The following is a 251,126-nucleotide window of genomic DNA, read 5'->3' as shown; positions in this document are numbered from 1 at the left end:
ACTTTTGTAAGGTCTTCAGTTTGCTTGCTTTCCCGATGTGCAGCTGTTGGTTTGTAACCACATCAACTAAGAGGATCATCTGACAAGTCATGACTCAGACTTTATTGCAGTTCATTAGACAGGGGGTTTGCTATTGAGCTTTAAAAAAGAACCAAAGCAGCTGCTTAGGTTGCCATTTTGTTCAGATGTTTTCCCAATCTCTGTGCTTTTCTTTCAGGATCATGATGCAAGTGAGTTCAGAAGCGAAATTTCTATGAGTATGTAAGTGATTTTGAAGATGCTTTTTGACTTAGCAGTAGTTCCCAGCATGCAAGCTAGGCTGAAATAAAGGTGCACGATTCTCAGAGACTACCTAAGGAATCCAAAACTGTTTCACAAATAAGGTATTTATGACAGGCATGGGCACATGTTTTGTGATTAAAATGTAATTAAAGTTCTATTTCTGCCCATATCAGAGACTCTGATTTCTAACTAATGACAGAAGTGATGAAGACCATCTTCATTTGGCTGACAAATTTGGAAATGGGGAAAAATATCTTGAATAGATGGTGGTAGGAATGAGTAACTGCTGAAAGCAGTGAAGCAGAGCGTGGATTTCAAAACGGTCTGAGCAGAAATCTCAAATGCATGTAATTGAAGACAGAAGAAATGGCTGCTATCTTTTCACTTAAGGTAGGTTGAATGAACGTATCCTAGTCCTGGAAGTTCTAATTTGCATGGTTGATGTCGGAGGGGCTGTAGAATGATGAGCTCAGATACCTTGTTTTTAGCGTCTAAGGGAGGACAGATCAACCCCATCCCCTAGGGGAGTAAGATCGAGTCTGAAGCTGAGTTGAGGCTAACTCCTGGTAAGAACCCCAGTTATACCTGCAGGCAAGATGTATGATCCTTTTCTTATCTTCCAGTGGACATGTATCCCTTTTTTCCCAGACAGTGCTGGTTTTTCGTATTTCAAACATAAATTCTTCAGGACAAGGACTGCCTCTAGTGACAGTTCTCAGCACAGCATTTGTTGGGACTGCAGAGTATCCCTGTAATGGAAATTCTAGCACATCTCAGGAAGAAGGGGCTTCCGTGCATAGGCCATTGAAGCAAAAACTAAAAGCTAGGGCAAAAGCAAAGGAGACGGACAACACAGCTGCTTCTGTTCTGCCAACCGCCATGAGGAAAGTCCCGCTTGGCTTCTCCTGCACAAACCATTCTCTTCTTTTGATGTCATGTTTGCACTTGTGTCTCACAACAATCAGAAGTTTCTAGAGGATGTGGAACTACCTTGTTCCCTGTCTGTTAAGTATGACTATAAAAGCCCAAGTCTACATGCTGCCAGTTCAATGAAACGGAGAGGTAGTAAATTCAAGTCTTGCAAACAAAAAGCACTTTATCTCCTGCATGCATAAAAAGAATTTGCTGCCACAGACTATTGCCGAGGCCAAGGTCGTAAGGAGGCACACAACGCTCAAAGATGAGAAAATATCTAGAGTTAATGCAGGAAACGATAAATTTAGAAGGTGTAAAAGTGCTTCTTCAGCTTACACAATCTATTAATGATGGATGAGACCTTTCTGGGGACTGTTCCCTCTGAAGTAGCTAGTCTTGGTCACCGGCAGACAGGAATCTCTAGACCATAAATCTGATGAACTGTAGCAATTTCTGTGTTACTCACACCTGAGAGAGTCTGCTGACTTCAGAGTGCACAATGGGTTTTGTCTGAAGTACATCATCCATCATGGGTGCTGAAAAAGAGTGTTCATTCTGTGATGGTGTGAAAAATTGCCCAACAGGCAGTTGGTTTGCAGGCCAGTGATGTACACACATGGGTAATATGGTGTCAGTGTACAAGACCTTGCATTCATTCCTGTGCTGTTGCATGCCTGAAAGGATCCCAGGTTTTGAAATTCATGCACCTCCTGCTCTTCCTTTTAATTCTGTGCTCAAAATCCAGCTCAAACTTCCTCTCTCATCCTGACTATTTATAAGTATACATAGAAACAAATGTTTTGTAAAGATGTGAGAGGCTTTCTGCTTTATTCCCAGGGGCAAATAAAGCCTTTTATTTTTAGCCTAGTTTCCTAAGGAAATGAGACTGATGCAATCACATTGTCTATTTGTCTGTCTATCAAATAAGCCCCCTTCCCCCTTTCCCTCCCCCCATACACCTCTCACCATTAATCTTTTCCAGCCAGATCTGATTGAAAATTATTATTTCAAAAGTATCAAATGAGCATAAGTTTTATGAAAATCAGTGTCTGGGCCAGAGGAGAGATCTCATTGGTTCCCTCACTGGAAAAGTAAGTACTGGTTGAATTCAGCAGGTAGGTGGGCACAGGCTGGCGAGTCAGCTTGTGCGTAGCTTTAACACTACTGTGATGCATGGTGGAAGAACAAGAAGGTCTGGGATGGCAGTTCAGAGGTACTTGGGGGGGGGGGGGGGGGCCCCCGCTCCTGGGTGCTTGGAATGATTTCAGGGTGCAGAAAGAGAGGTGGCACAGAGGAAGGGAAGGAGTGGGGTTGTTGAACACACCAGAGGCAGGGGTCTTTATATCCCAAAGGGGCTGAATATTAAGGTCATATTCTGGGGAGCTTCTCAATGGTGGCTCAAGGAACATGGTGGAAAAGAAATGCAAAGCCAGTGCTAGAGAAGTGGTCCTCACTGCCTTTGCCATTACCTGACCAGTGTTTCCCAGGAAATTCCTGCCATGGAAAATAATATACGCTGGAGAAATAGGGACAGGGACACATCTAACTGGTCAGTTGATAACCCCTCTACAAGTGTGTGCTGTCTCAAATGAAGAGTGCAGATTTGCCCATATAGTAACCTGTGGACAGTGTCTGGGATTTTCCAGTGTCACTGTGAGAGACTTTAGCTGCTGAATATATCAAGTATATTCAGACCAAGGCAGAAGCACAGCCTGTCCCCTGGCTGCGTGATCACTGCCTATGCTGCTGTAAGATACAGCCCTGAGCAGTGTATGTGTGTTCCTGTGTTGGAGGGAAGTATGTAGCATAATTATTTATTTACTTTACCTGTGTTTGCAGTGATGTCTGGAAAACAGTCCAGATGCTTGGGCAATAATCTGAAGATAAAGCTAAGATTATAAACCTAGCAAACATGAGTTCCTTTCTCCATTGTGGCATATATATTCTCTTCTATTTCAACATCACAGCATTGTCTCCAGTGACCTGTATTTGAAGTCTGAGTGGCAATGGAAATGCCATTTGGAGATATGCAGCATGATGCCACATAATGGAAGAAGGGCACACAGGTGAAAGAAAAAAGCAGTTTTGGTTTTCAGACAACTTCTCCAACTTAGTCTGACATCTGCTAATGCCTTCCTAACATCCTTGTTGTGATGTTTGGGAATTTTTAATGGAGAAATTGGTAAGATCATTTAAGAAACTAAGGCACCTTTAGTTCCTCCCTGTTCATTAATATGCTGACCAGCAGATCTTTTTAGCAAAGAGATAAGGTGTCTTATCACAGTTCTGGGAAGCATCTGCCTCTGTTAGGGAATTCCAACAAATCAGTACCCTAAAAATGTATTTAAAACACAATTGGTGGCATGCTTGTTCTTCAATTGCCCTACCCTTCCTCTCTAAACCTAAGCTAGTTGTTTCCTAAACTCTTTCAAGCTTAAATCTGAAGTATCTGAGTGTCTGGAAACTACTGCCTTGCTAGGAACTCTGAACAGGCTAACGGGTAGAGATGCGATAACAAAAATACCACAAAAGCGGTGACCCTGTTGTGATGAACAGTCTAAATAAGAAAATTCTCTTTTCTACTCCCCCATTAACAACAACAAGAAGAAGGAATAGTTTTCTTCTTAGATAAGGTATCAAGGCAGGAATCTGGGGAGAGGGGGAGAGGGGAAATAAAGTTTCCCTGTTATCCTGCAAGTGTGTAGTGATTTTGGACACAGATCCAGATCTTTTTTTTGAACACAGTTGGCCTTGGAGTGAATGGGAAAGGAAGAAGAGTCAAGTACCTGCAGCATGAAAGTCCTCCTCTCACATACACAAAGTGAGATGCACACAAGTGTGCCTCTTGCAGTACAGAGATATGAGACCCTGTGGCACCCCTGATTTCTCTTGCCGTCCCTGCCTATCACAGAAGACTGGCATCCTTAACTGACATCCTCACAGGAGCTGTGAAGGGGCAAAGTGCTGTGTTAATACAAATATCACAGAGCACACTGGCATCCAAATGAGTCTGAAGGCTGAGCCATTTTGCCTTCAGCAACTGAAACCATTCTGCAAGTATTTAATATATAATTAAACCTTCTTTTCCCCAACAGGTGATCTGCGCTCAGCATATAACTTTGCATGCCAGGACAAAAAATGGTGAGGTGGGTCAAATAATGAAATAATGGACAGAAACATTCTATTAGGAAGCATATTACTGGAAATAAACTGAGTCCCTTCTCCAAAGGGAAAACTAAGGTTTTCCCTTGTTTCATGTGCTACACGTCCCATGCTTGTGTTCATAAATGTTTCCCTGTGATCAGTCACCATCTGCAGATCTATGTCCCTGGCTGTCAATCATTCCTGTATTTCTTGCAGAGATCACCCAAGGACAGATGCATGCAGTCAGTGTAGCTGGAAAAGTGCACTCTCCCTCAGCCAGCTACTATTTCACATGTATTAGCCACCGGAGCCTGTGGTTTAGCATCAGCAACCACAGCACAAACATCTTACTATCACAGCATTAAGAGCTGTCTAATCAACATGAAAATGGTTACCTAAGCCTGGAACAGCCATCTCCCGGTTGGTAGTGATGACCCATTTGTGCACTCGGTCCTCCCTGGTTTATAACAGCATAACAGCATCTGTAGGTCAGAGCAAGCTCTTCACAGGGCTCCACAAAGGTGGCTTTTGCTATGCAATACCTCTGTAGCTGCAGCTCATCACCCCTACTCTCGACCTTGATGCAATTTCACAACCCTGTGGCACCAGAAACCTCAGCTGGCAAGGGCTGAAGCAAACAGCAGCTGTCTCCATTCTGCTACATCAGCAGCACCATTCTTTGCCAGGAACTATCACCATCAAGTAAGGGTTAAAAAGAAACACTGTTGAAATGCCCTTCATGGCCATGGCCTTCTGTGTGCATCCTTCTGAAATAACATCACCGTCCAAAACAGGAACAGCTCATTCACTGGTGCAGGATCCATGCCTGGGCAGCAGCTGGATAGGACACAGGGGACAAAATGCTGAATCAGAAGTCTTTTATTTTTGGTAGTTTAATAATGGTCTAGGGCCATCTGTGAGCAGGAACTGAGGAAAGACAAACACATCTTTCCGCAGCACATGGTGGAACAGTTTCTTAGGTAGTTATACCGGTGATGTTTTGAAGACCTAGCCACCCTCCCCAAACCCCTCACGTGGACTTGCATATGGAACTGTAACTCAAGTGTGTGCTTTCAGGCAAATATGGTTTGTCTGGGTATCCACACTCACGTATATAAGCCAGGGTAAGTCCTACAGAGAGAAGCAGGCAGAGGTGTAACTTGCCAGAGCTGCAAGTGCATGGCAGATCTGAAAGCGTCAGCTTTCCTGAGTCCTAGCACTGCTTCTCAGACAAAAAAGGGGCAAAGCACTTAACAAAACTAGTTTGATTTCATTTCCTCTGTTAGCTTACTGCTTTCTCCATGTAGGTATAGAAAGTGCCTGTATGGATGTACATGTTCCTGTAGTTTTGTAGCTATGTTGTCTTTAGAGAATGGCATGCCCAAGTAAGCTCCTCAGTTCACAGCATCCTTCCTCTGGCCACAGCTTCTACAGGCTATGCCAGGCACAAGGTGAGAGCTACTGCAGGATAGTTTGATGGGATGAAAATGCTTCTGAAAATGGTTTTTGTTGTTAAGGTCCTGAGTCCTGTTACTGGAGAACGTAAGCAATTCTGAGATAAGCCACTATGTCCTTCAGAAGACATAATCTGTGCCGTGAATGGAACAACTCACATACACCTACCCCTGTGAGTACAACTTTGCAAAAAGGAGCACAGAGAAATGTCAATAGTGTACTTAGATAAATGGTTTCAACAGGGAAAAGTGAGTTTGCTCAGTGCAGTTTATTTATGATCTGAACATTCAGAGCATTTTGAAAGTCTGCTTGATCAACAAAGGAAGAAACCAACTCTGTATTTACACAGTCTTGTACCAACCTCCCCATTCCAACCACTCTTAAACCTGTGGCTAATTTGAGCCAAAGGAGAGAGAAGGGCAGGGGCCTGGAAGAGAGGGAGATGTACAAGCTCCATCAGATGGAAACTTGGCAGGGAAGAATGGCTTTGCCAGCCTCAACACCGAGGCCTTGGGAGGGAGTCCAGGACCACACTGGAAGGAGGGGATACAGGAGGCATCATGGAAAGGGGGAATAGAAGATGTAAAGGCAATGTGGGGATCTGCAGAGAGGATACAGGGAGACTGTAGCAGTAAGGGAAGGCAGAGAGGAAAGCAGAGGCTGTTACAGGTTTTGCTGGTTCTGCTGCCTGCAAAATCCTCTTCTTTGACATGTGAAAGGAATGTGAAGGTGCAAGGCAACAGGAATTAGTAAATAATTAGTAATAGTGCTTTTCAATGAGCTTCATGAGCTGTTGGAGAGGTATTTAAGCTGTATTCCATTTTCATAGATAAGGAGATGAAAGCTCTGGCTTAAGTCCAAAGCTTTCAAAAGCAGAAACTGCTTTTAAGAGCTCTCCTTGATGCCCAGCACCAGAACTCCAAAGGGATTGATTTCACTGTTGCTATTGTTGTCAACTGTATGCTGATTCCTTCTGCAAAGCTAGGTCTAAACCTGTACAGTCAATAGCAGCAACAGCTTCTGAAAATTCAGGCTCTGTTGGCTTGCTGGGTTTCCACAAAGTATATAAGAAAATATTAGTTTATGAGTGAAATAGGTATCTAAAACCATCCTAATTGGTTACTATTGTGCCATGACAAGAATGGAAACAAAGACTTTGTGGGCTTAAGACACCTATAAAAAGGGCAAGGTAAAACAAAGATTAGAAGAAAAGACTTCCAAGTAAATCCATTCATCCGTGCAAATGGGAAGGGAAGCAAGGCATGTTCTCAAATCTTTCTCAATCTCCCGTAAAGACCAGGTAGATGGTTTGGTGCACTTCTGTAAGCGTGTGATGAATATTTTATTCCTGAAAGGAACAGAAAACACGAATGTGTAGGTAGTTACCAGCTCCACTGAAATGAGGGAGAAACAACACAGGACTTCTTCAGAAACTGCGTGAACTGGGAGTCCAGAAAAGGAAAATCCCCACAAATTTTGTTCATAGCAGCATAATTACAAAAAAGGAAGAGAGAGATATAGTTATTTCCTCAGAATGATGCATCTCCAGTGTTAATTGTTCTGTGGCCATCAAAGACTAAGATCTCGTTTGCCTACTTGCAAAAACAGGGGTGGTGAAAAGCCTCCAGGTTCCATTGAAATGGCAGGTGTCACGTTCAAATCAGCCAGCAGCCAAAACAGATCACAGAGCTTTCAAACAGAATACAGCAGTCAAGTAGAAGCAGAAATGCAGTACTGATCAAAGAGAGCAAGTTCAAACCCAGTCCTAGGCATGTGCAGCACAGTTCCTGCCAGGCACTATCAGCAATGTGCCAAGTACAGTCTCAGAATAACCTTGACTGTCATGGCAGATCAGTGGGAAGATGTAAGAATCACAACAGAAATGCTCCTTTGGGGATCCCCACTACACAAAAGTGAGTAAAAAATTGCCAGGAAAAATCATCTTAAAGGGTGCCTTAAAGGCACTCACATTTTAAAGCTTGTCTCAAAGCGCTGACAGGTTGGTGACAATCAGGTTTGTGCTGTGACACAGTTCTGCCGCTTCTGCAGCTGCAGCTCCCCATAGGTTGTTTGAAATCCTCAGGAGGTGAGCAGAAATGGTGATTTCCCCCTACGCCTTCTGCCATCTCTGGCACCACTGGCACCACCGGCAGCACCAGCAGCACCAGCAGCCCCAACATGCTCACCCTAACACTGCTTGGGTCATAACGTGGCATTGAGACCTGTGGTGGGAGAGTGTCCCCACCACAGCTGTCAGACAGGGGGCAGGATTCAGGAAAATGGGGATCAGTAGAGTTTTATGTGGCTTCAAGCTGGCCATAGGGTCCTTGCGTGTGCAGGGTTATGAGAAATCCCATGGAACAGGAGTACAGCATCAGCCCCCATATAGGCAGGGCAGAGACCATAATAACTTTAAGAGAGATAATATACCTTCATGTGTTTCTGTTCTGCAACTCTTGTGTGTCTTGAGTCATCTCTGGCTGAGAAAAAGACGTGGTTCTTTCACGATTTCCAAAAGCTCTTACTGGCTGCATGGACAGCAGTCCGTGGGAATGGTTGTTCAAAGGAAAAGCAGGGTAAGAACCTAAAGGAAATCTTTAAAACAACAAGAACCTCTGGTTCCAAGTGCAGCAAAATAAAATGGAAATTCTGCCAGCTTCATAGGCCACACTTTTAGCTAAGGCAGATTATACCCAAGTCCAGCAAAAGACAGCTATGGTAAAAATACCACTGCTCACCTTCATACGGAAACAAGATGGGGCACTATAAACAATGCTGGTGTGCTTTTGGAGGTGTTTTGGGGTTTGTTTTCCTAAAGTCACCTAACTGGCCTCGTGAAGACTTTTTGATCTTGGAAGATGAATTAGCATGAGGATTTTAGATCAGGAAACAGCCCTGGAGGAAGCTGCTGCTAACACAGGCCACTCCACTTCAGGCTTCCTTTGAGACTGCCTAGCATGAGTGGATGCCAGCAGCTATGCTTTCAGTAGCATGTTCGTGCAGCAATACCTTTTTCCTACCAAGTCGTTTGCTTTTGCTGCTGAAACACCACTGCTCTACAGAAAACTGCAGTTAGGAAATGGGCAGGTCACAACCTCTGTTTAGGAAGTTTTGTCCTCTTTCCTCTGGGCTTTTCACCATGTCACAGTTTACAAACCCTTTGCGCCTTTACTTCTGATTCTGCCACCTTTGTTCTTGGCACTGCTAATTTGCTCCGTTGTTTCAGAGCTCGTGTCACCAAGTTTTATTCACTACATTCCAAAAGGTATCAAAACCACTGGCTGTTTGCTTCATTCTCCTTAAAGAGTGCCAATGTATTTTAGAAGGCCAGCTTTTCCATTCCCACTGCAGTATAGAATATATATAGAATATATGGCATGCCCAAAATAAATGGTATTTTTGGAATGCAGTTTCTTATCTAGGGCTGGGCATTCCTCTCATTTTGTACCAGAATAATTTTAGTGTCTTATTTCAGAGTCAAAGTGGGTAATATATAAAAGGCCAGAGAGGATGGGGTCTATCCATAGCTATATCTTTGAGAATGAAAATGCCTCTGAGACAAGGGGTCAGGCCCCTGGATGATGGACAGGGAGGGTATCCTGGGCAGTAATATGAGAAGTACCTTCTTCTTTCCATCATACTAGAAGTCACAAAAAGCACGTCCTCTTGGCTTCCCAGGGTCATTACCAACGGGGTTGGCAAGCTGTGATAAAGAGAGGTCTTCTGCACCTATGGAAGGTGGAGAGGAAAGCAGCTGTGCCTTAACTCTAGCAGAGTGCAGAAACACTATTGAGCACTGCTGCTGGTGGTGGGATTGTTAAGTGAGTGGCAGGACAAGTCATGGTACGCTCCTCTGCTGTCTTTTGCAGAAACAGTGGCCTTGAAGCCTGGGTTTCCCTTCTGTCTCCTGTGTCCTCTGCAGGGATTTGCTGTACGTGAGTATAGGGTTAAGGGACTGTTTTTTCTTCTAGTGTTTTAGAGAACTGGAAGTTGAGTGAGAGAAGAAAAATGCTAGAGAATTACTGCCTTAAACCACATATATGGCTTAAGAAATGTTTGTCAAACACCTTGAAATGTGGTAGTCCTTCCACTGTCACAGAAACTGTGTGATTCCCGGAAGAGATTTGGCAGTCCTAAATTGCAGAAGTGGGTTTTGAAATTGGAAGTCACAGAGTGATGCTGGAAGCAAAACAAGAAGTGGAATCAGCAGCACATTTTGGACATCACTGTCCTAAATAGTTCATCAAAAGGCCTAGTACTTAAATGAGTTCAGCCAGTGGAAATAGAGAAATGTACATTATGTTGCTGTTGACAGGGAAAAAGCTGTGAAATACTATTGCATAAAACTGTGAGTCAGGACCTCTAATGTGTTTTTACAGTGTTGCCTGTAGCTTAATTGCACTTGTTCCTGATACTGTATTATATCTTCTTATACCTTTATTATTACACAGGCATTAATTTAATCAGATATAATAAGTGAAACCTCTGGAATTAATTACAGGTTGTAACAGTTTTGTTACTTTACTAGAGCAGGTGGGAAGACAAAAACATGTGGACCCATAAACATTAACTGGCTTTTGCAATCCAGTCATTACCGGAGAAAGACAATGAACATTAAATTACTTGCAAAGGTAGCGAAGAATGCTCAGGCATTTCTTGATGCCTGAACAGGAGTTCTTGATGTGGAAGACTTTGACTACCTTTGCCTTTTCCTGGATCCTTTCAAACGTAAATGCATCTTGTGTTTAAAACTCGTTAAAAGATCTAAGTTTAAGGATTGCTTCTGCAGATTCCTAGGATCTGATATGTCTGGCAGCAGGGGCCTTTGCGGTGTAGTTTCAATGGAGGCATGCTGCCAGGAGTTGGGAGCTGCGTGTGAATTGCTGTGATTTCCCTTTGGGTCCTCTCATTTCTGCCAAATTTGAAGTGGACTTTCTGCAAGTGAGAAGCAAATATGGCCCCCTTCCAACAGAACAATGTCTGGGAGGGTGTCTGATGTGTAAAACCTTGTAAAGGAGCCTTTCAAAGCACCTTAAAAAATCTCCTCCTGTGAGTGATTTCTCGTAACGAAGAAAGTCATTGGTTGGGCATAGGAGGCAGAAGGCATCTTGCTTAGTTGCCTAATCTTTCTGATTGCAGAGTTACATTAGCAAGTATCTTATATAAAATGCTTCATCTTATGCTATTTCTAAAGTGCTGCTACTTCCTCAGTACACCATTCAGCACAGTAAAAACCTTCCTGGTCAGCAGGATTTGCTTAGTATTTAATCTTTCCTTCTTGAAAAAAAAAAAAAATCTCTTACTGCTTTTAGTGAATTGTTTTTTAAACCAAATAAATACATCAGTTTCTTTGTTTTTAACTCACTGGCACTTGTAAGCACCTATTTTGTGCTTTATTTCAGCTGTCACTTTCAGCTGAGATACACATAGATCAAACCCATCCAGTCTGAGGTCACAAGTCAGCTTTAAACCCTTAATTATGTCTGTTGTTCTTGTCTTAAACTGTCTCCACTGTCTCTACATCATTCAAACACTGAAGTTCTCTGAAGTTAACATGAAATCTCAGAAATGGTCCCTTCAGACTTCTGTAGAGGAGGACTGTTACCTACCTGGTCTGTGATTTGCCTCCAGAGTACAGGAAATACATATTCCTATGTTACATGGAAAGCCTGTCAGTCTTAGCAGTGGGGGATTTTGGATCTTGGGGGTCCTTTCAAGGGTGATCTTGTGCCTGGAACAGCATGCTGAGGGCTTAAGGTTGCAGCTGGGTGCTGACCCAGTATGTCACCACATCTGCTCCTTACTTCAGCGTAGATGAATTCCCCTGGAATAAGTATATTTTAGTTATTTTCCCCCTCAATGTATTAGCCAGGAGTTTGAATTTCCAATGTTATATTCACTAACATGTATTATTTCCCTAGCTCCCTATACATTACTTCTCTGCACTCACTGCTGCCTCTAATACATCCAAATTCAGGATCATTTGGGATTTTGATCAATTGTTTCTTGGGAATAGAATTAGCTCACTGATGAGGGCTTTTCCAGACACTAATACAGACACTAGGTAAAGACTCAAAACTGGAAACATGGCGATGATGAGACTGTGCACCTGCAGAATGCTGGCCAAGTTCCAGCTAATGTTTTGTTATAAGTATATATAAATTAAGCACCATGTTTAGGCTCTCATTTCATGATAAATGGAAACAAATCTCCCTACAGTCTCCTGCCTGAAAGATAAGCCTATTTCTTTCCCCCAGCCCAAGACATCCATTTGCACCCTGGTTTTCCACAGTCACAACATGATTAAAGAACTAACCTATCAAAAACAAATAAATAAACGTTAGTTTCTTACTAGTTTAGTTAGTACAATTCATTACAGGAGGCTGGGGGAGCTGGGGGGAGCATGGAAAACCTGTTTTGGTGACAGCCCATACATGTATCAGCTTCAACTATGTGATTGCAGTCCTTGGAGCCTATCCTAAGAGCACTGCACACTCTAAGTGTGTTCAAGCACTGCCAGCCACCACCCTCCACACTCCCCCTGCAGTGTAGACTCAGGGGGCTTGGGACCCTCTGCAGAGACAGGAGGCCTGGACCACTGTGGCCCATTCCATCATTCCTCATTCATTTTATGTCCATGAAAAATCCCCCTTCCCCAGGCATCTCGACAACATTCAGAATAAAAATTATGTATGTGTTTGATGGATAAAAAAGATGAAGCCATGTGAACTTAAAGGGCATGCCCAGGCTGGGAAGGCAGTCAGTAACAAAGGCAAGGAGTGAAAGCAAACTTTTCCCCATGACTGTTCCCTGCGCCCTATACAGTCTGTACTTTGCCTCATGGACACTCAGAATCTCTGCAGTTTATTCCAGGTATGACTGATGCTGTGCTCTAATGTAGTCTGAACGGCAGACTCCCTGCCTTGTGCTATTTGATTCTGAAATCTAGGAGATGCACAGCATCATAAATAACCCAAACACAGTCATTTCAGAGTGCATATAAAGGGTGGCAAAAGGCCAGAAACCTCATTTTCTTTCCATTCTTTCCTTTCAAATGCATCTTCATTTTTTCTAAAGCTATTTTCTCCTGCCTACTAACCTTAAGTACCTTCAAGCAATTGAGTAAGATAGTCCTATCTTTTCTAGACTGTATCAGAGGACATATAAAAGAAAGTGTATAACTTCTCACAGCACCCTGGTTTTGACTAGCAGTCTACTAGATTCCCATCCTCCCTGGTTTTATTTGCCTCTCTGAACACCAGAATTAGAAAACTATTGCCTCACAGGAGATCCCCAGGTCACCCAAATCCTGGTCAAATATTGTCTGTGGAAATAGCCAGCACATCGCTGCAGGACTTCCTCATGAACATAATCCTTTTGTTAGCTGTTGCTAAGACTAGTTGGCAGGTAGAGGCTGCTTCATTTGATGATGAGATGTATACATGAAGGGTGATTTTGCCTTACTGTTTTTTTTTGTTGTTGTTAAATAATACAATAAACATGTTTGACTTGTTTCTGCAAGCCTTTTTGACCCTCTCAAAGACTGGCAGCATCAATGACATGGTGCATGCTGGACAGATTCATACTCATGGGTCTGGTAAGTTCTGTGTTTCTGTGGGAAATGAGATCTTCAGGGGGTGGGAGTGAGAGTGGTGGTATCCTAAAATTCACAGGTGCTCTGGCAGCCTCCTCGGGATGTCAGGGAATGCTGAGCACAAATGCCATGTGGAGAAAGAACTGCGCTCCTACTTTCAGTAGGTATTTTTATTACAACATATATTACAAAGGGCTTTGGTTTACTCTGGTGTCATGGATCAGTTTTCCTTCATCTCACCCCTTTCCCTCTTCCCCCTCCAAAGCCATTTTGTCAGTTATGTTCCACTGGTTTTGTGTACTGGAAAAGTTGTTTGTCTAAAAAGCATGAATGATCCCATTTTGATTGAGTGATTGTTGGGCCAGCTTGGATGTGGTTACAAAGCCTGTGGCGTTGAAGGAGTGCTGTTGGTGGAGTTCAACCAGAAGCGTGTCTGGAGATGCAATTAACAGAGGCAGGTGTGCCTGGCACTGGATCCTGGAACCAATGGCTTTATTCTTTTGCTAATTCTTGAGCACAACAGCACCTCAGCACAAGAGCACCTCAGCAAATCTCCTTGGTCCTCTTCTCAATTATGTCTCAAATCAGCTTGCCCAAAACACAAGGTTGAGTGTAAAAACCACTCCAAAACCAGAAACAGAAATTAATATTCAAATAGCTGGAAAAAAACACATAACCTGTGAAGACTTACATGTCTTCAGAGGATTGTGTTGAGGGCAGGGGAAACCTCTGAGCTATTCTTATCCTGTAAGAATGTTTAAAATAACTCCCTCTTACACTCCCATGAATTTTTAAGTACATTGTTATGTGTATGTCCATCTTCTCCTTTTAACAGCTTTTATTTTTGCACCAGACACCTCGTACGCTCTCAATGCTGGCTCACTGTTCTAGGTATGGGAATGAAATCATTGCTTTACTTTGAAATTGTAAAGAACACGACCACACAGTGATCACACAAGTGTGTACTAGACTGCAGCTGGGTACAGAATTTTGCTTGCTAAATGTTCCCACTGGCAGCTAGAAACTGGTCCCCATGGGCACCTTCCAATTCCCAGTTAATAATTGCTGCTGGCTATGCTGAGCAGCGCACTGCAGCATCAGAGAATTGGGAAGTTTACAACTCATGGAGCAAGAGGTTGAGCTCGGTAAGGTGAAGCTCAGGACTTTTCCTCTAATCAAAATTCTCTACACAGAGGGCTCTTTGGCCAAATTATGAGGATGTGATTTAACACACAGTGACTGAGGTCTTGAATCTGAATGAGGAGTGTGTGAGGTTTAGCAGCCTGCTGCTGCAGCAGTTATGAAGAAATTACTTAATATTCGCTCTAATCGGAAGCAGAGAATTCGACTGCAAGAAAGTTTTTATGTTTTAATGTCAATCTGGGTTAATGAAAATGTAAAATACAGCGTTAGAGGATTACCAATGTAAAGGTGCTGCGGCAGGAACCATTAGTGCAGGTTTGCAAACGATCCCACCACCAGCTCAACCAAAAGCAGGCCCTGATTACTTCTTAAATAAGGGCAGGGGGACTGGGGGGGGGGAAGAGTAAAATTAGGATTCTGACTTTTCAACCGAGATACCCAACTTCAAGCACTGGCGTTCAGTTTCAGACATCAAAGTAAGTAGCTGCAGGCTCACTCACCCTTCAGGCTCTGATCCTGAAGGAAGCAGGAAAGCAGAGCTGCCTCCCTCTCCCCCGCCGAAGCCAAGCACCCTTTCCTGCCTGCCAGTCCGGCGGGCTCTGCGGGGCCGCAGACTCGTGGGTGTGGGGGTGCTTCCTCGACATCCCGAAGGATGCTTACACAGGCTGGGTAGAACCGGGGGCCCGATCCCGGCGCAAGCCGCTGCACTAAGCGCATGTCACCAGGACCCCGGGGTGCCGTGGGAACCCCACTGCGCCGTGTGCGTGGCTCGGGGCGCCATGGAACCCTGGAGAGGGGCAGGCGGCACCCCGTTCCCGCCGGGAGGGAAGCCCTCCCTCTCGCTAAGTGCCTGGCTCGGATCTCAGCGTCCTCCACCGCACAAAGCCCCCGGCTCCGCGGGGAGGGCGGCCCGCTCCCGGGCTCCGCCTTCCGCCCCTCCCCGGCGGCCGGGCCCGCGCGGAGGGAGCCAGATCCGCGCCGCGCAGCCCGCGGGGGGCGATGTGACCCGGGAGGCCGGGGTGCGGTGCGACGGTGAGGGGTGGAGGGCAAGGCGGGCGGGCTCGCTTGGGGGGGCACACACAGAGAGTGCTAGAGCGCTCCGGACCGGGGGAAGATGTGGCTGAAGCCCGAGGAGGTGCTGCTGAAGAACGCCCTCAAGCTGTGGGTCACGCAGAAGAGCAGCGGCTACTTCATTCTGCAGCGGCGTCGGGGCCACGGAGACGGCGGCGGCCGCTTCACAGGTACCTGGTGGCGCGGGGGGCTCGGCGGGGCGTCGGGCCGGGCCGGGCGGCGGATCCACCCCTGCCTCCGCTCTGCCCCGCGGGAACTTGGCCGCGACGGGGGGACCCGCCGGTGGGGCGGGCTCTTTGTTCGGACCGCGGCGGGGACCCTGGGCTGGCCGGCTCTGCTCGGGGGACAGTGCCGGGTGGGCAGGGGGCAGCGGGGATCTCAGCACTTCACGGAGGCTGCCGCCGGCCGGCGTGAGAACGGCCCCCGCTTCCCCCGAGTTGCCTCTGGAGCAGCTTCGTGCTTCTGTAGCCTCCAGCACCGCGAAAGCCACTTCTATTTTTACTTCCCTCTCGCCTCCCGGTGGCTTTCTCAAGTGCGACTGGTGGCGAGCTGGGGCCCCGGCCCCTGCTGGGGTGAGCCGCCGGGGGATCGGGTCGGCCCCGCTCCCTGCGGATCTGGCCGCGGAAACACGAGCCGGGATCGGGCCGAGGCCGCTGTGCTCGGCAGGGCGCTGCTGGGGGCACCCCAGCAGGGCTGTGCCCCCCGCGACCTGTGCTGAGGCACGGCTTCCCACCTATATATAATGGGAATCATATGTATGCTTACGGCTTTTGGCCAATACAGACATTACGGGGAGGAGGTTGTCAGTTCAGCGTTGTGGAAAAGTGTATTCCGACTTATTTTTGCATTTATCCTGCTCTGGCGTTGATGTTGCAGAGTAACCGAGTAAGGAATCTGGGCCAGACTTTTGATTCAAAGACATAAGTATCTGAAAGCAAACAGGCAATACTTTGAAGAATTAATACAGTTTAACAGTGTAATTCTCATTTAAAAGCAGATGAAGTTGTTTTGCACCTTTTTAAAATCAGGATTTTTAATGGTGGCTCATATATTTGAAGGGATGGTTGGCTATTTTCAAAGGGAGTATTTGCTGTATTAAAACCTTTTGCTCCCGAACCGTTGACCCTTGCCACTTGATAATACTGCTGTCTGCTGGAGCTTCTCCTGGATGTGGAGTCATAAGGAACACAGAACTTAATTGTGGCGTGGTTGATCCCGTGTTGTCACGGTGTTACTATTGAAATGCCAGCCCTGGTATAGTTAATGGAAGTTTTGCCAGCAAGTTAAATGTTTATGCTCATATTTTCCCCTACTGCCCGTGTGGAAGTCATAAGCCAGTCTTTTGTGATTGTAAGGACGATGTGGATTAATTTTCAGAGTTAAAAATAGCTGTTTACAGCTGCTTGATTTAGGTCCAGGGCAATCATGAGGTTCAGATCCACAAACGTTAACTCCTCGTGCTTGAGCTTTCCGTGGCAGAAATCTGCAAGCTTAAACCAAACAAACTGCTTTTCTCTCTGGTTAAGTTTCAGGTGAATCATTTTGCTGAATCCACAGTGCACGGGCTTGCACAAATCTCTTCTGGCTGGCAAAGGAAAGCTGCTCCTGTCTCCGGCAACGTTTTCAAAGGGAACTGTAAATTCTGACAGTCTCATAAAGCATTTGGAAATGCTTGTATTTAAAAGAGCTTAGAAATTAGAGTCCTGTAACCAAAAAGCAAGTGTAGGGGAGCACAGAGCATGTCTGGAGTTAGATGGGTAGCTTCCCTCCCCCCCCCCAAGTGAAATGGAGACCTGCACTGAGAAACAGTTGGGCTTTGCTAGTAATTGTTTACTTTCAGTGCAAAGCTTGCCTGCTGATTCTTGCTTTACATGGCTATAGAGACACTTTTACTACTACCTGCCCTTTCCAAACAGATGCAAAGGGCAGTTAAGCACTACCATATTTCAGATATGGTCTGCCAAGCTGTAGAGGCATACGTTAGAAGATTTTGTTTTACTGCGGAAGCAAAGCTTAAGTGAGAAAAATCTCCGGATCTCTCTGCTTTTCCCTTTAGTAACTTGAGCCGTGGCCATTGCAGTTACGTTTGATGGAAAGGTAGAAGATTCAAAGATGTGATGATCCTATACGTGAAAGCAGGTGCCATGGTAAAAGAGAATCTCGTAGCTCCTACAGTGAGGAGGAGGAGGAGGCTGCATATCCTCAGGCTGTGTTAGACCCGTGTGGGGTCAGCAGAACAAAGCTCCCAGGAGACTGGTTGTCATAAGAAAAGAGTGTAGATGGGGCAGGGGACCGCCCGTGATGTGACTGGCTTTAAACAGAGTGGATGGGTGCGATGTTTGAGCTGCCCCTCCTCCTGCGTGTTACTGCAACACGTCCTCATGTAGGTTCAGTGCAAATGTTTTATGGCCCTATTCTCATATTTGCATGCTTTTTTTTCTTCTTGGATGCTTCTCTCTCCTTGCCAGGGCATTTTGTCCATTATGTAAGAGTAAGTTAGCACAGCTGGAGGGTATATTTTATGTGGATTTAATTGCTGAAGGATGGGATACAGAAGATCTCTCACACAAAAGCTCTTTTATTCCGTATCTGTTTGAGTGCTGTGTTTCAGTTGGACTCTGAGCAGATGTTTGTAAGAAAGAGATTATATTTACTACTGTTTAGTTTGCATCCTAGGAAAGTGACTGAATCCAGGCTGGGCTTGCAAGGAGTGGGTACAAAAAAATGATGGAGGCTGTGTTTAACTCGTCATTACCTGAACAGTGTCATCCTGGTTTCTGTCTTCCTGGGGGACATGCTTTTCAAGTAAATGTTTAGCTTAGCACTTTACCTGGATCTCTACTTGAGAGCTCTTTTGGGTCAGATTTAGGAAGGAAATGGATATTATTTTAGAAATACTTTATAGAAACTAAATTATGTTTCTTTTTTTTTTTTTTACTATTTTGAAAACTAACTTTAAGTTACAGATTTTAAGAAAAATATTTAGCTCAGCAATTTCTGTTGATTCTGGTCTGGTGGGTTTTGGAGGTTTCTTTTCCCCATAATTGGAGACCTCTTTATCCCCAATAAAGGGCTTGTGATGTAGGCACGATTAACAGGTCGAAGTTGGTTAGATTTGGTACTTGCAGATATCTTTAGTTCTGAGGTTATATATTAATGATAAGCTTGAGATGCTGTCACGGTAGTAAAAAATACAGATTCCTTATAGTAGAATACAGCACGATGATTTAGCCTGTAAGTGAATCAATATGTTCATTTTTATGAGGGGATGTTGAAAGCCTCATTCACCTTCCTGTTTGATTAGATTAGTTTTGTGCATTCTGACAGCAAAACCGCTTGTTCTGGGAGGTGTTAGGAATGATTTCATCACAAACACTAGACTGAGAGTGGTTTTCCACTCTTCCCAAGCAGCTGGCTTTGCAGTTGCTGTTTACACAGTACTTCACATCGCACACTCTTAGTCTATAAAAACCCACTTAAGATTCTTTTAAATACTTGTAAATTTCCCCTTTTTAAAATAAGGTGAAATAAAACTTTAAAATGAACTCTTGTTTCAAGTGGCTTTTTGTCTTCATGTTTTTCTGGGGTACTGTGCTGCTTTAAGTGCTGGCCTGAAGTAGATCAATAAAAATTGTCTTGTTCCCGTTTTACTTGTTTTTAATTCAGTTATGTTATTTCCCCTTACTGTTTTCCCAGCCTTCATTTTCAGCTGGATGAAAGGGCACTTTCTAAGCTGGATGTGGTCTTACAACTTGCAGAGGATGGACATTTTGAAAAGAAATCGATTTCTCCTTCATCTCATATAAACATTTATGATTCACAACTTTAAATGTAATACACTGGCAAAAAGAAGCATCTTCTGTATATGAATCTGACCTTTATTATTCCTTTAATAAAAATGTGGTATGCGTGATAAATACACTTCCTTGAGGTATATGCCAGCAATTGGAGTAACTCCCATCTCAGGATTTTATTTCTTCCAAGTAAAATTCTTGCAGGGTGGTAGCTTTCGGACTGACCTATAGAGTACCTCTTGGTTGTGAATGGAGATGTGACTAGTTACATGATAAGAGCTCTCATTCTTATTTCCCTCTGTCTTGGATTTTAGTTTTTAATGCATACTGTCTGGAAATTAAAAAAGCAGAAGATCTTTTGCTACTCTTTCATACTCTGGAGGCCAAGCAGTACTGTAATCATGGTAAATACATCAGCTTTTAGTAGCCCTGTACGTCTCCAAAAGCCTGGGAACATAATTTCATAATAGAGTGTATTTCAGGGAGAGGCTGTGAAGGGACCACAGAGGTTTTGGGGGTTCCTGTGACTTAAACAGGGAACCCATCTACCTTGCTCCTGCTCATTTCACTGTAGCAAGGGAGTGTCAAATACATAGTGAAGATTCTGGTTTTTTTTGTAGAGAATGAAATGGCTATACTCATAAGCTTTTATACATCGGGAGGGGTGAAAGGCAAAATGCATGTTGTATTCATAGGATCATATTAAAAGATCTGTCCCAGTACAGTCTTCAAAGCAGCTTGCCTTTTTGTCCAAGATACCAAAAGGAGACGCTGATAGGTAAAGGCTCAATCTGAGCTCTGATTAAGAAGAAAAAGGGGGTAAAAAAAGAGGTGCTCTTATTTTAAATGCAGTGGATTGTGGAGAGGAAGATGCCACAGTAATGATGCTAATAAAGGATATTGGTCATGCTCACTGTCTACATTCATGGTTTTGTTTTCTTAAGGAAGAGCTCTCTGAAGCTCTGCACAAGGAGAGGGGGAAATCCAAATACTTTACTGAAAGCTTGGAATCTTGTCAAAATGTTATCTAGCCTTGCCCACAACTGGAATTCAGATCAGCAGGTTTTTTTTTTCTCCTTTTATTTTTTGATCTCCTTATTTTACTGTAACATTTTTTAAGGAGAATGCATGCTTATAAGCTCTTCCCCAAGAGGGTGGCTTCTCCGTTACAGTGTGTTTCCAAGAGGCATGAGTGGGAAGGAGGGATAGGGCATGAGGGCCAGGCTCCTGCCTGCAAAGCCAGGCACCCCAATTCCTGCCTCCTGAATTGTGTGTGCTGCTCTGGCTCCCTCTGTTTGCCTTTCTGGGGTGGGTTTCCTGCTCCTAAGGAGCAGCCATGCTGAGATGGATAAATCAAAACCGCAGATGCTTGTGTTGAAATGCTAACATTGGGCTAAATCCTTATATTAAAGAGGAGGATGTACCTCTGTATGGAGAGATGGGGCCGGGTTGTGTCTCCTTTGAGGGTGACCACCAGCCTGTGCAACAGTAATCAAGTGAACAGCTACGATGGCTTTTTGTTTTCATGTTCTGGAGGCCAGATGGCACAGAAAAAGGCAGGAAAATCACAGAATGCTTCGGGTTGGAAGGGACTTCACCTAGTTCCAGCTCCCTGCCATGGGCAGGGACACTTTCCACTAGACCAGGTTGCTCAAATTCCCATCCAGCCTGGCCTTGAACCCTGCCAAGGATGGGGCAGTGACAGCTTCTCTGAGCAACCTGTGCCAGTGCCTCACCACCCTCATAGGAAAAATGTCTTCTGTATAAAATCATTGAGCATGTCTGTGGTGGCACAGTGTAAGTAATACTGGATTGGTCTCCTCAGCCTTATTGCAGGACCCACTAAAAATTAGAGACTTTTTGTGTATTGCCTCAGGCAGTGCCCTGTGTCCGGGTAGTTTACAGGGCTGCAGCTGTCCCACCTTCTCCTCCATTGTCAGGTGGAAAATAGTTTCAGGTAATTTCACTTGTAACGTGAGAATTGAAGCATTTGGCTGTGCAGCCTTCGGGGCTATGAAAACAGGCTTGGCCTGACCTGGACTGAAGGCAGAGGACTGAGATAAGCAGCTGTGAGAGCCTTGCAGTGGCAGCGTGCCCGCCTCGGGAAATGGCCCATAGAGAAGCAGAAGAAAGGCGAAATTGCCAGTGCCCAAGGGCTGCAGGGCAGTTTCCACCGTCTCCATCTCGGGAGAGTGGGGGCATGGTTCTGCCCACTTCTCTTTCCTTGGTGTGGTCTTTCACTTCCCGTGCAGTGGTCTGATGCAGGAGCAGGATCTCACCATCACACCCAAGGATGCAGGAGTCGTGGGGACCATAGGACACTGATGTCCACAGTGAAATGCCCCAGATCCTCTCATTTCCTTATGCCCAGTCTCTCTGAAGCACTGGAACCAGTTTACCTAGTGGCCGTGTTTGGTCTGCCAAAACCCATATTGGAAGTAAGGTAAGGACTTGAATATTGGTCTTTCCCCAGCTGAATAAGTGCTTGGAGCATTAAGTCTTTATGTTGAAATCTAATATTGTCTGTGGTTATCTTCAAGTGTGGTGAGCCCTTATCATCACAAAGGAAACACAGCCTTTCTACAGCTCTTGGAGGAGTGTTCTGTCCTTTTCACTATGTACTTGCACAAATAAGTTCTGCAGGGTTAATTTCTGTGGGGGAAGCCTAATGAGAAATAATTTCTCATGGGTGCTGTGTTGTGTCAAATCCTGTCTATATAGTTTTGCAAAACTCAGTGAAGACGGTGTGGCTGGTGTAAAGCTGCTGTTGTTAGTGGCCTTGCATAACTGACGGTGGTTTTATGCAGCAAACCCGTGGATTTTGGGGTGGCCCAGGTGAAAGCAACAACTTGTTAAACATCTGAGTTTTGAACTCTTAGAGAAATCAAATCAAAATGGTACAAAATAGCTAGAGGCATACCCAAACATTCATGCTGGTGGCTGCCACTGGCCAGCAGTAGCTTCATGCCCACTGTCCTAGGCCATATCCTACCTTGGTGCTGCTCAAAAGCCTCCCCCCCAGCCTGTAATGCCCAGTGCCCATGGGGTGAGTGGTGCTTTCTGTCGGGCCTGTAAGAGGTAAGGGTGAAGCCAGGGATAATCCTCAGTGCATCTCAGCTCTGGGTCTTGCCTTGGGCCAGCCATGGGGTTGTGGTCACCAGTTAGAGCTCCTGGTGGAAGCCAGGTTCATAACCCCTCCATCCGTTTTTCAGCAAGGAGGTTGGTCCTGTGGAGACCTCCTGAGATGCATTGCATAGCCAGGCGAGCAGCCCCTGCTATTTGGTGCCATCCTGGGAATGCCTTTTTTGGCAGGCTGGGCTTATCCTGGTTGGTATGAAAACCACCTTTCTGCTCCAGCTGGAGCACAGGGATAGTGGGGGCCAGGGAATGGGTACATCCACGTGTCCTGCTGCCTGGTGGTGGGCTGCTCTTCAGACCGTTTGCCTCCTGTAGCGTGGCTAATTGCTGCACACCATGGCTATTGTGAGACTGATTGTTTGCAAATCGTTGTGAGTTGGAGGGAACTATGTGAAGATGTGTAATTAGGATTCAGGATATGGAGTTGTTCTCTGCTTCAAAGAGCTGAGATTAATTCTGCTTTATTGAAGCTGTCAGTTTTATTTCACTGTCCTTAAAAAACCCCAAAACTTCAACTTTATTTTCATGACCATCTGAATTGTTTGGTTTGCTCTTTTCTCCCAGTTAGATGCCTGAGCAGCTTAGTGTGCCTCTTGCAGCTATTTACTCTCCTTGCAAAACTGCATCAGCTGGGAATCAACCTGTACTGTTAAAAAGCACTTCCCAGCTTTCTCTTTCTGAGTGAAGTATTGTTTTTGTCATAGTGCTGCTTTTGCATCCTGGGCTTGTTTTAATTTCAGCCCCCAGCTTTCTGGTGGAGGAGCAGAGATAGCAGGCATTGGTGAAAAGCAGCAGTGAGCTCATGAGGATGAATGCTGGAGAGGGACTTTTTACAAGGGCCTGTAGTGACAGGACAAGGGGGAATGGCTTTGAACTGACAGAAGGGAGATTTAGATTAGATATCAGGAAGAAACTCTTCAGCTATGAGTGTGATGAAGCCCTGGCACAGGTTGTCCAGAGAATCTGTGGCTGCCCCATCCCTGGCAGGGTTCAAGGCTAGCTGGATGGGGCTTTGAGCAATCTGGTCTAGTGGAAGGTGTCTCTGCCCATGGAAGTGGATCCAGATGATCTTTAAGGTCCCTTCCAACCCAAACCATTCTGTGATTCTATGAATTAAGAAGCATGCGTTACACTTCATGGCTTTGCACTGAAGCGAGAGCCTGACAGGATACTGAGCTGTGGCTGTAATCATAAATCCCTCAATTTGGTGGTTTTGTCTTACAAAAATAACCTAGTCTGAAAAAAAGAGAAAGGTAGGAGTATTTAAAACAGACCTTTGGCACGATACGGATGAGCATAGCCACCAAGTGTTCCTCTGCAGGGCATTGTAGAGCAGGAGTCACTACAGTCCCTGGGGACTGCACCGTGCCCCACTTCCCTGACTTGGAAGTGCTGGGTTCCTGCAGCTGAGAGCAGCCTCTGCTTTGGAGGAGCCGGGTGTCTTGGCACACTGGTTTGGGTCTAGGTACTGTGGTGGTCCTCTCCCTGTTTCCCCAGAAGGGCTCTATTGGACAGATTTTCTTAAGGCAGGCTTTGTTGCACAGCTGTCCAGCTGTGCTGCTCTGAGGTGCACTGGAAACCTCAAGTCTTTTCTTTACTCCAGGTAGACCATGGAGAAGTGGAAGGACAGTTTCCTCTCTGCTTAAACTTCTGCAGTAGTCAGTTTACTTGTACAGTGGCTAAAGCTGTTCCCTAGGGTACTGCAGACACAGGTGGGACTCTGTCATCAGTGTGACCCCTTTGGTTTTGGGAGAGGGGATGTAAGCACTTGGTTTAGGAGATTCAGGGCTGTGGCACATGGGTGGGAAAAGATGCCTCCAGGTGCACATCTCTTCTGCTGCTCCCCAGGTTTTAAACATGTCATCAGAATTTCTTACTAACTGTAGAGAAACCACAGTCACTGGTTGTGATATCTTATTTAAAAACAAAGTAAAACTATAAGGGTAATAATTAAAAAAATTAATAGCAGCTTTGTCTTTTTGCCTTTTTGTTTTCTTTTTTCAGGGTTTTATTAAATAATTGGTCCTGAACTCTAAGTGATCAGTCCAAGTCCCTCTGCCTTACAGCATGGCTTAACTGCTGAAGTGACCACCCCATTTATGGGAAGGCATTTGAGTAGTTCTGGGAAATTTCCCTTTAAGGTCTTTAAAATATGATGGAGGTAAGCAGAAATCATTTTGCCCTATATAGAGGGTACCTTAATTCATATGCTGTTGAGCCAGGCCTAATTGTTAGTGCTTTTGACCGTTTCTTGAGTGTTGTCTTAAAAGGTGGAAATAATAGATAGTTTTTGAGTTCCAGTTAGAGTTCAGCTTGAATCACCCTCTGGCCAGTGTCTCAGAAAAATACTATGTGGTTAAGTAAGACTGATGCAGGAAAGGAGCCTGCATTCTTTAGTTTGAAAGATAAGGTACATTTAGGAGAAATTGGTGTTAGATTAACTTACTGTAAACATGTTCCTTTTATTAGATTAGTTCTGAACGTGACACAGGATAACTTGTAATGGGACCTTTTATCTTTCTGTGAGGGTATAAGGAACCATGTCTCTAAAGGTGAGGAGTGGTGCATTTGTGATAGCTCATTTGAGAACCCAATCATTACAAAATACCCTTGACTTATTTTCATTTTCTGTGAAGAAAAGCTGAACAAGTTCATCGTGCGTGATGCGCATTGCATCCCATTTGGTCACAGGCTGACCTCTGTCAAGGGGAGACACTCCCGACCTGTTGCAGATTTTGAAATGGTTCCTTGCTAACTTTTGTGCTTCAGTTTATTTGTGTTGTTGTATCTGTAATAAACATGTACATTTGCTAAAAATGGATTTGCAATTAGAAGTGCAGCAGTTTGTTTTACTTGGAGGTATTCCAGTTTCCAGTGTTGAAGCAATGCAGTGTGCACAAAAGTAGATGTTTCAGTGAAATGAAAACTACCGAGTGTAGGATTTCTGGTGAGTTTTCCAGGTTTGTTTTATAGACTTACCTCTGAAAAAGTACAGGTAGATGTTCCCTCTACCTGAAATGTAACTTACAGCTAACGTGATCTGATTTACTGAGAAGAGGCATACAATTCCTGTAGAAGTGTGTCTGTTTCCACTTCTTCTGTCCTCTCCTCCGTTTTTGTCAGAAGTATGCATTACACCTGACACTTGAATATGGAGTTTACCCTGGGAGTATTCTTTATGCGTGAAGAAACTTGGACCTTTTGAGGACCCTGCCATGTTCCACAAGGGGTCTTTAGCAGGAAGCTTTGCAAACCTACTTGTGCAGCTTTCCTCAGTGCAGTTACTGTACAGTTAACTGCTTTCCTGAAATACTTCTGCGCCTTGGGAGGTCAAAAACCGGATGAGAAGTTGGTGGAGTGGCTTGTTAAAGGGAAAGAGGCACTTAGGTTGAAGTGCTTCCCAAAAATCTTGACCCATATATAGTAAAAAGAGAAACAATGGGAATTCTGGGAGGGAAACCAGTGTAGCAGCTCTTCTCCCCCCCCCCTTCTGTTTCCTTTTATTTTTTAACTGTCATGTAGTATAAATGGTTTTAGCGTTGGCTGTGATATGGAAGAGGTCTGCTGCATCCTACTGAAAGCATGCGAATGGATCAACGTGTGAGCCAGGGACCCTTTATGTAATTTAATATGTACCTGAGAATCAGAGACCCTTTTATTTTATAAACAGACCCTGTTTTATAAGAGCCCCTTCCGTGGAACAAGGTCTTATTATTAGGAAGGTGCTTGCTCACAAGCTAGGTGTGTTTCAAAGTGTGTTTCAAAATCAGTGTACTGTGTAAAGTTTCTTGTTTGTTTGTTCAGGGACTTAAGTTGTTTGTTTCTCCATGCTTCAGTGAGAAGCCTAACACAAGTGTTGTGATTTGAAAGTTACTCTAAAGGAGCCAAAGGAGGCAACTCATACTGGAAAAATTCTGCCTCTAGTTTGAGTAATTTTCATGCTACTGTCTTTTAAACTAAATCACCATGTTAGGCCTGGGTGTATTTATTAGTGATTAATACTTTTCATGCTCCTGCCAATGCACTCTTGGTAATTCCCTTTTTCCTCCCCCTCTGCCTCTGTCAGTCTCTCCCTTATGTTTCAGCACTTAAGCATCAACTTCATGTGCAGCTGAACCACTGCAGAAGGGCAGGTGCTAGATCACAGGCATGGGCTCCTGCCAAACAAGGTTACTGCTCTGTGTTTGGCAGGAGGAAAGTAAGATGATGATCAGGGGGACTGCTGCACAGCCTGCAATGATGGCTGGTGGCCTTGTCAGGGGGATAGGATGAGTCCCAGACATGGAGACAGAACTCACCCATGGTGCTTGCTTGACTTCAGTAGTATTTGCTTTTATGTTCCCTTGCTCTCCTTACATGCCTTCTGGAGCAGCCCCACTGCAAACCCTCCTGGCAGAGGTGGGACAGGACAGGATGGGACACCCTGTCAACCACAGCATTGGCTTAAAGTGATTTAGGTATGGGGTTGCTGTGCCCTTATGAAGCCCTCATAGGGGGACCAGGCCACTTGGGCTTTACTCTGGCAGGTATCCCAGTGACCTTGCTCTTTTTTTCTTCTCTTTGATTCTTTGTTCCGGCTCCTCTTTGTCATCCTTAGTTAATATGTTAGCTATGGGTAGTTTAGATAAGGGAGGTGATTTTTTTTCTTTGCAAGGAGGAAACTTTCCAATAGTAGGTAAGCAAAATAGAAATTGTAAGCAGAAGTAACCAGTGAGAAGAGGAATTGGCTTTTCTGGTCAGTTATTCAGGAACAGAAAAAGGAATTAATTTTGCACAGGCTAAGAAATATATCCAGAATTGTGCATCTACTTTAATGTGTTTTTTGTTTTTTGTTTTTTTTTTCATGATTTGTGGCGAGAAAAGAATAAAAGAGTATTTCACAAATTATCGAGCTTTCTCTTGGGATTTTGGTAGCACTTACTGTTAGTTGACCTTTTTCCATGACCTTAGTGAAATGAAAACAAAATCTTTTTCCTAGATTTATCATCAGGGGAAAACATGCCCAGCACGTCACAAGTTTCTTCTTCTTTTGATTTCTTATAATGTCTCAAGTATTTTGAAATTTGAAAGTTAAACCCTGTTTTCATTCTCTGCATCATTTGGTGGTATCTTATGGGCTTTAATCCAGCTGTTTTGTAGACCACATGCTGAAATTGGTGCTCTGATAATTTGCTAACTTTTGTACTTGGATGATTTTTTTTGTCTTTTTCTTGCAGTTACAGGGTACTGTTTAGTGTTTTCTGATACTGTATGTATTATTGGTCTCCAAAATCAGGTCTCTATTTTAAATAGATGTGTATAATATCTGCATATATTTATAGCTGAGAAGCAAACTGGTGCTGAACACATACAGTTTTAAAACATGTTGTGTCCAACTTCTGCTTGGCTTTGAAAGCATGATCAACAGTGTGTGTGAATGCAAGGAAGAAGTACTTGGTGTAAATTTCTTTGTACTTGGAAGGTTTTTGATGCTGTTCCATGTGAGCTTCTTACACTTCCTAGACTAGAAGATGGTTATACTGATGCTTTGTTGTGCCATATTCAAATTAATCAGTGGTGGTTTGTTGTCCAAATGAGAAGGTATTTCATATGAGGACTTTGTAGGTCTTTGTAGGTGTTGTTTCCATTAATCACTTAGGTGATGAACTGGAGAATGTATACTGCAAGGCTGGTGAAACTTTTGGAGCCTGAGACTGGTTCCTTTTGCTTTGGGTTAATGGTGAAGGAGCAAAAATACAACAGGTTGGAGAAATTAATATGTGCAAAGGGAAAATGTAGTATTGCAGAAAACTTCCTGGATATTCTAGTGACATACACAAACATAGTAGACCTGTTCCCTGCTGTCTGCCCTCCCTCTCTGGAGGATGCACATTATAAGGGAACTGAATATAATGCTGCTTCTGAATTGCTATTCATAAGTGTTGTAAACCAATTTGGAGTTACTTGAGCATGCTACCTTGCAAATCATGGCATTGGGATAACTTTTTCATGCATAGCTTGGCTCTGCCTGCTGGCAGCAGGAACTGTGGGGAGGTAGGTAGGAAGAAAGGCCAGCAACTGCAGCTGGCCTCCAGACTGGAATGTCTTTTTGGGGCAGCAATTGCTCCAACTCTCCAAAATGAGTTTGCCTGTATTTATCTGAAGTGCCAGTTTACAGCGGGTACTGCTGAAAGCTGTCTTGGATACAGTGGTGTGTATGCAGAAAACAGGAGATTTTCCACCCTTCTTATGGCTAAAACTTCACTAGAAGTGAGCATCATGTCCAGTTTGGAGTGTCATACTTAGAGATGAGCTGGAGAGATTCCAGCTTAAGCTCTAGAACAGTAAGCTGTTTGAAAAACACGATCCATAAGGAAGATATGAGGTGATTTGGGTTTCTTTAGAAAAAGAGAAATCGTTTAAAGAGTGAGCAACCATGCTGATACTTTTTCTGTATGTCAAGCATCAACATCAGAAGTGCCTGTGGCTAATTGCGCTCTTCCAGGGAGTAGGATTAATTTCCAGCAAGAAAGTTTAAGATTGTGGTGGCTGACTTGTTTGTTTGGGGTAGCTTTTCTTCTGTAAGAATACTTAATGAAAATAGTGGAAGAGGCTTGCTGGAGAAGTTGGTGCATCTTGGTTGTGGGAGGTTTTGAAGAACAGGTTAGACAAACACCACTTATAGCATAGGTGTTACTTATCCAGCTTCAGAGCAGAGCTGGAATGGTAACTTCTTAAGGTGCCCTCAGGTCTTTCCACTTCAATTCTGTGGTTATATACATATATATGAGGCAAAACCGGAAACACAAAGATTTCCATATATTTTTGATCTTCTAATTTGGTTTGCCTTTCACATTTTGAGCACCTGTAAATCACAGCACAAAATGGAGAGGAATCATTATCATTATGTTCTCTATTTCAATTTTATGGCTTCAGACATGAAAAGACTTGCTGGCAGCAGAAGTGAAAGTTGGTGCTAATTCTCTTCCCTCTCTCTTCTTTGCAGGTCGCCTGGTTGGTGCCCTGGATGCCGTGTTAGACTCTAACGCACGTGTCGCTCCGTTTCGAATTTTACTCCAAGTTCCAGGCTCACAGGTTTACTCTGCCATTGCATGTGGTGAGTTATTGAACGGATCAGAAGTTTACTGGGCCATAGCTATTGGTGAGTCACAGACGGAAAACCCCAAACCGATTCTGAGCATGGTCAGTGTCTGCATGTCCAAGAAGCTCAAGGTAACCCCAGCTAGTAGTGTGTCTATGGAAAGCTATTGCCTACAGCTTGTTTTACTACCAAATTAATCTCTGGTTAAAATTCCAGACAGGAATTATGAAAAAGTGTTAACTAGGAGCATTACATTTTTATAGAAAGCTTGTTTAGCTGAGGGTGTTACGTACTAATTTTCTCTCTTTTCCAAAGTAGTGTGGGCCTGTTCATAAGCGTATCTTTTCCTACATCAGTAGTAGTTCCTTACAGCAAGAAACTACTTATTCTAGGCTTTCACCAGTCTAGGCTTTCACTTGCTTACCGTGAAATGTCTTCCCGCAGTTGGTATAATGGAATATGACTGGAACATTTGGAAGATGCTACATGATTTAGGAGATAAAGTTGTCAGGGGAGAATGTCTAATTGCCTGGCCTGTTGTGCAGTAATCCCTTTTGCAGTGTTTCTGCAACCTCTGAAGGTCGAGCTCATCTTCAGGAGAGTGATAACAATGTGAATTGCAGCAACCGTGCCACGGCACAGTAAAGACCATCTGAGTGCTCTTGTTCCATTAAACTGTTCTTGCTTGGGCAGTTTGCAGGGCTGTTCTTATCCCTTCTTTTCCAGCATATAAAATCCTAGGACGGAAATTTACAGCAGGTTTTCGTTTGGGAATGGTTCAGAGCTGCACTAGGGGAGGTTTAGACTAGACTTTAGGAATCATTTCTTTACCGAGACGATGGTCAAACACTGGAACAGGATTCCTAGAGAGGCAGTCAATGTCCCAAACCTATCAGTGTTTAAAGGCATTTAGACAATGCCCTTAACAGCATGCTTTTAACATTTGGTCAGGCCTGCAGTGGTCAGGCAGTTGGACTAGATGGTCACTGTGCATCCCTTCCAACTGAAAATGTTCTACCCTACCCTTTCTTACATAGATCAAACCATGAAATAGTTAGCTAATGTAAGTGTTGACATGTTGCTGATAGTTTTTCACATGGAAGTCCTTTAAATGGAAGGGACAATCTATATTTGCCCCTTTCCTCTGTACGTTCTCGTTCAGCATTTATTCCTTAATTCAGCAGAGATCCCTCTGCATGCTCCCCATTAATACTGGGAATTCTTCACTGTGCCAGATCTGAAGAAGTTTGCGTAAAGTCTGTTTGTGCTATTTTTGTTGTGGCTAGGTTTTCTTTGTTTTGCAATTGCTCTATGCAGTTGCATCTATCCCTACCTTGTCCTCTTTATATTTAAACAATGCCATCTCATGGAGGAATTTAAGAGCTTTGTGCTTACGGTCATCAGAGTGTTACAGTCCTCTATGAAGTCAGGTGGCTTTCACTGGGAAAGTAAACCCAGTGTTGCTGTCATGGGCTTTTTGGTCATTTGAATATATGTAAATTCCTTTCTGGGGCTGATCCTTGCCCTGTCCAGCCTCTTACTGTCCACAGGGTTTATTTCTTATATGAAAGGAACTATAAATCAAAAACTTGCCTGGTTGGAATGGTTCAGGATTTTTGTTGACATAAACTCATCAGATTTAATGTTTTCTGAAATTCTCTTTGGCTCTTCTGAATGGATGCACAGCCCTCAGAAAATGAGATTTATATCAACAGAACGGAAAGCAGAGGGCTCTGTTTTGTATGTTGTGTAGGTAGGATGTACATGGTTGCCATTGCTGCACAGAAATGAAGAACTGTGGTAGCAGAAGCTGTTTCTGGCTGGTGCTGGCAATAGGAATTGGGGGAACAGCATCACCTGACCTTTTCTTAGAAAGCTTAGAAAGGAAGGATTTTCCCTGTGCAGAAGTGGCCATCACTGCTTGCCCAGCTCTGCCCTCTCTGAGCAAGGTGCTTTGCTCAAACAGGATGTTAAGAGTTTTGTTACTGGATTTCGGAGAAGCAGTGAGTCAAATTAAGGTCCCTGCTGTATAATACAGAAAGGACAAGGAGCCAGCTCCAGAAGCTCCTGCCAGTTGCCTGGTGTAACTTCATTAGGGACAGCCATCATGTCATTAGGCAGTTAATTAAAATGATGCTTTGTAATTGTGTGTTGGCAGTCCTCTGTTCCAGGAGCTGTAGGCTTAAATGATAATATGTGTGTAAGGGTCAGATCTGTGTTACAGACTTCTGCAAATCTCTAAGGGGTGCTAGGAAGTCTGGTTCCTGCCCATCACGGCTGTTCTGGCAGAGATGTTTCAATGCAAATGGTTAATCATGTTATACCAGTACAGGAGAAAAAAAGAGGTTACCTCAGCCTCAGTGTAGTCACTTAATTTTCCTTTCAGAAGGCTTGTGGACAAAACAGAAACCCAAGTCCCAGTCAAGTGAAGTAGCTTTTGGGAGGGGGAGAGCAAAGGGGTTGGCAACGAGTGGGTTTAAAGAAGAGATTAAGAGGAGTGAGGCTGTGGTTAGTCTGCATATACATTTGGCACAGGCTCATGAAGAAGAGCGGTAAAAGGTGGAATGAAATGCTGTGAAGAGCATTGGTACAGAAAGAGGAATAAGGAGACCCTGTGGGAGAAGGCCACTGCCAGATTCCAGGCTCAGAGCAGTGTGAACAGTGTGGATGCTGCTGTCAAAAGCTTCTTGCTCATGCCCTGTTTCACGAGAGGCAGCCCACCAGCGCTCCCATACTGTTGGTATCTTTTAGGTTGCTCAGAAATAAAAATTCAATTCAGTATTTGCTTTGTGCAGCCATTTTAGTATAAAATTACTGTATTTCTGGTGTTCTTAACCATTGATACAGTTTGTTTACTTTACCTAAAGAGCATCAAAATGTCGCTTCTTTCATGTTTTTTCTGTGTTTGACCTTGATTAATAATATTTATGAAGTTCCATCACAAGACCTTCCTGTCAAGGAAGTTAAAGCTTGGAAAGTTTCCCTGCCAGTTGGCATTCTGCATGGAAAACAGAGTAGGGGAAAGTGGAAAATTCTTGGCTAAATATATCAGTTTTTTGTTGTGAGGCAACATGTCGCATCTCTAAAAGGTTTTATTTGTACACACAGATAAAATCTTGAGAAAATGGGTCTTCTATTTGAGATTCATTTTATCATTATATCCATCTGTGATTTGTATGTCTCGTTTCTTCCACTAGCAAGGCACTAGGAAAAGCAACTTCTGTGGCCTTTACTTTTTCACCTATAATGTTTAACCTCCAGTAAGATCTGGAGGGGCCAGATTGCCCTGTATGTTGCCTGTCTTGACCTGACTCTTCTGTCATGGTATTGTGCAGTGACAGTTCAGTTTCAAGCAGAAAGAGCCAAAGCAAATAGGTGGTGACTCAAACATTATTTCTGGAGTTAAGTGTGAGCACGTTTCATTTAAAACAACAGCAAAAGGCTCAAATGTATCCTCAGAGAAGAAAACCTTAAAGCGGTGAAAATCTCTGTTTGTCCAAGATATTGTGTTCACTGTATTTCTTCCCCAGACTGCTCTTGAGACCCTGTAGGTGTTTCTGAACCAAACTCTTTGATGTTTAGGTACTTTAGAGAGCTTTTCAAATAGGATACAGATCATGACCATGTATATTCCTCTTAAAGGGTGTGCATGTTTGTGCGTGTGCGGTGTGTGTATACATGTGCACACTGAGGGAGGGAGAGAGGAAGATCATGAACTTTTGGGAGCAGGACATAAATCAAAGGTTTCCAGTGGCTGCTTAAGGAACATGGTGTCAGAATAAGCTGCACTCTGGCAGCTCAGGATGAAGTTTTGCTGTTTTTTTGCTTCGACTTTTAATGCAGTATTTGCTGGCTGGGAGTGTTTGAGAAGATAAAACTAAAAGCACTAAGACTAATACTGTAAAACAATGAGGTTTTTGTTTTTCTCTAACTATACGGCTGTGAATGAGACCTTTTTGACCTGTTTGCTACCAAGAATTTTGAGGTTGAAAGTTCAGTTTCTCATAATGAATTTATGAAATAGTGTGTTTCATTACTTTCTTTTCTTCCTTTCAATTTTATTTCATAGGATGAATTTCAGTAAATTACTTCTTGCTTTTCTAGGTGCCACTGCAGAGGAGATAAATCAGCACTGGGAATGGCTGGAACAAAACTTGCTCCATACTTTGTCTGTGTTTGACAATAAGGAAGATATTGTTAGTTTTGTGAAAGGAAAAGTGAAGGTAAGGAAACTGTCTTACTTTCACCCTTCCCTGCATGATTACAGGTTTATTAGAAATAATATCATGAAGCTGTTGTCATTCATATATGGTTTTGTCCTTCTAAACCTCCTGTTGTGGTTTAAACATGGAGTCCCCACAGCACAGGGACAGGGGACAAGACCCTATTCAGTATCACCTGCATCATATAGACCTGGCATGGAAACTGATGGTGGCTTTGCGGGATATGGCAGTCACGGCGGGGCACTGCAGTGAGGGTTATGGATGGACACAGGCTTGCAGTAATGAGCATCCTTTTGGAAGCTTAAAGAATTGTAAAAGTAAAGGCATTTGGTGACTAATGACCACGTTTAAAATAACAGTGGCGTGTGCAGCAAAACTCAGAAAGCCTGGTGTCCTGAGGAGCTCAGCGATGGCTGGCTGAGGTCCAGGTTTGCTGGTGACCACTGTACCTCAGGTCCTGCTGCAAGTTTTCCCTTACTAAGAGTTTTAATGAGGTGCTCTTCCCCAATACTCTATTTGTATTGGTCTGGGAAATCTGTAGGAATAATAATGTTTTTTGTGAATTTCAACCTTGCTGCTGTGATCCTAGAGGGCTCTGAAGCTGGGGAAGAAGGGGATGGAGAGGCAAAACATCACCGTGCAAATCTTAAGTGTTTATGCTGCGCTTTGTCTAAGGGCACTGAAAGGCTCAAATACAATTAATCTCTCTTGGTAATGCTGTGGCTATTACCCAGAACAGCACATACTTAAAATTCTTCAGGTTTCATTAGTTATTGTTAAATCCAGGTTTTGGACCCCCTGCCTCTGCTGTGGACTTTTGGCATAGTAGGGCTGCTTGGTAATTGCAAATTATACCAGGTGCTGTAACATGCAGTTAAGTCTGAATGATACTTAACTCCCTTGCTGTAGTACCACTCTTTAAATTCTGATCACTTAATTATATTTATGTAAATATTCTTGGAACCATGTTTTTAATGGTTCCAAGTGTGTTACAAGTTGCTGACAGATGTCACTGCATTGCCTCTTCACAGGATAATAGTACTGGTCAGTGCGCACTGTTGTTACAGTACCTTTGCTCTGTATACCCTGAATGACAGCAATCATAAGCCACAGTGAAACTGTAAATAGATATTTCTGCCAGTCATTGAAAAAGTTATAGCAAAAAAGAAAAAGGGCCCTAGAAATCATGATTTGGAAGCATTCAGAATGAATGAATTCAGTATGAGAGATGCAAATACCTCAGAAATGTCTCCATTTGTGACAACTGCAAATCAACTTGAATTTACTTGTAAGAAAGAGTTGTGTTACCAAAATTTGAATAGGTGAGCTTGTAGCAGCTTGCTGGAGTGTGAATACCATAGCTTTGTCCTGATACGGTATCTCGTTATGGACTCAGGCGCTGATTGCAGAGGAAACCAGCAGCAAGCTCGCCGAGCAGGAGGAAGACCCCGAGAAGTTCCGAGAAGCCCTGGTGAAATTTGAATCCAGATTTAATTTCCCTGAAGCAGAGAAGCTGATCACCTATTATTCCTGTTGCTGTTGGAAAGGAAAAGTTCCTCGGCAAGGCTGGCTTTATTTGAGCATCAATCACCTCTGCTTTTATTCCTTCTTCCTGGGCAAAGAATGTAAGTGTAAATGCATGAGAAATCTAATAATAGGGAGAAGTATACATATAATATTTCAAGGCAAGAGTAGCTAGGATTTTTATGAAAAGCCTATTTTACCTGTGAAGTTTAGTTTCTGAGGGTTTTTTCTTGTTCAGCTGAAAGATCCTGTGTAATTTAGTATTCACTTCAGCCTTTATGTTTATGTTTTAGTATGAATCCAGCAATAAAAAATGAGGCACGCAGATACAGCTGCTATCTGCTTCTTTTTCTTGCCATGGTGAAGCAGCCTTAAAACATAACAAATCTCTACAGATTCTGAAATAGAGACTTTTAGTGCCAGAAATGGTGAGTGAGGATGGGTCCCACTCATAGGCAAGGAAGCAGAGTTGCTGCCGGGCAGCATGGGAAGGGCTGCTGGGGCCAGCTGCCTGCCTGAAAATAGCCCAGGAAACATAACAAGGCTGTCTCCTGGAGAGCCAGGTGAAAATGCAGGGCTTTTAAGGGAAAACAGCAACAATTTAGGGATTCCTTTGTGCTTCTGAATAGCAGTGCAGGAAGGTCACAAGGAGTGTTTCCTGGGGTTTTTAGACCTTCAGACTGTTCAGCGAGCTGTAAGACTTTGATCAAGGTGTTCCTCTGCAGAGCAAGGCTAGATTAAAAGTCTGTCAGAATAGATATTAGATGGTAAAAATGAATGTAGCCATTTTAACTGTATAGCATTTCTTTGTTTAGTGAGATTGTGCATGAACTGCACGTTTTAAGCCCTGTTTATCCTGCTAGAACTTCAGCAGTAACAGTAATATAAACCTGTACTGCTATAAACACAGCAAGAACTTTACTGTTTACTGTCTGGATTTAATATTGGGATGGCTAGTCAAATAAAACCGTAGATTCAAAAATGAAGTACGTTAGTATAAAGATAAAAAAGATAGTAATTGGCAGTTTCTAAGACTTAGAACATACAAAGGAATGCTTAGAGCTAGAAGTCCTTTTTTTCCCCTGGTATTAGTTCAGGCCAGTTATTCTGTTGTATCTGCAAAAGGTGGCAGAGTTAGATTTAAAATGTTTGTTACTTGTTATAAAAACAGAAGTTGAGTTTTGCCAGGAAGACTGGAATAGAATTTCTTGAAACATACAAGACATCAGAGTTCTTGTTTAATCTCCTTTTTTCTGGCTAGTATTAAATAATACCCTTTCTCAATAATTTCTTCTTGCAGACTTTCTCCAATTAAATCTGATATATCCAGTCTGCCAAAGCACACAAAGCAAAACCAATACTTAATATAGATAGATAATGAGAGAAGGAGGAGGGAGAGAGAGAAACCCTTTATATTGCTCAAAAAATACAGGTTGTTAAATGATACTGGAAGTACAACTCAGGCTGTATTATTTAAAAAGAAATCACTTCCCTTTTTTTTCAATAATAATAATTCATTATGAAAATACACAAACCCCACAAACAACAACATGTTTGCAAATTCCATTTTGACTGTGGAAAATACACCACTCATTCTCCGTTGCAGCCAGTTGCATTGCCTTTGTGTTCCAATGCATTTGCATGGAAATCTGAAATAAAAATCTGGTGTTTTTTTGGTTGTGTTAAATTTCCGTATCTCAGTGGGAAGCTGACAAGCTTTCCATTTCTTTGATTCTGATAAAGAAAATTGCTGCTGTTTCAAAGCTAGTATTGTCACATTTATAAAATACTTGTATTACATCGAATAATCCAGATTTACCATAGTTCCGGTTGTTAGTATTCGAGAAGCTGATGCTGATTATATGTAGAACAAGTGATTCATTGTCTCTTTTTTTGTCAAGTAGCAATCAGAAATTAAATCTGGTTAAATCTGCTCGTGAAGATATTGCTAAGAGATCACATTTATTGCATTCTTCAATACATCATAGGAAAGAAAAAACAATATATGGGTTGCAATAAAAATATTTCTTAAATATGTTAACTCTGTAAAAATCCCCCCCAAATTTTAGACTGCAGTCTGTTTATAGGCAAAGCATTAAGTCTTATGCTCCTGGCAAGTTTATCCCCTTCCCCTTGTTTCATTTTATGTTGAGATGACCTGGAATGCAGTATTGGAACCTGTTTTCAGCTTCTCATAAAATTAACTTCTGGTTTATATGAGCATAAACTCCATGGAACATTTTTTCCCAAACAAGTCCCCTTTTATCTCAGCCTCGAAGTATTTGCAGGATTTCAGAGGCTGAGAACACTGGGTTTCTTGAAAGGGCATGCCAAGGTTTCTTCATATTTATTAATTAAACTTGTGTTTTTCTAAGACTTTGAAGACTCTGTACCTTTCATCAGTTGTTTGGGCCCCTTACAGTCCGCTGTGGTGCTTCTGTAACCAACACTGTAGAGCCTATGTGATGCCGACCTGCTTGAACAATAGTGCTATTGCTATGGCGCTATTTAATCTTTCTTCCCTTGGCTGTTCTAGTACAGATGATTTTATGACCATTTGCAACAGTTTGTGCGTGTTGACGCAGCTGTGCTTTATTTAAGGAAGAAAAAATGTAATCTGCAAATAATCTTGACAGCTGTGGCTCATGTAGTACAGAAAACTTGCTGAGGGTAGCTCCGCAGGTAATTAATGATCATGGATAAATGTCGTATATATATGACAATGTTTGTTATTACGGCCTTTTAAATTGTTTTATTGGCATCAGGAGACCTGCTAGGGATGTTAGGGAGTGTATTCTTGATATTATTGGCACAGAGAATCCTGGGAAGCTTCCAACAGTTGCTAAGAAGAAATTTAATCTATTTTAAAGTCCTTTCAGCCTAATTTCAACCCAGAGATTTGTATGAGATAGACAAGTAACATCCTGCAGTGGTTATCTAAAATAGGCTGATTCTTTTTACTGTTTGTATTTATATGCCTCAGCAATGTTTAAGTATAGAGAACAGTGTCCTACACTTTTTCTTTTCTATGAACAAGTCCAACTACAGTTAATGTTTAGGACAAATTTGGCTGTGCACCTTTTCAGTAAAAAGTAACCAAAATGGGAAGATCCCAAAACCTAGGTGGCTTTTTTTTTTTTGAACACCTTGTTTATGGTAGTAACTAAACTCTATGAAAATGTCCGTGTGTAAAAGCTTCCTTGTGTATGGAAGTGGTTAGCTTTATTTTAAAATGAAAGTTAAAGTACCATGCCCGTAATTTGTTTTCCACCTACATACAGTTTTATTTCTAGATTACAGAGCCTTTCCCTGTTACCTTCATGCTCTTGAAACAAACTGTTTCTTCTGGTAGTAATGAAGCAGGCTGCAGAAGTGACTTGTAAAGGAGTTAGAGCACAGCGTATGGCAGGCAGAACTCCCCAGTCCAGCACTTCGTATGAAAAGAAGTAAAATTTTGAGGGAGAGATTCTGAAAAAGGCAGTCTTTTGGAGTGGTAGAGAATGGATGTAGAGCAGTAACAGGCATTTCAGCTTTTGCTTGGACTTTGTCTGCACAAATGGGTCTCTCTCCTTTTATGAAATGTTTGCATTTAATTCCTAATTTGCCTGTTTCCCAAATCTGAAAAATGTAAGCAGAGTCTCCAACCCACTTTTGCCTTTTTTTCTCTGATGTCAGTGAAACTTATCATTCCTTGGGTTGAGGTCCAGAAGCTGGAAAGAACCTCCAACGTCTTCATGGCTGACACGGTCCGCGTCACCACCCCAAATAAAGAGCGCGACTTCTCCACGTTCCTCAATATCACTGAGGCTTTCAGGATCATGGAACAACTGGCAGATGTGACACTCCGAAGGCTGCTGGATAATGAGATCTTTGAACTGGATCCAGGCCTACAGGATCCTACTCAGATCACCAAGAGGTAAAGAGCTAAATTGTGTGAGCAGAGGTTCATTGGTGGGCTCTGTGGTTTGCTGTGTTAGCTGGGTAACATTTCAAAGCTTTACTTCATTGGGTGCAAAAGAGATTTTATAATGTATTATGGTGTATCCAATGGGTGCATTTGAACTTGTGTGCAGGTTTTATAGTCTTCCCTTAAACATCACTATGTTTGTTTGTTTGTTTGTTTTAAAAGTACCATTCCCCCTAGAAGGGTAGATTGCAACAAGGGATATTTTCCATCTTCCATGGAGATCAACATTATTTTGTTTATCATTTTGGCAATATGTAGGCTTTCCTTGTGCCATCAATTCTGCAGAATTATTGCTTTTGATTGTATCTGAAACATGGAATTTCCCACAAGCGTGATTGCTGTAGCTGACTTAGCAGGCAGGTTTTGGACTTAAAAACCCTGCAGGCAGTTGCAACAGATTAATATGCGATTGTCAGCTCTACCCTTTGCATCTCTGAAATGCATTTCTGCATTCCTCTCCCACTACAGAAATGCACTGGGCTTTCAGGGAGAAGATTGATAACTATTTGTCTGCTAGTAGCACAACACACAACTCTGTTTTATTTACTGTTGTGGGAAAGGGGAAGGGAAACTGCCCAGAGAAATTTTAGGTGGGCAGGATGCAGTAGCCCAAGCTGGAATTTGCTTGGGGCATCAGGGTTGAGGTGCTGGGTTAAAATACTTCTTTTCTGAACAGGGTGTGAATGGAGCTCTTATCCGTTACCTGCTCTTCCTTCCTCCCCCACTGCCAGAGGCATGAAGGGAATCACCCAGGTGTTGCTTCCTGCCTAAGACATATGGAGCCTGTGGTATCATTTCTCTGAAACCCAGAGACATGTCCAGTAGCCATTTTATTGTTTCCAAGGGGCATTTTTGCACTGATGTTGGGTATACATCTTGGCTAAACACTTCTGCAAGGTTTCGTAATGGAGTTTAAAAGACTAAAATGTGCTTTCTCTGCAATTTCATATATACACACGATAAGGAAAATCACTGACACTGGGATTTCATCCATGATGTTGTCAAAGAATTAATTTGAGGTGATATAGTGGTGAGCAGCCATAAGCATGTTTGCGGGGTTTTGTTTTTTTCATAGCCAGGGTTCCTTTAAACACAGGAGCTACTGTTTTTTTTACAATGTGCATGTTACTGGGTGTTGCTTTTGGCTCAAGAAATGCAGAATATGTACTTTAAGTAATTAAAAGAAACTAAAATTACAGTTTCAAGGAAAAGTGCTTAGTAATATGCTCTAATGAGGAGTTTCTCGGGGAATCAACCTTTAAGTACTTTGTGGCATTTTTGAAAAGGTGTATTATTGGCAAACAAGCAACAGAAACCATCCCACACATCTATTAAAACAGGTTTTCTCCTCACCTTCCGTCCAACTCAAAGAAGTTTGGGGTGAGCAGAGGAGAAGGAAGTATAAAAAGGTGTTTACTGGACAGTTCCTGGGCAAGATATTCTCTAACCTATGCTGATGTGCTTCAACTTGAGATAGCAGAAGGGAAAACATGGAAACATGGAAGATGCCAAAATCCCATTTCCTCTGCGTGAATTAGGTGGTGGTTGGATAAGTTGCTGTTTCTGGTGCCCTTTGTAACACTTCACCAACCACTTTGATGTAAGGTGATTAAGCAAGACTGTAGTTTGAATAGTGGATAAACTGGTTTTTGATGCTGACATGTTTTGGGGGTGTTGAACTTTTCTCTGTGTGTGAAGATTTTGTTGCTGCTTTTTTTTTTCTGAAGCCATTTTAGTACAAGGACAACTATTTTCCTCTTGACATTTTCCCCCTAATAATTGTCTTTGTTAGTTCTTATGCATGATTTGGAAGCAAATAGTAGTCTATCAAAAGGAAAGCAGTAATCCGCACATCATTAGAACCATTCCAGCTGTGTCAAATTACTGAAGCTGCTGTAGATTGCTTTTGTTTGTTAGGGTTTCTTCTGCAAGAGGCTTGTCTTTGTATATTTATTTTTGAAACGTGTGTTTTTAATACTGTCTTGATCTGCATATTCTACATCCAGAAAACCAGAAACCTTTTCTACAGTTCCTAAGGTTCTTGGGGTCATCCTGCTGAGCAGTGGAAGTGTGATTAGGCCAACAGTCTCTGACATAAATTGTATGCTGGCCAGAGTCAAACAAGTTTTCATGCAGCTTAATGAGAGGATAAGGCTTGGAACAATGGATTACAAAGGGATTAATGACAATTGAGTTAATTGCCATAAACAGGAAAATAAAGCTGAAGTGTTTGGTAATTACAAATACCACTTCTTGCAGGTTTATTTGTATGCCATCCAATTTTACTGGAAACATATGGTAACTGTATTTTCTTTTTTAATAGGAAGGTCACTAAAATCTCTGCTATTGCTTTCTTGTGCTTCTTATTTCCATCTCTTTCAGGATGCAGGAATACCCATTACATTCCTCAAATGCAGTGAGGAAATTGGCCCAAGCAGGAATCAAAATTTAAAAACTTTACTACTGGTATCAGAAAGATTTCAAAAGTATGATACTTTTCTCCAGGCTCTAACCCCTTTGGTTTCTTTTCTTCTTGTCTAACTGTGAATTGCCAGAGAGGATGGCTTTGCTTCATATGAAGGCAGAGAGGGTTTTTAACATTGATCTAAGCTGAAAAGAGACTGTTTGAAGTATCTTGAGTCATACATGTCACTTCAGTCACATTAATTCCTTCAGAGAAGGAACCGAGAATACTATAAACCTTGAGCAACAAGGAGGATGTAACTAGAAAGAACTCGATTTCATTCCATCTGTCCAGGAAAATCATTGGAAAAGACCTTTAAGGTTGGAAATGACCTTTAAGGTCATCGAGTCCAACCGTTAACCCAGCACTGCCAAGTCCATCAATAAACCATGTCCCTAAGCAACACATCTACACATCTTTTAAAAACCTCCAGGGCAGGGTTTGGATTGTACCTCTCGTGACAGATGATTGCCTAACCTGTTTTTAAGGATTTCCAGTAATGGATATATCAGGATCCATGCCAATACTTCACTTTAGTTGACACTGAAAACTCTTTCTGAAGTCTAACTTGAATCTTCTGTGCTGGTTTTTGAGTCTGATACTTCTCGTTCTATCCAGTACTATTAAAGAGTTCAGCTTCTTTAGAACAACCATTTGTATATTTGAAGGTTGGTATGCATCTCCTTTATCTTTTCTTGTTTAAACTGCACTGCCCTAGTTAAGCCAGGTTTTTGTTATCAGTCCTGATTTTAGCTCTTCTGCTTGCTCTTCTCTGGACATTCAGCACTTATCCTGTGTGGCTGCAGGAAGGGGGTGGTGGGATACAGGATTGTTCCAGATGCGTTGCCGGTGCTGATCCAGGCAGGAGTAGCATGACCATCTTTGCAGCAACATTGGAGCTTTTTAAGGTTTGGCTGTATATCTAGTCTAAGTCATGCTTTGCCAAGAAAGATTGGACCAAATGATCCCTTCCAACCTGGTATTCTTACGATCCTATGATTTCCAGGACTGCTGTTCTGCATTTTGGTGGCCATGCATTTTTTGCAGCCTAGCGCGGTGTTCCTCTTTCTCCTATGAGCATGAGGCTGTTGGCTCATGTTTGACTTGTGATCCTGTGTAACCTCTACGTCTTTTCTTTTTGCTGAATGGCTGCTGGTGGAGATGATCTCAGTGATGCATTTATGCAGCTTATGATGTACAGATGAAAACACATGTAATGCTTTGTTTGCACACCATCACTAAAGTTTATGAATATAAATCTGAATCTGATCCTGTTCTGCTCATTAGCCTCTACAAGTCTCATGATGTGTGCAAGTTTAGTAACAACAATCTCTTGATCCATTGTGCAGATTGCTGATGAACCTTTCTGTTGAACAGAAGCTAGACCCCCTAAGAAGGTCCTCATGATACAGCCTTCCAATTTAGTGAGGAGCTTTTGAGGGCTGCTTTTTGGGGTACTTTTTTTCAACTGGCTTGGTACAACGATTTTCACTTTAATCCAGTTTTATTAGTTACATTAGGAAATACCAAGACATTCATAAATTTTGGCTGAAACATCCATTGCATCTCCCCCATCTAGAAGTCAAGCATTCCTGTGACATAAGGGAATGATATTCAGTTTACATCTCTTGACAAGTCCATGTTGGCTCTTCTCAGCTAACTTCTGGCTTGCTTGCAAGGAGCCTTACTTGCCACACGAATTTGGCAGTTCTGCAATAAACAAGACATATATAATTGGATGTGTTATTTCCAAAATCTGTAACTTTCTGAGTCTGGATAACAAGAAGAGTCTAGTAATTGGTTTCTAGAAGCAAGAGGTCAGCGAGTCTGATAAGATTTTAGATAGGCAGCAAGTGACTCAGCAGAGCTAAAATCTTGCCAGGTTGACTTCTGTTAGACCTAAAGCAGAGAAAAACATTTGACAGTGAGGATATCATTTTAAGCGTGCTGATACTTTTAGGCATTTTGTTAGTCTTGTGTGTTATTTCCTTTAATTTAAAACTCTTGGAAGGCAATGTAGGGTTCACGCACAGGGAGTTATCACAGTTCAGACTTGCCATTCACTTTGAAGTGCTCAAGTTGGAGGCAGTCCAGGATCCTGTAACATGCAAGTCAGGAGCTGTGCTTGAAAAGAATTGCTGAGTTTTCTGAAAAGCAGGGAACAAAGCAATTACATCTTCTCGCCTTTTATTCTCCTGGTGCATGTGTTACTTAAAAACCAAACCAACATGGAAACGGGTAAGTTAGGAGAGAAAATTTCAAACAGATTGAGCACAGGTAGGAAGGTTGCATTTCTCTTTAGTATTGGAGGCATTGTGAAAATCAAACTGGAAGCTGTGGGACCTGGTGATGTGAGCTAGTCACTGCATCTTTGCTGTATCATTTTTGAACAATTGCCTGTCTTGTTTTAGGAGCTAATTTCATTTGTGGATTTTTTTGAGTTATATGTTGTTGTTTGGTTTTTTGTTTTACCCAGCTCTAATTTTATTTGACTGTATTTAGGAAGGGCAGCAATTGCTTTAAGCCCTAGAATTTGCTGGACTAACAGGAAATATTTTCATGGTGTGCCACTTTCTAGTAAAATCTCTCATTTGAGCCCACAGTGGAAGGTGCTGACAGCATTCCATCCCCATGCTACCATATTTTCTTTCTGGGATCTCTTGCTCCAGCTGGCCCCTGTTTCAGCACTTGTCTTTGTGCAGCCCTGGCTGTGGTGTGCTCTCCGTGGTGGCCCTATGTGATCCTGTGTCATGAATCAGCAGGGAACAGGCAGTTCCAGGGATGTTAGGATTGGCAGCCTTCCCCCGGTACAGGGCATGGGGATTAGGTGCAGTGCTTGGTGAATTTACTTAGTTTCACATATGGGAAATGTTATTCTTCAGCTTAAAAACCTGTGGGTTCCTGTCTGAAAGGCCCTGCACCTGGAGCCTGCAGCCCCAGGAGGTGCAGCAAGATCCTGAAAACCCAGAAACTGCAGATTTTGGAGCATTAGAAACAGTCACCTCCTAAATAACAGACAATCTCTGTCTCCACAGAGGTCCCACTATTCCATATAATGCCTCTTTTCACATAAAGGTATAGAAACTTCTGCAACCAAAAGATGCAGGGAGGGTCTTACCTTAGCACAATAGCAGCACAGCAGAACACAGCTCTACCCGGACCTGACTGCAGATGCTATCAGCAGTGTTCATCTGTGCTGTGCAGAAATGGAAAATATTTTAGTGGTGAGTTAACTAGGAGGCATATCCTGATCCAGCTTTGTCACAATAGCAGATCGCTGCGGGCACTTATCAGAGTTGCTCTCGCTGTAGAATTTTAACTCAGGAGCAACCTTTTTGTCTTCCTTCACAAAGAGGGTTTTTCTTTGTTCTTTGTGAAAAACAGGAGGCTATTCGTCTGTTTTGCTTGGATAATGTTTTTAAGGAAGATAATGCTTGAGAAGGGAACAGCAGCCAAACGCTGTCTGAGTGCGTTCTGCCTTTTCTGTTGGTCTCAGATACAGATCCTCCCTTCACAGGTCTCGGTTTGTTCTGGAATGTCTTCCTCCCTGCTTCACATGGCTTTTGATTTCTCTATGGGTTAAACTGACATAAGAAAAAACCCAAACCAAACGATCTACTTGCTGAAGCAGAGGCTTTGTCTCTCTCACCTTATTTTTAAACAGCAGGGCTGGGGTAAGGGAGCAGAAGAGGAGGGTTTGGGAAGGAGTGGAGGGGATTTACAACATCGAGGTACCACTCCCTGTTGTACTTCAGCCCACGCTTAAAATTCTTTCAGTGGAACAAAGTCAAGCTTTTTTTTTTGCTTTTTTGTTTAATTCCCCCAAGGTGAATCATGTTTGGAAAAATTTACTTGCAGTAAAGGAAATGATAGAATTTAAGCCCTAGTGATTCTGTAGCTGCTGTTTGTGAGCTAATAGCTGTGGTCTGTTTATAATGTAATTGCATAGATCTTTAAATTACTGCAGACTTCTCCATTAAAAAGGGAGGAGAAAAAAGAAATTAATCCCCAAAGCCAAGTCTGTAGAAGCATGCTCAGTAATGAAAGCTTAATTTATTTAAACTTTTTCCCTCCATGTAAATGTGGATGGGTGGCTGGAAGGAAGCCAAGTCCAAATTGAATGTAACTGGTGCTGTTATTCCCAGCTGAGTCTTTTGAGTGACCTGAAACCATTCTGCATTTTGCAACTGTTCTGGGGGCTCGTACCTCTGCAAGTCAAGGATTTGGTGATTATAAATATCACCATCATTCACTGTTTTATTACTGATGGCATTGGAATTACGCATGGAGCAAATGCATTGCTTTCAGATGCAGGTGCAAATCCCTGGGGTGCTGTTGGTGATGCTCTTGGGAAGGGAAACAAGGAACATAAAACTCATCTCTTTGCTCAGTGTATGTTCATCAGATGGAAAATTTTGTTATCTCCTGGGCATTCAAATCTGTAGCTCTGAGGCTGGAAATTCATACAACAGCCATAGAAAATGCATGGTTAAATAATAATTAAAAGGACTCCAACAGACTAGCTAATTTAAATTAGTGTCCTTTCCTTTCCTAGTCACCACAGTAGTTGCTTTTGACCTTAATGTTAAACAAGCAAGTATCGATAATGCTTCTTTTTTGTTATTTCAAAGTCTGTCTTTTGTCAGTCTGTTCACATGGGCAGTGAATATTGATGTGATGGTGCTTTTATTGCTCTCGGTGAGGCTAACAAGAAAAGCAAAGTTTGAGCTGGATGTCCTGGTTTTCGGGTCTTGTGATTCCCTCTCACTGTTTTCTCTTAAGGGATCTTGAAGCCAGAGCCCAGAATGAATTCTTTCGGGCCTTCTTCAGATTACCCAGGAAGGAGAAGCTGCATGAAGTTGTAGACTGTTCTCTCTGGACGCCGTTTAGTCGCTGTCACACAGCAGGAAGGATGTATACTTCAGACAGTTATATCTGTTTTGCCAGCAAAGAAAATGGCTGCTGCAATGTTATCATCCCACTTAGAGAGGTAGAGTTTGTTTCATTTCAGGTCCTTATCTGCCTTTTTCTGCTGCAAGCATCCACTGTCACCTGACTTACCTGCAAACTGATGAAAAAGAGTAGGACGCTTGTGTGTATCTTGCGTATGGGGTTGTTGTACATCTTGTTCTGGGGTTCATTAGGCCATGAGTTCTAGAACTATGGGTGATTCAACATGATCTCAAAGCGAAGTACAGATAGTTAATGCAGCAGGACAGCACTGCAAAAGCAGAGTATGCTCGGTCCAAGACTTAGACCCTCCCAGCTTCGCAAACACATCCAGCGTAATGTGATGGAGACCAGCTTGGGCCCATTCTGGCATTATAAAAGCATCCTTGCCTGAGATCAACACTCTGAAGTGTTGAAGCTCTCTCTTCATAGAAACACTCTAGCAAACCTGTGGATACTTTGCGAACTGTAGGACAGAGAGAAAAAGGGGATGTTCTGGATGCAGTGACAAGCTGCCAAATTTGCATGAAATCAGAGACTTATTTAAATGGAGGGAGAGCACATGGGAAGGTGGTGGGAGCAGAAGAGGAGAAGGAAGCTGTCAGCAAACACCTGCCTGATCTGCTATGGATACAAGGCTGTTATGATCTCTTAATTAAAGCTTTCCTTTCATCCTCAACTATAATAACAAAGTAACATCCAAATGATATTCTAACTGTAGCAACTTACCTTCCACTGTTACAGAAACAGAAAACAGTGAGAGAACACTGGTACATACTTAATCAGAAACACCAAAACAACTGTTTTCCCCCATCTTCAAAAGTGTGAAAGCAAATTTCCTCCTGCATCCCCCAGCATGTGAGCAAGTTGATGCTTTTTCAGATCATGTTTTAATCATATTCCCTTTTTCTTATCTTTCCCCTCAGCCCATTCTGCAGGATAATTAAATAATTAAAATAAAATAATAAAAAAAAAAAAATTAAAAAAAAAAAAAGCTGGGATATTCTTTGGGTGCCTGCATTGAGCTTCTAAAGAGACCACAAGCTTCAGGCGGTAGGATGTGTCTGATCAAGGAAACCTGGAGACCTTACTAACAGTCTTCCAATACCTAAAGGGGGCCTACAAGAAATCTGGAGAGGGACTTTTTATAAAGGCACATAGGGACAAGGGCGAATGGCTTTAAACTGACAGAGGTTAGAGTTAAATTGGATATTAGGAATTAGATCAGGCATTAAGATTTAGACATTAGACATTAGGAAATTCTTCCCTGTGAGGGTGATGAGACACTGGCACAGACTGCCCAGAGGAGCTGTGGCTGCCCCATCCCTGGCAGTGTTTAAGGCCAGGTTGGATGGGGCTTTAAGCACCCCAGTCTATTGGAAGGTGTCCCTGCACATGGCAGGGGGTTGGAACTGGATGATCTTTAAGGTCCCTTCCAACCTTAACCATTGTATGATTCTTGTAACCATGTTCAAAGCATGTGTGCATATGTTTTTGTACATTTTGATACACGTAGAATATTTGAAGATGTGTAAGTGGAAGTGGTGAATAACGTGTTTTCTGTAATGTTTCTGGAAAAGGTAATCAGTATAGAGAAGATGGAGGACACAAGCCTTCTCCCTAATCCCATCATTGTTAGCATAAGGAGCAAGATGGCCTTTCAGTTCATTGAGCTGAAGGACAGGGATACTTTGGTGGAGAATCTGCTCCAGAGGCTAAAAGAAGTGAACTCCATCAACCCAGTGCACTGTAACAACTTGCACAATAAAAACCAGGTACTGAACTTCTGAATTTTTTTAGGGGTACGAATTCAGTGTGTTTATCTATTGGTTTGTTGTCCTGTCAGGGGGTTGATCTTGAGCCAGTACTTGTGTGATGCCTTCTTTAAAGACCTGCCTGATGGGATGGAATGCACCTAGAGCATGGTTATGACTGACATGTTGGGGAGAGCAGTGAATATAGCATCACAGAATGGTTTGGGTTGGAAGGAACCTTTAAAGGTCATCTAGTCCACCCACCCTGCAGTGAGCAGGGATATGGTAAGGAGCAGGGTGAGGAACACCTCAGCAGTCTGGAGGAATAGGTTGACAGAGACCTTGTGAAGTTCAACAAAAGCAAATGTGATGCCTGGCAGAGTAACCCCATGCAAAAGGAGGGGCTGAAGGACAGAGAAGAGCTATGTAGAAAAGACTGGAGGGTCCTGGTGGACAGCGGCAGGTTGAGCTTTTATAAGTGAGCAGTGTGCTCATATCATGGAGCGCCAAGAGCGTTTGGGGTTGAACTAGCAGGACTGTAAGCAGCAGGTCAAGGGATATTATTGTTCCCTTTCATTCAGCACTTCCGAGGCTTATCAGCAGCACTGAGTTCAGTTTTGACTCTGCCTCTCCACACGAGAAAAGCATTGACAAATTGGATTAAGTCTAGTGGAGGGCTAAAAGATGGTCAGGACTGGAGCACATGCTTTATGAGGAGAGGTTGGTGGAGCAGGTCTTGTTCAGCCTGTCTTCTACTAGCTAATGGGGAGTTACGGAGAAGATGGAGCCAGAAACTTCTTGGAGATGCCAGCTGAAAGATGGGCAGCAACAGTCCCAAAATGTAGCAAGGGGAAGTCCAAACAGATGAAAAGAGAAAGACTTCCCCTCAAGAGAGGTGGAGGTGGACCAGGCTGCCCACCGAAGCTGTGGATGCACCTTCCTTGGAGCTACTCAACATGAGTGGACACAGCCCCCAGGAACCTGGTCTGAGGGGTCCTGCTTTGAGCAGGGAATTGAAAAAGATGGTGTCCCCTGACCTAAATTGTTCTATGATTCTGTTTTTCAGTTCTTAACTGAAGTAGATTGTTCCGTAACTTACCATCAAGGACTCTCTGAGTTTACTAATTACTTCTTTTTTAAAGAAACAGCCCTTTTCCTGACATACAAGTGAATGAGAATTTGTATAAGGTCTTGAGTAAGGTCTGAAAGGTTTTGATGTAAAAGGCAAAAACTAACCCAGCTGTGTCTTAAAGATAGCTGGGGACATAGTTCTTAGCCTCTTCTCAGTCATTACTGCTTTGATTCCATATTGCAGAACAGTTCTGCCTTTGGATCCACATGTGTGCTTGGGGACAGTGAGCCTGTGCATCTGGGAACAGAGGCTTCACAAAGCAAGGAGAGAAGCGAATGTGGAAAGGACAGCAGTTATTTGCTCAGTGCAGAAGCGCTAAGGTCGGACTTCCATCAGTCAGGAATAGTGGGCCTGGATTTTGGAAAGGTATGTAACGTGGGGGAAGTGGTAGGAGTTGGTGGTCTGGGATTTTTTTTGTTTGTTTTTTTAAATCTGGGGTGACATTCAAACAGTAATCATTTTTAGTAAAATGAACTCTGTATTGGCTAGAGAAATTAGTTATGGGATAACGGCTTTTCCATGTGCTTGGAGTTTTTTCCTCTTCATTTCTTTCTCATGAATATTTATATTTTTTTCTCCCTGTGTGGTGAACTGAATATGCAAAATGGGGAAAGTTGTAGTCCTTAGAGTAGACTTCCCATTTCCATTGGTATTGGAAATACCTTGTGGAATTTCTAATATGCAAAATATTTCTGTTTATCAGTTCCCACGTGCACGTGCTTTGTTCTTTTAAAACATTTCTTCTTGTTCCCAGTCTAGGGAGCAAATCAAGGAGAGCCTGTGGGATGACCATTTTGTAGAATATGGCAGAACTGTGTGCATGTTCCGCACAGAGAAGATCAGAAAACTTGTTGCTATGGGAATCCCTGAATCCTTAAGAGGCAAACTCTGGCTGCTCTTCTCAGGTGGGCAAGCTTAGAAATGTTGGCTGTAGTCATCATCTGATTCTGAACATGGCAAAACCTTTAGGCAGGAAATCTCCCAAGGGCGATTAAATGTTGTTTTCATGGAGCTTATGATACTGCTTACAGGAGAGAGATGACCTGGACTGAACTAATAATTTCAAAGAAGTAGCTAGGTAGATTTGTAAAGAATCTATCTCAAGATGACAAGGCATAATGTGCAGAAGAATTGAAATAACGTCATCTTCATCTGTGTAGCTTAAATTAGCATCATGGTTGTATAAGATAATGTTCAGCTTCAAGCAACAATTAGATTCTAGCACAAATATTGATCTAACCCTAGGCAAATCAAATAATTGCAAAATAAGGGCATCAGCAGTCCTACTGCTGCTTGTCATTGGATGTTGGCAGGGGGAATAGAAACTAGAGATGGAAAAAATATCTCGTTTCATACACAGATCTGTCAGAACCAGAATGTGCGTACAAGATGATCTCAAGTTTAGTCCTTAATCTGGTATATGACATGTTCAAACATTTGTAAAAAGTGGTGGTTTTCCTCTTGGAGGGTGTGAACAGTGCTGAGTACATTTCTCCCCATAATCCTCTGCTGGGGAAGTTTCCTGCTCACTGTCAGTATTAAGGTGTTCTGAATGATGTTGTGTCATGCAAGCTTTGCTAATATTTGTTTTGTCTTCTGCTGGGACTTTTATTTCTTTCACTGGTCTGGAAATTTCACTACCTTCACAAACCCTGGGGAAGACCGTTTTGCTTACATCCTTTTGCGCAGTAATTCCCACAGCACCAAGTTTAGCATCATCCTAATCCACTTTGCGTTTTCCTCTTTCTCTCTTCCTGCTGCCTTCAGATGCCGTGACGGATCTTGCCTCGCATCCTGGCTACTACGTACATTTGGTGGAGGCGTCCATGGGCAAGTGCTGTATGGCGACAGAGGAGATCGAGCGTGACCTCCACCGCTCGCTGCCTGAGCATCCTGCCTTCCAGAGTGAGACTGGAATAGCTGCCCTAAGGAGGGTGCTCACGGCGTACGCGCACAGGAACCCCAAAATTGGATACTGCCAGGTGAAAAACCCCCAGTGGGATAATGCTCATTGCCTCTTTAGCTCTTTCCTCTCTCTCCCAGTTTTATTGTACTCTTGGGGGTATTTTTAGTGTTGGTTTTGATAAATAATGTCTTTCTAGGTAGGAAAAGACATAATTGTAGCTGCTAAATATAACTTACTCTGGAAAACAAGTGCATAGGCTTAACTGAGGGCTTTGGTTTAACTCAAGTATTCCCTCAGCAGTTTGCAAACTGCATTTAAAGTTAAAGAAGGGGGAAAATGTTGTTTCAGTTGCTTCTCTGTGTTCAAAAGTGTTCTTCTTGCACAATACTTAGAGACAGTGCAAAGTAGATGTGATTCACATAGAGCAATGGGGCAGAGGTTTAGTGAACTAAAGTTCTGCCCCTTTCTTCCCAAACTGATGACAAATTCTGAAAGTACTTTGCCCAGGTGGCCAGCTAAAATAGAGACTTTTAACTTCTGTGCAGCTCCCTGAATTCTGATTGACATCAGACTGGTCATGCAGGAAGAAGGGGAAAGCAGCACCAAAACATACTACACTATCAGTTGCCTACTTTTTATCTGGGCAAATCCAATACTCTGTTTTTCTCCACTATTTTCTATTGCTCTTATGTCCAGCAGTGTACATAAGCTTGAAAAACTTGTTATGCCCGTAGGTTGAACTACGTGTTCGCTTTCTGTTACCTTTCTCTTGCTGTTTTGCTGTTTAAGGTTTCTTTGCTGGTTCTTTTTTTTCAGTTTAACATCATGGTAGGCTACTTTTCTCTCTTTAAAATTAGCCACAATGTAGCTTTTGTCAGTAGGATTTGCTGTCACTAACAAATCCCGTTTTCTTCTTTGCCCTTCTAAGTCTATGAACATTCTGACCTCCGTGTTGCTGTTGTATGCCAAAGAGGAAGAAGCCTTTTGGCTGCTGGTTGCTGTCTGTGAGCGAATGCTGCCGGATTACTTCAATCACCGAGTGATAGGTGAGCTCGTGCCTCTCTTCTTGATAACTGGGAAGGGGCAGCTGATTGGCACTGGGGTGAGTGAAATGCTCAGGGTCTTCTGAGATCCAGAGCCCACAGGTGAGGTGGTCCATTGACTTGTGCAGTGTGGGCAGCAGTGGTGGCTGCTCAGGTTCCAGCTAGGGTTGGTTTTGGTTTGAAGGGTTTGAACTGCAAGAACTATAAATATATGCTCAATTTTACAGTTTGTTTTTTACCTGTTGGTCAGAAGGCAGTGATGCTTTTGCCTGTTAGGTAAAAATAGAAGAGCTTGTGTATCTTGGTTAGGGGGGTGTGTGTGTGTGTGTGTGTGTGTGTGTTCGGTATTGGAGACTCAAGCTGTTTAAGATGAGCCTAGGAAAGATCTGCTAGGGCAGCTATTTTTGATCTGACCTGTCTGAGTTGCCTGGCTGCTGGAGCAATACAGCCTTGCATCTGAACTGGCCCTTTGTAATGAGGGTTGATACAAAGCTCTCTGAATGTTAGATGCTGCATTAAGGACTAAGCTCAATCCTTCTGCATCATGTGCCTTCTACTGCATGCGCTATGTCTCCTGTTACTTTCAGTGCAACTATTTTTAAGACTGTTGTGCAAAGTCTGGCTGCCTAATGCACAGAAAGAGAAGGGCTGAGCAGCTTGAGGCAGTAATTGCAGGTATGCATACAAGAAAAAGATTTTGTTCTTTGTAGTTGCTTTACTTCCTTTTCTTACACAAATGTTTGATAGCTTATTCCCTTTTTAATGTCAACCTTTAGCTACTCTTAACTCTTTAACTACTCTTTAGTGTCTGCTGTTACACCATTGCTGTAGCAAAGGGAGGAATCAGTGTAAGTTAGGAGGTGGGGACAGGAGGAAATCCCTGGCAGTAGTGGTTCTGGGAGCTAGAAATGGTGTGTGCACTCTTGTGCTGCCTGGGGAGAGGGAGAACACATCTGAGTTATCAAATCTTTTGCTTGGAGCATGGGATTATTACACCTCCCTCCTGACACTGTGCCACCACAGTTGTTGTCTTGTCACTGAACTGGCAGATAAGGAAAGTTAAAGCAGAGTTATTCCAAAGTTAGCTGGATGTGTAGGGTGTTTAATGGTGCTTTGAATGCCACTGGTATTTTCCAGTTATGGATTGGGCACTGTAACTATCCTGCTTGTCAGCATTTTGGTTCTAGTTCCCAAATGTGACTTTAAATGGCTATCTTGATGACTTACTTCCATGTTTGTCTGTCTCCTTCCTCAATTAAAACAGAAACACAGCGTTGTCTGTCCTTGTGCATTTTCAGATATCATCAGCTTTTCTTGAGTTACTGATAACTTTGGTGCTTGCTGCGTTATTGCCCTTAAGTAACATTCTCCACACCCAAACTTGAGTTATCCCACTTGGCCAGCCAAATTGCTGCCCTGAGTTGTACATAATTTTGGTTTTCTATCTTTCCTGTTACTTGCCCTGGCTACAGCCTGCATTGTTTGAGTGCTGATAGTTTTTGTCATCCTGTCTTTCTGTTTTCTTGTCCTCTGTACCCAAAGGAAAGAGTACTGTGACTCTAGAAGAGGTACTGCCGTGGCTCACCACAGTGTGAAGAGCCAGGGGCTTCAGCTCAGAAGTTCCCCTGCTCCTCCTAGTCGAATGGCAGCAGTGTAGTTTTGCAGCACGGTTGCTTCAGTAAGCAGTTATTTCTGCAGCTTTGATTTACCCTAGACCTTAGTGTGCCAAAATCCATGCTACTGATCTTCTTCACCCTGCCTCTCCTCTGGTTCCTGTTGCTTGAGTTAGTGTTCTTGGCTTGGCGTTTCAGTTGACCTTCTTTTTTGATCTGCAATCAGCTCTTATCTAAATTTTGTATCGTTTCTTCCTGCATAATACTTCCAAGACCTAACTTTCCCTCTTTGCACTGCCAACACTGTTGTCCAAATTTTGGTCTCTATAAATCTGGTGATCTCTGACCTTGCTACCAGTCACTGTGCTTTTCCTCTTCAGTCTCAGGCAGTAATCTGTACAGTCAAAACAGCTACTGAATTAATGACCTTGGTTATAACAGGCCTTCTTAGCTCCATCTTCTCTTGGGCCTTTTCTTTATGGTATTCAAAATCTTCTTTTTATTTTACTTTTAGTAGGTTTTGCTTTCAAATTGTAGGCACTTCAGTCCTACTCAGTCTTTTTATTACATGATCATCTCCTTCCTTCTGCCTTGCCAGCTATGACCAATCTGTCTTTTCACAAGTCTTTTCATCATCTCCCTGCTTGTAAATGGGAAAAGCCTGCAGGCAGGGCTGGCACGCATTATCTCCTTATTCAGGAATTCCCTCTGTCCTTCTCCTTTTTTGCAATGCATAGAGGAAATTATAAACAGATAAAGATAGGAACAAGTTATTCTTGGGTCAAAAGTGGTGGCAAAGGTCATGCGTATTCTATTCTTGTGTTACCATGGCTTTCCCATTTTCTCCACAAACCAGCAGTCAGTCTTACTCTGTTTATTAGTCTGTCTTCATCTTGATATAGTAATTCTTGAAACACTGAAAATCTAATTTCATTTCTGTGATTTGCCTTTTCAGTCTTGGAGATGTCATTTAGTTTGCATCTTGGGTCGTCCTTTTTTAAATGGATACCCTGGTATTTTTCTACCTCATCGTAGTTTCATGCTGTAATATGTTAGAGATTCAGTTGCTCAGATTTCGTGGTTTCTGGGAACCTAATGAAAAGGTGGGTAGAAAAGTCACTTTGCGTACACTTGATTGACTTTCATCTACAGTGTGAACACTTAATTATAAGAGGATCTATGAAAGATCTGGGCAGCACTGCACATTCCTTTTAAACCTCTGATTTTGCCAGTGCTGCCTGAGTCTTTCATACATGTGTGCCTGTCTGTCTCTGGCTTTCTTCAAATACCCCTTAGCCAGCTCAATCTTTTGTGTCAGTGTTAACTATGGCTATTAGATTATTTATATTAAGCTTGTTAAAAAAACCCCAAACAAAACCTGTCCTCTGTTGAGTAACCTCATTCTGTTTTCTCCTCCGTTTTCTTTACCCTTTTATTTATGATGTGAGAAGGCTTTCTCTTCAAAGCAAAGCACCATGCTTGATGTGTTTCTCAAGAGCTCTTTGCATGTCCCTGGGCACTTATTTTTCATCTGTGGTGCTGTAATGTTTGTTCAGCCACCAGCAGAAGCTCTCTGTGGCTTGATGTGAGAAGTTCTAAGACAGAGGAATGTCATAGCTGGGTTTTTTTGATTTGGATGGAAAGCCAAAAGATGCTGGCTGTCTGCTACAAATTGTCCAGGTTACATTCTGCTTTTGGACCACAGAAGTTTTAAGGGTTTATATGTCTCTGGAATTTCATAGTAATTAAAGTTGTCTCCTAGTATTAGCAGAGCATGGACAATGAGAAAGAAATGAAGTAACTTGAAAGAAAAATATTTGAAAAGCTACCTTCATTTTGTACTTGGGAATATTTTTAACTTGTGGAGTTTTTGGTTAAAGCCTCTGATGTGGCAGATCTGGTTTGTAGACAGAGGCCACTTCAGTGATATGAAACTACATTGATTCTACAATAGCTGCTGATAAAGCAGGACTGAGCTAGTAGCTAAAAAAGAGCCCACATCTCTTCCTTTTGGAAAGACTGGTTGGGACAGTTAGGAAAGCTTGTATTTGAGCATTGCAGAAATCCTTTGTTCTTTATATATAGATATATATGAGTATATGTTTATATCTGTGCATGTATTGATGTGTAAATATTTTTCTTCCTGTTTAGTGTGTGTAGCCATATCTGGATTTCCATCTTGTATTTTTTTCACATAGAACAAAAGCTCCACTGCCTGCTTGCTTGAGTATATACACTGGAGAGGAACGTCTTATTTTCATTGCATAGATCCCAAGCTGAAAAGTAAAACACTTTAAAAATTGCTTTTGCTAGCACATCTGTGCCCTTTTAGCCAAAAGCAACAGCTCTGCTATTACTATTTCATTGCACCGTGAAGGCACTTTGGAGAATCAACACAGTCTTTTTGTAGACAGCTGTACAGTAAGGATTATGGACATGAGGACTGGGGCTGAGATCCCAGCAGGAGAATAGTGGGATTTTTCACTGTGGATGTGTATGTATCTTGTCAGTTTAAATTTTAAGAAGATTTTGCAGTTGATAGTTGACAGCGATCATTAGCTTTAAATATTTTTTCCTGTGTCAATCCTTGCTAATACTCGTTTACTTGCAGGTGCTCAGGTAGACCAGTCGGTGTTCGAAGAGCTTATAAAAGAGCAACTTCCAGAGCTGGCCGAACATATGAAGGACCTGACAGCCTTAGCTTCAATCTCTCTTTCATGGTTCCTTACCCTTTTCCTTAGCATCATGCCCCTGGAAAGTGCTGTGAATGTTGTGGACTGCTTCTTCTATGATGGGATCAAAGCTATTTTCCAGTTGGGCTTGGCCATACTGGAAGCCAACGCTGTGGATCTGTGTAATAGCAAGGATGATGGGCAGGCCCTGATGATTCTGAGCAGGTATGGCTGGGCAGGAGCAGTCCTTCCATCATGGACCATTCTGCCATAAAAAAAGCTTTTGGGTGCCATTGTGATATTGACACTGTAGGCACCGCCAGGACCCAAGCTGCTGCGGCTGCTATCAGTGTCTGCCTTAAACAATGGACTTTGTACATGGATGAGCAGCTGTCCTGTGACATTTCCTGGCAGCACGGAGACGTGCATTGATTGCGTCAGTGTGCAGTATTTATTGCTGCTCTTTGTGCCTTCCCCAGAGTGATGGGCTTCCTCCTCCAGGCTTCAAGGAGACAGAAGTTTTCTTCCTTGGGCTGCATTTAGTCATTTGGCTGGCTTGCTGTTGTTCCTCAGATGAGTAATCATGAAGGCATTTTTGAAAAGCCCGGCAGCCCAGAATCCAATTTATTTCTAAGTCTGAGCCATAAGACCGGTTTGGTTATTTATATAGAAAAATCAAAGTGCAGAGTAATCTGTGTTGCTTCTGTTTTTTTCCTTTCAGGTTTTTAGAGCATGTCAAAAACGAGGAAAGCCCTCTGCCGCCTATTGGTAACCACCATGCATTCTTCAGCGATGACCAAGAACCCTCTCCAGTGACTGAAATAGCTAACCTAATTCATGATTCCTATGAGGTAAAATGCTGCTCTGTGTTGACTGGTCAGTTAAGTTTGAGTTTTAAAAAATAAAAAGGTTAAATTCAACATAAATGTTTTAAAAGTTAATACACATTTTACAGATTCCTTGACTAAGTGCTCAAACGCACAAGGCTAACTGTGGTATAAATACCTATACTGACAGATATATTAGAGACTGGGTATGCTTTTTCCTCATAAAATACCTTAAATATGTTAAAAGTTGGTTTTCCAGTAAATAAGAAACACAAATATCATAAAATACTAAAAAAATAATAAACTTCTGTTCCTTCCATGTAGAAATTTGGAGATCACTCTGTGGCACAAATAGAGCATATGCGCTACAAACACCGAATACGTGTCTTGCAGAGCCACGAAGACACAACGAAGCAAAATGTGGTGAGTAGGATATTGTTTTGACTGAGGTAGCTTAACATCTCCTCTCTTGAGGCAGGTGCCTTTTGTTTTGTGAAAGGCGCTACCAGATCTGGAAAAAGGGAAGAATCATTACCAAGTTTGGAAAAAGCTCTTTCCTGGTGATGCTCACGGGTTTGGTTTTTCTTTTGTAGCCACGTGCATTATTTTCTACTGTGGCTTTAACATTATGAAGGCTTTAACAGTAGGAACAACAGCAAGACCTTCCAGCCCAGCACCTTTGTCTCCCTCCATGGCACTAGGCAGATGCCCCAGGGAGGAGTGTTACAAGAGAGCAAGGGCCATTCTATGCTTCCCTGGCCTCCTGTGACCTGTAGCTTAGGGACTTCCTGTCTTTGTTTCCAACAGCCCTTGAGGGATTTCTCTTTTCATGGATCTGTCCAACTCGTGAACCCAAAAAAGGGGAAAAAACTGCAAAGGTTTTTCAATACTGTACTTTTCAGCTGTACCAAGTAAAACAGTCCCTGTGAGGCTCATGGGCCTGCTCATGTCAGTGATGACAGGGGAAAAACAATTGTCATTAACGTGATTGTCTTTATTTTTAAGCTCCGAGTTGTCATCCCAGATGTTTCGATTCTTCCTGAAGATTTAGAGGAATTGTATGACTTGTTCAAGGTTGGTGTCCTTGAGAAGCAGGGGATGCAGTGTTGCTTCAGACCTTGTGTCCTCTGCCACAGCGGTACTGTTTGGATGGGATCTTAGCATTTTGTCCTTTCTGCAGCTGCCTAGTTGCTAAAGAGGAACACTACTGTACTGATCCTTCAAAGGAGAATTGCTTCAGTTTCCTTTCTAACTCTTTGCTTGGAAATGGTCCATAAGAAATTAGGTTCTGGTAACTTTCACATGCAGAATAAATTAAATGCATATCTCTGCTCACTGCTCAGCAGTATGTTTATGTCCTGCTCTCTTAATGCTCTTTAAAGGTAGACTCTTGTTTTCCAGGGGGGAAAAAATACCCTCAAACTTGTGTCTTTGCTATTGATTCCAAATTTTCTAATGGTTTAGGTTTTTTAGAACTAAAAGCATTTTCTACTTACATTCTTTTCCGTCAAGCTGATGTTTGAAAGAACTATTATAAAAAGGTTATTTGGAAACAGGGTCATCTAAGCCTATATAACTATACTTGATTTAGAGGTCCAAGCATGTAATTATCACCCTTAATGGACCATTTCTTTTGTGTATTGTTCATAGTCATAAATACTAGGTACTGAGAATATGACTGTGGTATGTTCTTAGTGTTACGTAGCTTTGTGGCTAAAAACAGCAGTATCCTCCCTCAATTAGTGGTTGTAAGATGATGCTGCTGGGGCTTGCTCTTCAGTGCTTCCCTCCTGCTTTTTGCTGCTCTGGTTTTAAGCATGGACTGGCTTACACTTCTCCCCTTTCCTCAGTTCATTTCTTGGTGGTGGTTCCTTTTTCATTAGCTCCCTTGGGACAGCTTGTTTTGTTAGGACTTGTTGTTTTCCATCACTCTGTCCCTAAGGGAAGACTAATAGGTATGGTATCCAAATGGAGAGGTCTGAAATAAATGAGCAGGTCAGGCCTGTGTAATACTTACTCTTGATTTTCTCTGACCCTCTGTACCGTACCTCTGGTTGGTTAGAGACATCCTGGGCCAGATGAAGCTAATAGTTTCAGTATTCTGCAATGCATTTCTTCTAAGAATCTGCTGTATTTCCCTCCAAATTTATTAATTATCCATTGGAAATCATGAGAACACTTGGCTGCTTTAATTAAAGATTGCTTTTTCTCACAGGAATGGGCTTGGTATCTAACACCTCGCACAAAGAGAACGTTAAGCTTTTCCAGTGTACTTTGATGCAAATCAAAGCCTTTTTCTGCTGGCTGTACTCTTGCTACTGCACACCACAACTGCACCTCTCCCACCTCTGATTTCTCCTAGAGGGAACATTTAATAAGGTGTTACTGGGAAACGACGAGTCCAGTCAGTGAGCGACATGACCCCAGCAGACCATATGCTGAGCAGTACCGCATCGATGCCCAGCAGTTTGCCAACCTGTACAGGTTGGTCTCACCCTGGACCTGCGGGGAGCACACCGATGTCCTCGCCCAAAGGACTTTCAGGCTCCTGGATGAGAACATGGACAGGTTGATTGAATTCAAGGGGCTCGCCAGCTGCTTAGGTATCCACTTCCCTGTGGGCAGGAAGGTGGGGAGAGCAGGGGTGTCAGCACATGGGTGAGACATGTATGTATAAAATGCCATTCAGCTGGCAGGGGAAGATGTGGGCAGATGGTTTTCTTGGGCTTGTAATTAGCCTAGTCAGTGACCTTTACTAAATTTTTTGTGTTTCAATCACCTGAAGTTGATTAGATTTCAAAGACAGCCTAAGGACGGGATGGAATATTCATAGAATCACAGAATGGGTTGAGTTGGAAAGGACCTTAAGATCATCTAGTTCCAACCCCCCTGCCAGGGCAGGGATGCCTCACACTAGACCAGGTTGCCCAAGGCTGTGTATTAAAATTATTTGGGTTTGCATTGAATGCTGAGAAATCCTCTCTACGGGATTGCTGTTCTCAGTATACCTCTTTGTAACCACTTCTTGAAGACTTAATCTTACACAACTGACTGCTCTTTGCCTTGTATGTTCACAATAAGCAGAACAAAAAAAATCTGGCCGGCATGGATGGAGAGCTGCTCTAGGGTTGGTCTTGCGGCCACCAGCTGCTCAAATGAGTTGAGACTGCTCATCCCAAAATCCAGCTGAGGAAGAAAGTGCCAAATCGTAACTGTTGCATGACCCCAAGTGAAAAAAAAACACTCTATCAACATTCAGAGCTTCAATAAAAATCAGTAAATCCATATTTGCACCAGTTTTGCTTCTTAGAACTTTCTGAAGTGAACCAAAGCACCCTGTATTACATTGTTATTTGATTTTGAGTCTTAGGAGGATTCAATTTTGAATTAAATGTAAAAAAAAAAAAGGTCTTCACAGTATTCCAATGCACTTGAAAGTTTAGAATCTCATTTTTATTGGTCATTGAACAGATGAATTATATTACATGTGATGTGGTTTTCTCCTTTGGCCTTACTCTATAGAAGAGCAAGAAGGGATGAAGGGGAGAAATATTAAGAATATGGTGAACCCAAAGGGAATTTTCTGCCTCTCCCCTCTGATGCTGCTGTTAATCTATGGCAGCAAACAGCCCTTGCTAGACTTCCTGCCATCCTCCTTGGTATTTTTACCCGATGCTGAGGCTCTATAAGGTTAGGTACTCCCAGTCTATTTGACAAGAACAAAGACCGAACCAGATGGCTCTCACCTGCTGTTCCCCATTGACAAGCACAACTTAAAATATTGCACTGTAATATACTGGCCATATGTTTTAGTGTATTGTCCATACAAACAATTCTCTTTTGTACACAGAGAGATGCCTGATTTATTTTAAACTGTGGAAGCAAATGCTCTGGTCCCACTTCCTTTTGTTCTTTTTTTTTTTTCCTTGCAGATGTTATGTATAATGGAGAAATGAATGAAAAGATAAAGCTACTATATAAGCTGCATATCCCACCGGGTAAGAATTCTAAAAGGGAACGAATACTTCAGTTTCCAAAAGATAATATGTTGCTTAAAGCTGTTGGGAAAAGGCTGCATAACGAAGAACCCCATCTTGCTTCCTTCATCAATATAGGATGTGCATTTGTAATTTGCATTATAAAAATTACTCCAGTCAAAACCATTTTGGATTAGATGTATAGCTATATAATGTCAAGGCTCACATCTGCTGCATTCAGAGATAATTTGCAGCCAATTATGCTGTTACTTCCAGACAAAATGTGAACTGAAGGAGTGTTTTTGGGTGGCTTTGTACTCTGTATGCACTAGATCTCCATCACATCTTGATCCAGCTTTGATGAGGTGACAAAATTCTGCAGTAGTTTCTCTGTGCAAAGTTTTTAATTAAATGTACCACTCTTGGCAAACTTCCGACTCTTGCTGCAGCACCAGTCTGTCTTACTTACAGTAACACAACCTTACAGTAGGATTTAATGAAGTACTGTTTAAAAACATCCTAGCCCAATTACTTTGCTTTCTTCAAATATTTAAATTAAATAATCATTATGCAGCATTTGAAGAATTAATCATTACATTTATCCCTTGTTTTTTTGATAGCTCTCACAGAGAATGAACGAGACAGCCAGTCACCATTGAAGAATCCTTTGCTGTCAACTTCAAGACCACTAGTTATTGGAAAATCAAATGGTATATGTCCAGAATGGTTCCCTAATGCCTGTGCATATGAGAACCAACTTCCCATTTGCTAACCCTGTATCATCTCTGCTGAGGTTTATGCTGAAATGTCAATTTACTCCAGTGACTTGAAAACTAATTATTTTTTGTCTGCCCCCCAAAAGGTGATGCAGTAGATTACCAGAAGCAGTTGAAGCAGATGCTGAAGGATCTCGCCAAAGAAAAAGATACTAAAACTGAAAAAGAATTGCCAAAAATGAGCCAGGTACGTGTCTTAGATGCTTTAGTTTGTTTTAAAAGAAATGGAGAGCACTCAAAAATGCAGTGACTGAATACAACAGTTCAGCTCTTTCTGAGAAAGCGTAACTTCAGCATGAGCTTAGACTCAGTCCTTTAGATTTAGAGAACTGGGCTCCTCTCATCGGGAGAGCAAGTGTTTAAGGACTCTGAGCTACCTTTCCAGCTACTCCCTCTCCTCAGACTGGCTGGTGAATAGACAGAATTTCACTCACCCACAGCCTAACAGGCTGGAAAAAGCCCTCCTCCTAAGGCCAAAGAATTCCCAAGAATGAATACTGCTGTTCTGTCTTCCCTGGCCTCCTCTCCACCAGACTGCTGTTACTTCTTTCTTAGCCCGCTACCAACTGGGCCTTGGCCTGTCTTAGCCAAACACTAACTAGAACTGCATGAAGTAAGAAAAACAGCTGAAGGCTGTCATCATCTTACCATCTCCTCCCTAATGCTAGTAGAGCTCCGTGTGTCCTGTTGGCTTAAGGAAATCTTCAGGGAAAAGGGTCCTGAAGTTTTAAACGGATGTCACATACCTATGCTATCAGCTCAGCAGGGACACAGTATCTCTTCTAAAAGCACTGCTTGACTATACTTCCCGCAGTCCCTTTCACCCTGAATTAGCCATCCTACAATTGTATGAATCTTGGGGACGCACAAATTTTTTTAGCAGGATATGGAAACACCCTCTCTAGCCTGATAATCATCTGTGATGGGTGGGGAATGGAGGGAGAAGCAGGGAAGATGTCTGAATTTTGTTAGTAGAAGAGGTGGGGAAAGATGGGAGAAACAGCAGACAGGAAGTTCCTCACAGACCTGTGCATGGCTGTTTTGGTTGCAACTCATTCTTTATAACAGCCACTAGTTTCCCACCACTAACGGATTGTATCCCTTGCCTTGCATCTTACTTGACCTTTGGACATCTGGGATGCTCTGACATCCTTCATCAAGGCAGCAGAAAACTTTTCTGCTCTGTTCCCTTTTTATTTGCAGCGACAAGGTTTCCTAGTATCTGTGGGTTGAAATCTCTTCAGTAGCATTTCTTTAAAAGCAGGCAGGAATTATAAATGAGTATATAAATGTACATGGCATTCTGCCTTCCTTTGCAGTACTGCATCCTCACCTGACTCCTATGTTTAGTTACTCACAACCTGGCTGTTCAATAGTTTCTTTTGTCATCCTTTACAGAGGGAGTTCATTCAGTTCTGCAAAACCTTGTATAGCATGTTTCATGAAGATCCAGAGGAGAATGATTTATATCAAGCCATTGCCACTGTGACCACACTGTTACTTCAGATTGGAGAAGTAGGACAAAGAAGCATAAGCTTGGGGAGTGGATCAGATGAGTTCACCGAGGACTTGCAGCCTGAGGCCTCCACTTCAGACCAGGATGCTGTTTTTACTGACACTGTGAAGACCCCTCAGAAAGACTCTCAACCTTCTCCTGTGACTGAAGGGGACTGGACAGTCTCTTTTGAACATATTTTAGCATCCCTCTTGACTGAACAGTCATTAGTTAACTTCTTTGAAAAACCCTTAGAACTAAAGCCAAAACTTGAGAATGCAAAGTTAAATCAATATAGTCTCAAAACAAATGGAATGAGCTGCCAGTCACGGGGGGAACATACAAAACTAAACACACAGACATAGCAAACTCATCAAAACCTAAATGCACTGAAGTAATGCCAAAGCACATACTTTAAAAGGCTTTCAGTTAGCCGTGGACTTTTGATAAACAATTTATTGGTCTGTGGTTTTCTGTTTAAGAGCTTTAAAAGCTAAAAGATGTATAGGTTTGTTCTGTGCCATTGATTTATTAATTGTGTTCTTGTTTTGAATGTCAAAGGAAATATCTGTCTACAGTGTGAAGACACTGAGTCCTCTTCTGCACTGGGAGAGCAGAGGCTGGCTCCTGGTGTTCTTTTGAACAGATGAAAACATTTCTCAGCTACTGTCTGCATTTGGGTTGCCTTTTTTGCACTAATACTGAAAACCGTTTCAATGCTGGTAATTGAAACTATTTTAATATATTTGATTGTATTCCAATTTGTATGTCTTGCTGAAATGTTAAGTGTACATGGACTATGCTTCTGATGTTGGTCTGTGAAAACATGCACTTTTAAATAAACCCTTTTTATACTAGACTTGTATTAACAGTATTTGTTGATATATGGAAACAAGTGCCTTTGGTCCCTACTTCATTAAACTAATTCCCTGAGCTAGCATGCTCACAATTAATTCACAGGTTGGAAGGCCACGTTTCAGTGCAAAGCACAGACCTGCTTCAGAAAAGTTCACTGTTTCTGCCTACGAGACTAGAGGGGCACTAAATACAGGGAGTTTCCTTTATCCATAAGAGATTACATGTATGAAGTATTACTCTAAGTTTTGGGGGCTGGGGTTGTTGTTATTTTTCTTTAACAAACTCGTCCTTAACTTAAAATAGCTGTGTAGTGGCTCTTAATTCCCACAGGAATAAACAAAACCACTAGGACTTTGCCACCCCTATAGGAACACCCATGTATCTTCCTTATTCCATATCTAACAGAAGTCTACAGTACCTTTAAGAAAGTTATACACCCTTATACACAAGCCCAAAGAAAGTAAGATACTTTAAGATGTTGTCACCTGTTCAACTCAATGCTTCATGAATGACAGCTTGAAGAGACTGGACAATAAAAGAACAAACAGGAATAAACTTTCTTTTTATCCTTTTATTGTAATGAAAATCAGTTTAATTTTCGTCCACATTGACTGTCTGTAGACCTGCAAAACAAGAAACCGTATCACCACCTACTGCTAGGACAATTCCTTTATGTATATTCAAGTCTTCACAAGAAAGCGCACCTACAGTTTCAAAGCTAGTTTGGTGATTGCCTTCTGGAAGAGCATACTACACAGACAAGTACTTCACCAAAAGCTTCATGTTAAAGTAATTCTGCAATTAAGACACTTCTCAGATGATAACCAGAAACAGCTCAACCTGCTTGAGCTTTTGACATCAGAGGGTGGACTTCACATGGGAGAACAAACTTTAAAACTACCCTAACAACTGTGGCCAGTGGTTTTTATTCTCAAAATTTAAATGATAGCTCACCAATTCCTGTATTTACTTTTTAATGCTGATCAGGCAAGCTAGCAGCCCTGTTCTCTACAGCAGAGCTAGTTCAAGCCAGCAGTCTGCCCCCTTCAGCATGCTTTTCATCTGAATTTTGCACTGCAAGAGAAGCTGTCCCACTTTGCTACTTGCTCAGAAAACATAGCACAGAGAGACGGCATACAAACTCACCTTTGAATGTTGTGACTGGTACATAGGTAACCAGTGTGTATAGCTTGTTTGGTGAATCTTCATCCTCATTGCGCTTTCTGGACAAACGGACACGGATACGGTAAGGAACATTCCTAAAATAAAGACAACAGATTAACTTTCAGTAAAATATGTACAGAAACCTGATAATCCATAGAAAAGTTAGTTGCTCCATGATTACTCTCCCCTCCCTTCAAATTCTTAAGCTTTGCCTATTTGTGCAAAGACATGATGAGTTAATTCTATCTCAGCATAATAAGACAGAAATCCTGTACCTTAGAGGCTGTACTGTTTGCCTTAGAGGAACTTTTTGGTTTGTTTTTTAGTTTTGTTAAAGTCAGCAGCTAAGATTTAACCGGGCCTTGAATAAGATGTTCCCATAATCCAGTGGGAGCATAAAGTCAGATGTGGATCTTCTGTCCACTACTGATCGAGGAAATACACTATGAAGATGACCATAAAGCACAGTGTGGATGATCGGCAAGCAGCTGTTACTAACATTTCTTACTAGAACAGAGTGAGGAAAAAAAACCCCAACGATCTGTTCTGAAAGCCTGAGGCCCCTGTCAAGAGTCAGAGTACTGTCCAATCTGTATGCCAGAAGTCATGTGGAAATTCTAGTGCGCAGTAGACCTGAATGAAGATCTTATTCACCAGCATACAACTGATCAAACATTTCTTCCTCACAAAATGTGTGGAAACACAACTAATTCACTTAAGATGATTTTGATAGCAAGTCTGTCCTGGATTCAGCTGTAGCAGTCAATTTTCTCCTTCTTAGTAGCATGGAACCTAGGACAAAGTCAAAGCTTAGCATCCTCCACTAATACTGCCCAAAATAATGCTGCTGAGGGAGGGCCCAATTCACATTATTTTTCAAGTAACCTCTCACCTCAAATGAACTTGAGAGTTTGGGAAACTCCTGCTCAGAGTACTTTGCTTCATAGCATATGTGAAGGAACTTCCTGCTTGCTCTATGTTCTCAAGAGCATACTTACTAAATCAAATGGATGCAGTAAGATGTGGGAACTTGCTTTGACTTACTCCCTTTTTGAAACAAGTCAATAGCATTTTTCACTACTTAGATCACTGACTATCATAGTAGCTGGCCTCTTGATTTTAGCCTCGCCTGATCCTTCCAGAGGAAGGTATTTTACTTTGCATGCATTACTTATTCTAACCAGTGAAAATTGCAGTTTTCACACTGGAAAGATTCCTTCCTCCACAGACCGCACTTCTACTAGCTAAGTCTTGATTAGCAGCCTCACTACTAAGCTCTGAAGATACAGTGTCAGCTAGTTCAATTACTACTTCTTCACTGCCTATGAACTGGAACATCTCAACAGGAAGGGCAAAGAACCCCGGCCCAGAAGGCCCAGTAACTTAGGTCAACCCTTCCTTCAAAGATAGGGTGGGAAGATCGGCCTAAGCACACAGCTCCAAGTACTGTAAATATGTCAAAAGGCTAGACTTGGGAATCCAACTCCTAGGAGACATGGTTTAAAACAAGGGCTCACGTGTATCTACTGTATCACTCACAGTATTAATCCCTACCAGTTAATCTTTTACTATGGTTTAAGACATCCCACTCCTCACAGGAGTCTTTCTGGACCATCTTTGCACATGTCAAACGTCAAATCAGCTGCCTGTGTAGCAGTGACTTAACAGACACTGTAATTTCTGCCCCCTAAACTACTTAGCATTTGTATTCCCACAAGAAGATTAATGTCCCTATTTAAAATACACCTCACTTTTTCCTTTTGTAGTATTTTGGTATCAATTCAGCATGCTTTGAAACCTAAACCTGTTTAAACACATAACACAAATCCCAGGTACTTATCATGGACTGCAGGTATCACTAAAAAGACGTTTCTAAAAACTGCTGCAACAGGGATTGGGATACTACAGTATTACAATACTCCAATCCTTTCCCTCCCCCTGCCTTCTGCCCCCAGGCCCACATTCCTTGTTTCCTTCGCTTTATTCTTGTTAGAGATAGGAGGAAATTATTTTCAGTGCCATCTTACCAACGCTTTGCTACAAATATGCTAAGGGAGCTGACCAGAAACAGAGGTTACAGAAAGCTTAGCCTAGCATGCTGTAAGAAAGCAGGCATTTGCTAAGGATATGCAAATACTGGAAGTCATATACTTTTTTTTTTTTCCAAGTCCTGTACCTCCACATACAGTTACAAGGGTTTTCCTCACCCAATAAGGAAAGTTGCAGAAACCTACCTTATTCCTTTAGCCCAAACTGCTTTGTTCAATCTGGTATCAATGCGAACATCAGGAGTACCCATTTCCTTCATCGCAAATTTGCGGATCTCCTTAAGAGCACGCGGTGCTCGTTTCTTGAAGCCCCTGGGACAGACACAAAAGCCATTTCTTTAATTTTAGGACTAGCTGCACCATAACATGACTAGACCTTTACTCTGGTAGACAGCTGCTAACCTTAATACCTACGCCTAATAGAAACCACACACAGAATCACAGAATGGTTTGAGTTGAAGGGACCATAAAACTCATCTAGTTCCAACCCTCCTGCCATGGACAGGGACACCTCCCACTGGAGCAAGTTCCTCGAAGTCCCACCCACTTAAACACTTAAACATCCACTTAAACGCTTTAAACACTCTATGTAGAATAATTTCAGTTAAAATTTTGCAACTGCCAGATTGCCCAGATGTCTTATTCAAACAGGATGACATTAAAACTTATCACAATATTACTTTAGAGATCAGAGCTTTCACAAATACTCGAGTAACAAGCTGATGAGAAAAGCAGTACAATAATAGTAACGTAAACTTGACAAAACTCTATCTCTATTGAAATAAACAGCAGAATGAAAATGATGTTATTCTAAGTAACAGCTTCTGATAAACAGTATTTGATCATAGAATCAGAGAATTGTTAGGGTTTGAAAGGACCTTAAGATCATCTGGTTCCTACCTCCCTGCCATGAGCAGGTGCACCTCACACTAGACCATGTCACACAAGGCTCTGTCCAGCCTGGCCTTGAACACTCCTAGGGATGGAGAATTTACCACTTCTTTGGGCAACCTGTTCCAGTGCCTCTCCACCTTGACAGTAATGGACTTTTTCCTTCTATATAACCTGAACTTCCTCTGTTTAATTTTAAACCCATTTCCTCTTGTCCTATCACTACAGTCCCTGATGAAGAGGGGACTCTCTCTCTCGCATCCTTGTAGGCCCCCTTCAGATACTGGAAGGCTGTTGATGGTGACTTTCTTCACATTAGTATGACTGCACCAATGCCACCATGAGAACAGCTTTGGTTTTTTTTACAAGTATAGCTTGTCTCATGCTTGTTATGGACAGATTCTGCACAACTAGACATTTAGACTAAAAGTTACAGCTGCACTGTGAGTGTTGTGCCATGTGTATTATTTCCACACTATGACACACAACTAGTACCAGTAATCTCTGAGGTCCCACAGTGGGCACTATTTATTGTTATTTGCACACTGCTGTTGATATTTAGTGCTGGAAATTGGAAGTGTGTGATTACGACTGAGACAAGCATTAAACAACAAATATTGCACCCCTAAGTACTTCACAGCTAAGAAGAGGCTAACCCAAAAAAAAAAGTGGATAGCAGGATCATCAGTATTAAAAATAGGCTGAATTACCATAAGCAATCAACAGGCAAGGCCAGAACAACTTATTGCCATTTAAAGGTGCCACTGCCTCCCAACGTAACCCCTGGGTTTGCTATACTGTCTTGTTTCTCTCTTATTCTAAGCCAGCTTCAGCATTTTCACCAATTATTTTGATTTGGATATAGTCTTCTTCCATGTGACTGCAGCCATACACATACAAAGAGAATCAAAGGGAGATGCATCTTCTCAAGAAGTACTCTCAAGCACTTTACCACTACATGGTTGTATGAGGTTCAACATTTTGTCTGGTAAAAAGTTACTCTTGTCTGCACACAAGTGTTTGTTCAACCAAGTCACACCCCAATTTACACCTCACACAATTTAGTGATGATAAGCACAGAGCTAATCATCTGATGACAACAGTATTTCATTTCTAAAACTTGCTATAGTGGGCTAAGCTTTAAACTTCACTTGGGACAGATGACAACCTATGCACAGAGGTAAACAGATCTAACCTCAAATTAAGTCCAGGAACACCCACAAAAAAGGAAACTTGCTTGTTCCCAAAAGCCACATCTTAACTGGAGGTCTGCACAGGTAGAGAGTGGTTTCCTCAGGACACAGTTGTAGCACAACAGACTAAGCTGTCACACATTAACATCAGTGACAGGAAGGATTTGTTCTCTGTCATTTAAAACCAACTGAACCAACTTCCAAACACTGCTTTTATGTAAGGCCTGTATCACGGATAAAAAGAACTTACACGCCATGGATCCGCTTGTGAATGTTGATGGTATATTCTCTAGTTACCACCTCATTGATGGCAGAGCGTCCCTTCTTTTTCTCACCACCTTTCTTTGCAGGAGCCATCTGAGCAACGCTGAAAAGCATCCATGTACGCATCAAACACAGACCCAACTTTTCCCCTGTCACCTTCCCTCCCAGCTCCTTACAAGCAACACCACTCCTACGTTCAGAAACTTAACTTTAAGCGTAATTCAACCCCGGGGCCGCAGCAGTTCAGATTTTACACAGCAACTTTCCAGCATCACAAATGTTTTACTTTCATCTCCCTGACAGGAACATGAAACAGATCTGAGACTGACTACATGCCATGAAGACTAGGCGCCTGGACAGCCCCAAGCGACCCTGAGACCACCCCGTCCCGCCGCAGCATGTCCACGTCCCTTCCTGCTCCGACGCGACCCAGGTGGGTAGCTCAGCCCGTTTAGAAAAGGAGACAGCGGTGACAAGAGAGGCTCCTTCCGGGGTCTGACAGTGGCCTACAGCGTCCTCCTTCCTCACCAAGACCCAGCACGGGTCGTAAACCCCCACAAGGACCCCACAGAGCTCCCCGAGCCCGCGCCTTGCCCGCCTCAGCACAGGCCTAAGGGAGCGAGGGGGGTACAAGGAGATGGGCCCCAGCCTCATCGAACCCGAGCCGCCGAGAGGCACCACTCGGTGCCTCCCGCACCGGAACGTCCCCCCGCGCCGAACCAGGCAAACGACTCCCCGGGTGGCAGAGTCCGCAAAGCAGATGGACACGGATTGAGCAAACCGGCCCACGCCCGCCACTCACCCCGCCCGGGTACAAGCCGGAAAAGACCGCGCACAGCACTGTGGGAGCCAAGAGTCCTTCCGGGATGCGGGTGAGGCGGACTGCGCCGCCGCCGGGAGGGGCCTAGTCCGCCCGGGCCGCGCATGTGCGGGGTGTTGGCTCGTCCCCAGGTTTCCCGTGTGAGGGTGTTGTGCTGTGGCAGCTGGTTGTGCTGATGGGTGTTTGGGGTGTTGGTTCCGGCTCTCCCGACCGGAGGGGTGCTTCTGGCGCAGCCTGAGCCGACATCCTTGAGGATATCGGGTGTCCGTCAGGTGGCCACGTGCCTACGTGCCGTCACTGTTTAGGCACCTTTGTTTTAGGTGGGGTGTTGTGTGGGGAGCTCGGCTTGAGGTGGGGTGGTGTGCTTCTAGCAAGCGGCTTTTCCTGTTAAGATGCGCAGCTCCTGTGATGAGGCAGAAGCTGGGTGTTGCAGTGGCCCTGCCTCCACAGCCTAAGGGAGAACGAATGCCCCAAGTTGAGCTTGGTCTCAGCTGTAATGAATCACAGCAGCCCAGCGCTATGAAGAGGATTAGCATTGCGTTATGTTTTCAACAGGGAACAAGTGTAATAATCCAAACCCAGAATGTGTGTACAGTGATGAAATGAGGCAGAGTGTGAAAAACTAGGTACTGACATAAATCTCTTATTGCAAGTGTTCTGTACCTGTCCACAAACAGTGTAATAAGCCAGCTTATTAGAAAACTCCACCCTATTTACAGCTGCTCCCTGTTAGCAGCTTACAGTACTGCTGGTTTTAGAAAGACAAGTGTTTGCTCTGAGGATGACCTTGGTTTGGACACACCTGTTTGCAATCATAAGAGTGTATTATAAGTATCCCTGAGAGTAAAACCGTCAAGGGATTTTCTCTTCCTGTGACTTCCATCATAGTAGTTGAGATCTATCAAGTGCTGCTTCCACTGTGCTTTCTGCTGAGGTGCTCATGTTCCTTCATTACCTTTTGCCTGCGTTCACTGACTGGCCTACAGATTTATTCTCCCATTTCCCAGAATAAGCCAGTACAGGATTGTGTGGAATTTATGGAGTTAGACTCTAACTTAGCCAGATGGCCTTTGCTTAGGTTTGTCTATAGTTAAAGGGAAGAAAGAAGTTCCCTCAGACATGAAGTGGAAGCACCTTAGGGTTTAGCTTCTTTAAACTTCATCTGGTGGGGTCACTCTTGCTTCACTGAATGCAAGCAATAAGCAGGCTAACCCAGACTGGTACCTAAAGTTAGCCGTCTTTCTTAGAGACCAGATCTGATATCTAAACACCGTTTAGAAAACAGATACTTGATTCCTTGATCTTCTCTCAATGAAGTAAGCTAATACGACTGAAATACAGGTGATCAGTGATACCATCCCGTCTTGCTGTGGAAGGAGTGGAGTCATTTTGCCAGTGGGTTTTCTTCAGGAGATTTATAGCTTTTTCTGAACTAAGGGCACATGAACCTTTATAATTTCTCAGAAAGTTTGCTTTACTTTACCATTTCCTTCTCTCAGTCCAGTCACCTCCATTGTTCCTCTATGGCATGAAAATCATAGCTGAACACCCACGTATGATATGGTAGGAAGAGCAGCATGGTCTGCACCCTTTTGAAGGTAACACTGACTTGGATGGCTGCAAGCTGCCCTGGGGGCCATCCCCGTTCAATTTTGCCATGGTGAATGAAAACAGTGCTATGCTGAGATATCTACGTGGTTCTGTGTTGGAGGTTGCTGCTCCTGCCGCAGTTTCAGCAGAGGGAAATCAGACCTGTACCTTGGCTGCGCCATCCTGCAAGATATTTGGTTTTAATGTGAAGAAGAATCTGCACAGGGATGCCAAAGTGGAAACTAGACTGTCTACAATGTGGGCATGGTAGCAATTCCAGCAGAGATGCGTCACAAAACTCAGGATGGTGATATCTTGAAACACTAAAGCTGATCATGGGTCAAAGCCATGGCGTGGGCTGGGTCAAACCATTCTTTAAACCATCTGTTTTGTCCTAAGCTAAAACTGGTTGGAAGTGCAGAGCTGCCGAAGGTCTTTTAAAGTTCTAAAGGAGCTTAGAATGAGCCGTCTTGACTAGCAGCTAATATAATTTCTTGAACTACCATTCTCATTGTCTTTGCCGTCACAAAGGTCCCATAGGATAATACTTGGTTTTGTTAAGTGGGTACCAAACACCATGCAAGGTCATGGATAATGTTAAAAATCTGAAGTTATTCACATAGTTGAACAGCCAGAGGAAAATGTGTGCAAGTCCTGCAATAAAGCCTTTTGGCTATTTTATTTTATTCTACAAATAAAGACAACTGTCCATCATTAATGGAAAAAAATAATAGTTTGAGTTGTATATAGCATGAAACAGTAGTTCCCTTCACAAAAACATTTCTAGTTCATTAGTTTATTACAAAATATCCACTCACAAAAAAGCACAAGCACAATCTTTATACTTGTGAAATGAGTTGATATTTCATATACAAAATAATTTCCACATAATTCCATATAATTTTATTTTATATAGAAATAGGTCATTATTACAACAGCTGTACAATACACTACTTTTTATTTTATAATTACATAAAATCTTTCTTAGAAACATATCAACAGAAAACATACAAAAAAAGCGAAAAGTGCATTTCTTTTTTTTTTTTTCCCCAAAGGAAAATTCAATCCTAAATGTTATAATGAAAGAGATATGTAATAGTCTGCAGCATCCCGAGTCAGTGGCCCAAAACACAGTGCATATTTCTCAGAGACTTGCAGTGGGTAAGTTTAGGTTGAAGAAGGATCCGTGCTGTACTATCGGAGAGTTGCATGATTGTGCTCACAATCCGAGTTTTCCTTTGCAATCACAGTTCAGACAGTAAACAGTCCAGTGTGGGTTGTGGGGTTTTTTTGTTTGTTTTTCAGTAATGAAGAACAGTTAGGGTAAGCTGCATAATACTCTTCAGATTCTAAAACAAGGGTTATGAGCTATAGACCATCTTCACCAATGACTGGGCTTTCTCCTCCATTGGATGTGCTAATTTGGCCACAAGAATAAGGAAACAAACTTCTCTTTACAGAAAGTGCCTAGGTTTTGTCCTCTGTGCAGTTGTGCAAAATAATAACAATAATCATAATAAAAATAATCTCTTGTTCTCTCCTCAATAGACCTTTGATGCAGTGCTTTTCATACTCAAAAGAAGAACTGAAACAGTGAAGGCCAAGTACCTCATGAGTCTGTCAACAGTCTTTTGGAATCGCCAGATAGCTTTCAGAGTGACACGCCAAGACTGAATGCCTCCTCCCATGCACCCAAGAATGGTGGAGGCTGCACAGGGTAGTGTTCCTTTTCATTTTGCTCTCTCAGTACATACTGTGCTCACGAGACAGCACAAATTGAATCCAGCATGCCGCAAAGGCATTGTCCGTGGCAGTCTGCACTCTGTAACGTACTTCTGTCATAGAGCTTTGAAAGAAATGCTTGTGCAAAAGAAGTACAAAGTCATTCTCTTCTGCCCCATGTGCCCATTGGTTAAAGCTAATCGTGCATTGATTGTGCTGGTGGGACTCTATCGCAGTGGCTGTGATAAATTTGATGATTCTGGTAAGCTATTGCTTCTTCTTGATGTTAGTTGTTGCTGCTGCTGTTGCTGCTGCTGTGTCTGGTGATACCCCATATTTCCTTGCTGTGGCGAGTAAGGTGGCAGGAGCAAAGAATCAGGTTGCTCATTGTGCAAAGAACTTGGTGTTTGCACCTACAGATAAAATAAAATTCATCGTGGTATTCGATTCTTTCACACCTTAAAGATCTTCGTCCTCAGTGTACAGGGTGCTTCAAAATACTACTAGTTTGCTGGCTTTTATTTCTGGGGCTGTTTCATGTGTGGCTACCTTACCTAATGCTAGAAGGAATGGACATAAATAGCAACAAAGAGCATTACAGTCAGGCATTGAGAAAGGTTTTCTAATAGGAGTGTGCTGCCTAGGATTTGCAGGTTATCCTGAAAAGCCTGTTTAGGAACAGGGTGGGTGAAAGTGTCAGAAATTACAGAGATGATAGAAGTGAAACAGAAATGAAAAAGAGGATCCCTCTGTACCTCACGCTGTCCCTTCTAGCCCTTCCTTTTTGTGAGTTTATAGTAGGGTGTGAACTTGCAGATGTAAAGTCAATGTGAATTTTGCAGATGCTTTTATTGGGAACAGCATCTCCCATAGTTTTTCATTAATTCTCGGCTGTGATAAGGGTTTCATTTCAATAACAAGAGTTTAATCATTTGAGGTTGATGATACTCTTTCAGTGATACCACTGGATATGTGATCCAGTTTTATAAACTCAGTTACAGGTCTTTTGAATTAATAGAGACAACTCATTTACCCCTTCCCCTTTAGAATGTGTTGAATTAGGTAAAAAAAAAAAAAAAAAAAAAAAAAAGTATTTTTACATCTTCAAATCACCTGGTTCTTCCAGGCAATGTGCTTCAGCTTATCTTCTTTGCCTTGTGGAGCTGAGATGTTTAAATATATTAATTTACTACAGGGATCCAGATACCTGATCCAGATCTCATTTTATGTCAATACTGGTAATTAAAAATCATTTTTTGACTTGTAAACTAAGCAAATTTTTTTAACAAATAAAGAGTACAGAATAAATCCTAAGGCAGCAATTTTCTTCATCTAGAAATACATTTTAAATATATCCAGGATAATCTGATTATGTTTCCAATGCACAGAATCAGTAATTTTGCTTTTAAATATTCTGACAGTTCTCACTGCTCCCTTGCTGTACTGGAAGGGTACATGGCACTGTGTCAGTGTCTCACATATTTCAGTATATCTAATTTCAGGCTCCCACTGAAACCTGAGGCCCTGTTTGGGGCCCTCTTTGTCCTACCCTACCTGCAGGTAGCGTTGTTGCTGATGCTGTTGATGCTGGAGTTGCATAGGTGGCAGAGAGGATGGCTGGGAAGGAGACGTAGTGGCGAACCCTTGGTTTAACACTGCTTGTCCCATCAGTACGATTGGAGAGCTGCTGCTGGAAGTCTGCACTTCCAGACTTTGAAAGATTTGTTGGGTTTGGGAATACCTGTGGAAGAAAGAACCGAAACAATCAAGAACAAACTGTTGAAAGCAGAGGTCTTCTCTTAAGGTAGGGATGGAAATCCCCAGTCTTCATAAATAATTCCTAATAAAGGATTCCAGTTCATGGGAGCTGCTAATATGAATGATGGCACTGTTGGCAGCAGTGTTTTCCCCTTAATCTGTGCATGAGCTGGACTTGGAGGGCACAGTACATCTTGCCTCCAAATACAGACCACAGTTTAGATTTATTGAAGATGCTGGTTTATACAAGTCTTCAGCCACAGCATTCCCATTGCAGGTTCATTAAGCCAAATGGCCTTTGATTCTGTGTTAATATGCTGAGCTCTGAACTAGAGTGAGAGAGAAGTAAATACACCCCCTGTTCTGCTGCGTGTGCTCCCCTACGACTGCCCATGGGGAGGGTCACACTGTAGGAACCGAAAAAGCCTCTAGAAGTCCCATGGTGTTAGGGATGGGACAGAAACAAAATACTTGGCTCCTCTTGCAGCCTGCTTTTGCATAGCAGTACGTAAAATATGTGTTGTTTTGTAGGAGCCTGTGGGCAGAACCACAGTGGAGCTTTTGCCAACCCAGCCTCGTTCTGTTTGTCCTCTAATGGATGATGAGATCATAGTGTGGCGTGTGTTCACTCAACAGCTGTTCAACATTAGGGGTTAGTCAGAAATGCTGCAGTTTGGGTTCTTGTACTAGGATGTGAGCTCCTAAAAAAGGGTCCTGTGAGTCAGGAAGTCTATGTGAACTGGGAGATGTGCCTTTGCAGATCAGGCCTCTTTTACTGAGATGCTTAAAAGCAGATCTAAAATGCTGTGTATTTAAGGTTGACAAATGTATCTCAAGATACTCTTAAACAGGAATAGTAATGTTTAAAAAAACCCACTACTGATGTTTAAAAAACCCCACTTTCCAAGGTAACATACAGAATTACTTTTAAAGTAATTACATGTGAACAGTTGCCTATTGTTTTAGCAGGTCATGATTAAGTACAGTGACAAAAAACAGATAAATAAAAAATATGCATATTCCAACCAATGTTTTCTGCTTTCTTCATCTGAGTCTTGAGGTGGCAAACAAGTGAGATAGTTTGTTCAGCAGCTTTTCCAGGTGAGCTCAGGTGCAGGAGCCTATTGATTCTTTCTGCTGTGTTGGTTAGGCATTGCTCCAGTGGCCTTACTGCCCATTGAGCACGGGTGTTCTCAGCGCTGGTATTTCAACCAGGTCAAGGCAGCGGGTTGGAACTACATGAGTTTTAAGGTCCCTTCCAGCCCAAACTATTCTATGATGATGTTTCGATGAAAAATTCCCCCAGCCTTGGCTTGTTGAAATGCTGCTGGCATGCTGTGTGCCTCTCTGTCATCCTTCCTGATGTGACCAGGTGGGGTAAGGCTGACCCTGACACCGGGAGGCAGGTTCAGCACAGTAACACTTAGTCGTTTAGGCTTATTTCTGCTCAAAAGCAACTTTGATGTTCTATCTTTGACAAGTCACATACTTAGCCTGGGATCCCGCCATGCTGAGGTCTGAAGGGTGTCTTGCGTTACAGGACCCAGGCATCATGGGCTGAATGGGCTGGCTGAGTAACAGTCTGGTGGGTGGAAAAAAGAAAAAGCAACATTGCCATAACAGAAGGACCACATGAATCCCACATTTTGAAGAGAGAAATAGGGTGCTTTCATAGGTACGGCATGGGGCTAAGTATGAGGAGGCCTAACCTAAACTCCTAGCTGTGGTGGGCATCCTGAGTGATGCAAACTGGGGGCTGGGACAGCACATGCCCTCCCTGGTGATGTGGGTGCCTCGCTGTGAGGCTGGGGGCTAGGATTTTAGAAAAGCGGGATTTCTTTTGCTCCTGTTTGTGGGAATGGCTTGTGTTTTGAGTTCTGAGTATCATCACATAAAGTTTGGGTTCCTATGTCTAGTTGGATGCCGAGGTGGATCCTCCCCCACGTACCCAGGGTAGCCTGAGACAGCGAAGGGAAAGCGGAGACATCCCACCACCCTGGGGCTGGGAGGCCGGAGGAAGCGCGGCCACGCCGAATCCAATCCGGGTGCAGCGGCCGGGGCCGGGCAGGGTCGGGCCGTACCTGAGCTGCTGGTCGTGGCTGCAGCCGGGGGCGGGCGGACCGGCAGGGGGCGCCGCAGTGCCGTCGGCGGCGGGTGCCGCTGAGAAGGGCGGGGGAGCAGCGCGGGTGGGGCGGCCGCCTCCAGGGGTCAGCTCCGCGCTCCTCGGCGCCTTCGGGCCCTGGAAGAGAGCGGGGGAACAGAGCAGAACTCGAGCAATGCCGTGAGCAGTGCGGACTGAAAGCAGCGGTCACCGCCGGTAATGCCTGGCGGCGAGTCCGCCCGGCTGCTGTCAACGTGCGAGAAGCGACGCTTCCCCACGGATTCTTCTACCCCTGGGACCTGAGCGCTGCAAGAGCAAAGCTGCCCTGGTCGTGCCGTGAAGCAGTGTAGGAGACAAACGACATCTCATGAAGTCATAGGCAAATTTAGGGGTGATTAGCACTGCGATAAAAACCCAGTGATGAGAATATATCTTATTAGAGAAAAAAAATAGTGTTTTTTCTCCTATTTATAATACGGATGCAGTTTTTATTTTAATAAGCTGTTATAATAGAGGTTAAAAGCTACAGCAGAGGGGTCTGAAGATAATGATGCGGCTATGTTTGCCGCACACTCTGGGAGCAGAAATAGGAGCTAAGTTTTCTGTGAAGGCAGGTACAACAGGTGGGGTGGAAGAACAAACACTGGAAATGCTGAGAAATGGCAATAAGAAATAAAAACGTCCCATGCCAGACCTACTGGCCTTTACAGATCTCAGTTCCTACTGACTGAGGAGGAAATGTATTCCCCTGTGTGGGAATCTGTGATACTTACATCCTGTAGGTCTCACATGAATCTCAATGTATTCCACCTGTGTGCCGTAACACAGCAGACAGGTTTTGCTGTGTTGGTGGCATCCAGCTGGATTTAAGAAGCAAGCAGGGGTGAAACTTATTTTGAGAGATCACCCTGCCGACACCACTATTGCTGGTTTCCAGTGTGGTCAGTCAGGTTTATTTCAGGATCAGTGGAAGAATAGTAAGTTATCTGCACCTTTTGCGTACCCCCCTACTCCGTTTTCAAGCTGAAGCAGCTTACTCAAGTAACCCGCTTGGCTGAGGTTTTATAACAGGGTTTTAAGGTGAAGTAAATGCTGTAGGGAGACCCTTCATATAGGCTGCCCTTATGTAATAGAATAGGGAAGGAAAGGCAAAGGCACATGCAGAGGCCTTGACATGCTTTTACTTGCTTGCTTAAGAACAGCTCGGTGTCTTCTTTGCATATAAATGCTTCTCTATTCAAAGAAATTATTACCTGGCTCGATATCACACTTGATTCTCTCAGTGCTTGCTGGTTCACTGTTTGTGAAGATGCTATTTGCCCTTGAAGTTGAGGACTGGGGACGAGCTGCTGCTGAGCAATGGCCCCTCTCCTCTGCTGTAGCTGTTGTGGCTCCAGCTGCTGAGTATTGCTAAAACTCAGAGACACTGTTGGTTGCTGTAGGAACATCTGGAAAAGAAGGGGGGAGGGTTTATTTAGATAGCACAGCTGTCTTTGATAGCAAAGGTGACAGCATTAAATCCAAAGATATATTCTGAAATGAAGTTATCACATTTCCGGATTCACTATGCATTTACTGTAACTGGAAATCACCTATCTTTCCTGCATTAACAGTTCTGCTGTGTCTAGTTTCTTGGTTTCTTGTTCTGCAGGTGCATTCACTACCCTCGCAGTGTGTCCTGAAGGTACAAGTCCTCTCTCTGGGGGGCAGGTGCAGCCCTCGTAAGAGCGGTTCACTATACATTCACCATGTTCTGGGGCATCCTGACCAGAGAAAAGAGAGTAACTCCGTGGTTTTTCAGTCCTTTCATTTCTCCTTTCAAAAAATCAGCCTGTCTTTCAGACAGGGCTGCCTTTGAATGTGTCTCTGGAAATTCAACACCTGACATACAGTTGGGCTGTCGGACGTTTTTAATGAGGCCACAGGCAGGCCAGAGCTCTCCGTGTTGAATGGCCGTGTCCTTATCATTGAGAAGATGTGTAAACAGAACAGTCACTGTCATTTATCTGATTTCCTGTCAGGTAACTGTCACCTGATGTTCTTCCTAACTGTGCCATGCATTTGACTTGTGCAAAAGGGCTAGCAGTTCCTCTGTAAATGTTCCTGTAAATTATATACTCTCCATTCTTGCGTTGCATGATGGAGCTTTCTTCTTTAAAAGTTGCAGGGCTTGGGAATTTTTGCTTTTTGAGGGGCTATTTCTTTTGTTATAGCTATACAGCGGAAAAAGACATCTTTTAAAACTATGAATTATTAATGCTACAAGCTCTCTTTGCAGTATTTTGAACCGAGCTTCTTGCCACCAAGCACTATGCGGAAGTACGCATCCCACGTAGTTGAAGGCATTTTTGGATCTGATTCTGATTCCACACCACTGCTACATGTGTGGAACTCCATTAATTTAAGTGGAGCTACTTAGGGTTTAAATGAAATCTAAATCAGAATTATTCTCTTCATTATTCATCAATCAGTCTCATGCCTAGCGGTACGGCTGAGGTACACTCAATAATTAGTACACCTTTCTGCAGCTTATTGCTATATTAACAATTCCCTAAACTATCATGTCCCCTCTAATTTTTCTTAGAAAAAAACCCCATTCCTTTCTCCAAAGGACAATGCATTGCTTTTCTTTGCATAAGTGTGGGTTGATCCATCATGTCTGTACTTACTTATCTAGCTTTTAAAACACAGGTTTTATTTAAATATGATAATTTAAAAAATTAATTTCTGCATGACAAGATTTTACTCAGAAAAAAAGGTATAGTCAAAGCTTACATTAATCAGCTGGGAGAGGTGGGCAATTAAGGGAAATGTTAATGGACCCAAAGCAACGGCTTGTTTCAGGTGCTGTAGGCTAACTACAGCTCAAAGATGTCTGATCGAAATAAATGGGTCAAGTAACAGAGTTGTGGCTGCTCGCAGCAGGTCTGAAACTAGCTCTGAGCTCTGAGCTTTCTTTTGAAAACACTGCTCAGTGAGTTTGGAGCCACTGCATACCAGAAAGACAGATGGTCTCACAATTTCTGCCAAGTAAATAGGTCTTATTATGAATAAATCAAAGACAAATTATGAAAATTCATTTTCTTGTTTATTTTCTGTATATAGAAGCTCAGCTTTGGACATGTTTATTAAATGAACTCACTTGATTAACTCTAGCAATGAAACTGATTGACATTGATATGAAACCCGATATAAAACATTTGATATAAAGTTCAGAGCAGGTAAAGCAAATAGTGTGTTTCAAAAATGTGATGGGGAGTACAAGCCTACTTTTACTGAAGCCTACTCGTACTGGCCAGATCACTGCAAGGTCTTAACCTTTAGGAAGATTATCTCAAGTGTCCTTCCGATATGTGGTACACACCACTGGAGAAATAACTGAGTACACCCTGTGCAAAATTAACATCTGTCACTGTGAATGTCAGGCAGTGTGTGGGCTTACAGCGAACAACTTACTTTGCAGGGACCTGCCTGTGTGCATGTCTCACTTGCAGATGAAGGCCAAGGAACTTATCCTTGCAAGAAAGCAGAGTAACCTACTTTGCATTACCAGAGTGTGCCACTGGGTAAGAGTGTGCACATAGTTGGCAGCTAACACACTCTAAATTTACAACCAAGCTTATCCCAGTAAACCAGTTTTGTTTGTTCCTGTGTTCATATCCTGAGAGGACTCTGAGTGTTTCATACCTGGGGACCCTCTTTTCCATTATAATGGCCAAAGCAGCATTATTACCATCTGAATACAAATGCCCTGGAAAAAAACAAGGTGAGGGCAGGAAGCAATGGTGTCATTTAATCTGTGTCTCTGCAGAACTGGAAAACTCAAGGTGCCTCATCAAAACAAGAATTAACCCAAAAGAGATTGGAAGCGTGGAATTTCTACCTGCCTACCTAAGCCCAAAAGCAAGAACATGCTTCATTTGTACAAACTTTAACCAGGTTTTTTTCGTAATGTGCCCTTTTAGCGATAGTCCTGCCTGAATTCCCCTGAAACACTGAAATATGACAGCTTTAAGCATGAGCAGAAACTCTCTATAATAGAGAATGAAATCTTGCCCAGTCTTAAGCAAATCCAAGCAGATAAATTAGCAGCCCCTAACTGCGTTGCTGCTAATGACATGACTCGTGGCTGATTTTGCGGACTGCAAGGTCAGTGAAGCATCTTACAAATATTTTTTAATTGGCCAGCTTGTTAACATAAGCAGCAAAGCAGCAAGGGAGGGGAGGGACTTTCTGACACCGCTGCCCCCTCATTCCAAGATAGATGGTCCCTACACAGCTAATGGGTGAATCACATTGGCAAGACATGAGGAAAACGGCTCTGACTCTACCTGTCCTTTGGATAATCAGGGCATTATAGCCTTCGGGTTCATCATTACAGGCATCAAGACTCTTATGTGAAATACATGAAGATAAGAAGCACAGCACTGGGGAGCTGAGGTTCGTGGATTTTGAAGGGAGCCTGGTTTGCAAATGATAGGTGGCTGTAGATGGTCTCGTTTGTAGTTCTTGCAGGCTGATCAGGCTCAGCCCTTCTGCCTTCCGCCCCATCTACAATTCATTAGCTAGACTGCTCAAATCTGGAGCAGACACAGCATCCTTCAGACTTCTGAGGTTACTCTTGCTGCTCTTGTCCTTCTCACTTTTGTTTGTCAGGAAAAGCAGTAATAGGGATTTAATGGGGTTTTGAACACTTTTGTTCAGGGCCCACAAACCTCCTGCTAGTTTTGTCTTTCATCACATAAGGCTCTTGGAAATACTTTCTGATGCAGACTACTGTGCTCAACATCTGTCCGATTGGGAAAGTGTTTCTTGGTGGACTGTGGTACTGCAGTTTTGAAGATCCCTGAAGGAAATGGAAATGGGGCTTAATTCTCCACAGAGCAACCTGTACAACTTCTGTGTGTAACTGAATGAACCAGTGGGGAAGATATGTTAATAAATCGGCTAATGAGGGAACACTGGAGAACACTTCCCCCTTTTCAAACAGCCTGCGGCACTCCCCCATGCTTACAGCTCTTTCTCGCAGAATATTAAAGAGACCAGAAATGTGCTTGATAGTAATCTCACCTGTTTGCTATAATGCTTTGTAGCTCTGATAATAGACACAGATCAATGTCTGCAGACATCCAGCTCCCTGAATGATGAAAATACGTGCTGCAAAGCACATGGTTGGATTTCTGATTTAAGTTTACTCCTCATTGCTTGTGAGTCACAAAAGTGCTCCTTGCAAAAGTGTGAATCTTTCTTTTGAGTTGCCCCTAGCCAAATAAAGACAAGCTAATTCCTGGTCTCTCTCTATCCTTACAAACAGCACAGTAATTCTTTGTGCTTGTTTGTTTATTTAACCCAGAGAAACTGGGGGAAGGAAGAGGCCCTGACCCTGAGTCAGTGTGACCGCTCACATCTCGTTGCCTTGTTTGATTGCTCTAAGGACACTGAAAGGCACCCAGACTATGGAGGATGACCCTCCCCATCCAGCATTGCCCCTGCATGCAGATGTGCAGCCCCTGCATTTCTGAGCTGCCCTCCATGCCCCCTGCCTCTCAGTTCTGCTGGGAAATGGTCAGTACTGACACTAGAGAACTTGTACTGGTCTGAAAAGGCTTGGTCCAACCTGATACAGTCTTCATGAGGCAGAGGATCACCCAAGTGGTGTATCTCAGAGCTACAAATTGATATGGGGGGGGCAGTACAGAACTACCCACCATTTACCCACTGCGCCTCCTCTTCTCTCTGCTTGAGCTCCCTATGAGCATATCTGAGAATCTGTCCCGTGGTCGTTGGGTTATTAAATGCACTTCAGCGCATATGGGAGACAACTTTCTAAAAATAAAATCAGTTTCCTGCATATAAGAATGTGCTCTGATCTTCTATTTTTGCCTGAATTATACATTAACAAAAAAAAAAAAAAAGATGAGTGTATGTGACTGTTGAAGGCTTCACCAGGAGCGAGTAATGGTTTTCACCCAATTAAAAAGAAAAGTGAGAATATCACGTCTCTTGATATTCATAATAACAATAATAGCTTTCAGACATATGACATGATTCTGAACTGAAGGCCAGTTAATTGCAGAGAGACTTTCCCTTCCCATTAATCAAAATCAGTACAGAACCAATGGAAGAAATGCACTGAAGTTAAACCTGGTCTACTCATATGCTGATATAGCACCAGGAATGGAGAGTCCTAGTTTTGGGACCCACCATTGCTATTTTGTGTAACAGCAGTGCACATGCAGCAACTTAAGTGGCAAAGTTTCTAATTTGGCTTCAGTGATCCCTAATTGCCTAAACATACAATCCCAATTTGTTTTAATATGTGAAACTGCACTTCACAGATGCTATGAGTGAAAGTCTGTTTCTGTGGAAGTCAGGAGCAAAATTCCACTGACTTCATCAGGCCCCAAGTTTTCATCTGGTGCTTAAAATGTTCTTTGAGACATTCATTTGTGCAACAGAGCTTGTCTTCTTAAAAAAACTTGTTAGTAGAGTATTCACAGTGGGTCCCCAATGCAGCATTTCGAGCAAGGGTGATTTAACCTGGCATCTATAGTTAAATTACGAGAAACATAGTAGTAATCATCCCATGTCCAGAAAACTTGCATAAAACTGGATAATTTGTCCATTTGTCATTAAATGAAACTGGCAATATACTGAACTTCCTATTATTTCTGAGGTTTGCTAGACAGAAGAGGTTGTACAAAGTAGATACTGTACTCGGTGAATTAAAAGCAGATACTGTACTTGGTGAATTCTAGCTCTGTGTAGGAGGTATTAGAGGCTGAGTAGTCAGCTTCACCCTAAAAGCTTAAGCTGGTCCAGTGAAGAACAAATTCAGACCCCTGCCAGGTGTGAACAAATGCTCATCAGCAGAGGTTTGGGTTTTTTAATGTGACAAGGAAATGAACCTGATGTGCTCTTTATCTGGGCTGCGGTAGGGTCAGGAAAACAGGGAGTGATGAATGAAAGAGATGAGCACTGCCTAAAGGAGGGCTGTTGGCTAAGGAAGAGCTGGACAGACAAGATACCGAGTACAGGTGATACCAACATGAAGCAAGCAGTGACTGGGTGGAAGCTGATGAACTGGAAAGGCGTAATAATTGGCAAGTCTGAACTTGAATGTTTTTCTACTACAGCTGCTCAGTCTGAAGGCTCAGTAAACAAAGTATTAAAATGCTACAGTAAAAGACCCAGCTTCTCATCCTAAGGCTGATGTATTTCTTCCTTCACTTCTTTCAGAGAGCTTTTAAATCTTTCTAGGCATAGGTTACTCAAGAGGGTTTTAGAGGGTAACATCTTCATTCAAATGAGCTGGTTTCCACATGTCCAGATTTCCTGGACTCTGGAGCTGATTTTAAGTTGCCAACCCTATCAACAGCCACTTGAGAGAGGATGCTTTTCTATGCCTCTCTCAGCAGTAACGTACCTGTATGCTGGAGTCCTGGACCAGGCAGAGCTGCTCCTGTATCTTCTGGAGCTCCTCCTGCTGCCACCTGATGTTGGCCTGCAGGATCCGAGTGCGCTGCTCTAGCTGGTCCTTGATGGTCTGGAACATGCTGAACTGTGCTGAGAACTAGAAAGAAAGAAGTAGGAGAAAATCAGTCATTATAATACAAACAGGCCTCAATGAACATTGTTTTATAAGAAGTTATTGTTTCTTGATTGTAAAGAACAGCCAAAGGAATAGAAGATGTGTTTGTAACATACTAACGTCTAGGCAGAGATAAATCTGTGTGTTTTCAATTTTATGCACATACATATTAAACTACTTCAGTTAGAATGTTCTGCTTACAACTGACCCTGTTCTGTTAGGGAATTATCAGAAGGACTGTTTTTTGAGAGTATGCTACTTTAAAATATCAAGAACATCTTAACTGGAGAGCAAATCGTAGAATCAACAAGGCTGGAAAAGACCTTTAAGGTCACCAAGTCCAACCGTTACCCCAGGACTGCCAAGACCACCACTAAACCATGTCACTGAGGGCCTCATCTAAATGTTTTTTGAACACTTCCAGGGATGGTGACTCCACCACTTCCCTGGGCAGCCTGTTCCAGTGCCTGAGCACCCTTTAAGTGAAGGAATTTTTCCTAATATCCAGTCTAAACCTCCTCTGGCACAGCTTGAGGCTGTTACCGCTTGTTGTATCACTTGTTACTTGGGAGAAGAAACTATCCCCCACCTCACTAAAACCTCCTTTCAGGTAGTTGTAGAGAGCAATAAGGTTACCCCCCTTGAGCCTTCTCTTCTCCAGACTAAATAACCCCCGTTCCCTCAGCCACTCTTCATAAGACTTCAGTGCATTATTTCTATTAGACTGTAGTTTGGAGCCTTTATGGCATAGCTGTATATTCTGGACATGTTTTACTTACACTTTCCTTTTTCCCCACTGAAATAGCAATGCTGCAATGATTTATTCTGCTGATGACTTACTGTAGCATCACGTAACAGCTGACCACAATAAACAATTTCTAGATTTCTACAGCTGAGTAGTAGTCAATCTACAAAGGAATGCTCATTAAGCTATTTTTTTATGTGATGTAAAATGAATAGCTCAGCTCAGTGGGAGAAAGGCTGCTCTAAGTAACAGTATAAAATGGAGATCACTAATCAGGGTGGAGAAGAAAGTGCAGCCTTCAGTAGCAGCAGTACCTGCCACAACGGGGAATCATTCAAGAAGCGTGGAGGGGACTAACACAGAAATAAATTCTTAGTTTTATTTGGTGTTCTTGGGTATGATTCAAAGTCCATCAAAGTTAATTATTATTTTAATAGGTTTTGGAATAGTTGCTTTGCATGAGCTCATATTCCAAAAGTAAAAAGCAGTCTTTGGAAATATACAAAACACTTCAAAAGATCTGTGAGCTTTTCTGTAACTGAGGCACCCAAGACCTCTCTGAAAACATGTGGTGCTGTAAGTGTCCAGGCTAAAGAAAATGAGTAATTTTGCTGTGACTTAAAAACGATGCTCCATTTCTGTAGTTGTTCCAGTGGCCCTGCGCTAGTGCCTTCCTGCTTCATGGAGGTGAACTGGCTTACACCATTTTTGGCTTTTTCACCAGGAAAACAAAAACGGTAAGAAGAAGGGACTTGTGGAGCACTCTAGTGCTAGTAATGCTGTATCGTTAAATGAAATTTCTGGCTACTTAGAGAAAGCTAAATGTGACTGGACTGATTTGTACAATGTCAAGTTAAATACTTGAAAGTACCTTCACATCCCCTCTAGCGAAGCTGAAATTTCCAATGGCCTTTAGGTGAGAAAGGGCAAGAACCTCAGAGGGTTTATTTACCAGGTGGAGAGCAGCTTTTCAGCACAATCTGGGATGTCACTGCACAAAGAGTTGTGGCAAGGTGGAAGGGAGTTTCATGGCCATCCTGGTTAGGGGGGAGAAAAGGCTACTAAGGTGGCACATGCAGTTGTGGCTAGCAGAGGCCCTCAGAGCCCACTTCGGTTGCAGAGGTGTTTGCAAGTGCTTGCCGCTTGTGCCATCTGCCCAAGGAGATAATGTGAGCACTTGGCCTCTGGTGGTGTGATTCACACCACTTTTGCCTTCAAACAGCAGCACTGTCATCTGCAACCCCATCCTCCCCCAGAGCAGAAAAATGATGTCAAAGCTCCTGAAGGGAAGTTTGTGTTACTTCTTTTTGATGCTAAAAGGGAGAAGTCAGAGCAGGGTCTCTCTCTCTTCCTAGTCCATGTATAAGGTGTTAAACAGGAATGGATGAGTGGAAACCTCTGATGTTTGGGAACAAGGACAAGTGACTCAAAGGAGCAGCTGGTACTGCTTGTTGTAGCATGACTCTGTGTTTCTGAAGAATCCCAGGGACCCTGATTTTAGGAGTGGAATGGCGCTATGTAGCAACATCTTGTTTAGATGAGATGCAGCTAATTCCTGCCTTAACCTGACTGTATGGGAGGAATTTTTAGAAAGGCAACCTAATTCTCCCTATATGACCTGTTAGTGAGGACTACTCTTCAGTCTTTAAAAGGGTACTTATCGGAAAGGGATTAAGAGCAGTTTTAGCCAAAAGCTTCATTTTATCTGCCTGGCTTGCTGACAGTAGACTTTTCATTACTGTGTGAACTCCTTGAAGGCACTTTGGGAAAGGAACCCAATTTTCTTCAATTAATAAATGTAAGGAATTTTATGACAGATAATTTTAAAATCATTTTATACTTCAGTAAGAAACAAAATCCATTTCCAGATGTTAGTTTTGAACTTGAATTTGTCTTGCAAAGTCGCACGCAAGAATAATTGCTGTGCATTTTACATTATTGTTCCTTAATTTTTTTTCAGCACCTTCTTACAATTAGCATATTCATGTAGTATTGTCTTTTTGTTATCTTTTTCATGTGCTTTTTGTATTAATACATTTAACAACAACAATTATACAGTGAAAATAATAGAGTGAAAGCTGTTATGGAGGAAGACAAGGAACTTTCTCTTTTGTTTTTTTCCCTTTCTCACACTAACCCCAAAACTTGTTGATAACTATGACTTGTTGATAACTATGCCCCCGTGATTACAGAGCTTCTACTGTTTTTGTAGGTGACACACTAACAGAAATTGACCTGCACCACAGAGTGTTTATCTCAAGATCATTAACTGCTCTACTAATTAGGGGCAAAATCTGTAATTGTATAATAAATTAAAAGAGCTTAACTCAGAATGTTCCACAGAAAACACCCCACAGCTTTAACTCTGCCATTGGCATCAGATGACCTTGCTCTTTGTCTCACTTAGGCATTTACAAACATTCATAGGGTCCTCAGAGAAGTTGGTTATACAAGGAGGAAAGTGCCAGCTTTCCCAACACTGAAGACTAAACCTGTGATATATCTATAATCCCACCAGTTTAATCAAGATCTGTTAACACAAAGACTCCTCAGCAGTAATTCTAGTCTGGTTTTCTTAGGTAGCTGGGCAAAGAAAAGAGACCCTATTTACTTTTTCTTAGCTCAGTTTCCTTTAAAACTTTCTTTTCTGCCTACTGTCCAACTTTCAGTCCTTCTGGCCAGTGCTGGGGACGTGCAACAGAACTGTCAGCCTCAAAAATACCAGGTTGCTGGGATTTCATGAAAGCTTTAGCTGAGCAAAGGAGAGAGGGATCTAGTCGTCACTTCCTACTTCAGGAAAGGCTGGGTCCATGCACCAGCTTTGGAAGGCTCAGCCCCTGGGAAACCTTGTTTCATTAGTTTTGCAGTTCACTGAACAACATGTTTGTTCTTTCTGTCTTCTGAATAACACCTGCACAATCCCTAACGAATTATTAGTGCTAATTATTATTCAGTCATCAACATCCGCTGTGTTGTAGGGGATTTTAATTTATTACAATGAGGAAGGCAAACAAACAAATATTCTAATGGTTTCACGTAAACCATTTACATTCAGGCAACATCCAGTACTGTGCTGTCTGTTCCTTGAAACAAGCAAGGCAGAAGCTAAACCAGCATTTCAGCAGAGACAAAAACCATCACAGCCTTTGCTCAAAATAAAAGTAATCAAAGTTCAAGCAGAGGGTGCCTGAGGCAGATGCATGAGATGTGGATGCTTAAAATGTCCTTCCCCACACTGCTGCCCTGTAGCTGAATGCTAGCCAAAAGGACACCTGTCAGAGTGTCCTCAGCCCCCTGCATGGCCAGGCTCAGCACACTGCCTTTCAGCTCCTGACTTCAATCACTTTCATCTGAGGGCAAGTGGCAGAAAGGCAGTAGGGAGCACCCTGCACAGCTCATCCTCCTGGGTTGGCAGCAGGATACCCTGCTACAGGTGCTGCAGGCACCTTGTCCTTTAAATGAGGGATTATCTTGCTGTAGGCTGACATGTTTATTATTTTAAGGTGGGAAGTACAGAATAGTTTCATAATTTTCACAATATTTCATAAAAATCACCTAAGAGCATATAGATTTGGTACTTTTCCCTGGAGCATTACTATGGAATGTGAGCATCAGCAACCTGAGCTGCAACATCCTGATGTTGATTCCCTGCTCCACATCAAGCTCCATCTTGAGTTTTGCCAGGAACATTGCTATGACTGTTGCCAGTCGAGAAGAGGGCTGCCAGAGGGCTGCCTTCTTTCATCAAGATTTAGCTGGCCCCAGGAGGTTTAACCGGTGGCCATGCATCTGGATGGTGCTTCAGTCTGGTGGAAAAGAAATGGAGCTGGAGTGCCGTAAGAATGTTTTACTGGGAAAAGGCAAGGCAGCAAAGCTCTCAGTAAACAACTGGAAATCATCTTTTCACAAAGAGCTTTGATGGAGAAGAAAGGGAGGTAGAAAAATGTCAAACAAAACACGCACAGGTTTATAATAAATAAACTAATTGATGTTTGGAAGTGCATTAATGAATAACTGAGAGAAATATCTGTACAAGAAAATGAATGCTCAGAGCAGATAATTGATATGCTGTTTCTTTGCTGCATGCTGGTGTGGAGTCGTGAAAAGAATATTAAACAGAGAAGATAAATGAGAATTTGTTATTTTAAATCAGGGTTCCTCAGGACTTTGAATGTTTTAGATGCTACAGAAGAAACTCTGGGATATTTTGAGGGAATACAGCGTAACAATGGTAGAAGCAGCTCAGGTCCAGGAATACTGTGCCATACCTAAAATCAGAGGATGATGGGCTGTATCATCATGGCATGGCCACAGGAGAGAAACAGTGTGATGGGAGCATGGTACTCAAAATGCTTCTTCAAAATGCACTGCAAATGAAACACTGAGGTGTCTTTTGGGGCCATTGCCCGCTTTTGAGATACGGCATAATTGATTTCACTGGAGCAGTCTGTCTTCAGTGGCATCCTCACCATTCCTGGCACACTCACAACATGGGTTTTGTTAAACTCACATGTCCTTTACTGCTGGTTAGCTCTGCATCAGCACAGCCAAGCAGGTGTTTTTAGGAGAACTGAGTACTTCTGTTAGGTTTTGGTCCGTGACTTTGATTTTGATGGGACCTGATTCTGTAGAAGCAAGATTGAAAACTTTTTCCATCTGTTTTTTGTCTTCCCGTGAAATAGATGCGTGCGTGCACTTGAACCTACATGTGCCTGGGCTTCTCCTCTAAATGCCAGTACACAGATATATGTTAAAACACACAAGTGTAAAATTCAGATTACTTCCCCACGATATTTTATGCATTTGAGAGCTGGTGAGTTTGGGGATTTCAGGTACTAAAGAGATAACCTAAAAGCCCCAAAAGGAGACAATATCAGGAGATAAGCAAGTGACCTATTCCACTTCCAAATCCCCAACTAACCTGTGCCAGAGGTGCAGGCTGATTTTGCAGAGTTGCCTGAGGCAGCAACTGCTGTGGGAGAAGCTCACGTGAAGGCTGAGAAGGCAAAGAAACCTAGATTAAAACAAAACAAACCAAAACTTATTTACAAGTTTGGCTCCTTTAAATTTTAGGTTTCTTCTATTGCCATGGCTTTTGTGTAAGTTGTTTTTAACCACTAAGCTGCATGTGTGGCACATGCTTTATACTGTCTGCCTATTTTGACGGCTCTTTGTGAAGTTACCTGAAGAGCAGTAGGTTGACTGAGTCTGTTCAAGGATAAATCCTGCTGAGCACTCGGTGTTCTTGGCAAGGGAGTGTTAGGCTCTGCAATCAGCTTTGTTGGTGTAGCTGCAAGAAAAGTACCGGTGAGATTTCACATGCTGGAAATCATCCCTGTTTGAAGTGTGTATTACAGTGAGACCTGGCTAGAAATGATTACGGGCTTGCTAAATTCCAGTGGGAGTCAAGGCTGTTCTTGTTGACTTCAATGGCAGTAAAATTAAACTGATAAGGAGGGTCTGGGCAAAGATAAAAGTAAATGAGACAGATTATGATTTTGTGCTCCAATGAGCAGAGCAAAAGGAACCAAGAACTGTGCTAAAACAGCTGGAACTGCCTTCAAATAGCTCAAATAACTGTAAATTTAGGTTAGCTCATTGACTTTTCTTCCAGACCAGGGAGCAGAAAGAGTGCATAAGGTGTGCCCAAGTCAGTGCTGGAACATCCTGAATTTTGGCCAGAAAAGAATCACTGTTATGGCTCATGTAAGTCTAGAAGGATCTCATATTGCTCATATTGATGCCCTCAAATCTGAAGACAAAAGCTCTCATTTTCATAACAGATTGAAACAGTAGGTTTCACAGCTAGTCCCTCTACTCATTTTCCAGTGTATAGGTGGTTGCACTAGAACATAACTCTTGTATGTTAGCGTTTCAGATTATGCACTTCATTGTGAGTGATAAACACGTATCATCGATGCCTCATCACTAACTGTTAAATCAGAGGCTGTGGCATATATGCACACACTCTGTAACTTGGCTAAATTAAAAGTACTGCAGTAACACAGGAATGCCACTCACATGCTGGGTCTGACTTGGGTGTGTGGGAAGATTTTGGTGAGCTCCTGGATGATACTGAAGGTGTCCGACTAGCACTGAGGATTGAGGCACCAATATCAAGTGCATTAAAGTGCTGTTCAGGATCCAGGCTGGTGCCACTGTCCTAAAAAAACAAACCGAAACAAGAAAAGGGAATAGCTATTGCATCTGTCAGGGTAAAACCATTATGAAATGCATCTAGCAATGGTTGGACACCCAGTTCTTTGGCTGTCCTAAAATAACTTGAACAGAGCTAATCCCAGGTAGGCCAGCAGAAGACCTGGGCACAGGTGTCAATCTCCCATCTTAACAAATGCATTTTACAAAGAGCTATCACTGAGTTGGAAATAAATAGCAAGCTACTGCCATAGTAATTTTGTGCCTTCAGATGTGTTTCTGAATCTTTTGTGTTCGGTTGGATGCAACAGCAACTGCAACCTCTGTGGGACACTCAGCCATGCGCTGAGGAGGAGCTTTTCTTTCTTCACTCGTCAGATCACTGAGATGTAGCTAAGAAGGCTGATTGCCAAAATATGCTCAAGTGAATCGAAACAGTAGTATCTTGCCAAGGAAAAGTGGAGATATCTTACATTGTCCCTGCCCATGTTGCACTTAATCTATGGCTGCTACTGATCTCCAGGCTTATCCTTTCATGAATTTACACAATCTATGTTAAAATTATTCAAGTGAGTAATGAATTGTGAAGCTGAGGGAATCCATCCAGAAAGACAATGCTGGAGTTTTCAGTGATGTTAACACAGGAACAAATTCTGATTACTACATATATTCGTGAAAAAAGCTTTTCTCGTTGTACCTTTAGTGCTGAGGACACAACCTCTGAGGACACTTCTTCCAAGCCCATCTCCTGTCTCCTCTCCACCCGAACATCTGCATAACTGAATGGAAAATATAAATCTGTGTATGAACATGGTATTGTTATATTTCATTAAATGTACTTTAAGCAAGCAGAGGAACAAATTACTGTAACATTTTACAAGTTAAATGAACAGCTGAAAAATCACTTGTCAAATGCTACTGAGTAACACTTAGGAGACTGTTTCAATTTGCAGTTTTTGCTCTGCTCCTATTTATCTTGTTGAAGTCAAGAGGTATATTAAAGAAGTATATATAAAGGTCAAGTTCACATCTTACAAGCACTTTATGACTTCACTGGAAAGCTTCCACACATCTCTTTAAAAACGACAGGAGGATTAGAGGAAGTGAATAGTTAAGGGATCTGTCTATTCTCTATTTTTGCACAAAATGGAGAAATGCAACACTTAATCTGCCCCTAAATTCATAATTGACAAATCAAGCTTAGCATAATGTAAGGTTTCATCAAATCACAGAATCACAGAATGGTTTGGGTTGGAACAGACCTTAAAGATCATTTAGTTCCAACCCCCTGCCATGGGCAGGGACACCTTCCACTAGACCAGATTGCTCAAAGCCCTGTGCAACCTGGCCTTGAACACTGTCAGGGATGGGGCAGCCACAGCTTCTCTGGGCAACCTATTCAGTGCCTCACCAGCCTCACAGTGAAGAACTTCTTCCTAATGTCTAATCTAAATCTGCCCTCTTTCATCTTAAAGCCATTCCCCTTGTCCTGTCACTGCATGTTTATTCTGATCAGTTTTCTATAATGAATGTATTTCTTTCAGAAAGCTCAGGCTTAATTTTTTGTTAAGTAAAACACAATGTTTTTAAGATAAAGTGTTGGCAGTCATGAGGATGTCATTATCTTACTGTCCTTTATGTCTATGCCAGTTGCTATGATTTTCCATACCTTACCACCATGTGTGTGCAGACAATGAACTCTGGCTTGGAGTTCCACTGGTGGTAGGTGATATAGTAATGGGTCTGGAGCCAGATCCACTGCTGTCCTTTGGTGAGAAACCGATAGCAGCAAGACTTCCCCTTTCCAAACTGCATCACTGTCAGCAGAAAACACACATGGCTTGTAGCACAATTTCTGATGTGAAAATGGCAAGAAATGAGAAAAATGTGACAAAAGTATCTGTGACCCCATTGATTTCCAAGGGATACAGGAGTCGAAGCACCTTTCGAGTGAGTGGTCCTGTCAGTCTTAATGATAGAGCAAAAATCAGAAAGATCAGTAGGTATCTTCTTTGACTCTTTGAATGATATATTCCTATTCAGTACAATTAACATTAAATGTGGACACTAATGCATTAACATCAGTTATGGTTTAAACATAGATCTTACTCTGGTTTATGTGCTGATCACATACTGCTTAATTAGGCATTTGGGATTAATTTCTAAGAGTGATCATCTTAAGTTCTGTATCAGAAAAGTACAGGATAAAGATGCTTGAAAAGATGAGCATTGTGTGCAGATGGATTCAGAATGAAGTGAGTATTGGAGATAACATTGTGCAAAGACAGAAGTAATTTGAAATTAAAATTCCCAGACTGACAGGAATTCAAACTGCAGTAAATTGGGGAGTATAGGAGGCTTTAAAGATTCCTCCACAAGGTTAATCTCTGCTTTTTTCCCCCAGTGATGTTAAGGGTTTCCCAAACAAGCACATATTCAGCCTCTCTGTATTTTAATCTCAACGTATAAAAACTAATGTTGACTGGATGTTTTCAAGACACTCTGAAGCAGTAAGCTGAGATGGTACAGCCAGTTCTGTAAGTAGATGCTTGAAAAGCACAGACTCAATTACTTTACTTAGTGAAAGAGTTTTTCAATTAAATCTTAATAGACTATATTCAATTATCACAGGTATGCTAAATACATGGTGAACAATATTAGGGTAAATAATCTGCAAGAGTTTTACAAAACACAATCTTTTCTGAGATTGCTTGAACTATTCCTGCATATTCGTTACTAACAGAGCGGGGTCTAATTTGGCGTATTTTATCCATTCAGTGAGTCTTGTTGACTGCTTTGGGAGGGTAAAATTGTGTTTTTCAGAGCTTGGTAAGTCTGGCGCAGCTGCCGATCAAGCTGCAGTGCCTCCAATCTGCTGCAGCTCTTACTAAGACATACAGGTGCGAGGCAAGGGTGAAGCCTTCCAAGTTTAAAACAATTTTAACTGAAATTTCATTTCACTGAAAAGAGGTGCCCCAGTGACTCCACAGGAACCTGGGCCATGCGATACTTACAGTGTTCATGGCACCTTGCTAGCAGCTCTAGGTCATCTATATGGTAATAGTCGTAGCCAGAAGTACCCAGCACTTCGAAAGGCAAGTATCCTATAATCGGCGGTGCTCTGCGGTTAGGCACAGTATAAGTGAATTCATAAACCACAAAACAAGCAGTTCTGCATGTTGACATAGATATGCAAAAAGCCCAGATCTGCTCTTGTTTATCTGTGTATAGTTATCCACCCCAGGGGAACGGGTCCGGACTTGCCCTTCCTTGTGCCTGGGATGCCCAGCTGGGCATGGCAGTGCCAGCAGGCACCATCCTCCTAGGACAAGGCTATGACAACCCCGTATTTTCAGGGAAAATATGGTTGGGGAAAGCAGCTCAGCTTCTCAGAGGCCTTCACACAGGAGGAACCTGCTGTGAGGGAGCCATTCCCTGGCTGCTCCTTGGTCAGGGGCTCTGCTGCGGCTTCCACAGTCTCTGCACAGGGGAGGATGTAGGGCAAGGTGATAGGAAGCCATCGTCTGCTGGGACTACGGGGGTAGGAGGGGAGATCATCTGTGCTGATTCCCTCTGGGTGCCTGCAGAGCTTGTCCATGGCGTGCTGAGGCAGTTGATCTGTACATTTGCCAACACAGTTGCCTCGGGCCAGCACAGACTTTCTGTCTGTAACTCGGTGGGAATTGCACACCCAGAGTCAATGGCTGGATTTGGAAAGAATGGTTCCTGCAGCTGTAAAACAATTGGACCATTTTGCCGTGGGACAGACTCTGGTCCATTAATAATTTTAAAGGAAATGAGAACAAGCTAATCACAAATTTGGCCTGAGAAACAGAGTAGTTTTGCTTTAAAAGACTGATAAAAACAAATGCAAAACTAAATGTAAAATAGTAAACATCAGCTTTTGTAGGAATTTCAGTGGCAGCCCTCCTGCTCATGCAATTTAGATGTGAAATGGACCACTATTTGAGAGAATTGCATTTATGCAAACAACAGCAGACAAGCATCAGACGCAACCAGGAGTGTTCTTCTTCCCACCGACCTGTGATCCAGGAACAAAAATTTCCACTCCAGGCTGTGTCGTGATGTGAATTCTTCTAGAGGCTCTTCCACGATGCACATTTCCTGTGTGGTAAAGAGCTGACTTAGAGTTCTGTTTCATCTAGCTTTTGTTAGCTATAAATACATAGTGCATAAGAGGAGAAAACAGAGAATTTGCACATTTTCTGGCAACTCCAAAGAGCAATCTATTGTATTTATCAATGCCAACATTTTTGCAGGAGCTGGGAAGAAGAACTTGTGATGCACGTGGACTTAAGAGCTGAGACTGTTCTTCAGGGAGCCAAAGTTTTCATGGTTTTGCAGCAGTACTTGGGGTGTGATGGCTGTGCTGCCAACAGCCCCAAGGAGCAATGCCCTTTCCCAGCATCCAGCCTGTGCTTGGTCCCATCTGGGTTTGTCACGACTTTCCTTGCTCTCTTTGTGTTACCAAAGATACCTACCACCTTTGCGCAGTCCTTTTGGATGTCTGCCCTCTGAGCCCTATTTGAGAAAGGGGGACACTCTGCTTCCTACACAACAGCCAAAGAGGAGTACATGCATTTTCAGGCAGGCAGCCTGCATGGAGCCTGTCAGACAGGTGAAAGGTAGTGGTTTTGCCTTGTACTTTACTCCAGTGAAGTGAAGAAGCTGGCCCTTAAGACTCAGGAGCCCTTAGCACTTCTGATAATGATAATTAAGTGCATAGAAGGAGGCAGGGCACAGGGCTGCCTGTGAGGCAGGACATCCTTGCCCCAGAGGGATGAGATCAGGAGGCAGTCAGCTGTGATTAGTCGTTGGGTGGAGATAGGAAGGGGAGGAAGGATGGCACCATGGTGCACACTCATACATGGGCTGGGGCTGGCTGCGTGCCCCAGATCCCCTCTGCCAACATCTCTTCTTCCACTGGCAGTTTGCAGGGGCACCTCCAGCTCCACAATCTTCCTGGAGTCAAACTGGAACCCCCTGGCCTGGGACTTGCCAGCATCAGCACTCAGGATTTAGTGGCATCCAGGGTTACTGTGTCGCCCATGTCTCTCTTGCAGGAGGATCTCCATCATTGTAAGTACAGCCTGCCCACTGGCCCCCAATGTGCCCGTCCTCCTACTCCCTGGTAACACATTCCCCTGTGCCGTGGGCTCAGTGACACCCACCCATGCCTCCACTGCCACTTCTGTCTCTGCTGTCCCTCTATGAGAGGGAAGTCCTACAGACCACCTCTTGGGACCAGCGGACAAGCTGGGGCATGCTGCTTTCAAGTGTTTCTTTGATACATGTCAATGCTTACAAAGTTGATTAAAGTTGCTGTCTGTACAGAGGCAAAAGGCTTCAGGCATAACTTAAATTCCTCTCTTCCCCATCTACAGTTTATGCCAAAATACATGCTGATGGCAATAACATACCCTGAAATTCAAGGTGCAACATGCAAACATTTCTCTCTGCAACCAACACTAATTCTGCCTTCATGAGCCAAATAAGTATTTTGGACTTCACTTTAGAGAAGGAAGTCAAGAGTGGGGGCTGAGTGAGTCACTCAGGTGAACTGAAGCAATCAGTGTCTAGGATTTTGTGGCAGCTAACACCTTCTTCAGGTTCTTCTCCTCCCTAGCATTGGGAAGCTCATTGCCACGTGCAGCCCATTTAGTTTCCCTGTTTAATTTGAGATCTTAGTTACCCAAAGACAAGGGAATTTGCTTTCAGTGTTTCCAGACAACCTTAACTCCAGCCCCTCATACTAATATGATTACCACGGTTAAGATTATAGGAAGTGTTCTTACTCACACAGAAGAGATTCCGCTGGGGCCCCCCAGTAGCCTGCAGGGGCTGTGAATCACTCAAGAGTGCCTTGCAAGTCCCAGAGCAGAAAGCAATAACAAAGAAGCCAATTTCAAAGTGACTGTGCAATTCCTAATGCAAGGAGGGCTTCCATCTCCCATGCAAAAGGAGGAGAAGCGACACTGCTTCCACATATCCTGGCTCGCACTGATAATCCTCTTCACTGGATTTCTATGCATGAAATGTGATATCTGTAATCCATTCAATTAGCAAAACTAAGAACTTTGCATGTCACCCCATTTGAACGCGTTTTGAGAAGTTCTGAAATGAATGTGACCCAAGGTATGCACTTACCTTTAGAAACTGAGGTGTCGCCAGACGAACAGTCGCAACGAAGCAGATCTGCTTTCCAGGGGATGTTCTGTAAGCCCTTGGGACAGCCTCATCAAAGCCATTGCAAGTGGAGTTAGGCACTAGGTAGAGAAAAAACCAGGACACAAAGTCATTCCTCGTACAAGATTTGCTCTTCCTGACTATTTTGCACACATGAAGCATACTAGTATTAATTTTATTCAGAGAAGTGCTTTAAAAGCTTTTAAAGCTGATATGCATATATTTAAATCCAAGTCAGTCATGTTATGCAGAAAGACATCAGAGCTTAACTTCAAGTATGAATCTTATAGGTTAATCCTGATAAAAATAAGGCCAAACGGTATTAAAGAGCATAAACCAGCTTTCTGGAAAGAAACCCCATGCATCGAATTGCTCTTTTTCACCACCAAGAAAAAAGTATATGCTGCAGCATGCCTAGTGCCCTGACTTTCATGAAGCAGTGGGAAAAAGCATTGGCAGGGGAGGTAGCTGTAGAGAGGTCATTAAGTCATCAGTGACAAAACACCAGGGCCCACCACCAGTGAGGCTACATTGAGCTACCAATGAACTGTCCCCAGTGCGCACAAGTTCAACTTGTTTCAATAAAAGAGGCCCTAAAAAGGACCCCATGCATAGCACAGGCTCCCAGAGCTGAGCATTTCTGGTGACCCTGCAGATAGTCTGCTGCCTCCTGAAACACTGGGCAAAAGGAAAAACTGGATGTGATGTGGCTACAGATTTTGTGTATGTTTTTTTATTTGTCTTTCATGATTGCACGGCTCTTGCGCTGCTTTGAGAGCCCACTAGCACCTCCTGCCACAGAGATGCGCTGCCAAAAGAACGCGCTGCCTTAAGCTAGCCCGCAGTCCCATGTTAGAATAACATAATGCAAATTCTTCCTCCAAATTTGAGCTGTTTAGAGACGGTAATCCTACTTTCATGGCAGTGAAAGAAAACTCTGTGCTAAGCTACAGTGGGAACTGGGCTGGTCCCACAAGCTCTTGCCCTGCACAGCTGACTATCTCCTGTGGGTGCAGAGAAGGTCCCATTTAGCAGCTGGAGTTCACCAGTATGAGTTAATCTAATGCTAAAAGGGATAAATGCTAATATTCTTTACTGTTAGGTCCCTATATCCAACTTTGTGAAGTTGCCTACAGTTTGTGTCCGGCACAGGATAAAGCAAGGTTAAGCATGACTGTTCCTGTGAAAATGAAGAGCTTTCTATCTATCTGTGGAGGAGATAACTAGCAATTTTATTCTGGGGTGCTTCTGCACTAGGTTTAGCTGACTAGCATAAACTGTAGAGATGGAAGAAGTTTCAATTTACACATGTGTTTTTGGAACCCAGTTCAACCTATTAAAAGCCTTAGAATAACGATACAAAAGAGTACCCGATAACAAGGATAACAGGGTATGAGACAGAAAAAGTACATACTCTGAAGACAATTCACACCTGTGATTAACCAGTTTAGGCCACTGTGTGCACAATATATATTGTGCCAAAAAGGGGAAGAAAGATTCCTCATTTGAGAAGCACAGATGTGCACATCCACAGACATTACAGCCCTGTCTTGCAGTTGAGTCTGGAGGGCATGGCTGCCTGGATATTGAGATAAAAAATATGGGCAAAATCCTCCTCCTTTTACCAGCTAAGCGCACTTGCTCTGGGGACTTCCTAGGAATATCTGTTCCTGTACTGCTCCTGGGGTTATGTGCATATATGAGGGCTTCTATGGGATTATTAATACAAGAGATGGTAAAAAATGTAGAAAGAGTTAGGAGCTACAGGAAACAGGAGAAGCCTTAGTAAAGAGTTATTAGTTCATCTCTGATGAGATTATTTTGTGCAAGTCTGTCGCTTTTCATAGTCAGACCTGTTTAAAAATTAATGGGATTGCTATAAACCTACATTAAGGGCATTGTAAAAAGTTACTTCCAAGCTTCCGGTGAAGTATGTTGCCATATTTGAAATCAATGGGGTTTCTCTCTGCAACAGCCAGGTTCAGTAGCAAATGCTTTTGTATCTTAGAGCCCAGCAGACTGCGCTCTAAGATATGAGAACAAGATAAGTACATTCCGCCTGCAAACCACAGGTATGATAAGTTAACCTAGTTAGTGAACCCATGGGCTTGCAAATGACACCAGTTGCAGAAGAAAGTGAAGACAGAGTGGAGGCCAAGTCACATCAAAGAGACCAGATGGCTTTTCCGCGTCAGCTGTTTGGTATAAACAGCCATGGGCCTGAGACGTATTCCCAGAAGAGAGCAGAATACATCCCTGAATATGGCATTTATAAATAGGGTTATATTTCCAAGAGGTAAAAGCAATACTAAAAGGGTTATATAATAATTAAATAATTATTATTATAAAGGAAAATTATGTAGTAAATAATTTATTTTGGATGAATTTCAATTCTGGATTTCACCCAAAATGCTTGGGAATCTTGAACTTAAGTGTTAGTGAATGAATAAGCCCCAGGAGATGAGATAGAGCTGGCCTGGCTAAAAGTCATCCATCCTGACTTTGAACAAGTACTGTGCCACCTCCGTGTTCAGATGCCTCTGACAAAGTCAGAGCATTAAAAGCCTTAATGATGCAAGCAGATAGCCACCACCTTGCAGTGTACCTCTCCATCTGAAAATAACAATTACAGTAACTGAAAGGAAAAAAAATCCCTGATATTTGTTTCAGCATTACTTTGCTGCCTGATTTATTTTGTTGTTATCTGTTCTTTCCACAGCTCTATCTGCACAGCCTGTTTTGCTCTGCCCTTGCAGCTGATGAACAAATTTCAGCGTTTTTTGTTGATACATTTTAAAGTGTAGTTAAAAAAGGAGATCATTACATAAATGAGAAAAAAAATTAAGCATGCCTTCTGAAAAATCATACTTTATAATTCTCCAAGTCTCTTTAAAAGAAAACACACAACATCTTGAAGTAGCAAAGTTCAGTAGCGAACTTTCTGAGAGCACCACAGAAAATCAGTGGAATGGAAAATACAGGATGAAGTCTGAGAATATGATGATGTTAATAAGTCAAATACAGGTCTCAGAATATTTTTGTCAGAAGGTGACTGATGAAATATTAAGCTAGCTATAAACAAGTGGGCTTGGCTGAATGAGGATATGTGTGCTTCACAATTAAATGATCTAGACAAAATACCTTGAGTAGGGAATTAGAAGGTTGTGTGACAAAGCTAAATACATAACCAGAAAGATGAAACAGTTGTCTCATATATATCAGTTAGCTGATGCTCCTTACCATGAATTTTAGTAGTTTTTGCAATTAGCTATCAGACCTGCTGCTCTTAGAGCTACCACAAAATACTTTTGCAGAAGTATTAAATTACTTGCAAATACCATATAAGAAGATAGGAAGAAACTGTCTTGTCTATATACAGGGTTTCTTTTTTTTGTTGTTATTTGGTTTTAGGTTTTTTCAGAAAAGACCAGAACACTAAGGACAAGACATTAACAGTAAGTAATATAAATAAGGAACCAAGCCCTTAACTACCACAGATGAAAAGATTTTCATCCTTAGGGATACAAATCGTGCCACATGAAATTAATGAAAACATGTTTAAAATCCCCCAGATGCCACATTATTCAGTTAATAACAGTGCAGCAGTCAGTTGCTTGGTCAGTCATCTTATTTTAACTTAGGTTGTTTAAAACGTATTCTTTCCATAACAGCAAATCTCTCATTTATGCCATTTGATAGAAGAAACCCCTCCTTCCTGTTTGTCAGTAGATGTTAATGTTTAAAGAACCAGCCAAAGTGACTGTCAAACAAACTGAGCAGTGATTTAAAAAAAAGCCAAACAGACCAGAATAAAACCAAGATTGTTTCACATAAATACATTCAGACCACAAATAAACAGAATATTTAGCAATTAATATATATAATGAAGAAATCAAAAGTGCCAGCAGCAAGCCAGACTGCACTCAGTAGCATCAGATGAGTAACAGTGATGGTGTCCATACATCACTTGTCTACTGTGATCTACTCTCTCCTCTTTCCTCCTCCTGTTTCTCCCCTCGCCATCCTTTGCTGATATGGGTAAATTCTTTAGGACAGGAATAGTGCCTTTTTTCTTAAGTGCCCATGGAGAGTCCAACGTAAGCACTGCAGATTGATAGCCACAGCTTCTATGATATTGTGAATAGCAAATAATAATTATGTGTGGCTGTTGGTTCTGATCAAAACATTCATTTCAGTTTGAGTTATTCTTATCAGATGTTTCTGCATATGCTGATGGAGGCTCAAGATCAATGTATCTTCTGAACAAATCTGCTTGTTTCTTTTAAAAAAGGAATTCGGAATGAATTAATTTTTCTGAGAGTGAAAATACTTTTTTCCCCTCAGCATAATAATTTTCTAGATGGTTATTCTTATCTCTGATAAATGTATCAGCTAACAGTAAAGTATCTGCTATTATTAGCATCCAGTAACCAGATACTTCCTGAGTTTCCATGTAACTGGGAACAAAAATGCTCAATTTTAAATTCCACTATACTATTTAATGATATTACTTGATCAGGAACTCTTTTCATGTAATGGTTATCTCCTCCTTCAAGAGGAAAACTTCAGGCATTTTGGATGAAAGGATGGATCTGTCACTGTAAAGATGCTGGTGGTCATTTTTTGTACTGGTGAACACTGTGAAAGGCAGGACTCTGGCTCTGTCCCTTTCAGGAGTTTTTAAGGAAGTGTGTCACCTCAGGAATAGGATACCAAAGCCAATATTTGTTTCTATCATTATGAGAGATCTTTTTCTGTTTGCAAACATACAAACAATTTTCACAGGAGGGATAAATCCAGCCCATCTTATCTTTTCTTATCAGAATAAGCTATTAGGCAGCTTTGTAAAATAATCTATTCTCACTTTATTTGACATTTTATACTGTGAGTTATGTATTTATTGGGGGTTTTTTGAGGGTTGTCTTTATTACTTGTGCCCCCCCCCCCTTAACCCTCAGGCAGATCTGATGGGAGCCACTGCATTATTCATAGGTGATGCTGACATGACTCTGTCCCTTATCAAGCACTACAGGTCAACAGGTACAGTGATGACACTTGGCTGCCTCAGATGTTTGCATACATTCATCTCTCTTGTTAAAATCTGGACTACAGGACCAGAACCTGAAATACATAAAAATGTTAGAAAGAGTCCCTATTTGCAAATAACGCCCCCAAACTTTATGCTTTAAGAGCAAGTAGGTGTGTCTCACAGAAACAAAGAGGGAACTCCACTTTCCTGTTCTGAGTGGCCCGTGGGCCACCTCCTCTCCTCTCAAGGGACCACCGATTCCTCATGTCAGGCTACAGCCCTGCTTTTCTCATTGAAGTTTAATTAATGACGATTATATAATCCTCCCAAATGCAAAATCAAATCTCCTGTATTTGATTTAGCACAGCCGGTGACTCATGCAGTCACTCCACATAGTTCACTTTGCTGTTTCTCTGGTCAGCTGCTCTTTCTTGGGCGCACTAATTCAAGAGGGCTTTGCTCATGCGCGGGCGGCTCATGTCACATCCCTGGTGTAGATGCAGCAGCAGAAATGTCCTTGTATCAGGGGTTACAGAGCACAGCTTCCCGCACACCATCCCTGGGACCAGCCCAAGAGGGGACCCTCTTGCTAATCCTGGCACTGGGCTGTACAGCTCCTCTTGCCTCCAGCTATAGCTGAGCCCAGGAGCTCTAGGGACAGTGATTTTCCGAAAGACTGAATACGTGCCGTCACCTATGTGAACTTTCCCAGGCAGCTTCTGGGGCTGCACACGTACCTCCCTGCACCTTCTGAGACCTGGAAGATGCCAGTGACTGCTCCTCTCGGGGAGTAGCATGGGAATGATGTAGGTTATGCATGATCTGGCTCCCTGACAGCAATCCTGGTGACAAGTCACCTTGGTAGGTATCAGGTATTTGTTCTACTTTAGCAGACAAAAAAATCTCTTTGGCATCTCAGTACAATGGCCTTTAAAGGCCCAGGGCTCCAACTAAAGTTAGGGAGAGCAGCTAAGCCCCTAACTGGCTTTCTAAGCCTCAGTCCTTCAAATTAATCCATTCAAACCCATCCCTATATGATATTCTTGCCATAAGGTACAATGCGATCAACGGAGAAAATATGAAGGACAGGAGGGGGCAAGGTAACTGGGACTGCAGCATTCATGACCCCCTTTCCCCACGCACCACCATTATGTGAGCAATGAGCAAATAGTAAAATGGGCCTAAAAAGATGATAATTCAAGGGAAATTATGTAAAAGGTTATGTGGAAGTAGAATAAAGCTAATGACATTTCTGTTAAAGAGGGCAAAAACAGACCTACCGGTTCTTCAAAACATTAGTGAAGGTTAAGTGAGGTGTTAGGACTGTCACTGCCATGACCATAAATTAATGAGAACAGAATAGTTAAGTATCCTGATGGGATACAGCCTGACCAGGGATAAAAGAGTTTCCCGGCCACAGAGGCTCTGGTGTCCCTGCAGCAGGAATGTACAGGCAGGACAGCCTCAGAGTACACTCAGCAAACACTGGAAACAAAGGTAGGATTGGGTGGCTAAAAAGCAGAGATTTGTATTTAGAGAGGAACATCCTGTATCAGTCTTCCATGTGTAAAAACATGATCACACTTCCACTGCTGTGAAAAGCTACAGGGAAAAACATTCTTGAATACATTCATAAGGAACGTCTCCTGCTAATTAAGCTTAATTTGCAATTTCTGTCTTTCTCCCCCAGCTAACTCTTTTTTATCTTCAGCTTAGCCTCCTTCCTTCACAAACACCTCCAAAAAGCAGGATTTGGGGCCAGCTAATCCTACACACATAGGAAGAGTGCTGCCCTACAAGTGATATGTGTCTCCCTCACCACCCTTCCCACCGCTGTCTTTCTCACCCGCTTGGCCTCACACCTAGAGGTGGGATGGCTGGAGAAGGGTGTTTATTTCATGGAAGGAAGAAGAGAGACATTGCTGGTAGGTCTAGGAGGTGCATTGGCTGGGGGGGCAGTGCCTGATAACAGGGTGTCTTGTGATGTGAGGAGCCAGCAGAAGTGAGAACCCAGCCCATTGCTGCACCCATGAGATGCTCAAAGATGTCTATGCCGCAAGTCCCCTTGCCAAAGCACAGCTCCTTGCCCGCGGTCCTGGGGCTGTAAGGCTGCCCAAGGGGCAGCTGCATTCATATGGTGGTCACTTAAGCTGATGCCCCCATGCCTTGCTCAGGGTGCAGCTGGCTGATGCAAGAAGCCCAGTGGAGCTAACAACAGCCACTTTGGAGATTTGCACCCTCCTGTGGCTGCTCACTCTGTCCTTGGCCCAAGGTTATCAGCTCCCAAACAAACAGAGGTGACTCCTGCGACATCACGATTCTGGTGCACTTGCTTACACCTTTACTGGGAGGTGCTTTTGCGGATGGATTAGAAGCCAGGGTGCTGGGGATTGGAGACAGAGGGGGCTATGGGGGCATCCCCCAGACAAGGGGGAGCAATGCTGGGGATGCACTGTTGAACAAGTATTTCCACCTGGCTCTGTACTGAACTCAGGAATCTAAAGTCAGCATGGGCAAGCTGCAGGGTTCTGCAATGGGGAAATGGCAATGGGGCCAGGAGGCATCATCTCACACAGCTGGGGCAAGGGCTACCCCCTCCCTATTCAACAGAGGGCCTGAATGCAACAGAGATGGGAAAAAAGTAGAAGAGGCAAAATAAGGTGGAAGATTTAGAAAAAGGTGTCACAGAGGAAAAAAAAAAATGAAGCAGAAAGCACGTGTCTTATTTGAAAACTATAAGCTGGGGTCTTTGGAAAATGATCTGGTGTCTCCTGAAATCAATATGTTCCCAGTTAATTTCTATGCATCAAGCTAGGGAAGATACCTTTAATACAAGTTTTATCTTTCTTCTGAGAAATAGCCACTCATACAAATGCTGGGATATGAAATCCTAACAAGTAAAAAGGCAATATTAAGGTCATGCCAAAATAAAAGGCTGAAAAATCCTTGAAAAAAATGGATCAGAAATTCCCCTGGTAGAAATGTATCCTTATGAGTCAGCACCTGAAAGCCAGTTTCTGCTCTAGAAAACAGAACAGCTTGGTGTGTGCGTCTGTCAGGCAGCCGCATTTCACTTCATTCAAACTAGAAAGCACACAGGCAGTTACATTTCTTATTACAAATAAAGCTTCAAATCAGATGGCACCAAACAAGAAATACATATCTCCATCCTGCACGTAGGTTTCTATTCTAGTCATGTGGAGCAAGAGCAGAAAGTTAAATGGGGACAGGGACTTGTTTTCTCGCAGTGTGGAGTGTGTTTTTTGGAAAGCACGGTGGGGAATTTTTTTTGCTGAGGATGACCTATTTGGAACAATACCAGCAACTTTGGAAATGCCACTCTGGAGTTCAATCAGGCAAGTAACTAAAGCAAACTTGGGCAGGCAGGGGAAGGGAGAGTAATAAAAGGGTATTTTATTTCTGACACTAATGGCCATGCAGCAATCTGTTTGTGAGGGAATGGGCGAGGTGGAAATATGCCCTGCATCCCTTAGACAGGCTGTGGCGCACTAGCAACTCTGCTGACTGTATTTCTTTCCCTTTTTTGAGGGTACTGCATTCTGCAGGGCTGGAGAGGAACGTAAAATGGCATCTGGAGAAGGAGTTGGGTGGAAGGGTCCTCAGACACTCCGATGCCAGTGACAGGGGACCCCTCACCACAGTGTGGAGCTGTGCGTGCAGGCACTCCATTACTGCAGATTGCAGAGCAGGGTGAGAAGGCAGATTTGGAAGATTGTCGGTTCTGGCACAGAACTTGTGTTTAATGTAAGCCAGCAGATAAGGTAGCAAGCTTATTATTTAGTTAATAGGTAGAGTCTTTCACACAGTATTAGTGAGCGCAAACACTCCTCTGAACCTGCCAGTATTTGCAAACTTATGCAGAGTCAAAGGATCACTGCTAACAGGTGAAGGGCAGTAACAAAAGCAACTGACACAGTTTCACTCTTCATAGGTATTTGTCCAGCTATTGCAAATCAGCAGCGAGATCCATGTGAAGCAAAATTTACCCCATAACATTAAAAATAGTCCTTTCAGTTAAAAGCCTGTCTTGTTCAATGGAGCAATACTGATACTTTATTATACAGAGCTAAAGTAACATTTATACAACAATTAAAGCTTACCATTGCTGTAAGACCGAAAATTTCCTACAAATTTTATGTATTCATATGTTGGAAATTCCTTTGGGTTCAAACTTCCTCTCAGAAGATGACAATAAAACTCTAGTTCATTGTCAGCTGGATTGTTAAAAGAAGAAGAAGAAGAAATAAATATGCTATTTAAGCTAAACACAACCAATGGTGTCTTCCAACCCCAATCTTGCAACTGGCAGCACGACAGCAGCTTGTTACCAGTCAGAGTCCTCTACACCATTGTGCTACATGCTATACACAGCAGGATTAGCGTCTACAAGGAATCACTTTGCAGGGGTGCAGGTTCTTCAGGGCTCTGCACAGGTCTGCCCACAGTCTTTGTGGATAACTTGCCCTTCTCTTACACCACCTCCACCACTGCCATCGCATTGGTGTAGCGAAGGAGAGAATCAGATCCTTCATTTATAGCATTTTTTTCTATTTAGGCTTCTCATGACTCACAGCTGCTCTACATCTTCTGTTGGAAAACTATGCCTAATTACCTCAAAATATTAGTGATCAGCTGCAGGTTTTATATATACAGTAGATTAAGCAGCCGTACATCTTACATTACCGTGTGTTTTCAGGTTTCCTGTATCTTACCTCCTAAAGTGAATAAGAATGAGGCAAATAAAAGCGTTTTTAAGAAAACCAACTTTCGTTTGAAAATAATTACAATGATTTTACAGATACTTTTCAACTAGAATGCAAACCAAAGGTATGCCACATTAGCCTACCTCTGAACAGCGTCTTACTCGAACAGACTATCAATTAAGATGTGATTTGTCTCACACAAACTCTCAGTTTCCATCAGCTAACCTATTTTCCTCAGCTGTCTCAAAAGATATGATATTCAATAATTAACATAACTGCAAGTAGTCTTAGCCTAGTGAAATAAAGGCGATGAGTTTCACTTAAAAATAGAACCAAAGGGTCATTCCAGGTGGCAAGATCTTTTTAAAAGGCTATGAACCTAAGTTTTATATTGTACATCACATAAGAAACTTTCTGAGAGAAAATTTTTATCCTTCCCCTGCTTTTTCATTTACTGGGAAAGCTAAAATAAAACTTACTTTTTAGGTAGTCCGATGAGGCAGAATCCGTCATAAGCATACAAGAAGATAACATCTTATAAATTTCTGAATGTTCTTGTTCTGGAAGGAAATTTAGCAAGTTCTGATCCAAGACATCACACTGCAAAGAAAAAGGACCCTTGAGAAAAACAGAAATATCACAACAAGCAACGCTTGCAGAGATGCACAGCAATGTAGATATGAAGCCTCTGGCAGTCTACTGGAGCTTTCCCACGGATTTCCAGGGACTCCTGACAAAGTCTAAAATGGAGGAAACTTCTGGGCAAACAAAGCAGCCACTTCTCTGTGGGCCAGTTCTCAGTTTAATTCTCAGCACTCAGTGATTCTCCTCTAATGTTTGTCAGAGACCATCAGGTGCATCAGGTATATCCATACAATTAAATAATGAAAACTGGGAGCGAGCTGGGGAATGGGTGCCTGGCTCCTGATAAGTGCTCACTAGCTCTGTGCACAGGCCTGTCGTGGATCCCTGGAGCTTGCGCTCTCCATGGCAAACCCTGACTAGCAGGAGCAGTGGGGGGTCACTCTGGGCCACCGGACCTAAAAGCTGGATCAGTTCCGGATTCAGTCCTGCCCTTAGGGAGCCCTCTCATCTTCTGGGAAGTGCCCTTGAAGCAGCAGCCACTGGTCCCTGCTTCCAGCATCCTGGCAGGTGGGGGCAGGGAGAAGGAGACTCCCCACTCTGGACATTGCTTTGCAGCAGCAGTAATTTGTCCCCAGGGAGGGGGACTTCATGGCGCCATTGGCACAACCCCTCTGGCTAGCCATCAGCTGAATGCCTAGGTGTCCCCAGCCCCATGGTTAGCTGGCATGAACCTGAACCCATCTGAAATCTATGTACTGAGATTTGGGAATGGAAAGAGGAGATGGGTTTCTACAAAAGGCCATGACTGGCTGAGGGTGGAGAAGACAAAGAGTCTGTCACAGGGCTGCCAAGAGGAAGGTTTCACTGTGTCCAGTATGGTAACTAACCTAACACTAGAAGAGCATATCTGGAAGGAAGTAGTAAGATAAAGTGACCCTCTAATATCATTGACTTTCATCCATCCCACTTACGACTACTTCAGGCTGAGTTGGCCTATAACTACTGTTACAGTATGTGATTAAGCTTATATATGTATGTATAAATACGTACAAATATACACACATAGGATCACAGAATGGTTTGTGTTGAAAGGAACCTTAAAGATCATCCAGTTCCAACCCTCTGCCATGGGCAGGAACACCTTCCACTCACCAGACCAGGTTGCTCAAAGCCCTCTCCAGCCTGGCCTTGGACACTGCCAGGGATGGGGCAGCCACAGCTTCTCTGGGCAACCTGTGCCAGTGCCTCATCACCCCCATAGTAAAGAACTTCTTCCTTATATCTAATCTAAATCTCCCCTCTTCCAGCTTAAAGCCATTCCCCCTTGTCCTATCCCTACACGCCCTTCTAAAAATTCCCTCTCCAGACTGCTTGTAGGTCCCCTTTAGGCCTACCTTCAGTACACCCACAAAAGTCCTTCTTCTCTTTAGAAAAGCAGATCTCATAAATTGTATTTATGTAATCTATACTTATTTTATAGACATACACATATTTATTTTACATGTATATGCATATTTTTATATATATACTTATACAAAATGAAGTACATTGTTCATACAATTTGGGGCATATGAAGAAAAAGCATCTCATGGGAAACAACAGTGGCGAGTCCTGTTCAAGGCTTTTGGTACAGTTGCAGAACAGGAATTTTCTTTCTCATTCCCTTTCAACCTGTAAACGGTAGATAATGATACTTATCCACCAGTTTCGCACAAGTCTCACGGAGCTTAATTAATCTCCAATTCACTCAGCAGTAACTGCAGGAGTGCTAGATGTGAGCTGCCACCTCTCCTCGGACTCACTGTTGCTTCTTCACTGACCCAGTACCACCTTTTGTCTCCATACTGTGACCAAGCTCCAATTCAAAACCTATTACCAGTTCTGCAGTGTCTTTTCTGCTCAAGGTAGTAGCTGCAGAGGCCTGTGACTACACCTACAGTTGGAGTTGCAAGACACTTCTGTTCTGCATACCCCTTAAAGCAACCTTGTGCCCCGAGCACCAGCTATTCATTGATTTGTGAACCCTGGTTTTTCTATTTTTGCTGCCATTGTGTACCATATTCAGAATTTAATATTTGGTTTGCATCTTTGCTGTTAGAAATACCATCTTTTCCATTTCTTACTGCGTTTCACAGCTCTTGCCTCATGGGCAGGTTAGGCACACCTGTAAAGCAGCACACGGGACAGAAAGTCTGGATGATGTAAGTATCAAGATTCCAACAATATTCTTGGATCAGTATGTCTATCAAGAATATATCAACAGGTCAAACAGAGAGAAGGAAACAAACATTCGTCTCACTGGAGCTGTAGGAAATGCCAGGGAAGCTATTCAGAGTTAATTCTGCACCAGACCCAAACAGAAGACATCTGGTGCCACAGCAAAAAGGTGACTGCAGACGTGGACAAAATTTGATCATCACAGACAAAAATGCATCAGTTGGAGAGGAACAGTTTGCAGCTTTGTCTAATTATTCTAATTATTCTGCAGTGGGCAGTCCTGCCCTGCTGGCAGGCACAGCCACAAAGCGTTGCTGAATGAGACAGGCAAAGCGGATAAATTACAGTGGCTGTGGATAGAGTGGTTAGATGAACTATGTTAATGCATATTTATGCCACCAAGCTAAGCTTGGAATCTACTCTGCACCTTCAAATCAATGGATCCTGCTAACATGAACTTCTGAGTATTTGCCCCTGATAGCTATGGCAGGAAGAAACAACATAGATACTGGTCCATTCTAAATACAGTACACCAAGTTCTGCAATCATTTGATGCAGAGATAAAATATGTGTGCAGTTTAAACAAAACAACTGTACTCCAAAATGAGCTCCTTCCTCACCATTTCATTGCTTCTGGGAGGCGGTAAGGAGGAAATATGTTGAGTTATTCCCACTTTGAGGGGAAAAAAGCAGGGAAACTTAGCAAGCATAGTCACTACGGGAACGGAAAGGTAGAGGGCTGCAAATGATACAGCAAAGCAGGCAAGAAGGGAGAGGGAGGACCCTCTGACTGGTAAATGCTGTGAGTTGTGACCAGATTTCCAGCAGCTCACTTCACTTCAACTGTAGTCAACCTTACTGTGTGAGCTAAACCTCTCTTTACATCGACCGACCCTAAGAGTAGCCTCCAGATCTTGTAAAAACAAACTATTTAGAATTACAACAGAAGATGTTTGTGTTTGAAAACACTCCATGGAACTTAGGGAAACTGTATTAAAGAGAATTGGGCATATTTATTCTCAGCACCAGAGTCTTTTATGATTTTAATGAAAGAAAATGCATCAGATTTCTTGATAGGGGCCCTCAGAGAGCCCTATTCCACATTCTGCCCAGTTTTGCTTTCCTTTCAGCATGTAAAGCAGAAAATTTGCAGAGCACTTCTTCCACCTTCCAGCCCCAGAGAAGAAAGAATTGGTATTTTGTCCCTCAAACATGACTGCATTTAGCTTACAAATAGATCCTGGATGTAAACAGAAAGAGCCACACAGATTCTCCAGATAGCACTCTGATTGGTTTTAAAACTTAAAAAGCGACATATGGAAAGGGCAGCATGGGACTACAATCCCAGTGTGCACCTAACTGCCTATGGCCATAGTGATATGACAACCTTTGGCAGGCAGAAGCCTTTATTACTTGCTCAGTTGCTGTTTCTGGGATGCACCCAGTCATTTTGCAGGCATGTGCTGGTGGAGCAGTTTTTAACCATCATCATTCCATCAGCTCTGATAAGGTCTGTGGGAATTTATGCTCCACCTCCAGCTCCAGCAGGCTGGTCACTGGCTTGGATTGCTATGTGCTGCAACTAAAAAATAATACCCATCTCTGTCCTCATTTTGAGCTGGATACCATGCAAGATTATCACACAAGGCATGACTTCAGGAGGGAAAACCAATTTAGTTTGTGATGGTCCAGCTCAGGAATTATGAACCTGAACCCATCCATGTTCACCCTGGGCTTAAGGTTTTAGGCAGAGGCTCTGAAACATCAGTTCCTGAAAAGTAATACTTCCCCACACCAGATTGACCATCTCCAATAAGAATCAATGTTTGGAAGGGATAGCAATGAAAACCCCAAACCATGAAAAACAAACAGATTCCACGGAAATCAATAAGCGTATGGAGACCCTGAATGCTGGACAGGGTTCTCTCAGCCTTTGAAGCGAAGGCACATGTCGGAAAATAGTCAGCTACTGGTTTTCTCAACCATTGTGGATTAGAGAAAACTGAAATAGATTCAGTTCAATCTGTTGTTGCATAGCAATATTCTTGCATTTACCAGGAGCTGCCTCCTTTCATCAAGTTCCTTTTGTCTCAGAAGAAAATAATTTTTGTTCATATTACAGCAAGGTTGCGTGTGTGAAATACATTTGTCTGGGTGGAAAACATAACATGTATTTGCTGAAAAAGTAAATGAGAGAAAAAGAATTGCGTTTTTCCTAAGAACATGGCAGGGGGGTGGTAAAATAATGATTTGGCAGCTATTTTTTTCTCCTGGGCATGTATTTATTTGAGACCAAGCTGCTAAAAATGAGTGTGAGGATTAATCCTTAATTATTATGCCATTTCTCCTAGAGCAGCCTTAGCAACAGGAACACGGTTTGGAGCAGTCCGTCTCTCTTGCTCCTCCAGCCCAAGCTAGCACACACAGGAGTGTCTCCCACAGTGAGACCCAGCAGCCAGCAGATGAAACAAGCTGTATGTGCTGGACCCAAGCACCAGCTCCTCACTGGAGCAAGGTGTGCTCCCCCTGGGAAAGCACAGCAGAGCTGCAGGAAAATCTTTGCAGCAGCCCCTGGCTAGGTCTGAATTCAATGGGGTTTTTGTCCTTTACCTCCCTGGGAGCAGAATAAGGCCCTCAACAAGCTTCTTGCTGAGCTGCCAACAGTCCTGGTACTATTCTCTGCTAGCTTAGAGATGGAAAAGATCAGCCAGGTCACCCTGTCTCTTCCTTGTCCAGAATATTCCTGCAGAGCTTTTCCCATTCAAACCAAAGTGCCTCATAGCAACAAAACCCTGAAGGGTATGAATCAGATAGAGAAAGAACAGAGCCGATCAACAGCAGCAGCCATCATAATGCAGGGATAAAGCCCCGCACTTCATGTTCAGGAAAACAACACCCCTCCACCATCCTTTTATATCTCTTTCTAAAAACACAGGGGCGGATCCTATGGTGTGTAGTAGAAAAGCCAGTGACAGCATTACTCACCGGTAAATGCCCTAGAAGAGGTGTGATGCTGTCAGACACATAGATGATGCTTCCACCAGTGGTTACTGCTATAATGAAGCCATCTAATGCCTAAGGAAAACAGACAAGTGGAGAATGCTTTAATGGGAATGAGCGGTGTAAACAGGGCATCTCAGTGTGTGTTGATCAAACCAGTTTGACTTCAGCACCATATTGTTATCGAGTTGTAGGAATGTTATCTCAAGTTGCAGAACAGTAATTTTCTGATTTTACAGTCTGATTTAACTTTTACAGCACTCTTTGTAGTCTAGTAAAACCTACTATTGAAGCAACAAAGGGCTCACAGGAACATTTCATGTCTCAGTTTTTAAATTAATCACACATTTTAATAATGCAAAATGACTAAGACTGGATCCCTTGGAAGTTATTAAAATGAACATTTGAGCTCTGTGTAAATATCAAAGGATGATGAAAGGATGCGGCCCTATCTCAAAATGGTACTTCTCTGCAAACCCCATAAATCTCAGTTTGTATTAATGTAACATTGTATATTGCTGGGCTTTCATGTAAGTAAAAGCAATGCAAATGATCAAATAATCCTTAGCCTGAGTTTTAATTGAGTGATTTATTTTAAAGGTCATGGTATTAGATTACTCATTCCACCCTTCTGCAATTTCTTCTTCAGTCCCACCTTGCAGTAAGCTCCTTCACTCCTAGCACTGATGGGGAATATCAGCCTTATTCCCATCCTCTGCACAGGAGCAATTTAACCTTCAAAATTAGTTTCCTCTTTTAGTCTGAGTTGCAAGGTTTTGACCTAAATGTTGTTCAAAGTTAAGTCTATGTAGATTTCCAGATCTACAGCAACCTACCCTGAGCAGACCTCCCCCCAAAATTAAGATTCAGTAGTAGGTGCTCAGGGAATATATTAAAACCTTCCTGTTGTAATGAAGTAGTCATTAGTGAAGCTCCCAAAGCCTTTTCAAGTGGATCAGGTCTGGGTCCTTCCTGTCAGTTCACTGGTTATCTGGAGTCAGTGTTGTCTGCAGGATTTGAGCAGTATGGGCATGGCAAGCACAACTGAATCAGAGCAGAGTTTGACTGTACTCCAGAGGTGATACCTGTTCAGGACATAGGGATACTGCAAAGAGCCTGATCAGGGTGCCATGGTGTTACAAAACCTTACTGCAAACGCAGGCACCCCTCCAAGTCAGGCTAGCAGTTGATCCTGTGAGCTGCAGCATATCCTTCCCTCCCGCTGACTTCAATAAGGAAAAGAATTCTGAGAGCACTGGAAAATGCTAATTGTTTTTCAAAAAGGAAAAAAACAAAAGAAAACACAAAGCCTTGAATAAAGACACAAACATATGTTCCTCTTTCCAGAGAATGCTGAGCACCCACAACTATTTAAGTCAATAGGAATCTGCTGGTGCTACAATCCTTTGAAAAGCAGGTCAATAACTTATACCCCAGTAGAAGAATGTGTTTAGCATCTCTGAAAACCCTCCAGCTCCTACAGTTAGTTTGATTTTGTTAATCTAAGTGCAGAGAATATGTTTTTCTTTAGTGTAGTACATGCAAGCTGTTTTCTAAAAAAGCAGGATAGCTGTTAACCCATAGAAGAGAACAGAGGTTTTACAAGGCAGCTGGATTGTGCATGTTACTATGGTGAGCGTTGTTGGATTTTTTTTCTTCAAATCAAGTCTTTATTTCATATCCAATGCAAATTGTACCAAGTGACTCACATCACTATTCTGTGGTAAAATCAAGTTAATGCATCCATACAAATTCTATTTTTATTTACTCGCAACTGGTCCTTCCAACATTGAGAGGGCATATCCCCCTTCGAAGATTTAACTACTGCAACAGTCCTCCATGAACAAACAGAACCTAATACCTACTTTTATGTAATTTGATGACAGCCTTTTCAATGGGATAAGAAAAGGCCATTTTCAAGAAAGCTGATGTAGCACCGCAGTCAATTATGCTCTGATTCTTTTGAATTAGTGCTTGAAAAAAACCTTCCCATCTTTTAATAACAGGATGGGAAAAACTTCAAGCGGTCTTGTCCAAATGTTAGTAAAATAAGATTAATAGAAAGGCAAAAAAGCGAGAATGATGAACAGCTAGCTCAACAGGACATCCCAATACCCAATGTTATCTTGAAGGGCATGGAAAATCACAGTACCATGAAGGTGATTTGTAGGCTGGGAAACTAAAAGCAATTGTTTTAATCTAAAATTGTGTGGCATACAAGTAGAATCAACAAAGGCCCAGCCAGTCAAGACAACTGCCAATTTACTGCTATCTGAAGGAAATATTTCAGTGCAGGCTGAAGGAGTTATGTATGTGAAGTTCCTTCACACTGAGATGGGAATGGGTGGTTTTCAGTGCAATGAAACCAAGGCATCTCGTAACCCTGGACCAGGGGAGTCTCATCACAGCAAACTACAGTGGCCAAGGGTCTGCCAGCCCCAGGAGCCAGCAATATGCCCTGGCTTTGTGCCACCCCCGGTGGGTGAAGTTGCTCCCCTGCACTCCTCCTTGTCTACTGCCAGAGCCTGATCTCATCCCACATTCACATTGTTTGTGGGAGGAAGAGAAGCTTGTTCTCAAAGGACACTGCAGGACCATGCGACCTCCATGTGTTTAGTACAGGAGAAGATCCTTGCTAAAGAAGGTTCTAGCTGTTATTGAGAGAGAAAAATGCATTTTAGCAGCTCATTTGCATTTCATCTTGAACCTACATAAATGCCATTGAGTCACCTCTCTTCAAATCCCAGCTAGCATTAAAAGCACCTATGGTATAATTTAGAAGTAATTTTAAAACTATCATTGCAAAATAACCCTGTTCCCTGTTAGAATGAAAAGTGTTTGATAAGGGCCTTGAAAAGCATTAGAGTGGAAGTATTAACTGTATCAAACCAAGAGTAGCTGTCAGGTTTTATCTGCTTGTACAGCACCTAGCAGTAGAGGGATGCGACTGCTGCTTTTTAGGTGCTAGTCTTGCATAAATATTAGGTAATAATAATGCCTTCCAAGAACAGGAGAAAAAGCTGCTGTGTGCCCTTTTCCTCACCTCTGATTGTAAAGCTAAAATGTAACCTCTGATTTGAATCCCTCCACTGGAATGCATTTCTTGGGAGTCCCTGTGCAGTGTTCAGGGCTGCGGCAGCACAGTGCAATGGCACTGTCGAGAGTGAAAAGAGGTAGGGACTCTAATCCCTTGCCCCAGAGACAGCTCTGCTTGACAGTCAAATACAGCAATACCTGAAACCTCCTCTTTTGGAATGGCAGATGATGTTTTATTCTAGATGCATGGGCATTTCCATGACTGCTAGACCAAATTAGGAACAGTATATATGCAAGTTCACCTCCAACATCAGCTGGGTGAATTCTTCATTGCTGAGAAATGAAGGCTTCCAGTCCTGCTGAATTTCAGAAATCTCCGTCTGTGCCGAGACTTCTAGACAAATAAAACATTTGAAATTTTTAAATTCAAAGGAACTTGTATCTTGTAAGACGATATACGAGTTGCTATGAAAAGATAGAAATCATCTTCATATTCAACAAACTGCAGTTTTCAAGCATGGGTTTACATACAGAGACAGTAATGGCTATCTAAACTGGGCCCAATCTTGAAATGTTTTCCTCATGTTTTACTCAGCTCAACTTGAACTGACTTCAGTGGGAGTCTGTATTCTCATAGCTGTTGGCCTCAAGCAGCCTTACTTGGTTATTGATCTAAAGATAAAACCACTTTGCATCAAAGTAAAATCAAGGCAAAGATTAGCACGTGTCAAATTGATACTTACAATTTACAGCTTCAAAACTAGGGTGCCAGACAGCTAGGGTTCAGCCTACAGCTTCTCTGCCAATAGGGAGCAGTAAGAAAACTCCTTTGGAACAGCCCCAGGGGGCTGTGACCCCAAACAGCAGAGCTATTGCTCTGCTCTCCAAAATGTGTGTGAAACATGAGTGTTTGCAGCAGCCTTACACTGATGCTACTGCCCCACTCTCTCCCATGCCTACTGCCAGCCCCACAGTGTATAGCAGCGTAGGAGAAGGAATGGAGGACCAGCATCTCATCCCAAACTCTACCTGGAGGAGACGGCCCCCTGTGCCGTCAGACACCACGGAGTTTTGCCCTGCTGTTGGCCAGTTTTAGCCCCACAGCAGCCAGAGGATGCTTGTTCCCCGAGGGGTTTCCATGCAGGGGAGAGGCACACTGGGGTAACAAGTCACAGCTTCACACTCAAACTGGGAACCATACTGGGAGTACCTGGACGCACCATGGTGAGCCATTTCCTTCAAAAACAACCATTCACATTAGCTATACCCAAGTCAGGCAGGGTTATGGGCGACAGATCTTGAAATTTAGAGACCTGAGCTGGTTTTGTTCACTTCTGTCTCTGCTTGTCTAAGAGTCCTCCCTTATTCAGCTCTAGTAGTGAGGGGATGCTGAGCACTCCCTGTCTTCTTTTGGTGTGCCTGCTAATTAATCTTACTGATTAACACTTTCAAGGCAGATAATATCCAATGCTCCCCATTTGAAGAACATAGGCAAACTGGACAGATAAATGCAAACGGCTAAATGATATTAAGGGCAGCAAATTTATACCAATGCCTGTGCATATTGTTGCCTAGAAAGAAATCAAAGCCTCTGTTCAGGCTTTATTAGTGGAAATGCAGCTGCCTGCTTCTACCAGCTTGTTCAGCTCACTTTCTGACTGCTGGGGGCTGTCGTGGATAGCATGGCGGCTCTCCACAGCCCATATTATCCTACATGGAGGTTCAAAACCAGACTAAGAAAAAAGAGAGATCAGCCTGAAGGATTTTTATTATATAGTTTCAGAATACAGGATACTTTCAGCTTGGATCCATAGCTTGGAAAAGTTGATATACATGAAATAGCAACTGTTAAAAGAATTACTTGAGATTTGGGAGATTCTGTGGATTAAGAATAAGGAGGCTGTTTATGAACTAAAAAAAAACCAACTGAAAACTGACCTCCTCTTCTGTTATGACTAAAATCTTGGTTTAACCTACTAAATGAAAGGGAAATGTGATTGAATGAACCAAATCCAAAGTACACTGAAGATAACATTTTAAAACGCTGATGCTTTGTATTGTATTGTGTGACTACTAATCTGGTTTAAAAATAGATAACATTTGCTTTTTTTAGCAAGTGCACAAAACCCAGTCACATTTTGACCCAATTACTGTGCAAGGATTTGTGACTACTAGCTTTCTTTTACCTAGGTGTTCTTCCAAAAATGAAGTGCCTTTTGCAGTAAATCATTTAGGCTATCAGCTACACTTACCTACATTTATTCAGATCTTGTGTGATTATTCTTTACTTGGCTTTATGATTATGTTCACATTCTCCTTTACTCTGCCTTGGGCAGCTAAAAAAAACTCCGTATGTTACTACTGTCATTTTTTTAATAGGTATATACAATTATTAAACTTTGAGATGTCCTAGTCATGCCCTCCTGTAAAATCATCTTGTCTGTGGCAAAAATTCATTTAAGGCAAACCTGTGCTCTTAACAACAGAACCACTATAATTATCTCCTCAGTAAGTTTGACACTGGTGACTCCATTATGTTGGGAGTCATTAGATAAGAATTTTTATGGTCTCTTCCATTTCACCCAGAGCTCTCCAGTGAGCTCTGTGTGGTGCTGGATGAGCAAAGGTGAGCTAGGCGATGCAGTACATTGGTTCGTGAGCCCCCTTTCTGCTTTGTGGGACCAGGGATGTTCCCCTTGGTCACTCACCAAAGCCTTTTCCTCACAGAGACAGAGCAAGGGAGCCCCATTTTAAACCAGTGTCCTGATTTATAAGGGAGAAGTGTTTCTATTGCCCGCTGCTGGTGGATGTCCATGCCTCAAGGAGACCGCAGCACACATTCTTCTCACTGACTAGAAACTAGACCAAGCAGATTAAATCAGCAGGGTCAGAAATCTCCTCTGCCCTCTCTGAGGGTACATTTCTAAAGCACTCAACTGTCACTGCTCTGTGCATTAAAAAATAAATTCCTGGCCTTCTAAGGCTGAACTTTACCACCGCAACTGCACACTGCGATGTAGCTTCTGGTTGCACACGCTGGGTGAAGCATGTCACCTATCTGTGGATGTAATTTGCTGAAGCTGACTTCAAAAATTCAGTCCTTTCTGGTCAAAGTTTTCTGCTTACTGGAGAACTGAGTCCTACACACCCACTGAGGAAGAATAGGGGGGCTCAGCAGACTGCTTCCCTACATTTTTCTGTAGAGAAGCTGGGGTGAATGCTTTGTTCTGCTCACAATATTGCAGGTTTCAAGGCAGGGACTCTTGCCTCTGGCCCCAGATCTCTCTTGTTCAAAGTGTCTTTCTTCTTAATGCATGCTGCAGGGCACTGCTGCCCTTCTTCCCTTGGTTCCTGCCATTCACCCCTTCTCTAGCAGGTTGAGAGTCATCCTCAGATGAAGAGTAGTCAAGGAGATGGATCTGCGCAGCACAATGCCTGCAAATGATCTTTTTGGATGAGACAGAAAAAAGCATCCCAACCTTATGTTGGCACTTTTAGGCCCCTTGAGCCATTCTGATAATCACTGAAGGAAACAGGATATTGTAGTAACTGTCTGGCAAGTGCACAAAGAGCTGCAGTAAATCTTACCGTTGTGTTTCTGCAGAAAGCCAATGACTTTTTCCAGCACAGTAGTTTTGTCCATTTTGCGAGTGTTGCCTGGAAGCATGGAGCTGAGCTCTTTGATGAGAATATTGAACTGATCACGCCTCTTCTTCTCAGACTTGTTACGTGAAGCCCTGTGGACCAGGGGAAAAAAACGATGACCAAGAGGAAAAATCATCATGTGCCTGCTCTTTGCAACATAACACACAGAAATTAACTTGCTGTGTGCCTTACTTGAAGATCGACACTGGTCTCCAGCAAAGCTGCAGAGACAAATAGGAGACAACTCTTCCCACCTCCTGCTCTTGTCTTTGAGCTCCCTTTAGAGTCCAGTGGGGAGATGGAGGCTCTCCTTGCCCATCTGTGCTGCTGCTGGACACTCTCGTCTACATCAGGTTGGCTTTAAGCCTGTAGGTGAAGGAGCTGTGCCCATTTCCTAAGCATGCACAGAATCTTGAAAGCACATACAGCCTCTGAGGAGGCACTTGGAACCAGAAGTAATAAGAATATTGTGACAACACTAAAATAGCCCATAAAGAAGAGTGGAGACTAGTAAAACTATGGGTCATGCTCATCTGTGCAGTCCTAACAGGAGAGAGGGACCCCAGTCTTGCAGCTCAGCCATTGCACTGGAGCTAGGTCCGTCTAGAGGGACCAGCCTGCTTTGGTTACAGGTCCTCTGGTTACCTCCAGGCTGGCTTATAGAGAGTAATCAGGCTGTTGTCTCCCAGTCATTAAGATCAGGGATCTGAGTAGAGGTTGCTGCAGCTCTCATCTAGTTCATATGTCACCTACTTCAGTCTCCTTTCCAAGGTGACAAGGGCAAGCAGGAGGAGGGCATCTAGCAAGTCTTATCCCACCCAACATGGACTGCATGTGGGATACCCTACCTGGGGGCTGAGAAGCCCTGCAGCTTTCTTTGCCAGTCTTGTCTGCTTAGCTTACAAACTCCTCAGATAAAGCCTGCTTCTGCTGTTATGTATGAAAGGCTCATAGGAGGAAAGGATCTGATTTCATTTGGGGTGTTTTGGCACCACAACAATACTGTCATTACGGTTGTTGATAATCTTTTCGGTATGGGCACTTGATATTTTTTTGAAATTGCATGTCAACCTGTACACAAGCAAGCATTTTCTGAATTGCTCCCATGAATACAACAGTCATTCTACTTGGAGGTTATCACCCTGGCTTCTGTAGCCATGTGAAAATACAGATAAATATAACCCGGAAGATCTGTGCTTGCTCTTCTGAAAGGTCCTCAAGCAAACAAGATTTGCTCTGTTAATTACGTAAAGATCTAAAAATCTGGTTACATGTAGGCAGGAAAGAAAAGCCAAGAGGACAGTTCTCACTCTTGAGTTTCTTAGTACCAGCTAACTCTGCCGTTCCTTATGAGCTCTGGATGCGTGCTACTGAAAATCAGAGCAGAATTTAGCCCAGCATTTACATCCCCTCCAAGGACCAGGATGGCAATAAACTCTAGCAGAGAAATCACTGCAGAGGCTTCTGGATGTTACTACTGACAGAAGGGTAATTTTTGTTTGTCTTGCTCTCAACCCTGAACACACTTGGAGATACACTGGATAGAAGCCAACACTTGATTATTTTACAGCTTTGAACACAAGAGATTGGGTGGATACCGCCTGACTGATTTCAGCCTGTTCTTATTACAGTGCAAAAGGCTGTCAGAACAAGATGTGAAAAGCTCCAGCCTTATCCTATTTATGTACAGTTCAAGGGGATGTTAAGAACGTCAACATTTTACTTCCTCATAATTCAATCCTCAGTTCATTTTAAGCTTAAAGGGTCTTGATCTCCTGCCCTGAAAATAAAACAAAACAGCAACCGTCTATAGGGAAAGTGTTGCTTTTTGTAAAATATAAAGTATCTATTTTTAACACTTGACATTTTATTCACAAAGGAAATAAAAAACTTCCTCTAGTGAAACAACTCTACCAAAATCTGAATTGATGACCACAGTAAAAACTTTAAAAGGAAAAAATAAGGAAAAATGGGGGGAAAAAAGGGAGAAAAACTATCCCTGAACAATTGTAAATGCTTTGTTCAGTCCAGTTGTAAATGTGTTAAATAATGCAGTTTTCATCACTTCCATTGGAAGGTTATTTCCTAGGCTTGGAAATAATATGCCTGCTAGGGCACATAATTTACAGTAAGCCAAAACAGTCCCTGTCTTGATTCCGTACTATTTGTCCCAGTTCTGCTCCCTCTTCACTACTCCAAGAAAAAAAACAAAACAGCATATCCAAGGGGAAGAGGCACAGTGTGAATAAAATGTGGCTTTTTAGTGAATACAGCTAAAGGCAATACAGGACAGCCTGAATTCAGAATGGTAAAACATGTGTCATAAACAGCCATTTTTATTCTCTCATATATTTGCTGCTTGTCACCTTAAAGAGACACTGATACCTGCTGACTCCCAGTCATTACCTCTTGGTGATTTACAATGAAATATGACTTTACACTAAATTTCATATTTCTTTTTGCTGCCCAGTTGGATATATTCTATATGCAACAAAGGAAGTAATTGTACCACATACCTTCATTCTTAAATTTACTCTTCATGGAGTGGAAAAAGGCAAGTAGTCTTATCCATTTATTAAGTGCTTTCTCATGGCTCACTTCAAGCTGGTTTTGGTTGAAATTTTGAATTCAATTAATTGCAAAAAAAAAACCACCCCAACAAAACCTACTAAATTAAACTAAGATAAAAGCAAATAAAGAAAAAAGTGCACAAAGCACACTTTTTGTTTTAAAATAATAAATCCATAAACCAAAATAAACCTCATCTAGGATCAAAGAATTGAAAATGAAATTACAGTTTCTGATCTCCAGAGGATCAGAAGACCTCAAAGAGGCCTTCAGTGCCCACCAGTGTGGTGTCATCATATCCATGTTTTAGTCCTTGCGGCTTTGGAGTGAAGTAGGACCTTAGGGAGTCACCTGATGCAGAATGGGGCTCAAAATAAGCAGTCTCCCAGAGGAAGAGCTCTATATCTTGGCCAAATACTAAACACTTAGCAAAAGACTGGGAGAACAGCTGCCTCTTCTTGGGAGAAGATGGATCCTCTTCTCATTTCTGTACAATACAAACTGTATGTGCCTAATAAATTGCAGCAGATAGTAAAATGGGGTGTCTGCGTGGGTGTCTGTGTGTGCCTAACCTGAGAAACCCAGCTTGTGGTCCATTCCTGAAGTGTTAGATCCAGAAATTTCCAATCTCACCTACTTTTAACACAGAAAATGAAAGAAAAGAACAATTTTCTTGGCTTTTTTTTATCTCTTTGCACATTTCTCAACACTGAGGGACCCAGTCCTTATCCCAAATAGAAGAAAACAAAGAAAACATTTCCCCTGAGGCACAGGACAGATGAGAGTCCCGAGTTTTCAAGGCACAACAGCAAGATGTTCAGCAAATGGCTTCTCCCAAGTCCGACTCTCTTTAAAGCTTTGGAAGAAAACCTGTACCTTTTAAATAAATCTGAGTGATTTTAGTATAAGGTAGTAACCTTACACTTTCATGAAGTCTCTCATGGTTTCAAACTTAATTTCAAATTCAGACTTATTTATAAGAGTCAAAATGTACTTAATTATAATTTAAAGAAGCAATTTCTTTTTCTCATTTTCAAAGTTATCACTTTTTATCCACCTTGATAGAGTCCTGCCCCAGGGTATGACAAAAATTCCCTCCAGGAACAAATGGCATGAAAACCATACCAGATGGCGATGACAATTGTTAGTAGTGAAGATATGCGTGAGCCTATTTTTTCCTATATGGATTCATTTAATGCATTAAAAAAAACCAACAAAACAACAACTAACACACAGATATATTGAAGATAATAAGGCCTTAAGAATATGAAGCAATGATCTATGGTGGGCTTCCTTCCCCTTCTTCCCCCTTCCCTCACCCTGGGGCTCTGGGGAAGGGTGATACCTCCCGCTGTGCTGCAGGATGAGCATGGAGATGCTTGGAAGAACCATCTCTTTGCCCTGGCCTCAGTGGACACCCCTTGCAAGCCTAAAGGGAGGCAGCTGGGTTGGCATTTTCCTCCTGATAGCAAAGGCTGGCCTTCTGCAGCCTGAGCACGCACACATTAAGAGGAGGAAGCAAAGGGAAACGGTTGAGCTTGGCTGCAGCCTGTGCTGACCTATATTGGGGAGAAAAAGCTGCAGGGAGGAAGGAAGCAGTGTCAGAATCAAAAGAGATGAAACTGGATCAACTAGTTGTGCCTGGACTGGCAATACTCTCATTAGAGGGGAACCAAGGGGAAAGAGGTGTGCAATCCATGGCTCCCTCTAAAGCAATTAAACTGCGGTATTGATAACACATCCAGAAAAATAACCACCTCAAATGCTTCCAAACAGCTTTTCCGCAGATGCCAGTCAGATCTGACAGTTATTAGGAGTTTTACTGCCATGGGTCTTCTGCCTTGAAACACACCTTTTCCCTCCCCACTAAGCCTTCACAACAATTTCCTGCCAACAGGGACTTGATGATGGAGTGCAGAATGTATGTGAATGAAGGCTTGTGCCTATTTAGGGCTGTCACAAGCACTTTCTGTGGTCTTTCTCTGCTCTGAAGGTAACTTCTGGGTGTTTTTATCACTGTGAGATAGGCATTGATGAACAAAGGGCCACCATAAGAACCCCCAATTTTTCAGTTATCTTTTGCAAAATGCACTCTGTAAAAAAACCCCGCATGTTTTATACACTCAGGAAGCTCAGATGATGTATTATAGTGGCAGGAGTACGTTGTTGGTTCTTCGGTTCTTGTGATGTGCAGTAATGTGAAGAAAATGATCAATGCTTTTTTTGACATTTTCCACAGAAAACATCGCTACATTATTTTCTTCTTAAAGGGTAGCCAAGAATAGGAATCTGTGACATGGCAGTTTTTCAAGTGGTGCTTGGCTGTGTTTTTTTTGATTAATTGATCATGGATAAAACAGCTTCTGCAGCAACAAACAGTATCAAGATCATCACAAGTTAAACAGAGAGTTATAAAAGAAAAAATGCTCACCTCTTTGCCCTGTCTTTCTCATCTTCATCCATTAGATTGTCTAAGCAGTTTTTTCTGTTGAAGGAATGCGAGAATCATTATGAATTGTCATTTTGTTAGCTCTACTTGCAGGTTAATCTCAGAGTTGCTCTATTTCATTTTAATAGGAGCGATGATATTCAGGTCAGATAAATGTGTCAGCAGTGCTTTATGCCACAGTCCTTGATTTTAGGAAACATCCGCTGTGGATAATGTTAGTTCTGAGCGTCACACTAGCCTTAGGGGCTCCAGTCAGAGATCAAGGCTCCCAGGCACAACATGGTGCGCCAGCACAGTACAAAAACAGCCACTTCTTGAGGGAATTTTTTCATGTGGAGGCTACTCTCTGCAAACTTGCAGGCTGGATAAGCCCTGGGGACTGCCAAGTTGGGAAGGCATTTTCAGTGCCCCCCATTTGCCCCCAAACCACCCCCAGTGCATTAGCTGGCATCACCAATGCCTCTGACTTCTCAGATGGGGCTTCCTACTGGCATGCTCTTTTGTCCTCCTCTGTGGGTCCTGACCCAAAGCCAAAAGAGACAGTAGTAACTCTACTGAATTACACCCAAAATACAAAGTGTTCTCATAAATCCCAGTGCCTAAGCCGCACTGTGAAAAACCCCTCCCCATAGCTCAGACAGACCATCTGCCTGGCAGTGCCACACTAAGCATGGGGACTGCGCCATCCCTGTCACTCTTTGCTGATCTTCACCAAAATGTTGTGACCTGACGTAAGGTTTATAGTTCAGTTGCTCCAATAGCACTTTGAGCTGGGAGGAGAAAGTACTCTGGGTACAAGAAGTGTTCATACAGCTGCACAATAAAAGGGGGTAATTGAGTAAATTTGTGTGGGCAAGACAAAGGGAAAAACACAAGAGCAGCCCAGATCACTGCCCACCCTCCTTTGCTCCATGGCCTTATGAAAAGTGATGCTTGAGCTGTAAGCGCTTCAGCCCAAGGAGGAATCCCTACGCTGCTGCAGCCTCTCAGGGCACCTCATGCCCATGTCAGGCACAAAAGCCTTGTGCTGCTGCATCCTACACGAATGTTTTCCAAACCGGCAGCACAATACTGCTATAAACCCTGGATTGTCAATGCGTCATTTTCAAAGCAGCAGTGTAATGACAGGCAATGATAATGCTCGCTTTCAAAAATCAATGTTTCTCATTTAATGAGTTCTTAACAAATATGACATGAATAAAATTGGAGGGGGAGAGAAGGGAAGTTAATTGCTAGGCATTATTTAAGCCTGTGGTGTTTTCCACATATGAGTCACACATAAATAGGCTTGTTTAAAGAACATTTTATGAAAAAACAGGAATGCAAAGTTATTGATAGTAAGAGCAGTGGGTAAATTCTGTCTTTCTGCTACTACTTCTCCTACAGTAATATTCCACCTGCTCATTACTCAACAGTTAGCTAAGAATATGAAACTACCCTGTAATGTTTATCAAATATAAGAGGAATGAGGAATTAAAGCCACAGGTTACTGATTGGAGGGTAAAGATAATACCTCGTGGCATTCAGCTCATTGATGGAGGAAATATGAAAGCTGAGGGACTGGCTTTTTTAATTGTAACTGGCAAATTTAAGTTGCTGAGTTCCACCATACAGAATAAAAGAATGAATAATGCCATGTAATTTTTAAATGTTTTTTTTTCAGATATTTATTTGGCCTTGCAAAGAAGCCAAGTCAGCCATATATCACTCTCCATATTTTAGACTAGGAAGATTTATAGACCCAGTTAAAATGTATTCACCAGTGTTTTACAAATACTTTAGGTGGTTATTTGCCCAATCACAGAGTCAGACTGCTAGCCCAGCAAGTACGTTATCAAATAATTCAGGCTAAACTGTAGAGATAACATTCAGTGTTTTTTTTATTGTTATTTGTTCATTATTGCAATGAAAATGTTCACCTGTATTATCCAAGAACAAAGAAGGTACCAGTTAACAAGGGCAAGGGTTAGCATTTAGGATTTTGCTGTATTTCTTCACCAGACCTTTGCTCAAAATGCTCTGTTGCCTGCACCCTCGTTGAATCTAGGGTATGACAAGTAAAATGGGGCAGTGTCAGCAGAAGCTGCTTTCTCTGAATCCCTGAAGGTCTTCCTCTGCTGCACCAAGGCTGGTTGTAACAAATTCCCACTAGAAAGCAGGAATACGGGGATGAGACCTCTGGATGGATCTGATGAAGGATGGGGATGGATGGGGCAGTCAGGATCAGGTGTTTTGGACAAGTACAGTGTACCTAATGGAAAGGGGCTTCCTAGAGCTGTACCCTATAAGCCATCAAAGAATTACACTGCTGGGAAGCCTCTACCCTTACAAGAGAGCAACAGGTCTAACTGGTGTGTTCTGCCAAGGATTTGGCTACATCTGTAAAGCAATCCATGGCCAGCTTCCAGTAAACAAGGTTTCTCACCAACTGACATGAAATTCTGGACCTGCTGTGCTGTTGCTAGTGTTAGACAATACCTAATTGTCATTTCGCTTCTGTTTGCTCACAGGGCAAAATCTCCAGAGCTTCGTAAGCATTGCTAACAGCTTTTGCCAGTACATATGTATCATATGAAATTAAAACTGCTCTCAATAAAATAGATATGGCAGAATACACAACTGCTGTGAACCAGTATTGCCATCCCTCTCCTGGGCCACACCAGATGCTGGCTTATATCTGGAGGAGAAAACCATGGCATGGAGCTTAGGCATGTGCTTAGAGCAACCTGCTTGCTTTATGTTATCCTCCCTCATCTGGGAAGGTCCCAGATAGCAAACTGGAAATCTGTTCTCTCATCCCTATCAGTGCCTGGTTTCTGAAGCAATTCTGGCTTGTTGCAATGATGGAGGCAGGCAGTAAACATTGTGGCTCTGTGCCACCTTTCCCTGCAATGAGGTAACATAAAAAAACCCTGGTGTCACAAGGATTTATCAAAATTTGAATAGTTCTTTCATGCTAATGAAAACAGTTTGGAAACCTAAAGGTAACACCACCACATGTTGTAACAGAGTACTTAACAGCTCCAAGTTACACTTGGAGTTACACTTGGAGCTTCATTAATATCATTATCAGCAAGCAGTGAAGATGCTATTACTCAAAAAGATGGGAACCACCTGGAATAAGGAGGAGAAAGCTCAAGTACTATCATCAGGGTGGTACTTGGACAGACACACAGAAAGACATATCCACTAGCAGGGGAGAGTGACATTATGGAAACAGAAGACAGGCTAAAACTTAAATCTATAGCTGTGGCTTAGTTATCAGATGGAGAATAGCACAAACATACCCCCCACATTCATTCATACAATGAATAGTTGCTTGGGAAAGAAGTGACTCAGGCAGAGTGCCAGCTTGTTCCGTGGACTCCACAGAAGAAAGATTGCACATGTTTATTTTGATACAGTCTATTCCCAGTGGACACAAAGCTTGCACTATAAAATTCATCTGGCACTGATCACCTTATCCTGCACTGGAAATGTTTCATTACCAAATTAAACTACTACTTTTTCACATGGGTGAGGTTGGTTTCAATCCTTCTTGCCCTACTGCTCATAAGGATACGCTATAAAACGACTGACACTCAAATGTGAGTAATCAGTTGTTGATTTCCCACCGAGTTGCCATGAGGTCAGCTAATCTCAGTTCCTACAAATCAGCCTGACATTTAACAAGGATTTTTAATCATATTCGTTTAACACAGCTGAATTAAATCAGAGACAAATTGTTTTTAGAGGTCCTGATATGCGCCTGGGGAAGCCTGATGAGAAATTGCAGTGCTTGTGCTCCTCTAGCCCTATGTTGGGCAGCTGTGGGGGAAAGACTGGGTTTTTCCTCCACTTCTTTCTCCATCACTATGGGGTGTCTGTGTCTACCACCCCACGGGACTGCTTGGGGTGTTCAGCCACTTGTCTTGTACAGGGCACGCTCAGACCTGAGGAGAGGGGTGCTTCCTGCCATACCTTGGTGCTGCTTCCCACCCACTGTAGACATACCTGAGCCGTCCCTTGGACCTCACCCTCAGACCACTTGGGATGCTGATATAATGCCACCAGCTGAAGAAGAGATGATGATATTGCACTTGGTGAACAATCCTCTCACAGAAAGGAGACGGGCAAGGGTTGAAGGGAAAATTGGGACACTGGGAAGAAACATCTTGAACTACCTTCTGGCCTGTGGGCAGACCTTCCCCAACAACTGTTATCTTTGTGAAGAGAGAAGAAAAAGAGCAACAGAGTGGAGGGGAGACATGTTCCTGTGCCTTCCAGACACATCGTTCAACCTCCAGTGCCATCTCTGTGCACTGTGGTTGGACACTGGTGCTGTCCCATGAGTGCTCCACAAATGGCTTAGGTGGGCATGTGCTCACATTGGGGAGCACCACTCTTAGCTTGGCGCTAGCAGCTCTACCCTCTTCTCAGGAAGGGCAGAGCTCTCGAATGAAGTAAACCACACTAACAAGTAAAATATTTCCTTTCCAAGCCTTTCTGGGGGCAAACAGAAAGATTAGCAAATGGTAAGTGGCAGAAGAGGTCACAGAGTGACAGGCAAGAAGTGACCATCTGACCATTTTAAATACATTAGTCCACGTTTCTGTGGTGTGGAGAGGGCTATGACATGAAGGATTTGTAGAAACACAAATCAGAATAAATCAACAGATTAACAGATACATCAAATGAACTGCACTTCTTCATCCTTATTTTTCAGGTGTAAACCTATGGACTGTTACAAGAAAACGCTGGAGTCCATATCTAAATGCAATGCAATCCCACCTTTAGCAATCAAAATTGACTTATCAAAAAGTAAACAGAGTAGCCTCAAGAAAAGAAAAACTAGTGAAAAAATCACATTCCTGATGACACACATTGCTGTTTGAGAAGGGACTGTGACTTTTCAGTGGGAGAATGACGGTCTGCAGTTACCATGGGTCATGTAATGCTGTGATTATTGTGGGAATTACTGTTTTAACAAGTAAAGGCAAAATCCAGTAACATGGTAAGTGTCCAGCTTTAGATTATTTTTGTCAATGTGCATCTTAGTCTTCCTTCATTCAGTAGACTACCTTTTGTTAAACTACATAAAAGGTTGTGAGAGGTTTCCAAAAAAGATAAAAACTCTTTGAGAAAATAGTGGCTTCTCCATGTTTCATACATACATGTACAATGAATCTTTAGATGGTAATGGGCTTAAAGCAAAACAGACATTAAAACATAATCCAAATGCAGATAATGAAAATGATGGAATTTGACATAAATTAATGCTCCATTCTTCTGAACACGGGATGGCAGGAAGATGCTCACAGGTAATGCAGCTGAGTGTTATGAGACCATGATGAAAAGAAATAAAGGCTCATAGCATATTCAGGTTTTATTCTTTACAGTATTTCCATTCAGTGGGAAGAGGTATTCTTTTCCGCATATCAGAAACCTTGCACCTACTACTGTGTGCTATTAGCTTCCCCCTCTAACTCTGGTGCTGGCTGATTTTTAGGGTGTGCAGTCTACAAACGCTCTACAGATGTGGTGTAATTCCCATCAGTGTAAGTCAGGAGTGACGTCAGCAGCGCCGTGCTGGAGCGTGGCCAGGATAAGTGAGAGGCGTCCTTTATCTCTAGCTTGTGAGCAACACGTAAAGTTTGTGTGATGCTAGGGATCTCTCATAAAGATCAGTACATACATGCTCATTATCTTCCATCTTGTTGTTGTTATTATTATTACTATTATTATGGAATGACTAAAGCCATTCAGACTTCAGTGAACAGGCTGAGTGAATCCCTGTGCTCAAGTGCTGCTCTGCTCTCCCCTTGCACGGCTGGAAACAGAAAGGCAAACAAATTAAACTAACATTAATCAGCAAAGACTGCCATCTGTATAACTCGGAGCACTTCTCTGCGTGCCCGTCCCCTTCCAGCAATGCTAAACAGGATTAGCCTTCCGTGGGTGGATGGGGAAAGTAGGTCAGTTTGGTAACATTGCTGCGTGCGATGAACAGAGGAAGATGTGACTGCAGTGGTCTGCTGGCAGCCCTCTCGCCTTCTGTATGAGCCATGGAGACAAAGCACTTGGGCTTGTCATGGGGCACATGAGGTCACTCAGACCACTGCATCCTTGCATGACAATATGTGCCATTTGTAGAAGCAGGGGGTTTGCAAAGTCTGGCCAGTGTGATGGAGTTAATGGGTGCATTTAAAGGGGAAACTGAGGCATGGGGCAGCTAAAGGCTTAGTCATTACTAGTTTGTGCGCAGCCAAATATTTGTCAAAGCTTATGCATGAGCAAAGTGGCAAGGGATGGTAAATCATCCGCTGGAGGTACTGTCTTTCTGTATTGACTCTATTGGGTGTGTAGGGATGGTGGCAGGAAAGCCAAAGCTCACTGAAAGTTGACACTTGCAGGGCATGTCAAAGGCAACAAAAAGGAGCCAGTGGTGTGCTGTGGTAATGAAGATGGCCAACTGCACCATGGACAGGAGCACAGCCTCATCAAGGGAAGTGCTTATGCCCTTTGACTCAACACTTGTTAGACCACAATCCGTGTATTGTGTCCGGGTTTGCCCCCCTCCCCAGAACAGAAAAGATATAGATTAACTGGAGGAAGCAAAGAGCCCTCAGTGTAGTCCAGGCTGGTGCACTTGCCTCATGAGGAGAGGCTGGGGTAGCTGTGCTGGTTCAGTCTGAGCAAGACATGGTGCTGGGGACACCTAACAAGTGGGGACACCTCCATTGCCTACAAGGGCAGTGAGGCACCAGAGCTGACTCTTCATGGTGGTGCAGGATGGGAAAGTGAGAAATAATGGGTGTAAGCTGAAAATAGAGGTAGGAAACATTTCTCCATCCTGTGACATCCCCGTCCTTGGAGTCTTGCAAGACCTGACTGGGCAAAGCCCTGAGCAGCCTGGTCTGATCTCAGAGCTGGCCCTGCTTTGAGCAGGAGGGTGGACTGGAAATCTCCAGACATCATTTCCAACCTGAATTGTCCTTTCATTCTGAATCTGGTAAGCTGGCTTCCACTGGCAGCACACATGCCCCTAAGCATATCAGTCCTCTAAACTAGTTCTTATATATGTTACTGAACTTTTGCTCTTCCATGATACACATACACATAACCTACGTGTACTCCCCTACACTGACATCCCTCCTGCTTTATAAACTTGCCATCTAAGAGAAAAGAATGCAAGATACACATCTTAACATTGTATGTCTGTACGCCAGGTGTCTGTCATGTCACTTTTAGATGTTAGTTAAAAAAAAAAGTGTGTTCACTTTATGACAGAATTAGCAAAAGAAGAAAAAGAAAAATGACTCCCATAAGAATGGCCCCTGACTGCAAAACCTGTTATTCTTCTCTCTTCTCATATTCTTAATCTGGTTTAGGTATTTATAAAACTTTGATCCTCATCATATCAGAAGTCCCAAATGTACAAAGACTTTAACACATGCTTAACTCTATACTGCTATAAGAAGTCCCTCACGTGTGTGTATCTTCACAAAAAATCCAGGCCAAAATGTGGAGGTAGAGCTGCAAGGATTATTTTGTAAGTATGAGCTCTAAAATCTTCCCTTGAAAATGGTCTCAGCTATGAAAGCATTCTCAGTTGTAAGAATCTGTTAAAGTTTATTTGCTTCTGCAAATATTTGAGTAAGTACAATAATATAACATCTGACCTATGATCTTCTGATGGTCAATGCTCGGCCAGCACAAGCAAACTGGCAGAATATGCAAGTATAACACTATAAAGATTTATTTGTCAAAAAGTCAAGGACTGCTGTTTTGTTTGGCACCAACTACCTGGGAAACACCAACACAAGCAGAAAATCAGTTTTGTTTGATGGGACTATTGTCAAAATTACTCCCTTTTTTTTTACTTTTTCTGGCAGCAATAGTCTTGACAAGATCTTTTTAATCCCTTCCATCCAATTAAACTGGCTATAGTGGCAGTATAAAGCAAGATGTCCAGGAGCTGGCATAGGTTTGTCTCATTCCCCCACATTCATTTACTTGTTAACCATTTATGGCTTTTAAAAAAAGCTCTGGGCCTAGGAATAATTTTGCAAACAGCAAAAATACTGACTCCAGAAAGGAATTCTGACTTTTTTCACAGTGCTGCCAAATTAAATCTCACAATTTCATAGAATCATAGAATCAGGTAGGTTGGAAAAGACCTTTAAGATCATCAGATCCAACCTTTATCCCAGGATTGCCAAGTCTGTCAATAAACCATGTCACTAAGGGCCTCATCTACATGGTTTTTGAATGTGTAGATTTACATCAGCTGTGATGGTGTTCCCTCCATAGTTAAGATGCTGAAATAAACGGCCACACTTTTCTGCGGAGATTTCAGCAGGAAAGGCAACAAATAAACATAAAACTCAATTTCTTTCTAGTTTTAGGCACCTAAACTGATGTGGCAGCTTCCTCTCCATTGAGCAGGACCTAAGGAAAAGGATTGTCCGCTCTTAGTGTGCTTGCGTTCCCCCTGTCCTGGTGGGACCTAGCCTTGCCTCTTCAATCAGCACAAATTAGTGGGCCCAGGTCCACGGAGCGGACTGGGCCTTGAGCCTGGCAGTGAGAGCTCTCCTAGACCTTCTCCATCCTTATAGGCATCCCAGCATGGTGACACCCACTGGGACTCAGCTGCTCTGCCACTGATGTGGGCTGGAGGTGGGAGGTGTGGGGAGAAACATGACCATCCCTGCAGAGAGCCTACAAGAAGCAACAACTTCTCTGCACAGTACAAGGGGCAAAGCTGTGGCCTAAATCTGCTGCTTTATAGGGGAATAAAATCCCTTTATAATATAAAGAAATAAATACAGATATCAACACCAATAATCCCATCACTTTTGTGTTAACAGCTTGATATCTGCTTATAATTCACACACCACACTGAATTTTCTGCTCTATGGTAACTATCATATTCCTGTCAGCAGAACTAAATATTTAATCATATGGGGAGATGAATCATGAGAAGTTGTTTTGGGGAGATATTTTAAAATGGACATTTGTTGTCATTTAATTTTGAGAACTTGCTGTATCTCTCTTTTCAGGAGGGACCCTGCAAGCCTATAGACCCCGCAAGACCATACAGAGTATTGCTCTGTACACCTTGCTGTCTCCCTTGCAGGCGAATCATGTAACCTACAGGGCTTTCAGGTCATTTCTGACAAGACCAGGGCAGGAGGGTGCAGTCAGATTAGGGTTTGTCTGGGTACCACCAAGCCTAAGGACACTGGGAAGCCAGAGACACACAACCTGCATGGCTCTTTCTGGACGAATGCTCTCCAGTTGCAGTCCCCCAGTTTTGTGTCTGATTCCATAGATCTGCCAAGAGTTCAGACACAGCAGCAGACCAAGATTACACCTGCGTATTGCATGATCTCAAACGTTTATGCCCTTGAATCCTTTCTATCCCAGTCTGAGCCACACTCCAGCTGTGGTGGCGGAACATCCCCACCGATGTGTGAACTGCCACTCTTGTCAGCTTCTCAGTGCCACCAGTGGCTCCCATTTTTACAGTGATAAAGTTTCTCCAGTGTGATGTAAAATTCAAATCAGGTTTTACGAAATTAATCTCTAAGGAAAAAGGATAATTATTAAAGAGCTTCGTTAGTACTTTGCAATCTTAATTACGATAATTATATTTTTGTAGCTAATATTACTGAACTCCTGTTTTTAAATCCCATTAATGAGCATTTTTAATCCTTCTCCTACTGGGCCAACAAAGCCATAATGTTGAACTTTATATTTACATAGGGCACTGTTTTCAATAAAAATGATGCACTGTTTACTTAGGATTTCCATTCCCTTTTATCTGCACTTTGAAGGTGCACCTTCTCACAAGGCACAAGACACGAAGAAAAGCAAAGATTAATTCAGCAGCTTGGGCTCGATTTCTCTTCCTGGCAACAAGAGAGCACAGACCTTGCACTAGGCTGGTAGCTGCCTGTGGATATTGGCTACCATCAGGGATGCTTCTGACACTTCTGCTTCCTCTGAAGCACAGATTTAAAGCCCTTTTCCTGAGCAGCCCAAGGGTTTAACTCTGAGCCTTCTCTGGCTCCCTAGAGAATCATAGAAGCAACTAGGCTGGAAAAGACCTTTAAGATGATCATCTCCAACCATTACCCCAGGATTGCCGAGACTACCACTAAACCATGTCACTGAGGGCCTCATCTACACAGTTTTTTGAACACTTCCAGGGACGGTGATTCCATCACTTCCCTGGGGAGCCTACATGGACTTTGACAACACTGTGCGCACCTTGCAAATGGGTAGAGGGGTTGGAACTAGATGATCTTAAGGTCCTTTCCAACCCAAACCATCCTATGATTCTTTTCTATGGTCAGGGGGAAAGGTGGCAGCTGGAGAAAAAGGTCAAAAGAGATCTCAGTGAAAAAGAAATGCCTAAGTTCACAAACTCTTTATCTGGTATGAAAGCAGGTAAAGGCATCTCCCCTACCAGTTACTGAAATCTTGAAAATTCCCAGCAAGTGACACCAATGTAAGAGATCTATTCTGAGAACAGTTTATAATCCCTGATAGAGTAGAATTTGCCGCTGTGTCCTACATTATAAACCACCCACCATCACCTAGATGCAATGGACCAGTGGAATTTTTTTATGAGTCTTTTTGCAGCCAAAAATTTTACACTCTACTAGCACAGAGAGTAAAAGATCAAAGAGGGAAGAGCATACAAATTCAGATATCTCAATAAAGAAATTGAAACAATAAAGCATATATAGAATATTATCTGCCCCTTAATCTCTGGAGTAAATTCAGAAAACTAATTAAAAGCTTCTACACAGATAAATGATAAGCTTCTTTATTCAATGAGCTCAACATATGAACAAACAGAGGTTTGTGTTGATATCATCTTTATTAGCAATTGCATTAAAGCAAATGATTTTTGCTGTGCTCCTGGGAATACAGTGATTTGAAAAACAAAATGTTAAGAGAAGAAAAATTCAAACCTTTACTGTACTGAGCACATCACATTCCTGTTCTTTTTTTTTTTTTCCTAGGCAATGATAACTCTTATGGGTCAGCACAACCGAAAAATAAGACATGAAGAAGAGAAAACAAACCCAAAGCATGTATAGAAGCAGGAAAACTCTCTTCATAATCATTCTCCAGTGGAGTCCAGCTTTAAAGGGAGATACCACCTTCCCGCATGGGAAATGCCCTAAATCATCAGTTCTTACTGCATCTCATCTCACTTGTTCTGTTACTGGCTTCAACAGTCGCAGGGGATTTTGTCTGAATTTTATAGGGAGGCTTTTGCCTCCTCAACCGTAATTGATAGGTGTTCTATTTTTGTGGTGCAACACTGCTGCCTTGCATGACGTGGCATGGCAGTGCTGCATGGGAGCTTGCAAAGCAGCCAGCCTTGTTCTCCCTTGGTGCTCTGGGAATAGCCCCTGTCCTGGGCATCCCTTTAGATGAGTGTGACTTGAAAAGGGGGATCCTGAGAAATAGTTAAGGTAATAAATTTTATAGCTTAGCCTGTGTGTTCAATTTAAATGCAGAACCTGAACTAATCAGTCTCAACCTATAGTCAGTCCTGAATCTGATTATTTAGGATCAATTAAAACTGATCTGGCTCCAGAATTCAGGTATCCTCCTAGGGATCCTACAAAAGGAAATAACCTGAAAACTCAATTTTTTTGTCCATAGTGCATTCCAGTGACTGAGGGCTGATTAGCATAAAAGTAGGTCTAAACTGATGAAATGGGGAAACAAGAGAGAACTATAACTGCTTTTGTTTGTATCTTTTATTCATACACCATCATCTTTCTACTTAACATTGTACATAAAACTCTCCCTATTGGCCAAAATGAAACAGAGATTTAAAAAAATCTCAGGCTAATGTTCCCCTGCACACAGGTTAAATGCACGATATAGTCTAGAGCGTGTAAAATGCACTTAAATTTTAGCATGTTCACTCAACTGTGGCATTTCAGAAAAGTCATTGAAAGCCCCATAGCAAACTATCAAATCATGCCTCTGCCATGAAAGGAAAAAATAGAGACACTCTTGAAAACCACAGTGAAATACTGATGTGCTGATTCACCTCATGCTTATGTACTGTGTGACTTAGAACTGCAAAATAATATCTCTTCTGTGCCAAATGATATTGGTAGGAAAGCATCTTTTGGCTATGATGGGTGCTGCTTTCCATTCTGAATGTGCATTTTTCCTTTCCACTTGCAAGAAAATTTGCTGTCAGCAAGTCAAGATGACTTCCTATTTTATTCTCCATCTGTGTCAAACATCGATGCAGTCACACTAAGTGTGTGTTTATGTCCCAAAAGGCCTGAGTTGTTGCACACTGTCGCCTATCTTTCATAATTGCTAGGGGAAAAACTGGGAGAGGGAAAAAAGCCCTGACATGATTTTAGATCTCTCCCATGCTGAATCACATTTTATTTCAAACGGAGTGCTATGGCCATTACTCGAACACTACATATGGAAAAATGGGACTTGAGCCCTCAATGTGTCATGAATTCTGAAAGTCTAAAAAAGTCAGGATTAACTGTCCTGCAGAAAGTAAGGTTATTTTACATCGCATTTATTCTGTAGCCAGTACTGTGACTGCAGATCTTGTAGGCATATCTGAACTGGCTTTAAGCAAGGAGTGAAGCATCAGTGCAGCTCACTGTAGGTCTGCTAGTTTACATATTTACCCAGTGTCACCAAATAAAGGTTGTTTAGAGCAGATCAATGTAGGGGGGAAAAAAGGAAAAAGAGAAAGAGGAGAAAAGAAAGAGAAGCAGTTGGCAGGGAGCTGAGACTGGGGTTGGGTCAGGTCCTCTGGCTCACAGCCTGATGTGAAGCAGCTGAGAGAGGTAAATCACAGGGCTATGGGTTGAGATGAGGAGAAAAGGGCTTCTAAAATCCACACAAAACCAGGGATTGTGAAGGCAGTTTTGGGAACCCCAGTAAGAAGGTTGTTGTCATGGGACTGACCGGGATGTTTGGTGGCAGAGATGCTGTTGCTGCTCCTAGTCTGGTGGGTTTAAAGCAGTCTGAAGGGTGGCACTGTTTTGGGGGTATTTGGGTCTGGGGATTTTTGCTTTTAAACAGGAAAATATTTGGCTCCCTGTGGGTGGCTTTATCCTCCCTCATCCTCTTTCCTTTAGATACTTCAAAAGGCAAGCTCCTGAGAAAACTTCCCTACTGGTTCTTATTGTTTCCTACTTGAAGTGAAAAAAGTACATGATGTTAAATCTGAACACCAAGACTTTGTGAATGTGTAAACTTCAGAACTCTAAACCTTTCAGCCTGTGCCAATGTAAACCACCTAAAGTGCAGAGAATTAAGTACACTTTATCCTCTCTGACCATGATTGGACATGTTCCAGTCCTCCTAAACTCTGCAGCAGGGAGTCTCTCAAGTTCCCCAAAGCAGAGCGGGTTTTTTTCAAATGGGCATGAGAAAAAGAGGGAGATCCTCATCCAAATATCAGTTCCAAGTCTTTAGCTCACTCCTTTGGGAACTCTCACCTTGCTCTTTCTAATCACCTCACTCTAAGGACATGGGTCAGGAAAAAAAATACCAAAACAGAACACCATAGCAAAGTGAAATGCTCCGCAGTCCCTAAATTCTGGGGAAAAAAGAGCACAGATATTTTAATAAGCACTTTTACAATGCCATTGGTGTCTGCCTGTGTCACCCACCCTTTCCAGTGTTGCTCCATTAATGTCTAACTGACCTGTTTTCTAGAAGAACAGGTATATTGTTCCAACCCCTGGAACCGAAAGGGCTAAGATGTGCATTTTGGGAACCTAGTTACGGGCTTTCTGTTCCTCAGACAGCAACATCCTCTCCCTGCGCTGCTTCCCTCCCTGCCCCAGGTACCCTGGGCCAGCACCCTCTCACCTCAAAAGAAACCACCCCTAGGACCATGGCACCCCACTGCCTTCCTCCCGCAGAAGCACACCCCATCTCCACTCCCCTTCATCATACCAGATCCCGTGCCTGGGTCAGAGGCTGTGCGTTGCCTTAAATAACCTTTTGTGCATTGGAGCTGGATATTTGGGAGCACATACGTGATGCTACACCAGCCACAGCCTGATGAACATGTTGGCCATGAGGAACTGGCATCTGGCTGCCACTTGGGTGACCAAAAAGCGTTTAAGCTGATGTTAGTCAAGGGAAGCTTGAGCAGAAAGCCATCAAAAGGCTGGCATTCTTAGCTTTGCTCTTATCTCTTTATCATTCAGAAACATTTTACTGGAATGAACTGCAATGCAGTTGCAGCTGTGACTCAGTTGGTCCACTGTCTAGTTCTGGGCTATTTTAAAACTGGCATTGTCCTGAGAAATAATGAGGAGTCTTAAACTATACTGTGAAGCACACAGTAAATTTTCAGTTGGATAAAGAGCAAGGAGTGAAATGTGAGATAATGTTTTTCCTGATATATTTTCTCTCTCTCTCTCTCTTCATGGAAATACTGATGTAAAGGATAGTGATATTGCTACTGAATTCTGACCCGCATGGCTATAAAGATACATTAGTTGCATCAGTCCAGAAGACAGTTCTCTCAATCTTGCTTCCTCTGCAAATGCAGTTATCTTGCTCTGGCACTTTGCAAAATCCTCTAAATTACTATTAAATTAAATACTTTTAATTTATGGAGGATTTCAGCTGAACTCATATTTCTGTGCCATTAATTATCGTGTATTTTACTGACTCTGGGAAAAACATTAATAAATTGATCTAAATGAACTCCCACCTGCTCCCCCCGAACTGGGGATGGGTGTCATCAGTCACACTCTAACCTGAGAAGGTTATATTTCCCTTGGATTCATCATTGGTCTCATTTCAAATTGTGAATTTCTGAATGGGCTCAGAGAAACGTTTACAAGCACAGGGTTTTAAAGTTAGTGATGGCAGCGTAATTAGCCTGAATACGTGGATGGATTTTCAGAGGTCTTCTGTGATTTTAAACAATTCCCCTTTTGCAATGCTGAAGTCAGTTTGTTTCTTTAGTTAGGCCTATTTGCTTGTTTATTTATTTATTCCAGAAGCAGTAATTACACTGGTTACCTTTTAGGTATCAGACAGTGAACATAGTGGAGGTCTGTGTAAGTATCAGTCAAAACACAGGTGGTGATAAATCACTGGAACTGAAAGACTGTGTGGATGCTTGGAAGGGTACCTAGTCAGATGGGTAAACACGGATTTAAGTGATGACCTGTTGACATCCAAAACTGAAAATATTGACCTTGATATGCAGTGCTGGCCTTTAGCATGCCACCATACAGCAAAAAGATCTGCAGGGGTCTGATACGGATAAGTTATGTCCCAAAACACATTCTGAGGAGTACTACAGTAGTAGAGAAGGCAGGTGAGATGTTTTGGATGCTGACAATGCATTCTTACTGCCACCTCAAAACAGTGTTATTTCACAGACCACTCAACAAAAGTGGATGTTCCCATTCATTAATGTTCCATCCTCCATTTGCCAAACCCAACACAAATCTTGGCAAAAGAAGATATTTCATGAAGTTATGCAGTCCGACTTAAGGTATTAATCTTCACAGTGATGCAGATTATTAGAAACCCAATGATATGTGGAATGTTTTATGATGTGCTTTCATGCTGATAAATAGCTAATCACCATATATTTGTGACAACAGAGCATTACAGGGAGCAGTGATATGAAAAACACCATCGGTCCTTTTACGCCTTCTGCATACTGCCCTATCATCTGCAGTGCTTCACTTTGCAGTCTTGCTTTCAAAAACACACACACAAAAAAAGTCATTATGAGAATCCTAACATTTGTCAAAGCCTCCTTTCAGGTCTTTTTGTGCTCTTGTTTTCTTTTTGTCAGTAAAAGTGCATTACATGCCTTTCAATAGCTGGTAATTGTATGTGTATTGAATTAAAGCATTGATTTTAATTTTCAAAGTCAACCTCACTCTCTTTTAGCTGAATCAATTACTTTGTTCATGAGAAAAAACATTGGTACTGGACTTCACATACAGGATCAGAGCTTAGGCAGCTTGGCCTCAGGGGTATTTTCTTCTACTCTCGTTCTGAAACACCGAAAGGTTCTAACTTGTCTATTACCCAGAAAAAAGAAAGATAATGTGTCTCCGAATGGCTAGCACAGCTCCTAAATACATAGCTAGCTTTCAGCTAGCTTGTGTTGCTTTTCAATTCCCTGGCTGCTGGAATGAGTTTCAATCATAGAGATAAGCAGTAACAGGCAGGGCAAAGCTTGGATAAGAAACCTTGGAAGAAAATCCAGGTGCTGCTAGGAATTGCACCGATTATGCCACGGATTTCAATCTATCTTTGAGTCAATGGCAAGGTACATTAAGAAGGCTCCCAGGCAAACAGAGGCTCTCTGACCCTTTCTGCTGTATTGTCCTGCTCAAAATGCAGGCACTTTTCCTTCTCTAGCCTACTCCCGAGGAACTGAACTGTAGACTGAAGCAGTCACTCTCATGTGAAAACCATGGGAAGTAAAACCAATAAAAAAAAGGGGATCATAGGTTTTCATCCCAAAGAAGCATTCAAAAAAAGACTGAAGCTCTGTGCCAAATTTCAGAAGATAGGTTTCTTTTCCTTCTCTCTAAAACCCCAACCACCATGAAGCCAAGACTCTGACTTGTTGCTCTTACCATGCATTTGAAGACATATGCTGTTTCCTTATTTTTAAACTACCCAACCTAATGTCTTGGGATCAGTTTGGATTTTTTACCTCCCTGGAGTGCATGAAGCTATTCAACCTGCCCTCCTTAACCGCTCATATCCCTTCATTTGTGGCATCGCCCCATCCAGATGTGGTACTGGGGAAGTACCATTTTCTTACCAGCATCCTCCAGCACTTCAACTGCGATGGAGAAATGAGGCCAGTGTCTGTTCTCACTCACTTTAGTAAGGAACGACAGTAAGTCCTTTGAAATGAGTGTAGCTAACGCTTTTGTAAAACTGACCTGAAACTGAGACTTAGAAATACTCTAAAGTGGAGCTGGAACGACCAAGTGCAGCAGCGGCTTCCCTTTTATACAGAGATTTCCTGCTAATGCAGAGTCATTGTTTGGATGAGCAGTCTGCCTGCTCTGCACAGCTCCAGCCACCCTGCATGCTGAAGGTGTGATGGAGTCGGAATTTGGCTGAAGATTTTTTCATAGGATCATAGAACCAACTTGGTTGGAAAAGACCTTTGAGATCAAGAAGTCCAGCCTTTACCACAGGACTGCTAAGTCCACCACTAAACCACACAATACGACCGCTATTTTTTGTCATTCTGTGTGTCGTATTTGTTGCATAGTATCCTGAACAAAGAAAAACCCTGCAGTGTTTATTTTAATGTTGTGTCTTGATTCCTCTGCATCTCAAGATTCTGTAGACATGCCACAGATTTCCCTTGTTTCTTTATCTAGCAATTCAGTCAAATCCAGCATTAGGACTTAATTCAATTCAAATTTTGTACTGCAACACCTCCCACCCCCCACCCGCCCCCCCAAAACAAAACAACACCCAAAGAAACAAACACTCAGAAAGATGTGGCTGATGTCCCATCTCATGCGTTTTTGCAGTTCTGTCAGTTTATGTGAAGAAAATGCTAGTCTATGTTCCTGCACTAAGACCCATGGTTGTTTTTGCAGCACTGCATTAAAATGTGCTTTTTCTGAGGTGTAATAAAAATATTACAGTAGAGACATACATCATCTTTTGGACGCCACGTTATGTGATGAAATTTTTCATGGTACGCTTGGTTTGTATTTGTCCCAAGTAAGTGAAAGTGAGAATGTGCACTGACCTGCTCCAAAGCAATTGTATTAGCCACCAAAAATGCAGAAGACCACATTCATCAATTTGACTCTGTGCAGCACAGTGTTTATTATTTAGGCAATAAACTGTAGAAGAAAATAAAGTGTAAATCCATTTCATCCATATCTAGCTGCCCTATTGCCGTGCTATTACTTAACAAGAGAAGTAAATACAGAGATATATGCACAGGACTTTACTATGTCTGGTCATGATGTCTGTATTACCGACCACTTTCTGGTTTTGATTCTTATTTTAGCCAAACTCTCTACAGACTTTACAAGTAGAGTATGTTGATTTCTTGTTACTTTTTCCAGTCTTAGCTGCTGTTAAAGTGCTTCCATTTCAGTGTGATAAAGCTGGTTCGTGAGCTTGATGCCTGCTTGAGGGGTACCTGTTTTTCTACCAAGGAAGGGAGCAAATAAAGCAGTATCATCTCTGTATAGCTTTTGTTCATTAATAAATTTATTCCTGTAAAAACTGAGGATGGATGGAGGAAAGGGGATCATGCACACATTTATATATTCCTTAAAACCAGAATTTGGGAACCTGATACTAATTAGAGCCTAAAATCAGGATTTTCCAAGAAGTGATACTCCTTGTAATTCAAAGGTGAACCTTAAAACAAAGTTTAGAATTGTTATTATCCTAAAAATAGCAGGGTGATGGCAGATCTTCTTGTGGGGCTGAAAGAATCATGATAATTAGTGGCCTCTATGCAAGGGCAATCATGAAGAATTTAGGGAATTAGCATCGTCTTCAAGGAAGAAAGCATTGGCTGCCCTGGGATGATGTGGATTTTATACATGGTTCTTTTGTTACCAAGATTACACAAGCTTTCCAGCCTTGTCTTTGCAAAAATATTAAAGATCTTAAATGGGCTTTACCCTAGAGAGACAGAATCCAAAATGCTGTTACTCAAATAAAGTGATGAATGGGATGCCTATATATCATTTATTTCCTCTTGGAATTGGTGACCTTCCATCAGTCAGTAGTTTCCTTCACACTCCCTCACTTGTGAATTATACGTTAATCAAGAGTACAATGGAAACAGTGCATCCGTAGCCTGCTTGCTGCATTCATCTCTCTCCTCAGGGTGGATTATGGATGTTAAAGTTGTAATGAGCTTTCTTTTAGTCCAGTTTTGACCTCAATTCTGACTTTACCAGCAAAAATTTCTCATGTGAGTTCATGCAAAACGTATTTGGAAATATACTGGGATGTGGAAACAGGAGTTATGAAGCAGGAGTAGTCTAAAAAGGAAGAGTATCTTCTTGCTTTTAATTGCTCTATTTTAGTGAAATGGGGTAGGTGCAAAATAATTTAGACTGAGAATCTTTTTTTTTTGTTTTATTTTTTTTTTCACTTGGCCTCAAAGGGATTAATGTCTATTTCTGAAAGGTTAGTTGTTTCTAGAGATCCTAAATCCTGGAATTTACAAACCCAGTATGATGGCCATGTGTGGCTGATGTGATGAGAGAAGTCGTTAAGGGAAAAAAGAGTTTTCCTGCACTGTGCTGACATGCTGCCTCCTAAAGTCTGGTCCTGGTTTTGCCACACTGAATGACTTTGATGCTGCTATTTCATACTTATCACTGCAGAGGAATGAATATTTTAGCGTATCGCTCTGTTTTGCAGAGCCTTATCTTAGTACGTGGGACTTCCCCTTGAAGGGGATGAAATGCATCCACTGAAAGTACTTATTTTCAAAACATAACACTGCACAATAGCAGTGAATGGAGTACCAGGAAAATTTATTCTCTTACAGTTGATAATACTAGTGGTAACAATGAAAGAATTATTCTCATTATAAAGAAGAGTTGATCTGAAAGGTAAAGAGAAGTGGTAATTAATTTCCTTTAATAGTCACACTGGGATCTCCTGTAGTGTGCAGTCTGATGTTAATATTACATTTTCCCCCCTATAATTAATGTTCATGTTCTGTTCCTGGGGGACTCTTATCCACTATCCTCAGCATTGTCATTACTTAAGCATGCACAAGCAACTTTAGCACCTTGGTAGCTGCAATAGCTAATCTAACCACTTCTTCCCTTGCCTGTATCTTCTGTCCTGTCAGGAGGGTGGTAAATGCCATCACTGGAACATGCAGCCTCAGGAGAGCTGGGGAATTCTGATTTTTTTTTTTCCCATTTTGGAGGAATGCAAAGTTTTAAGGAAAAAGGGAGAAATTAAGTCCATTCTGCTTGTCCTGCTTTCTTGAGCTGTGTGATTCAGGGATAAGGACCTTATGGAGATGCTGAACCTACTTGCCAGTGCAAGGCTGAGCCCCAGCAGAGTGAGAAAGGAAGCCCTTGGATTTCAGAGAAGCTTGCCGCGATCATGCCAGCCACAGAGGGCATGGGCAGCAAATGAAGTCAGGACAGAAGCAAGATGTCCTGGGCTCCTTCTGGGTGACAGTCTCTGGTGTAAATCAAAGCCTGTTTGAAGTATCTGTCCTATGCACCAAGGACCAATCAACATCTGAATTACTCAGACATCCTCTGACTAAGCCAAGCTGGATGCTCCTTAGCTACAAACAGACGTGACTCTTCTCAGAAAGAAAAAAATCTGAGAGATAACTTGTTTCTTAATGGAAAGAGCAGAAGAGCAAAAAGCTTAAGAAGGCCTAGGAAGCTGAAAGTGCTCTGACATAGTACCACTTTCCCCAGAGTATTATATTGCTTTTTTTTATTTTTAGTTTTTAGTTTAGGGTTCCTACAGAACAAAGGTGACACGGAAACAATTCTTTTTCCTTTACCCTTAAACTTCCTGCAGTGCAATACTGCTGGGCATTCATCGTGCTTTAGAACATTATGGAGAATGACTCTCAACAGACAAGTGAGAAAAGAGGGAACACACAAAGAGCTCAAGTATGTACATTCTGTTTCTGTAGGATAGCAGGGGTAAATGCTTAGGAGAACACAGTATTGCTGGGACCTAACTCAAATCACAGAAATGCAAATACATGTATGTATTTATTTATTTATTTTAAGGCATGTTATCTTGAACCACTGGGCAAGAAGTTCCCAAATCAAAATGTTTCCAGAAGTTCTTTATCTCCTTCTGCTCTACCCAGTATGGCTGCCACCACTGCCCAATCCAAATGTCCAGCCTCAGGTGCACCCTTTCAGCTCTTCACATGCACCCAAGCAGGTTGGCCCTTGCTCTGGCTTGGAAACTTTTGCTTTGGGATTACGAAAAAGGGGACAGTTGCATCACGGTAGAGGTAGCATGCACCTATGACAGCACCTTTAAGAGCTGAGAAATGGGCTTAGCTGAATGGTGGTCTGGCTCTTTGCTTTCATATGTGCTCCTTGGATTGCAAAAGCTTTTTTTGGAGCAACAGAGAAAACTAAAGAAACCCTGAGACTCACTTTCTCCATCTCCTCCCTCTGAGCTTCCCTACCCTCATTTTTTGTTTCTTAGCACAAGGAAGAATGAACAAGTGAAAGGCAGAAGCAATACTATGTTCACAAACTTTCCTCCCTAATTCCACACTTACTTTACACCTGCCATTCTGAGCCAAGGATATTTCACTGTCTGACTTCTGTTAAAAAAGTGTAGCCTAACCAGAGATTTAAATTTTCTGGAAATGTCTGTATGTATAAAATGTAACAGATTTCCCCTTTTTTTTCCCCATTTAGGGGAAAACTGAAATATCTGCAGCTTTCACTTTAGATCTTATTTTTATTTACTTCTGTATGAATAAGAACTCTATTATGCCTAATTTTGTTAGCGTATATGGACTTCTGCCAGATACGTATCTGAGAAAAATGAAAAAAATCCTGGCTTTTGAACACCATCAAAAATGCCCAGTATTAAAGACAGAGCTGTAATGCACACAAAGTACTTCCTGACATTTCTTGCTAGTTGACATATCTCTCAAGCAGTAAAATGACTAAGTAAATAACTACAAAGATGGAAATCCAGAGCATCACCATTACTGATCCATTAACAAGATTTATGGAATGGCTTTAAACTGAAAGAGGGTAGATTTAGATTAGATACTAGGAAAAAATTCTTCACTATGAGGGTGGTGAGACACAAGCATAGGTTACCCAGAGAAGCTGTGGCTGCCCCATCCCTGGCAGTATTCAAGGCCAGGTTGGATGGGGCTTTGAGCACCCTGGTCTAGTGGAAGGTATCCCTGCATATGGCAGTGGGTTGGAAATAGATAAGCTTTAAGTTTCCTTCCAACCCGAAACATTCTATGATTCATTCTATAATTCAGAGGAACAATGTAAGCAGACTTAAGTCTATAATGCAAAACTCATACAGTACAAACATACTGCTACTACATATTTCTAGAATAAATGTTAGGAAAATAAACATCCATGTGCATGATACAGCTGACAGCATAGTGACTTAGCAGTACACTAATCAAAAATAATTTACTTTATGGAAAATGTTTTGAAGGGTGAAATTTCAGCATCTGTATTAGGCATTGCTCATTTTTCTGCTCATTCCAATGAAAGGGCTTTCTCAAATATATTCAATTCAAGATTACTCCAAGTTTTCCAACCTTGTAATGAAAAAAAAAAAAAGACAGAATGGAGAGCAGAGATTATTTTTTTTACTTAAGGTTTCCAGATACTCACATAGTCAGGCTTTGTACATTTAAGCAGAGGTTAGGTGAAATTTTATTTATGAAACATGAATTGAAATGACTACTGAATAGGTGATAACATTTTCTACCTGAAATATGCTATATTTTGGTTAAAAATACCCAAGGCCAGAGATATTTTGCATATCTTTCAAAGAAATCTTTGGGACAATTGTTTAATGAAAAAAATGGAATGCATCATTTTTTTCTGGGATAATTCAGATTTTCTGACTTTTTCAGTGGAAAATAACAACTGGGAAGATACATATATATTCCAGATTTCATGTTAGAAGTGTCTCACTTGCACATAACTCATAAGCTACTTGCAGGCAGTGTCTACTGGTGTAGGTGTTTCCCAGAATAAAAGCTCCTAAACAACCTGTTGCTTCTTCCCTGGCATTGAGTAATCATCACTTAAGACTTTGATCCAGGAGGTGATGTGGGCTACATGTGACCTTCCTGCATAAGTTTTCAGTTCTGGGAGATCAGCAGGGGATGGTGGTCTTCCAAGAGGTGGCTTATACCTTTCAACCAGAAAGCTTTTGTGAGCCTTCTTCCCCAGAGTTGTAAGAGATGCTGAGGTGGCAACCAGACCCATAATTTCCAGGAAGAGAGCATGGTAAAGCCATATAGTGTTGCTGTTTTATATCTGGCCTCTGTGGCATGACTGGAGACCTGCTACTAGTGTGTCTGTGGGTGCCCAATCTCCAGTTTCAACCAGGGAAACGGTCCTGCTGAGTGAGAGGACCATTCAGAGCAAGGCAGGTCTGAATACTGCTTTTAAACAAACTGAAGAAAAGAATACATTTACATTTCCACTTACTTACATTGAGAATACATCCCTTTCTCTACAGAAAAACTCATATCATGGTGCTATTTAAAATACATAGTGGCAGCACAGCGTGCAGCTGCATAGCAATGCCGTTATTCCCTCCACAGGGGAGCCCGTGCCTTGAGATACACACACCCTGCTCTTATCAAAGATTCGTTTCTAATTAAGGAGTAACTGAAGCCCTTTTTAACACCTGTATTGTATGGATTTAATATGCTAATGTGTAAACCTGTCTCAAATATCTAATCCTAAAAATGTTTTACTTTCTTGGTACTCTTAAGTAGTTAGTCCTGCTAATTTAACTCCATCAGGCTGAAAGGCATTAAATGAAATGCCTGGAAGAAATTAATTTAAGTGCTTATCAAAGACTGGTAATATCAGTTTCTACTGGTAAGTAAAATGAATGTATGTGAACTGGAATCAGATACATCGATTCAGCTCTATTGTGAAAACATGGCTTGGAGATAAATAGTACTACAATTATTTGCCCAGGAAAATGTGCATCATCCTAATGGAACTGCTTTAATGACCTTGGCTAAACTAACTGCACTCCCGCTTTCTCAAATGCAGCGCCAAAATACCAACAATAGCACGATGTATACGTCTGGTTTTTGAGGTGCCCATTTTACAATGAGGCACTGAGAAAAAACAAGACCTTTATCCACAAACACTTCTTGAGTCCTATGTCAGTTACTGTTGTACTTCTGCATAAAGAACACTAGAAAATAACATAGGACAATGTTCAGGGCCTGTTCTTGGGCTACAGTTAAAAGGCAAAATAAAACACACCTTGGCCATGCCCTACTGGCATTTTCAAAGGACAAGCTTGATACAACAAACAAAGCTCATGTCTGCTGCTGAGCTGCTTCCTAGAGCATCATTCTGTCTTCGGAGTTCATGGCTCAAAGACAGCACAGGTTGTCCAGCACAGCCACTTATACAAGTTTGGGAATGGCATTAGCTGGTGACTGGCTTTGGAAAAGCTGGAGCTGAAGAGCTTTGGCTGGATCATCCAGACTGCACGGGTTTGATTTAGGCTAGGTTGATATTTATTTACTCTGGAGATGAGTTGCTGAAGTCTGTTAATGGTATGGGTGGAACTGAGGTTGGGACTAAGGACTGATGGGGATGCAAAGCAAGTGTTAGCTTTATAAAGCTCAGGAGAGCATAAGCACAATAATGCATGCCCAGCTGTAAGGCTGGATGGGAATAATGTGCTTTATGTTAATCTGAGGTTTAATGGCTTGGGGTAGAAACAGAGTTTGGATTCAAAGAGCTCTGTTACTTACTGGACCTCACAGGACGTAACTGATATTCCAGTTACAGACAATGGCAAAACCCTACCCCAGGCCTCCCTGTGCAAACGCAAGGCTATGCTTTAGCCTGGGCCAATACATAGGCTTCCTCATCACTCACCCTTGTGCAGCATAAACTCTTAACTTTGATTTTCAGCTGTGGGGACTCTTCTTGCTGAGACACAGGATTTTTCAAGGGCTATTATTAGCTTACCAAAATGAAACTGCTGAAAAGCTTTGATATAAAACCAGGACAAAGTGACCTGAAAACAAGAACGGATTCACAGTCTTGCCAAATATATGTGTTCTGTCAAGGCGTATCATGCACGAGCCATGCGCATGCAGAAGCTAATGAGGATTTGCATGCAAGTAGCTCAGGAATAATACTATTAAAGGCAGTAGGCCCACATAAAGAAAGCAGAAAGAGGAACTATTTCTTGAGACTGTGTCTCTACTACTGAAGAGAACAGTGTTTGGTCTGACTTGTTCCCTCTGAGTGAACGAGGGAAGCATCAATCACTGAAATGGAGAGTCAAGCAGGTTAAGCTTCCCATGTTTTGTTATATTTGTATGCGACATATGCTCATCAGCAAAGATTTTAGGGTTCTTGCCCGTCTTCTGCTGTCTTCTCAACCCTACAAACAACAGCTCTGGCTGGAACATCGCAAGTGCTGGAACAAAGCCTTTTTTGTGTTGAGTCCTGCACAAGTGTCCATGTTGTGGTGGGAATGACAATGAGCAATGTCAGAAAGCACTGTAGGCCCACTGAGTTGGACTGAGCACAAATGCCAGCAGAGCAAATGGCTTGTGAACAACCCCAGAGTAGATCTGCGCTGCTAGAGTATAGCAGGGATGAGGGTGAGCGTTAGAGGTAGGACTAAAGGATGCTGTTGTTTAAGCCAGGACAAATGGGGTGGTGGGCAGCAATGGCTTCAGGATTGTTAACTGGTAGACCGTGCGAGTTCAGCAGGGCTGGATGGTGGCAGCTGACTGTGGGGCAGAAGAGCAGGTAGTTATTTGTACTCTGAGCAAGGGCATGTGAGCTTCTTTTGATGTTCAAGTTAGGTTTAGATATGCAACTGAGATAGAAGTCTCCTATCTGACTGGATCTGTAGGGTGGGGACAAAGCCTGGGGAAGAATGAGCCAATTACTGGGGATTAATTGTGGCTGTGAAGGTAGGGTGCTTCAGTTTCTGCAGTCTCTCCTAAAACCCAAATGAAATGACCTTCTCTAAGCACCTTGAGGGAATCTGCTGCCATCCTACCACCTTACACAATCCAATAATTAAACTACTCAAATCCTTTTTCTCCTAATCCCAACCAGATTTAAGCCACTAAAACTCAGTGAAACAGCTACCTCTGAACAGAGGTCGCTAGCCCTCACTGCAGCCCAACAGGCCCTGCTGGCTAGACCAACAGACTGAGCACCTCAGTCCTGCCTGGTTTTTAGGTGTAACCACCATCCTAAGCCTAATCCTATATTTAATTATCATCTGAAGACTCCTCACAGTTAAAAAAGTAAATGTAAACTGCTTGTCTCTTGCTTCATCTACCTCTCCATCTACAGACATTGTAGGATACAGCAGCAAACTGAACTGCCATCCCTGCAATTCTTAATACTGAGCCCCACTCCATGTATATCCACAGACTTCCTTACCTGTTCTGCAGCAGCCCGCATGGGGCCAGAATTCAGCTTACAGCATTTGGTCCTGTCAGCACTCCCTTCATACCAGCCTCCTGGCCTTGTGCAATCCCGGCATACTTCTCAGTATTTCCACATCTAAAATTTGACCGTATCTCTTATCGCAAACACTGTGTAAAAGTTGCCCAACATCTCCTTTCCTCCACAGCTGGCTGGCAGCCTCTGCACCTACAGCTCCAAGAGCTGGGCTTCAAGTGGCAATAAACCTAGGTTTTCCTCTCATCATCTGGTATTGAGCTATATCCCAGTGATCTCTTGTAGCAATAAACTGAACTCTCCTGCCCCTGTGATTGCTAGCAATAACCTGAATGTTAATCCTAGTTTTAATTTTCTCTACCCTAAGGCCAAGCAGAAGTTAGTTTATGTGGAGAAAAGGGCTGAGGGTAGTTTTGAGTGTGGTATGCCATATTCACTTGTGTGCATCTTACCACCAGCATTTGGGTCCAGAGGGTTACAATGAGTGCTACAAGATATGCATGGTGAGGATATTACTGTCTCAGCTGGGTGAGGACAATACAGCTATGGGGAAAGCTGTGTTCAGGATTAGGAAGAGCAGAGACTAAAGAGCTAAATTTATTATGTCCTGCAAGTTCTTCTGTTACAGGCAGATACATATACTGTTAAGTATATACATGATATACTGTTGCCTGGTTATGGCTACGCATAGAGTATAAAAGAGATTTTCAACTTTTTTATATAGCCCCTTTTTCTTTCTTCTCTAGAAAAATATCAAATAAATGTCACTCCATTTTTCACTTATTGGAGAATTCCTTTGAAAAAGCCTCAGCTCTTATCCTTTATGGTGAGGTGGGTGCCTGGTGCTGCCTGACTACACTGCTGTAAAGCAGTACTGCTTTGCTTCAGGAGGCTCCTATGCAGGTTTCCTGTTAGTCCTGCATTGACATTCCCAGCTCCTGCCAGCCTCTCTAATGACAAAGTAGGTGTTACAATCAAATTCTGAGGGTCTGAATAGCCACCTTTATACCTTGTTTGAGCCCTGTCTGCCACATTAACTAGCTTTCTGGCAGCATGCTGACTATGTTTAGATGTGTAGAGGTGGGAAAGTGCAAAGCCAATTTTCCTGCTCTGGGGCTGTGCAGGAGTTCCCCATTCAGGACGGCCCACACAGAGAGCAGCCTGCCTGCAGGTCAGTGAACCGTCGCTGTTTGAGCTGCTGTATTGCACATTCGACTGAAACTTTTGGTTCTGAAGGAACTATATTTCTCTGGCACGTTTCTAGGAAAGTAGATTCTCAGTTTGCTGCCAGGTAGCAACGAAGAGTTGAGTTTTTAAGAGCACCGAGTGGCATATTAGCAAGTGTAAACGCATCCAAAAACTGATAGAGGACTATATTTCTACTTCTGATTCGCTGTTCTGTGCCAAATAACACTTTCTCAGTCATCTTTTCTTCCTCAAAGAGAACAGGTTGCGACAGATTGAAGTCTTCTCCCCTGCTATGTCAGGAGCCTTTATATGACAATTACAACATCATTTTTGTTTTACAATCAGCTGAAGCCAGTTCAAAACAGCACGTCACCTCACACATGAAATAGCATTGCTTTATGTGACGGGGACTGGAATTTGGCAGGAGCGTTTCCTCATTTGCAGTCTGCTTTTTTCTGTCTCAACGTTTTATACTCAACGCAGAGTAACTTGAGTTTTGAATTCAGTCAGGCTTATCTGGAGGAGTGACTCATCTAGGGCATCCGGAGTAGCCAGCTCCTGCATGCTCTGAAATGTTACGCAGGGGAGGAGGAGAAACATTACAGTTACAGACAGGGAAGACCTCAGACCTTCCAGATAAAAGCTGTGATATTTATCAGAGGCTCCATAGGCAGTGAGCCTGGTGGTCAGCGGGCAGCTTCGTTATCTCCTCACATTCCATCATGACTGCCTTTCCTCTTGCACCCAGCTCGTGTGCCATAGGCAAGGCTGCTCCCAAAATTCAAAGATAAACTGACTGTCTGAGTGTGAGTCCTCAGATCAGTGGATCCTGCTGATCTAATCAACAGCACCACGTTTCTAGCTTGTTTGGGATTGTTTTTGTACGTCTATAGAATAGCAATTAGCCAAGAGCAGGTCTAAAAGCTGCAGTGTTCAGAGAGATTCTGGCCTTCCCTGACCATTCCCTTTTCTACATCATCTATTAGACCTATGAAAACAATACAACATCTCCTATTAGTAATCCCTTTAACTTGTGATCCTTTTTTTTGTGGCCAGAGGAGATGAAGTGTGCAGTCACGGCACAGAAACCTCTCCAGAGCAACCACAACCATAATATTTCATTTGCCAAAACTGCGACCACCATGAATTCAAGAAACATGGCCCTAAGCCCATCCACCTTTCCCAGTTTCTTAATGGTTCCTGCTTCTTTCCTGGTTGCTGACTTTTTAATATGTTTACCTTCTAAAACCAAATGCACAAAACCATGCTGTTCCCAGACATGATAGGACCCATGTCAAGGATGACTGTAGGCAGAGGCTGGCAGCTGTGGCTGGCTGTAGGGCAGCACTAGCAGCAAGCAGCTCCATGCCACCTTTACTCCTAAACCCTAAGATAACAGCAATGTTAAAGGTGTGGAACGAATCACTGCAGATGTGAGCCACATAATTCTCTACTGAATTCAGATCCAAAAAGAAGCATTTGCAGATAATAAATGAAGCTTTTTGAACAGTAAAACCAATACCAGCTGATGTTTGGTGTGGGTTGGTGTAGCCACATAATTCTCTACTGAATTCAGATCCAAAAAGAAGCATTTGCAGATAATAAATGAAGCTTTTTGAACAGTAAAACCAATACCAGCTGATGTCCTACTGGTCTCTGTCAGAAAGCTCTTGTGTAGGTTCTCTGCTGTCTGCAGGGACAACTATCACCACAAAAGTTGAAGAAACTTAGCAGTTTCAAGACCTTTACCCTTTTCTCAAACTTAACAAATTGGCTTGGTTCAAAAGACAGACAGGAAAGAATACAACCACACAGACACACATCACCACCAAATAATCCTTATTTCCCCAAGAAATTCATTGTTATTGTTACCTCAATACCCAAACCAGGCAGGCTGTAAAAACTGGATCCTGTAAGGATTAACAAACTATTAAGTTAGAGGTAACAAGGTCTAACTTGTATACATCTGGCTTGTGATTCATCTCACCTAACTTCAGGTCTCTAGAGTACAGATACTGGAAGCAGTACTGCAAAACTGCCTTTGCACTCAATGGACAGAAACAGGAATTATTAGGGCATGAGTAACCCAATTTTAAAAGAGTTATCAACACCAATCAAATACTTCTTGCTTGAGATGTGCCAGCTGATAGTAAAGGACCACGATCAGGCTAACACGCTCCTCACTCTCTCCAGTTCCCCAGGATCCCAGAAAACCCTATTACTGCCTTTTTTTATTTACTCTCCCTCACCTTCCTGAACAAATCAAAGTCCTTTTCTTCGCTCTTTCAGGCCTCAGCCTCTTCACCTAAGCTTCCAAGTCTTCTCTTTCCCTCCAAAAATGTACAAGGACAATAATACGAAGGAAACTGGAGAAATCTCTGTCTTCTTAAAAAAACCCCAACCTCTATTTTGTTTATATGATGCCCCTTTATTTTGTTATCCCTTCAGACATGTGACCTGGCATTTAGCTTGCCGTCTGCTTAGACAGCCTTATCAGAGACAGAGACAAATTAATGTATTAAATGCTCAGGAGCAGAATTGCACAAGATGATGATGATGCAGGAGTAAGAGGAGTTTCTGAAATCCCTTCAAGTTCATTCTTAAAATGTTATCAGTCTGTCAGACTCAGCACGTCCCTTTGACTTCAGTATTTCCTGAGTTTGAAAAACCTAACCAAACAGCATTAACATTCTGCTCCTGTATTTTTACAGGATAAATTACAAATGAGAACTGTGAGTGCATCTCGGAAGTGATGGTCTTCCCTTTAGATGTTTGATATTCTATGCAGCTAAGTGCTGCCTTAAGACTCATGAAAAACTTATGTACGCTTGATTTACGGTCTATTTGGAGGTAAAAAAATGCATGTAATACTTCAATTTCCTTGTTCTCTTTCAATTATTTTCTTTTCATATCCAGGCTGCAGCACAGGAAAAATGCAAGTTTTGTGGTACGTTTATCGATCTTTGCATTGTGATTTAGTAATATACATCATCTGGTACTTACTCGTACATCCTAAAACCCAGTAGGGGAAGACGTTGAGCACATGTTCTAAAATAAGAATATGCTTTAAAAATGCTATTAAATTGTAGTACTTGTTTTTCTTCATTACCTAGATTTTTCCGTTTCCTTTCCTGGAGTTTTAATTCCTCTAGGGCATATCATAAAGTCCTGACTCAGACAAAACTACTTTTCTATTTACTTTGTTTAGGTCAAAAACCGCATAAGGCAGTAATATCCTCAAGACAAGTGCTTTCTTTGCATTTAGGTCTGCAAAGTTAAATTGTTTTTTTGACACGATAACTATTGAATAAAATAATATTAAGGTTACCAATACTTTTTTTTGCAAGGATTCTCTTAAAAATCCAAGGAGGGCTCCAGATTAGCAGTTGCAGTGTTTATACAGGTCTCATGCATGATGTTCACATATACTCTATTTTTGTACTGCCTATGTTTAAAAAATACAATGAAAGCAGTCTTAATCCTGCACAGAGACCACCCTTCTGGTTTCCATATTCTCATCAACTTTGTTCAGACCGTCATGCACTTTGGAAATTAAATTTTCCTTTATTACTTTACTTTTTGGTTTTGCACTTTTCCCTTTGAATTTTCTCTTGCATTTGTGTTTCCGTCCATATTTATGTCTTTATCTCAGACTGCTGGGCAATGAGCTGTGGGCCTATTCCAGTGCCCAAGGAAACAAACTAGGAACGTGCTCAGCATTTGATCATCACCATCTTGTGTGACATTTCACATCTTTTTTGTAATTGTAATTTCAATGGTCCCTTCAATGCTGATGAAATGTATAACGTGCCAGGAGGGTTCTCTCAGATTAAGCTGTTTTCTTGTGTATTAAAGGGCTGTCATGGAACATTAACCATGAGACACCAAGTAAATGGATTGAGACTTTTAACACAAGGTTGATGACCTATAGCTGGAATTCAGTACCCTTTCTCCCAGGAGAGCTACTTTATTGCTCTGCAAGTAATTTCAGTTCATTCATTGGGACTACTTGTAAGATGCAGTCACTGTGATTAAGGAGGTCAGAATCTGTTCCTGTTGACAAAAGATTATTTTAACACTTCAGATTTCATTTGTGCAGCTTTTGCTTTGAGTAGTGAGCACTTCACCAGGTGAGTCATCCCCCATCACTGGGACTAAAGCTTGCACAGCTTGATCCATCAAGATTTATGGGCATGCATGTGTATACGCCATTAGGCTATGCTAAGAAAGTGAAGGGCACAGCTTCGGAATAATGAGATATTCACTGTATGCGAGTACTGTTAGACTGGGGCTAGAAAAATATTGTGACCATGCTGACAAAGGAGGCGATTCCTCTGAAAAGGGGTCTGAGACAGGTAATCTTGGCAGCCAGGCCAAGTGTCCAAGCAACTCTTACTGGAGTGGAAATCAGAAGCCTGAATCAGGTGTCCCATCAATATAATGGGGGCAGCAGGCCACCTTGGTGTAGAATTCATAAGCCAGGGGGAAGGATTTGTTGCCAAAATGCAGAAGGGACTGGGGTTTTGTATTTTTACCTTACAGATGGCCCTAAGCACAGACCTTAATAAACTACTGCAGTAGCAGAGGAAGGGAGGGTTTCAAGCCAAGAAACCTTTCCAAGAAACCCTGTACTTCCTTGGGGACATGCATTTCACTTGCTTGGTGAGCAAGCAGTTCACACTTTGCAACTTGAATGCTCAAGGCCACAAAGAGCAGGACAGCCAACTGGTTCATGGCCACCAAAATCAGGAGGTCTTTTGCCCCTCCTGCTTTTCCTGCTCTGGTCATCCTTACTGCTGGTCCCTGCAAAACCAGCAGGGAACTACAGGCCAACCAGTCCCACCTCAGTGTGCAGGAAGATCACAGGGCAGGTCCTCCTGGAAAGTATGCTAAGGCACATGGAAAATAGGGAGGTGATTGGTGACAACCAAACATGGCTTCGCTAAGGGCAAATTGTGAATTTGGTGGCATTCTGCCATGGGGTGACAGCATTGGTGGATAGCAGAAGAATGACTTACACCATTTACCTGTATTTGTGCAAAGCATTAGACACTGTTCCGCATGACATCCTTGTCTCTGAACCAGACATACATGGATTTAGAGGATGGACCACCTTGTGGATAAAGAATTGGCTGGATAGTCACACTCAAAGAGTTGCAGTTAAGTGCTCAATATCCAAGTGGAGACCAGTGAGGGCTGGTGTTTCTCAGGGGTCGGCGCTGGAACCAGCACTGTTCGACATCTTCGTCGCTGACATGGACAGTGGGATTGAGTGCACCCTCAGCAAGCTTGCCAATGACACCAAGCTGTGTGGTTTAGTGGAGGGAACAGCTGCCATCCAGATGGACCCTGACATGCTTAAGAGGTGGCCTGTGCAAACTTCATGAAGTTCAACAAAGCCAAGTGCAAGGTCCTGCAGCTGGGCTGGGACAATCCCAAGCGCAAATACAGGTTGGGGAATAGACTGAAAGTAGCCCTGAGGAGAAGGACTTGTGGGTGTTGATTGACAAGATGCTCAACATGAGCTGGCAGTGTGTGCTTGCAGCACAGAAAGCTAACCATCCTGGACTGCATCAAAAGGACCGTGACCAGCAGGTCGAAGAAGGTGATTTACATTTACATTGCTTTCGTTAGACCCCACCTGCAGAACTGTGCTCAGCCCAGCACAGGAGAGATGTGGGCCTGCTCAAGCAAGTCCGGAGGAGGGCCACGAGGATGATGCTGGAGCACCTGTCCTGTGAAGACAGGCTGAGAGAGTTGGGCTTGCTCAAACTGGGGAAGAGAAGGCTCCGGGAGACCTGATAGCAGACTTCTAATACCTAAAGGGAGCCTACAAGAACTCGAGAGGAACTTTTCATAACAGCATGCAAGGATAGGACAAGGGGGGATGGCTTTAAGCTGGAAGAGGGGAGATTTAGATTAGATATAAGGAAGAAATTCTTCCCTGTGAGGACGGTGAGGCCCTGGCACAGGTTGCCCAGAGAAGCCTCGGCTGTCCCATCTCTGGCGGTGTTCAAGCCCAGGCTGAACGGGGCTTGGAGCAACCCGGTCTAGTGACAAGGTGTCGCTGCCCATGGTACGGGAGCTGGAGCTAGATGATCTTGAAGGCCCCTCCAACACAAACCATTCTTCTATCACACTATGACTCAGTGATTCTAGGTTGCAAAATCAACTTAAGCTAAATGCTTATCAATTCTATTTTGTTTCTTGTCAAGCCTTTCTTTTGCACTATGAACCATAGAAATGCCGGAGTTTTTCCCTGAGACTTTGATCATTGCATTACCAAGACAACAGTGTATTTACTGTAGCTATAATAGATGGACTTCAGATGTTAACTGGATCCCTTGAAAGTCCACGGGGGAGCTTTTGGTCTCCATAACCCAGAATAAATGAAAGAATGACTCTCTCCTGAAGAGCTGTCTAGCAGGTAACTTATATTTGCTTTCAATTTCTGCCTGCTCTTTCAGCAGAGTCCGCTGCCTTCCATCAGTTTTAAGTCTACTGACTATTTCAATTATATGGAAAACCAGGCCAAAATTTAATTTACCAGTTTGCTTTGCTTTTTGCTGACTGAAGCCCATAATCCAGCAAGTTAATGCATCAATCTGACAAGATGTGACGTATGGACACCGTAAAGGTTTTTATCCTTACTGTTTACATTATTCTGCTTTCAGAGCTTCCCAGCTTTGCATAGCAGAAGAGAAATGCATAAAGCTTTGTTTTTAAACAGCTCACAACTAAAGGATGATATTTTGCATATATATATACGCTTGGAGTGTAAAAATATATGATAGAAGCAAGACCTATTACTCTCATGAAGACATTGATGCATGAGAGTAATCAAGACACTTCAACAATAAAAATAACTTCAAACTTAAGCACAAGTTTTAATACCTTGTTGAACTGCAGATATAATACGAAACAGCACACACAATTCCAGCTCAGCAAGCAAGAAGCAACGTTGTTACAGCAATATTCTTAAAGTTCGTGTTTCATTAGCTTAAGGAGTATATGAACAGACAATAAAATCCCTTTTGCACAAGATTTTGTAGAGAGTAAATTATAAATACACATAAAAAGTTTCATTAATGCCTGTCAAACTGTTTCTAAAAGATGTAATTAGAAGATCAGAAAACTAATTAGAAAGCCTGTTTGATCTCAAGAGTTTGGTTACATACTGACAATCTTGAAATAAGTCGTACCAGAAAGAACTGCTGAAGCTTTATATAGTGCTAAGCATGAACAACTGATATTTTCTAAGATATGAAAATAGTGCATGGTTCTTTAAAATGAAAATTATATCACTGAGGTATTCATAAAAATTACTTTAGTGATTAGCAAGAAAATGTCTTTATTAGTCTATTTACACCAGATAGAATTTTTAATTTAAAGTCTTGAAAGGCTGATTTAACCATACTAAAACAGTTATCTAAGCAGCTGAAATACCTGGAAACAAACAAGAAAGTAGCACTGTGGGCTCAATAGCTATCATTTCTCAATTACATGCATTTCAAAACACAAATTAAAAATTCTTTGTCAAATTTAATCTGTTAAAATAGCTTTTTTTTAGCTGTATAACTTATTAGAAACAAAGTTTCCAGGGAAATACTTTCCAATTAAGCAAATTGCAATTTTTTCAACTTTGAATTACGTCAAGCTTGCTGAACTGTGAACCCCCCTTTTTAAAAGAGATAAAGAGGCCATAAAATGATGCATGTTAAGTCAAAGTAGCATATAGTGGTGAACAGAAAAGGGCACATCAGGAAAGAGCATCTAATGGCCTTAACGCAGACCCAAACCTCTGGGTCATAAAGCCAATGTTTGGTGACATTGAAGTTCAAAGAAGTCAGAATTTTACCCTTAATGTGCTTGTCAGTGCTTGTCTGTTGCAAAGTAGATCTGAACACAGTAGCTGGTCGCTGGAAATGGTCCAGCTGGAAAGTTCAACTAGCCACCATGCACCATCTCCCCTGCCTGCTGTCGACAGGGGATGTAAGGAACTTGGCCATAACCCAGCAATCTTTGTGTTATGCTCATCCTGTTCTACCAAATTATCTTTTGGGCTTGTTAGGAGTTAAAATAATTGAACTAGGCAGTGCTGTTAGTGGAAGAAGCCATTGACTGTGTCCACTCCCTACCTGCGGTAGGTCCTCTGGCACTGCCCTTCATGATTCAGCTCTGTTGTGCAAAAAAATACCACTTACTAGCCTTGTTTTTGTATGGTACTACTTGTAGCCAGTACAGCTACACAGGAGCTTCATTTTTCCTTCCATTTCCTTCCATTTCTGCTCCGACCCAAAGTCAAAGAAACAATAATTTTCATAGAAAATGGAGAATCTCCTCTAAGAAAAGCTCTTCTCAGTAAATGTGCCTACAGTTCTGCAGAATTATCAAGGAGAAAGCCCGAAGTCTTCAGGGTTTTATTAAGACTCATGTATTTTGCTGCAGGAAATACAAATTTTCTTCAGGGATAGCCTCACTGGACCACCCTCAGCTCTTGTCTTTCCTTATGGAGCAGTCTGGGAACAGCACCTCCCAGGAAGCCCTGCCTGGTTCTTCCAGTTAAGAGAACCTTTCTTGGTTACACAGAACATCATCAAACTGCTTTGAATCATAATGAATATGCAGGAAGTGAATAAATTAAAATTACACAGGCAGATTTAATTATACTACTTCCTTAGTTATGAGTGCTTGAGCTCGCATCCGTAGCGGTTCGCATTTAATGCAGTTTCTATGAGCATGTGACTTTGCTAGGTCTTTCAAAAATGGGAAAACCTCGTTACCTGGTATTGTTGTGACATTTCCAAAATAGCAGCAGTCTTCCAGTCACTTCAGCTAACAAGCTGTGACAGCTACAGTAGTCATAGGGTCCCTCTGTACATAGGGACAAGGGGGAACAGTGAGAGGCAGGGATGTGATGCTCTCCCTTTGGTATTTGAGACGGAAGAGAAGAACCAAGTTTGCCATCACCAGGCTTTCATTCCAGGTGCCTGCATGAGTGAGCAGCCCCTGCCTGTCCCACTGACCTCCAGCCTGATGGCTTCTTCTCTGACTTGTCACTCCAGCTCTGCACTTTAGGATGAGCATGTGCTCATCCTTATGTCTGAGTTTCCAAGTCCCAGGTAATTCCCAAACAACTCTGAGCATAACCAACACAACTTTTAGACTTTGCTCAGCCCAAACACCTCCCTGGCTTCTCCTCCAACCTCTTCCTCCCTCCTGCACTGCACCATATTGCCAGCCTGACCTCCCTCTCCCTGGCTCAGCTCCATGCTTGCTCCCTTCCTGACACTCTTCTCCCAGTTGTCCACAGCACTCCTTCCCTACCCAAGCTTGTACTAGGACTCTTTCTCCATCCCTCCTCTCTCCTTTCTCTCCAGTGCTGTGGATTGCAGCTCAGATTTACTTGTCTCACTTGCTTCTCATCCACTGTCCATGTTCCTTCTCCTGCTGGTCATTGTTTTCTACTCCATCCGCTCTTTCTATTCCATCTCCTGATGGTCCATTTTTCTCCCCAGCTCACCATCTCCCTGCCTGATCTGCACAACTTCCCTCAGTTGATATCCTTGCCTCCACTTCTTCACTTGCCAGCTCCCCTCAGAACAAACCCCAGCCCCACTTCTCCTCCAGGACACTCACATGTCCCAGGAAATGTTCAGCAAACACTGTAAAGTGAAATGGATTAAGACTATACCGGCTCCAAAGAAAATCCCACTTTCCTGCTTTGACCGCAACACCACCATTCGTGTGGCTGCAAGTAAACCATCTTAGGAAAACACAACAGCTGAAAATTAACCCATCCACATACAGAAAAGGTTAAATTTCAGCAAGACGGGCTTCCTGCTCTAGTCCACTGGTCCAGGACAAATGCGATAACAGAAATGAGTGTCCAGAAATGGGAGCAAGGCAGGATCATTCTTTGCAGTAGCAGCAGAGCCTTACATGGATTAAAGCAGTCTTGCATCTATGGCTTTAGCAGGAATGAGTAAGATTTGATAAAAGCAATGGAAAATCAGTCTTAAATGGAAGAATACACTATGGGGGCAGTGCTGCCTGGGTTCATGCCAGAAATGTCTCATGACTCCCCAGTCATTGCTTTGTCCTTTAAGACAATTGCCTTGCAAGAGGTGTCGTGCTTTGGCAGAGAGGAGCTTTACATCAAACAAACTTCTCCAGAATAAACTTGTAAACTAGCTGGGAAACAAGACTAGGGAGAAACATGCACAACATTATTACCTCCATATTAAATGCAGAATAAAAGTGTGCAATTTCCTATCTTATGATCACTGAAAACCATATGGCATCCACTGTGGCCACATTCCTCATTGAAATTAGGAAGACGTGCACCAAGTACAGCTTGGTGCATCAGACAAGGTTTTGGAGCCCATTATCCATATTCTGTTTAGGTGTAGTCTGTATTTCAAATTTTGGGCAGCACTGACCGTGAGGAATGTGGAAAAACCTTCAATGAACACTATGCTGGAAACTCTACTATATTCCCTCCAAACACCTTTTTGCTGGGGTAGTTCATTCTGTTTGGGGAAAGGGTTTAGTTTTGTCAGTTGAGTAACTGCATACAATACGAGTCTGCTAGAGAAATGTATTATTGTCAGCAAAGACCTTTAGCAGCAGACAAGACCTGGCTCGCCAAAATGACCTTCCTGCAGAAGCATTTCTGAGCTCGCACTGCAGCACCTTTCTCTTCCCTTTTCTGTGTTGCAAAACATTAATCTAGATTCATATTTCAGATCTTCAAAAGAAGCAGAAAAGGTTACATCAGTGCCTGAATCAATTTAAGTTTTACAGGCAGAACTGTGAACCAACGTTTTTCACAAACGAAGTAGCTAAAAAGAGCCAAAAGGTTTGGGTAAGTGTGCACTGCTGACAAATACTTAATAATTTTCAGAAGCCTTCTGTGTCTGGTGCAGTCTGAGTAATCCTCAGAGGACTCAGCAAACAGCACTGCCTTTACATACAGGTCACCCAAAGTATTTTGCAGAAGAATGCCATCCTCTTTTTGGGGTGCCAGATGGGTAAATCTTAAAGCTTCCAAACATGAAGTTGCGGAACAACCAAACTCATTTTAATTATAAACCTGCTTCAGATCATCCAAGCCCCACGCAAAGTAATTCAAAATGAAGACAAATGGGAGAACGAATGGGTAGGTGAAATTAAAAGTCTGGGCCCACTCCTCTTCTTGGGGCCACACGCAGCTAAAGAGCTGCCTCCAGGAAGAACAAGGACCCTTTGTAGCGTGCTGATTCTCAGATGGTACGTCCCACTTCTCAGCTGCCGTGCTACTGTGATGACTGCTCCCTCTCCACCCAACCCATCCTCGCTGTGCTATATGTGAGTCAGACTGGGGACCTACTCAGCCCTTAAATATGTGCTTAAGTCTTTCCACATTCAGGAAAGAAACTCAGATGAAATTTGGAGCAAACGTGCAATGAAAGGCCCGTGCCTAAGTGTTTACCTGAATAAAGCTGCTTTGCTGAATCTGTGCTAAAATGCCAAGCGCATGTCAGGCAAGCTCAGGATCTTCCACAGCACTCTCACTCACAGAGTCTCTGCCATGAAAAATGCTGTGTCCCCAAGGGGAAAAGTTTTTTTCCTGGAGAGCAGCCCAGAACGAAAGGAGCCATCACATCAAAGATAAGTCTTACCTCCCCCACTACACCCCTCACTTCCCCAAACAGCAAATCAAGGCGGAGGAGGACTAGAAAAAAAAGGGAAAAAAAAAGAGAAAAAAAAAAAAAATCCTTTTTTTTTTTTTTTAACAGAGAAATGAGAGGTTCCCCCCATCTCCCACTTGGTTTCTCCAAGCAATGCAGCTAGGAACAGTCTGTTGCTTGCTTGGAAGCTCCTAGACCATGAGATGGGAAGTCACGGAGTGCAGGAATCAAGTTATTTATTGACATCTCCTGCCTCCAAGCAGCTTCACAGCTTGGCAGTGCACTGGAGGGCTTTCAGACTGACCACAGCAGGCTGACCTTTCCTCCTCCACGGACAGAACGGTCGCTAGCCCCTGTGGTTAGGGAAGCCATGGATACTTTTGTTCATTGGCCATTATTCATCAGATTTGGGAGACCGAGCTGTTTAAGCTGAAACTCCTTAGAGTGAAGAAAAAAATGTTGCACATTTTATATTATCTCTTGCAAATATGAAAGCTTGCTGCAATCTTCAGATACAATATTTATGAATTGGTCTTTCAGCCAAATCCACTTTTGCATAAGGATACACAGCTGCCGGTACCCAGAAGTATGATAGTTCCCAAATATATCTTTGCCATTTTTAAGATCATTCTAGAGGCTTGAAAATAATGCTTCTTTCACTGTAAGTGAAATCTCTAGGCCTGATGTTTCAAAGACTGACTGAAATTAGCTCAGTTTTGTTTGTGTTTGTTTGTTTGTGCACAAGAATAATTGATTAAATCAGCACAAGCGTAACTGATTATACACTCTAAGGAAAGTACTGAGGAATTAAGCTGCAAAACTAGCAGCATTGTGAAGAGCCATACCCAATTTTTATGCTTACATCTCCTACATGGAATCCCCTCTTAATTATACAGTAGCAAATTTGAAATGTGTCATCACCTCCCACCACTGGATATCTAGATTTTGAATGAATGTAACCTGCGTTTTTCAACACTTCTAAGGATTTTTTTTTTAAGATGTCTCTTTAAACTTCTTTTTTTTTAATGAAAAGATAAAATTTGCATAGGAGGATATTCAAATACTCACGACTTACAAAGAATGTCATCTCTCTTTCATTAACCAGCACAATGACTCTCTAACAGTTTCACACTGAGAAAAAATATGCAGAGAAATATGCCAAGTGTAATGCCAATTAGGACATCGAAATGTACATAGATGGCAGACCAGGCAAACAAAATGTGAAATTCAAAGTTAAAAATCAAACCCATATTCTTCAGTCCTTTGAAAAATTAACTATTTTTAATGTAAATCAAAATGCAATCTTTATCAAATATCTCATTCAGTTGAAAACAATAAATCTATTTTTCAGATGTGCTTTAAATTGTTCTTTTGAAGAGGAGTGGTTTGAGAATATCAAGTGGAAATTGCATTAAAGAAGAAATGCCTTTTTAACTGGAATTACCCTATATATGTAACCTTTTTAGGTTTAGGTAACATTTTAGGTTTGCCAGAGTAACAGGCAATCAGACACCTGAAAAATTATTTGTAACCATTACATTAAGAGAAAATGTGTTCAGATATTTAAGGGAGAATAAGCAAGTCTGGCATTATGCCTTTTACTCTAAGAAGTAGTACGTCTGCATATTCGAAGCAACCCTGTGCAGAAGGACTTGGGGGTGCTGGTTGATGAGAAACTGAACATGAGCTTGCTTCAGTGTGTGCTCACAAACTAGAAAGCCAACCGCATCCTGGGCTGCATCAAAAGGAGTGTGACCAGCAGGTTGAAGGAGGTGGTCCTGCCCCTCTACTCTGTCTGCTCTTGTGAGACCTCACCTGGAGCACTGTGTGCAGTTCTGGTGTCCTCAACATAAAATGGACATGGAGCTGTTGGAACAAGACTATAGGAGGGCCACAAGGATGATCAGGGGACTGGAGCACCTCCTGTATAAAGACAGGCTGAGAAAGTTGGGGCTGTTCAGCCTGGAGAAGAGAAGGCTGTGTGGAGACCTCATAGCAGCCTTCCAGTATCTGAAGGGGGCCTATAGGGATGCTGGGGAGGAACTCTTCATCAGCGACTGCAGTGATAGGACAAGGGGTAACGGGTTCAAACTTAAACAGGGGAAGTTTAGATTGGATATAAGGAGGAAATTCTTTCCTGTGAGGGTGGTGAGGCACTGGAATGGGCTGCCCAAAGAAGTGGTAAATGCTCTATCCCTGGCAGTGTTCAAGGCCAGGTTGGACAGAGCCTTGGGTGACATGGTCTAGTGTGAGGTGTCCCTGCCCATGGCAGGTGGATTGGAACTAGAGGATCTTAAGGTCTTTTCCAATCCTAACCATTCTATGATTCTATGACCCAGATGCTAAGAAACAGTAATCTGATGACATTAGTTTAAAACGCTACTCTATACACCCACTATTTATTTCACAAGCACAAATTAGGTATTCTGGAAAAGATCTAAAACTTGCAAGAAAATAACAATACTTAGCACTTTCTAAATGCTTTCCATCTGAAAAGTGCAAATAATTAAGAGGTAACACAGGGAAACCAAGCCGTTGTGCTAGTCACCAACAGAGCCAGGACACCCAGGGAAAACTCCTATGTCACCACGTGTGGCACAGCAGGAAGCAAAATGCCTGCGGTGACAAGGTACTGCCTAATGTACCCTAACCATTGAGGAGGATCAATGCCCCAGAAAGCCTTTGGTGTGGCTCTCTTTCTGCCATTGGTATGTATTTAGTACCCTGGAGCTCCCCACTTTGTGCACCCCTCAACTACCTGGCTATGAATGGCACCCAGAATTGATCATAGCCTACAAGACTCTGTAAAGCTGCCCTAGTTTATGGATGAGAGAAGTGATGCACAATAGCATTATATAAATGCTCTAAGCTTGTAACATTGTGCAGTAGAAGAATGATGAATAAACCCCATTTCTTTGGAGATTTCCAGTTTTAGCACAATCAACAAAGCCCCTTTTACACACACTTCAAAATCCTTAAGTTGGTTTTTTTTTTTCTGATTGTAATACTATGCCAAATATTTATTTTATCAGTCCAAAACTCAATTTACTGCTGAAACCCTGCATGAATACTTCAAAGGAACTTCAAGACCCTACCCAGAAGTGGAGGAAAGATTACGGAGATTAATATTGTGCAAATAAATCTCTGCATCACCAATCTTACAAACTGCTGCTTTGCCCTAATGCAAGTACCTGAATATAGGCACCTGTATATAGAAGGGGTCTAAACAAGCTAAATTAAATTCCTGGAAGCATGCATGATGTATACCAACTTTTTACAGTGCTGTACTCCGTGAAGGAGAGGGTAACAGTAAGATGAGTGAGACAGAGTGTGAGACAGTAAGAGGACAGAAGAAAGAAGGAGAGGGCAAGGTGGGAAGAAGAAGGTCCTAAGGCCAGACTGAAGTAAAAAATAATAAAAGACCCTAAAGATTTAAAAATATAAATATAAAAGAAGGAGAGACATCAGTTAAAATACAAGGTGAGATTAAAAATAACATAAAATTAAAAAAACCCCAAACCAACAACCAAACTAAAAAAAACCAACCCAAACCAAAACCCTCAACCAAAAAGTGACAGAGAAAGTTTAGAACTTGCAGAAGCTCAAGTCAGTAATTCTTTGTCAGGCAAACTCTCCTTGATTTCAGTGGGAGTTTTGCCTTAATGAGGACAGCAGGGTAGACATCAAAAGCAGCTATATTTCTTATACTTGGATAACAGCAAGATATACCAAGATATTTTGTTGTTGAAAAAGACTACACGTCTTTGAAGAAATGTGGGTATTAGGGGTCCAGTAGTACAAACACAACTGCTATGACCAGCTGAGTTACATCAGCCCTTTGTGCTGGAAAGGAGGAATAAAAGATGAAAAAACTGACTTGTGCCACTTTGCAAACAATCAAATTAAAGGTCCAGAATTATTCCAGCGAAGTTTCCATTGGTTTCAGCAACAGCTTAAAAATCAAGCAAGATCCTTCAGTCCTTCTTGTAAAAACTACATAAATACAAGAGTGAATATGAGTGATTTGTTTTTATCAGTATTGCTTTTGCTGAAATTGTTGGCAATGCACCCATCTGGTTCACAGAACTATTATTCGATTAGGCTGGTTTTGTGAAGGTATCTTTCCCAAATATTGTATTAATATATTGAAAAGGAAGCATAAGATAAGTAGAATGGAAAATAAAATATTCTTCTCAGTGTGGTAACCAAAGATAAAGCAAGTTAAAAAACTGATTCTCATCTATGAAAAGAATGAAGATTCTGCCTAACCCATAGTGTTCTTAATGGTCCATGTAGAAATCATATAGTGGGTATGTCTAATGCAAAGCCTCCAACTTAAAACCTTTTACTGGTTTAGATGCCAAAACCAGGAACAGAGAAAATACCACAAGTAAAATCTGTGGAATTACCAATAAAAACACCAAGGTAGGTATCTTTCGTGAGAAATAAGAACAGCAGAAAAATATCCCATGTCAAGCTGATCACACACAGTAATAATGCCTATTATTGTCAAGATTTTGCAAGCATACCATTCTTATCCGTAATATGGGAAATATCATGTCATTTCTCCATGACGTATTAACAAAAGGTGTCCCACCCAAACCAATAAGTCTAGGACATGCTCAGAGCTGGATTCATTCAGCCACTGACTCAATCAGATAAACAGCAATTCTCAGGTTTTGCAGGGTTACATCCACCTGTTGATATAAAGATTACAGGTGGGAGCTGCCTTATTGAAATCGCTCTCCAGTTTAAAAATGACACACCTAACAGAGGGAATTGAGAGAAAAACAGTCTGGCCTGCTCATCAATGATGAAACGATAATAAGTAATCAAACTCAATTACTATTGTTTGCAGGGCTAAAATTATGCTTAAAGAAATTCATTGCCATCTGTAAGCCTCCTGTTAAAAGTTGATTACAATTATCTCGTGCTGCTTTTCTTCCCAAAGATTGAACAGCATTGTCTATTTTTAAAGGCAAAAAACCACCAAACAACAAAGCAGCTTGAATAATAAATTGTTTATCCCAAGATAGAACAAACCATAGCGATGAACTTTAAGAATGGTTACCAAATTAGAACTGAAAATGAAAAACAAGTATTTTCCTGTTCAAGGTTTTGTTTTTAATGTGTTTTTATTTTTAACTAGATCGAGTGCTGATTACAGAAAATTCAAGGCTACCCGGACATCACACTGCTCAATTGAATGAGAAGTTTGATGACTTCTCTAGAAAGTGAGGTCTGTGCATGAAATTAAATCAGCATCACTGCTCTGAGATACCTCGGTGGGGGGGAGAGGTTAATAGTGCTTATTAAATAATGTTAAATAAGATCAAACAAGACATGAAGGATTTGGGAGGGCTCTTGGAGCTCTGGTTGTTTCCCCAGGCTGCTTATGCAACCTCGCTTGCACAGGCAGGGTAAGGGCCTGCCATTTTATTACATAAGGTAGCCCAAAAATACACAGCTAGGCAGTTGTGAGCTCCATTAAGTGCTGCACTGGAGTTTCTGTATCAGTTAGCATCTAGACATTTTAAGAAACAGAAGGACTTAGACATTGCTGAGTTCGGGATGGTTGCTGTTGTTTTAAGAGGAGTAGATCTCTTACGACAACAGCAAATAATAATCAGCATGAGCTGATTATTATTTGGATACACTGTGCTCTGACTGTTGCTTAAGCAAACAGCAATATGCAGTCTTCGGCTTAGCACAGCCATGCTAAGTGCAATCTAGGGCTTTAAAATGTGCCTTTCAGATGAATAAGCAAATTGTCTGGTTTAGTGAACTGCAGTAAACACGACATTATTGTTTTAACCAGTGCTTAAGTGCAGTGGATAGCTGAAGAAAATTAATTTCCCACACATCCTTACATTCTCAGCTCAGGATTTCAAAGCCCGGTCTTGTACAGACAGGTGAAACTGCAACTACAGGAATACCAGGCCAGGGAAGCCGACCACCTTGCCCTGAGCCCTCTCCCTGACACGAGACAGCAGCAAAGGACTGGGAAGCCTGAGTGAGCAGGGCAGGCATGTAGCAAGCAATATTACAGCCTCCCAGCGGAGACTTCTTCAGCCAGGCATTGTATCTTGGTATTCAGAGCCTCTTGGTGGGATTGCTTTGGTGAATATAATTGCTTTCTGAACCTACTTGAACCCAAGAAGATAAGGCTGTCTACCCTCGCCAGGCCTCCACAGCTCAATAATAGGACACCAGGGAGCGAGCTTGAGCGCTGTACCCTGCTTTTTGCACTGACAAAGTTCTAGCTCACACCCTGGCTCTGCTTTGGAGCACTTGAAACTAGCTTCTTCCAGCTAGCTCTTTCCATGGCAGACTTCCTGTAACAGGGCCAGCCCAAATCAGTGAAAGTGCAAGCCACCAGGATCCTTTGGCCTTGGGAGCCTCAGTGAGACAGATGCTGGCCCACTTCATTTCACAGGGCAGACTCCGGGGGGGCCACCTGGCCTGGCACCCCCTCTCAGCCATGGCCAGCCATGGGTGCTGAGGGGCGAGTATGAGAACACGCAATTCAATGGTGATATTTCCTCAGGACACTCACCAAGCTACCAAGAATTTGCAACTCAAAAATTCCTAAGCCAGTGGTTTTGTATTTAATAGCCTTGATGGATTTCTCTTCCATGAACTCATCCAGTCACCTCATTAGCTGATGTAACCTCTCAGCATCCACATCCTGTGGTAAGTTGCTCCGCAGCCTCACCATGCCATGTGAAAAGCTATCTCATTTTGTTTCCATCCCTTCAACTGCCTGCTTCACCCCCCCGATGCCCTCCACTCCTGGAACAGTCATTCCCAGTTTGCCTTCTCCATGCTTTCTTAATTTTACAGATCTTTGTTGCATTGCCCTATCAGCATTGTCACTCTACAGGCAAGAGCTACTCTGTTCCTCTGATCACCTTTGCTGCCTCCTTCTGAATCGCCTTCCTCACCATTATATACCTTTGAGGTGGGAGGATCAACGAAAACACAATACTGAAGATGTGGGCATGCCACAGTTTATACAGTGGAATAATGGGATTCATTTTTATTATTTTTCATACTTTCAAAAAGAATCCCTAATATTCTATTTACCTTTCAACTTACATCTGCTCATTGCATTGATTGTTTAAGTTGTCCATGGAAGATTTTATCTAAGCTTCTGCACCTTCAGTGACCTGTAGCAACAAATATATATGAATAGAGATACCTTGTTCTATTAATCTTCAACAACTGACATGCATATGACATTTACCTAACATGACGATAACCAAGAGAAAGGGTGACCGAAATGTCCCAGTAGATGATGTTCTGACATGCTAGCACTTCCTGTGTGCTTTGAAACGACAAAGAGGTTTCATACCTGAACTTCCAAATTTCCATTCTGATCTCAAATGCACATACACATCCTTTAGATTTTTTTCCTGTATCATCATTTCTCTTGGCTAGAAATCTTCTATTTTAGGCAGAGATCCCAAAGAACAGTGGTAAAATACTTGAAAAACACCTTCTGTCATAATCAGGCCAGCAAAAGGCCGGCTGTTTTACACAGACTTGTAGCCAAGCAGGAGAAAGTGAGATAACCTCTCAGTTCCTACCACTTACATGGTCGTTTTTGGAGTATCTTGGAGCAAGTCACCTGCTACACAGGCACAGGAGAAAGATATGTCTTTGCCTCAGAGAGCTTGCAGGCAGAGGAGAGGACAAGGAACACCAAGCAGGTACTGACAGAGCACCAGGCAAAGCATGTGGCAATACTGTTTCCAAATGGCAAAGGTCCAAGCTCACCAGTGACCTAACTTCCATAAGAGTTTTATTTTTCCAAAGCCACAGGTGAATTTTCAGACTGAAGCAGAATTAAAACTAGCACTGGGGGTGCATCACTATTCCTCCCAAATGTGGCAGGTGGCATGCAAGAAACACTGATCTCTGCCATGGAGCTTGGACAAAGGAACAGAAATGTCTTTACCAAAGTGTAATTAAACACATTTTGGTTGGACTGAGTTGTACTTCATGACTTGTCTTCAGGGGGAAGAGACACAGGTAGAGAAGCACAAAAACACTTACTTACTCTTCTATCTCCAAAATGTACATTGAATCTGTGTGTGTAAAGTCAAGAAAGCTGTGTCCAAAAATCCCTCAAGATAATCTGCCAACATCCCTGAGCTCAAGGAGTGGAGAGTGAACCAAGTCTGCACTTTCTTAGCTGCTTACTCAGAGCAAGAGCCTACAGGACCACATCCCTTGCCTTTCCTGCCCTGCAAATCTCATACTTCCGAATTCAGTGGGCAATATACTGGTGGTATATATACCCTGTGTGGCCCATAGCATGGTCACAACAAGAGTAATGGCTTTAGTCCCTCTGAAAAACCGCGAAATACAAAAACACCACTACATGGACAAATCCAGCACCATATATGTGTTCTGCTTAAATACTATTACCTGGTGTTTCTTTTTCAAACTTTGGTAATCAGACGCATAAAGAAAAAGTCAATGCTGATTTCTGAGTGCATTCAATTAGCTAAAATATAAATATTTGCATGGCCTCAGCCTAATTTTTCAATAACAAGTTTTAATAAGATCAAAGATTGACTGAAAGCTAAGCACAATGGAGGAGAATTACTTTTTTATACAGGTAATGATGCCTCTATAAAATCTGCAACTCAAGTGCATCTGCCTGAAGACCCCGAAAGCAAAACCATAAACACAAATGGGAGTTACTTAAATTGAGCTTAGAAAGACAGAAAAGCAACTAAATATACATAAAACACATATTTGAATGTAATTTTCAACAGTATGATATTTGCCAATCACCAATTGCATAGTGATGTAAGTAATCTGATTGCTCAAAACTCACACTAGAACACAGGCAATGGTTATGTAAATTGTTACATTTGCTGTGCAAAACATCCTATCTTTAAAGAATACCAGAGGTACAAATTGAAACCATCAGCTGTCAATCATAATTTTCCTACCTTAAATGAACATATTACAATACAACATCAGTTACATGATTACATACTATTTTGTTCCACAAGGCTTCACTATTTTGATGTAGCGTTAATATACTGAGCTATAAATTCTTCCTTTGTTTTAAAAAGTGAAAAACCCACCCTAGCCTACCGCAGCAGTCACCAGCTGGGTTGAGTCCTTTATGTTCACCGCATAAAAATCTAGCATGAGATTTGACTAGGGCATGCAAAGTTACTATCCTGTCCATGGCAAACCTCGTGCTAGAAGAAGGTGAGCAGACACCACAGTGGAGACGTAAGGCCTTAAACTGGCCCTGGCGCCAGGTCGTGCTCCTTTGGGTGCTGCCTGCCAGTGCGGTAAAGGATAAGGAGAACAAACACATGGGCTCAGCGCAACTTCAGAGCCTGGGCTCCACAACGAAGATATAGCTCCTCTCCACATCCAAGGTCTGTGACTGGAGCAGCAATAATTGCTCCTCATGGCAAAGACACAACACCAATTTCTATGAGGAGACCAATGGAGGGGCAAAGAAGTGGAGACAGGGACTAAAGAACATGGTAGGCAGTGTGAGGAGGAAGACAAGAAGGATTGAAAAGCAGTAGTACCATGACCCAATCACTGAAAGACTGAAACCCACTGCTTTTGCAAGTTCGGATCTCCTGTTCCTGTCTACCCCCAGTTTCTCATCACCTTTTTCTGCCCACCATTCCTTCTCTTGGACTGAGTTTTCCACCTCTATCTGATCTACAGTTCCCTGCATCTTTCTCCTTTGTCATCTATGGCTCCATCAAGTCCTTTGACTTAATACAAGATCCCTCCTCTTCATTTTTCCCTCCATCACTAATACTTCTCCATTCCATTCCCACTTTTTTTTGTCACCATGCATGTAAATTGAGCAGTTTCCTATTCCTTCTCCACTCTGCCTCCGCATCAGCAGGCACACCCTGCGACCAAAGACGTAGCTGAGACAGTCTTCAGTGCTCCCTTCTTATGGTGCTCACCATACCAGTAACATCTGGGAAGAACTACTGTAGGAGAAAGTCCACACAGCCCTTCAGCCACCAACTGGAGTGCTCTCATTTTTCCCAGGAAGATGAGCAGTTGCTCATCTCCTAACAATGCTGGGGTGTTCAGTGTGCTCCATGCTGAGAGCGTCTGCAGTGAGTAAGTGCAATGGTGAAGCCCTCCACATCCCTCCACCGAGAGCACACAACCTGAGTGTTGTAACAAAATGATAGCTGAGACATATTCTGGAAGCTTTTCACAGGCTCAACATAAGGCACACCCCCATCACAAGATTGATCCCAAGCCAAGTATCTTTTTTCCAGCTCCAAACATGAAGCCACAAAAATTCAACAGTCTCAATGAAAGTGTTTCTCAACATAGCCAAAAAAATGCAGATTCACAGGAAAAGAATTATCAAGGTCTCCTAAAGCAGGATGATGTATACTTAAACCATCTTCGTCAGATACGTGGCCAAAGAATACGTTCCCCTCTAACCATGTTCTCAGAAATAGCTGAACCATTTCATCTGAAACTTCCCAAAGAGAGTCTGTCTTCAGCAAACACTCAACCTGGAAAATGTCAGCCTAGGTTTAAGCTTAGCAAATGCATAAGCACCTGAAAGAAGAACACTGTACTGAAAAGCACAAAGTAATTCCAACTGTAGAAAACATTGCTGCCTCCTTCAAGTGCTCTTGCATGCTCTAGACTAGAAAATGGGGCAATAATCATAACCTGCAAAGAGCAGTCTGTGGGTACAGTCCTGCACGTATGTGGGGTGACATCTACATGCAGGGTGGCACCTTTGCTAGGGAGATAAAGCAATTTTAGGCAAGACTACTGTCTCCAGGTTTCAGGCACAGCAGTGAAGCCAGCTTGAGGAATCACCCCGGTGTCAGACACCTGGTTCTGGAAAACCTTCGATTTCACATGTTCAGTGAGCCAGTGCACAGCTTGGCAATTACATTCTCCAAACACTCCCATTTCCAGGCCATCCGTGCAGAGCAACTACATGTTCATGTTAATCTACAGGAATGTTTGCAGGATTGGGCCCTTCACCAGCTGACGGTTCTCAGAATCACAGCTCAACAGATGAGCTGGCTAGGTCTGAATGCTGTGAACACCAATTATTTCGTACTACAAAACAAACTAAACACGCGGTGGGATACAAATCAACGTTTCACACCAGGGTAATAGTGAGAATTTTCTACTTCAAGAGGCAGCCACTTGTTGAGCAGAGCGCTCAGGTTAGCTGCGCCCATCTGAGGGAACCCTACAGCCCTTCTGGAGGTTTAGCACTGTGAAAACATTCAAGTTCCTCTGCTGGCTGTAATGCTAATAACCGCTAATTATTTTGGAGTCACTTGAGCGAAAGTAAGCTGCCACCCTGTAGACGGTTAAGGAGTATGGAGGAAAGTTTCTTGTTAATTGACAAATCAGGCTAGTGACCGTAGAGGAAAACACCACCCTACAACTCTTGGTGACACGAGTCCTGTGTCGCCACTCAGCCGTGGATGTAACGTTTCCCCCCGTTCTGCACGCTGAAGGGAATCAAGCGGGAGCCCGTCTCAGGGCCGCAGCAGCAGGGCTCTCCCGGCACAAGACACAACCCCTGCTCCCACCGGGAGCTTTCACCCATTCAAAAATCCCACTGGTCTTACCGGAAGTTTTCCTTGACCAGACCCCGCCGCAGTCCGGCTTAAATGAACCCCAACATCAGGAAACTGCCGACCGCACCGCGACGGGAATGGGGACGGGGACGGGTTGGGGGGGAACTTGCGTTTCCAACATGTGGGGCTGGACCCCGCCGGCCCGGCCGGGACAGACGCGCCACGCTCCCCACGGAAACTTTCCCGCGGCAGAGCCGATGCCGCCCCGCACCGCCGGGCACGTCCAGCGGGACGGAGGGGAGCGGACCTGATTGCCGCCGCGGGGGTCACACGGGTGTCGCGGGCGGGAGGGCGCCCCACGGGGGGAATGGGAGGGTCGGGGCCGCAGGGCCGCGCGTTACCTGGGGTGCCGGTGCTGCGGGAGCGCGGCGGGGAAGCCCGAGCCGCCGCCGCTGCTGCTGCTGCTGCTGTCCGCGGTGGCCACCTGGGCGCGGGAGCCGCCGCCGGTGCCGATGCTTGTGCCGCCGGGCTGGATGCCGGCGCTTTTCCGGTGCCTGCCGGTGCCGCTGCGGCAGCGGCCGCCGCTGCTCCAGCCGCGCAGGAGGCCGGCCTCGGGAGCCGGCAAACTCTTCCTCGCCGACGAGGAGCCGAGGACGGTGGCCGCCTCCTGCCTGCCGCCGGTGCCGGTGCCGTGTCTCATGGTGCGCGGGGCCGCCGCATGCCGCGCTGCTGCCGCCCCGGGCGCCGCGGGACCCACGAGCGCCGGGGCCAGGGGCTCCGCCGGCAGCGGGAGGCCGCCGGGAGCCCGGGCTGCTGCAGGGAGGGGAGGAGGCCGGGGGCCGGGAGGGCTGCTGGCTGGGGCTCCTGCTGGGGCATTAAGTTGGACGCGCGGCAGGGAGAGGCGCGGGGGCTGCGGGGCCGGTAGTTCTCCGGGAAGTTGGAGCCCGCCGGGCGAGGCGGGGGCATCCTCTCCTCCGGCCCTTCATCGCCGCCCGCCGCCGCCTCCCCTCGCCTGCCCCCGCCGCCGCCCCGCGTCCTCAGCCGGCGGCGTTGGGGGGGACGCGCCCCTCGCCCATGGGCGGCAGCCGCGGCCCCGGAGGCTGGCGGCGGCGGCGGTTCTCCCGCGCCGGCTTCCTCCTCCGCCGCTCGCTCGGTTTCCTCGGCAGGGAGCGGGAAGGAGGGGGGTGAATGAAGGGGGGGGGGGGGGGAGCCCAAACGGGAGGCCGGTGCGCAAAATGGGTCAGGGAGGGGGAAAGGGAACCTGGCGCTATCCTACCCCCTCCCCGCGGTGGGCTCCGGCAGGGCCCGGTTGGGGCGGTGGGTAGCGAGAGGGCTGCGAAGGAGCTCTCCCGCCCCGGCTCCCTGTGCACAAGTGCAGAGAATGTTCCACTGACCTACATATTTTTCCAAACATACGTGACCTTTTTTTTTTCCTCCCTCTCTCTCGTTCTGTGGGAGGAGACAGGCGAGGATCCAAGAAAAGGAGAAGCTGGAAAGAGGACGAAAGGCGAAGCAGAGAAGAAAAAAAAATAAAACCCTCAACCAAAAAGCCAGCCCCGCATCAAGGATGGATTCACAACGCCAGGAGCAAACCCTAGCGTGCCCGCGTTTACATATGTGTGCAGCGGCATCCCGCTCCGCACCGGCGGCGGCCCCGACAGCCTGACCCCGAGAGCCCCCGCCGTGCCAGGGGCCACAGTGCCACCGTCCTCCCGAAGCGGGACTGCCCCCGGTGCCCGGCGCCGGCTCCCGGAGCGTCCCGGCGGATCTCGGCTCGGCAGGCTGGGGACACATGGCCCCGGCGCGGGGCTGACCCTGCGCTCTGCCCGTGCCCGCTTCCCCGGCGACGGCGGCCGCGGGAGCTGAGCCGGAGCGGGGTACGGCACCGCGCTGCCCAGGGGTGGGTTCCCGGCCTCCCGGGCACAGGCAGGAGCTGCCGGTTTGGTTATGCAACGCCGCACCGGCAATTAGAGCAAAACCTTGACAGCGCTTTTTTCTTTCTTTTTTTCTTTTTTCTTTCCTTTTTTTTTTTTTTTTTTTTTTTTTTTTTCCCTGTTGCAAAGTAGGTCATTCTTTTTATTCCCCAATTTGCATTATTTTCCTTTTTTTTTTTTTTTTTTTTTCCCTCCTAATACGCCTCCCCGCAAAGTGACCAGTGAGAGATAAGGAAGTGTGCTGGAGCCTGGGAGCAGCTGTTTATTCGGAGCCTTGCTTTCTCCTCGCTGGGCTGAGGGCGGCAGGGAGCAGGCTCCGGGGTTGCCCCTCTCCCCAAGGAGGGCAGAGATGCCTGGGGAACAGGGGCACGGCTTGGTATCCCTGCAGCCTTCCAAGTCCCGCTCTGTCTGAGCCTCCTGCTCGTCGGGTCCAGCCCCGCCGGCTGTCAGCCCTGCCCGCTGCTGACCTCGCACGGACCCAGCACCTGGGGCTTGCTGTGTCCACCCTGCCAATCTGCCTGTCGTCATTGGCTGTGCCGTAGAAACACCTGCAACAGGCAGGGTTCTGGCCTTCACCCGCAGAAGGAGTCTCCGCATAGGATGGGATATTTGCTTTTCAGGAGAGTTGCAGTTTTGCTCAGAGAGGGGTTTGTGGGGGAGGGAAAAGCCCCTGCAGACGGTGCAAGCTCTGTCCCCACCAGAAAGGCCTGGCTGCACTGTGCCAGCAGTTTATGTGGTGAGCTGGGGGCTCTTTCCTCATTTCCCCCTGTTTATTCCACCTCCTTTTTAGAGACACGTTAATCCTTGCAAAATGCCAGCCAGCAGAGACCTCTCTGCCCACCCCGGGTGTTTGTCTGTGAGCTACCTGGCTCCAGCAAGGAGCCGTGCCACTTCTACTCCCACCATCCTTCAGCTCTCCTACAGTTACCCCTGCTGTACACCACGTCGTGCCAGTTATCCAATCCCAAATGCAAACGTTAATAATTACAGAGTGTGGAAAAACGTTGTGCTCCTTTGCTGAGCACTTTCACACCGCACTTTATACAACAGGCATGACTAATGTTGAAAGGGTAAAGTTGTTTACTTTTAACCAAGATTAAATACAAAACTTTGAAAAGCTCCTCCCTTCCTTTGGATGAAACCCAGCATTTTTTTGCATTTGGAAATTGTCAAACAGTGGTTAAACAATCCTTTGGCAAACAAGTAGTGCCTGAGGGAATAAAGCATCAGATACATGGGGAGTGGAATAAAAGACATTTCTGTTCCTGAGGTATTTTTCTTGTGTTGCACAATGAAGTATAACATAAAATCTTCGAGCCTTGTAAGGTTAGAGAAAAGGAACTTCCCATGATTATATACACCACATGATTTGATATTCCAGTCCTTTTGGAAACCTACCAAAACCCTGCACCCAAAACAACCCTACCCTTTCAAAAGCTGTGAGACCAAGTACCTTGAAGAAAACACCATGTCGAGAAAGGCATTTGGAGAGGCGAAGGGGTGCATGTACAAAATTACCTCTCTACCATGTTTAACATTTTCCCTGTGAATTCCAAAGGACTTCATCGCACAAGTGAAGAAATGAGACTGGTTAAGGTTTGTTTCTTCATTCATTCCCTAGGTTACCAGTGTAAACTTTAATTAGGGCAACAAACAGCAGATTGGCAGAGGCTGAGGCAGGCTTTTCCCAGCACATACCTGAGTCCCGTTGTGAAACACTCGCCACTCGAAACACGCAGCCCTTCTCTCGGGCTGGTGGCACATGGAAAATAACCAAATGCTGTCAATACGGCATTTGAGTTGGAAGTTAGCCAAAGGGTTGCACTAGATGCCACATGGAAGAACTTCAGGGAAGGAACCCAGCATTCACTTTGAAAGAATTGTTTTATAATCATGAAATATCTGTAAGCCACTTTTCAAATATAAACATGACATATCAGTAGGCAACTTTTCAGACACCAGGAGCCTGTGATCCAAAGCCGCAATCCCTTTTGTTTTGACTAGAATAGGCTGGCCAACCTTCACAGCCCAGAAATGACGCAGCAGGGTTTTCAATGGGCCACCAACCACAAGCTAGGTGTCTCCCAGGGTGGAGGGCCAAGGGGAAGAGCAGGAGAGGACAGCAACTCCCTCGGGACCCCACTGCTCCATTGTGGCAAGCCTGTGGGAGAGATGAGCGGTTGGGTGCGAGTTCAGCCCGGACATCCTGGGTTTAACCCTGCTGGCTTGCTTTCTCTTGCTGCCAGGGATTCGAATTATGCAGTACTGCCACTGCCGCATGATGCAACCGTTGGCAAAGGAGCTACCTGGGACATTGCTGAGCTCCAGAGCCAAAGCCTGGCCACCAGGACCTATAAGCGTACGCATTATCTGTGCAATATTGATTCCTTTATCTGTTAACAGACTCAAGCACATGTTGAGGATAAATAAGATGCAATTTGCAGCCCTTAATTTAAATGTGAAGCCTGTGTTTGGTTTAGTGTTTGTCTAGGAGTGAACAGGGGTCCACCAAATAATCATCCTCTAATCAACATAAATAGCACAGTGCTGCAATAGTCTGGGATGGCACTGTGGGAGAAAAGGATGTGATGGATAAGAATAAAGGACCCTCAGAGAGCTGACCAAATTGCACTGAGGATGAAAATATTATATTAAGTTTTCGAGTATGTAAGAAGGATATGGACAAGGATTAATTTGATTAATGTTAATTAAGGGGCAGAGCAGACCTTGGGCTGCTTGTCTCCTTATTTTCCATGCTGAAAGAGAGATCAACAGGGACAAGAACATGGCTAATAATTCTGTGGCTCCTGTTAGTTAAAGGAGTCACGCCAGCCATGCCACAGTGAAACAGACTTTAGATGCATCCTACTGGTGCTGCCCCAAGTGCTAGAGTAGGATGTCTGGTGGGGCTTCAGGATCTCTTCAGCTAGAAAACTAAGTTCACTGTTTTTCTGCATGGCTATTACAAAAGAAGAGCCAAATTTGCTGATTTGAGAATACCTTAATCTGATCTATTTTGAAGAGTTACCACATCTATTTTGAAGTTTCATCCATTGCCAGGGTTTTCATGGAAACATTCAGTCATGTATACAGCCTACCTGAGTTTCGACTTTCCCAGTTTATTCAAAAGCATTTGCAGGTTTTCTTGAAGTGGAAGAAGACATGGATTGAAAAATTAGTGACTAAACATTTAATAGACCTAATGTCTGGAAGGGCTCAAATTGCTGCCAGGTGCCCAGAAAGCCCTAAAGCCTTCTGCCTGAATATCTTGTGGCTGAGCACTTACAGCCTTCCAGGGAAGCAAAGCAGTTATGCAGCGTGAATTGTACGTATGCACTCTATTGCCTTGGAGTGTAGTGTGTGTGTGTGTGTGTGTGTGTGTGTGTGTGTGTCAGCCTGGTGAGCCAAAGCTAGAGGCTGTGGAAATAATTTCTTCTCATATGGGAAAGATCCAATCCACTTATCCTCTGCTTGACAGCAGTCGTTGTGCCAGTGCACCTCTTCGCCCATACAAGACCTTTCATTCATTTGTAGCAGGATGGGAATACATCTCATGGTAAAGCCTGGTTTCAGTGGGACTGTGCTGGTTAATACAAATAATGAATTACTGTGTGGCTGTACCTGGGAGAAAGGTTCTGGTCTGAAATCAGGCTGATGGAGCTTGTTCTGTTTTGACAGCTGTTCAGGAAAATGGAGTTCAAACTCAAATCCAGGAGTAAGAGAGCTGCTGTTTCTCTCTGGAAGTCCTAGCGAAACAGAAGATGCTAAATGGTTGTAGTGCCACAATTGAATTAAGAACAGCTGGAAGAAGTCTGAGCGCAAACACAGCATCTTCAGCTTTACCTTGACTAAGAAAAATAACTGCATTAATGTTGGACTGCGGTAGTAGCTTTTTGGCAAGACACAATCCCTAAGGATCGGTACAAAAATTTTAATTCCTGGCAGGTTCCTCAAAGACCTCCTGCTTCTACCAGAAGCCTTGGATGAGCAGCAGGAAGGTAGTAAACCATTGCCCCCCCTTTTACAGCAGGCAGCCTGATTCCCCTCTCCATTGCCTTCAGCAGAAGCTGGGTTAAACTTGGAATACATCTTTACTTTCAGGATTACATAGTTTTCCAAATTCTTTGCTAATTGCTCCTTTCCCTCTTTTTTTCTGAGCACTGTTTTTGCTCACAGCCTCAGAGTTACACTAGTTACCACCATGCTCTCTTTCAAATTCTTCTCAGCTTGCTTTGATTCCGTGCAGCATTCTACTCTTGCACCTACCTTAAGCTCAGTATGTTGTTACTAATGACACATTTTGGTAAAAATATGGGAAATTTAAATATGAAATTTAAGTAAATAACAGAATTAGAAGAAAATCTTCAAACTCAGAGGTATATGGATCTGCCTTCGCATGTACAGCTCTGTCACGTAAAAGCAGTAAACAACTATCAATATCAAGACAATGCGTAAGTTTGAGTTTAGCTGCTGGCCTTTAAAGTATCATCTCAGGAGATTTTGTAGCATACATCTGTCTCATTATCTTCCCTTATACAGTCGTTACATATGAAAGGAGATTACTAGGACCGTTGGTTCTGACCTCCTGTACTAATCACAGAATCTGAATCACAGAATGGTTTGGGTTGTAAAGTATCTTAGAGATCACCTAGTTCCAATCCCCTGCCATAGGCAGGGACACAAATCCAGGACACAGAATTTCCTCTTACTGTGTCTGCCCAGGTATTTTAAAAAGACATTGATACTGACTTAAAAAAAAAAAAAATCCAAATCAGGTTCATCTCTTTATTGTCTTTTTGAATGTTTTGACTGGTGATGCCTGAACTGCAGCATTCAGTAGGCACTAGATGTCAATGAGGCACTGGGAGTGTTCCGCAATATGCTCATCCCTGTCCAAATAGATGCTACATTCCTGGTAACAATAAAAAACCCCGACTGAGTTAAATCATGCATTTTAAAACAGTTTGCTTTGCTGTTTTAAACTCTTAGTTTGAGCATAGTCATACAATTTAAAAAAAAAAAAGAAAGAAAGAAGGTTCAGGAAACATTTTTCCTTTGAGTTAGATTATTTCCCATGTTGTCAGTGAAAACGGGCTGCTTCACAGACTGCTCTTCCTTTTTGCGGCTGTCAGCTCCTCTCCCTGATACTCATGCAAACATGTTTCTGATTTCGTTGTGAACACCCCAGGAGAGCATTGAAAATACAAACAAACCCCTCAAAAAATAATGTTACTGATGCAAAATCAGGTAAGGTGTTCTGTTCCTTTTGCAAAGTCAGAGCTCTGGCTGTAAAAACTTGGAAGGTGTATTCGGTCTCTGTCATTAGGGCATGCTGCATGCAGATGTGGCTGGTCGCAGAGGCTGTGCTATTCCGCTTGCACAGATCATTGCAGGGAAGGAGGAAGCAGAGGAAGAGAAAGTGTTAAAAAAGGTAAATATTGACTCAAAGAAAGGAGACATAAAGGAGAATGTGGGAGAACTGTAAATGAGCCAGGGAGGATGGAGAAAAATTCTTCAGCAACTGTAATTAGGTTAGATTTCAGAAGTAATTGCCATGTTCTAGCATCAGCAGATACTGTAGGCAATATTTGCCCTCAGCTGCGTTTGCAGAAAAGAAGGCAAGTTGTTTCAGACTGCAGGGCCTCATCCTGACGTGGATCTCACGGATGTGAGCCCAGTGTGGCAGCTGATGTCCTCCCTCTGTACATCACTGGAGGCGGGCAGCCAGAGTATTTACAGGGCACAGAGACAAAATTGCAGTGGTGTGTATGTATGCAAACACACAGGCTAAGTGAAAGAATATGAATTTAGTGGAGCTGCCCATGCAAAACTGTGTGAGCAATTTAATACTGGATAAAAGGTAGTTTAAGCTATCACCTGGCCTGGCTGATACCACCACCTCTGCAGAAGGAAAGGGGAGGCTGGGCTGGTACCTACCTCTCAGCTACAGGTTGGAGCAGTCACTAGGATGCAGTCCCCTCCAGTTCCTTTAAGATATACTTCTCCTGTATAAAACCAGATTATATAGGCTTTCTGCAGGGAAAATAGATTTCACCTTTAAGTCTTCTGCAGAGGTTTTGCATTAGCAGTGCGTGCACCATCAGAAAAATCAATTACCACTGGTATTACATGTAGATGAACAGCACAGGGTAATGGAGAATTCATTTTACACAATGCTTTTAATAAAATGCTAAATACAGCAAAATATTTTTCCAAAGGGCTATTTATAGTCTCCCTGTGGGAAGTATGCCTCCGAGGGGAAGTCTGCACCTTTCTGATTTGGACGAGGAGTGAGTTTCAGCCTTCTTTAGTGCTAACACTGCTCAAGCACGTTTCTGCCAAGATGGATTAAAGATGACAACAGTCCATCATCTGTATTGTGATGGCTCTAACCTCACATGGAAAACCAGCTTTTCTTTTAAAAACAAGGGTTTCACAGGCTACACTCTTGTAGTGCCAGTTGTTGTAAGACCCTAAAATAACTGAATTACTCCCTCATTCTTGACACTCTTATGATCTTTTCCTGTTCTTAATGCCAAAGCAGTTTGCTGATTAGATTTACTGTATGTATTTCAGTAAATCATTGACATCAGCACCTCTTTACAAACAGAAATATCTGCAATAACAGCCCTATTCCTAGCTGAGTCTGGGGATGTCACTAGGGCAAAGAAAGGGACAGTTCTACCAGGAAGCAATTAAAAAACAAGAACAACAATGCAGGGCTGGACCAAAGTAACCTGCCTCTAATTGTGGCCAGAAAGAGAAGTCTGTGAAAGTAAAAATAGCACAAGCAAGCACTTCCCTGGAGTGCTCTCTCAGCCATTAATAGTTTATGCACAGGAGCTCCCTGTACGCCCATGTAACCACCATGGGCAACATATTCCTGCAGGGAACCCCACAGCTTAACTATATACTTTATGAGGAACCATACGGTTTCATTCATTTTGAACCTGTTAGCTGTATTGGTTAACCTTTCATTCTTGTGTTGGAAGAGAAGGGGAATGATCAGTCCATCTCCACCCTCTTTATGGTACTTGTGGTTTTATAGACATGTGCCATATCCCCTCTCAGTCGTCACTTTTCCAAGCTAAAGAGCTGAAGTATGAGAACTGCTCCATGGTTTTGATCATCCCTGTGTCTTTTTCCTGAATGTTTTCTATTGTATGTCCTTTAAGGGGAGGACCAGGACTGTTTGTACTATTCAGTAGGCAATCCAAGTGGGCACACAATAAATCTGTGTATGTGTTATTGGTTTTCCTTCACTAATAACTGCTAACACAGTGCAACGGCTCTTGTGCCTTTAGGATCTTCTGAGATTCATAGTAAATTACATGAGCTCAAGAACAGTGTTTTCCATTTACCTTTTTTCTTTTTTTTTTTAATAGCTTTGCTGATTCCAAATCAGAATAATAGAAATTTGTCTTAACTTTTTTTTTAAGTTTTAGCTCTATTGAAAGAAAAGAATGGCTAGAATATTGCTTTGGAGAAAATACATTCTTATTCACTGTAACTTCCAAGATTTCTAGAGGGCTTATATTTAAGTTATGTATACAAAAATAACCATGCTGGAGGGGGGAGAGAGATCAACCACAGAAAACTTGAACAGCAAAAGAAAACATTTAAAAATATTCTAAACTTGAGAAAATAAATGCATGATGGGATAGAATAGAATAATTAAAAGAAACCCTCTGACAATTTTCCTTCAATAGAATATACTCTCCTTTAAAATATTTTTGTTAAAGCTAAACCCCATGAAACCATGAAAACAACTAAAATAACAGATGAATCCTTCTGCCAGTTGCTATTGCAATCTATTACTTGCAGGAAGGAAGCATGTTTATTTAAAACTATCCTCCTTGCCCTTAAAGATGTATTCAGATGTTTGCATTACTTGAAAACTGTTGTAAATATCATAATTACCCAGTTCCTTTTTCATTGCACAATTCTTGCTAGGTGTGTTATTTTGTGTCTTACAAATGTAATCTGATCTGCACAAGTAGTACTAAGTAAGATTGGTTTGGCGCTATAGCAAACCAGCGGTGATGACCTAAGCTTCTGCCTGACATTTCCTCTTTCCAGGGTAACTGATTTCCCACTTGGCTCCACCAAGCAAACCACCAGAGCCCCCAGCTGACGTGTGCCCTCAGGTTCTCCAGCAGTTCCTTCTGCAGCCGTGGCCGGTGCTCTGCGCTGCCACCCCGGGATTAGCCTGACAACCTCAAGCCAAGTGCCATGGGACACAAATATTGAATCTGTGCCTTAAAATGTCTTTCCAAAGTTCTACCTAAGTATCTCAGATGCTTTATGAGAGTGAGTAACATGATCTGAAAGCTTCATTTCAGTTGAAATGTCTGCTCTAGCTCTGCTTGCAAAAAATCAGCAGTGGCATTTAGCTTTCAAAAGCTGATGGTAACACTGTATTGGCAGGAGTGTGCTGGCCTGATCACTACTTCTGAGAAGAGCAAACAGCTCTGGTCTACATCATATAAACAGAACTTCATGTTTTCAAAACCTTTGATCTGCAATTTTCCTACCCCTACTACTCTGTCTTGGGATACAAATTTGGAAGTCTCCCATGGAGATGCAGACATTTCTTTGGGGCATGGCGAGCTTTTGCCTTTTGCCTTTCTTTGATTATTTATTTTTAGAAAGATAGAAAGCACAGATCTTTTCTGTAAGCACGCCTGCCCCAGGCAGCCGCTATTCAGTGGAAGCTGAGTAGCAGTTTGCTATTCAAAGAGAAATCTGAGTGTGTGGTACAATTGCAACAATATGAGATGAACATGGAAGGATAACATGGAGCCATTCCTTCCTGCCCGGTAAAGGAGGAAGCTTTTGGTAAAGCAGGTAAGGGGAGGGGTATTGACAATATATTGGCAAGGCATGAAGCGAGGGTGAAGAGGGCATCGACAAGTATGTGGGGCATTGAGAGAAGGAGAGGACAAGAAGCTGGGATGAGATGTACAGAGGTCTGGTGGGAGGTATCGACTAAGATTTGCAGGGCCTTGGTGTGTCTTAGTCGTGTGAGAACTTTGCCAAGACCTTGGAGACTTAAGTCTAAAGTTCAGTGAGCCGGCTTACTGCCTCCCCATACCTCAGATTTCCCCCCATCTCTTCCTGCTTGTCAAATCAGCATCAACAGCAAATTGTCAGGAGATGGAAAAATAAAGACAAATTGTGCTGGGAATTAAAGATGAGGAAATAGAGCCTGAGTCAATAGGCAAGATAATTCTGTGTGGTTTAGGGGAAAGGTATGAGATGACGTTAGCTCACTTCAGCTAGATCTTGAGCAGAAGATCTGACATCATTATGTTCTCAGCTCTAAATGTGGAAAGAGCAATGCTGGGGATGAGATACAGAACATGTAGCAAGCAGCCAGTGTGAAAAAGTCGTTGCCAGGTAGAGATAAATGTAGGGCAGCCAAATTACATAAAGCTGGTCTCTGTTGGTCTTTGGCTGCCAAAGATGAATGGGGCATTCAGAAACCCCTCCTGTGAGTTGGGGTAGAGCACAGTGAGCTCAACTGCTCCTTTAATAGTATTCAATGAGCAACACATGCCAGTGTTGCTCTGTGTTTATTTTTTTTTGTTTAATAATAAAAATAAGCTAGGCTGTATCCTCGTGGATGTACTCAAGTTTGTTTTCAGTTCTCATGTATGTGATGATGCACCTTATCGTGCTCTGGTGGATTAGTTTGTTTACACAAGCTTAGCTTCAAAGGCTGAGCATCGTATGAGCACAGCACAGTGAGGAAGTACTGCAGATTGAGCCTTGGATCCTGACCACATTCTCTGTTCAAATAGCTCCACAAACTAGCACTCCAGTCCAGTGTGCTGTACCCATGCTCACTCAGAGCCAGATGTGCATTCCAGGACTCAAGTTTTAGGAGACCTGTTTTAGAGACTTCCAGACAATGACTTCAATACACCTGGAAATTGCAAGTTGTTTATGTAGACAAAGCCTTAGGGTATCTCCTTTCAGAAAGGCATCATCCACTTTAAAAGATCTTCTAAAAAGTCAGGAAAAAAAAAAGAAGACTTAATTGCAACCTCAGGAACTCACTTGTTAGTCTACTCAGGCTTTCTGATGCCAGGGTACCATCCTTGTCTGTACCAAGAAGGGCTACTTTAACCTGAGCTCCTAGCTGATGTTACGAAGGAAATGCTGTATACACCTCAATGAACCAAGCTCTCCTGAAGCAATCATTGCTTCCACAGAAGGAAGAGCCATGTCAGGTGTGGGGGATATGTGACATTTTTAAAGGTACCAAATCCATCCAGCATAGATTAATTATTTCTAACTCTAAAGGGTTTAACTGAAATTATGAATGAGTTGATCTCCTCATTCAATTAATCCAGATTTAGTTTTCTACATGTCAGTTGGGTGTCTAAGCTTCTGCAATTGTCATTGGAGATCTAAAGACTACAGTCAGTGAACCCAGGGTTAAGTCAGCTAAGTAAACGGTGTTTACCTTATGAAACTATGAATTATCTCTCTTAATTCCATTCCCTATTGACTAAATTTCCATTTACTCACATGGAAGCTTAGACACCCATCTCAAATACAGACACCTGTATTGCATTCAACTAAATTTAGGCATCCATATCAGTGCTAAATCCCTCTCTACAAGGCTTATTAAGTCAGATCCATCTGGGCAGGTGTGTGGCCTTCTGTTCTGTTTGCATTACCTCAGCACAGAACTTCTCATATTGTCAAGATTGAACATTGAAGTGACAGATCTCAAAACAGAATAAATTGCTTCAGAATATGCTTTATATAGATGAAATACATTTGAACTTTCAAAATCCTGACTACTAAAATTAAATGACTGAAAGAATACCTGAATGTACCACTTAAATAATATGGTCTTGAAATAGTTGTCTTTAAATGATAGGACTGACTGCCACCGATATTTACCATAGAGGCTGAATTAGACCAGTGTCACGATCCATCCAACCTCACACCCAGTTTTCAATGCAGACACTCAGGAGATAGTTCAAAAAGGAGTGATCCTTCCCCTTGTGTGCCATCACAGCTTCAGCAATCAACAACCATTTGAGCACTTTGTATGCTGGAGAATGCATCCAGGCAACTTTGTGCAGTGCCCCTATGGGCTCTCTCCTCCAAAGTCATTCACTCCCTTTTGGAATCTGTTCCTATCTTGGACCCCCTCAGTTTAAGACCTGCTGCTGCAGCAGTAAACTCCACAATTTACATATGCTGTATGTGAAATTGTCATTCCCTGGGTTTTCTTCAGATATGCTTCTCAGAGGTACCCCCTTGTTCTAGCATCTGGTGAACTAGCGAACCGTTACTCCTCACTCACCTTCTTCATCACTTTTCAGCTTTGTCTGTGGTAGTCTTCCTCTACCAGAACAAACATTATTTATAATAGTTGCAAACATTTGAAGAGACCTTAGCTTGTATGTGAATCAGCTCCAGAATGAATATAAAATATCTAGAAGGAATAAAAATGCCTTCAGAGATTTGATACTGGATTTTCCCCCAACAAAGTCCTTTGATTTGGTCAGACATTTTTAGTATGTATGTTGTGGGTTCCTGTGGAAAAGCAAGACGGAGGTTGACTAGAGTCTCTTTCTCCATTTGTTTAGTTCTCATATGAGATCCAAGGTATGAAACTCTTACCTGTCCACACAGCTCCCTCAAGCTAAATGCATTAATAGTGGTAGCCTCAGTTTTCGTTTCTAAGGAATGAGGAAATGAGAAATATTTGTAAATGGGTATTGCAAACCACTAGTTTAGATAAAACTTGTATATAAGTCACAATAACTTAAAGCCTTAACAAGTTTCAGTCATCACCAGATACCATGTTTAACAAGTTTTAATACAGGCATAATAAGTTTCACAGCTCTAATCATCATTAACTTGCAATTCTAGATAGGGTGTGTACATGTCTTGGTTCATATGCTGAGGAAGGTCCACTTATTTTAGGTCATTTTGGTAGGTAAGTGTGCTACTTAGTGATAAACTAAGGAAAAGTTTCTGTTTGTTTTATTATTCACAAATTACTTAATGCAACTTGGGAAAATTAGAAGAATTTCAGGTGAATTTTACAGTGAATAACTTTAATGTACTTAACAGATCTACTAAGTGGTACTTACAAGAGATAATTTCAATAGGCAGCAGGAATATGAACTGAAAAATTGAATGCAGATTACTGAAAGATTGGAAACTGATAGATGAGCATGAGAAATTAGTACCAATAAACACAGCCTAAATTACAAATGACTCAATAACTTATAGAACACAGATTCTATATCATCTCTGAAGAAACCTCGGGATCTCAGATTCTGGGTTCTGGTGTAAATGCCCTGTTTTTCCCACATGACTCCTGGCTCTGCACATATGTTAAATTTATCACTGAATCCCAGCTTTTCATTGAACCCTTTCTTTTGGGACATGCTACGATGTACAATAAATTTTCAGTGGGATGGGGAAATGAACCGTTTTAAAGAAATTAGCTTGCTGAAGCACCTGCCTTTTTTTCAAAGCATGTCCCTGTCTGGAAAAGCTCCTGGTTCAACATTTCATATATACAATTAAATTAAAATGCTTAATTGTGCGAAACGTTAGTCAGTGATAATCTCTTGAGGAAATAGGAACTTTATGAATGATGCCTGCTTCCCACTGTGAGGAGTAAAATTATTCTGTTTAAAGAATATATGTGTTAAGCACCTCAGGCTGTTTAGAGAAATCTGAGATCCCGTAACGCACCATTATGGCATTGTGAAAAAGAGTTTTGTAAAGCAAGGTATTTAGCTTGGAAACTAAGGGGAAGAAATTGTGAAATAAAATTCAGTAACATTATTTTTGCTTTGCTGATAAGCAATTTGTTAATTAAGAAGAGGAAAGGGATTGTCTTGAGCTATGCTGATGAAAAAAGAAGCCAACCAGGGAATTAAGAGCCTAGCTGTCTTTTGGAGGGAAAAACTGAAAACACAGTTGCAAGAGTACTATGTGCATCTCAAAAGCACGTTGATGGATGTCAGCCCATGAACAACTCTAGCTCGTATGAAGTAGGCTACGAAGTAAGATACTGAAAGAATATCTGAATTCACCATCTAAAGAATATGATCCTGAAATATCTGTCTTTAAAAGGCAGGGATGTGAGGCCATAGTTTGTGGCATAGAAATACGGGCTTTGATTAGGATGCAAGCACTTTGGTCTCAGGCAGGTGATCTAGATATGACCCTGTGCACACATTACAGGCAAAGGAACTCTACCTGCTCTTGGGACTGCAGCCAACAAGCAGCTCTAGATGGAAAGGCAGGGAAACAGCCCTGAATACAGGTTCTTCCCTCCTGTCCCCAGTGTCAGGGACTCTGGTGTGCCTGGTGACAGGGGAGCCCAGGTACTTTACCCAGACCTGGCTTGTCATGGCTCTGGCTGCTCCTAGGAGACAGCCTAGGGCAGAGATACCTGCCCAAGAAATACCCTGCTTTTGAGCAATACCAAGACTAAGGCAAAAAACAGTAATGCAGGAGAGGTTTAGGAATCATGCTAGCCTTTGGTTTTGCTCTAGCTTTAATTCATAGATCTGCCAGACTGCAGTCCCAATAGTGCCTGTTGAGTACTGCAGGTCTGATTTGTGTCCTGTATCTGTCCTTGAGCAGAACACTGCTGACGGGAGCACTGCTGGCATTTCCAGAGACAGCAGTGCATCTGCCTGTCACAAAACCTTGGGACAGCCCAAAATTGGCTGTTTGGAAACGTTGGCTGCCTTTTCCAGGGAGAAAGAGAGGAGAACAAAACAAACTGGTTTGTTTTGAATGTGCAAGTGACACTACTGCGAAGAAAGCGGAATCTCAAGAGAATCACAAAAGCCACATTTGTAATCCCACTTCAAGCCTACTCTAAATACTGTTCAGGTAATGTCTCTGCCAATAGGGATCAAGCAAGACAACTGTGCAAGCATACTTGTGTCCCTAATAATTCCCAATTTCACCTGCAAGTCGAGAAGAGTGAAAAAAAACCCCAAACACATGCTCATGTAAATGTTGTCCATAAATATTTTATCAGCTTATTTTCTTTTGACGTGTGGATCACAATCAGAAGGAACAAGGGCAGTAGAAGGAGGAGGGAGGAAGAGCGGGAATGTACCTGCAATTTGCAAAAGAAATATCAAGAAATTTTCCATAAGGCAGTTTTAAGCTATAAGTGCCTTGGCAAATCTGTAACACGATTTTCCAAATGGTGTGCAAAATGTCATCCAATTTTAAATCTGTAATACTGCTTTAATTTCCAAAAAGGATATAATAATGCTTGTCTTTACTTCAGTTGATCCAATCTTACATTCCTTTCCATTCTAAGCTCCTACTTATTTTAGTGATCTGGGCCCAGTAACACACATTTGACTTACCGGTTTATTTACAGCTTGGATCTGCTATTGCCATTAGGTATCTAGGATACACACTTTGCACACATACAGCACGTACAGAACACGTACTTGTAGACATGCTTTCATTGAATATGATAATGTAAGGATCGTTATCCTACCTAAAGAAATGCATTTGAATTGCATACATTTAAAGCTACCCTCCAAACACCAGATAAATACCTTCCAAAAATAGCATCACTCATTTTTCACAGCAGGTGTCATTCATCAGGTATGAGGCTGCATCTAAACGTGTTAGTAATAATAATTCAGCTTAGTATGTGACTCCAGCTCATTACCAGCAGCTCCAGGCACTGAATGCTAGTGAAGTCACTAGAGCAGCACAGAAATATTTAATCCTATAGCAAATATTTAGTCCTACAACGTGAATATTACACAAATATTGATCCTGTAAGTTAAAAAGACTCTGAAGAACCTGGCTGCTCTCCTTCAGCCATCTAACCTGTCTCACTGTTTGTTCACATCGTGGTACTGTGTGCTGAGCTGGACTGGCTCCATGCTGCCCACCATTCCTGGTCTGGAAAGGGGTGGTGACCACCAGTAAGGGGAGGCAGAGGGAGTGGATCCTCCCCCTCCACGGGCAGCATTGACAGCTTGAGGAGCAGCAACTGCAGCTCTCCCTGTGAAGAAAGGATGTAGCAGCCAGGTCCTCCATGCTGTTCTTGCTCCTGTGGTGGGATCTGCTCCCAGGTGGCCAGCACTGAAGTTATTATAGAGATGGAGATGATGCCCTGACGCTGCCTGTCATGCTGCCAGCACCTTGCTGCGTTGCCATTAAACATGCAGTGGTGTCGTGGTTGCCAGCACACGGAAAGCACAGCACTGGGGGTCCCCCATGCTGACCCAAGCTGTGCTGCCACGCTCATGGAGGGTCCCTGTGAAAGGCTGTTTTCAGCATCCCTCTTCACTGGCACTTCCACCAAAACTAGCAGCTCTGCAGATGGGAAATGCCACTGCACGGTGGCTAATTAAGAGTCTGCAGGGAATCCTATTGCATGTTTCTGCTTAATTTGTAGTATTCACACTAGGCCTGACAGAAAGCCACTGAGGGGACAAGAGTATTTCCAGAGACTTTTAATGGGCTGTTTGCCCTGGGACACCGATAATGACAGCCTGATTTGTGCAGGCAGTGAAAGGGCTCTCTTCAGGCCCCACCAGACACCAGAGCCTGTTGACCTTAATTAGATTTCATGGCACACTTGGCTCCGTCCTGCAGTAATTACTCAGCCTTTACTTACATGCACTGGCTAAATGGGGATGCTGTCCTAGGCAGGAGTTCACAGGGAGCGTGGGGCATGATGAGACCTTTCTTCAGTGCGTGCCCTGTGTCTGTGATCTTTTCTGCTGTCTCTCTTCTCCACAGCCTCATTTCATCTTCTACCCCTTCTGCTCTTCAATCTCTTCTGGCGGCCTTTCAGTGCAATGATAAATGATAAAGATTATTTTTTAGCATCATGGCAGTGACAAGTGATTACTTTTCTAACTACGTACTATTGTTATAGAAATGTTCTCAAAACATGTTTACATCCTCTGTGTTTGTGGTGCTGCACAAAGCAAACAGCAGGAGCCCATATCTGCTTCCCGGGACCTTGCCATCCAGACACCTGTGGGTTTTATTTTGAGATCTCAGTTACAGAAGCACAAGGCACTCTGAGGTCTCCTTAGATGACAAGCCTGGGGCATCGACAGTCACCTGGAGATGGCACATGGGGCAAGGGGTCCAATCCCATCCTGCCCTGCCTGCCCTCATCGCACATGCTCCTGTGTCCATGGAGCAGCTTTACTTCTTGCCTATGCCAAAGGGAAGGGAGGACACCCCTTACAGCAAGAGTCACAAAGCAAGTGGTGGACATACTGACCACTCTGTGTCCCACTGCCTGACCCCTCCATCTGGGAATCATGGTGGAAAGGACCAGGGCTATATCCCCATCTAGCTGGTGAAGAGAGATGCTTGCTGAGGATATGGGACTGATATCAAAGAAGCCTTTGCCCTCGCTCACACTTACAGACCACAGATCTAGAGAGGAAACTTTCTCAGCAAGTCACAAGGTTTTATCCTCCCCTTGGTTCCCAGGTGATTCAAAGAAGATCCCACCAGCTCTCTTGGTATTCTTTTTTTGTTTGGGTCTTCTGGAAACAGATAAATTCCCCAATAACCCCTGGGGAGTCAGAAAAGGAGTGCTCAGGCTTTGATCGTGTTCTTGAGGTGGGAGAAAAGTAGAAAAATGGGCAGAAAAGTGTGTGCAACACAGAAGAGAAAAGAATAGGGTGAGAAGAGGGAAAGGAGAAACTGTGGTGAGGAGAGAACAAGGAGAGGTGAAGAGTGGAAGGGATGGAAAGCACAGAACAAAGGGGAGAAGCCCTGAGCATTTCAAAGAGCAGGTAAATGAGGGAGCTAGTGGAGATGGGGAAGAGGTGAGGTGCACTACCTTAAGAGAGATGTATAACAAAAGGAAGAAAAAAGAAGTCTTAGCAATGTATTAAATAGGAAAGAAATGGGGAACAAGGAGCTAAAGAAAGACACAATCAGAAAGAGGAGACTTCCTTGCAGAGAAAGAGAGATGAGAGCAGACTGATTCTAAGAGGGGAAAGTACTGGAATCCAAAGAAGCATGTTAAAGAAATACATTACAAGCTTGACACACAAAAGCACAGGCATAAACTGTAATAGAGAGCAAAAGAAAATGAAGTGGAAAATGGAAGCAGTGGAACAAAAGGAAACAGGGCACGTAACATAGTTTTTAAATATTATTAAATGTAGAAGTTGGATTAAAAAAATATTGCTGAGCTCATTTCTCTCTTTAGAACTGTACAACATGAAAAGAAACATATGTACAGTCTGGCATTGCTGTTAATATCCCTTTCTTCAAATCCTCTTTTAATGGGTGCAAATAATAAAGCTGGTAACCGTTTAAGAGCAAATGCCATTACGAATGATGACCTGTAATGCACTGTAAACTCTTACCCTCTGCTTACACAAACAGACCTGGGTGCTTGAAATGAGAAGAGTCTTTTATTTCTTTTCATATGGCAGCCCTCACTCTTCTGGCCAAATTTCACTTCCCAAAGGACAAATGATGGAAACACTGAGCTGCAGGGTCTGTCTAAACAGCAAATTGTTTTATTCAGTACCTCCACTATTAGGAGATGTAGTTGTCTGTTCTGTTTACTGCTGCTGAAATGCATGCGGAGGATTACAGAACAATTTGGCAGACAGTAGTTTCTTTCTCAAGTGATACGGTGTATGGTGGCCTGGAAGAGCTGCTTGTTCCAATGCAGCCTCTAGCCAGCTTCCTGGGAGGCTCCTTGCTCCTCTCTTGCATGCACAGAATGGGAGCAGTACAGGAGGAAGAACAAGCCGTGCACTTCAAGCTACTCAGTGCTGCCTTACCCAGCACGCAGCTGAGCACCATGCATGCAGAGGATAAGATTTACTCACATACACACACACTTCCAAGAGATGGGCAAGGGCATGTGATGGTGATAGTCCTGGTGAACAGAGACTGCAGAGCCTTTGCTACCAACCCCAAAAGGAGAAGCCAAGGCCATGGCCTCAGCAGCATCCTGCCCTGACCTGCAGAAAATGTCCTGGGAGAATAGGCTGGGACATCCCTGCTGAGTGCCGTGCTGGGCTGTAGGACTGGAGGTCAGCTGCACAACTCAGCTTTTCAGGCTCGTGCTAATACAAAGAAAATACAGTGCAGCATGTAGAATGTCTTTATGCAGGATGTGTGGTTTTTAATCCCTCCTCTCAAGCTCACCAAACTGATGCAGCTCCTTATGCAGTAACCAAATGTACGATCACATTGCTTGGCAACATTGTCCTTCCAGAATCAACACTTTTACAGTTGCCTCAGCTTCTTTCCTTCCCTCCTTTCCCTGTTCAAAATCATCACCTACAGCCTGCTTCCCTGTTTCTCATCAGAACAAAAGGCACGCGACCTCTCTGCCCTTTACCATGCCTGTCACAGAGCAAGCCCCAATTAAAAGTCTAATTTTAATGCTGTTTTAATCAGCACTGCACTTGTGAGATGATGGAAAGAGACTGTAACAAGGATGGACAAAAGACATACAAACCCACAAGAAAAACTAATGATGAATCATTGTCTGAAGGATGAGTCATGCCTGAGTGCATGCATATGTCAAGCATGAGACTAGCAGAGCTTCACTTGATTAACCTAAATCTGCTTTGTTTAAGTCTTCTCTTGCAGCTCTGCTTTTAAGGGAACAGTAACAGACCACAGTCGTTTGTACAGTGATTTTATTGCCTGTCTATGTGAGCACTTTGGTGGACCCCAGCATCAAAAAGCATGGCTGGGAGAGACATCCAGTCTCACTTCTAGCCCCAAAACAGGGTCAGATCCACCCTAACCCTTTCTAACAGACTTTTGTATGGTCTGCTCTTTCAATTTGTTGGAGATGGGGATTCACACCATCCCCGGGCAGATTATCCCTATCTCCCACTGTACATCCAGGCCTTTCACAGCTGTACTTTGATCTACAATGAGAGGTGCTTCTCTCATTTATCAGGGCCAATTTCATGACCACACACATGGCTGCAGCCATCCTGCTTTCATTCTTTCCCTGGGCTCCCCTCACCAGTGAGACAGAGGACTGCAAGTGGGATGTGCTTCTGCACAAGCTTGCCCAAGCACTGGTGCTGACACAAGGGATGCGGCTGGGATGCATGGCCCCACTGGCAGCAGCACAGGCTTGGGTCAACATGAAGTGATGGAGAAGCTGAGCCCCAGGCAATCACCCATCATGTAGCATCTCTGGCAGTGGTTTGACAAACACATTCAGCTCACACGAGTCTCAGTGATGCTGAGCAAGGTGACGGTGATGCTGCAGCTGTGGCTGGTGGGGCCACCCAGTGAACCCAAAGGTTAGCTCTCCACTTCAGGCATAGTTCTACTCTGCGCTGCACAGTGAGGCTGATCTGATGTTAGTATCCCTGGTATCAGCAGGGCTACCTTGGCTGGTGGCCATCAGAAGTGGGCTGAGCATCCTGCTGTGTCCCTGCATTGGTGTGACACTGCAGTCGGGCAGCACAGGTACATTTATGCTTACACTGCTGTCCATTTCAGCTGGCTGCTGGCATTTTTCTTGAGTGCTGCCACCCCACCCACCCCCTCCAGACGCCCTATTACACTTGTTTCTATATATTTGCTGAATAGTAGGAGGGAAGATCTGCTTCAAGCAGCATAAACGGTGCTTTCCATGATAGGCAGAGTTTCCTACCAAATAAAATGTATTCACTTATTATATAGAAAAATGCTTGTATATCGACACTTACATGTCCCGGGTCTTTTTCTGCACTGATGGAGAAAGGCTTGGGGTTTATATCTCATTTAGAAAGGGATCCAGTGCTGGTAAATGCACCAATATTTGCTAGGCAGCCAGGTGGTCTGGAGAAGCTGAGCTGAGATCCCCTGATTCCTACTCAAGTGCTGAGCTGCATAAACACAGAGATAATACTAAGTAACTCATGAAAGCATTTAGCCATTGGCGAACAGCTGCCTAGCAATCTCTTTATGAGATTTATTTCTCTCTTATGGTTTTGTCAAGGAAACAGTAGTTGTTGATAACATTCAGAAATACAGAGCTTCTATTTAATAGTTGGGACAGTGAGCAAGCAAAAAATCCACTGTAGAAAATAAGCTTGTGTGATCATTTGACTTTTCTGTCATCATACAAATTATGTGTGCCCAGGGTTTATTACCCAGGGAATCTTTATTTGTAAATAACATCAGGATTTAGGAAAACTTTGTGCTTCATTTTATGCAAACAATTCTATTTTAACTGGCATTTCACATAGCATTCAGACTGTGGGTTGCAGCAACATCACTCATCTTCCTGCAGGCAAAACTCTGCCTTGTTTTGACAGTCATTCCTGCAAAAAAAGACCTACCCAAGATGAGACTTGGGACAGCCGTGGGGTCGAATCCAAAACTGGAATGCACATAGTGTGCCCCAAATTGATGGAGCTTTTCCTCTTTCCAAGTAGAGCAGGGTCATCTCTTCACCAAGGGTTGAGCTGGGCAGCCACTGCCGAGGTCCCCCTAAACTCGTATCAGCTCTGTTTTTTATCAAAATGAAAGTGCTGCCAGCACCCCTGAGCCCATAGGAAAACCACTCCTGACAGCTGAGCGCAGCTGTGGCAAGTTGCAGCGCTGGTGCTTGCTGATTCCTTTTGGAAGGGAGAAAGGGCACACTGGGAAAATAACACTTGAAGATTTATTCCAGAACATCAGAGAGAGCTCCGTGCCCCTCACCTCCGCAATTCCAGCAGGTTCACCCTGCGAGAGGCAGCTGGAGGCAGGGCGCCAGGCAGGATCCGTGCTGCAGCATAACGTTTTGCCTTAATTTTGGCTCGCCTCCACAGAAGCACCCCTATGAAACCATCCCTACAGGCTCTGCAGGCAGCACACGGCTTCACGCCATATTAAATTACCTCTTTCATTCTGCACAGCTCGGCCCAGTGGTATTGGCAGAAAGAAGAAAATATAAAAGCATATCACCACAACTCAAGGCAGGTTTTCAACTGCAAACTTGCCCTCTCCATTAGGCAGTCCTATATATAGAGCTAGCACTGAGATTACCTTAAAATTAGGAAGCTGCATCTTGATTTTTTCTTTCCTCCACTGTAAATACTTCTTTGCTGCTTATATTTCTCTCTGTAGGGATGCTGTTGCATTTGGGAATTTCCACACGTGTGTTTGCTGTGTGGGCCAACTGGTCAAATCCAGTTTCTGCTCAAATTTATAACAAGCTTTTCACTCCATCAAAAATAACCCAGATTTAATACCAAGAACATTACAGTCCCTCAAATGCATACTTTCTCCTCTGAGTCACAAGTAAAGAGCGGTCTTTAGGCACATCCTAAGGACACTAGTGTACATGATCGGACAGCCCCAAGCCTGACAGAATGGTGTCAGTTCAGCTGAGGCAACAGCCTGCTCTTGCTAAACTGACATCAGAGAAAGGAAGGGATTGCAGCAGGTCACCATTTTTACACCTAGGCAAGGACATCTGGAGCAGTTCAAATCTCGGTTGCATTGCCTCTGTGCTCCTGATTGCTGGGTTGGTTTCCCCAAACACGCACTATTGAGCAGAGCTGGAAGTGTGCAGGATTGCAGACCTGCCTCTGCTCTGTGCGCTGCCAGCCAGAGCAAATGAGGAGATGAGGAAGGAGGAATTACCCTGGTGATCCCTCCTGTGATTCCCCCATCAGCTGCTGTCCTCAGCTGACCCCAACAGGGAGATGCTGCGAGAGTTACACTGGATTACAGAGCACAGCTGCTCTTAATCCAGGGGCAGCCACCACTGATTTGGCCAGTGGTGTAGCAGGAACTGCCTGCATTCATGGTTTCATTGCACCCAGGTTGTCATATAATCTTCCTGAGTTCCCTTTGCCTTTCTTTTATCCCTGCAAATCCTCACTGTATCGCTGTGTGGCAATAATACCATTGCCATTAAACTTGAGACAGTTCCATTCTTACACTTTGAAATTCAAGAGGTTGGTCAGGATTGTTCTGGGAAGCCCTACAGCTCATGAGGGCAAGGAGTTGGTGGATGAGCCAGATGCTGCTGTGTTTGGATCCTAGTGGAAGCTGATGGTCCTTCCTGCATCTTTTGGTGCAGACTGGGCACAACATGAGAGGTGGGACACCCCGACAGCAATCAGCATATCTGGTCACCAGGGTAGCTCCCAGTGGTGGACAAACTATCTCAAATAGCAGCTCAACTGCACTGAAGCAGAGTACCTGGTGATAGCTGGGACCTTGTAGTTTCTTCATTTCGGATCTGCCCGGAAATTCACGCCCATTGTGCACAATGCATTCTCACTTCAGGCCAGCTTCAGAATCTTTACCTTTTATATTATATATTTGTATCTTCAAGGAAAAAAGATATTTATAACACCTATATCCCGATAGTTTGTTGTTCTGTATGTGGTTTTATTACATAGGTGCACACACAGATGACTGGATCACATCTGTTTTACCCTTTGTAGCTTCCCAGCTGTTTTACCCTTTGTAGCTTCCCATGCCATGCATGCCCAGAGCTAACCTTTGAGAGCAAGGTGGCACTGGGAGGATCCAAAGACAAGAGATCCATTCTTCCTGCTCCTCTATGCCTGTCTTGAAGTAGCCCTGGTCATGTCTTCCACTCACTGGGAACAGTTCAGGGGCTGGATCTGACACTCATGCTTGTTTTCTTTACTGCATATGCATGTTTGATGCTCAAGGCACCAGAATTCATAACTTACATGGATTTTCCTGCTTTGACAGAAAGTCTTGGGCTGCCTCCAGTGGGAGATTCACACTGAAACTCCTCAGGCTGGGAGGAACTGGGAAAAGCAACAGAGCCTTCATAAACATCAGGATTTGGTAGAAAATCTGGGCCTGGCCTCTTCCTCCAGCAGAAGTCCCATGGTGGGGGACTATTTTGGATAATTTTGCAGAAGTCATGTAAAAAATTAGGAGGATTTTTTTGTTTGTTTTATTTTTTTGCTATTGGAGCATCAAAATTCATTTGGCTGTATGTAGGGTGCTTCTAAAAATCTAAGATTTGTATAATACATAGTTGTACTTAATCCTTTATTATTCCATCAGTGTCTCAGAGTTCTCTATTGATAGTTTCATTACCATAGAGCTGAATCTGCTCCATGTAAAATAAGAGGAAAACATCCATTAAACCGATTCTTAATTAGATTATTTTCTACAGTTATTGATCATATTCTTAAAAAATACCTACTCTGAATTCTGTAATCTAGGAATTAACGTTGCTGTTGAACACCATCACTTTATTCTAGAGATGTTTCACATTTCTTCAAGGGCCACTGTTACCATCCTGCTTGTCTTTTGCAAATGCTACTGGTTCTATCTCATGCTCATCATCCCACCAACAGTTTGCTGGAAAGAACAGGAGCGGCCAAGTTTTCAGTGATGGATTTTGCTTTCCTTTCCTTAAGAAAGACCTAGTTGATGCAACATACATGACTGGGAATCATAGAATCACAGAATGGTTTGGGTTGGAAGGGACCTTAACATCAGCTAGTTCTAACCCCCTGCCATCGGCAGGGACATCTTTCACTAGATCAGGCTGTTCAAAGCCCCGTCAAACCTGGCCTTGAACACTGCCAGGGATGGGGCAGCCACAGCTTCTCTGGGCAACCTGTGCCAGTGCCTCATCACCCTTATAGGAAAAAAATTCTTCTTTATATCTAACCTAAATCTCCCCTCTGTCAGTTTAAAGCCATTTCCCCTTGTCCTATCACTACATGCCCTGACCCTGTTTAGGTCTTGGAAGGCTGCTATAATGTCTTCCTGGAGCCTTCTCTTCTCCATGATGAACAAAGGCAACTCTCCCCGCCTGTTTTCATAGAAAAAGTGCTCCAACCCTCTGATCATCTTCATGGCCCTGCTGTGAATTCACTCAAGCAGGCCCATGTCCCTCTTAGAATCATAGAATCATAAAATAGTTAGGGTTGGAAAGGACCTTAAGATCATCAAGTTCCAGCCCACCTGCCATGGGCAGGGACACCTCACTCTAAACCATATTACCCAAGGCCTGGGTCCAACCTGGCCTTGAACACTGCCAGTGATGAAGCATTCACAACCTCCCTGGACAACCTATTCCAGTGCTTCACTACCCTAACAGGAAAGAATTTCCTCCTTATATCCAATCTAAACTTCCCCTGTTTAAGTTTTAACCCATTACCCCTTGTCCTACCACTACAGTCCCTAATGAAGAGTCCCTCCCCAACATCCCTGTAGGCCCCCTTCAGATACTGGAAGGCTGCTATGAGCTCTTGTGTTGGGGTCCCAGAGCTGAACACAGCACTTCAGGTAGCGACACACAAGGGTGGAGTAGGGGGGCAGGATCACCTCCTTTGACCTGCTGGTCACGCTCCTTTTGATGTAGCCCAGGATGTGGTTGGCTTTCCAGGCTTCAAGCACTCATTGGCAGGTTATGTTGAACTTCTTGTCAACCAACACCCTCAAGTCCTTCTCTTCAGGACTGCTCTCAATCCAGTTTTTGCCCAGCTTGTGTCTGTGCTTGGGATTTCCCCAACCCAAGTGTAGGACCTTGCACTTTGTTTTATTGAACTTCATGGTGTTGGCACTGGTTCACCTCTCACGCATGTCAAGGTCCCTCTGGATGGCATCCCTTCCCTCCAGCATATCAGCCACACCACACAGCTTGGTGTCATTGGCAAACGCCGAATACAGGTGTTCAGTGCAGCATTTAAGCACATAGTTGTCTTTAGGCCGTAACTGTGAACAGAGATGAGCAAGGTTACATGGTTTTGCTGAGTCAGAGACTAAATCATACACTTTGTTCCTTCGCTTGCTTCTTTATCTAACACTTGATGACTGATCAAAACCTGTGTGTAATAAATGAGTTTACGTGGCTAAAGTGTAACATTAGAAGTCACTTAGAATGATTGTCAACACAGTCTTTAATGCAACAGAATACGGGCCGGATTCCTGCTTCAGCTGCATGCAGACCTGGAACGTTCTGCTGGCAAGCAGAGGAGAGGCTGCCTCTTTCCAAAGCACGCTTTCCAAATGCCATAAAGTCATGGTTCTTAATGAGTCAGAAACCTTGGGTTGGTGAAAACAAATCCTGCCAATGCACACTAGAGCAGTCGTATGTGCTAACACTCCTTTGTTATCAGCAGCAGATAGGACAAAAAAACCAAGCTATTTTCTCTCCAATGGTAGTAAAAAGTCCTGAGGACCTAGATGCTTATGCAACCCGTAAGAACAGGCCACAGTTCCACAGATTTGGGGATTAAGTTATCTGATGTCAGGAACAGAAAATCCTACATAATAATCCCCTCATTAATACCTGCAGGACAGCAATGACTTTACTATTCCAATAGTTTCTGTCCAATAAAATGAGTCCCTGCTTTGGTTAATACACTGGATATTTAAAACTTATTATTCTTGATCTGCATTTGTGTTCTAGAAGAGTAGTAGCCAACTCCAGATGACAGGACAGATGGAGTTTTACACTGCATAAAAAAATCAGGTTCTCAATAATAAGTCGTATGTTACACTTGCACGTTCTTCTACACAATTAAGACATTTCCTATAACAATTAGCAAAAATGGAAGAGAATTGGCACCACAGCATTTTAACTTAGCTGTAATAAAACTGCAGAGATGAGGCTGTGGAACTTGCATATTCTTCCCACAGGACTCTACCCAGAAAAACAGATTTAAGGAAGCACAGTGAGCTCATCAGGGTATGCTGCAGGAGCAATTACTCCACTTTCTGGGTCAGAAAGAACTCTTTTGATAAAGAAGGCCACTCTAACTCTCCGGTGCTTGTGACTGCTACCGCTCTGCACACCTGGGCCGCCTGAGTCAAGTAAGTTGACCCAACTTCCAAAAGCAAACCTCTTCAAAGATGTGCCTTGGGAAAAGCAGAGCAAAAGTTTTCAGTTTTTCAGTGACATGAATTCCCTCCTTCTCCACCACCTTTTAGCAGCCAACATTGGACATCACCTTCACCTTATAACTCTCTAGTTACTCCCTCCTCATATTGGTAGTCAGAGAGAGAAGATAATCAGTCCTCAGAGAGCATGTGTCACCCTCTCCAGCACCTGGTGCTGGGATGCATGACTTTGTTGAGTCTCAGATCTAGAGAACAATAAAAACTGCTTACAAAGATTGCCTAAAGGACTGGAAAAGACATTGAAGGCGGGTTTTCAATCTCATCCAATATAGGTCTGGCAGCCATCATGCTAGACCATAAGCCAAACCACACTCATTCTGTAAATCTGCACCTCCTCTTTTCAAGGAAGTTGTTTGTTTCCCGAGTGATCACCATGACCTGGAGATTCTGCTTGTGTTTGAAAGAAAAAAGAAAAAGAAAAAAACCTAATACAGAGAGAAAAGTTTATTGAAATGGTTTTCCTCTCCTTACTAACTGCAATGTTTACCCAGACAGGAAACTAGTTACCTGCTTACTTTCTGGTCACAGATATTTTTGTGTAATAACAATATCATCTGTAGTGTGGTATTGCATCCAGTGAAGTCAATGGATATTGTGTTATTAACTGAAGGAGGAGCTGGGCCAGATCCCAAAACTGAAATCATGTCACTAGAATTCTAATTGCAAATGCCCTCACTAACAAGATGGAGCACAGCGCCCATCAAGTACTTCAGTGGACTGCTGCACTATACATGTCCTGCCCCAGCCAGCCATCACTGGCTGAGCAGGAAGGCTACCTGCTGCCAGCTCACATAAACATGCAGCATGGCAAGTGAAATGCACCTCTTCTACCCTGTCCTCACTGAGCCTTTGCTGACACTGTCCTTTGCTCTGTGCCAGCCTCTTCCTTGTGAGCACTTGCAACAGCAGATGTGGCAGTCCCAGGCCAGCCCTGGGGGAGCCTTTACTTTGTGTATTGGCACAACTTCTGGTCCCTAAGCAGCACTCACTGCATGTATAAGTCCCGGTGTGTGAAGTCTACAGTCCAAGAGGAGTATTTCGGATTGCCTGGAGATAAATCCTCTGTCCCTTGGCAAAATACACTCAGGCTTGTGATAGACGCAGGAGCAGAAAACTTTTCCTGACAACTGTTCCCATAACATGGCTCAGAGCTCAGCCAAGTGCTACACTGATCGCTCTGCAGATGAGCTGGGAGTGGTAAGGCAGGGGAAGTCAAGGACTGCCAGCTTCTCAGAGGAGCCTTCATCATCATGAAGATCTGAGTCCTCTGCTCTTTCCAATAAGTCTATAACTAAGCAATATTGGAGCATATTATTTTCTTACTGATATTTGTTTCCACTGATATTTAAAGTTTAATCATTCCCTGTGATGGCACTAGGTTAGGTCATTTCCTCCCTGTGACACTTGCATAAACTAGCAGATAACAAGTGTCACCCAGCACATCCCAGTATCAGTGGGTGGGGAATCATCCCCAGAAATACATCCACTGGTCTGAGCTGTAAAGGGGACAGTTAACAATGGCTGGGGAGGAAAGCCAAGGAGCCACAAAGAGAAAAACGTCTCCTGGAGCACCCACAGTTCTTTTCCTGAGACACTGCATTCAAGGGCTCTGTCCTATGCCAGCCTTTTATTTCCTTTCCTTCCCAACAACCTTATAGCACAACTCAGTCCTAAGGGCAATGCTCATACCTGTGTTTGAAAATAATCTCAGCTAATAAACTGTACTCTGGCAAGGGGTGAGGCAGGTCTTTCAATGGACTCTTCCATAGGGATGAATACCGAGTTCAAGGTAACAACCTGCTTGGTCTCACACAATCTCTTTTAGTGGGATAGTGTGAAAGCTTTGGAGAAAAAAAAGCATCTGTAATTTTCCTTGCATTTTTTTCCCTTCAGAATTTACTGAAAGAATTCTCTCTCTGGAGTCCCCTCATTTTAAAACCACATTTTTCTTTTCTTACAGACAAGTATTTTAATTGTGATAATTTTGAGCTTAGGGCAGAGATCAAGTTCAGCTGCTGTGGGTTACCAGCGGTATGTTATTTGTGCTTCCTACCTTATCAAGAAGTTTTATGAGTAATTCTAGTGAATATCCATTTTCCCATGTCTTTGATTGTCTGCCTTATCTAACAGAATCATATTGAGACTTCCTGTCATCTCTAAATATGTCTATTTTGGTGATAAAATGCAAGTGACTATGTTTACTTGTAGAAAATGTAGGTCATGGTAAAAGTTGTTGGGTGGACATTAGAAGCTGAGACATGGGGAGGACCTTTTGGTTTTTTTTCTTACCATTATCCATTTTTTTTAACACTTCCAAATGTTCTGTCTGGCTGTAAGCATTTTTATTTTACATTTGAAATATCATTATGAGTTTGTTATTTATTTTCACCTATTTCTTGAACACCTGAAGACGAATGAGAACTAAAGATGGATCCTGAGCTTAACAATTGCTCCTGCTGGGAGTGTTTAAAATCTGTACATTATTGCTTTTTCACATGTAAAAATGACAGAGGATTGTACTGATGGTAAACTGAACCTCAGAAGTATAAGCAGCCACATAATAGACTATTATTGAAAGACCTACCATAGGTAAACTGTCTTTACCTCCAGGACACGGGTATTTATCTTACATAGTAAACTTTGAGGGTTTCTGTTCCTTGTATAGGAACAATTCTCATTTCACTGCAGATATTAGCTTTGTTTATATGTGCTTTAAATCCCTTTTGAAATATGCATGTTTGTATTTGCTGCTCTTTTTGCATCATGCCAGGCTCCCAGTACCTGCCGCAGTCTGTGGTACTGGGCTCCTCAAGTCTCCCCCTTTTACAGGTGGGCTCTACCAAATTCTTCTGCCCCAACAGCCCTGTCTGCCTGGCAGCACCTTGGTAAGTTTATGACAGTTATGGGTTGGCTGAACTTTAACAGCATTCTGTGCCTTGCAAGGAAGTTGTTAAGGAGTCATAAACCAGCAGGTATATAACCCTCCTGGGAAGAGCAAATGGAACCTGAATTACAGTTTGGTGCCATGCCTTTTCTACCAAAATGGGCTAAACGGTTTGAACCAAGAAAAAACCCAGCTCCTGAAACTGCTTATATCAGAGGTCTTTCCAGCATTCAACAAGCTCTGAGAAGACATGGCTTGCCCTTATACCAGAACTGTCCCTTCCAGAGAGTTGCCAGGAATGCCTCCCACTATATCTGATCTCACTTGTCCTTTGACCATGCTCCGAAGGCAAACCTATGCTGGCAGACTCCAGGGAGCAGATTGTCTGACCCTGTGATCTAATTTCCTCCTGAGGAATATTTTTTCCCAGACAGTGTGACTTTAAGGCCCAGCGATCTCTGTTTTGATGGGAGCACAGTGGCTGATTTCCTCCAGTTTCACTGTTGCTGCTCTAGGTGTCCTGGAAAATTTAAGACGTTTCTGGACATTTTCCCTAGCTTATGTTGGCTAGCCGCTGAAGAAGTGAGATTTGGTTGTCATTGTGTTTGGAGCTCTAAAAGGCAGTGATCTAATGAGAACGGCTGGAACCAATTGTTATATTTCTCTGTCTTAGCTGTTAAAATTCTGTTCTCCCCACTTAGTGGGCAGAATGGCAATAAATGAGTCACCTGCATCCAGTGGTTCCTTTTGGTTAACTGAATGCCTGGCTCCTTCAAGTAGCCAAGTGATGGTTTGGAAATCAGTTATTTGGAAAGGGGTATATAGCATCTTGTCTAATGCACACATCCCTTAATTTGTAGCATCTGCCTACAGCCAGCCTTGAGTATTTTGCACTGTAGTAAATGTGCCACCCCATAAATAAAGTTGTAAGTTAATAGAAAAGGAATAAAGGTGTATGAGCTTTGCTGTAGTACTGAGGGGAATATCAACAGCACTGTAGAGTGAAGATACTAATTTTTCTTGTACTTCCCTGACACTGATTCACACACACATGCATTCAGGAAAGTAGTCCCTGTGACCTCTGCTTGACAATGATAATACAGTAGTAATTGACTTTTCGCTACTGTGTAGTTATGAGTACAAAAATGGACATACTTCAAGAAGCAAGGTTATCATCAGTTATAGCTCCATCAGAAAATCTTCCAGGTATTTTCTACCTTAATTCAGCTCTGGAGCCTAATTCTCTTTGTAATTAGCAGTTACAGTGTATATTGAAGAAAGCATGTAGAGAAGGCAAATTGATGTGAAATTAATGTGTATCATTCACATTAAGTTCCTTGAAACCTACCATTTCTGTTTTTCTTTTACATAAAATGGACAAGTGAGTCTACTTTAAAGAAAATTACTCCTTGGCAACAATGACCCAAGAGGTCTGCCAGTCTGCATAGCAAGCAATCTCAACAGCTTGATTATTTGTTATAAGAACAGGTCTGAAACATTTAATCCATAGAGCATACAAAGATCTCAGCCGAGAAATTTCATCTTCAATATTCCTGAAGACTGAACTAAAGTGAGAGGCGGGCAACTGCAGGTCACTCATTAGTATCCAAACTGTGGTGTAATCCTTGTTAGAGGAGAATAACAAACGCAGAAGGCTTCATTTTTCCCCTCACATGGGAAATGTGATTCAAGAGTGTATTTTTTATTCTGCTTAGAAGCATGCAAAAATAATGTTCATTAATGTTAGGGAAGATACAGATGTTGCATGAGAAAAGGATATAGCGATGATCATTGGTTCTGGCAGAAGACTTCAGGAGCTCTCTTTGAAGTCTGACAACAGGAATCTGTGCCCAGATTTGCAGGCTTTAATCTGTGACAATTAAATTAGGGGATAACGAAGGAAGATTGTGCTACCTTTACTCTTGGTTGAATTAATGATTTGTGTGTTGTGGGAAATGATTACTTCTCTTCCGTAAGCCTGGATTTAAAGCCTTGGAAATCTTATAATTCTTTCCTGTAGCTCCACTGTTATTTCTGGGGATCATCAAGGCATACTTTGTTAATGATATGGGGGTGTATATTGCTGTACCTAATCCAAGGATGCATGGAAGAGATGCAGGTGCCAGTCATCCCTGAACTGGGGAAAGGACATTGCTGGCGAGGAGGTGCACCCAGACATGGAGGGGGCAGCTTTCAGTGGTGGGGAGGGTGCTGGTGATCAAATGCCGGAGGCATGATTTTACCTCTCTCCATCCCTGCACTTCCCCGATCCTTTCTCCATCACACTGCCACATGCTGAGCCTTGCTCCAGCCTAAAGCTAACCATGGTCAACTCCTGCACGTCCACTGTATGCCTGTATTTCTCCCATGGCTGAACCGGGCTCATGTGACCTGTTATAAAACCACATTGTCTGGCTTAAAAATGACATAGTTTAAAAATTCCCCCGAGCAACTCGAAATTTTCCTTCTGGAGAACTCTTCAAATAAGATTTAGACACACACATTCAAAAATCGTGCCATTTAATAAAAAGAAATTACTATTTTCTTTGGCTACAGCTGAGTAACATATTGCTAGAAGTATAGAAATAATAGTAATTTTGAGATTATTAGTATTTGTCCTCAACTTTTCACTTAGAACATTTCATCATATCCCGAGACCTCCTCTATGCCCCTCAGGAAATACTTATTTGTCATTACAGTCAGTATTTAGAATGTATGATGTGACAGTTGGGTTTTATATCAATGGTACGGTAAAGACTATACTGCATTGTTCCCTGAGTGACCAAGCGGTCTGTATCTAAAACAGAGCTTGATCCTCAAAATTCCTGGAGGGAAGGTGAATCTGCCACCAGTCAGGCATTTTGGAAACATTTTTGAAGTTTTACTTCAGCTACAACTCTGCTTATTTTTCATTAATTCTTCTAACTATGGAAGAAACCAAAAGTGTCCCTCCACACAAGGTAAGTAAACATGGAAACAAAAGAGTTGTGTTACCTCAAAATGAATTGCTACTGGGGGAGGAAGACACACACCATTGCAGCTTTTTAAGGTCCAAATTTGCAAATGCATTAAACTTTTTAAGCTTCCAACATATTTTATATGTTTCACTCTAATCGTACCGTGTTTACGCAGGATACATCTGTTATAGCGCATCTGAAAGTCAAACAGATAAGTTTGACTTGTTACTCCAACTCCCTTTCCAGTCAAAGGACACAGGCAGGCCCCTGCAGAGGGCACTTCACCTCATCCTCACGCTGGGGAATAACGCAGGGACAGGCGAATTCCTCTGGGAGAATGCCAGTGTCTCATCTGCAGTTATAAAATAAGCCCTGAACAACAAGCTCCTTAGATCTTTCAGACATCCTAAACTAAGCATGATGAATCTGTCAGAACAGTAATGTTGATGGCAGAATACGCATGCCCAAGTGAGTAGAAAGTTTCAAGCTGGTTCCTGTAAAAAAAAGATGAGATATGTGACATGGACCAGATGTATACTAGTGATTTCTCTTGCCATATTTATTGTATGATCTTTACCATATTTATTGTATGATCTTTGCCTGGGTCCCTGTGACACTTCAAAGGGACTAATGTATGACAAACTTCTTGTGGTCTGATGAATTTCAGAAATGCAGAGTCTTTATGGGGATGCTGCAGATTCACCCTGAAAGAAAGCAAGGCAAAATTACCCTGTTCTCTGTGTTAATTAGTTAAGGCTATCTCACACGGTTTCATTTTCAGCCAGTTTCAGTGTAGCAGTAGTTGTACATTGTATGATACAGTGCTTACACTGATGTTTGCCTTGTGCTGTAACAGAAAATGAGAACTGTTTTCTTTGGTAACATGAAAGAGGAGCATTTATAACATTTTCCCTACCTAATTCAATAGAGCTCTTCAATTGTTTAACAAGTTATTCTATTTTCAATTCTGCTGTATTTTTCTGTTTTGGACTTGCCTGTTAGCATGAAACAGCCACTTGATTTTCACCTCAAGAAAAGCCTGTGCTGTTCTCTTCTTAACTGAGAGACTTTGTGTATTCTTGTCACCCTTCTCCAGCACTGGCAGAGCCTAGCAAGAGTATCAACCTCCTGACTGTGCCATAGTAATCCCAGCCTAACATGGAGAAACCTGTCAATACCCCAACAACATTAACTACTGTTTGTCTGATCTCAAGCAAGAGTATGGAGTGAGCTGCTTGTAGTTATCTGGTTTGGAGGCTTGTGTTGTGTGCTCCTGATATAGTGCTATAGGATATAAGGCCCAGAAGTGCTAAGTGGCCAGCCAGGGAGGGGAACTCTGCTGAAACAGTTGCACAATAGCCAGTTAAATGCAGGAGGTGATTCTCAGCCTACAGAGAAGCATTTTCACACCTACGAAGGAAAAAAATAAACCCTCTTATTTTACTTAAGAGATTGACCAGAATGCCTCCTGGTAAAGAAAAGAAAGAGTGAGCTTCAGGATGACAGATGAATCCTGTCTGGACCCCCAGAAGAGTTCAAAGTGAAGCCTGAACACCAAAGTTAACGTAACTGTGAAAGGGAGATGAACTGATCCTGAAGGAGATCTGATCTGAGGTGAAGACAGGTGAGGCAGGTGCTTGGTGGGGTTCTCTGGTGGAGTTCCCCATGAGAAGCTCTGCACCCTGAGTGAGATGCTGTGGGGCATCCCAACAGATGTCCATGATGGTGCTATGCGGGATGCCTGGAGCCCCTGATGAACTTGATGTGTCTGGTGGCTGAAGGATGTCTACCCAACACAGCCACATACCTTCCTATTTTTTTTCATCTATTGCCTCTTCTGTATATATCTGCAACTGTGTTGACTGTTTTGGATGCTATGAATAAATGACTGTGTTTGCTAGCTTAAACTGGTTTGAGTTAACTGTTATTTCAAGTAATAGGGTAACACCAAGTCATTCTTTCCCCAAAGATATAGTGAATCTGTGAACAAGGACCTGGTTTTGATGACAGGTCACTACTCCTATCTTTTTCTCTACCATCTCAAATGATAAGTGTCCGTGTGGGGTATCAGTTCAAACTGCAACAATGGACTATGTTGTAATCAATATGATGTCCCAGGATGGAATTTCAGTCTTCCTCTTTTGACTTTTTTATAAACTTAGGAAATTAAAACCATGCACCTACAGAAAGGGTATTAGTAAGGTTCTGTGTCAGGCAGCCAAAAGTTAGTACCAAAGATACAGTCAGCTCTTTACATACATAAAACTGAACAAAGATAATATCATTTTAAATCTCTCTGTTGATTCAAGGTGTATACAGTATATTTTATCGGTTTATCACTGGTACAAATATACCACGAAGGGACCTTTCAGGACCAATTCATATCACTTAATGATTCATGCAAAACATAACCACATTTTATTATTGATTTTGGGATAGTTACCTACAAAGTTAAGACTCAGTGGACGTAAAACAGCACAGTCACCATGGAGGCAAGCAGAGCAGAAAGAGTTCGTGAATTTATTGCAGCAATCAAAGGACAATTCAGGTTGGAAAGGACCTCAGGAGTTTCCAGCCCAACCTCATGCTCAAAGCAAGGCCAGCTCTGAGATCAGATCGGGCTGCTCAGGGCTGAGGAAACTGCGGTTGTTTAGTCTGGAGAAATGGAGGCTCAGGGGAGACTTTATTTCTCTACAACTTCCTGAAAGAAAGAAGGAGCAATGTGGGTATAGGTCTCTTCTCCCGGTTAACAAATGATAGCACAAGAGGTAACAACCTCAAGCTGTGCCAGGAGAAGTTTAGGTTGGATGTTGGGAAAAATTTCTTCACCAAAATGGTTGTCAAGCACTGGAACAGGCTGTCCACGGAAGTGATGGAAAAACTGTCCCTGGAGGTATTTAAAAGACCTGTAGATGTGGTACTTAGGGACATGGTTTAGTGGTGGACTTGGCAGTGCTAGGCTAATGGTTGGACACAGGGATCTCAAAGGTCTTTGCCAAACTAAATGATTCTGTGATCCTATGATTGTTTCTCACCCCCCTGACACACAATTCTGTGAAAAGCCTAGCTGTCTTCTTGATGGTCCTTACTAAATGCTGGCGGGCTGTAGGTGCCCTCAAAGCTGTCATGCTGACTAAGCCAACTCCGTCCTGCTTTGCATGCTGATGTACATGCATTGCATTTGCTCTGCTTCATCCCCCCAAAGGTGAGCAAAAGCACAGTGTCCTCCACAGATGGGGGTAGCTCAGCTCACCGCACATCCCACTGGCATCAGGGGCTTTTGACGGATGAATCTTATAGCATGCACTAAAAGAATCTGGTCCCTACACTTGCGCTTACAATTCTGTCACAGGTGTGAGAAATTTTGGGCTTCTATAATAACGCCGCCTATGTGTCTCCTTCATTTGAGAATGAAAGATAGGCTGAACTGCGTTGTCTCTCATCCTCAGCTAGATGCACCATGCTGCGGTGTCATTTCCCAAACAAAGCCAAAAGACTTGCTCTATCTGGGTGATTCTGATTTCTTACTTTAACCACTCCCATCTCCCTCCTCCCCGCAACAAGATGAAAACATCAGTATCTGTTTTGAGCTCACCAGGTATGACATAATGTCAATGGAATTTGTTTTTAACCCGAGTGACTAACAATTATCTGACAATTCAAGTAATATTTCTCCACATGCATCCGTCAAACTCCTGCGAATTTAGAGGGGAAGACGGCATCAGATTTAACACCCAAGCAGGCCTGTTAATACCCTGGGACTGCAACTTCAACTCCCTGTGGTAGGATTTTCCCCTAGCCTGTCCTGTGCTGCCCTTTTCATTTTTTATTCATGTAAAATTATAACTCTTGCATTTGAAAGTCATCCCCTTTTATTTCTGAGGCTGTTTCCTACAGTGAGTCAGGTCAGGCAAACTATTATTAGGACCATGTTTATTTATAACGGGTAGTTTTGCATTAGGCAATGAGTTGTGACAGGCTGTGCATTTCTGGAGGACGATGACAGGCCCGGGTGCCTGCGTAGGGATGATGCTGAAGGCGAAGGGCTTCTGCCACCCCGGCCAGCCTCTGGACACGCTTGCTTTGCTGCCAGCAGCTCGCTGCTGTTATGAAATGAAACACTGTGAGAGGAATGAGGACATGCTGGAGACAGTGCTGGTGCTGGGGAACACGGGCAGCCAGTGGCCACCTGGCTGTGCTGTTCCTGCTCCACTGAGCCCTAGTGTGCAGGGCAGCTCAGACGTAGGACTCAGAGCAGTGTCCAGAAGCAGGAGTCTGCTGCCCCAGCTTTTTCTGGATATCTCTCTTTGCCAGCCCCTGTGTGCTCCCCCTGATGCTGTTGCTTTATTGCCCCTTCTCCACTGTGCACAAAGCAGACGGCTTTGCTGTACTCCACAGAGTTCCCTGCTTCACAGCAGCACTTTCAGTATAATTATTTATTCCATTTTTATTCTGTTCTACCTGCCCTGGCAGCTCCACATCCCATGAGACTGACTGGAGGGCCTGCAGAAGACTGCAGAAGGCTGAGAGAGGAGTGTATTCCTGTAGTGATACCCAAACCAGAGAAGCAAAGTGGGCCAAGGACCATGGAGACCCTTCCCATCAGTGGAAGATTAAGCAGATGATAATTCGCTGTTTAATTGCCACTGTGCAACCCACCTCAACTTCCCTAGGAAGAAGATGCCACTTCTTTGCTGTCTGTCCTGTAATGCTGTAATGTGATGGGCAGCTTGTGCCAGTTGAATAACTCCTTGTAGAAATGCATTGGGTTCAGACACAACATTTTCCCCTCTTCTCCCCCACAGACCTAAGTGTACACCTGCAGCTGTCATGGAAAGGCAGCTAGTTTATCGTGATGAGCACTGCTGCTGGAGGCCCAGGCAGACACACACTGCTGAATGCCTCTTTAGGTAGGATTTGAGCCCCCCCCCCAAATGGCAGGGGTAGGATGAAGGTGTCAGGGCTCTGACTCATGTCCAGTTACTTGCCAAAGGCAGGCTCACACAGTGGGCTTGACACTGTGGAGCTGACTCCAGTACCTCCTTTATTTGCCTGCAAATGTGAGCAGTGGCAAGGAGCATAGTGCTGGGAATTAGTGAGGGGCTTTATTCCTTCCTCTAGTAAATTTTGATCTACACTTTTCTTTTACGTACCAGTTTGTATTTGGTTGAATTTTGTTCACCTTTTTTTGAGGAGATATGGGAGCTACTTGGATGTTTAAATCTGGCAAACCCAAGATGACACCTGTGCCTCTGCATCCATCCCTCTAAATGAGAAGCTGTGACCATGGCTATCAGGAGACCCATGTCTGAATCAGCTACCATGGAGCTAAATCCAGCACCCTTTATTTAGTTCTTAGCTTGGCAAAAGGAGAATTTTAACTGATTGTGGATGTCAGGCTCCAATAATGAGCACAGCCATGGTTCCTGAAATATGTTTTCATGAATTTGCTTGCGAGTATATTGCAGAGGTGTTTCTGACATTTGGCAGCATTAATATCTAAGCCTTCCTGTGTTATTTTTGCTAAAGGAAATAGGAATTAGCATGTCATGATCATAATAGAACAGCTGAAAATAAAGGACCAGATTGTGCCCTCAATCCACACGCCCAATTCCCACGGATGTCATTGAAAACTGTGTGCATACGCCTCTGAGGGCAGAATTTGGCCTAGTGCGCCTCTCCTCTCTCTGTGATGCGCATGTTACACTCTCTGCTTCTAATAGTACTTCTGTGCAACAAGAGAGGAATGCGTGCCTAAATTATTTAGCAACCTGATAACCCGCAGTATTTTTCCTTCCCTTTTCGTAATGATTGAAGCTGTAATTCTTCCTGCAGCTAAAGCTGATGTCTTTGCAGACAAGTCCTGCACACCTCTGTTAGCAGAAAGGGAGTGAATTGCCTGCAAGGCATGTCTCCAGCAGATGAGCATCTTGGAGTCAGTATACCCACGGGCTTGATCTGGTTCTGGTGGGATTGACAGAGGTGTCAGTGGGACTGCCTTGGGCAGGGAGATGGGCTCAGTGACCTCCTGTTGTTCATTGAAACTCAGTGTGTGATAAATCATTGCCTCTTTTCTGCCCTTGAGCTGGGACCTGATGGACTTGGCATGTGCTAAACGTGATCTTAATGAAGGATGTTTTCCTGAGCCAGGGTTTTTAGCTGGGAAGTTTGAGGTTTGTTTTTTAACTTTACAAGACTTCAGAAGAATGGCTAGTTACATCATATTTATAATGACTATTTTAAAAATAAGACTCTGATAGAAGAACTGCTCAGAAGGCAGGGATGGGGATAGTTCATTGAAAAATAATTGACTTTTTACTTTGCTTCCTCCTCCAAAATATTCAGAAGTAAACCAGTCCTGACAACAGCTTGATTCATGAGCAACAGAGTACCATGTAGGAAAATCAAAAAAAGGTGTCAGCTGTGACAAGACTATATGTACTATACATATGCTTTAAAAGTGAGTGGTAGCAGACATTTTGAGATACCATATTGTGATATAGAAAACTACATAAATACAAGTCTCCATCGTTGAAGCTAGGGATGTGACTGAAACCTTGATGAGGTCTGAATGACTGATTTTCTATTGACTTTGTTGAATCTGTTCTGTTCTGCTTGGAAGAGCCACTGCTGAGCAGTGCTCCACTAGGTCATTGCTCTGCTGTGCTGTCCCATGCTCTCACTCCCTCTCTTGCTAACAGCAATAGGAGAAACACACTGCATACTTTCCTAATCTTACTTTACCCATTAGAGTAGTGGGCTTTATCATAGTTTCCACAGGGATCAAATGCCATAGCAACAAGGAGGAGATACAGCCCTTATGAGAGGACATGGTCAGTTACATATCTTGCTTTGAATGTGACTCACCCTGTGAAAATATTTGGGAGGAGTTTCCCATGTGCTGGATATTCGTAACAGATTGATCTTTCCTCTACTTCCACTTTGAGACAGTGCATTTTCAGAAGATGGGCATGGAGTCCCAAAGGAAGAACTTGTAAACTTCAGCCCCTATCCCAACAAAGCTGCATCCCGTCACTAAACTTCTGAAAGTTTAGGATTTCAAGCACACAAAAGCATGCTGGGAAAAAAAAATTAAAAAAAAAAAAATCCAACTTTTTTTTCTCTACAATTAAGTCATGCAATCAGTGAGACCAAAGCCAAAAAGCACCAGCAGCAGATTTATGCATCTGCTGGCATAACAAGAAAGAAGAATTAATGCTGAAAGTACTGAAAAGAAAACCATTACATAGGAGTCTGTACTGTACATTAGGAATTGGAGTTGATAAGAGGCTTGCAGAGCTCTGGGACAGAATTTCTGGCATTATTATTAAGCATTCGATATGAAACAGTTATGGCAGATGAGGGAGAGGGGTTCAGGGGTTGCAAATCTTGCTGTCAGTAATAAGGTCCTGCTCCTGCTCCGACTGAAGGGAAGGGAACATATCCCAAGGCACGTCAGAGGAAATATATGAGTTGACACTTAAAAAATTAAGCCTACTGGAATTGCTGTGTCCATTATTATCCAAGAGACAGCTTAAGTGATTTACCCACAGTCACACAGTGAATTGGGGTTGAGCCAGGAATAGAAGATAGGACTCCCAGCTTCTGTTCTTGTCCACTTACCAACTAGGAACCCCAGATGTACAGTGTAATCCACATGGGGATGAAAATCCAAAATCAAAGATTTATCTCACTTCCTAACACAGATGTAGACAGCTCTACAGCACAGACGCAGAGGCAAATCCTACTGCCCTGGTTAGCCGGTGTAACCCACTGATACCAAAGGAATTGCTCATCTGATCAATTTTGACTTCACAATACCAAATAACTCAAATCCCTACAACATCAATGCCTGTCAGGAGAAGAAGAGACTGTGTGTTAGTCCAAACTTTGCTCCTGGGATTAGTGGGTTGAGCAATTTCAGCTAAACCTATTATATAAAAATTACAGTTGTGTGTTACTAATGGGTGTTTCACTCATTAATGTGCAAAGGCAAACGGTATTGCTGGAACTCTCAGTATCACCTGCCTATGCAGGGAGGAGAGGTTAAATACAGAAGCAAACCATACTTGTAAGAAGATTAATACATACAACAGGGATAGTAGCAGGTTTCTGCTGGGTCTAATCTGGCATCTGACTGGGACAGAGAGAGAAGGAAACTCTAAGGCAGTTGAAGTACTGGATTATTGGTGACAAGAGGATTCACAGCTGATAGGGGAGAGCAGGTAGTAGGAATGAAATGCAGGGCAGAGCACATACAGAAATGAGGTAGAAGACACTAGATTTTACAGGGAAGGTCTAACAAATGTGAAAGAAAATTTAGTGGGTTGGACAGCACAGATTATGAGATTTCCAAGACTACAGAACTGGCGTGAGCAAGGAGAGAAGAATCCATATATATCCTAGCTTCCTCTCTAAATTGTATCTTACACACCAGGTTAAAATCACAACAAGCTACTGCCTAGGGATTTGAACTTGGACAAATAAATGATCTGAGAGGGCTTGCTGGGGAAAAAGGCTTCCAAGATCTTTTTGTCATCCTCTGTGCAGATAAACACTGGATGGAGAATAACATTGCAAATCACTAATAATTACAGAAAGTCTGGCTAAGACTTCGATGTAGATAACGTTATCTTGGGTAACAGGCAGCTGGGAGTAGGCTGGGGTAGTGAAGACCTTCTGCAGCACAGCTGGCTAACCAGGATAACCCTTGACAGCCATTTTTTTAACGGCTGATAGTTTGAAAGAAAATGACTTTGTAAAGTTCTGCAGCAACATTTAACAGGGACATTTGGGAGCAGCTTGCTTCTTTGTTTGCTTGCTTGTTTCTGAAGTGCTTCAGGCACCAAGCAGGGATCCAAGGTATCAGGAGTAGGTGATAGCCTTACGGGCAGAAGTGGAAACTGATTGCCTTCACTGACAAGGAATTTGGGGTAGCAGAACAGCAAATTCGCAAGTTGGGAAGCATTTAGTAGTGTTTTCCTATGATAAGAAACAGGTTGGGAGGAGTTATTAATAAAATTTCTTGTGTTTCTAGGCAATTAAAATCAATGAATTTACAGCGTTTCTGCCGTGGGACAGAGTTTGTCAAAGCCAGTGCTATCACTGCTTCTTAGCTTTGCAATTTCTTCCTGTACCTTCTCTCTCTGTCTCCTTGTCCTGGCCAATTCTGACTGAGCTGGCATATCTGCTCCAGGCTGTTGGTATTTTAGTAAGGTTTTTCTTTTCATTTGGGCAGTGAATAGGACAACTTCCATGTAGGAATGTATCAACAAATCATATAACAGTCTAGGTCATGATTAAGTTACAGTAAAGTGTCTAGAAGAAAATGAGCAATCTCAGCTGTGAATATTGCAGAATACATTATCTTGCATATTTATTTATTTATTTTAATACTGCCTGTTTAAAATTCTGTGGGGCTCCCTGAGCTGTGTATAGGCCTAATTTAACTCAGAAATAATAATAAAAAAAGTATGTTGAATTACATTTGGGCACAGAATTTGCAAACTGAGGGATAGGAGTTTGATCCACTTGGTTTTGTTGAGAATGAAGATATTACTAAAAGTTGATACATCAGAATAAGCTAAAGAAACTAAAATCTAAATGGCTTGGAAACCTAATTGCCATTACTATGACAGCTTTGTCAATGTACAACCTGTTACTAATTTTCTTACAGGAATTGGCTATGTAGGTACTACAATTTTCAACTCATTTTCTTTTATCTTAAATCAATTTCTAATCAACTTAGCAAAGCAGAAATAAACTAGGCTTAAGTGTTTAAGTGTTTATTGAACATCCACATTTCTACTCATTTGCCTATAGTGGTTCAAATTGACACTTTCAGTTAAACTGCCCCAAAGATGTGTGCAGGGAAGTGCTTCTTGGCGTTGAATGAAGTGTGATGCATCTGGGGTAGTGTGTGCTGACACCTAAAAGAGAGCCTGGGACTGAGTGGGGTATTGGACCCCCTGTCATGGACATTGCTTGTTTGCTGGCAAGCTCACTGGCCCAGTGCTCAGCAGTTACAACTGCAGGACAGGTCAACCCCAGGAATGCACCCCCAAACCGGTATGAATAAGAAACCACTGGGTTTAGACACCTCTACTCTGCCCAGACCTCCTTGGGGCCCCCATTTGCCCCATCCCACCCTAGTCCCTTGGCCTTCTTGTCAGAAGTGGAGACATAGACTTCTTGCTGTTTCTTGAACAGTGGGTCAACGGTAACACAAAACAAGGATGATAAAATCAAAATTCTCTCCTAACTTTTGATGGATAGGCTTGTGCAAGCTCATTCAGATGCACGTATTAATGTTTTCTTCCTGTGGCCGTCAACAATCATGATATTTGCTGAGCATGTACACTTCATTACCCTGTTTAGTCAATGTCTGTATCCCATCACCTAGAAGCAAAAGCATTTCCTGTAATAGGAACAATTCTACCATTCTTTTAACAAATGGAAATAAATAAATAAATAAAATAATCACTGTTGTCTTTGTACTATAAAACAGCAGATGCAGAGGGTTACTCCTAGACTCCAAGCCAACAACTGGTAGAGCATGGCTCAGCCCTCAGGCTCAGAGGTAGCCGCCTTGGCCACACATTGCCTTGAACAGTTATCAAGGTACAAAACAGATTGATGGAACAAACAAGCACTGGCGCATCCTGCACAGTAAGGAAGGGGTTCAGTGCCTGCACTCAGTCCATGTCCATGTCCCTCTTGTTTAGCTGTGCAGACACCCTCTCTGAGTGCCAGAAAGGCTCAGAAGGTCCACAGCACCCTGGAAGTCACCACGCTCCAGGTACCACACCTTGGGAGCCAGGAAAAAGTATGAGCATAGGATGGGTTTCATGGGGTTCCCTCGAAGCATTTTGGCCATTTATTCCTACAAATATTGATTCTCCGTCACCAGTAACAGGGATACTGGGAAAGACTAAATCAGTATTTACCATATTCCCAGTCCCCAAGAAAGCAGACAAGAAAAGCTAGTCAGTACAGCAGGAATTAAGTAAAGTATGTAAGAATCTGGATGGCTATAACTAAAATACATTCTTTCAAGCTTCAGACAGTTTGCAAATGATACAGTTTTACCTGGAAACTGCATATTAAATGGCACTGAGCCATCCTTATAATATTTTTCCTGATCAAGTGATGGAAATACCTACAAAAGGAAAAAAAACCTCCCACCCCTTAATGGGAGATGGAAACAAGAATGCCAAGCTCTCCATAGCCAGCTTGCTTGGTCACTGTTGAGTTTGGGTGGCATTTTTAATGTACCAGGAAGGTTGGCTTATACCTGTGACTGTAACTGTGCCCACACATCCTTAGGGAACTTTGAAATAGCAGAGATAATGTCAGCCCGGTTACCATATGCTTTCAGTCTGCCCGGGCAATGATTGTATAATAATCCCTAACAGAAAACTGAAGACGAGATTTCAAGTGGCTGCCAGAAAACCGTTTTTCACTTGGAGTGGCAACTCTGAATAAGGAAGCATCTGGCACATTTGATCAGACAAAGAAAATTAGGTCACTCAGAAAAATATTTGATGCTCTTCCTGAGGAGCATAATACTAAAAAAGCATCTATCGAGAACGACAGCATTCTCTTCTTTGGCACTTTTTCTCATATTGTAATGTTTTGTATTGTTCTGAGTAACTGAACTATATTTAGTGTCTGTTAAATGGTAGAATATAGATTATATAACCGATCATTTTCCTCCTGCCAGTAATTGCAGTTTAAGACCAAAGAGGGTTTTGTTGGTCGTGGGTTTTAAAAAAGATTCAAGGACAAGTGCTTTAATGCAATTGACTGCTGGATGCTTTCTTTGAGGCCTTTAAAAAAAAACAACACATAGAATGAAAAACGTAAATGATCTTTTGTTTTATATTTTTCTTCTCTTGGTTTTAAACACATTCCATTTTTATCATTCCTGGACAGTCAGTGGAGAGAGTCTTCACCAAAAAGGTCTCAAAGACAGAGGAGTACACTGCTAAAAGCCCCTTATCAGGGGAAAGGGGGAAGAGGGATTGCAGGGGGGGGGTCACAGCAGGAACTGAGCCTTGCAGGAAAGACAGATTAAGGGTCCAACCCTGCAAGGTGCAGGGTATCATTTCTGCTGACCATTCTTTCCTGGAAGGCATGTGCCCTCTCTGTCCCAGGGAAATACCTTCTTTGAGGTATTCTAAATAGTTGGGAGAGTAAGTACAAACCAACACCGGTATCAAGTGTTTGAAGTGCTCTGATTGCTTCAGTGAAGAGAAAACCCAGAAGCTGACATGTCCAAGTGATCACATTCATAACATAAAGGTGTGCAGTGAGAGAGGGTCTTGGCCATTGCTTAATCCCAGGCTCTGGGTTATGTTTTGCACCAGCTGGCAGTTCAGCAGAACAGCTTGAGCATTTCAGGCAGCTGGCTAGAAGTAAACTGGTACTGAATCTAAAACTATTAATCAGCACCTGGGTGGCATGGGTTGTCATTGATATGGGCTGGTTTCTGCTCCAGGAGACTGGGGAAAAACAGGAGTCCCAATGACAAGCCCTTGCTAGCTGGAGAGTCAGCCTCATGTCTGGCTTACACTTTAATTGCCCATGGAAAAAACACGCATCCCCAGCAATCTTCCTCCATTTAGTCAGTTTCCGAGAGCCTCTCCTCAAAGGAAGTCTTAAAAGGAAAAGTTAATTAATCTTGATTTTTCCAGCTTCCAAAAACCAAGAATGGAAGTGATGACCAGAGTTTTCATACTCTACAAACTCCAACCTGATTTAATGAGTAAGGACTTTGTTGGTCCTACATTAATCCTTCCAGTTGGTAAATGAATCAGTGGCATTTTAATTTGATTGTAAAGAGGTCAGGTAACCAAAAAGGAGTTCCAAGCTACAGTCTTGGTCTAATTTATTATAGTACAGTACTATGACTTGTTTAATCACATCAAATCTAAGATTCTTTAAATACTATATAAAGAACAGAAGTGTTTACATGGTCTACATAAGAAGTGGTCTTGATTTTCAAAACTTTTTAAAGACAGATGTGAATGTGGCCTCACTCCCTAGTATATTTAGTGTTACAAATTTTATCAGCGATGAAAGAAACTCTAAGGTGCTAAAAAGCTTACCCAAGGCCAAAAGGTACATTAACTCACAAGTGGAATTAGGCTTCAGGAAATTTCTGGCACTTAAACACAAACTTAGTTCATTGGTCCTGCCTCTTTCCAGATTGTCTCATTCAGTTTTTAATTTAAAAAGGGCTTAACTGCCCTCATAAATCATGAACACGAAAGTTTTGAGAGATTTATTTGTTTTGACAGCCTCAGAATGGAGTTTTAGCCTGAAAAGGTGCTTCTGAGGGTATATAAATAAAACTCTTCTGGTGTAAGAGGTATCTGAACAAATGGGATGGTCTCAGGTTCCCAGCATCCATCTCTTCCCCACCAGCCTGGAGAAGCTGCTTCACCACATGTTGCTTTTTTGCCTCCTTGAGGCTAAACACACTGAATTCCCAATTCAGATGAGTTATTTCACTTTCTCCTTCTGACTGTAGAGTTGTAAAGTGGGTAAACACCTACTTGCTTTAGTCTGTTCTGGGATCAGGTCTAGCCCACACCTAAAAGGATGAGTATTTGTGTACTGATATTTGGTACAAATTCTATAGACAAAACCACATTTTTACCAGTGGGGGTTGTAGACAGAGTAGGAGTTTTACTGATACTTGCATTTTACTGATATTTATATTTTATCACAAGGATGTCCCTAACCAGGAATTTATACCAATGGCCATTACTGTTGCAAGCTTTGGACAGAGTCCTCTTGTTTTGCTGAACTTCCAGAGAATACATCACCAAAAGAAAATGCATTTTATTTCTTATTCAGTGTTTTCTTAGGGAAAAAAAAAAAAAAGTCAAACAACAACCCACACTTTTGTTTCACAGAAATATTTTACTTCTTTCCTCTTTTGACCAGAAACCCACCAGAAATGTAAGTTCAGGGAGCAGATGTCAGCTAATCCCAAAGTCTGTGCTAAGAACACGATAGCAACTCACAGAGAGTTCAACAGAATCTAAATGTCTTGCTGGTTTTGGTGTAAGATTATGCTCTGAACAGATAAGCCCCTGCATTTTAACTTGGGAGCTCAAAAGGGATAAATAACATTTCTGGAGCCAGTCAGCCAACAAATGGAATTTCTTAGCACAACGCAGTCTTGCTATGGGGGTTTTCTTGGGCATGTGTTTCCCATCAGGCTTTATTACAGTGCTGTGTACATAGAGCTTATCTCCAGGCAAAGGTGGTAATACTCAGCCAGTGATACCCTGCAACTTATTCAAGTTGTAAAATGGATGAGGAAGGATTAGCTGAGACAGTTGATTCATAGCTGATACTTATTAAGTTTAAGGATGTGACATCACTATTTGTCGTAAGTGTTTTTGTTGTGGTAGGGTGTGTACGTGGCAGGAGGGGAGAGGAGCTGTCATCACATAGATAAACCAGAGAGCTCTAAATCATTAATAATGAATAATTCACTGTGCAGAAAAAAAATAACAGTGTCAAGCAGTGGAATAGTGCTAGATCAGTTGCATCATTTTCTTGTGTCTCTCATGAAATCTTTTTATCTCTGTTTTTACCCTGTCTTAACCATGAATTTGCTTTCTGTAGGGATACTGAGCTCCAGCAGGATGGAAGGATGTGCCCAAATCCATTAACTGGGTCAAACCTAATTATCACAGATAATTCGCGCATTTAATATATGGGAAAGGGAAATGTGTCTCAGGTTAGGTGAATTCAGTTTTGTTTGCCAAAGGCAGACTAAAATAGCTTCTAAACAGAAAGAAAAAGGTCTTTTGCTAGTCCAAATCCCTGAAATGGGAGGACAATATTAAAACCTTTATTCCAAACCAATTTCAACAGTAAAATTAAATAAAGCTGTTACAGACAGTACCCCCCCTCAATTTCCATGGCTCAAAACCTGAAGTTTCCCTCTTGCCTGAAATGCTGAAAAGTTCACATGCCTCAGAACTCAAGGGAAAATGGGAACATCCTAATTTTTCATGCAGGACAATTACACAGGATGTTGACTTATAAATTTAACCGTCTACTGGTTTATGTAACTGTAAGTTAGGACAAGATTAAAACATTGACAATGAGTTATTTTGACACATAATCCGCTATATTACAAATAATCAAAGCATTTAATGTGTTCTATTTTGAAATGAAAGTCAAAGTAGTAGTACTGACATTGAAATTCCTGTAGCATTGGGTGAAAAAATAAATTATCTATCATCCGTAAACAGGTTTGATAGACTAATACAGCCCTAGAGAAAACTATTTGATTTGTTAAATCAGCATTTCCATTTGGAAAACAGTTGTGCTGTACTTTATAAGTTGTTTATATCACCTGAATTTCAAGGTGAGATGACTGTTCATCAATTACTTCTTCACATTCTTTCTACATTATATTAAAAGCAACCCAGCCAGATGTGAAAATGCTATAGAAATTTTCAGTGAAGGAAATCAACTAAACCAGTGTTTTGGTTACAGAAGAAAACCCATTTCTTTATATAATCAAATTCTTTAAGTGGCTTTTATAGAGTAGATGTTTGTCGCCTTCTTCTCTCTGCTCGGGTAAATAATAAATTCAAAACCCCTCATAAAAATGTACACAGCTGTAATGACTGGAAATTTTATAACATTTGGGCACTCAGCATCATCAAGTAGCTTTACAGAAAAATATCCTGTGCTCTTGGATAAGCAAAATCCAACACACATTCATAAATGTTCCTAAATTTAATATTCTGTGTATATATCAACTTCCTGAAAAATTATGTGGATCTGGCATTTTACATGCAGAGTTTGTTTATGCACAAAGTGTATACATTTAAGTATTTGGACCCAGGTGCTTGGTGAGAGCAGGCTCAATCAATATATCTATGTGTTTGCCTCTGCTTCATTTTTCCACTGTAAGGTATTTGTTCCCTAGCATACAGATGTGCTGAAAGCATTCAAAAGGCAAGTGCAGCAATTCATAATAGAGGCTTTTTGACAAGAAATGAAAAACAGAAAATTGAAAAAGAGAAAAAGGGAAAAGGAAGAAGGAAAAAGAAAAAAGAAAATGAGGGCTTAAACCACGACAGCAAGGGAAATAAACATTACATACTTTTCCATATGTTATGTATGGAACTGCTGAAAAAACAAAGACATTGAGGGAAAAACTCCTTATGGGTTTTTGTTGTTGTTGTTGCTGTTGTTACAAAGAAGACTAACACTAGAAATGTATTTAATCTCTTTTACCATGAAGTCCAAGGATGTTTGGATGCTCTCCTTCAGCTTGAGTCCAGTTTTAATACTTGAGGCCGATTTCTGCCTCCTGACTTCTTCTTTCTTTATTCAGAAACAAGTGGAAAGGCAGCTGGGCATGCTGGCATGCCAGGAGTCTCAGAAGGTATCAGCTCTTTCATTAATTACTTCTTTGCTCTCCCTCTGCTTTATGTTAAAAACAGCCTAGTTGAGTATGTAGAAGTTGCACAGGCTTCAGTGAACTGTCAGGTTACATCACATAAACTGAGGGGATCATATTCAAACAATTGTAAAACTATTTTCTTGCCCGAAAGAGCACACCATGATGCCATTTAGCTGGAACCTGAAGCTATGGGTATCCTGCTGCGGTATCATGTGCAGCAAGTGCATGTGATTGTTCTCCTGAGGCATTTGTTACATGCATCTTGTTAACCCTAGTTCAAGTCAAAATAACTGCCTTCACTGCTGCTTGACCTATTTTAGCATAATTTAGCCCTGAATGCAGTGCATTTCAGTTTCAGTAAGTTATTCTGTTGCATTAATACCACAGGAACTTAAAATGGAACCATAAGAGTTTGAAAATATCATTCTTATTAACTCAACAGTTTGGTTTAGCTAATTTATGCTTCTTTCAGAACTAACGTAATATTTAAGCGTACATAAAAGAACAAGCAATAATCAATCCCAGACTTAGAAAATTCTTTCCCTCATAATAAACCAGGCTTTCACCAGGCTTTGGAAAAAGAAGTATATTTAAGAGTTCTCTAAGCCTTGTCAATAGCTGCATCTTATAGGACTTGTAAAATTGCTAACAGTGGAATGAAGATTTACTGCCATTTCTGCAACAGCTGGAATAGAGTTAGATTCGTTTAAGACTTGAGCACTAATGGCAAGATCCAGGCCACTTCCTTACCACCTGTGCTGGGAATGAGGCACCATTCAGGCATTTGTTCAGAGAGCCCCAAAGTCCCAGTAGGCACCTCCTCTGTTGCTGTAGAGTGGGTAGCACCTGATACCAAATGGTTACGGCACCCAAGCCCACGGCACATGCAGAGAGATCAGCATGAATAGCTGCAGCAGCGAGGGACACTGTCTGCATAAACATCCAGGGAAAGTCCCAGGTAACAAATTTTCCCTAGAACTAAGGTTTAAATCTGCCAATTCTGGCTACACGGGCTTTCCACCAGGCTAAAGAACAAACACAGCAAACACAGTAGGAAAACTCTGTGCTGCATGAAGCTTGTGTATCGGCTGCTATATAAAAAGGGGCAGAAAGATGGTCCCAGACTCATGCTCAAGACTGTTTCTGATTTTCCCTAGTAACAGTTGCATAACAAAAGCATGAAGGAAAGAGCAAGAACCTCCCAGCTGAGAGTCTATTGCACCTCCTAGCTCCTAGAAGACATACAATGAGAGAGTGGCTGTTCCAAAGCCCAGCCCCTGTATACCTGTCCAGCTCATCCCACCACCTCCTCAGGCTGGAAAAAGCATAAAGGCTTCTCATGAGCACAGGCTCAGGATTGCACTGCTCAGAGACAGGCACGTGACAACACTAATGCTTGGCAGCGCCTTTAAGGCAAAAGGGAACAGCATGATCCTGGTCCTGCAAGGCCCAAGGAGCTGGTTATTGGTCAAGAATCAGCCCCGAAGCTATACAGGAGGGATCTCCAGGTCATAATTGGTGTCTCAGCAACTTGGTCCTCAGCAGAAAAGATTTCTGGAGTGCTTTTCTGTCCCATTTACCCTCCCCACTGACAGAATCAAGTGCCTTGTTACCAAACTGGGCAGTCTGGGTACCTCTTCCGTGGCAGGCAGCTGTTGCTGAGACATCACAAAATCTCAGCCAGATAGTAAAAATACAGCACCTGCATCACACACTAGAATCTGATTCTAGTAAAACTTCCATAAGCCTCATCCCTATTAGTGCATTGATCAGAATAGCCTTTGGGGGTTTTTCAGAGATCATTGTGTTTAAGTTTAGACACATGCTTGTAGACCTTGCTGGAATGGGGTCAGTGAATATAGCTCTTAGTCCTTGCTTCAGGAGTTGTTGTACAGTAAGCTATCATGAGCTAAATATCATGGCCTCTGCTGACACTTCATGTGATGAGGCAAGATCCTTTTCAGAAATTGAAAGGGTGACATATTCAGTGGCAGGGAGAGACAGAAGACAGAGTTAACCAATACTGGGACTATTCTTTCCTTCCCTCGGGCTTGAATTAGCATGACGTAATTCAAGGCTCGGGCTTGCAGCTTTTCTGCAAGGACTGTAAATTCCAAATTTTCACCTACGATCTCCTTTGTGAGCTGTTTGACTGGCAGAAATGCCTACAACACAGATTTACAGGTGTAGCCAAGGACTCACGGTCCAAATGCGCATCCTCGGAAGTGACAGTCCATTCCAGCCTGGGTTTGGAAGAGGGAGAAGGAGCTGGAGCGGCGTTCAGCAAACTGCACAGCAGAAGGGCTCTGCAGGAACTTTATATGAAGTCGAACTTGACTTCACTTGTCAGCCTGCTCTGTGTGACTCACCGAAGGTGCTGAACAGACTAACGAGTGGGAGGAGGAAATGGGGGGAGAGGAAGAAAGGGAGACAGGCAGCTGAATGAAGCTAGGAACACTGGTTTATGACAGAGACAAAAAAGGAGGCTGTTTTTTAGAAAGTTACACTTTTACTCCTTTTCCAGCTCTAATGTGAGTGGCATACAATCCATGAACTCCCAGGTTTAAGGGTGGAAAAAAAGAATGAATCAGAACTTTGAGCTAAAATGACCTAATAAGACTTTTAACCTGAGGGTTATGATGGAGCTCCAGGGGTTTAATTTATTCAACTGTCACTTACTGCACATTGCAAGCACAACAGAGGACATGTTGAATTGCAACCTTTATTTAGGGTTTGTTGCCATGATTTCATTTTATACCAGCCTTCTGGGAGATATTTTTCATCTCCAGGCAGTTACCACTGCTAAAAGGAAAAGGGAAAACTTTTATTTTATTTTATTTTACTTTTTAACTTTTATTTTATTATTTTTTTATTAGCTTCTAGGTTATTAAAAAGGAGGAACTTGAGTTTTCTAGGATGTATTGGGATGTCTTCCGCCCTGTGATGGGAAGGAGGTACCACAGCAGTGGTTTTTGTTACAGCATCAGAACTGAGGGGCAGAAGCAACATCTCTCCTGTGAAGATACTGCAAAAGAGCAAGTAATCCTGAACACCAAACCAGATTTTTTACTGGCACTGAAGAGAGGATACTTCCCTCAGGGAATTGCGATTACCACCAAGACACATGATGTCTCTAAAGGCCAAAAGTCATGTTTATTACTTTCCCTGGAGAGGCTCCCCATATCCTACCCATATCCTTTCTTCACCCCATCCTACTTTCAGTCTCGTCGTGTCTCCTGGGAGCTGCTTCTCATCAGAGCCTCTGAATTTGCCAGACTCTGCAATGGTGTTGTGATGTACACAATGAAAGATTTTTTTGAGATAATTATCTTCACTTGAGGACTAGGTTGCAATTTATATCCTGGTGTCCATAAATAAAAGGCCACAGAGTCTGTGGTTTGGACACAAATATCCCTGTCCCCCCAGTGCCCCCAGATGAACCTGGGGAGTCTGGGGGGAGGACATGCTGCTATAAGGCTCCTCCAGTGAGGCTCCCACGAGGCAGTCGGTAAGTATTGTAAAGTGGCTTTTCCATCCAAAGAAGGGCTGACATGAAGGTACATCAAAGAAAATAATGAATGCCTCCTGCTCTGACCTACATATTTTGTTCTGAGAGACTCAACTACATCTGCTAGAACACTTGGAACAACTGTTATCCTTTAGAAATGAAAAATCATTTCTTCAGGGAATAACATGAGGTGGGGGGGAGGGGGAACCCTGTAGTGGCGTGCCAGGGCACAGAACATTTAAACTCTGCTGTATTGATTGTAGTTTATGATTGAATGCAGTCATTACTGAGTCTATATTTTTCTGTTTCAATGAAACCATCAGGCAGTGAGTCATGCTGTGCATGTAACCTGGAGGAAAGTGCAAAGAGGCTGCTGAGGAGCAGCAGTACAAAAATACCATTGGCATCTTTTCCCTAGGAGAGCGGGGCTCTGGACAATTTCCACGGTCTATTGCTGTTTTTCGATTACATGTATTCTCCGCTAAAATGTGTAATAGAATCGAGGACGCAGTTGTGAGTAAAGAGTCTTCTCGCACATGCTGTTCCATAATTAAAGAACAGCTATAATAGAAATCCTTCTCTTTTTTTCCGTTTTTTCTTTTTTTTTCTTTTTTTTTTTTCATTAATGAGCTCAAATTCTTATAGGCATTAAAAAGGCCTGTGCTTTTCTTCTAATTTAGAGATTAAGAAATCTCACAGCAGATCAAGAGGAAGGCTGTAGTTTGAACTCTTCATTGGAAGAAGATGCACTGTCATTAGCAACAAAACAATTTTAATTAGCCCATTCCTGGATCTGCAGTGACACATGCTGAATGGATAGAAGTTTTAAGAATGGGAGAAGACATTATCCTCTTGGTTTACTAAAGGGGCTTCAACTCCATAAAAATGAAAACCCTTCAAAATATTGTAATTTGTAGGGTTTAATTATGTGGGATTTATATTAGCTTGTTGTTGTTTGTTTGGGGTTTTTTTTTCCACTGCATATACTAAGATCCAGTTTGGGAATTCCCTCCTCCTCCCTTAAACTGGGCTTCTTTCAGCCCCATTTGTGGATGGAGCTTATTTTTATTAAGCTAAAGAGAAGAGAGTCGTCCTAATTAGCAATGCCTCATTGCATTAGAAATCAAGGTCTGTGGCTACCAACCTGTGGAGACACAGTGGGACGACATGATTGCAGTTTGATTCAGCTGTACCAGGCACTGAGTAAAGATTACACACTCGCAGACAGGCACCCTGTCTTGGAGCGCAAGCAAAGAATGCTGTCCTCACTGTACTGAGCAGGGTTGATCAGTGTGTGAGCAATGACAGTAGAGACTTTCTTTTGTGGCTTGAAATCTCAGCTCCGTTGTGCTAAAAAACACAGGGTTTTTAAGGGTGTTTCCCACAGACCTCATCTCTGGGACATGACACATGCCAAAACCACCCCAGCAGCTGCATGCTGCAGCGCAGTGGCTTGCCTTCTGCCCCAGCGGAGCCTGGAAGGATTTTAAAGAGAAAGGCTAATTGCAACACAGGGTAGCTGCATGACGGAGCTGGCTAACATATAAGTCTCAATTTCTCATCTCGCTGCTTGCCAACTTATATCCAACGTAGTTAATGGAAAGCAGCTGTAGAGCTACTGTAATGGTGCCCAGAGATATTGTTTCTGTCTGGGTCTCTCACCCCATAACTTCCCAGTTGAGGGGATGTGCTAGAATCAGGCTGGGAAAAGGAGGGTGAGGTTAGTTCATGGTTTCATGGCCACAGTGCCTAACCCTCACACTTCCCTCCCTCCCACCCACACTGCACTTCTAAATCACACGCTTTATGGCAGAAGAGGGGGCATGCTTTTTTACACTGGGGCATGTCATAGGGTGATTCACAGTGCAAAGGCACCACTGGGGAGCACCTGTCTGCTGAGGTGTCTGGCAGGCAGGGCCCTGAGAGCCAGCATGCCTGTTGTGTAGCCTGGTGTGGTGGCTCTGGTCCAGTCCTAGAGGCATCCTCGGGAGGAGCAGATAGTGCTTGATGCCCTCAGGAGCCCAGGCAGGTTGACACAGCCTCTTTTAACATTTAATATCTTTTGAGGTGTGATATGATTTTCTGTCTCTTTGGGGAGATTAATTTTGTGTATTTCTATCTCCTGTATTCTGAGAGTCACTTTAGTCATCTGTCTTTCAAGTCCTTTTTTGTATCCTGGCACGTATTTCATAGAATCATAGAATAGTTAGGGTTGGAAAGGACCTTAAGATCATCAAGTTCCAGCCCACCTGCCATGGGCAGGGACACCTCGCTCTAAAGCATATCACCCAAGGCCTCGTCCAACCTGGGCTTAAACACTGCCAGGGATGGAGCATTCACAGCCTCCTTGGGCAACCTATTCCAGTGCCTCACCACCCTAACAGGAATTTCCTCCTTATATCCAATCTAAACTTCCCCTGTTTAAGTTTTAACCCATTACCCCTTGTCCGATCACTACAGTCCCTAATGGACAGTCCCTCCCCAGCATCCCTATAGCCCCCCTTCAGATACTGGAAGGCTGCTATGAGGTCTCCACGCAGCCTTCTCTTCTCCAGGCTGAACAGCCCCAACTTTCTCAGCCTATCTTCACATGGGAGGTGCTCCAGTCCCCTGATCATTCTCATGGCCCTCCTCTGGACTTGTTCCAACAGATCCATGTCCTTTTTATGTTGAGGACACCAGAACTGCACACAATACTCCAAGTGAGGTCTCACAAGTGCAGAATAAAGGGGCAGGATCACCTCCTTCAACCTGCTGGTCACACTCCTTTTGATGCAGCCCAGGATACGGTTGGCTTTCTGGGCTGCAAGCGCACACTGAAGCCAGCTCATGTTCATTTTCTCATCGACCAGCACCCCCAAGTCCTTCTCCTTAGGGCTGCTCTGAATCTCTTCTCTGCCCAACCTGTAGCTGTGCCTGGGATTGCTCTGACCCAGGTGTAGGAACTTGCACTTGGCATGGTTAAACTTCATGAGGTTGGCACCAGCCCTCCTCACAAGTGTGTCAAGGTCCCTCTGGATGGCATTCCTTCCTTCCAGCGTATCAACTGAACCACACAGCTTGGTGTCATCAGCAAACTTGCTGAGGGCGCACTGAATCCCACTGTCCATTCAGCAACAGAGATGTTGAACAAGACCGGTCCCAACACCGATCTCTGAGGGACACCACTTGTTACTGGTCTCCAGCTGGACATTGAGCCATTGACCGCAAGTCTTTGTGTGTGGCCATCCAGCCAGTTCTTTATCCACCGACTGGTGCATTCATGAAATTGATGTCGCTTCAATTTAGAGACAAGGATGTCGTGTGGGACAGTGTCAAACACTTTGCACAAGTCCAGGTAGATGACATCAACTGCTCTAAGATGTCATCAACTGTTCTAAAATGACATCATATTTGTATGCACTCTGAGGTGGTCAATTGGAGACTAAATGGACTCTGTAAGTTTAGCAGGGGTAGCGCTGCTGGTAGTTTGCACGATTTACTTTGGTGGGGGTCTTTTCCCTGTTATTGAGAAGGACACGCTCAGATGTCCTCAGCAGAGGGTAAGTTTGGGTTTTCACCCTCTTTTTTAGCAGAGCAGTGCAAGGTGACATTTTGGCATATGGAGTGGGGTTAAACCAGACAATGTGACTTGGAAATGGAAGTAAACATGAAAAAACATTTGAAATTAAAAATCACTAAATGAGAAGCAGCTCATCAGAAGGATTTCCTTCAAAAGAAGGATCTCCTTCATATCTGCGAATAAACATAGTCACCGCTAGCTGAGCAAAAGACCTTGACCCAGCAGCTTTGCAGAAAAAGGGGAAGGCATTTTGACAGCAACATCTTTCTAGGCTGTTGAATTCTGTGTTGCATGGAAAAAGCATAAAACAGAAATACAAGGGCAGGACTTGGAGAAGTTGTTAAAAAAATGAACTGAGAAATTGATCTTCTTGCTTTATGCTGGGGCATTTTACAGCTGTCATATGTGCTGTGGACCCCAGGGGTGACCCAGGCAATCTCCCACTGTCATCAGCTTCCTCCCTGTCCAGGCTGGCAGTTAGAAACCTTGTTCTTCTTCAAGCAAACAGAGCAGGTTTGAGCGAGTTGTCATTGTGATGGCAAAAACCCCAGAATATCAACAGAAAAGTATTTTCTTTCTCTCTGTGGAAGAGATTTTAAAGAGATTTTTGAAACTTACTGGGAGAATTCTTCCACCTTGAAGAAACAAATGAATGGTAATGGTAGCCTGCATGCTTACATGGACAGCTGTTATCTATTTTATTAGTCAGTGCTTGGATCTCAAAACCAAAATCTGAAATTCGTCAATGTTTGCAACACCCTACAATGGCTTCACAAGAAATAAATACTTCAGACTGTAAGCATTCTGAAGCAGCTTTGGTATCTGCATTAAATTCCTGTTCAGAATTAGTTCTTTGGGAGCCGATTTCACAAACCTCTTTCCTTTGTTAAATGGCAATGTATCATATCAAAACACAGGCATTTGGATCTAATTCACAGTAGCAAGATTTTTCTTCATGAAAAAAACAGAGCACCGCCTTGGCCCATTCTGTGTTTCCTGCAGATGGGTTAGATGTTAGCAAATAATTTCTAGCATCTTCTTCTCTTTGCTTTCTGATTCTGTATACCCTTTCCTGGCAAAGGCAACATAATGTGGTAGTCTTAAAGCCTTTCCAAAATGCAGGCAAACACTCTTTTTTTTTTTTTTTTCCCTGAAGTTACGTACTAAATTATGAGGGGCTATCAGAAATAATTCATAATCTCCAGACAACATTGTTATTTTTAATTCAAGGAAAAATACTTTCCTCCTATGTTACTTCCACACATCCCTCCCAACTTTGTGAGTGTCATGGTTTAAGCTCGGCTATAAATCATGCAGTCGCTCTCTCACTCCACCCCCCTTTTCCTTCCCCCAGCTCCTGGAGGGATGGGGAGGAGAACTGAAAGAGTGTTACTCCCATGGGTTGAGATAAGAATAGTCCAGTAACTAAGGTATAACACAAACCACTGCTGCTACCATCAATAGTAATAATGATAAGGGAAATAACAGGTGAAGACAATACAACTGCTCACCACCCACTAACCGATAATACACAGCCCGACCAAGCAGTGAACTAGCCCTTCCGGGTAACTCTCAGTTACATCCTGGGCATGACGTGCTGTGGTATGGAATACCTCTTTGTCTAGTTTGGGTCAGGTGTCCTCTCCTTGCTTCCTCCTGGCTTCCCCTCCTCCCTGGCAGAGCATGAGACTCAGAAAGTCCTTGGTCAGACTAAACATTTGAGCAGTAAATAAAAAATCAGTGCTATCAGCACTGTTCCCAGGCCAAAAGTCAAAAAACACAGCGCTGCACCAGCTACTAAGAAGGAGAAAAACTGACTGCTACGGCTGAACCCAGGACAGTGAATAATTCTGGTATTACACTAAAGCCAAACACTCAGGAAAACTGAGCTGATTGGGAAAATATTCTTGAAAGTATACTCATGTGCCCCAGGATGATCATTTTCCTATTAGAATAGCAAAATTCACCCAAAGCTGAGACTTTCCAGCTAAACACCATCCATATGTGTCTGGATTTGTGTGCATATACATAGATAGCCTTTTGGTCCCCTTTCAATGCTGAATTTGTTGACTGGTAGATAATGACTGCACCTATCTCCAGGTGCTTTAGGCCATATGTTACAGAGATATTTCAGTAAAGGACCATACCTGCAGAGGGTAATTTTCAAACACATAACACAAGCTGTGAGGTTTTGCAAGTCTACTCGGTGCTCTCAGCTATGAGAAGAGTGGCTGAAAACTGAACTAGCTAAATGAGCAGATCACCACTGAGGCTGAGAAAATGCCCTTCAAAAGATACTTTCCTGGGTCAAAAAAAGGCAACTGGGTCTTGCACCATTGTGCACCAGCACATCAGTGATCATGCTAGTGATCATGCTAGGGCTGAGCTCCTCCTTCTCACTCTTCCCAGATAGAAGTCAATAGCCTCTGTTGCATCTCTTCTCTGTTAAGTGCAGCCCAGTGCCAGATAGCACTGCCCTGCAGCTGGCCACCACCTCCAGCCCCTCTTATGTGTTCCTGGGGTATCAATTCTCTGAGTAGAAGCATTTTTTTTACTTATAGCAGTGATGTGACATTTTCTGCAAGACTTTATTTGCATTTGAATGTTCCTCAGTGTTCTTCTAAAATGCATATTCATTTTCTTACCTTTTGAAAGAAAGGCTTGGCCCCTCTTCTTTATCACCTAGAAAGATTAAATTAGCTTCTCCGCTGACAGTAGACAAGATATACTTCACATTCCAGAAGCAATCTGACTACAAGGCCTGAACTGAGCAAGAGTAATTCAATTGACTTCACTGAAGCTGCACTAATTTACACCAACTATACATTAGTCTTCTTGTGAAATATGTCGAGGAGTGACCTTGCAGTACCCAACTGACTGAATCGATCTTGGGCAATATCTCATCCTCAAAATGATGAAGAAATTGGGGAGCTCATTTATTTATTTATTTATTTACTTATTTTAGGAAATTGGCTGAAACTGCTTTAGTTCCAAATTTCATGGAATAAGGATGAGGGCAGAATTAGATCAACGTCTTACATAATCCACATTACTAATCAGAATTTCTCCGTTATGGTCCTAAGACACAGGTGAATAAAACACAATATTTTTCACAGGATCTTTATTTCCTCTCCTTTCCTGTTGCCTTCTTTTCAGAGTAATTCTCTTCAAAGTTTGTTTGTTTCCATACAAAAAACTACTCTGTATACTTTATTGATGTGAAATACCACAGAAAATAAAAGGTCCATGTGGCTGCATAAAGACTATGAGGCTGCAAGAGAAATCTTTGCAAACTTTTCTTAAACTGCCTATGTTTTCTTAATCTGTACAGCTTTTGACAGGAGAGCCAGTGTGACCACAGGGAGACCACCACACTGGACGACCAGGATCCTGTTCTAGCCAGGCAAGGGAAAGCAAAAATGAGCACAAGTAGTTTTCTAGAAGGGGCACTGAATTTCACTCAGTGAACTAGGTCTCAGGCCAAGCAAACCTGGCCATGCCATGCTGCCTGCAGTTTCTTTACCATCACTGTATGAATCCATATGTATATGCTCATTCAAATTGGATGTTGTTGCACTATCCAGGACTGCAGTGGCAAAGACTACGGTTAGAATGGAGCTTCCTGGACTTCCTATGCCAATGTCAAAAGACCACTGTCAGGAGCATTCAGGAGAAGAGGGGAGAAGAATATACCTGGGTTTCTATATGCATGATGTATATCCTGAAACCCTCCCAACTATCCAGCAAAACATGACTTGATTTACTGTTCCTTCTCTGATGAAAAGTTGAACCAACATCCCATCTGTCCCTTTTACCTGGCAAATGCAGTCAGAGCTCTTTACTTAAAGTAAATAACTGAATACATTTGCCTTAAGTTACCCTAGGTCTTTTTTAATCAGGGAAAGAAAGCACTTACAGCAATTAAAGCAAATATCAGTGTATAAAAATCAGCTTATAAATTAGTTTCTCTGCACTGTCAGTTATTTCAAAAACATTTTTGACTGCTTAAATTAATTCCAATTTGAATTCAAGATGCACATTGCCACAGGGTGAAATTCAGGATACCATTTTTTTCCTCACTGCTACCGAGTTTTACAGTCATATCTTCTCTCTTTATTTTTTTCTGCATGTCTTGAGTCGACAATAATGAAAGTTCTAAATATAGGTATGACTAACAATGCAAACTTTAGAAACACTATGTAAACTACCACAAGAAAAACAGATCAGAGTGTTATGCTCACCAGAAATTCAAACAACTGCTGCCAACCACTACATACAAGTAATGATTACTGCATTTTTCTCATTAGAAAGACAGCTGTCATATAGCTTACGGTTTGGACAGAAAGAAATAAGTTAGCATATTGCTTAAGAGCTGTCTGCTATATCCTGACTGAATTTTGCCAGAAATATGCTAGAACATAAAATCCTTCATTCTGCAGAATAATAAATGTCATGTTTCCATTTCCCAGTATCTTGTTAGACTGTTTAAGGTAATCAGGATCAAATAAGACAAGCACAACGAGCTCAGGACCTCAGATTTCAGAGCAATAGTTTTGACATTGTCAAAGACAAGTGAGAAACTGAGCAAAGATTAAATACCTGGTACTGTTACCGAGCCCATCACAAGGGTATGGTTTGTATCTTTCAGCCACAACTTGTGACAAGTAGCTACCAATAAAACCTGAGAACTCCAGCATCAAAAAGCAACACTTAAAGTCTGTGGCAGACATATGGTCAGGACCAAAAGTAATTAACTTGCATGCCCAAGTAGAGGCATCTAAATCAGACTGGCAGCCAAGCATCCCTTTAAATGTTTTTTGCTGGAGGACCCAGATCAACCATCAGTTCTGAGAATCTTAGTGAAATAATAATGCTGCTTTTACCTGTGGATGGGTAATGCAAAAGGAAACTCGCCACTGAGCCCCTTTCCCCCCCAGTTATTCTTTACCGCTATTTCCCCCACGGATAGTTTCATCTTCCCCAGTATCTGACAATACAAATAATCCGAGTATTTGTTTTCCACCACTGATACGTTCAAACACTGGTACATTTAAACATGTGTGAGTTACCTATGGTAAAGGACACTCCTGCACAATCACAAAACACAGTTTAACAGAAAGAATCAGGGCTGATTATTTATAGCATGCAGGGTAATGAAGTATTCTGTGCTATTAGATGCAACGTATCATCTCCAAATCGTGTCAAGAAATAGAAACTAATGTGAAAATAACTTGACCCACGTCAAATCAGTGCTGATGCCAGATACAGTGAATTCAGTGATCCTGAATTTAAGACTTCTACCATCTTGTGTGGACTTTCACTGAAGTTTTCTGTTCCATCCTATTTTATCCTCACCATATTCAGCACTGTAATATCTGAACCCATAACACTAGCTTTGAACAAATCTGTCATCTTGAGATAAGATACTCAGGGGGATTTTCAAAAGAGCTTATGTGTTTTTTTACCTTGGCGTTTCTAAAACTGCCACATTGATGAGAATGATTCCCCAAGTTTTGCTATACCATATGGTCCATGTGCTGTTAGGAGGCCATCTACTATGTTTCCTTGTTAGTCATTCAACTACGTATTGTGTCCTTCTGCAACTCTCATATGTAGTTTCACTTTAATTGCCCTTTTCAGAGTAGTGTATTTCATTCTGCTTTGTGCTGGCTTGTGATAATGTTCTTTCCAAGACGTAGGTTCACCATATATTTCTTAGTAGGTGCAGCTGTACTATGCTGAATGGCCCAGTAGATGCATACACAGACCGCACCTGTGATATAAAGGAGCAAGAGGATTGGTGTTCAGCCTAGGGATGAAAAAAGCACATTACTTTCCTTGTTCTTCTATCCCTGAACCCTACTTCGGCAAAGTATTTCAGCTATTCCAGAGACGCACAAGCTGGTATTGTGCTACTCGTTCATTATTGCCACTCTACCACACTTTGGAAGGTCTTGCTCAGCTCAGTGCCTCCTAAGAGGTTTAACAATATCTTCCTCAGCCACTACCTCACAGCATCTTCAAGACCCCTGGAAGCAGCAGTGCGAGCATCATTCATGAGAGGCTGGAGCTGTGAATGTACTATTGTCATGGAGCCAGACATCTATACAGCACGCACCACAGGATCCGACTTGGGCAGAAGCAGCCAGTGTGAAGGTCGGACACTGCACTCTGGTGTTAGCAGAGTGAGCAGGAGGCACCTTTCCATCTGCCAGCACCCTACAAATCCTCCAGCACAGTACTCTCTTTCAGGATAATTTGAGGCTGACACAATTTGTATTCCCTTAAAGACCTCCTTACACATATTGCTCATTTAACCTTTAAAAAAGCTGGAAGAAAGTATGCCAATGGATTCTGCCTGATAAATATCTAAATTAAGTAAATTTAATGAGAAACTGTTGTATGTCATCTAATCTGTGGATGCTGTGACTATTATTGTTGGAGCTTTGAACCAGTTTCAAAACGTGTGAGGATCTCCTTACACAATTTTATACCAAATGCTTTTTTTTTCTTTGTTTCAAGAGAACATTCGGGTTAGACTTCTATTTTATTGCTCAACAACAATACTGAACTGAAATCTTGGAGAACTTTCTTGCATCTTGTTACTGCCAGGTGATGCTGGCTGGAAAACTGGTTTCTTTCTACAGCCATTAAGTGGTTTTTGCCAGATAAAAGATGGGGGAGGAAAGAAAGAAATGTGCTAAGTTTCATCTGGGGAATCCTACTTCAGTACACAGGAAATGAAAAGATCAATGCTCTTTTCTCTTTCCTTTCCTTTCCTTTCCTTTTCCCAGCTTCTATTCTGGCCACATTATGCTGTTTGGGTGAAAACACCATCAGGCCCTTAGTTACTTCAGTGCACACCAGTGATAGCTACTCAGTGGGGAGCACAGTTTGATGAATTTAGCAAAATCTTGTTGGCTGACCTTTCAGAGCTGGAGACATGATTTCATTTCTGTTGTCTGAAAATGAGCACCAACAAGACAAGTTATTTCCATGTCCCAGCTGGAATATTACAGTGCTAATGTGTTTCCAAATATTTATCTGTACGATGCTATTAATCTCAGGTCTATCTAAGAACAATAGCACTTCTTTCCTTTCTGCTTTCTTCATGTACCAGCAAAAAGTCAGCTTGTTTTGCTCTTTTTTTTTTTCCAGTCACTCTGCATGCTGCTAATATCAAACAACAACAAAAAGTGCTTCTTGGAACAGTGAAGTAGGAAAGCTCCATAGAGGTATTCGCAAACCACTGCTGAGGCACATGCAGAAACTGGTTCAAGAACTAGTTCACTAGTAGAATCTACAATATGTAGGCTACTAGAAAGACAAACTGAGTGCAGTACTGGTGATCCGAGTTTGGTTGTTCTTTTACTCTTGTCACTGATATTGCTGCTGAGTTAGTTCTGGTGTAATCATACCTCTGATGTCATTAATCCTCAAATTTAAAAGCCCACTCCTACTACAAAGGGGTTTGGGATTTCTTTGGTTTTGTTTTGATGAAGGCAAAAGGGATAATTCAACAGATCACTCATGCAGAGAGTGACCAGGCAAAGCCACCAACAGAGCTGTTGTGGTGCACCTCAGGGGTGACCAGCAGCTGGAAGATGAAAGGAGTAACAAGCAGCTACAACAGGACATTACAGCTAATGCACAGCACCAACAGGAACAGTTTATCAGACTATATGTTTAAACTCAGTGTCCTCTGTGGAGGTATCAAAACCAACCACCACAGGACAGTTTCCCTGAAGCCTAGATTGATTTAAGGCAGGCATCTCTGGTAAGATTTCAAGAGGCAGTGAGTGCCTAGGTGCTTTTGCTAGTATCCCTCTGCAATTGCACCCTTCAGCAAAGTGATTTATGAATCCCAAAGAAATCCAGGAAGGATGTAAAAAATGTTCAGATAATTCAAAATACTCAAATCACCCACCAGGTCACAGGTCAACCTCTATCATAGTTTGAAAAATACTTTTATCTCATTTAATAAATCTCCTTTTGAAGACTTTTGAAACCTTCCTCTGATGCCATGGAACAGATTTGGTTTTAGGGAGCACTTACAGTTTTATTGCTTCTTGTTCAGATAGTCTGAGGTAGGGTACCAGTCCTGCTCCCAGTGAAGCCAGTGACACATGTATGACTGAACCAGTGGAACAGATCCCATATAAGGTGAAATACTACAGCTAATATGCAAAGAGTTGTCTAAAAACTTACGTTTTTTGTCAATGCCCTGTTAGTGACAAGGAGAGGGAACAAGGACAATGTTCCCCTTTCTAAGTCCAGCTCTCAGGTCTCCAAGGGTATGCTTATTTCAGAAACAATTACTTTCTGCTTTGTTTCTGGTACCTCCTGTGCAGAGGTGAGCAATCATTTTTTCATTTTCAGTTAAGGATTGCTATTGCAGGTACAATATAGAAAACCAAAGGTAGGGTAGATTGATTTCTATTTACAAATGTATTTTTCACCTTTGCCCACAGTTTACTCTTGAGACTTTATTTATTTACTTTTTTTATAGCATCCCTCAACTAAAAATAGCCTTTACCTTCAAATAAAATCCCAGCTGATTTCAGGATCTACTCAGGTCATGTGTTTCTCTCTTCCTCATGCTAACACTGCCTTTCTTACCATTTCCCACAGTTCAGGCTTTTCCTGGGAATATTATGACCCTGCACACGGCCTTTTTGTCCACAGCTGTGCCCTTACCTAGACTCTTTGCCTCAAGAAGGTGTTTCCAGGCAGGAGCTCCTGCCAGAGCTAAGACCTGGTTCCTTGTGGTCTTCAATGCACAGCCAAGAACAGGCCTTAGTGACAAGAACAAGCAGGGATTTCTCAAATCTTGGGGAATGAGCACTGGGATCCCACCACCCACCATCCTCCTCTGCCAGCACAGCCCTGGCTGGTGCAGCATGAGGGCAAGAGTGGAGGGAAGGAGGCGTCAGCCTGCAGGGACATCAGCCAGGAAGCAACATCTGGCCCATGTTTGCTGGCATCTCCATGTGCTTCCCAGTTAGGCATGCAGGAAATCCCAGTGCTGTGAGTATTTCCTTCTTCCAAATCTGATTCCACACATTTCCTTCTTCCAAATCTGATTCCATAGAGCAGTCCCATAGAAACTGAAGGTCCAATTTACAAGAATAAGCTCTAGCCATGTTAATAACAGCTTTTAACACTGAGCTGTAATGAGGTCAACTCAAATTTGAATGTATGTAGCCCAAACTCTGATGGTCTGAATTTCCATAGAGGCTGTCTTGCATTCAGCAAAGCAGAACATTCAAGTGAATTAGACTAAAAATCACCATTCTTTAACATTAATTTGCACACATTTTCTTACAAAGCCTTCTCCCACTTTGAACAAAAAGAAAAAATGACTGTTTCCCCCCTCAGCATTCACACAACGTCACCAAGCCGATTCCTTTGCACGCACATCCGTTGACAGAAATGGCAGGTGATCTGCACATCCTCATGCCTGCAAGATGCCTATCGTATTGCTCCCTTATAACCTGTGTGCTTTTCCGCTGAGCTGGACACCCAGCATTGTCACTCCTAAAATATTTGTGAGTGCTACAGGATTTTCTAGGGAAAAATTTCTTGGGGCAAGATTTAGTCAAATTTAATCCAAGTCACTCGTTGCAGCTCCATTTGTTAAGAATAGCTCCTGTGCTGAGAAGAGTGCATTGCTATGTTTTGCCTCACAATGTTGCAGAACACAATAACAACAACATTAAACTCAATACCCTTAAGGGGCAGTTGTAGTCAAGGGTCACATTTTCCTTCATTCCAATTAACCTACTTGTCATATTGGATGGTAGATGCACTCTGCAAACTGCCCTCAAGTGCTTCTCATGCTCTTTTAGTAATAGAAAGTGGGGAGAAAAAACAGTTCATGCTTTGCTGTTTGACTTGTCCTTGATATTTTATCTTATTGGGAAACCCACAAGAAATTAATACTGTTATAAAGATTTTAAAGGCCTGAAAGCACAAATAGGCTTCTGACTTGTGCTAGTATGCCTGAAACAGGGGTGCTTGGTGACACCGGTCCTGGGGAGAACAGGGATGAGGAACCTTCTCCCTCCAGATTTGTTCAACCCATCTGCTTCTATGCCAAATAAAAAGCCATGGTGGTTTGACCCTGGCTGGATGCCAGGAGTCTACCAACGCTGCTCTATCACCCCCCTTCTCAATTGGATAAGGGAGAGAAAACAAACCAAAAGCTTCTAGGTTGAGATAAGGACAGGAGAGATCATTCGCTAACTACCATCACAGGCAAAGCAGATCTGACTTGGGAAAAACTGATTTAATTTATTATCAACCAAGTCGGAGTAGGATGATCAGAAATAAACCCAAATCTTAATAACAGCTTCCCTCCACCACTCCCTTCTTCCCAGACTTAACTTTACTCCAGCAGCACAGGAGGGATGAGGAACAGGGGTTGTGGTCAGTTCATCACAGGTAGTCACTGATGCTCCTTCCTCAGAAGAGGACTCCTCACACTCTTCCCTTTCTCCAGCATAGGGCTCTTTCCACAGCATTGCAACAGGAACAGCAGCCTTATGTGAGCTCCTCATATGCCTTTCTGTGTCAGTTTCTCTCCTGTACATTTTTCGTGTGGAGTTTTGCACTTTTAATATTTCCATGTTACAGTTTTATTGTTAACTTTCTCTGCTTGAGTTAACTGAAATTTGTAAAGCACCTGAAATGCCTCAGAGGCTTCCACTGCCAATAGTGAGAGAAGCTTTCTGCACCTCTTTATTTTTCTTGGAACATTTCGCTTGCAGATACAGAACAAAATGCATCTTTGCTTCGGTTTTTCCCCATTTAAGCTCAGGTGAAGCTTTTTACTACTCCAGTAATCCATAAAAAGCAAAAAAATACCTAACCAAAACAGAACAAAATGAACCTTGATACTTTGAGATGTTGGGATATTTCTCTGAAAGGAATCTCTCTGTTGCAGCCAGGAGATGCACTGGTATTTACAGACAGAAGAGACCTGTGTTTTTTCACAGTCATGAAACATGCTCTTCTCCTTGCTGGATCTGCAAGAAGTGGGATCTCTGCAAGCTTGGACGGCAGCAGACTACCATACTTTTTCTTTTGCCCAAGCTGCAGTTGAACCTTGCTCCCTGCCAGCATTCCTCTTTCACTGTATCCGTATCATCTGTTCTTCTATGCTGTGTGTATTCTTCATCTTAAATGCCAAAATCCAACAAATATGGTTTTGTCTTGACTGTAGCCTTATCCTGAAATAGCCCTTTACAGAAGCAAATTAGCAGCTAATAAGCAAAAGGATAAGGGGTTCCCCCCATCTTCAGCCTACAGATGGCTGATGAGACCTGCTAAGCAGTGCAGAGCTCTAGGCAGCCATGAGGACAGGAGCTTGCTGGGATACACATCTACATACATGTCCTTCCTACATAGCTTGCCTGTGACCTGGCGTCATACTGGGACAGCAGTATCAGTGTGCTCTCCACAGCCATCATCCATCCTTTGGGTGGGTGTGGGCAGAATGAATGCCCTGCAGCTTCTTCCCCCCTCCTGATGGAGCAGGGTGGAGGGCTGCTGCCATATGAAGCTATCCTCTAATGAATTGCCAGCTGGCTGAAAAGGTTGCACACCATTTCCTTGGGGAAAAAAAAAAGGTGGTTAGCAGTCCTGAAAGGTCACCAGGGAAAGCAGGGAGTCCTGCTTTGTCACCAATACCTTTTCCTTCTGGGGCTTCATCTCGGGTGCTGGGGCTCAGCTTCCCATGAATGTGAGAGCTGTGGAAAGGTACCCTGGTTTAGCAAAGCACTTGTGCATATAAAGACATACGCATGCTGAGTTTTAAAAATGCTGCACTGAACTGTGGTCTACTATCCATGCAGCTGACTGGGCTCCTTAGCTGGTTAACCTCCAGAAATGGCCACAGAAGAAGGGTCTGAGCTGGAAGTACTTTACCCTCCAAGAACTGGAATTTCAAAAGACTGAATTATTGTATGATAATAGAAACCATCTTCCTCTTAGGCAGAAATCTGGGAGCAATCAATATGGATCTGCCTTGCCAGTTGTTTCCACAGAGCACAGTGGTTTTGCTGTCTGCTTGTAAGCTGGATGAGGGAAAGGACGGAACAGAGGTTCATGCGAAGGGGAGATCCCACCAGTCAGACCTCAGCTCTGGCTCGCTGCCACAGGGAAAATACTCACAGCTAGGGGCCCAGCCATGAATGAGTAGTCTCCTTATCGGGCTTGTGTCTTGAACCTACAGAGTTTATCTTGATATTCAGCTCTGCTTCCCAAGGAAATGTTAAGTTGCCTGGGTTTGTATGAACACAAAATCCCAACATCTCTTTCATTACAGTGATATAATTGAGAAGGCAAAGTGATACCTATACAGATAATTTATTTCTATCATCACTTCCACAATCTTTTCTCCCCAGCAAAACTGTGTTGAGCATCTAGTTATTCTCTGACAGCTAGAGTAATAATAGGAGTATTTTTCTTCTTTAGCTTCGGTGCTATTCAAGATCAGAAGAGCTCACATCATAAAACATCATTAAAGTGTGAATTCAAGGTTGGGGAAGATGAGGCCTTTACAAGACTAATGCAATTAATTCTGCTTGTTAACTACAGCCTCAAAATAAGTACGTAGAGTCTGATCTCACTTCTGCTGTGGAGAGTTAGGTCTGAAAAATAGTTCTTCTCCAGTGGATTTCCTAGCAATAAGGGAGCATGGAAAAACTTGATATTACATACCAGTGAACACAGTCATTGAAGGAGGAACACTATATACTCTATATCTTCTGGTGTGCAGTAACTTATTGTAAAAGTAAGAAACTTAAACAATATAAGGTCAAATATTAAATAAATTTGTTAATGGAAATGCATTACATCGAAAGGGAGGGTTGTCTTCTTTTGGGTGTTTTTGGTGGTGGTGGTTTGGTTTGTTTGGTTTTGGTTTTCACTTTGTTTGTTTGTTTTCTTGTATTTTGTTTTAATATAATCCTTCTCTCTTTGTTATCCGTCTCAGCACTTGAATTCTGGAAAGCTGTAATTCTTTACAGTTTAACAGACCTAATTCCAACCTCAGTCCTTCTTGCTTTCTTTTCACAGAGGTATTCAGATATTCGCACAGTGGAACAAGGGAACTTCGATGCAAAAAAAGCAATTTATTTTTTCCAGCAGCTTTTGGTATTCCCTTTGCTATAGCTGAAGGTATAGCAGTAGTTTCCTCATAATCAGCCTCTTCTATTTAGTACCACAAGAAAGACTATGCTTGTGTTTGTCCGTGATCATTAAAACTGAGTGTTTCTGTGAGAGAAAAAAGAGAAGAGAAAAGAAATAAAACATCTGTCCTACAGATATACAGCCCTATTAGCCGGGCCCTGGGGTATTTCCTCTTCTCCCTTCCTCTTTGTGCATGTTCACATGGCATTTGTTTTCTCTCCAGTGATTACCCTCATTGTGTTTCCACACTCTGGCATGCATCTCCTTAGGACAAGGACTTCATCCTATGTGCTGAAAAGCATAATGTCACCACCATAAACTAGCCATTCCACAGGCAGCCAAAGTGATGAAGCCTGCTTTCCTATGGACATGAGGGAATGGGTGAGAATGGAAGAGAGGGAAGAGCAAGTCAAGAAGCTCTTAGCTCTGCCTTGCAATGGGGATGGAAGAAAAGGGTAGTTTTAGAAAACTGAACTCACAGAAAGACTTCAGGACTAACTTAGACTAGTAGCTAATGATCACCAGAAATTTGATTTAGTGCAGTATATTTGGTATTCTCCCTTGCCTGCACCAAAAACATTGCCCTTGGTTTAATTTTTTTCCTTGTGTGAATACATCTCTTTAATGCTTGTTTCATAGATTTTTGTTTCCATCTTATGGCCTTAATGTCTATTAGAAATACAGCCTTAAGGCAAACTTTCTCACAGTAGAGCCTTACTTTGTTGTGTGCTGCGGTACACGTAGTTGGCTCTGACAGCATTAGTTCTGCACTGGTACACTGTCAAACTGGATGCAAGGAGCATTGTGAAAAAAAAACCAAACATCTGCTAAGTGAAAAAATAGTCCTCATTTGGGTGTTTATGTGACTGTTCAGTTCACTGCCCCCACCTCTTCCTTCTGAGCAGTACACATTGCTCAGACTGCACGGATAGCTTAAACAGCTTCAACAGTGTCAAATTTATGTCCAACTCAGCCTTCACCCAATGTTTTGGAGCCTAAATGGGTCAGTCATAGTAGCGTAACAAACTGGGGCATGGGGAGCGTACCTCTGAAGGTAGGTAGGATGCTCCTTTTCTGTGGCATGAGAAAGACCGTGCAATCTGTAGACTTCTTTCAAGCTTGAAAATGAATGTAGAGGTTTTACTTGCTGGGAAAAACAAGGTAAGAGGAGGTATCCTACTTACACTTTGTGGCTCTGAGGTGTTTGGGGCTGGCTTATAGGTCTGCCAAAGGTAAGGATAGCTGGCAGAACACTATCACCTCCAGAGAAGGAGACAGACCACTCAAAACACTTATGTTTTCCTGACACCAAAGGATCTTCATTGCCTTTAGTCCCTCTTTTTCATTTAACAAGCAGTGAAGAGACATGATGCAACCATCACAATCCCAGACTGGCTTACAAGCAACAAGCAGCTGTACATATAAACAAGTCCTTACATCTTGGCTGTGGGGCAGGGTAGCTGTGTGCAATGTAATAGCCTTGCTACTTTTTCTCTTTTCTCCCTGGAAGGTGAATATTTATGCAGCAGGACTAGCAGGGAATACTTTGCATTTCTCATATATTCTTTTTCTCTGGTCGCTGTAATATTGCTCATTATTTCTTCTCACTTGACTGGAATTCTCCAGTTGGCAGAAATGTAATGAGAAATTCACTCTTGTGAGGACATTAGGTAAGAAAAAAAATATTGCTTTCAAAAGGATCTCATATATGAGATCCTGAAACCATGTTTGTGTAGCTTTTAATGTTTTGCCAGATTGTTTATCCTTAGTGAAGTGTGAAACTGAAGCACATCAGTGTTGCCTAGGATTTAGTATGAGGCAGCTAAGACAATTTGTTAGTATTCGCTTCTTCTCATACAGAACTTGTGTTTATTTGTGTATGGAAAACTACAGTGAACTTTTCACAATAGTGTAATTATTTAACTGTACTGACACCATGTTTGTCTTTTGAAAGAAGGAAATGCATTTCAGACTTATATAAAGACTGCTACCCTTGTCCCTGCTTTTACTATAATGCATTGTTTGTGTTGTGACACTGACAAAATCCTCGGGTCTCTAGAGTTAATAGAAAATATAAGAAAAATAATTGACCTCTCTGTATTGCTCTCTCTTTAGAGTTACAAGTGTTTGCCTTAACAAAAATGGTATTTAACATGCCTCATATCTGATACGTTTTTAGAAACATAACCAATAGCATTAGTTTAAGACTGCCGTTTCAATTTCTTGGTTTATTTTCTTGACTAAACTCAGGTATGAGGTTGGTATCGCAGTTAGAATGACAACTGAACAGAGAAATGTGTAGCCAATCTCTATTATGTTCCTGTAAGAATAAAATAAAGAACATCTGAGATAAATAATGTTTGACTTTAATGGTCATTCTTTGCTTGCAAAAATGTATAGTTCTACTACAGTCTGGTTTTAGTTTTCAGTCCACTGGTTTACTTGGATCAAACACTGATGGAAAGCAGCAGGCCAACAATCCCAGACTCACAACGATCAGATTCTGGCTCCACTAACAACAGTGGGAATGTTGTCATTTAGCCTCACAGAATACAGGTTTCACATAGCTTTACAAAACAGTATCCAGGCAATAACTGTGCTGTCTTTCCTCCTGGTCACTTGCTTCCTTTCCACCTTCCTCTCTATCAGCTGGTCTGAAAATCACAAAACTGCCTCAGAAACCTTTTCTCATCAAGTTCCTTCAATACTCCCTCTCAGCAACAGTTTTCCACCTGGATGAATTACAGAAACATCCTTGGCTATGATCAGGAGACTAACCCACAAGTTCTTGCATTGACTCCATAAATTAAATTCCAACAAATTGTCCTAAAGACAGCCTGCAGCTGTGGCCGTACATCAAATCAAAGTTTAAATGGTGTTTGTAAAAGTGTTTGTGTCTCCTCATGCACCTCTTGATCATGACAGAACTCATGTGCGGTCTCAGCTTGCGTGCTGGGATGTGTCCCTGCAACAGCATTCATCTTCTGAGAATGATCTTGAGGGCATCACAGTGATGGTGTTGGCTTCTAGAGCAGCTGCAACTGGAGTTTGCACTGAGAGATGTTTACACCAGCTACCTTTGGGTATTGAACTCAGCTGCTTGAGCCAGATGCTCCTTAGGTTCCCTGCGTATCCAGAGACAGAGCTGTGCCTGTGGTAAAAAGTAGTGTGGACCTACAGACGTGGGTCTATAGAGCAAAATAGTCAGTGTTAGGCTCACATTTGAGCAGCATGGTCTAGTGGAAGGTGCCCCTGCCCATGGCAGAAAGGTTGGAACTGGATGATCTTTAAGGTCCCTTCCAACCCAAGCCATCCTATGATTCTATAATTATATATGTTTTATCTCAGACTAGACCTGGTCAGTCCTGTGTGCTGAGCACGCACACTCTGGTGGCTGTAGCACTTTGGGTACCCCCACAGACTGCCTACCCCAGCTTGCTCTTACCTGGAAGGAAGTCAAGAGCTGCTCTGCCATGAAAACCAGCGTTGTAAGTGGGGACAATCAGGACAGTCCCTCCTAAAGTGCACTCCTGATCTAAACTGAAATACCAGAGGCTCTGCCAAAAAAATGACTCACAGCATCTGCTCTGAGTTGCTCTCTGTAAGTCCACTGGCTTAAGAGGGACGTAAGGGAAACTATGCCTAAATGTCACTGGCCCAAGCTGGCATGAGCTGTCCTTCCTCTCTTCCCTTCCTTCCCTGCCCCGCCATTCCCCAAATTACTTAGACCATTCTTCAGCTTTTTTTGTAAATGAAGAAACACTTTTAGTTATTGGTTTGAAAGCCTTCTCCTGTCATCCACAGTCTATATTTTGTGGTGCATATATCTGGCA

The 251,126-nt window shown here is 42.7% G+C and overlaps 3 protein-coding genes across 10 annotated transcripts; 1 reads left to right on the top strand and 2 right to left on the bottom strand.

Annotated features, from left to right (window-relative positions):
- The first annotated feature begins 15,584 nt into the window (after nt 1–15,584).
- On the top strand, nt 15,585–64,799 carry TBC1D8 (TBC1 domain family member 8). 2 transcript variants are annotated; one of them, XM_061377587.1, is made up of 20 exons: nt 15,585–15,774; nt 29,522–29,632; nt 33,722–33,840; nt 35,237–35,465; nt 39,040–39,280; nt 46,578–46,785; nt 48,326–48,520; nt 49,815–49,997; nt 50,386–50,536; nt 51,399–51,613; nt 52,466–52,583; nt 56,805–57,090; nt 57,587–57,716; nt 58,017–58,115; nt 58,698–58,766; nt 60,055–60,295; nt 61,625–61,690; nt 62,290–62,379; nt 62,532–62,632; nt 63,844–64,799. In XM_061377587.1, the coding sequence occupies exons 1-20, from the start codon at nt 15,648–15,650 to the stop codon at nt 64,303–64,305; spliced, it is 3,441 nt and encodes a 1,146-aa protein (XP_061233571.1). In that variant the 5' UTR covers nt 15,585–15,647; the 3' UTR covers nt 64,306–64,799. The 2 variants fall into 2 exon arrangements, with proteins under 2 accessions (XP_061233571.1, XP_061233570.1); XM_061377586.1 differs by having other exon boundaries at nt 29,522–29,677.
- A 550-nt stretch (nt 64,800–65,349) lies between these two features.
- On the bottom strand, nt 65,350–71,185 carry RPL31 (ribosomal protein L31). Of its 2 annotated transcripts, XM_061377592.1 has the most exons (5): nt 71,161–71,185; nt 70,345–70,461; nt 68,197–68,322; nt 65,945–66,057; nt 65,350–65,421 (listed from the first exon to the last, which is right to left on the bottom strand). In XM_061377592.1, the coding sequence occupies exons 2-5, from the start codon at nt 70,449–70,451 to the stop codon at nt 65,390–65,392; spliced, it is 378 nt and encodes a 125-aa protein (XP_061233576.1). In that variant the 5' UTR covers nt 70,452–70,461; nt 71,161–71,185; the 3' UTR covers nt 65,350–65,389. The 2 variants fall into 2 exon arrangements, with proteins under 2 accessions (XP_061233576.1, XP_061233574.1); XM_061377590.1 differs by lacking the exon at nt 71,161–71,185 and having other exon boundaries at nt 70,345–70,484.
- Nucleotides 71,186–73,423: 2,238 nt separating this feature from the next.
- NPAS2 (neuronal PAS domain protein 2) lies at nt 73,424–177,703 on the bottom strand. Of its 6 annotated transcripts, none has more exons than XM_061377842.1 (21): nt 177,328–177,682; nt 126,284–126,337; nt 121,228–121,376; nt 117,942–118,033; nt 114,589–114,678; nt 109,281–109,401; nt 108,199–108,312; nt 99,010–99,128; nt 96,884–96,966; nt 95,856–95,962; nt 94,511–94,658; nt 93,539–93,620; nt 92,707–92,848; nt 91,869–91,975; nt 91,607–91,681; nt 85,776–85,922; nt 79,603–79,797; nt 78,330–78,487; nt 77,738–77,830; nt 76,045–76,231; nt 73,424–74,903 (listed from the first exon to the last, which is right to left on the bottom strand). In XM_061377842.1, the coding sequence occupies exons 1-21, from the start codon at nt 177,624–177,626 to the stop codon at nt 74,718–74,720; spliced, it is 2,748 nt and encodes a 915-aa protein (XP_061233826.1). In that variant the 5' UTR covers nt 177,627–177,682; the 3' UTR covers nt 73,424–74,717. The 6 variants fall into 6 exon arrangements, with proteins under 6 accessions (XP_061233826.1, XP_061233825.1, XP_061233829.1 ...); XM_061377841.1 differs by having other exon boundaries at nt 91,607–91,699; nt 177,328–177,678; XM_061377845.1 differs by lacking the exon at nt 177,328–177,682 and adding an exon at nt 129,916–129,936 and having other exon boundaries at nt 91,607–91,699.
- Between the last annotated feature and the right edge of the window lie 73,423 nt (nt 177,704–251,126).

This window comes from Neopsephotus bourkii, unplaced genomic scaffold (assembly GCF_033783945.1).
Source record: "Neopsephotus bourkii isolate Nb327-2 ecotype Australia unplaced genomic scaffold, CSIRO-AGI_Nbou_v1 NB_1760, whole genome shotgun sequence".
NCBI lineage: Eukaryota > Metazoa > Chordata > Aves > Psittaciformes > Psittacidae > Neopsephotus > Neopsephotus bourkii.
This window is presented reverse-complemented; position numbering and strand designations above follow the sequence as displayed.

Coding starts and splice junctions, on each gene's coding strand:
- TBC1D8 (XM_061377586.1), top strand. CDS start 15,648: ATGTGGCTGAAGCCCGAGGAGGTGCTGCTGAAGAACGCCCTCAAGCTG. Junction 51,614..52,465: donor CCAAAATTGGATACTGCCAG/GTGAAAAACCCC, acceptor TGCCCTTCTAAG/TCTATGAACATTCTGACCTC. Junction 62,380..62,531: donor AGTTATTGGAAAATCAAATG/GTATATGTCCAG, acceptor GCCCCCCAAAAG/GTGATGCAGTAGATTACCAG.
- RPL31 (XM_061377590.1), bottom strand. CDS start 70,484: ATGCGTACATGGATGCTTTTCAGCGTTGCTCAGATGGCTCCTGCAAAG. Junction 68,323..70,344: donor CACAAGCGGATCCATGGCGT/GTAAGTTCTTTT, acceptor TGTCTGTCCCAG/GGGCTTCAAGAAACGAGCAC. Junction 65,422..65,944: donor ACCAGTCACAACATTCAAAG/GTGAGTTTGTAT, acceptor CTTGTTTTGCAG/GTCTACAGACAGTCAATGTG.
- NPAS2 (XM_061377841.1), bottom strand. CDS start 177,626: ATGAGACACGGCACCGGCACCGGCGGCAGGCAGGAGGCGGCCACCGTC. Junction 94,659..95,855: donor AGCAAGGTGCCATGAACACT/GTAAGTATCGCA, acceptor TTCTGCTGACAG/TGATGCAGTTTGGAAAGGGG. Junction 74,904..76,044: donor AGCAACAACGCTACCTGCAG/GTAGGGTAGGAC, acceptor TTTTATCTGTAG/GTGCAAACACCAAGTTCTTT.